The 288358-nt window shown below is 49.2% G+C and overlaps 2 long non-coding RNA genes across 3 annotated transcripts; both read right to left on the bottom strand.

Moving 5' to 3' along the window:
* Nucleotides 1-26233: 26233 nt before the first annotated feature.
* On the bottom strand, nucleotides 26234-200865 carry LOC140408992 (uncharacterized). Of its 2 annotated transcripts, XR_011940255.1 has the most exons (6): nucleotides 200459-200865; nucleotides 167625-167724; nucleotides 142528-142648; nucleotides 92417-92620; nucleotides 29136-29275; nucleotides 26234-26364 (listed from the first exon to the last, which is right to left on the bottom strand). It is a non-coding gene; the product is annotated as an uncharacterized lncRNA (long non-coding RNA). The 2 variants fall into 2 exon arrangements; XR_011940256.1 differs by lacking the exons at nucleotides 26234-26364; nucleotides 29136-29275 and adding an exon at nucleotides 73573-73702.
* Nucleotides 200866-207298: 6433 nt separating this feature from the next.
* LOC140429533 (uncharacterized) lies at nucleotides 207299-247601 on the bottom strand. The gene is made up of 4 exons (XR_011949116.1): nucleotides 247488-247601; nucleotides 247013-247192; nucleotides 225335-225401; nucleotides 207299-208114 (listed from the first exon to the last, which is right to left on the bottom strand). It is a non-coding gene; the product is annotated as an uncharacterized lncRNA (long non-coding RNA).
* Nucleotides 247602-288358: the final 40757 nt, after the last annotated feature.

Raw genomic sequence — 288358 nt, forward strand, 5'->3', positions numbered from 1 at the left:
AAGATTATTATTATTATTACTAAGGGGTAATTTAGCATGGCCAATCCACCTAACCCCCGTCAAACAGATGCCCCCGCCTTCAGAAAAGAGAAACATGTCTGGAAGCTTGAGAGCAGTCCAGGCGGGGGCAGTGAGACGTTTGATTAATTAACCTATGGTGTGGCAAGCTGGTTGATGCACGATCAATGACCACTAAAGCGAGGTTGTAGTCCAACTGAAGGTTTTAATAAGCTAGATGTTTCCCCAGCAGCTCAGGTACAGAATGAGGGCTGCTGGGGCGGCACGGGTTCTTATACCCTGTCTATCAGGGCGGAGCTATTATACACTCCAGCCAATAGAAAGCATACAGTTTCCACCAATGGTGCTTTAGCCTATCAGGTACTGTAATACCTACAATACCACATTCACCCCCTGTTAAAAAAAAGAGTCCGGCGGGGGTCGTGGCCAGAAACTACAAAACATAACAACATTGTGTAATTAGTTATGGAGATACCGTAATACCTCCGTACAGTGTTTAGTAACTATTTACAAGTCTGGTAGCTATGTACATTTGATGGTTTATATTTACAGATTACAGTTAAAATGAAGCAATCAGACGATCGGGGGCCCTGGTCGTCCTCTGTGATCGTCGGAGCTTCGGTGGTGACTGCGAGGCTCGGGCATCTGTGACTCTTGGAGCGTGGCTTTGTTCTCCATGGCAGCTTCGTCACCCCTAGACGGCGCTGGTGGGGAAAACGGCTGACCTGGGAAGGGAGCGCCTGTGGGGGGTGTCGGTGGGTGGGGGGGCCTAGACGGGGGCGGCGGACGGGCCGATCCTCCTGTAAGTTGCTGGTGTGGAGGGGAGGGTGGGACTGGTGGTTGGAATGTGCGTGGAGTTCCGGCGGGTGCCAGGTCCCGTAGGGAGACCGTATCTTGTCGGCCGTCGGGGTACGCCACGTAGGTGTACTGGGGGTTATCACGGAGCAGTTGGACCCTCTCGACCAACGGGTCCGACTTGTGCGCCCGCACGTGTTTTCGGGGCAGGATAGGTCTGGGTGCTGCCAGCCAGGTCGGGAGCGAGGTCCCAGAGGAGGACTTCCTAGGGAAGACAAGGAGACGTTCGTGAGGTGTCTGATTGGTGGTCGTACAGAGTAGTGACTGGATGGAGTGAAGGGCATCCGGGAGGACTGGAGGTTCCTGGACCGTTCCAGACTCCCTCTCTACCTGTCCGTTACCCCGGGGGTTGTAACTGGTCGTCCTGCTCAAGGCGATGCCCTTGCTGAGCAGGAATTGACGCAGTTCGTTGCTCATAAAGGAGGACCCCCTATCACTGTGTATATAAGCGGGGAAACCCGAACAGTGCAAAGATGCTATGGAGGGCCTTGATGACGGCGGTTGCGGTCATGTCGGGGCAGGGGATGGCGAATGGGAACTGGGAGTACTCGTCAATCACGTTCAGGAAGTACGTGTTGCGGTCGGTGGAGGGGAGGGGGCCTTTGAAGTCCATGCTGAGGCGTTCAAAGGGACGGGAAGCCTTTATCAGGTCCGCTCTCTCTGGCCGGTAGAAGTGCGGTTTGCACTCCGCGCAGATTTGGCAGTCCCTGGTGGCAGTCCTGACCTCCTCGATGGAGTAGGGCAGGTTACGGGTCTTGACGAAATGGAAAAAGCGAGTGATCCCCGGGTGGCAGAGGTCCTCGTGGAGGGCTCGGAGGCCGTCCACTTGTGCGGTGGCACATGTGCCGTGGGACAGGGCGTCAGGAGACTCGTTTAGCTTCCCGGGACGATACAAGATCTCGTAGTTGTAGGTGGAGAGTTCGATTCCCCACCGCAAGATCTTGTTGTTTATTATCTTGCCCCGCTGTGCATTATCGAACATGAAAGCAACCGACTGTTGGTCAGCGAGGAGAGTGAATTTCCTGCCGGCAGGAGGTACGGGAGAAGAAGGCCACGGGTCTGCCCGCTTGGTTGAGGGTGGCCGCCAGAGCTACGTCGGACGCATTGCTCTCGACCTGGAAGGGGAGGGACTCGTCGATGGCGTGCATCGTGGCCTTTGCAATGTCTGCTTTGATGCGGCTGAAGGCCTGGCGGGCCTCTATCGACAGGGGAAAAGCTGTGGATTGGATCAGAGACGGGCCTTGTCTGCATAGTTGGGGACCCACTGGGCGTAGTAGCTAAAAAACCCTAGGCAGCGTCTCAGGGCCTTGGAGCAGTGAGGGAGGGGGAACACCATAAGGGGGCGCATGCATTCAGGGTCGGGGCCTATAACTCCATTTCGCACTACGTAGCCGAGAATGGCTAGACGGTCGGTGCTAAACACGCATTTATCCTTGTTGTATGTTAGGTTAAGGATTTTAGCGGTCTAGAGAAATTTACGGAGGTTGGTGTCGTGGTCCTGCTGGTCATGGCCGCAGATGGTGACATTATCGAGATACGGGAATGTTGCCCGTAAACCGTACCGGTCAACCATTCGGTCCATTTCGCGCTGGAAGACTGTTGGTGACACCAAAGGGATCCCATAAGAAGTTGTAGAGCTGCCCGTCTGCCTCGAAGGCAGTGTATTTGCGAATGGGGAGCTGGTGGTAGGTGGACTTGAGATCCACCGTGGAGAAGACCTTATAATGCGCGATACTGTTTACCAGGTCGGATATCCGGGGGAGAGGGTACGCGTCCAGCTGCGTAAACCTGTTGATGGTCTGACTGTAGTCAATGACCATCCTATGCTTCTCCCCGGTCTTTACCACCATGACTTGAGCTCTCCAGGGGCTGTTACTGGTTTCAATGACCCCTTCCCTCAGCAGCCTTTGGACCTCTGATCTGATAAAGATCCGGTCCTGGGCACTGTAGTGTCTGCTCCTGGTGGCGACGGGTTTGCAGTCCGGGGTGAGGTTCGCAAACAGGGAAGGCGGGTCGACCTTAAGGGTCGAGGCGCAGACAGTAAGGAGGGGTATAGGGCAGCCGAATTGGAAGGTCAGACTTTGAAGGTGACACTGGAAGTCTAAACCCAGGAGTGTAGCCGCGCAGAGGTGGGGAAGGACGTAGAGACGGAAATTTTTGAACTCCCTTCCCTGGACTGTGAGGTCTGCTACACAAAACCCCTTTATCTCCACTGAGTGGGAACCGGAGGCCAGTGAGATTTTTTGATTAACAGGGTGGATGAGGAGGGAACAGCGCCTTACCATGTCAGGATGTATGAAGCTCTCCGTGCTCCCAGAGTCGATTAGGCAGGAAGTCTCGTGCCCGTTGATGAAAACGGTCGTCGTAGCGGTTGAGAGTGTTTGAGGTCGAGACTGATCCAGGGTCACTGAGGCCAATCGCAGTAGTTGAGAGTTCTGTTCGGGCAGTGTGTGGTTAGCCGAGCTGGGGTCCTGGGGATTCATCCAAGATGGCACCTCCCATTGGTTGCACATGGCTGGGAGTGCACAAAATGGCGGCGCCCATCCCTCCAACAAGATGGCGGCGCCCGGGGTCCGCACGTGGCCCTGGGATATGGAGGTGGTGGCGACCACTGGCTGCATGGGGCCCATGGAGAAGTTTGTGGTTGCGGTCCGCATTCGCTGCTGGAGACCGTGGCCACCGCTCGGGCTTGACATACCCCCACAAAATGGCCCTTTTTGCTGCATCCCTTGCAGGTGGATGCGCGGGCCGGGCAGCGCTGGCGGGGGTGCTTGGCCTGCACGCAAAAGTAGCAGCGGGGCCCCTAGGGGTTGCCAGGCCGCCTTGCAGCGCAGGTCTATGGGGGAACGGGGGAAGTCTCAGGGTCGGCCGCAGCAGGGCTCCACGCTGCCCAGGGGGCTGCCGCGCGGTCGGGAACGTAGACGCGGGCGTTCCTGGAGGCCACGTCCAGGGGGCCTGCAAGGGCCCGTGCCTCCCTGAGACCCAGGGTGTCCTTCTCTAACAGGCGCTGGCGAATTTGTGACAAAAGCATACCTGCCACGAAAGCGTCCCGGACTAAGAGTTCCGTGTGTTCGCTCGCCGAAACTTGCGGGCAGCCGCAGCTTCTTCCCAGCACCAGGGGTGCGCGGTAGAATTCTTCCAGCGATTCCCCAGGGGTTTGTCGCCTTGTTGCAAGCAGGTGCCGGGCGTAGACCTGGTTTACCGGGTGAATATAGCTGTTCATTTAGCAGCTCAATTGCTGCATCGAAGTTTTCCGCTTCCTCGATGAGGGTGTAAATCTCCGGGCTCACCCTTGAGTGCAGGACTTGCAGTTTCTGCTCTCCCGAGGGTGTGTTTTCGGCCTTCTCGAGATACCCTTTAAAGCACGCCAGCCAGTGCTTAAAGATTGCCGCTGAGTTCGCCGCGTGGGGGCTAAGTTGCAGACACTCCGGCTTGATTCGGAGCTCCATCCTTTCTTCTTAAAGTTCTATCTTATTAAATTGATGCACGATCAATGACCACTAAAGCGTGGTTGTAGTCCAACTGAAGGCTTTAATAAGCTAGATGTTACCCCAGTAGCTCAGGTACAGAATGAGCGCTGCTTGGGCGGCAAGGGTTCTTATACCCCGCCTATCAGGGCGGAGCTATTGTACACTCTAGCCAATAGAAAGCATATAGTTTCCACCAATGGTGCTTTAGCCTATCAGGTACCGTAACACCTATAATACCACACTGGTTATCCTTTGTTTATACTGGGTGAGATTCTCTGGTTGGGACATTAAGTGTTGACGGCGGGTCTGAATTGTGTGCGGTTTGCGTTCCCGTTTGGGGCGCCATTTCCGGAGCAATTCAGGGCATGTTAATGGGCCAGCACTCTGCAATGTGAATCTAGAGCAATTCTCATTGCTGTTGGCATTGGATTTGCGGGGGCTGGAATTGGCAGTGGAGAGCTTGAGAAGCTGGAGCTGCTTATCAGCATCCCACGGACTCTCATTCCAGCCAAGAAGATGGGCCCACGGGAAGCAGCACCAGGCTTTGGAGATGCCGAGTTGGACCGAATGCTGGAGCGTTGGAGGAGAGGTGGGGCACCACCTTCACCAGGATGGGCAGGAGGCTACCGCCCTCAGATGTTAACCAGGTCTGAGCGAGGTGGCAGAGGCAGTCAGTGCAGCGAGCCTCACTAGGTGGAATACCATGCAGTGCTGAAGGAAGATGAACAACCTCCTTAGGTGAGCTCGGGTCATAGATTATCATAGAATTTACAGTGCAGAAGGAGGTCATTCGGCCCATCGAGTCTGCACCGGCTCTTGGAAAGAGCACCCTACCCAAGGTCAACACCTCCACCCCATGCCCACAACCCAGCAACCCCACCCAACACTAAGAGCAATTTTGGACACTAAGGGCAATTTATCATGGCCAATCCACTTAACCTTCACATCTTTGGACTGTCCATCGCTACCTCTGTGCCCCTGGCATCACTTCTATCCCTCATTCTTCACTTCGCCTCCACCCCACTCCCCTAGAGGCCAATTAAATCCCATCTGCCTATATCCCACTTACATCCCACCTTACACCAAACCCCAATACCTGTATGTTCCTCTCTGGCCATGTGCCTTACACAAACATGCCTCCAGCTACAGACCGCCCGTGAAACCCGCCTCCATGCATCGCACCATGTCCTTTATGAGTCCCCTAAAAAAAAGATGGCTCACAACAGAAGGAAGCGGGAGAAGACTGGAGGGGTCATCTAGGAGCAGAGGGTGATGGAGCTAGCCGCGAAGGTACAGGAGAGGACCATCTCTGAAGCGGAGGTCGGTATGGGACAACCAAGGGAGCCCTTAATGCAAAATGATGTCCCCATAGCAAGTGAATTACCCTTCTCCCACAGGCCGCTCCTTATTAATGTGTCTTGTCTTTTGTCTTGCAGGATCACCATCAGACTGCCAGCCTGTCTGGGGTACCTTGCCCTCAGCCACATCCCCAGCACACCCCCAGAGGACCAGTCTGGAGACAGCACCGACTTCTTGGCAATGCATTCAACTGCACCCTCCACCATCGCAGTAGCTATCACCTCATTTTTGTGAAGAGGCTCCTGGGTCACTATCTGAAGCACACATCACACAGCATGTCAGGTGGCAGTAGGGACTCCCGAGAGACCGGACGGCTGGAGGGCTGCCCAATCCCAGCAACCAGACATTGTCCAGACAGGTAACGTACTTCTGGAAAGTATGATCCCGCCACTTGTGGAGATGCAGAAACGGAGCCAGGGTTTACAGAAGGTGGTCTCAGCAACCTTCCAGCCTTCAGGTGCAGGACACGGTGCCGACAATGCGTGGTACCCATACCAAAGGTGGAAGTCTTGGGTCAAAAATGTACAGCCATGGGTCAAGATGTCCAAGGCTTGGGGCATTCTGTGCGGTTGATGGCTGAGGCTCAGGCCAGCGGAGCCCAGTCACAGGCAGTCATGTACTGGTCCCACATGAACATTGCTGCAGGACTACAGAGCTTGGCCCAGTCACAAAGCGTCATGGCTGAGGGAGCCGAGAGCATTGACCGGGCACTGACCTGGGCCCTGGCGCAGAGGGACCGGCGCAGTCCCAGAGGGACATTGCACAGTGCAGGGGGGCTTGGCTCACTCGCTGAGGGACATGTGTTGGTTTCCATGCTCATGGCTGAAGGCATCAGGTCCTTGGTTGAGACAATAACGGGCCTCCAGTACTGGTACTGCTGGGTGAGGGTGGAGCCTCTGGAGCTCACTCTGGCCCCTCCTCCATCCCATGGAGTAGCTCAGGGGCCATTGAGCACCCCATGGGAGGAGGATGTGATGAAGCCCGTGCTGGTGCCCCTCACAGGGGAGGTGCTGGAATACCCCAACGCTTCTGAATCCCCTCCACTTGACACTGGCGCATCTGATGGGCAACGGGCAGAACATTTTGGCACCTTGACACCCGTGACACCCAAATGTTGACTGAGCCCATCCAGGTCCAAGCCCTCCAGAGGACAGCAGCCAATGGCATCGCAGGCCAGAGGGTGAGAGACATAGCAGGCCGCCTCCATGTCTGATGTGCTTTCTGGCGTCACACCTAGAAGGAGCGGTAGGCCATGTAAGATAAGGAAGTTAGACACCAGTTAAGTTTTCAACGCATAGGTTAAAGGTAGGGACCAGGGCACAATAATGTATATAGTCACTATTAAACACCTTTTCACAACATTCCGACCTGCTTCAATCCAGTGTCTGACGGGTATGAGGGATGGGCTGGGTGTGGGGATGGTGTGGAAGGTTGGTAGTGTGGGGTGTGGGTGTTAGAGGATGGCATGGGCAGGGCCCCCAGGACATTTGGATATTCTACCTGGGGTCACCCTCAGAGGTGGCAGGGAATGGGACCAGAAGTGTGATGCTGGCTCGTAGCACAGCTTACCCAGTGAGTGACAATCACTGCTCACAATGTCCACAACCACAAACAACCACCTCCCCTCCCCCTGACCTCCCCAAAGGATATATGGGGTGTGTGAGGTGGAATAGACATCACACATGCAGAGATCGCCCATGCGAACAGTGAGAGGTGACCCTGAAGGCAGGAGTTAGACTTTGTCAAACGATAAGGAGCACCAGAGCTCAACTCACAGCGAGTCATCATCTTCCTCCATCCCTTGGACAAGACCTGCTGATACTGCCACCCAGGGCCAACACCCTGTGGTGATGCTGATGGGACCCTCAGAGGGGGGATGGGGAGCTGGGATGGAGGGGCAGTGAAGGATGCGAGCGGCTATGAGGAAGGGATTACCACTTGGAAGTGGGGGGGAACAGGAGACAGTATGGAGAGGTGGGACAGGGTGGTAGAGCTGCCAGTGGCCAGGCTTCCTTGTTGGAGAATCTGGAGGTGATGAAGTTCTCCCGTATGCGGCGGCCTGGAGCATCTACCCTGCCAAAAAGCCCCCACTCTATCCCCCTAACCCAACCTAACCTTTTGTTCCCGAAAGGGCAATTTATCATGGCCAATCCACCTAACCTGCACATCTTTGGACTCTGGGAGGAAACTGGAGCACTCGGAGGAAACCCACGCAGACACTGGGAGAAGGTGCAAACTCCACACAGTTACCCAAGGCCGGAATTGAACCCGGATCCCTGGAGCTGTGAGGCAGCAGTGCTAACCACTGTTCCACCGTACCGCCCCTAAGGCGCCACACCAGGCCACGTTTATACCATCGACCTGTCCTCAAAGTACATGGGCCGACGGTATAATGTGGCCTGATGTGGCCTCCTCCTTGACCTGTTGGACAGCCGGCTCTCCACCCTCACTGGCTGGCCCTTCCGGGTTCCTCTTGTATAGGGTGCTCCCTGAGCAGGCCCTGTGCCTCTCCAGCCTCCATGTGGCGGTAACGGCAGCTGCAGCCAGATAGATAGTGAGCATTCCAAGCTGTACTCTGAAATTAATTCTCTGCAGGGGGGGAAAGAGAAGACATGTTAGCAAGGTGAGTATTCACTTGTCCATCCAAATCCAATAGGCTACATGGTGACCGTGAGTTGTACTTCATCTCCACCCTCCAAATACCTCCCCAATCCCACCCCCACCACTTGGCTGTTACCACTGCACCCCTGTCCCCATCAGTGAGTGACACCGGGCATGTGATGCGGGGAGCCTCTATCCACACCACCGTCCCTGTCAACAGGGATACTGGTGGCTGCTGCAACCCTTGTCAGTGATACACTCTGCAGCCCCAGTCCTGTCTCCTCAGTTGGATTTACTGTGTATGTCCTCACTGGGTGGGCATGTGTTATCCTGCCAGCAGGGTGGCACCTGGTTGTACAGTGGAGAGGGTCACCATGTGCCACCAATCGCCTCCATGCTGAGAGGCTTGTTTGTGGACAGGTCCGACAGATGGGGGTGAGGCAGGAAAGTGTGCCTGCTGGATGCATAGGTGCAGTGTGATGTGGGTCCTGGGTGTGATACACATGTTGTGACAACCTGACCGGGGGAAGGATGGATGGGAGCAGGGGTGCAGTGGTCAGGCAGGGCTTGGAGACAGCTGGTGGTCCTGTGGAATGGACGAGCTGATAGTGTCACTGGTGAGGCCCCAGTCCTGAGAGAGGCAGTGTGCCAGTGAGGGTGCCAAAGGCCACAGTGCATATGTACTTTGTTTGGGTTGAGCTCTGCTATTCCCCTGCTTCCCCTGCAGAGCGGCTGTGCTTCTGCTGAGCGCACTGAGACGTGGCAGCACCTGGTGTGTCACTGATTGAGCTTGGCCACACCCTTCCCATTGATGGATCAGCTGCGGTCTGAGAATTTCCAGAGGGGCGGCCTGGTTGGGGCTCTCAAATGACCAGAGGCTGTGTGAACATTTACAGGACAGAGTGAGCGGCCAGCAGATTGAGCAACCAGGGGCCTGGAGCTTGCACCAAATGGGTTAATTTTAAACAATACTGCAGCAATGGCGGTCTGAGCTAGGCCACCTCTATCCCGAGGAGGATATTCCAAATGCACGGAGTTGTCACCAAGTTGCTCCCCACTACACCCCTCAGCCCTGGGCAGCCACCGCCCCATGGCCCTCCCCACCTCCTCCCCATGTCCCCTCATGCCCCCCCACCATGCCCCCCCACCACACCCCACCCACCACTCCCCCCCACCATGCACCCCACCCCCCCCCCAGCAAGCACTGCAATTTGTAACATTTTTAAAAACTTTGCTTACCTTCTGTCTCTCCTGCAGCAGCCATGGCGTCAAGTCCCTGTTTATAAATACTTGTAATAAACCGTGTCCACTTGACCTCTGCCTGAGAATGCCCGTTTTGCCAATCCGGCAGGGGGCGTAAACCTCATCACTGTCACCAGCGAGGGACCAGGGCATGGCGTTCAATTTTGGCACCGGGCGCGGACCTAAATTTTAGCTGTTTAAGAATGGAGGGAGGCAGAAGACGGAAAATTATAGGCCGGTTACCCTGACTTTGGTCATTGGTAAGATTTTAGAGTCTGTTATTAAAGATAAGATCACGAAGTACTTGGAAGTGCATGGTAAAATCTCCTCAGCTATCTCTTTTACAACACTGGGGTGTAGTCCATTGGTCCAGGTGACTTATCCACCTTTAGACCTTTTGGTTTCCCCGGAACCTTCTCCTTAGTTATGGCCACTACACTCACCTCTGCCCCCTGGTTCTCCTGGAGCTCTGGTATCCCACTGGTATCTTCCACCGTGAAGACTGATGCAAAGTAACTATTCAGTTTGTCTGCCATTCCTTTGTTTCCGATTATTACTTCTCCAGCCACGTTTTCCAGTGGTCCAATGTCTACTTTTGCCTCTCTCTTACCTTTTATATATTGAAAGAAACTCCTCCTGTCTTCTTTTATATTATTAGCTAACTTGCACTCATATTTCATCTTCTTTCCCCTTATTGCTTTTTTAGTTGTCCTCTGCTCACTTTTAAATGATTCCCAATCATTAGTTTCATTCATTCCATGAGGCGATTATTCCAACAAACAAGTTTGGAAACTGGCAGCTGACATTTAGCATTTAGTTAATTAAGTCGCGTTATACACCATGTATAGTAATACAGCATGACTAAATACATGATGTGAACTGTAATTAAAGCACAATAATTAACATGCAGTCATGCGGAAATGGGTTGTAAACAATTATGCCATCACTTCAGAAATGAAAATTAGGTTACAGTTAATTATATGTTTCTAAAACCTTTTCTTTTAGTGAAGTATTTGTTTCTGTTACCCACGTTAGTATCCTCATGGAAACCCGTAACCATTTAAACACAACTTGGACAAAAATAAGCAATTATTTAATTAAATTCTTTTAATTTGAGAAGTATTTGGAGAAACATGGGTTGCCATTTTGTATATTACCACTGAAATCTCTTCAAAGCGGTATATTTCAGAACAAATTTTGGTGATGGAATGATTGTTGGTATTATTGGAAATGTCTAATTTTCCAATTTATCCTGCTTATTCCAATTTATCCTGACCGGGCCTACTTCAAGACCCAACCCCAGGAGTGCCCAAGGAGGGAACAGACCACGGGATCCAGCCCAACCTGCCTCACTCTTCCTACTTCTTCCATCGGGCAGGAGATACAGAATAATAATAATAATAACCGCTTATTGTCACAAGTAGGCTTCAGAACACGCACGAACAGACTCAAAAACAGCTTCTTCCCCGCTGTTACCAGACTCCTAAATGACCCTCTTATGGACTGACCTCTTTAACACTACACCCCTGTATGCTTCATCCGATGCCGGTGCTTATATAGTTACATTGTATACCTTGTGTTGCCCAATTATGTATTTTCTTTTATTCCCTTTTCTTTCCATATGGGTAAAAGTAAAACTCCTGAAAACATACCAATCATAATGAGCAGATAACCTTTTTTGTGGGGTATTAATTGATGATGGAACGCTGATCAGGACACTCAGAAACTCATTGCTCTTCAGATGGGTGCCATGAGATCTTCAGCACCTAAGATGGTTTCCATCTTTCCTGAATACATTGTATGTTCATGAACTGACTCAGGAGGAAAAGAAAGGATAGTGAGATTAAGAACCAACAAAAAGATTGTGCTAACATTCCAAAAACTAGTAAGAAATGCAGCCCAGAAACTCTGCCCTTACCTCACCACCATAACAGATCTGTGAAAGGTTGTTGCACAGAAAAAAGCACCTTGTCAAAGGCCTTCTGGAAATCAAAATAAATCACGTCCACTGGTTCTCCTTTTACTAACTTCCTTGTTACCTCCTTAATGATCTGTTGAATTGCTCGCAGAAAAATACTTTTCACTGTACCTCGGTACACGTGGCAATAAACAAATCCAACCCAATCCAATCCTTGGCACTGAGCTGGGGAAACAAGTTGGATGCAGTAATTCATATACATCCAGTGCAGTGCTGAAAGATTGCTGCCCTGTTGGAAGTTCTAATGTTGAACTGAAGGCCTGTCTATCCTCTCAGGCTCATGTATAAGATCGCATTAGTTCAAAGATGGACAATGCCATCGCCAGTATTTATCTCCCAACCAATTAACATCACTAAAAAAATAGACGATCTGACCATTATCACTTTGTGGGATGTGGCTGTGGAAATATTTCCTTCATTGCCAAAGCGGTTATACTTGAGAACCACTTCATTTGCTGTATAGTGGTTTCAGATTTCCGAAAGACACACATTAATTGTGACCTGTCTCTCTTGTACATTTAGTTAAAATTAGACTGAATGAAAAATATATCAAAAGTATTTAATCCATTTGAATTACTTTATAATGTTCATTCCTGAAATATTTGTCTTTCCTTGTTCTCTTCCGCGTTTTTCTTATTCTTGATGGTACGGGCTCCAGAGCGGGGCACTGTTCCCTGCAAACCATTGCCACCCACTGGAGGCTGAGTCTTTAAATTTATTCAGCGCAGTGTAAGATAAATTTGTGCTCGAAGGGGGTCGAGGGTTACCGGGGGGGGGGGGGGGGGGGGGGGGGGGGGGGTGGAGACAAGAAAGTGGACTCAGACCATAGCCAGACCTGCCGTGATCTTCTTGAATGGTGAGGGCATGGGCGGCCCGGTGGCACACTGATTAGCACTGCTGTTTTACAGTGCCAGGGACCCAAGTTTGATTCCGTCCTTGATTGACAGGCTGTGTGGAGTTTGCATGTTCCCCTATAACTGCATGGGTTTTCATCGGGTGCTCTGATTTCCTCCCACAATCCAAAAGATGTGCAGATTAGGTGGATTGGCTACCTCCAATTCTGGTCGCCACACTACCATAAGGATGCGGAGGCTCCAGAGAGGGTGCAGAACAGATTAACCAGGATGTTGCCTGGTATGAAGGGCATTAGCATCATAGAATTTACAGTGCAGAAGGAGGCCATTCAGCCCATCGAGTCTGCACCGGCTCTTGGAAAGAGGACCCCACCCAATCCCACACTTCCACCCTATCCGCATAACTCAGCATCCCCACCTAACACTAAGGGCAATTTTTGACTCTAAGGGCAATTTATCATGGCCAATCCACCTAACCTGCACATCTTTTGACTGTGGGAGGAAACCGGAGCACCCGGGGGAAACCCACGCACACACGGGGAGAACGTGTAGAGTCCGCACAGACAGTGACCCAAGCTGGGAATCGAACCTGGGACCCTGGAGCTGTGAAGCAATTGTGCTGACCACTATGCTACCATGCTGCCCCATTAGCTATGAGGAGAGGTTGAATAAACTCGATTTGTTCTCACTGGAACATCGGAGGTTGAGCGGCGACCTGATAGAGGTCTACAAAATGATGAGTGGCATAGACAGAGTGGATAGTCAAAGGCTTTTCCCCAGGGTAGCGGGGTCAATTACTAGGGGCCATAGGTTTAAGGTGCGAGGGGCAAGGTTCAGAGGAGATGTACGAGGCAGGTTTTTTACACAGAGGGTAGTGGGTGCCTGGAACTCGCTGCTGGAGGAGGTGGTGGAAGCAGGGACGATAGTGACGTTTAAGGGGCATCTTGACAAATACATGAATAGGATGTGAATAGAGGGATAAGGACCCCGGAAGTGTTGAAGGTTTTAGTTTAGACGGGCAGCATGGTTGGCGCAGGCTTGGAGGGCCGAAGTGCCTGTTCCTGTGATGTACTTTTCCTGTGTCGTACATTTCCCGAAGCATGGTACGTTGGCAAGACCATGCAGACGCTGCGATAATGGATGAACGGATATCGCGCGACAATCGCCAGGCATGAATGTTCCCTTCCAGTTAGGGAACACTTCAGCAGTCAAGGACATTCAGCCTCTGATCTCCGGGTAAGCGTTCTCCAAGGCGGCCTTCAGGACGCGCGACAACGCAAAATCGCCGAGCAGAAACTTAGAGCCAAGTTCCGCACACATGAGTACGGCCTCAACCGGGACCTTGGATTCATGTCGCATTACATTCACCCCCCAGCATCTGGCCTGGGCTTGTGAAATCCTACCAACTGTCCTGGCTTGAGACAATTCACACCTCTTTAACCTGGGATTACCCCTCTCTCTGGATCTGTAAAGACTTAATTACCTGCAAATGCTCACATTCAAAGCATTGTGTTGCACCTTTGACTTTGTCTGTATATATGTTTCTGGAACCTGCCTCTTCATTCACCTGAGGAAGGAGCAGTGCTCTGAAAGCTAGTGATTTGAAAAAAACCTGTTGGACTTTTACAGTAAGACTTCTTACTGTACTTTTCTTTGTTCTTTGTTAAATTTCCCCTTAGCGTCCAAAGAAGAGTAGGTTAGGTTACATGGATAGGGTGAGGGAGGGGGTATAAACAGAGTGCTTTTTTGGGGTCGTTGCAGACATGATGGACTGAATGGCCTCCTTCTGCACTGTCGGGATTCTATGATTTTATGGAACAGGCGTGAAGGGCCAAATGGTCTACTCCTGCTCCTAAGTCCTTTGTTATCCTGATTAAGATCAACTGATTTGACTGATTGGGACGATGTGATCGGATGTAGGACACTCCTGGTCTATTTGGGACAATGTAAGGTAAGGGGGGATGGAGGCTAGGCCAGTTGCATGCTCCTCCTGTAGGGTGTGGGTGGTGAGGGATACCACTGGTGTCCCCGCTGACTATACCTGCGGGAAGTGCACCCAACTTCAGCTCCTCAAAGACCGTGTTAGGGAACTGGAGCTGAAGCTGGATGAACTTCGGATCATCCGGGAGGCAGAGGGGGTGATTGAGAAGAGTTACAAGGAGGTAACCACACCCAAGGTACAGGACAAGAATAGCTGTGCTACAGTCAGGGGGAAAAAAACAAACAGGCAGACAGTGCAGGGATCCCTCGTGGCCGTTCCCCTTCAAAACAAGTATACCGTTTTGGATGCTGTTGGGGGGGATGACCTACCGGGGGAAGGCCCTAGCGGCCAGGTCTCTGGCACTGAGTCTGGCTCTGGGGCTTAGAAGGGAAGGGGGGAGAATAGAAAAGCAATAGTTGTAGGAGATTCAATGGTTAGGGGAATAGATAGGAGATTCTGTGGTCGCGAGCGAGACTCCCGGAAGGTATGTTGCCTCCCGAGTGCCAGGGCCAGGGATGTCTCGGATCGTGTCTTCAGGATCCTTAAGGGGGAGGGGGAGTAGCCAGAAGCCGTGGTGCACATTGGTACCAACGACGTAGGTAGGAAAAGGGGTGTGGTGGTAATAAACAAGTTTAGGGAGTTAGGCTGGAAGTTAAAAGCCAGGGCAGACAGAGTTGTCATCTCTGGTTTGTTGCCGGTGCCACGTGATAGCGAGGCTAGGAATAGGGAGAGAGTGCAGTTGAACACGTGGCTGCAGGAATGGTGTAGGAGGGAGGGCTTCAGGTATTTGGATAATTGGAGCGCATTCTGGGGAAGGTGGGACCTGTACAAGCAGGACGGGTTGCATCTGAACCAGAGGGGCACCAATATCCTGGGAGGGAGGTTTGCTAGTACTCTTCGGGAGGGTTTAAACTAATTTGGCAGGGGAATGGGAACCGGATTTGTAGTCCAGCAACTAAGGTAGCCGATATTCAGGACGCCAAAGCGTGCAATGAGGCAGTGGGGAAGGGAACACTGACAAAGGAGAGTACTTGCAGGCACGGAGATGGGTTGAAGTGTGTATACTTCAACGCAAGAAGCATCAGGAATAAGGTGGGTGAACTTAAGGCATGGATCGGTACTTGGGACTACGATGTGGTGGCCATCACGGAAACTTGGATAGAAGAGGGGCAGAAATGGTTGTCGGAGGTCCCTGGTTATAGATGTTTCAATAAGATTAGGGAGGGTGGTAAAAGAGGTGGGGGGGTGGCATTATTAATTAGAGATAGTATAACAGCTGCAGAAAGGCAGTTCGAGGAGTATCACCCTATTGAGGTAGTATGGGTTGAAGTCAGAAATAGGAAAGGAGCAGTCACCTTGTTAGGAGTTTTCTATAGGCCCCCCAATAGTAGCAGAGATGTGGAGGAACAGATTGGGAAACAGATTTTGGAAAGGTGCAGAAGTCACAGGGTAGTAGTCATGGGCGACTTTAACTTCCCAAATATTGAGTGGAAACTCTTTAGATCAAATAGTTTGGATGGGGCGGTGTTTGTGCAGTGTGTCCAGGAAGCTTTTCTAACACAGTATGTAGATTGTCCGACCAGAGGAGGGGCAATATTGGATTTAGTACTAGGTAATGAACCAGGGCAAGTGATAGATTTGTTAGTGGGGGAGCATTTTGGAGATAGTGACCACAATTCTGTGACTTTCACTTTAGTAATGGAGAGGGATAGGTACGTGCAACAGGGCAAGGTTTACAATTGGGGGAAGGGCAAATACGATGTTGTCAGACAAGAATTGAAGTGCATAAGTTGGGAACATAGGCTGTCAGGGAAGGACACAAGTGAAATGTGGAACTTGTTCAAGGAACAGGTGCTACGTGTCCTTGATATGTATGTCCCTGTCAGGCAGGGAAGAGATGGTCGAGTGAGGGAACCATGGTTGACAAGAGAGGTTGAATGTCTTGTTAAGAAGAAAAAGGAGACTTATGTAAGGCTGAGGAAACAAGGTTCAGACAGGGCATTGGAGGGATACAAGATAGCCAGGAGGGAACTGAAGAAAGGGATTAGGAGAGCTAAGAGAGGGCATGAACAATCTTTGGCGGGTAGGATCAAGGAAAACCCCAAGGCCTTTTACACATATGTGAGAAATATGAGAATGACTAGAGCGAGGGTAGGTCCGATCAAGGACAGTAGTGGGAGATTGTGTATTGAGTCTGAAGAGATAGGAGAGGTCTTGAACGAGTACTTTTCTTCTATATTTACAAATGAGAGGGGCGATATTGTTGGAGAGGACAGTGTGAAACAGATTGGTAAGCTCGAGGAAATACTTGTTAGGAAGGAAGATGTGTTGGGCATTTTGAAAAACTTGAGGATAGACAAGTCCCCCGGGCCTGACGGGATATATCCAAGGATTCTATGGGAAGCAAGAGATGAAATTGCAGAGCCGTTGGCAATGATCTTTTCGTCCTCACTGTCAATAGGGGTGGTACCAGGGGATTGGAGAGTGGCGAATGTCGTGCCCCTGTTCAAAAAATGGACTAGGAATAACCCTGGGAATCACAGGCCAGTTAGTCTTACTTCGGTGGGAGGCAAAGTAATGGAAAGGGTACTGAAGGATAGGATTTCTGAGCATCTGGAAAGACACTGCTTGATTAGGGATAGTCAGCACGGATTTGTGAGGGGTAGGTCTTGCCTTACAAGTCTTATTGAATTCTTTGAGGAGGTGACCAAGCATGTGGATGAAGGTAAAGCAGTGGATGTAGTGTACATGGATTTTTGTAAGGCATTTGATAAGGTTCCCCATGGTAGGCTTATGCAGAAAGTAAGGAGGCATGGGATAGTGGGAAATTTGGCCAGTTGGATAACGAATTGGCTAACCGATAGAAGTCAAAGAGGGGTGGTGGATGGTAAATATTCAGCCTGGATCCCAGTTACCAGTGGCGTACTGCAGGGATCAGTTCTGGGTCCTCTGCTGTTTGTGAATTTCATTAATGACTTTGATGAGGGAGTTGAAGGGTGGGTCAGTAAATTTGCAGACGATACGAAGATTGGTGGAGTTGTGGATAGTGAGGAGGGCTGTTGTCGGCTGCAAAGAGACATAGATAGGATGCAGAGCTGGGCTGAGAAGTGGCAGATGGAGTTTAACCCTGAAAAGTGTGAGGTTGTCCATTTTGGAAAGACAAATATAAATGCGGAATACAGGGTTAACGGTAGAGTTCTTGGCAATGCGGCGGAGCAGAGAGATCTTGGGGTCTATGTTCATACATCTTTGAAAGTTGCCACTCAAGTGGATAGAGCTGTGAAGAAGGCCTATGGTGTGCTCGCGTTCATTAACAGAGGGATTGAATTTAAGAGCCGTGAGGTGATGATGCAGCTGTACAAAACTTTGGTAAGGCCACATTTGGAGTACTGTGTACAGTTCTGGTCGCCTCATTTTAGGAAGGATGTGGAAGCTTTGGAAAAGGTGCAAAGAAGATTTACCTGGATGTTGCCTGGAATGGAGAGTAGGTCTTACGAGGAAAGGTTGAGGGTGCTAGGCCTTTTCTCATTAGAACGGAGAAGGATGAGGGGCGACTTGATAGAGGTTTATAAGATGATCAGGGGAATAGATAGAGTAGACAGTCAGAGACTTTTTCCCCGGGTGGAACAAACCATTACAAGGGGACATAAATTTAAGGTGAAAGGTGGAAGATATAGGAGGGATATCAGAGGTAGGTTCTTTACCCAGAGAGTAGTGGGGGCATGGAATGCACTGCCTGTGGAAGTAGTTGAGTCGGAAACATTAGGGACCTTCAAGCAGCTATTGGATAGGTACATGGATTACGGTAAAATGATATAGTGTAGATTTATTTGTTCTTAAGGGCAGCACGGTAGCATTGTGGATAGCACAATTGCTTCACAGCTCCAGGGTCCCAGGTTCGATTCCGACTTGGGTCACTGTCTGTGCGGAGTCTGCACGTCCTCCCCGTGTCTGCGTGGGTTTCCTCCGGGTGCTCCGGTTTCCTCCCACAGTCCAAAGATGTGCAGGTTAGGTGAATTGGCCAATGATAAATTGCCCTTAATGTCCAAATTGCCCTTGGTGTTGGGTGGAGGTGTTGAGTTTGGGTAGGGTGCTCTTTCCACGAGCCGGTGCAGCCTCAAAGGGCCGAATGGCCACCTTCTGCACTGTAAATTCAATGATAATCTATGATAAATCTAGGACAAAGGTTCGGCACAACATCGTGGGCCGAAGGGCCTGTTCTGTGCTGTATTTTCTATGTTCTATGTTCTATGTCACACGATACTCTGTATTAGCCCACTGGTCAATCAGAGGGATGTGTATTGTTCTTTGTGTTGCTTATTTCAGGATGGTTAGCGTAGTGTTCCCAAAGACCACAAAACAGCTTTAACTTAAACAAAGCTATAAATTTATTAACACTACTAACTTGGATTTGACACGTACTCCTCAAGAATACACAGTTGATGCGACTTCCGGTGGTGGCTGTGAGGGAGTAAGTCGCGCATTTGGTGGCTCTCGCTCCGGTCAGACTTTTAGACCTTTTCCCCTGACCGATGGTGGTCAGGTTCCATAGGTTTGTGGACAAGGAGCGGGTCCTACAATGGGCCAAGAACACGAAGAGCTGCTTATCGAACAACAGTGTCCTGCGCATCTATCAGGATCTGAGCCAGGAGGTGGCCAGAAGGAGGGCAGCCTACAGACAAATGAAAGAGATCCTTTTTAAAAAGAAGGTCAAGTTCGGGCTACTTTTTCCGGCGCGGCTTTGTGTCACAGACCGGGAACAGCAACATTGTTTTGACGACCCGGAGGAAGCGATGGACTTCGCTAAGGGGCATGGACTGGTGCCGAACTGAGGACTCATGGACTCAAGTTAGAGTGTTTCAAGGGATGTTTGCATTTGTTTGTGGACTGCCCTTCGTTTTAGCGATGTCGTTCGGCATGTTCTTTCACTCAGAATTTGGGGTGTTCTTGTGTTTGTTTTTGCCTGTTTGAAAGTTTTAAAGTTAAAGCCAAAGTCATAGTTAAAGGTTAAGTTATTGGGTGCTGGGGGGCTGTACGGGTGCTGCCAAGAGGTGGACCAGGGGGGGCATGGCACATGGACAGGGGGTGGGCCCAGGAAGGGGGATGGCTGATCGGCACGGGGGGGGGGGTGCAGGGTGCCCTCCAACCAGGCTGATCACCTGGAATGTTTGAGGGTTAAATGGGCCGGTCAAGAGGGCACGTGTGTTCGTGCACTTACGGACTCTGAAGGCGGATGTAATGTGTTGCTGCAGGCGACACATTGAGAGTGGCGGACCAGATTAGATTACGGAAGGGCTGGGTTAGCCAGGTCTTCCATTCGGGGCTTGACGCTAAGACCAGAGGAGTCGCGATCATGATTAACAAACGGGTTCAATTTGAGGCGGACAGCACAGTTGCGGATGGGGGTGGTAGATTTCTCATGGTCCGGGGTAAGCTTGAGGGGGTGAGGGTGGTCCTAGTGAATGTTTACGCTCCAAACTGGGATGATGTAGATTTCATCAAAAGGCTGCTGGGGAAAATCCCCGACTTGGATTCGCACAAGCTGATTATGGGTGGGGACTTTAATACAGTCCTTGATCCCGACCTGGATCGGTCGTGCTCCAGAACGGGCAGGGTCCCGGCAATGGCAGGGGAACTGAGGGGGTTCATGGAACAAATGAGAGGGGGGGGGGTAGACCCCTGGAGAATCAGTCGGCCGACGAGGAAGGAGTTTTCGTTCTATTCACATGTTCACAAGGCTTATTCTCGTATTGACTTCTTTATTATGAGTAGGGACTTTTTGGAGGGGGTGAGGGATACAGAATACTCGGCGATCACTATTTCGGACCATGCTCCACATTGGGTCGATCTGCAGGTCTGCAAAGAACGTTACCAGCGCCCACAATGGAGGAGAGAGGTGGGATTGTTGGCAGATGAGTGTGTGTGTGAGAGAGTGGGGAAATGCATGCAGAACTACCTGCAGGTCAACGATACAGGGGAAGTCTCAGCAGCGGTGCTCTGGGAGGCGCTGAAGGCGGTTGTGAGAGGGGAACTGATCTCAATCCGAGCCCATAGGGACAGAACGGACAGGGCGGAGGTGGACAGACTGGTTCAGGAGATGATACGGACGGACAGGGAATATGTGGAGTCCCCGAGGGCAGAGCTACTTAGGGAACGACGGAGACTGCAGGCGGAGCTGGGGGCGCTATCCACTGGGAAGGCCGTAGAGCAGTTCAGAAAGGCAAGGGGCACGGTGTATGAGTATGGGGAGAAAGCCAGCAGAATGATTGCACAGCAACTTAGGAAGCGGGAGGCGGCCAGGGAAATAGGGACAGTAGTGGGCAGAGCAGGGAATTGGGTTGAAGACCCGGCAGGATTGAACAGGGTATTCAGGGACTTTTACAGCAAGCTGTATACCTCGGAACCCCCCACGGGGCCAGCGGGGATGAGGCGCTTCTTAGATGGGCTGACCTTCCCAAAGGTGGGCAGGGGGGATGGTCGAAGGGCTGGGGTCCCCGATTAGGGCTGAAGAAGTAATGGGGGGCCTGAAGGCCATGCAGTCGGGTAAAGCCGCGGGGCCGGACAGGTATCCAGTGGAGTTCTACAAAAAGTTCTCGGGGATAGTGGGGCTGGTTAGCGTGTTTAACGAAGCGAGGGACAGGGTGTTACTCCCAACGATGTCGCAAGCCACCATCTCGCTGATATTAAAACGGGATAAAGATCCGGAAGCCTGTAGGCCAATCTCATTGATTAATGTTGACGCTAAACTGCTGGCCAAGATCCTGGCGTCCAGAATCGAAGACTGTGTACCGGATGTGATTGTGGAGGACCAAACGGAGTTTGTAAAGGGCAGGCAGCTGGTAGCCAACCTAAGAAGACTACTCAATGTGATTATGATGCCCCCGGAGGGCAGAGAGGTGGAGGTAGTGGTGGCAATGGATACCGATAAGGCTTTTGACCGGGTGGAGTGGGATTATTTATGGGAGGTGCTAGGACGGTTTGGGTTTGGGGAAGGCTTTGTGGACTGGGTTAGACTGCTATATCAGGCCCCGGAGGCTAGTGTAAAGATGGACAGGATGACATCTGAGTATTTTCGACTATACCGTGGGACAAGGCAGGGATGCCCCCTCTCTCCATTGCTGTTTGCATTGGTCATAGAACCGCTGGCAATTGCTCTGAGAGCGGCAAGGGGATGGAAGGGAATGGTCAGGGGGTGGGGGGTTGGAACACAAGGTCTCGCTCTACGCGGATGACCTGCTTTTGTACGTGTCGGATCCAGTGGCAGGGATGGACTGGATTATGGAAAGCCTCGGGGAATTTGGCCGGTTTTCGGGGTACAAGTTGAACATGGCAAAGAGCGAGATGTTTGTGGTGCAGGCGAAGGGTCAGGAGAATAGGCTGAGGGAGCTACCATTTAGGCTGGTTGGGGAAAGTTTTAGGTATTTAGGGATACAAGTGGCGCGGGACTGGGGCAGGATGCATCAGTTGAACTTGTCTAGGCTGGTGGAGAAAATGAGGAGCGAGTTTCGGAGATGGGATGCGCTCCCGCTGTCACTAGCGGGGAGAGTACAGACGGTGAAGATGACGATCCTCCCGAGATTCCTGTTTATTTTTCAATGAATCCCTATTTTCATTCCGCGGTCCTTCTTTAAAAGGATCAATAAAATCATTCTGGGATTTGTTTGGGCGGGGATGTCCCCGCGGGTAAAGAAGGGGATGCTGGAGCGGAACCGTAGCGAGGGGGGACTGGCGATGCCGAACCTCAGCAACTACTACTGGGCGGCTAACATAGCCATAAGGAAATGGATGGTGGGTACGGTGTCGGTTTGGGAGCGGGTGGAGACTGCTTCGTGCATGGGGCACCAGCTTGGCAGCCCTGGTCACGGCTCCTCTGCCGCTCCCGCCAGCCAGTACTCCACCAGCCCTATAGTGGTGGCGGCTCTGCGGATTTGGGGCAAATGGAGGAAGCACGCGGGGGAAGTGGGAGCGTCGGTCTGGTCCCCAATATGCGACAACCACCGATTTATCCCGGGGAAGATGGACGGCGGGATTCGAGCGTGGTGGAGGGCGGGGGTGGGAAGGGTGGGCGACTTGTTCCTGGAAGGGAGCTTCGCGAGCATGAGGGCGCTGGAGGAGAAGTTCGGGCTGGCAAGGGGAAATGACTTTCGGCACTTGCAAGTGCGGGATTTCGTACGTAGACAGGTCCCGTCCTTTCTACGCCTTCCACCAAGGGGGATCCAGGACAGGGTTGTTTCCAGGGGAGAGGTAGGAGAGGGGAGAGTCTCGGATATTTATAAGGAGCTTATGGGAGCGGAGGACACAGGGACCGAGGAACTGAAACTCAAGTGGGAGGAGGAGCTTGGTGGGGAGTTGGAGGGAGGCGTATGGGCAGACGCTCTGAGGAGGGCAAATGCAACCGCAACATGTGCCAGACTCGGCCTGATTCAGTTCAAGGCAGTTCACCGGGCCCACATGACGGTGGCCCGGATGAGTAAATTCTTTGGGCTGGAGGACAAGTGTGCGAAATGTGCGGGAGGACCAGCGAACAATGTCCACATGTTCTGTGCGTGCCCAAAACTCAGGGGGTACTGGCAGGGATTTGCGGACGCCTTGTCCCGGGTCCTGAAAACAAGGGTGGCGATGAATCCAGAGGTGGCGATTTTTGGGGTGTCGGAGGACCCGGGAGTCCAGGAGGGGGTAGAGGCCGACGTTGTGGCCTTTGCTTCCCTGGTAGCCCGGCGACGAATACTGTTGGCCTGGAGGGACTCAAAGCCCCCAAAGACCGAAGTATGGCTGTCGGGCATGGCAAGCTTTCTTGGCTTGGAAAAAAATCAAGTTCGCCTTACGAGGATCACTATCGGGGTTCGCACGGACGTGGCAAGCATTCATCGACTTCTTCGCGGGGAACTGTTCATCAGCCGGGCGGGGGGGGTTGGGGGGGGGGGGGGGGGTGGCGGTGCGTGGGAGGGGGGTAGAATAGTGTAGAATAGGGGGGAAGAATAGGATGGTCTATTTGCGAGAGAGGAACTGTTATTTGCACTGTATTTTTGCAATTGATATTTGCACACTAATGTATATTGGTACTGTTTACAATGCCAAAAATACCTCAATAAAATTGTTTGATAAAAAAAAAGAATACACAGTTGATTAATAACATCTAAGCTACACTCGTCTACAGCTAATCTCACTACTGGTTTAAACAATGATCTGCCCTCACTTACACTATCTGTACTTCTGACTCTTAATAACTAACTCCTGCACACTCTCCCAGGTTCTCCCACAAGACTTAGCTTTACTGCCTTATATAATTGTGATGTGGAGATGCCGGCGTTGGACTGGGGTGAGCACAGTAAGAAGTCTTACAACACCAGGTTAAAGTCCAACGGGTTTGTTTCGATGTCACTAGCTTTCGGAGCGCTGCTCCTTCCTCAGGTGACTGAAGAGGTATGTTCCAGAAACATATATATAGACAGATTCAAAGATGCCAGACAATGCTTTGAATACGAGCATTAGCAGGTGATTAAATCTTTACAGATCCAGAGATGGGGTAACCCCAGGTTAAAGAGGTGTGAATTGTGTCAAGCCAGGACAGTTGGTAGGATGCCGCAGGCCCGATGGTGGGGGATGAATGTAATGCGACATGAATCCCAGGTCCCGGTTGAGGCCGCACTCATGTGTACGGAACTTGGCTATAAGTTTCTGCTCGGCGATTCTGCGTTGTCGCGCGTCCTGAAGGCAGCCTTGGAGAACGCTTACCCGGAGATCAGAGGCTGAATGCCCTTGACTGCTGAAGTGTTCCCCAACTGGAAGGGAACATTCCTGCCTGGTGATTGTCACGCGATGTCCGTTCATTCGTTGTCGCAGCGTCTGCATGATCTTTCCAATGTACCACGCTTCGGGACATCCTTTCCTGCAGCGTATAAGGTAGACAACTTTGGCCGAGTCGCATGAGTATGTACCGCGTACCTGGTGGGTGGTGTTCTCACGTGTAATAGTGGTATCCATGTCGATGATCTGGCACCTCTTGCAGAGATTGCCATGGCAGGGTTGTGTGGTGTCGTGGTCACTGTTCTGAAGGCTGGGTAGTTTGCTGCAAACAATGGTTTGTCTGAGGTTGCGTGTTTGTTTGAAGGCAAGTAGTGGGGGTGTGGGGATGACCTTGGCAAGATGTTCATCTTCATCGATGATGTGTTGAAAGCTGTGAAGAAGATGTCGTAGTCCGGGAAAGTACTGGACGACGAAGGGTATTCTGTCGGTTGTGTCCCATGTTTGTCTTCTGAGGAGGTTGGTGCGTTTTTTTGCTGTGGCGCGTTGGAACTGTCGATCGATGAGTCGAGCACCATATCCCGTTCGGACGAGGGCATCTTTCAACGTCTGTAGATGTCTGTTACGCTCCTCCTCATCTGAGCAGATCCTGTGTATATGGAGAGCTTGTCCATAGGGGATGGCTTCTTTAATGTGTTTGGGTGGAAGCTGGAGAAGTGGAGCATCGTGAGGTTATCCGTGGGTTTGCGGTAAAGTGAAGTGCTTGAGGTGACCGTCCTTGATGGAGACAAGTGTGTCCAAGAATGCAACTGATTTTGGAGAGTAGTCCATGGTGAATCTGATGGTTGGATGGAACCTATTGATGCAATTGTGTAGTCGTTTCAGTGATTCTTCGCCGTGGGTCCAAAGGAAAAAAATGTCATCGATGTATCTGGTGTATAACATCGGTTGAAGGTCCTGTGCGGTGAGTAGGTCTTGTTCAAACTTGTGCATGAAGATGTTGCCGTATTGGGGTGCGAATTTGGTCCCCATGGCTGTGCGCATCGAATGTCTCAGGATCCGTTGAGTGTGCCAGGATGAAGGCGTCATGTACACTGCCTGGATATTAAATGCAGATGTGCATGATGAGCAGCTGGCGGTCACACACCAGCTGCACATTCATTGAGCGGTATGCATTTCGGTTTGTGAAGGCCATCCCCTCAAGCCGTGGTACTTGCAGGGGGACATTTGCCCGTTGATCACCCCCAAGCCTGGGGCATCCCCATGATGGCAGCGATTCACCCTGCCCGGGAAACCTGGTGGGCTCGGTCCATATTCAGCTTGATGTATTGTGCCACCCGAGCATACAGGGCCGTCATCATGGCACAGTGCAGCTGTGCACGGAGGTCTGTGAGATCCCAAACAGGTCCCCACTCAGTGCCTGTAAGGACCCCGTCAGGTAGACGTTCAGAGCGAGTGTCACCTTATTGGCCACTGGGAGAGGGTGTCCTCCTCCATATTTTTAGGTGCACCATGATGTGGCAGAGATGTCACACAATTCCCCTACTCAGGTCCTCGAATGACAGGCACTGCCAGTACACATGAGGCTTGATGCGGCATCACCTTCCCACCTCCTCCTCGGCCTGTTGGATGGCCGGCTGTCTATCCACACCATCTGGCCCCTGCTCCTCTGGGGAAGGCCCCTTTGCTGCAGGGTCCTCCCCAAGCAGCTCCTGCTCGTATTGCCGCAGAACATCCGCCAGGGCTGTGGCAGCTTGGCAGACGGCAACTATTCCTGGTAGGATACCGAAATCTATTCTCTGTCGGGGGATGTTAACATGGCGAGTACTCCCATGCCACCCAGGTCCAACAGGCTACACGGTGGCCCTGCACTCCAGCCTCTGCCCCACATGTCCCCCTAATCCCCTCCCCTCCAATCCCCACCCGCACCCCAGTCAGACCACCGGATACTTCGGCCTCAGCAGGGCCCCCCTGGCCCCGTTGGTGTCTGGCACCGGGAGGGGAGGGGTGTGGCCTCTGACCCTGGCATCCGTCCCTGCTGGCATAGGCACCGGTCGCACGAAAAGTGAGGTTGAAAAAATGGTTCCAGTTTTCCTGAAGACTGATTCATGGCTGCAACACAGAATAAGTTCACTTAAATCACTTTATTTATTTAGTGCGGTGTCATTTAATAGTGTCGGGAATATCACAGCGATCTTTCATATCAGCCTCGCAATTCATGCTTGACAAACCATCAGTCTGTTCCAGGCACAGGTTGCACTACTGGATAAAGAGAACAAAGTTCGGTCAGTCAATATCATTTATTTTGATGTCAAATAGGGTTTCAGTAGGAATTTAGACTTTTCTTCAATAGAAAGTCATATGTTGTGATCCTTATTCAGGGAAACAAGCAGTTGATCAGAAAAATGCAGTTCGAACAATCTGATTGTTTTCAAACAGGGTGGATTTTTTTTAAATAAGTGACAATTTTCTTTTAGTTCTGCTTCCATTTTGACACATTGTTCATTTTCAAGTTGCGGACCAGATGCATATTGCAATGTATTTTCCAGCTTCAGGGACAAATGTGTGGAAAATCCTGTAAGCTCTAGCTTTCGTCAAAAAAAACTGGATAAAAGATTCCTTTTTATCCTCTTGCTTAAGGGCTTTAAGTAAGATGAGCTGGCCAGCTTCTCTATAGACAGTGAGAGCCCAGGATCACAAATGATGCAACAAGCCCTTGCATTTATACAACACAACAGCCAATGGAGTATTTCTGACGGTGGCAGGACAGGGAGTGCAGTTAATAAAGCATATAGTATTCTGGGCTTTATTAATAGGGGCAATAGAATGCCAGAGCAATGAGGTTATGCTGAACTAAGTTGGCTGGATGGCTTGTTTGTGATGTGGAAGCGATGCAAACAGAACAGGTTCAATTCCCGTACCAGCTGGCGTTATTCATGAAGGCCCCACCTTCTCAACCTTGCCCCTCGCCTAAGGGGCGAGATTCTCCACTCCCGCGCCGGTTGGGAGAATCGCCTGGGCCGCCAAAATTTCCCGGGATGCCGGTCCGATGCCCTCCCACGATTCTCCCAAGCGGCGGGAACGGCCCCGTCGAGTTCCGCGGGCCGCAGGCCGGAGAATCGACGGAAATACCCAAAATGGCGATTCTCCGGCACCCCCGCTATTCTCAGGCCCCGATGGGCCGAGCGGCCAGGCCAAAACGGCGGGTTCCCCCCAGCGCCGTCCATACCTGGTCGCTGCCGTCGGAAACAGCGCGGGAATGCTGGGGGGGGGCGGCCTAGGGGGGGGGGGAGGGGGGATCCTGCACCGGGGGGGTACCTCAAATGTGGCATGGCCCTCGATCGGTGCCCACCGATTGTCGGGCCGTCCTCTCTGAAGGAGGACCTCCTTCTTTCCGCGGCCCCGCTAGATCTGTCCGCCATCTTCTTGCGGGGCGGACTCAGAGAGGACGGCAACCACGCATGCGAAGCTGGCGCCGGCCAACCCGCGCTTTACGCGGCGACAAGGCCTGGTGCGTGTAGATGACGCGGCCCCGATCCTAGCCCATTGTCGGGGCCTGAATCGGCCAGGATGGGGGCCGTTTCGCGCCGTCGTGAACCTCGACGGCGTTCACGACGGCGTGGGCACTTCGGCGCGGGAGTGGAGAATCCCGCCCAAGGTGTTGGTGGTCCTCAGGTTAAATCACCACCAGTCAGCTATCTCTCAAAAGGGGAGCATAGCTTCTGGTATTCAGGGACTACGGCGACTTTCATTACCTGGGGGCTGGTTCAGCTCAGTTAGCTGGACAACTGGTTTGTGATGGAGAGCGAGGCTAGCAACGTGGGTGGGTTCAATTCCCGAACCGGCCGAGGTTATTCCTGAAGGCTCCGCCTTCTCAACCTTGCCCCTCACCGTGTTGGTTATCCTCAAGTTAAATCACCACCAGTGAGCTCTCCCCTCAAAGGAAAAGCAGCCTATGGTCATCAGGGATGATGACAACTTTACAAAACATTAGTTAGATCTCAGCTGGAATATTGTGCACAGTTCTGGGCGCCGCACTATAGGATGGATGCGAATGCATTGGAAAGGTATACAAGGATGATTCCAGGGATAGGAGACTTCATTTATGAGGATAGATTGGAGACATTGGGACTGTTCTTGGAGTGAAGAGGGTGAAGAGGAGATGTGGGGTCTGGACAGAGTAGATAAGGAGAAACTGTTGATGCTCGTAAATGGGTCAAGAAAGAGAGTGCACAGATTTAAGATGATTTGCAAAGGAAGCAAATGTAATGCGGGAGAAAACTTCTACACGTCTGGAATGCACTAGCTGGAAATGTGGTGGAGACGGGGTCAATTGAGGTACTGAAGAGGCCATTAGATGATTACTTGAATAGAAACAATGTGCAGGGATGCAGGGAAAAAGCAGCGGAATGGCATTTAGTTGTATTTCTCAGTTGGAGACCAGGTGCAGACAGGTCGGGATTCTCTGATCTGGATTCACCCTACCGCCGATGCCAGCGAGAACGAACAATTTGACGCTCAGCCAAAACTCCATTCATTGCACAGGACTGGAGAATCCGGCTGGCATGACCTATTATGGTCTTCGATGGGAAATGAGGTGCAATTCCCATTGAGTGGATCGGCATGATCCAGATTGCAATTCACTTAGAAATGTTTTTGGAGCCAGCGGTGATTTGCACAGCGGGTCCCGAAGAAGTCAGCACAGTCGGATTCTCAGAGATCAGAGTGCCATTTGTAAAGGGCGCCCCAATCTCAGAATAACATTCCACCTACCCTCTAATTGCTGGCAAGGCCCCATTCAATCTTTGGCAAACCCACTACCCCCGAATCACTAGAAAGCCCCCCCCAATCACTGGCAACCCCCCCCCCCCACAAATTACAGGAAGGTCCCTTTCCAAGTGAGTGTCACCCTGCTATGGGTTCACCAAAGACCCCTCGCCCTTCATGCCTTCCCTTAGTCACTGTACAGGCCCCATCCATTGGCAGTGCCAACCAGGCACTTCCCACTGGCACCTTGGCAGTGGCAACCTCACCAGCATTCCAAGGGCATCACTCAGACAGAGCACGTAGTCTTTCCAGGAAGGGCTTCAGAACAGAGGAAAACCAAGCAGGAAAAAAACATTCAGTCAAAGCACTTGGTCTTCCTCGGAAGGACTTCAGAAGAGAGGAAACCCTAGGAGAGAAAACAATCTGTGGTTAGAAACAACACCTGCACAAAAGAGGAAACATTTCAGAGTTAATGGTCTGTGAAGAGCTATAAAATCAAGCAAAACTTCAATCTCAGCTTTGAAATTGGCTGAACCTGTTGAAGAAGAGGCTTGTAAAAGGTAATGGACTATGAAATGGAATGTAAACAATGCAGTTCAAAGCTTTTAGGCTTCTCAGCAATCCCAGAGGCTTGAAAAAGTTAAATGGGAATGAAATTGAATGTGAAAAAAGAACTTCAAAGGTTTCCAACATATCAAAGGGAAGATTTTTACCTTCATCTGGCAGATCTGCTGCCTCACAGCGCCAGGGACCTGGGTTCAATTCTGGCCTTGGGTGACTGCCTGTATGGAGTTTGCGCATTTTTCCAATGTCTGCATGGGTTTATTCTGGATACTCCGGTTCCTCCTGGATATGGCCATGTTAAATTGCCCCTTAGTGTCCAAGCATTAGGTGGGGTGATGGGGTTGGAGGGGAAGTGGGTCTAGGTAGGGTGCTTTTTCAGAGGGTTGGTGCAAATTTGATGGGTCGAACAGCATCCTTCTGAACTGTAGGGATTCTATGATTCTATTCTATGATCATTGAACTTGACATCCTGGGAGAGAGTTCAAAGGTTTTCCAAGCTACTGAGCTACAAGCTCCAATGCAATCACGTCCTTCCTATAATGTGGTGACCAGAATAGTACAGAGTACTCCAGTTAGGGTGCTCAAGAGTTACAAGTTAGCTAGGAAGGACCTAAAGAGAGAGCTAAGAAGAGCCAGGAGGGGACATAAGAAGTCTTTGGCAGGTAGGATCAAGGATAACCCTAAAGCTTTCTATAGATATGTCAGGAATAAACGAATGACTAGGGTAAGAGTAGGGCCAGTCAAGGACAGTAGTGGGAAGTTGTGCTTGGAGTCCGAAGAGATAGGAGAGGTGCTAAATGAATATTTTTCGTCAGTATTCACATCTGAAAAAGACAATGTTGTCGAGGAGAATACTGAAATTAAGGCTGCTAGACTAGAAGGGCTTGAGGTTCATGAGGAGGAGGTGTTAGCAATCCTGGAAAGTGTGAAAATAGATAAGTCCCCTGGGCCGGATGGGATTTATCCTAGGATTCTCTGGGAAGCTAGGGAGGAGATTGCTGAGCCTTTGGCTTTGATCTTTAAGTCATCTTTGTCTGCAGGAACAGTGCCAGAAGACTGGAGGATAGCAAATGTTGTCCCCTTGTTCAAGAAGGGGAGTAGAGACAACCCAGGTAACTATAGACCAGTGAGCCTTACTTCTGTTGTGGGCAAAATCTTGGCAAGGTTTATAAGAGATAGGATGTATAATCATCTGGAAAGGAATAATTTGATTAGAGATAGTCAACACGGTTTTGTGAAGGGTAGGTCGTGCCTCACAAACCTTATTGAGTTCTTTGAGAAGGTGACCAAACAGGTGGATGAGGGTAAAGCAGTTGATGTGGTGTATATGGATTTCAGTAAAGCGTTTGATAAGGTTCCCCACAGTAGGCTACTACAGAAAATACAGAGGCATGGGATTCAGGGTGATTTAGCTGTTTGGATCAGAAATTGGCTAGCTGGAAGAAGACAAAGGGTGGTGGTTGATGGGAAATGTTCAGACTGGAGTCCAGTTACTAGTGGTGTACCACAAGGACCTGTTTTGGGGCCACTGCTGTTTGTCATTTTTATAAATATCTGGAGGAGGGCGTAGAAGGATGGGTGAGTAAATTTGCAGATGACACTAAAGTCGGTGGAGTTGTGGACAGTGGGGAAGGATGTTACAAGTTACAGAGGGACATAGATAAGCTGCAGCGCTGGGCTGAGAGGTGGCAAATGAAGTTTAATGCAGAAAAGTGTGAGGTGATTCATTTTGGAAGGAATAACAGGAAGACAGAGTACTGGGCTAATGGTAAGATTCTTGGCAGTGTGGATGAGCAGAGAGATCTCGGTGTCCATGTACATAGATCCCAGAAAGTTGCCACCCAGGTTGAGAGGGTTGTTAAGAAGGCGTACGGTGTGTTAGCTTTTATTGGTAGAGGGATTGAGTTTCGGAGCCATGAGGTCATGTTGCAGCTGTACAAAACTCTGGTGCGGCCGCATTTGGAGTATTGCATGGAATTCTGGTCGCCGCATTATAGGAAGGATGTGGAAGCATTGGAAAGGGTGCAGAGGAGATTTACCAGAATGTTGCCTGGTATGGAGGGAAGATCTTATGAAGAAGGGCTGAGGGACTTGAGGCTGTTTTCGTTAGGGAGAAAAAGTTTAAGAGGTGACTTAATTGAGGCATACAAGATGATGAGGATCGGATAGGGAGGACAGTGAGAGCCTTTTCCCTCAGATGGTGATGTCTAGCACATAGCTTTAAATTGAGGGGAGATAGATATAGGACAGATATCAGAGGTAGGTTCTTTGCTCAGAGAGTAGTAAGGGCATGGAATGCCCTGCCTGCAACATAGTGGACTAAGGGCATTCAAATGATCATTGGGTAGACATATGGACGATAAGGGAATAGTGTAGATGGGCTTTAGAGTGGTTTCACAGGTCGGCGCAACATCGAGGGCCGAAGGACCTGTACAGCGCTGTAATGTTCTATGTTCTATGTTCCAGCTCTGGCCTCACCAAAGTTCCATACAATTCCAACATGACCCCCTGCTTTTGTGATCTATGCCTCGATTGATAAACGCAAGTGTCCCATATGCCTTTTTCACCACCCTATTAACCTGCCCTTCTGCCTTAAGAGAACTATGAACAAACACGGCAGCATCCCTTTGTTCCTCGGTACTTCCCAGTGTCAGGCCAATCTATCTAATGAGATTGAAGTGGATGCTAATGAGTTCTGGTCAAAACGGCGAGAACCTGATTTTGCCAGGGGGAGCATGCAGGGGAGACTCACAGTGGATTTGATACCCACCGAGAATCCTGTTTTGAGCCTCCTACCCGACTCAATGGGCCAGTGAGAATCCCGGCTAGGCCTAACTGCCCCAGAGGATCACCTCCCAATGGGTCAAATGGCCTCCGTTTGTGCCATAACAATTCTGTGATTCTGTGAATGTCATTGTAGTAGCAAAGGGGAACACAACAACCACATTTGTGTTGAGAAAGACCCACAAATAGCACTGGGTGACTATGTAATCCCCTTCTTGTGGCTGCTAAAAGAATTCCAACGTGACCCAGGATAAATTCCTCTAATTTTCTTCAAATGGATTTTTAAAATCCACCTGAGAGTGTATGCACGGCCGTGATGTAACATTTCATCAGAGATGCGGCACTTTCAACCCTCAGTACAGCACTGAGGCCTCATCTGCCCTAGGTAATAGCTTCAAATCTTTGGAGTGTATTTATAATCTACAATCTGAGTTAGAGATAAGGGGAGTTTCTAACTGAGCCAAGGCTGACCTTACAGGGCAGGGCCTATGAGGCACCAACTATCAAGCTCAGCAGTCCAATTGGTGGCTGGTAACGGGCAAAGCTATTAGGCAGGACATGTTGTTTTGAGGCAGAGTAATGCATGGATAACCTCTCTCTGCACTGTATCCTTACTGTACTTAACCTTGGCTTGCTTCAGGCAAAACGAAAGGGAGGAAGATTCTGTTTACAAGCACCTTTACTCCTTCATTTGCTGAGGTCAATATGTCCACCCCAGCAAAATATTTAGCAGCTTTTACTCTGTTTCTGAAAAATAGTGACAAACCCCAACACTGGACTTAGCTTGGTTCACATTAAAAAAAATACAGTTTGGTCAAAATTAAGTGTGACTAACCTGAAAAACTAATAGGTTATATTGTCGTGCTTCATACCTCCGCTAAGAAGAATAATTTCCATCGAGTAAAATAACACATTTGTTCATCGAAATCATAGAAATCATAGAATCCCGATAATGCAGAAGGATGCCATTCAGCCCATCGAGTCTACACCACTCCTTTGAAAGAGCACCCTACCTAGGCCCACTCCCCAAACCTATCCCTATAACCCATAATCCCACCTAATCTTTGGACACTAAGGGACAATTCAGATTGGCCAATCCATCTGACATGCATATCTCCAGCCTCGGAACCCGATTCAAATCTCCAGCTGCAGTTTGGCCTCCCACGTGGTTGGTGACATGGAGTGATAATCATCCAAAGAGCCTAAAACTATAAGAGAGAGAGAGTAATAACTTAAATGGTATAAGTCTGCTGATATTTGCAGTTGGTTCTAAAATAAAAATACGTGAGTTAGTCATTTTCTTATTCCAAAAAATCTCCTATTGCTCTTCTCAATGGTCTGTCAGTTACTCAAATCTTACATTTTATTTTAAATTAATTTTTGCTTGGGGGACTCAGGCAAACTTGATGCATGGCTACATGCAGTTGCACCATTATTTCCATCCAGTTATTGTAGAGTTTTGTTCTGGTGGGTAAGAAGCACGTCGATGTCATGCAAATTGTCAGAGTCATATTCTCTTTAATGAATAACTGTATTCAAATGTACCGAATTAAAGGCCAAGGGCCAGGCAGAGGATAACATTGAGGATGACCCATAATGTGTATGAGGGTATTGATCCAGACAGAACCGACATCTTAGCTGTGCAGTCATTGAACTTAATTATTATCAAGGAATTCTGTCGCCCAAAGTGATGGTAATAAACAGGTATCGAGTGTGACAAGGAACATAATGAACATATTTTCTGTCAAACGGGATTGTTCCTGACTTTTCTCTGCAACTCTGACAGCAAGCTGGTGTAGCCATCTAGGATGGCCACCTGCAAAGGACCATGGGAATTATGGCCCACCCAGGACTCAGACAGATACACAGTCTATGTGTATCGAAAACACAAGTAACCAGGCCTGATTGAAACCCCCGCTCGTTTGCATTTTAATGGCACATTTTCCCAGGACAATAGAACTCCAATCAAGCAACCGGTACAGCCACAGACTGATCGGCGCCACTCCCCTAACTCAGAAAGCACAACTGCCAAGGTTAATGACCGCTAAAGACCCGCCCAGGTACCAAGGCACCCGCCCCTTTATTGGCCGAAATCGAAGACAGTGATCAGAGCCCTGTCGAACTATTGGGTCCAAGGTTAAGAACCGCCCCAAAGAGCGCAAAGTCCCAGAGGGATAAAAGAGGACACAGCCATGTGTTCTGTCTCTTTTGGATCCAGCCTGTGCCAACCCAATCGTAGCAGGAACAGACAACCAAGTTCAAGACCAATGATCAATACCTGACGGATGAGCCCAGCAGAGACAGAGCCACTTCCTTCGAACCAGCCAAATGAAATCCAGATAAAGGCCTTATCCATTTGCACAGTGCCTGTTGCCCTGAAGTTAAGTATAGGTCATTATAGCTGATTGGTGTAGTTTAATTTGTAGTAGATATTGTGTTTGCATGTCAAGATAACGCTTGTGTTTGTAAATAAACCATGTTTTGAACTAACTAACTGGTTGTGTGGTCATTTGATCGATATAAGGGAAGGCTTCACCAACATTATTGTAGAGCAACACAGGAGAGTTCTCAGCATGCTGTCCCACTTGGATACTTGCTGGAATTGCTTTTGCATGCCAAAGTTACTGCAAGAACCTTTTAAGAATTCCCTGTCCTCGGTTAGCCATTATTTTTTCGGTTTCTTTCCTGGTTTCTTTGCTCCTTTTGTTTTATATCCCAATAAATTTGTCTTAAAAATATCTCAGATATTTGAAGTAATCACAGGAAAATAGTAACAGGGTTGTTTTCCCCTTGTGGGATAGCCTAGGGCCAGAGAGCATAATCTCAGAGTAAGAGGTCGTCCATTTAAGACGGAGATGAGGAGGAATTTCTTCTCTTCGAGAGCAGTGAATCTGCGGAATTCATTACCGCAGAGGGCTGAAAATGCTGGGTCAAGAATTATGTTCAAGGCTGAGATAGACAGATTTTAAATCAGTAAGGAAATCGAGATTCATGGGGATAAGGTGGGAAAGTGGAGTCAGTCACAATCTCATTGAATGGCGGAGCAGACTCGATGGGCCAAATGGCCTACTTCTGCTCCCACGTCTTCTGGTCCAACAGGCACAAGAAAAAGTACTCTTATAGTGCAAATATTCGCCCCAGCTCAGAGAGTAACATGTCATCTATCCACACATCCCAGTGTATGCTACTCCTTTGATAGGCAATGATTTTCCTTTGAATGGCTGTTAAATTTGACCAGCAGTCATTAAAAAATTTCTGGCCTGCAATTTCCCACCCCAGAGCCAGGCTCAATGGTGACCAGGAGCAAGAATTAATTACAATTGACTCCAGAAAGTCCTGGGGGGTCAGCCACTGGGATGCTGACTGAAGCCAAGTTTGCAAGCTCTGGGTCCTATGCTTTACTAGCAAGGCTACTGAAAAATTAACCACTAGCTTTGCCTATAGCTCAATAGAGTAAGTAAGAGAAAGATTGCTCTGAACTGAGATTAAACCATTAACATCGCTCTTTTTCTGATCTGTAAAAATCTCTGAATGAAATCCAAATATAATGATGTTAGCTTAATAGAAACATGTTCATCGACAAGTGTGACACAGTTCCATGCATTTCCATATGCATTTTAGATTTTGCCCCTTAGTTGCTTAGCTGTGAATATATTTGGTGCGATGCAATCTTGCTAAATGCAGAAGATCAAGCATTCGCAGAAATTAGGTACCTATCTGCATTACAGTCACTGCAAGTTCCCCCTCCCCCACCCACCCCCAACTAAGACAACTACTAGGCAGAGATGCAGAGCATCTGGGACTCAGACAGTGCACTGTGCTGCTTCACCGCCCCCCTTGCGGGCTTGTCTGTTCAGAGGAAGAGATACACTTTTGTGTTGGTGATGGCATGGGACCTTTGCTTAGATATAACTGCTGGGCAAATGAACCTTTTGCTCTCCCTAGTTTCACATAGAAGCACACATGTCGCACGCATCCATGGAGACTCACTGCAGCTGTCACTGCAGAATTTACTAAAGTTGCTAAAAGCTTGACAATATTAACTGAGAATTTTATCAATAAGATCACAAGAATTGAAGACTGCGAGGAAAATTGAGAAAATATTTGTCTCTGGAGGTGCACTTTTTCTTCAAAGGTGTGTGCTTGGAATGTTTTAGAAAATGCTGCCTGCCTGTCTTCTTTCTTCTTCTGATTCTAAAGGCCCACATGTCTCATGGTACTTTTCTACACAGTGAGTTATCTTGGCCTGAAATGTGATGACTGAAAGAGTGGTGGAAGCAAATTCAATAGTAATATTCAAGATGGAATTGGACATATGTTTGAAAAGGATATATTCACAGAGCTATCGGAAGGCACAAAGGAATGGGATGATTTAGATTGATCTTACAAACAGCTGACACCGGGACAATGGGCCGAAAGGCCTCCTTCAGTGCTGTAAGATTCCATGAAGGTGGCCTGTACATTACCATGAGTAGATGGCAATGATTAACATGACAAATAAAGCTGGAGCATCTTCAGCGGATTCTGGGCACAATTTACCGGCCCAGTCCTGCCGGAAGCGGGTTGGGATACGGTCGGTGGATCCCGGGAGAGGCCTCTTCCAGAATTCCCCAGGTTCAGAACAACTCGTGAGATCTAACGAGATCTCGTGAGACGTCGTGATCTGGATCCCACCCGCAATGGGCGGGACCCAGACTTGCAGAGTTAAGTGAGCTTAAAAGCTCACTTAACTCCGTTGATGCCAGATTGAACCGGATCCCTGCGTCTACCAGCCTCGCCGAGGAGATAACAGCCGGGTTCCGTTTAGCACTGGTCCCCACAAACGGCTCATTTAAATATGCTGATCTGGATCATGGCCAGTGAGAGTGAGATCCAGGTTGTGACGTCTCGTGATATTGCGTGGAATCTCGCGAGAAGTTTTGAGCTTAACGAATCTCACAGAATCACCGAATAATACAGAGCAGAAGAGACCCTTCAGCCCATCGAGTCTGCACCGATGCATGAAAGACCCTGAGCTGCCCACCTAACCCCACTTGCCAGCACTTGACCCATAGCCTCATCCAGATACTTTTTAAAGGATGTGAGGCATCCCGCCTCTACCACAATCCCAGGCGTTCTAGACCATCACTGCTCTCTGGGGAAAAAAGGTTTTTCCTCAAATCTCCCCTAAACCTCCCTCCCCTCACTTTGAACTTGTGTCCCCTCATAACTGACCCTTCAACTAAGGGGAACAGCTGCTTCCTTTCCACCCTGTCCATGTCCCTCATAGTCTTTTACACCTCAATCAGGTCACTCCTCAGTCTTCTCTGCTCCAGAGAAAACATCCCAAGCCTATCCAACCTCTCTTTATAACTTTTTAAAAATAAATTTTGTGTACCCAATTATTTTTTTTCCCATTAAGGGGCAATTTAGCATGGCCATTCAAACCTAACATGCACATCTTTTTGGGTTGCAGGGGTGAAACCCACACAGACACGGGGAGAATGTGCAAATTCCACACGGACAGTGGCTCAGGGCCGGGATTCAAACCCAGGTCCTCAGCGCCACAGTCCCAGAGCTAAACACTGCACCACCGTGGGCCCTCCTCCCTTTCCAACTTTCATGGTCCATTCCAGGCAAAATTCTGGTGAATCCTTTCTGCACCACCTCCAGTGCAATTACATCCTTCCTATAATGTGATGACCAGAATTGCACACAGAGGCCTCTCGCGAGATTCAACAGCTTCCTCCGGACACAAAGTCGGCCGCGACTAGGCCATTGAATCGTGCCTTTCAACGTTGATTGTTCCACTTAACGAGGCCTCATGGACTTCTCGCCGCAAATTAAGGCCCGCCAGCTGATTCACCGGGACAGTGTTCCCCAGCCACCTGCTAATAGTGCAGTTAAGCTGCAGTTGCTGAGACAACCCCTGTCAGCTTGCGACAATGGCTCCCAGGAGACCAGACCCAAGATTCTGGGAAGCTGACCTGGGGAGGCTGCTAGATGCAATGGAAGCCAGAAGGAATATCCTGTTCCCCCGAGGGTCCAGGCTCCTCCAGCCTTAGGGCAGCCAGTACTGCCTGGGATGCAGTGGTAGCAGCTATGAGCTAGGGGAGTGTGACCAGGAGGACTTGCCTTCAGTGCAGGAAGAAGGTCAATGACCTACACCAGGCAGCACGAGTGAGTAGAAACCATAGCCCCTCCCCGAGCGCTCTCCCCACCCCGCCACGTAAACATCTACCCCGCCTCCCTCAACCCCACAACCCTTCCTCTGCCCCTCCCCCTTCAACCCCCCCAACTCCTCCTTCACAACACCCCCTCCCACTACTGTGCACCACGCCTGTGGCTAACGATGCCCTCTCTGTGCCTTCTCAGGAAAAGCTCTCCCACAATTGCTGGAAGAGGGCCCAGACTGAGAGAGGTGTGCTGGACATAAGAATCATCACCACCTTCGAGGAGCAGGCCCTGGAAGTGTCCGGTGTAGCCGAAGGGAGAGCAGTCACCAAAGCGAAGGCTGGCCAATGCAGCAGAGGTGAGGAACAACCGAGCTTACCCAGAGGAACTGTTAAACGTGCGTTGTTATTGTCTTACTGACTGACCCCTCCCTTCCACGGACCACATATCCATTCTCCCACCGGTCCTCCAGCCGACGGTGTCGGCCGATCCGGGGCAGCTCCCTCTCCAGCCTCCCAGTAGACCAACTCGGAGGAGAGCCCCAAATATGCCACCTTGGCATAATAGTCATAGTCGCGGCACAGCTGTCATCCCCACCGTCCACCACCGCAGAAACACGCACCTCGGTGGGAAACGTTAGTGGTCAGGCTTCTGGGCACAATCTGGTGCGCACCACATAGCTGATGATGCACATCAGCTGGAGGCAGGAACCCCCAGACGAGAGCAGTCGGAAGTCTGCTGGATCCCAGGACCCAGCTACGTCCCAGCCTGATGCTGAGTCTGTGGAACAGGGTATCCTGGAGCTGATGGAGGCGTTATGGAGCACCTGTGATATTCAGTGGGAGATGTCAGCGACACTCCAGCAGGTCCATACCCGCTTGGAGGAGTCCCAGGGGCTATGGACACAGGAGATGTCGCCAGCAATGTGTGGCACCGAGGCCAACACTGCTGGAGTGGAGAACGCAGTCGAGAGTCTGGTGCATGACTTCGGCACCATTAGTGAAGGTGTCCAAGGCGTCGCACAGTCGGTGACGGCCATGGTTGAGGGTCTCGGCAGAATGTCCGACTCATTGCAGGATGTGACCCAGTACCAGGTTGACCTTGACGAGGTTCTGCGGGACATGTCCTACTCTCAGATGGGCATGGCCAAGGTGCTGCGGAGCTTGTCCCAGTCGCACGTGGGCATGGCTGAGGTGCTGCAGAGTATGTACCTGTCACTGAGGAGTATCGCGAAGGGTGTCGACATGATGGTGCAGACCATGGGGAGCCGCCAGGGCTGGCAGAGCCAGATGATGCAGGAGCAGCCGGAGCTTGTACCAGCTGCCCTCCATTCCAAGGTGAACGCCAGGGCACTATGGGCACCGAGCGAGAGCACAGAGTGCTGAGTGCCAACCCAGGCCAATCCCATGAAGTGGTGATGTTGGCCACCAGCTCCCCTGATGAGGCTGCGTCTCACAACCAGCACATGGGACAGGGTGGCACAGCTGTGCATGAGCCACCGACAAGTGAACCGGGGCCCTACAGTCTCAGAATCCCCAGAGGGCCCCTGCCAGGGGCATTGAAGGCCACGGGATGAGGTAAATAGCTGGCTGCCTCCACCTCTGATGTGCACTCTGGAGACACAGCGAGACGTATCGGCATAGCTAGGAGGGCAAAGCACATTGAGAATCACTGAGGGCACCAGGGCAGTGGGTTTGCGGTGGGGGAGGGGGCAGCACCATTGGGAGGGTGGGGAATTGTCAAACTCAAGAAACACCTATGCGCACAACCAGTATGATGACTGTCCCTTTCTTCCGCAATGTGGGCCGACCTCCAAACCCTTGGCCCGTCTCTCCAGGCATCTCACCCTCTCCTTGGCACCCACCCTCCGGCCATGGGGCATGTGTCCGGAGCTGTGTCCCATCACCTGGGTGTTCGGATGTTGGCTGCTGCATGTGTGGTGCTGCCTCCCGCAGTGTTCAAGTACAGTGTCCAGGCATCAAGGTGTGATTGGGATGTTAGGCAATCACTCCCATGTGCTAAATGGCCCACCCACCCACAGGAATCCACTTGGGTTGTGTGAAGTGCTCACTTTTATTCAGTTTTTGGTATACGAAACAAATATAAATATGAACAAACAGTAGGAGTTAAACAAGGGAATATAAGAAGTAAAATTAAAACTATTTACACATAGATCGGCTTCGACTATTTACATAGATACACCACAGTTTCCCCTTTCTTTCAGTTCCTTCCTTACAGTGTTTGCAGTGGTGATTGTGGACCCCTGCATTTCGCTCCCCACTGGTTTTCCCTTTGTGTTTCTTACCTTTGGTTCAGTTGCAGCAAGAACCGTACTAATCTCTTAAAATTTAATTCTAACACTATCACTAACCTTTCTCTTTTCTGTTCTCTTGCAGGTTTGAAGATCCTCAGAGGCCCGTGGACTAGATCAGATGGCCCGACCCAACCAGGCAGGACTCTGACAATGACCCCATCTGGAAGTTGAAGCAACCCAAACCGGAAGTACCAGACTCCTAAATGACCCTCTTATGGCCTGAACTGATCGCTAAACACATCTTCTCTACTGAGTAGTACTACACTCCTGTATGCTTCACCCGATGCCTGTGTCTGTGTGTTTACATTGTGTATTTTATGTTTGCCCGATGTATTTTCTTTTCATGTACGGAATGATCTGTCTGAGCTGCACTGCAGTATTCATTGTACCTCGGTACATGTGACAATAAACAAATCCAATCCAATCCATAAGACCATAAGACATAGGAGCAGAATTAGGCCACTCGGCCCTTCAAGCCTGCTCTGCCACTCAATTATGACTGATATTTTTCTCATCCCCATTCTCCTGCCTTCTCCCCATAACCCCTGATCCCTTTATTAATCAAGAACCTATCTATCTCTGTGTTAAAGACACTCAGTGATTTGGCCTCCACAGCCTTCTGCGGCAATGAGTTCTACAGATTCACCACCCTCTGGCTGAAGAATTTCCTCCTCATCTCTGTTTTAAATGATTGTCCCTTTAGCCTGAGATGGTGTCCTCTGCTTCTAGTTTTTCCTACAAGTGGAAACATCCTCTCCATGTCCACCTATCCAGGCCTCGCAGTATCCTATAAGTTTCAATAAGATTCCCCCCTCATCCTTCTAAACTTCAAGAGTACAGCCCCAGAGTCCTCAACTGTTCCTCATATGACAAGCCTTTTATAGCTTCAAAGTACACCCATGGGCTTGTACTCTAGCCCTCTCGACATGAATGCTAACATTGCATTTGCCTTTGTAACTGCTGACTGAACCTGTACATTAACCTTAAGAGAATCGTGAACAAGGACTCCCAAGTCCCTTTGTGCTTCTGATTTCCTAAGCATTTACCCATTTAGAAAATAGTCTATGCCTCCATTTCTCCTTCCAAAGTGCATAATCTCTCACTTTTCCACATTGTATTCCATCTGCCACTTCTTTGCCCACTCTCCTAGCCTGTCCAAGTCCTTCTGCAGCCCGCCTGCTTCCTCAATACTAATTGTCCCTCTACAGATCTTTGGATTATCTGCAAACTTAGCAACAGTGCCTTCAGTTCCTTCTTCCAGATCATTAATGTATGTTGTGAAAAGTTCTGGTCCCAGCACAGACCCCTGAGGCACACCACTAGTCACCGGCTGCCATCCTGAAAAAGACCCCTTTATCCCCACTCTCTGCCTTCTGCCAGTCAGCCAATCCTCTATCCTTGCCAGGAACTTACCCTGAATACCATGGGCTTTTAACTTAATTAACAGTCTCCTATGCGGCACCTTGTCAAAGGCCTTCTGGAAATCGAAATAAATCATGTCCACTTGTTCTCCTTTGTCTAACTTCCTTGTTACTTCCTCAAAGAACTCTAACAGATTTGTCAGACATGACCTCCCCTTGACGAAGCCGTACTGACTCAGCACTATTTTATCATGCACTTCCAAGTGCTCCGTGATTTCATCTTTAATAATGGACTCTAAAATCCTACCAATAACCGAAGTCAGGCTAACCGGCCTATAATTTCTCCTCTTCTGCCTCCCTCCCTTCTTAAACAGTGGTGTTGCATTAGCCATTTTCCAGTAGCCTGGGACCCTTCCTGCCTCCAGTGATTCCTGAAAGATCACCACCAATGCCTCCACAATTTCCTCAGCTATCTCTTTTAGAACCATGGGGTGTAGTCCATCCAGTCCAGGTGATTTATCCACCTTCAGACATTTCAGTTTCCCCAGAACCTTCTCCTTAATGATGGTTACTGCACTCACCTCTGCTCCCTGATCCTCCTGGAGTTCTGGCATCCCACTGGTGTCTTCCACCATGAAGACTGATGCAAATTAACTATTCAGTTCATCTGCCATTTCTTTGTTTCCTATTATTACTTCTCCAGCCACATTTCCCAGTGGTCCAAAGTCTATTTTTGCCTCTCTCTTACATTTTATATATCCAATCCAATCCAGGTTGTTGTTGCTCCTCTCCCCCCTCCCCCAACCCCTTGTGTCTCCTGCTTCTCTTGTTGGCCTTTGTTGAGTTACATGGCCCCCTCTCCCCACTTCCTTACTGCATCGTGGCTACCCCCTCCTGATCTTTGGCTTCCTAGTTATTGGCTATAAGCAGGTTGATATACTATCAATTGCGACGAGGCAAGAGTAGAATGTAATCGAGGGTTTATTACACAGAGATGTGTGGCCTCCTACAGCAGCTTACAAAATGGCTGCTGTTCGGAGAACACACACATTTATACTCCGCCTCCTAGGCGGAGCCAGCAGGCAGGGATCTACCCCCGTACCTGTAGTACAGGGGCCTTACCGTAATACCCATATATACAATATAATACAACAGTGGTGACTACCACATTCACCCCCTGTTAAAAATGAGTCCAGCGGGGGGTGGTGAAAAACTATATACATACAGACTGGTTTTAAAATTACAGAGGTTACAAATTTAGACGATCGGGCGCCTTGATCTGTCGTTGAGAGCGGTGCAGTGCTGGTGGTGACTCAGGCGTCGGCTTGGTCTTCGGTGATTCTGGGAGCTTTTCAAAATCCTCTTCATCCCCCGGTGGGAGCAAGGGGAGGACGGATTGTCCTGGAGCGGGGGCTGCAGTGGGGTGCGCCGGGGGACGGGAGGGTGGCGCCGAGGCAGGGGGGTGGGTGTGTGGAGACCCAGCTGGTGCCAGATCCCTGAGGGAGACTGTGATTGGCGGCCATCGGGGTACACTACGTAGGCGTACTGCGGGTTCGCATGGAGTAGCTGTACTCTCTCAACCAACGGGACCACCTTGTGGAGCCCCATGTGCTTGCGGAGGAGAACAGGTCCTGGAGCTGCCAGCCACGTTGGGAGCGAAACCCCGGAGGTGGAAATCCTGGGGAAGGCAAAGAGACTTTAATAGGGGGTTTCGTTGGTCGCGGTGCACAGGAGTGACTGAATGGGATGAAGTGCATCGGGGAGGAACTCCTGCCAGTGGGAGGACAGGAGATTTCTGGACCGTAGGGCCAGCTGGACGGCCCTCCAGACCGTCCCATTCTCCCTCTCCACCTGCCCGTTTCCCCTGGGGTTGTAGCTGGTCGTCCTGCTCGAGGCAATGCCCCTGTTGAGCAGGTACTGGCGCAGCTCATCGCTCATGAATAAGGATCCCTGGTCGCTGTGGACGTAGGCGGGGAAACCGAACAGAGCGAAGATGGTGTTGAGGGCTTTGATGACGGTGGCAGACGTCATATCGGGGCATGGGATGGCGAAGGGGAATCGGGAATGCTCGTTGACCACATTAAGAAAGTACGTGTTGCGGTCGGTGGAGGGGAGGCGCCCTTTGAAGTCCACGCTGAGGCGTTCAAAGGGGCGGGAGACCTTCATCAGGCGCACACGGTCTGGCCGGAAGAAGTGCGGTTTACACTCCGCGCAGACCTGGCAGTCTCTGGTGATAGCCCTGACCTCCTCGACGGAGTAGGGCAGATTGCGGGCCTTAATGAAGTGGTAAAAGCGGGTGACTCCCGGTGACAGAGATCGTCGTGCAGGGTCCGAGTCGGTCCACTTGTGCGCTGGCTCATGTACCTCGGGAATGAGCATCGGGGGGGGGGGGGGGGCTCGTTGAGCTTACCGGGGCGATACAAAATCTCGTAATTGTAGGTGGAGAGCTCGATTCTCCACGTCAAGGATTTATCGTTTTTGATCTTATCCCGCTGTGTGTTAAACATGAAGGCTACTGACCGTTGGTCAGTGAGGAGAGTGAATCTCCTGCCGGCCAGTTAATGCCTCCAATGTCGCACAGCTTCAACGATGACTTGGGCCTCCTTTTTGATGGAGGAGTGCCGAATTTCGGAGGCATGGAGGGTGCGGCAAAAGAATGCCACGGGCTTGCCTGCCTGGTTGAGGGTGGCGGCCAGAGCGACGTCTGATGCATCGCTCTCGACTTGGAAGGGGAGCGTCTCGTCGACCGCGTGCATCGCGGCCTTGGCGATGTCGGCCTTGATATGGTTGAAGGCCTGGTGAGCATCGGCCGTCAGTGGGAAAGCGGTGGATTGAATGAGTGGGTGGGCCTTGTCCGCATAGTTTGGGACCCACTGGGCATAATACGAAAAGAACCCCAGGCATCGTTTGAGGGTCTTGGGGCAGTGGGGGAGGGGGAGTTCCATGAGGGGGCGCATGCGATCGGGGTCGGGCCCTAGAACTCCGTTCTGAACCACATAGCCGAGGATGGCTAATCGGTTCGTGCTGAACACACACTTGTCCTTGTTGTCAGTTAGGTTGAGGAGTGTGGCGGTGTGGAGAAATCTGGAAAGGTTAGTGTCGTGGTCCTGCTGGTCGTGGCCGCAGATGGTGACGTTGTCCAGGTACGGGAAAGTGGCCCGCGGCCCGTACTGGTCAACCATCCGGTCCATCTCCCGTTTGAAGACCGAGACCCCGTTGGTGACGCCGAAGGGAATCCTAAGGAAATGGTAAAGGCAGCCGTCTGCTTCAAAGGCAGTGTATGGGCGGTCCGCCTTACGGATGGGGAGGTGGGGGTAGGCAGATTTCAGGTCCACTGTCGAGAAGACCCGGTACTGTGCAATCTGATTGACCATATCAGATATGCGTGGGAGGGGGTACGCGTCAAGCTGCGTGTACCGATTGACTGTCTGACAGTAGTCAACGATCATCCTGTTTTTCTCCCCAGTTTTCACCACTACCACTTGGGCTCTCCAGGGGCTGTTGCTGGCCCCGATGGTACCTTCCTGCAGCAGCCGCGGGACCTCAGACCTGATGAAGGTCCTGTCCTGGGCGCTGTACCGTCTGCTCCTGGTGGCGACGGGTTTGCAATCCGGGGTGAGGTTTTCAAACAGGGAAGGCGGGTCGACCTTAAGGGTGGTAGGGGCCCGCCAAATTTCAGGGTTAGGCTCTGGAGGTTGCACTGGAAGTCCAGGCTGAGTAGGAAGGCAGCGAAGAGGTTGGGGAGGACGTAGAGCCGGAAGCCGCTGAATTCTACGCCCTGGATGGTGAGGGTGGCGATGCAGTACCCCCGGATCACCACGGAGTGGGATCCGGAGGCCAGGGAGATTCTTTGGTTAGCGGGGTGTACCGCGAGGGAGCAGCGCCTTATGGTAGAGGGGCGGATGAAGCCTTCAGTGCTCCCGGAGTCCAGAAGGCAGGATCTCTGGTGCCCATCGACCTTCACCTTTGTCAAAGCGGTTGCGAAGTTGTGCGGTCGAGACTTATCGATTGTGACCAAGGCGAGACGCGGCTGGTCGGCGGCGGTTGCAGGCGATGAGTGGCCCGATGAGGTGCCCGACGGGCAGGGATCCTGAGGCGGGTAAGATGGCGGCGCCCATGGGCCGCACGTGTCCTGGGGCAGGCAAGATGGCGGCGCCCTCGGGCCGCACGTGTCCTGAGGCAAGCAAGATGGCGGCGCCCATGGGACGCACGCGTTGTGAGTGGAGCAAGATGGCGGAGCCCATGGGCTGCACGTGGTCTGAGGAGGGGAAGATGGCGGCGCCCACTGGCCGCACGTTGGGGGTGCCTGAACAATAGCGGCGATTGAGCGGGCCTGACACACTGCAGCTAAATGTCCCTTCTTGCCACAGGCTTTGCAGAGTGCGCTCCGTGCCGGGCAGCGCTGCTGGGGGTGTTTTGTCTGTCCGCAGAAGTAGCATTTGGGTCCCCCGGGGTTGGTTGGCTGCCGTGCGGCGCAGGCGTGGGGTTGGCTGAGGGCGGTTGCTGATGGGGTCCACGATGGGGTGGCCGCTGGCGGGGTCCACGATGCACGGGAGGGGGTGGGCCGAGCGGTTGGGGGCATAAGCCTGTACGTTGCGTGAGGCGTCCATGAGCGAGAGCGCTAGTTTCTTGGTCGCCGTGAGGTCAAGCGTGGCCCCTTCTAGGAGGCGCCGGCGGATGTAGTCAGACACTATGCCAGTAACGAACACGTCTCTCATTAGCAGGTTCGAATGTTCAGTGGCAGGAAACGGCCTGGCAGTCACAGTCACTCACCAGGGCGAGCAGAGCACGCCAGAAATCTTCCACAGACTCACCGGGAAGTTGGTGCCGCGTGGATAGGAGGTGCCTGGCGTAGATCTTGTTGGTCTGCAGAGCGTAATTTTCCTTCAGTAACTCCATGGCCTCTGCGTAGGTAAGTGCGTCCTGGACGAGGGGAAAAACGTTGGAGCTCAGCCGCGTGTACAAAATCTGGAGCTTCTGTGCTTCTGAGATTGGGTCTGGCGCAGACCTGATGTATGCTTCAAAGCAAGCTAACCAATGTTCAAAGTTCTTTTTGGCGTTGTTTGCTTGAGGATGCAGCTGCAGGCGATCCGGCTTGATGCGGAGGCCCACCTCTGAAAAATCCCTGCGTAATAAATTGATGCACTATCAATTATGACGAGAGTAGAATGTAATCGAGTCTTTATTACACAGAGATGTGTGGCCTCCTACAGCAGCTTACAAAATGGTTGCTGTTCAGAGAGCGCACACATTTATACTCCGCCACCTGGGCGGACTCAGCAGGCAGGGATCTACCCCCGTACCTGTAGTACAGGGGCCTTACCGTAATACCCATATATACAATATAATACAACAGTGGTGACTACCACACAGGTTATGGAACAACCGAGTGAATGGCTCCCATGCTTTGTGGAAGCCCTCGTCCGAACCTCGGATGGCAAATTTAATTTTCTCCATTTGGAGAAATTCTGACAGGTCGGACAGCCAGTCTGCAGCTTTGCGTGGTGACCGCCAGCTGAGCAGGATTCTCCAGCGGGCGATTAGTGAGGCAAAGACAATGGTGTCGGCCATCTTCCCCATGAAGAGATCTGGCTGTTCTGATACCCTGAACACTGCCATTCTCAGGCATGGCTCCACCCTCATTTGCACCACCTTGGACATTGCCTTGAAGAAGGCTGTCCAGAACCCAGCAGTCTGGGGCAATACCAGAACATGTGGGTGTGGTTACCCGTTCGCATTTGTCCTCCACATCCAGGAAGAACCTGCTCATTCGGGTTTTGGTTAAATGAGCTCTGCGAACTAGTTCTAACTGCATTAGGCTTAACCTTGTGCATGTGGAGGTGGATTTGACCCTGTGCAGTGCTTCACTCCAGAGTCCAAACCCTATTTCAAACCCCAAGTCCTTCTCCCAATTCTCCCTTGTCTCTTCCAGTTGGGTGTTGGCCCCCCTTAGCAGTCGCTCATACATGTCACCACAATTCCCCTTCACAAATATGTCCGCGTTAAGCAGGTCCTCTTGCAGTGATTGTCATGGTGGTCGTGGGTACGTCCTTGTTTCCCTTCGGAGGAAGTTTTTGAGTTGCAGGTACCTATGTTCATTTCCCCCCGTCAGCTGGAATCTGATGTGTTGGGTGTTCTGGATCACATACAGGTCACCAACACTTGAAGTAGTGCAAGACTATTTTATTATAAGGTTAACTATTTAAACATACATGAACTGTGGGTAAATACGATACCAGCTTTAACTAAAGACCTTTGCCTTGTCCTAACCAGTTGATGCACTCAGCACATGGTGAATGTCTGTGTTGCAGGCTGTGAGCTATGTGCTCCTAGCTAGCTGCTACTCGAATGAGCAGGAACACTGATATCCCCTGTCTTTATAGTGCGTGTGCTCTCACTGGTGATTGGCTGTGGTGTTGTGTATGTTGATTGGTCCCACTGTGTGTCCATCAGTGTGTGTCTGCACCATGATATACTGGTGTATATTATGACATCCCCCCTTTTATGTAAACAAATGTGCCTGCGTGACAAGAAATAGTGTATGGTGAATGTTCCTGACTGCGTGTATGTGAAATATTTACAGGACTATGTACATAAAACTAAACTATTTACATGGGAAGGTGCGTGGTGCAGAAAAAAACAGTGTTCCACACAAATAACGAGATGAACACTATATACAAACCACTTGAACGATTAAACGGAAGAACAGAACAGACCAGAGAGCCCATTCGTGCAAAGTTCACAAATTAAGTCTCTGAAGTGGGCGACGAATTCTGGTTGACCGCCTCAAGGGTGGGTCAGGAGCCACCAGCTGAGGAGCGGGCTGGACTGCATCAGAGTGAGGAGGATGCAGAGTAACCGGAATCTCTGCTTAGTCCAGGTTAGGGACAACAGGAGGGCATGGCACTGGCGGAGGATCACGTAGCGAGCGCGGAACGAGACGAAGGGCACGTCGATTACGGCGCAGAATGGAACCATCCGGTAGATGAACCAGGAACGAGCGGGGAGCCACCTGCTGAAGAACCACAGCAGTTGCAGACCAGCCACCAACCGGAAGATGGATGCGGACGTTGTCATCTGGAGCCAGAGCAGGGAGATCAGCTGCACGGGCGTCATGAGCCGTCTTGTGCTGTGCACGAGACAGTTGCATTCGTTGAAGGACCGGAATGTGGTCGAGGTCTGGGACGTGACTGGACGGCACCGTCGTCCTCAGGGTGCGACCCATGAGCAGCTGAGCTGGCGACAGGCCAGTGGACAGTGGGGCCGAGCGATAGGCCAGCAGGGCGAGGTAGAAGTCGGATCCCGCATCGGCAGCCTTGCAGAGGAGCCGTTTGACTATGTGGATGCCCTTCTCCGCTTTGCCATTGGATTGGGGGCACAGGGGACTGGATGTCACATGCACAAAGTTGTACCTCCTGGCAAAGTTGGACCATTCCTGTCTTGTGAAGCAGGGGCCATTGTCCGACATCACAGTGAGTGGGATGCCGTGACGAGCGAAGGTGTCCTTACAGGCACGGATGACTGCAGACGATGTGATGTCGTGTAAACGTACCACCTCCGGGTATTTTGAAAAATAGTCTACAATCAGAACATAGTCCCTGCCAGGTCGATGCCGACCTTGGACCAAGGGGACGTGACCAACTCTGGGACCGTAGGGTCTCACGTTGTTGGGCCGCCTGGAACCGCTGACAGGTGGGGCAGTTGAGCACTGTGTTGGCGATGTCATCATTGATGCCGGGCCAGTACACTGCCTCTCGGGCCCGTCGGCGGCACTTCTCCACACCAAGATGGCCCTCGTGTAGCTGTTCCAAGACAAGCTGGCGTATGCTGTGCGGGATAACAATGCGGTCCAGCTTCAGGAGGACACCATCGACTACCGCCAGATCGTCTCTGATGTTGTAGAACTGCGGGCATTGGCCCTTGAGCCACCCTTCTGTTAGGTGGCGCATGACACGCTGTAGCAGGGGGTCAGCCACAGTCTTGCGTCGAATTTGGGCGAGGCGTTCGTCCGTGGCCGGTAATGGGTGTTCTGGATCACATACAGGTCACCAACACTAGAAGTAGTGCAAGACTATTTTATTAGAAGGTTAACTATTTAAACATACTTGAACTGTGGGTAAATACGATACTAGCTTTAACTAAAGACCTTTGCCTTGTCCTAACCAGTTGATGCACTCAGCACATGGTGAATGTCTGTGTTGCAGGCTGTGAGCTATGTGCTCCTAGCTAGCTGCTACTCGAATGAGCGGGAACTCTGATGCCCCCTGTCTTTATAGTGCGTGTGCTCTCACTGGTGATTGGCTGCGTTGTTGTGTATGTTGATTGGTCCCATTGTGTGCCCATCAGTGTGTGTCTGCACCATGATATACTGGTGTATATTATGACAGAATCTTTCTGTCAGCTCTTCGATCATTGTTAAGCTGTTGTTGGTGTAAAAATCCCAAACTGTCAGCGTCTGCCCCGTTCTGTCTCCACCTTTTGTCAGTGGCGTCCACAGTTGCTGGAGCGAACCTATGGTTGTTGCAGATGGAGGTTTCGTTGGACATTTCGGTTAAACTGAAATGCTGTTGCAGTTGGTTCCACGACTGGAGTGTTGCTCCTGCCACTGGGCTGGTTGAATATTTATTAGGTGGGGATGGGAGTGTTGCCATGGCTAGGGCCTGGAGGGAGGTCCCTCTACAGGAGCCCTCCTCCATAAGAACCCACTCAGCTTCTGGCTCCTTTATCCACCGCTTTACTCTCTCTGCGGTCGCTGCCCAGTGGCAGTATTGCTGGTTTGGGAGGGCTATGCCACCCATGGATCTCATCATCCTCTGCAGTACTCTCTTTCGGATCCTTGCATTCGTCCCCCTCCATACAAACGCCATCATCAGTTTGCCCAGTGAGGTGTAAAAGGCCTTGGCGATGTAGATCGGGATGGATCTAAACAACAAGAGGAACCTGGGCGGCACGTTCATTTTGATCGTCTGCACCGTCCCAGCCCGGGAGAGTGGGAGTGTGTTCCATCTCTGCAGGTCCTTTTTAACTTCCTCCGTCAGGCTGGTCAGATTCCACTTGTGGATCCCTGTCCAGTGGTGAGCGATTTGGATCACAGATAGTAGAATTTGTGCCTGGCCCCACCAAACCTTGTGGATTCACCGGGAAGATCTCGCTTTTGCTCAGGTTAAGTTTGTAGCCCAAGAAGGTTTCAAAGTCTTACAAGGGCGCCATGATTCCGTCCATGCTACTTTGCGGGTCCAAGATGTAGAGGACCAGGTCACCTGCACAGAATCATAGAATCATAGAATTTACAGTGCAGAAGGAGGCCATTCAACCCATTGAGTCTGCACCGGCCCTTGGAAAGAGCCCCTTACCCAAGCCCACACCATCATTCTATCCCCATAACCCAGTAACCCCACCCAACCTTTTTGGACACTAAGGGCAATTTAACATGGCCAATCCACCTGACCTGCACATCTTTGGACTGTGGGAGGAAACCGGAGCACCCGGAGGAAACCCACGCAGACATGGGGAGAACGTGCAGACTCCGCACAGACAGAGACCCAAGCTGGGAATCGAAACTGGGCCCCTGGGACTGTGAAGCAACTGTGGTAACCACTATGCTACCGTGCTTCCCTCAGAGCAAGGCTCTGTGCTCTCTGTCCCCTCTCCGGAGCCCTTTGAATACTTTGTCACCCTGAGCGCAATCGCTAATGGTTCGATCGCTCCAGCAAAGAGCAGCAAGGATTGCGGGCATCCCTGCCTTGTGCCCCTGTGCAGCTGGATGCACTTCGAGCTGGTGGTATTTGTCCGTACGCCCGCCATGGGAGCATTGTACAGGAGTTTCACCCAAGCAGCGTCTCTTCAGCGTCCATGGAGATAATCCCCTCAAGTGTTCTCTCCCCGCATGGAGACATGATCACGTTCAGCAGGCGCCTGATGTTCAATGTTTGCCTGAAAATGCCCGTCTGGCCTTCTGCAACCACCTCTGGCACGCAGCCCTCCAGCCTGTTGTCTAGGATCTTGGCCAGTATTTCTGCGTCTACGTTTAGCAGCGAGATGAGTTTGTAGGACCCGCATTCTGTTTGGTCTTTGTCTTTTTTAGGTATCAGCGAGATTGAGGCTTGTACTAGCGTAGGCGGCAGTGTGCCCCTTGCCAGCCAATCTGTGAACATCTCCCACAGGTGCAGGGCCAGTGCTGTTGCAAATCTTTTGTAGAAGTCTCCTGGCGCCTTCCCAGCCGGTATGGAGCTAATACTCTCCATGACCTCTTCCGGTTCTAGCGGTGCTTCCAGACCCCATTTCCTGTCCTCCCCCACGACTGGCATCTCCAGTCCATCAAGGAACTGCTTCATCCACAAGTCCCCTGCTGGGACTCCAAGGTATACAGGCCCTGGTAGAAGGTCTCAAATGCTTTGTTGAACTTGTCCGGTTCCGTAACTAATTTGCCTCTGCTGTCCCTGATCTGTGCTATTTCCCTCATGGCTGGTGAGCCAGAAGGTGACCTTGTCTCTGAACTCGTACAGAGTCCCCCGTGCCTGGTGGAGCTGGTGCACTGCTTTCCTCGTGGATCACAGCCTTCAGCGCCTCCCTGAACATGGAGGGTGAGACCTCCCCGTTCTGGTTATTAGTAATATATTCGTCTGTGGCCTGTGATTTTCCTCTCAAAAAGCCTTGTTGGCTTGGAGGTGTCATAATATCCACGCATGTATATAATGAAGCGCAGGCTGGCATTGATTGACACACAGGATGACCAGTAAGCACACAGCACAGTGCAGCCAATCACCAGACAGGACACTACCACTATAAAGCCAGAGGGCACTAGGTTTCCCGCTCTCTCTGGACCCAGCCACTGAGACAGTCAGAGTCCACGAGCTAGTAAGTGCAAACACCATGTGGTAGCTAGTAAGTCTGGTCAGGCTAGTACAACGTCTCCAGTCAGTTCAGTATAGTGTAGACCCACAGTTAATATGCATGTTAGTTCTATCGTTCAATAAAACCGTGTTGGATCTTCTACAGTGTTCGATGTCTGTTTCTCGCATCGCTGCATCAAGTGCAGTCCACACCGAACCAACCTGCCTAACACATCATGGTACCACGGAGTTATACTGAAAACTGACGGACCTACCTCGAGTGAATAGCATTGACCAGCAAACAGCCATCCGGTGACATGGACAACGTCCAGCCTCCTCCGCAGCTCCGCATCTCTGGCATCCTCGGCGCAAATTGGAAGCTCTTCAAGCAAAAGTTCCTCTGGTACATCGAGGCCTCCGACCTCAAAGCAGCATCGGATGCCAGGAAGATCGCACAATTTCCCTCCAGCGCGGGGGACCACGCCATCCACATCTACAACTTCCTCACGTTCGCTGACGGCGAAGACAAAACAAAATTCAGGGCAGTCCCGCTGAAGTTTGACAGCCACTGCGACATTGAAGTGAATGAGAGCTTTGAACGGTACGTTTTCCAGCAGAGGCTTCAGGGTAAGGATGAACCTTTCAGTCCTTCGTCACCCATCTCCTCATCCTAGCGCAGTCATGTAACTATGACTCAACGGCTGATTCCATGATCCGGGATCAGATCGTTTTCGGGGTCCACTCCGACTCCCTTCGGCAGCAGCTCCTGAAAGTCAACCAGTTGACCCTCTCTGTCGCTATCGAGACGTGCGTTGTCCATGAGCATGCTCAGAATCGTTACTCCCACATCAGGGCGGCAGAAACTGCAAAGCTGGCCTCCCACGAGGTGGAACGGCTGACATCGGCGTCATGACGTGTCCGAATTGTGGCTCCGCCCATTTAAAGTGGCAATGTCCGGCAAAAGGACGCCGGTGTCTACAGTGTGGCAAGCTTAGCCACTGCGCAGCCCTTTGCAGATCTGCTCCACCGCTCAGCAGCCAGCGATCCCAGCTGCGACGCAGGAGTGTCCGCTCAATACAAGGCATGCCAGATTACGATCCCGACAGCCCAACGGACCCTGATGCTGAGTGCCTCAAGTCCCCAGACCGGGTGGGCATCATAACTACACATGCGCTGCGTTCCACCACACCTACACAATGCCTCTCGATCCTCAGTGTGGATCCCGATGACGAGTGGTCTGCTGTCCTCACAGTGAACAAGGCCTGCATCTGATTCAGACTGGACACCGGCGCATCGGCGAACTTCATCTCGATATCTGACCTCGACAACACCCGCGTCAAACCAAGCATTCTTCCACCGGCCTGCCAGCTCCTTGACTACAATGGCAACGCCATAGCTGCCAGTGGCTCGTGTCAACAGAGGGTAACCAATAAGGCGATCAAGGCGACGCTGCGGTTTGAAATCGTCGGGCCTGACAGAGCATCTCTGCCCGGTGCTCGTGCCTGCAAGCTCCTGAACCTTGTTCAACGCGTCCTGTAGTTTTTACCTCACCACTATTCTTAGAATTCCCCCTATACCAAAAAGGGTCGATTTATTCTAAATGGTGAGCAGCGATACTCATTCCCTGACTCCTACGCAGACTTAGGCGAGTGCTATTCGGGTCAAACTAGTATTTCAAGTTATCCCCCGGTATAACACGTATCTTCGTAGAAGAATTTTATCTACTTACCACTTAGTAACTTACACACGGGTCCAGCTTGCTAAGTGAAGTAAAGTAAACTTTTAAAGAAAAGAATAATAACCACTCTTTCAGGTTATCAATTTGAACTTAACTTTATTTTCAAGTTAAAAGAGAATAACTACTTTTACAGAAAGGTAGAAAGATCTTTTCTTGTTCGGACCAGTTGCAGACTTTCAAGTCTCTCTTGACAATCAGTCTTCTTTAACTTTTGGTCTTCTGCTGAGTTCTCTGGGCTGCTCGGTCTTTCGATGTTGCTTGTCCCATTACCGAGGAAGATGCTCTTCTGATTAACTGCTCATTATCCCCAGTTTTTATAGCCATTTGGGGCCCCTTAACCTTTGCACCTGGCACCCTTCAGTCTGTCTGCATGACATTTGGTAGGCTAAATTTTAGCAGTTTAGAAGCGTGGTGCTGCTTCTACAGCGATAGTGCAGTTTCATCCTCCCTAGCTCGCCATCCTTGACTGCATTTTTCTCGCTTTGCTTGACATGTCATAAATTTGTGTGCCTTAGTTCACACTCTTTTGGTTTCATGTCTTTTCTGATGCACTTTTTCTCTGATTCTACTCGGGTCATCTTCAGGTTAAGCTAATGTCATGTTAGTGTTATCCCCCTGACTCTAACTTTATCTACTTTGGCCATCTTCAAAAGGTTTTAACTTCAAATGTGATGTAGTTATAATGTTACCTTGTCACCTTTTAGTTTCCTCAATTTATTAATCAGTTGTTTCATTTTATTACTTTTCACACTTTAACAGTTGTTCCTTATCTTATACTTTAGATTCTGGCTGCTTTTCCTAATTGTTCAATTAAGTAACTCCTTACTAAAGATTTGTGAGATACTGTTCCTTTTCATATAACTTTAAGAGTTTTTAAGTCAATCAAATGTCTTTTCTAACTTGTGAATTAAAATGTAGCTCCTATCTGTTTTTATCCCTGTCTGTGAAGTTATCTGCTCTCTAAACAGGCTGCTGCTGTTAACCCCTTGTGGGACTTCTCCTTTTCATTTATAAGCCTCAGGTATTCTTAGTGTTATTTTCATGTTTCAAATGTCATATTCTTCCAAGTTTTCACAACAGTCCACACCATGTCATCATCACCGGCGACGGCCTCGCCCGATGGAAACTTGCAAGCCGACATAGATGACATCATCACACAGTACCACAGCGTGTTCGACGGAATGGGCACACTCCCATACGAATACAAAATCCTGCTCAAGCCGAACTCCACCCCTGTAATTCATGCACCACGCCGGGTGCCGGCGCCCCTCAAGGATCGTCTGAAGAAGCAATTACAGGACCTCCAAGACCAGGGCATCATACCAAAGGTGACAGAGCCCACAGACTGGGTCAGCTCCATGGTCTGCATCAAGAAGCCGGTAGGGGAGCTTCGCATTTGCATTGACCCTAAGGATCTAAATCGCAATATCATGAGGGAGCATTACCCGATACCAAAATGTGAAGAGTTGACCAGTGAGATGGCTCATGCCAAATTCTTTACTAAGCTCGACGCCTCCAAGGGTTTTTGGCAAATACAACTGGACGTGTCCAGTCGCACGCTGTGCATGTTCAACACCCCGTTCGGTCGTTACTGCTACAAACGGATGCCTTTTGGCATCATATCTGCCTCCGAAATATTTCATCGCATCATGGAACAGATGATGGAGGGCATCAAGGGGATGCGAGTGTTTGTTGTCATTATCTGGTCCACAACGCCCCAGGAACACATCGCTCGTCTCAAAAAGGTATTCCAGAGAATTCATGAACATGGTCTCCAGCTCAACAGGGCCAAGTGCTCATTGGGTCAATCAGAGATCAAATTCCTAGGTGACCACACCTCGCAGCAGGGCGTACGGCCAAACGCCGACAAGGTCTCGGCGATTAACGCCATGAAGTCCCCGGAGGACAAAAAGGCGGTCCTCCACTTCCTCGGGATGGTCAACTTCCTCGGGAAATTCATTCCCAATATGGCATCCCTCACCACGGCCCTCCTCCACCTCGTCAAAAAGTCTACGGAATTCCAGTGGCTGCCCACACATGAAGAGGAATGGCGCGAGCTGAAAGCAAAACTCACGACAGCCCCGATCCTAGCGTTCTTCGACCCAACCAAGGAAACCAAGATATCAACTGATGCAAGCCAGGATGGCATTGGGGCGGTGCTTCTTCAGCGGGTTGACTCCACGTCCTGGGCTCCAGTGGCGTATGCCTCCAGGGCCATGACGCCCACTGAGCAATGGTACGCTCAGATTGAGAAGGAGTGTCTGGGCCTCCTAACAGGGATAGTCAAGTTCCCGACTATGTTTATGGCCTGCCGAAATTCATGGTAGAGACGGACCACAGACCTCTAGTCCACATAATCCAGAAGGATTTAAATGACATGACACCTCGGTTACAGTGTATTCTTCTAAAGCTATGCCGTTACGACTTCGAACTGGTCTACACGCCAGGTAAAGAGCTGATCATTGCAGATGCCCTGTCCAGGTCCATTACCACACCACATGAACAAATGACTTCATCTGCCACATAGAAGCCCAAGTGCAGTTGTGTGACTCGAACCTTCTGGCCTCCAACGAACGGGTGGTCTAAATATGTGAGGAGACAGCCAAGGATCCTCTGCTGTAGCGCGTGATGCAGCACCTCAGCAATGGCTGGCAGAAGGGACAATGTCTATAACGTAAAAGACGACCTGTCGGTGGTGGAGGGAATCCTTCTGAAACTCAACAGAATTGTCATTCCTCAGAGTATGCGTGCTATGGTGCTGGGCCAACTCCATGAGGGTCACCTTGGGGTCGAGAAATGCTGACGCAGAGCAGGGGAGGCAGCCTATTGGCCGGGCATCAGCCTGGACATTGCCGACACAGTCCTTAATTGCCCTACCTGTCAGAAGTTTCAGCCAGCTCAACCCAAAGAAACGTTGCAGCAGCACGAGATTGTGACCTCTCCGTGGTCCAAAGTCGCTGTAGACCTTTTCCACGCCAAGGGGCATAACTACGCACTCCTGGTCGACTACTTCTCCAGTTACCCAAAAGTAGTGAAACTGTCCGACCTCACATCGAAGGCGGTAATCAAAGCCTGCAAAGAAACATTCGCCAGGCATGTGATACCGCTCACGGTAATGAGCGACAACGGTCCTTGCTTTTACAGCCAGGAATGGTCTGACTTTGCACAGTCCTACAACTTCCGTCATGTTACCTCCAGTCCCCACTACCCGCAGTGAAACGGGAAGGCCGAGAAAGGGGTCCATATTGTAAAGCGGTTGCTGTGCAAAGCTGCAGATTCAGGCTCCGATTTTAACCTGGCGATGCTGGCATACAGGGCAACCCCACTGTCCACTGGGTTGTCTCCAGCCCAGATGCTCATGAATCACACTCTGAGGACCACAGTTCCAGCCATCCATGTTCCAGACCTTGACCACCTCACAGTCTTACAGAAAATGCAGCAGTCACGGGCCCAACAAAAAGCCACGTACAATGCTCATGCCACGGGTCTACCCGAGCTGGCCCCAACTGATCATGTTCGTGTACAATTGCCTGAGGGCGACTGGTCAGCCACAGCTGTTGTGCTTAAACAAGTGGCCCCAAGATCGTTCCTTGTCCGCATGGCTGATGGTTCCCTGCTACAGCGAAACAGATAGGCACTGCGAAGAGTTCCATGCCCGCTACCTGACCGGTGTGCCCCGCCGCCGACGATGCCTCCTCCAGACGTACCCTCCGGACGAGGCCACCGATCTACCAGCAATCCTGCCGGTCCACGCGCCCACCGCAATGCCAGAGATCCAGCCTCTCCAAGCGCAGGCGGCTCCTAATCCGCCTCTGCGGCGATCAACAAGAATTTTGTCGCCCACCACAAAGACTAAATCTATAGACTGAGCTTTTGTACATTTTTGTGACTTCACCAATTGGACCTCTGTAAATATCGTTTTGTTTGCCATGTATCTGCACTATCACAACCTTCCTATGTATATACGTATGTTCAGACATCTTTCTGTATATAGTCAGGCACATATATATATATATATATATTTATAAGCATCCACACCTTAGTATTTATTTTACAAAAAAAAAGGGGAAGATGTCATACTATCCACGCATGTACATAATGAGATGCAGACAGGCAGTGATTGGCACACAGGATGACCAGTAAGCACACAGCACAGTGCAGCCAATCATCAGGCAGGACACCACCACTATAAAGGCAGAGGGCAATAGGTTTCCCGTTCTCTCTGGACCCAGCCACTGAGACAGTCAGAGTCCACGAGCTACCACAGTGCAAACACCATGCGGTAGCTAGTAAGTCTGGTCAGGCTAGTACAAGGTCTCCAATCAGTTCCGTATAGTGTCGACCCACATTAAATATGTATGTTAGTTCTATCGTTCAATAAAACCATGTTAGATCTTCTACAGTGTTAGAGGTGTGTTTCTCACATCGCTGCATCAAGTGCAGTCCACACCGAACCGACCTGCCTAACACATCAGGAGGGTCATGTCCAACCTCCATGGGGAGGGTTGGGCACAGCCCGTCTACAAACTCACATCCATATAATGTGAAGCATGGTCGGAGATTACGATCACGGAGCATCCCACCCTTACGAGCCCTGGAAGCACTGATTTCCCGACTACAAAGAAGTCGATCCATGAATAGATGTTATGTACTTGGGAGAAGAAGGAGAATTCCTTCTCCCCTGGGTGGGTGAATCGTCATGGGTCCATCACCCCCATCTTCTCCATGAATAAGCTGCGTTCCTTTGCCATGTTGGAGGTCTTTCCCATTTTGGGGTTCGACCTGTTCGTCCGTGGGTCTGGTACACATTAAATTCAGATAAACGCAAGAATACCAAATTTCAAAACAATCGCAACAGTTGATTCTACAAGAGAAAAGGATGCTGATATGTTATCAAGTCACTTCTAATTGGTGATACATTGCCATGGAGAAAGTAACAGAGAACTATTGTCCAGAAGCCTCAATGTAATTCATAAAAGGTGCAAAGCTTGGGTATATTCCTTTTGTTTGCAGAGAATAGATCCCTGTATGTGCATGTATGTCAATTTTAGGAAGAGTAAATGAGCCACATTATGATCGCGACTGATTATCTTAAATTGGTTGTTAGTGTAGCTATTAGTGCACTCAGGATTGTTCAGAAAGTGCTGATGTGGAATCACGTCACAGCTCAAAGGAACTTGTTTAATGTTAATTTTTGTGGAACCAAGAGGAGCAAGAGTTATTGCCCTTGTCCTTTGACAAGGTCTGATCCCAGCTTGTTCAGTTTTGGGGTTGCCTCTTTCTCCCCCCCAACCACCTGCCACACTGACTGATTGATGCATACCAGACCCACAACCTGCCGAGCAGCAACAGGGCACCTGTGGCACGCAGGTGCCATCTAACCAGAATATTATTTGGGTGTCTTCTGATGTCAACTTCAGGGCATTGGTTTATGGTGATGGAATGGGGGCATTGGAGGTTTGCACTGCAAGTTGATACATATATCAAAAAATCGTGACTGGACTGCTCGTGATTTAACAACCATTAAATCATGGGCTTTCCACTCACCAGCTCCTGAAACACATGGATCATTTTAGCTGCCCGTCAGTAACACAAACTCCAGAAAATGGTCCATATATGTCAAATTCTGTCTTTACGACCTGAAATGATGAGATGTTCCATGATTGTTACTGGTGTTTTGGGCATCCTATTCTCCAATTCTGTCTGTTTTTCTCTGACAGCTGCAAATCAGTAGCCTCAGTTCCGCTTGCAGGCCCAATGTGAAGCAATGCCCAATTGGTTCCATGCAGATTGCGTCATCTTTTCCTTTTGCAGGATGATACAGGACCAATAGGAGTGAAGTCGCTCTGCGTTCCTGTGTAATTTATCACTGGCAGATTTTTAAAAGAAAGTACACACAGTAGAGGTATCTAAATAACTCTGTCGGAAAGGAAAATACCACAGAGAACCATTACTTGCAAATGCTGCAAGAAACCTTGAAACCAATTGATCACGTCTAAATATTTATCGCAGAAAAGCCTTTCATAAATTAACGGAATCATGAACAAACTGCAGCTGTGCCCGTTATAAATCTTAAAGAGAAAATAAATAGATAAACTCCTTTGATCCTGTGGCTGTAAATCAGAACATTATAATGTTATTATGAGCTTGGTTGCTGTGTATACATTTTCAGAATTGTTTCAATTCACTGAGATGTCAATGAAACACACTGAAGTGCTCAGCCCTCACAAGGATCACATTTGAACGCTCCTGGTAACTGCTGCATTAAGGGGGCTATGTACAAAGGACAATCAGATTTAGACAGGAGTTATAGATGAGAATGAAACCCATTGGGTTGGATTCTCCGTTGGGAGACCAGGTCCCCACACCGGCTTGAAAATGGTGGTGTTTTACGCCAGCAAGACTGGTGCAAAATGGCCACCGATTCCCTGTTCCGGAGGGGGGGTGGGGGGGGGGTGGCTAGCAGCTAGGCAGCGTAGAGTTCCCAGCTCTAGCTGCCGGTACGGCCCAGAGCATTGGTGGGTCCGTGGCTGCGCATGCGCATGGCAGCGGCCGTGCCGTGCTTCATGGCGGACGCAGCCCGCGGACCCAGCCCGCAAAAATAGTCCCCCACTTCGGCCGGCTCACGCGCGCCCCAGGCCGCCCCCTCCCCACAGTTCCCCCACCCCGAATAATGCCCCCCCCCACCCGCGGATCGGCCCTCCCCCAACTGTGGCGCCGCTGTACTGAATCTGCAGGCGCCACGCTGAGTTCCCGACGGCTGAGACCATGACAGTCCAACGCCATCGGGAACTGGGGCGGTCGGGAACGGAGCATCGTGGGATGGGCCTCAGGCAATGGCCTGAGGCCGTGGATACGGCATGCGGCGTACTCCTAGAGTATGCCGCTTTTCAGCATCCCCGTCATCGGGGATTCTCTGCCCCATCGCCGAACACGATTTCGCCATCGGGGATCGGAGAATCCAGCCCATTTGCTCTGAAGCGTCTGTGAATCTTGCTGTTTACGACATATTTTTGAGCAGGGGTTTAATCTCTGACCTCCTCTGTGAATGATGATTCATGCTAAGCCACACTCCATCAGCACTGACAATCGTTGGAGGCCTCACAGAAAGTCTTTATTCTTTGCGCACTGTTAAGCCAATTAAGGCAGACTATTTGACCGTGAAGCACAGAAAAAAGTCATTGTGTCCTCTGCGGTTCATCTGGTTTCATGCCTGAGCATCTGCAATGCTCAAAGGCATCATAGAACATAGAACATACAGTGCATAAGGAGGCCATTCGGCCCATGGAGTCTGCACAGACCCACTTAAGCCCTCACTTCCACCTTATCCCCGTAACCCAATAACCCCTCCTAATCTTTTTGATCACTACGGGCAATTTATCATGGCCAATCCACTTAACCTGCACGTCTTTGGACTGTGGGAGGAAACCGGAGCACCCGGCAGACACGGGGAGAACGTGCAGACTCCTCATAGACAGTGACCCAGCGGGGCATCATAGGGTTTGCATTTTTATATTGACGAATTTTTGTTCTCATCAAAGACAAGCGATGTGAGGTGAGGTTCCCTATTGCAGCCATTTCAGCTTCAAGCTCTTCCACATCAGGTGCAAGATGAAGCCAATACACAGTAAAGCTCCCTCTGCTCACTTGAACAATGTACTGCAGGCCCATACTTTGGAGAAGGTCGCCATTAAAATAAGTTTCCATTCTGAGATGCAGGAAATTTTATGGTCGTGTGGCATTCAGGCCTCAGTGATTCCAGAGCATGTATGAAGTGGGTGAAATTCTCCGCCTCGTGATGCCGCGACGTGTACCGTGATTGGGTGGAGAATTGGGCGTCTAGCCAAAATCGAGGTTCATGTCTGCCGTTGAATCGGATGCCATGCTCTGGACCCTAACTGGTGGCGATAATGAGGTTTGCACCCCTTCCGGCAGCAGCATACAAAACCGGCATGTGCATTCATTTAAATGTGATTAGCGGGTTTGGCCCACTATGCTCTGGTCCTCTGCGACGCTCCACCCGCTCAGGCGGAAGTCACATGGGCTCAGTTTACTACAGGTATTTACAAATGGGGACTGGGTGCCATGGCTGCTGAGAAGAAGAAAGAAGGTAAACAAAGATTGAAAAGATGTTAAAAATTGTCCCGCTTGCTGGGGTGGGGGGGGGGGGGGGGGGGGGGGGGGGGGAGGAGGTTACCAAGGCTGGAGGGCGGGGAGGTGGGGGGAAATGTATTAGGGAACACTTGCTGACAACTCTGTGGATTTGGGGTGTCCCCTTCGGGATTGGGGTGGCCTAGCTCAGACCGCCATTGCTGCAGTATTTGTTTTAAACGCACCCATTTGGTACAAGTTACAGGCCCCTGGCTGTCGTGTTATGTACTCTGGGATAACACAGGCTGCAACTGGATGTAGCTTTAACCAAAAGATACTCCAGACCTTAAAGTTAGTTCAATCTGAGTTATTGAACCAGTAGCACAGTTAGCACAGTTCTCTATGAGTTCGACTCTCTGCTAACCTAAGTGTGGTTACTCTGTCCGACTGAACCAGACTAGCTCTTAGCCACGTCCTGGAGGTGTGATACTGTAAATACACCCACTCACTCTGTAGATGTTCACCAGTGGAAAGGGGCGGAGTGTGATTGCCTTGTGCATTTTATAGTGAGATACCACCCCTGCTGCCTGCTCATTGGTCATGACCTGTTCTCTGTGTTCATTAGCTGCCTGTCTGTGCCTGTCTGTATATAATTATCTGCATGTCTGCATATCATGACATCTCCCCTTTTTAAAAATGTTTTGTTGGCATATGGGAACGTACTTACATGTGGTGGCATATATTAGCATATTTACAAGCGGTGGCATATGTGAACATATTTACATGTGAAGACAGCTGTATCATGTGAGAAAACAGAACATAGCAAACAAAACAAATGTTCATAAGTCCAGTCTCCAGGGCTTGCGTCTGATCCTTGTCGACCGCCGGAGACGTGGTGGTGGGGACGACGGTGCCTTGACAGGCAGGATGGAAGCCTGACTGGTGGTCTCGTGGTTCGAGGTATCAGGAGGTGGCAAAACAACGGACGGAAACGGAGAAAAAAGCGGTTGTGGGCAGGCAACTTGGCGCAGTGCCCGTCTGTTTCGTCGCACAACAGCACCATTAGCCATACATACAACATACGAGCGGGGCGCCTGACAGTGTCTGCCGGGGATAACACGGGCAAATCGGTGGCATGAGCACCATAGCCCTGCTTTTGCTGGTTTCGGAGCTGCTGTATCTTCTGCAGCACCGGGAGGTGATCCAGGTTGGGCAAGTGTATAGCTGGAAGTGTCGTCCACAGGTCCCTGATCATCAGGAGTTGAGCCGGCGACATACCAGTGGACAGTGGGGTCGCCCTGTACGCTAGCAGTGCGAGGTAGATGTCAGAAGCAGAATCCGCGGCCTTGCAGATGAGCTGTTTCACAATGTGCACCCCTTTTTCAACCTTCCCATTGGACTGCGGATAGTGTGGGCTGGAAGTGACATGTTTGAAACGGTATGACTTGGCAAACATAGACCACTCGTGGCTGTTGAAGCAGGGGCCATTGTCACTCATGACAGTGAGTGGGTGTGGTAGTCGGTATTAGAGGTATGACGGTACCCTGTAATGCTGTAAGATCATTGGTGTCGGAGGTACTGTTTTCATTGGTTAAGCCTGCCTGCTGGTTCCGCCCAGTAAGGCGGAGTATGCGAGCCCGTGTCTCCCCACCAGCTACCTTCTGTACCTGCGCTGCTGGGGGAAACATCTAGTGTAATAAAGCCTTCAATTGTCTCCAATCTCACTTCTGGAGTTATTGATCGAGCATCAGTGGGATACCATGCCTGGAGAACGTCTCCTTATAGGCCTTGATGACGGTCCAAGATGTGAGGTCTGAGAGCTTCACAACTTCAATAATCAATATGTAGTCATGACCATTCGCACAAAAGAGGTCAATGCGAACCTTGGACCACGGGGAGGTCTCGATTTCATGCCGCTGGAGCGTCTCCTTGCTTGGTGCTGGCTGGAAGCGTTGACAGGTCGCACAGTTGAGGACCATTCGAGATGTCCTGGCTAATACCGGGCCAGTAGACAGCCTGCCTGGCTCTGCGTCGGCACTTCTCAACGCCCAGGTGTCCCTCGTGGATTTGGCGGAGCACCAAGCTCTGGAGACTGAGTGGAATTACAATCTGGTCCAGCTTGAGGAGGATACCATCGATCACCATCAGGTCGTCCTGGGTCGCAAAATGCCAAGACTGGTGCAGTGGTGAGCTTGGCTTTCAGCTCCAACCACTCTGCCTGATGTGCTGCCTTCCACTCAAAGGCAGTGGACTTTTTCACCAGGTTTCGTAGGGCCGTGGTGTGTGAGGCCATGTTTGGGATGAACTTGCCCAGAAAATTGACATGCCCAGGAAGCTCAAAACCGCCTTCTTGTCTTCAGGGATCTTCATGGCTTTGATGGCCTTGACCTTGTCTGTGTCTGGGCGCACGCCCTGCTGAGAGATCTGGTCACCCAGGAACTTGAGTGTCGACATGCCAAAGCAACATTTGGACCTGTTCAGCTTCAGGCCATTGGCATGGACACGGCGGAATACCTGCTGGAGACAGGACACATGCTCTTCAGGGGTCGTGGACCATATGATGATATCGTCCACGTACACACGAACCCCTTCAATGCCTTCCATCATCTGCTCCATGATGCGATGGAAGATCTCCGATGCCGAGACAATGCCAAACGGCATGCGATTATAGCAGTATCTGCCAAACGGTGTGTTGAAGGTGCTGAGCCTTCTGCTGGACTCATCCAGCTGGATTTGCCAAAATCCATGTGATGCATCTAACTTGGTGAAAAAATGTGCGTGTGCCATCTCACTGATGAGTTCCTCCCGCTTCGGGATGGGATAGTGTTCAGGCTTTTCCCCAGGGTAGAGGGGTCAATTACTAGGGGGCATAGGTTTAAGGTGAGAGGGGCATGGTTTAGAGTAGATGTACGAGGCAAGTTTTTTACGCAGAGGGTAGTGGGTGCCTGGAACTCGCTACCGGAGGAGGTAGTGGAAGCAGGGACGATAGGGACATTTAAGGGGCATCTTGACAAATATATGAATAGGATGGGAATAGAAGGATACGGACCCAGGAAGTGTAGAAGATTGTAGTTTAGTCGGGCAGCATGGTCGGCACGGGCTTGGAGGGCCGAAGGGCCTGTTCCTGTGCTGTACATTTCTTTGTTCTTTGTTCTTTGTTATTATATTCTTATTGAGATCCTTGGGATCAATGCAGATGCGCAGGTCTCCCAAAGGCTTTCTAACACATACCATCGAGCTGACGCAGTCAGTCGGTTCGGTTACCTTAAAAATGATGCCCTGTTGCTGAAGATCCTTGAGCTGTGCCTTCAGGCGCTCCCTCAGCGGAGCCGGGACCTGGCGTGGTGTGTGGACCACTGGTTTGGCATCAGGTCGTAGCAGAATCTTGTATCGATATGGCAGCGTGCCCATCCCTTCGAACACATCCGAATACTGAGCGAGAATGTCGTCAATGCCGGCCTGAAGATCCACATTGGAGGATGTAGTTGTGTAAACCCGCTGCACGAGGTTCAGCTGCTTGCAGGCATGCGCGCCAAGTAGGGATGCCCTGTCTGGCTTGACAATTTCAAAACGTGACCATGCATGGGGGCTCCGGTTGGAGACGAGTAGATGGCAGGATCCCAGTGCCGTGATGGCATTTCCGTTGTAGTCCAGGAGCCTGCAGGCTGCTGGAAGGACCTTGGGGGGCTTCTTGATGCGTTTGAAATCTGCCTGTGAGAGGAGGTTGGCAGAAGCACCTGTGTCCAGCTTAAACTGGATGGAGCAGTGGTTGACCTGCATCACCGCACGCCATTCAACTGCAAAATCCACAGTGAGGATGGATTGAATTTGTGATGAGTTGGATGTGGCATATTCACATTTGGTAATGATGCCCACACAGTAGGCGGAGTCCAGGCATTCTCCCTCTGGATCCGTTGTGCTGCCAGGATCAGAATCCTGTAATCATTGTTGCACACTCTGAACGGGCCATCCTCGGAATTGGGAGCGCTGGCCCCTGACTGGTGGTGCAGACCTGCACAAGGCTGCATAGTGTCCAGACTTCCCGCAGTTTAAACATCGCCTGCCTCTTGCAGGGCAGTGTTTCTTTAAGTGGGCGTTGCCACAGTTCAAGCACATCATGACGTCGGCCTCCTGACGCTCCACGTGTCGTCGCACATGCGCAGTGCAGATGTCTGCCGCTTCGTTATCCCGTTCGCATCGCGCATGCGTGGGGCCCCGAGAAAAGCGCGCAAAATGGCCGCTTTCATCAATGCTGAGGCGCTGCATCCGGGAGATGGCCTGCACACTCTCTGCCTCGTGGGAGGCAAGTTTCTCATTTACAGCTGATTTGTACTGAGCATAGCGATTTTTGCCGTGCTCATGCACTGTGCATGTTTCAATAGCGACTGGCAGGGTCATATGCTTGATTTTCAGTAGCTGCTCTCTCAGAGGATCAGAGTGAACTCCAAAAACGATTTGGTCTCTGATCATGGAGTCATCAAAAGCACCAAAGTTGCAGGACAGCGCTACCAGGCGGAGGTTTTTAATGTCATAGAATTTACAGTGCAGAAGGAGGCCATTCAGCCCATCGAGTCTGCACTGGCTCTTGGAAAGAGCACCCTACCCAAGGTCAACACCTCCACCCTATCCCCATAACCCAGTAACCCCACCCAACACTAAGGGCAATTTATCAGGGCCAATCCACCTAACCTGCACATCTTTGGACTGTGGGAGGAAACCGGAGCACCCGGAGGAAACCCACGCACACACGGGAAGAACGTGCAGACTCCACACAGACAGTGACCCAAGCCGGTAATCGAACCTGAGACCCTGGAGCTGTGAAGCAATTGTGCTAATCACCATGCTACCGTGCTGCCCCTTAGTTAGTTAGTTAAGAAGGAGTTGAAAGATTCATATTTACCTTGTAGACGCTGTTTGAATATGTAGCGCTCAAAGATTTCATTGGTGTCCACTTCACAGTGACTGTCAACCTTGTCCAGGATGGTCTGAAACTTTGTCTTGTTCTGGCCTTCGGTGAAGTGAAAACAGTTGAAGAGTTCGATGGCTTGATCACCCGCTGTTGAGAGGAGAAGCGCGATCTTCCTTGCATCAAATGCACTCACGAGGTCTGAAGCTTCGATGTACAGCAGAAACCTTTGCTTGAATGTCCGCCAGTTGGCACTGAGATTGCCAGAGGTCCTGAGCTGGTGAGGAGCCTGAATCTTCGCCATGGTGCCGGGATACATTAACTGGTCGTCACGGAATGGACTGAGCAAAACCACCTAGATTAAGCAGTCTCCTGGTAGCATGTCGTGTTTTGTACTCTGGGTTAACACAGGCTGCAACTGGATGCAGCTTTAACCAAAAGATACTCCAGACCTTGAAGTTAGTTCAATCCGATTTATTGAACCAGTATCACAGTTAGCACAGTTCTCTAGGAGTTCGACTCTCTGCTAACCTAAGTGTGGTTACTCTGTCTGACTGAACCAGACTAGCTCTTAGCCACGTGCTGGAGGTGTGATACTGTAAATATACCCTGACTCACTCTGCAGATGTTCATCAGTGGAAAGAGGTGGAGTGTGACTGTCTCGTGCCTTTTATAGTGAGATACCACCCCTGCTGCCTGCTCATTGGTCATGTCCTGTTCTCTGTGTTCATTAGCTGCCTGTCTGTGCCTGTCTGTATATCATTATCTGCATGTCTGCATATCATGACACTGGCTGCTCACTCTGCTGACTGCTGACTGTGTCCTGTAAATGTTCACACAGCCTCTGTTCATTTGTGAGCCCACCCAGGCCGCCCCTCTGGAAATTCTCAGACCTCAGCTGACCCATCAATGGGAAGGGTGTGGCCAAGCTCAACCAGTGACACACCAGGTGCTGCCACTCCTCAGTGCGCTCAGCAGAAGCACAGCCCCTCTACAGGGGAAGCAGGGGAATAGCAGAGCTCAACCCAAACAATGGATACATGTACCGTGGCCTATGGCACCCTCCCTGGCACACTGTCCCTCTCAGGGCAGAGACCTCAGCAGTGACACTATCAGCTCGCTCACTCCACATGACCACCAGCTGACTCCAAGCCCTGCTTGCCCACCATACCCCTGCTCCCATCCATCCTTCCCCCGGTCAGGTTGTCACAACTTGTGTTTCAAACCCAGGACCCAGATCACACTGCAGCTACACTCCCAGCAGATGCACACTTCACCACACCCCCATCGGCAGGACCTGTCCACGCACAAGCCTCTAAGCATGGAGGTGCTGGAGGAACAAGACACGGCCCACCCAATGAGGTAACCCATAGTAGACCCCACTGGGGAAACAGGACAGGGCCACAGACCCTATCGCTGATACGGGTTGCGGCAGCCATTGGTTGACAGAGATGGATGGTGAGGTTAGAGGCTCCCCACATCACAGATGCCACTCTCTGATGGGTGCAGTGTGGAAGGCCACATATCAGGGGGAACGGCTGAGGGTTGGGGTGAGTTTGGGGGAGACTTGTGGAGGGTGGAGCTGAAGTTCAACTCAAAATCACCATGTAGCCTGTTGGATCTGGGTGGTCAAGGGAATGCTCACCTGACTAACATGTCTTTTCCTTTCCCCCTGCAGAAAATGAATTTCAGAGTACAGCCAGGGATGCCTGCTATCTACTTGGTCATTGCAGCCATTGCAGATGCATGGATTCTGGAGGCAAAGAACCTGCTCAGGGTGGGCCCTGCGCAAGAGGAACCTGCCCCAGAAGAGATGGGGTCAGCGGCTGATGCTGCAGTGCCGGCTGTCCTCCAAGCCGAGGAGGAGGGGTGAAGGAGGCGCCGCATCAGGCCACCTGTATAACCGTCAGCGCCTGTCCTTCAAGGAGATGCCACGCCGCCTGCGCTGCGAAAGACTTTGGCTAACCAGGAAGACCATGCCCCACTGTGCCAGATGATGGCGCAGGACGCATTGTGGTGGTAAGGAGGCGGATACCCGCTCCTGGTGGCAGTCAAGTTGGCAGTCGCCCTGAACTTTTATGCCTCTGGGTCTTTCCAGGCGCTGAATGGGGGCCTGTCTGGCATCTCGCAGACATCCATACACAGGATAATTTGTATTGTGAAGGATGTCCAAGGTGCCCGGGAAACAGATTATATAAACTTCAATCTGGACCAAGCCCAGCAGGATGCCCGGACTACAGCTAAAATGCCTTATCGAGGTGATAGTCACTGTGATGATAGAGGGTGTAAGTGAATGAAATGCTGAGAAGTCGGTGTCATCCCCGAACTGGTCCTCAGGATGTGCTAGGGTTGTGGCTGGGGGCGAGGTACACCGGATGGGCCGGACTAATCTGATGGTGATCCTGCAAGACAAAAAAGACACTAGGTGAGATCTTGGGAAGGAATGGTCTTGGGTAGAGGGATGACTCTCTTGCTATAGGGACATCATTTTGCATTGGGGCTCACTTGGTTGTCACATGCCGACCTCCACCTCGGAGACAGTCCTCTCCTGCACCTCCCCGGAAAAATATCATCACTCTCTGCTCTGCACGGCCCAGTGGTCCGGGACTTCCCCACCAGTCTTCTCCTGCTCCCTTCTCTTATGGGCCGTCCTTTCCTAGGGGTCACATTAAGGTCATGGTGAGACGCATGGAGGGGAGTTGCATGGCGGGGAAGGGGAGGAGGGGGTCTGTAGCTTGTGGCATGTGTGTGCAAGACACCTGACCAAAGCGGACAATACAGGTGTTGGGGTTTGGTGCAAGGTGGGATGTGAGGGAGATGCTGGCAGGTGGGTTTTGATTGGCCTCTATCGGAGTGAGGGTGTGATGTGAGGAGTGAGGGACAGGAGTGATACCAGGGGAACAGAGATGGTGACTCACCTGAGCTGCCTTAAAGAGATCATTCATCTTCTTGCAGCACAGCGTGCCGGTCCGCTTGGTAAGGCTCACCGCACTGAACACCTTGGCCACCTCCACCCTGGCTCGGTTAATGACAACGGGCGCTAGCCTCCTGCCCACCCTGGGGAAGAGGGTGCCCTGCCGTTCCTCCATCACATCCAACATTTTCTCCAGCTCTGTGCCCACGAAGCGTGGTGCTGGTCTTTGTGGAGCCATCTTGGCTGGAATGAAAGTGTGTGGGAAGTGAAGCGCATATAAGCAGCTCCAGCTTGTCAAGCTCACCAACATCAATTGCGGCCCCAACGAATCGGGTGCCAGTGGGAATGAGAATTGCTCTAGATTCACTTGGGCAGAGTGCTGGCCACATTAGCATGTCCTGAATAGCTCTGGAAATAGAACCCCCCAACGGAACGTGAACCGCACACAATTCAGTCCCGGCGTCAACACATCACAAACTGAGAATCCCATCCAGTATTTGTCATACATTTGTCACACATGCAACAATAAATTGCGTTTATATAGCCCCTATAATGCAGTACAACATCCTAAAGCACTTCACAGGACACAATGAGCCACCAGGACATAACAGGACAGAAGACCAAAAGCTTGACCAAAGAGGTAGGTTTTAGGGAGCGTCTAGATAAGGCAGAGAGAAGATGTGAGGCAATTCCAGAGCTAACGGTCTCAGCAGCTGAAAGCACGGACACCAATGGTGTAGCAATCGACCTCGGAAATGTACAGGAAACCTAAAGGAATCAAGAAATCTCAGAGGATTGATAGGGAGGGACAAGATTATAGTGATAGGAAGCTGCAAACAAGGATAAACATTTTAAAATCGAGGCGCTGCTCGATCAGGAGCCCATGACTCACACTGGAGAGATGAAGGATATTTGCAATTGAATTGCTGTTTTCCTGAATTGGTGTGATATAGCTCGAAATAGTCTTGCATTTTTCCCTCAATGACACTTGCACAGTGGAAACACAGCACATCTAGGCCGGAATTCTCCATCCATTAGGATTCTCTTTTCCTACTGGCAGTGCACTCCCACCCATGTGTTTACCGGCGGCTTGGGGTGGCTTCATTGGGAAATCCAATTGACAAGCAGAGGGAAGAAAGACTCTGGCCGTCAGTAAGCGGCACGCCACCGAGAAACAAGTGGCTGGGAGACCAGAGAATGCTGGCCCATTTCGGCACAGAGAATCACCTGCAGAAGTGCTTTTGCTCGCTGCCCCCTAAACCTCTCAATATACCAGTTGAGATCAGCAATGCGCACACTGGTGCCCTGTACAGACCCTCTCCAAGCATGGCCAACCTTAAGAAGCAGCATCATGCTTCGGAACAGCTGTGCAATCAGGTTGAAGAGGGTGATTTCAGAGCACCTCAAACCAACACACAATTGCTGATTTCCTGTGAGAAGCAGCAGTTCTGCATTAAAAAGGATTATACCGAGTTCTGCTGAAGAACAAATCATATGCATTATTAAATTTCCTTAATCAATGTTCATATGTTATGGCTCAATGCTATAGCAGTGATGCTGCTGTACAGAGCGGTGCTCATGGCACTCTGAAACCTCTTAGATCTACTGATTTATTTGTTTTATTTCTTCCTTCCTTCAGTAATAATGTTCTGTCAGCTGCACGGCCCATTGATTTATTGCCCAGATGTGTTTCTGATGTTTATTAAAAAAAGAACTTTTATTTTTACTGTCTGCTGCAGTAGATAATGAAGCAATAGTCTGAGAGGTTCGTCCATGATGAATTTAACTAATCTTAAACCAGCTACAACACTTTGCTCCCTGATCTGATTTGTTCTTTAACTTAGGTGTACTAAGATGAGCTTCAGGAAAAGGTCCAACATATTAATTTTTTGTCTCTGTTAAAAAAAAGAGATAATACACTTTTATCCCACCTTGATTTTTATATAGTGCGTCCATGGCCCAACTGATCTGATTTCATCGAACCTTATCAATGTCATTTTCCAATTTTGTTCAGGCTTTCCTCTTCTATAGTTAATAATGACACAGTTCTTTGGGTGTCATGGGGCCTCATTCATGTGTGGAGCACAGGCAACAGGCTGGATTTTCAACCTGCTACTCTTGTGTAAAACTGGTGTGAAACTGGGCTCTGATTATAGAAACTGCCCAATCTTCACTTACATTGAAATTCAAAATTAGACTGTGTCTATGACCGGTCCAACCCACATTGTCAGTTTTGCACCAGGCAGCAAGTTGAAAATCTAGCAGTGAATGCCAACAATTCAATAGTTCAAGCACTCAATTATTCATCAGTGGGGCTCCTTACTGAGGTCATACTTGAAAAGGGTCTTCTGTGGGTATAATTTTAACATTACTTTTTCCCTATTTGCATTGGCATTTTCCCAAGAAGAATTCCCAACAAGCTTCCATTGCTGTAGAGTTTTCATTTTTTCTTTCACAGGATGTGGGCATCACTGACTGGAGCAGCATTTTTTGATCACTCCTAATTGCCCTTGAACTGAACGGCTTGCTAGGCCTATTCAGACCACAGCCGAAAGTCAACCACATTACTGCAGACCAAGTAGGGACAGCAGATTTTCTTTCCTAAAGGACATTATGAACCAGATTGTGGCATTATGTGAAATGTTCAGAATACAAAGGATTAATGTCATATCATCATTAACCACTAGGTGGAGCTAGATGCAGATCCATATAAAGCACTGACTCACAGGCTTCTGGGGGAAGGCTGGAGAAGGCTGGAGAGAGTGCAGAAGAGAGGTCCAGAGGCTGTAGAGTACAGTTATAGATAGAGTGTAGAGACTAATGTTAGTTGAGTGCATATTGTAGATTATTAGATTATTGTTTAGTATAGGAGTAAGTGGTCGAGCTTTAATAAGTAGTGTAAATAAAAGTTAGCTTTGTTAATGAACTTAACTCCTGTGTGCTTTGTGAAGACGACAACATCCATTCTGATAACAGAATCACAAAGACCACACGCAGATTGTTTTCTACAATTGTTTAATGGTCACCAGCTTTATATTCCAGATTTATTAATTGAATGTAACTTCCATCAGCTGTCGTGTTGGGATTTGACCCCATGTCCCGCAGCATTAGCCTGGGCCTCTGAATTACTCGTCTAATGACAGTGCCACTACCGCACCATCTCCCTCGATTTGCAGCTGGGATTTAAGAACATAAGAACATAAGAACTAGGAACAGGAGTAGGCCATCTGGCCCCTCGAGCCTGCTCCGCCATTTAATGAGATCATGGCTGATCTTTGTGGACTCAGCTCCACTCTCCGGCCTGTACATCTTATCCCCGAATCCCTTTATTCTTTAGAAAGGTATTTATCTTTTTCTTAATAATGTTTAAAGAAGGAGCCTCAACTGCTTTACTGGGCAAGGAATTCCAGAGATTCACAACCCTTTGGGTGAAAAAGTTCCTCCTAAACTCGGTCTTAAATCTACTTCCGCTTATTTTGAGGCTATGCCCCCTAGTTCTGCTTTCACCCGCCAGTGGAAACAACCTGCCCGCATCTATCCTATCTATTCCCTTCATAATCTTATATGTTTCTATAAGATCCCCCCGCATCCTTCTAAACTCCAATGAGTACAGTCCCAGTCTACTCAACCTCTCGTCATAATCTAATCCCCTCAACTCTGGGATCAACCTCGCGAATCTCCTCTGCACTCCCTCCAGTGCCAATATGTCCTTTCTCAGGTAAGGAGACCAAAACTGAACACAATACTCCAGATGTGGCCTCACCAACACCCTATACAATTGCAGCATAACCTCCCTAGTCTTGAACTCCATCCCTCTAGCACTTTTTGCTTTACCACTCATCTTAGTGTCGTCTGCAAACTTTGACACATTGCACTTGGTCCCCAACTCCAAATCATCTATGTAAATTGTGAACAATTGCGGGCCCAACACTGATCCTTGAGGGACCCCACTAGTTACAGGTTGCCAACCAGAGAAACACCTATTTATCCCCACTCTCTGCTTTCTGTTAGTTAACCAATCCTCTACCCATGCTACCACTTTACCCTCAATGCCATGCATCTTTAGTTTATGCAGCAACCTTTTGTGTGGCACCTTGTCAAAAGCTTTCTGGAAATCCAGATATACCACATCCATTGGCTCCCCGTTATCTACTGCACTGGTAACGTCCTCAAAAAATTCTACCAAATTGGTGACTTCCGGGTGCGGCAATGACCAGCTGAGTCGCACGTTTCGGCAGCTCCCGTTGGAACGGACTTTTGGGCTCTTAATAGGAGCCCCAACGGCAATTTAAATGGCAAAAACACTGTGCGGTAAACCAGAAGGGAATCCCCCCCGGACACGCATGGAAAAACGAGAGGATAGCGGCCGGATTGCGGAGGATCCTCTGGAGCAGCGGCAAGGAAGGGAAGCTCAAAGCAAGATGGCGTCGGAAGGTGGCCGTTTGCTATGGGGCCCGGAGCAGCAAGAGTTCCTGCGGCGCTGTGTGGAAGAGCTGGAGAAGGAGTTGAAGAAGGAGCCGTTGGCCCCGATATTGCAGGCGATTGAAGGACTAAAAGAGGAGCAGAGGACCCAAGAGCTGGAGCTTCGGGTCGTGAAGGCAAAGACTGCTGAAAACGAAGATGAAATACAGGGCCTGGTGGTGAAGGCAGAAACGCACGAGGCACAGCATAAAAGGTGTGTGGAGAGGTTGGAAGTGCTGGAGAATAACTCAAGGAGGAAGAATTTAAGAGTCCTGGGTCTTCCCGAAGGCGCAGAAGGGGCGGACGTCGGGACATATGTGAGCACGATGCTTCACTCGCTAATGGGATCGGATGCCCCGACGGGCCCTTTGGAGGTGGAGGGAGCTTATCGAGTTCTGGCGCGAAGACCAAAGGCTGGAGAAATACCTCGAGCTATAGTGGTGAGGTTTCTCCGCTACAATGACAGAGAGACGGTTCTCAGATGGGCGAAGAAAACTCGGAGCTGTAGGTGGGAGAACGAGGTGATCCGCGTATATCAAGATTGGAGTGCGGAGGTGGCGAGATGGAGGGCAAGTTTCAATCGGGCTAAGGCGGTGTTTCACAAAAAGAAGGTCCAGTTTGGAATGTTGCAACCGGTGAGATTGTGGGTCACACACCAAGGGAAGCACCACTACTTTGAGACGGCAGAAGAGGCGTGGACATTCATTGTGGACGAGAAGCTGGAATAGTCTGGCGAGAGAAGGAGCTTTTGGGACAAAGTGGTGGTGTGATTACAGGGGAGGGGGGGGGGGGGGGGGGGGGGGGATGATTTTTCAATTTGTTAATTTTGTGATCCTGTAACTTTTCTCTCTTCCCCATGTTGGGGGGGGGAGCATGAGGAACTGTGGGCGCCGGCCATTAGGGGCGGGGCCGAGTGGGAAACGCGGGCTTTGTTCCCGCGCTATGGTAATTATGGCGGGAACAGGGGCGCAGGAAGGAGGGGACCTCGCACAGTGGGAGCCGAGGATAAGGGGGGAAGCCGAGGTCAGCCAGAGTTTGCTGACTTCTGGGAGCAACATGGGGGTGCAACTACGCTAGAGGGGGATCTAGCGGAGGGGGTGGGTTTAACTGGGTAGCTGCTGCTAAGGATAAGGGGGAGCTGTTCTGGGACGGGGTGGTCGAGACGGGGGGGCACCGTCGGGGGGATATACGGGTACATGAGGAGCTGGGTTAAAAAGGGGGATGGCTAATCGACAAGGGGGGGGAGGTAAAGAGCCCCCCAACCCGGCTGATCACGTGGAACGTGAGAGGGCTGAACGGGCCGATTAAAAGGGCACGGGTACTCGCACACCTAAAGAAATTAAAGGCAGATGTGGTTATGTTGCAGGAGACGCATCTGAAACTGATAGACCAGGTCAGACTACGTAAAGGATGGGTGGGACAGGTGTTTCATTCAGGTTTAGATGCGACGAATAGGGGGGTGGCTATCTTAGTGGGGAAACGGGTACTGTTTGAGGCAAAGACCATAGTGGCAGATAGTGGGGGTAGATGTGTGATGGTGAGTGGCAGATTGCAAGGGGAGGCGGTGGTTCTGGTGAACGTATACGTCCCAAACTGGGATGATGCAAATTTTATGAGGCGTATGTTGGGACGTATCCCGGACCTGGAGGCGGGAAAGTTGGTAATGGGGGGAGACTTCTATACGGTGCTTGATCCAGGGCTGGACCGGTCGAGGTCCAGGACCGGGAGGAGGCCGGCAGCGGCCAGGGTGCTCAAGGACTTCATGGAGCAGATGGGAGGGGTAGACCCCTGGAGATTTAGTAGGCCTAGGAGTAAGGAATTTTCATTTTTCTCCCATGTTCACAAAGTATACTCACGGATAGACTTTTTTGTCTTGGGAAGGACACTGATTCCGAAGGTGACAGGGACGGAGTATACGGCCATAGCCATTTCGGACCACGCTCCACATTGGGTAGACCTGGAGGTAGGAGAGGAAAAAGAACAGCACCCACTCTGGAGAATGGATATGGGCTTATTGGCGGATGAGGGGGTATGTTTAAGGGTGAGGGGGTGTATTGAAAGGTACTTGGAGCTTAATGACAATGGGGAGGTTCAGGCGGGAGTGGTCTGGGAGGCGTTGAAGGCGGTGGTCAGAGGGGAACTGATATCCATAAGGGCACATAAAGGGAAGCAAGAGGGTAAAGAAAGTGAGCGATTGTTGAAAGAACTTTTGAGGGTGGACAGGCAATATGCAGAGGCACCGGAGGAGGGACTGTACAGGGAAAGACAAAGGTTACATGTGGAGTTTGATCTGCTGACCACGGGTAAGGCAGAGGCACAGTGGAGGAGGGCACAGGGTGTACAGTATGAGTATGGAGAGAAGGCGAGTCGGCTACTGGCCGACCAATTGAGGAAGAGGGGAGCAGAGAGGGAGATAGGTGGGGTAAGAGATGAGGAGGGAGAGATGGAACGGGGAGCGGAGAGAGTGAACGGGGTGTTCAAAGCATTCTATGAGAGGTTATATAAGGCTCAGCCCCCGGAAGGGAAGGAGGGGATGAGGTGTTTCCTGGATCAGCTGGAATTCCCGAAGGTGGAGGAGCAGGAGAGGGCGGGACTGGGAGCACAGATTGAGATGGAGGAGGTGGTAAAAGGGATTGGGAGCATGCAAGCGGGGAAGGCCCCGGGACCGGACGGATTCCCGGTGGAATTTTATAGGAAATATATGGACCTACTGGCCCAGCTTTTGACGAGAACCTTTAATGAGGCCAGGGAAAGGGGGCAGTTGCCCCCGACTATGTCGGAGGCGACGATATCGCTCCTTCTGAAGAAGGATAAAGACCCGCTGCAGTGTGGGTCCTACAGGCCCATTTCCCTTTTAAATGTAGATGCTAAGCTCCTGGCCAAGGTGACGGTGACGAGGATAGAGGACTGTGTCCCGGGGGTGGTCCACGAGGATCAAACTGGGTTCGTTAAGGGGAGACAGCTGAACACGAATATACGGAGGCTGCTAGGGGTAATGATGATGCCCCCACCAGAGGGGGAGGCGGAGATAGTGGTGGCGATGGACGCCGAGAAAGCATTCGACAGAGTGGAGTGGGATTATCTGTGGGAGGTGCCGAGGAGATTTGGTTTTGGAGAAGGGTTTATTGGATGGGTACAGCTGCTGTACAGGGCCCCGGTGGCGAGTGTGATCACGAACAGGCAGAGGTCTGACTACTTCCGTCTTCATAGAGGAACGAGGCAGGGGTGTCCCCTGTCTCCGTTACTGTTTGCATTGGCGATTGAGCCTCTGGCCATAGCACTGAGGGGCTCCAGGAAGTGGAGGGGAGTACTCAGGGGAGGAGAAGAACACCGGGTATCTTTGTATGCAGATGATTTATTGCTGTATGTTGCGGACCCAGTGGAGGGGATGCCTGAGATAATGCAGACACTCAGGGAGTTTGGGGAATTTTCGGGGTACAAATTGAATATGGGGAAGAGTGAGTTGTTTGTGGTGCATCCGGGGGAGCAGAGCAGGGGAATAGATGATTTACCGCTGAGGAAGGTAATAAGAGATTTCAGGTACTTAGGGATTCAGATAGCCAGGAGTTGGGGAACCTTACATAGGCTTAATTTAACAAGATTGGTGGAACAGATGGAGGAGGATTTTAAGAGATGGGACATGGTGCCCCTGTCACTGGTGGGTAGGGTGCAGGCGGTCAAAATGGTAGTCCTCCCGAGATTCCTTTTTGTGTTTCAGTGCCTTCCGGTGATGGTCACGAAGGCTTTTTTCAAGAAAATTGAGAAAAGTGTCATGAGTTTTTTGTGGGCCGGGAAGACCCCGAGAGTGAGGAGGGGGTTCTTGCAGCGTAGCAGGGATAGGGGGGGGCTGGCACTACCGAGTCTAAGTGAATACTACTGGGCCGCCAATATCTCAATGGTGTGTAAGTGGATGGGAGAAGGGGAGGGAGCGGCGTGGAAGAGATTGGAGATGGCGTCCTGTAAAGGAACCAGCCTACAAGCACTGGTGACGGCGCCGTTGCCGTTCTCCCCGAAGAAATACACCACAAGTCCAGTGGTGGTGGGAACGCTAAAAATTTGGGGGCAGTGGAGACGACATAGGGGAAGGACGGGAGCCTCGGTGCGGTCCTCGATAAGAAATAATCATAGGTTTGTCCCAGGGAGAATAGATGGGGGATTTGGAGCATGGCAGAGAGCTGGGGTTGTGCAACTGAGAAATCTGTTCGTAGATGGGACGTTTGCGAGTCTGGGATGCACAGGGCGCATATGACCGGAGCAAGGCTCAGTAAATTCTTTGGGGTAGAGGATAGGTGTGGGAGATGCTCGAGAAGCCCAGCAAACCACACCCACATATTTTGGTCATGCCCGGCACTGCAGGGGTTCTGGGTGGGGGTGGCAAAGGTGCTTTCAAAGATGGTGGGGGTCCGGGTCGAGCCAGGTTGGGGGTTGGCTATATTTGGGGTTGCAGAAGAGCCGGGAGTGCAGGAGGCGAAAGAGGCTGATGTCTTGGCCTTTGCGTCCCTAGTAGCCCGGCGAAGGATATTGTTTATGTGGAAGGAAGCCAAACCCCCGGGCGTGGAGACCTGGATAAATGACATGGCAGGGTTTATAAAACTAGAACGGATAAAGTTCGCACTAAGGGGTTCGGCTCAAGGGTTCACCAGGCAGTGGCAACCATTCATCGACTACCTCACAGAACGATAAAGGAAATGGGAAGGAAACAGCAGCAACCCAGGGGGGAGGGGGGGTGGGGGGTGCTCGGGTGGGTCCTCAGGGGTGGTTTTTGTATAGATATTTGTACTTGGTTATGTATCATAGAATTTACAGTGCAGAAGGAGGCCATTCGGCCCATCGTGTCTGCACCGGCTGTTGGAAAGAGCACCCTACCCAAGGTCTACACCTCCACCCTATCCCCATAACCCAGTAACCCCACCCAACACTAAGGGCAATTTATCATGGCCAATCCACCTAACCTGCACATCTTTGGACTGTGGGAGGAAACCGGAGCACCCGGAGGAAACCCACGCACACACGGGGAGGATGTGCAGACTCCGCACAGACAGTGACCCAAGCCGGAATCGAACATGAGACCCTGGAACTGGGAAACATTTGTGTTATCCACAATGCTACCATGCTGCCCGTATATTGGATTGTTTGATTTTATCTCTGGAGAGTTATTATTTTTGTTATGGCAGTTGCCATTTAGTTTATATATTATTTATTTATTTGTTAAAACGGTCACTGTTATATATATTGTTTTATTGTTGTAAAAAGGTAAACCTTTGTATTGTTTTGTTTGACCGAAAAATTTGAATAAAATATATTTTTAAAAAACATTCTACAAATTAGTCAGACACGACCTACCCTTTGTGAACCCATGCTGCGTCTGTCTGCCCAATGGGACAATTTCCCTCCAGGTGCCCCGCTATTTCCTCCTTAAAGATTGATTCCAGCATTTTCCCTACAACCGAAGTTAAGCTTACCGGCCTATAATTACCCGCTTTCTGCCGACCTCCTTTTTTAAACAGTGGTGTCATGTTTGCTACTTTCCAATCCTCTGGGACCACCCCAGAGTCCAGTGAATTTTGATAAATTATCACTAGTGCGTTTACAATTTCCCTAGCCATCTCTTTTAACACTCTGGGATGCGTCCCATCAGGGCCAGGAGACTTGTCTACCTTTAGCCCCATTAGCTTGCCCAATACTGCCTCCTTAGTGATTACAATCATCTCAAGGTCCTCACCTATCATATCTTTATTTCCATCAGTCACGAGCATGTTATTTGTGTCTTCCACTGTGAAGACTGACCCAAAAAACCTGTTCAGCTCCTCAGCCATTTCCCCGTCTCCTATTATTAAATCTCCCTTCTCATCTTCCAAAGGACCAATATTTACCTTAGCCACTCTTTTGTGTCTTATATATTTGTAGAAGCTTTTACTATCTGTTTTTATGTTCTGAGCAAGTTTACTTTCATAGTCTACCTGACTCTTCTTTATAGCTTTTTTAGTAGCTTTCTGTTGTCCCCTAAAGACTTCCCAGTCCTCGAGTCTCCCACTAATTTTTGCCACTTTGTATGTTTTTTCCTTCAATTTGATACTCTCCCTCACCTCCTTAGATATCCACGGTCGATTTTTCCCCTTTCTATCGTCTTTCTTTTTTGTCGGTATGAACCTTTTCTGAACACTGTGAAAGATCGCTCGGAAGGTTCTCCACTGTTCTTCAACTGCTTCACCATGACGTCTTTGCTCCCAGTCTACCTTAGCTAGTTCTTCTCTCATCCCATTATAATCGCCTTTGTTTAAGCACAAAACACTAGTGTTTGATTTTACCTTGTCATCCTCCAACTGTATTTTAAATTCCACCATATTGTGGTCGCTCCTTCCAAGAGGATCCCGAACTATGAGATCATTAATCAATCCTGCCTCATTACACAGGACCAGATCTAGGACCGCTTGTTCCCTTGTAGGTTCCATTACATACTGTTCCAGGAAATTATCCCGGACACATTCTATAACCTCCTCCTCAAGGCTGCCTTTACCAACCTGGTTAAACCAATCGACAGGTAGATTAAAATCCCCCATGATAACCGCTGTACCATTTCTACATGCATCCGTTATTTCTTTGCTTATTGCCTGCCCTACCATCCTGTTACTATTTGGTGGCCTTTCGATTACTCCTATCAGTGACCTTTTCGCCTTACTATTCCTGATTTCCACCCAAATTGATTCAATCTTGTCCTCCACAGCACCAATATCATCCCTTACTATTGACCGGATGCCATCCTGAAACAACAAAGCTACACCACCGCCCTTACCGTCCATTCTATCCTTTCATATAGTTTGATACCCTTGGATATTTAACTCCCAGTCGTGACCATCCTTTAACCATGTTTCAGTAATGGCCACTAAATCATAGTCATTCACGATGATTTGTGCCATCAACTCATTCACCTTATTCCGTATACTACGAGCATTCAGGTAAAGTACACTTATGCTGTTTTTTATGTCTTTGTTATGAATCCTGGATCAGTAACTTTTCGCAAATTATTTTTCCTCTTACCCTTTCTCCTAATTTTCCTTGTCTTTGAACCCATATCTCTACATAATAACCTGTCACGTAACCTGCTGCCTTGCTCTCCATTAACCATTATACTGTCCATAGCTTTACCCTTCCCTTCCCCCCAACTTGCTAGTTTTAAGTCCTTGTGACCAACCTATTTATCCTATTCGCTAGAACACTGGTCCCAGAATTTGGAGCTTATGAGACTTGAAACATATAAGATTAGCACTATCTAGGCACAAGTAACATCTGCAGTGATCTGGACCTTCCCTAAACACATTTCAGCTGCAGCAGTGACTAAGGAGACCTCATTACCAACACCTGCATTATTCTGAACCACAGGGATTCGGGACTGCATTCCTCTAGGGTAGAGAATTCCAAAGATTCACAACCCTTTGAGTGAGGAAAGTCCTCCTCATCTCCTCTTATCCTGAGGCTATTCCTTCATATCCCCAGCAGGTGGAACAACCTCTGTCGAACCCTAGCCAAGCCTTTCAGAATCTTGTATACTTCAGTGAAAACATCTCTCATTCTTCTAAACCCCAGAGAATAGATCCAATTCACTCAGCTTCTTATTATCGGTCAATCATCTTATCCCAGGTACCAGGCTAGTGAAGCTTCACTGCACTGCCTCTCAAAAAGTTAAACTTGACCTGGAAAAGTACATCTGTTATCAGTTTATCAAAGCCCCACGACCCAACCATTTTCTTTTCTTGGAACAACAAAGGAATATGCCAATCACTGATTCCCTTAAATCAAGGAGTATTGCAGAGGAATTGCTACCAGTGGAATCTCTACAATGTTAAATGTTTTCGTAGAAATAGTAGAGGGTATTGATTGGATAGTTACTTGAGCACATATAAGGAGACACTTACTAACACAAGAGCAGATTGCAATCTGGGGAAGTGTAGTTTAAAAAAAAAAATCAGATTATTTTTATTTATCTTAATTCCTAATTATACAATTGTCCGACATAAATTAATTCAATAAATGTTTAGGTTCGAACAGAACATAACCATAAGGCAAAATGGGTTCACGAGTAGTAAATAAAAAATAAACTTTATTTTAAAATGGAAAAACTATACTTAACAACAGAAAATGGACATTGCAGTTCAAACATGTGATCAGATCACTGAAGAATAAATTGTCCTCCAGTTCCTTTATTGACAGCGATTCTTTCCACTTCTGCCTCGGGAACAAACAGTACATGACTAACTAGCAAAGATGTTGTTTAAAGCCTTTATTTTATCCCCTAAATTATCACTACCTTATTTCAGACCATGGGCGTGATTCTCCAAGCCTGCGCTGGGTTTGAGAATTGCTGGGGGCGCGGGAAATTTCCGCCACGCCGCTCTGACGCCCACGCAGCGACTGGCAGAACTCCCACCGAGTTCTGCCAAGTCCCGCCGGCGTGTTTCCAGCCTGGTACTGCCTGGCAGGTGATCGGACCCGCGGCCACGGTGGACGTCCTGGTGGGTGGGCAGGGGGGATCTGACTCCGTGGGGGACCTCCACGGGGTCCAGGCCCGTGATCAGGGGCTTCCAATCGGCGGGCGGCCGTGATCTGGAGGGGGTCTTCCTCCTCCCGCACAGCCTGCTGTTAGGTCCCCGACATGTTGCTCCACACCGGCACGGGGACGGCAACCACGCGCATGCGCTGGCGTGGAGATGGCTGGCGCGCGCATGCGCGGACCCGCGCCGGCCATGCAGGGCCGCCTTTCGGCACTGGAGTGCTGCGCACAGCACTCTAGCGTCGTGCTAGCCCCCTGAACACCGGTGAATTGCTGGGCCAGCAGGCCCGTTGGCCCCCGCGTACACCACTCTGCTGTTTACGCCGGCATCAACACTTGGCCGGGATTCTCCAAAATCCCGGCCCATGGGCGAAATTCTCCCCAAACGTCACGATGTCCGCCGACTGGCGCCCAAAATGGCGCCAATCAGATGGGCATTGCGCCGCCCCAAAGGTGCGGAATGCTCCGCATCTTTGGGGGCCGAGCCCCAACCTTAAGGGGCTAGGCAGGCGCCGGAGGGATTTCCGCCCCGCCAGCTGGCGGAAATGGCGTTTGTTGCCCCGCCAGCTGGCGCGGAAATGACATGTCGGGGCGGTGCATGCGCGGGAGCGTCAGCGGCCGCTGACAGTTTCCCGCGCATGCGCAGTGGGGAGAGCCTCTTCCGCCTCCGCCATGGTGGAGACCGTGGCGGAGGCGGAAGGGAAAGAGTGCCCCCACGGCACAGGCCCGCCCAGCGGATCGGTGGGCCCCGATCGCGGGCCAGGCCACCGTGGGGGCACGCCCGGGGTCAGATCGCCCCGCGCCCCCCCCAGGACCCCGGAGCCCGCCCACGCCGCCTTGTCCCGCCGGTAAATAGGTACTCTAATTTACGCCGGCGGGACAGGCAATTTCTTGGCGGGACTTCGGCCCATTCGGGCCGGAGAATCGAGCGGGGGGGCCCGCCAACCGGCGCGGCCCGATTCCCGCGCCCGCCCAATCTCCGGTACCGGAGACTTCGGCAACAGGCAGGGGCGGGATTCACGGCGGCCAACGGCCATTCTCCGACACGATGGGGGGTCGGAGAATGACGCCCCAGGCCTGTGTAATTTCATAAGAGGTTAATTTGGTTTTTGATTAGTTTTACTTGGAGCTTGACTATCTACACATATGCCTCTTGAAAGAAGGACAATGTTTCTCTTGCAGTGTCTTTTGTGACCTCATTTGGCACAATTGTCTATTGCCCATTTGGTCTTGGTTTATGCTTATCACAAATATCCGATTCAAAGCAGTAACTTGGAACTTTTTAGTTTTTTAGTCGTAAAATAACTATTTGATAAATTACTATTTCTTCAACTGAATTAAGTTGAAATATTCGGCCATCACCTGTTTCTGGCTGGTTCCTCATTATGTAATAACCCTCAAAAGTATTAGAAACCAGAGGACACAAAATGGCTTATTCCACACCTGAAATGTTCAACATCATTGTTGTTTTCAAGTGTATTCAATGCTCTCAATTACAATTTGACATCAAAAGCTCTAATTTGGAATGAATTTGACATCAAATTTGCCCACTGGCTTCTCAATGTCCCAATGACCTCTCATAACGAACCCCCCTGCCGAATTCCCAAGAGCTCCCTGAATGGCTTCAAGTCTGCCCCACCTTGGTTGGAATATGTTACTTTTGTCATGATATTCAAATGAACATCACAGCACATACATAATGAGAGACAGAGCAACGGACCAATTAGCACACATAACATGATAGCCAATCACAGACAAGAGCATACACAGTACAAAACAAGAAACACGACACTTCCTGGGCAGTCCGTCAGGAGACGGCACAGGGCAAGGACCTCAAAGCCAGACACTCACACAGTCACCACGTGCTGAGTACCAGGTTTGTTATATAAATAGTTTAAAGGAATAAAACTGCGTCGTACCAATTGCAACCGTGTTGGTTCGTCTGTATCTCAGAGCACCCAACACTTCATGAATCAAAACCTACCCACAAATCTGCCATCCTGCACCATGGACACCGTCAACACACCGCGGCCGTTGCAAGTTGCTGGGAACCTTGGCATAAATTGGACGCTGTTCAAGCAGCGCTTCAAACTCTTTATGGAAGCCAACGAAAAACAGGGCACCTCGGACAAAAGGAAGATCACCATCCTCCTCACCACCGCAGGTCAGCACGCCATCCATGTATACAACTCCCTGGTGTTCGCGGAAGGTGAGGACAAATCTAAATACGACACGGTCCTCCTCAAGCTCGACCAACACTTCAACGTTGAGGTCAACGAGAGCGTTGAGAGGTATGTCTTCCAGCAGCGCCTGCAATTTAAGGATGAGCTCTTTCAGTCCTTCCTGTCGCATCTCCGCATACTCGCGCAGTCCTGCGGTTACGACACCACCTCAGAGTCCATGATCCGGGACCAGATCGTTTTTGGGGTTGCCTCCGGCAGCCTACACCAGCAGCTTCTAAAGATAAAAGGCCTGACCTTAGTATCTGCAGTTGAAGCCTGTGTCCTGCACGAGAACGCGACTAGCCGCAATGCCCAATTTCAGGCGACCGAATCAGCGCGGAGGGGGTCCTACGCGACCGGATCGGCGAGCCAGGTGCCCCACGAGGCTGAACGGGTCCAGGAGATCGAGTTTCTCCCGGCCCGCAGCCCGGACGAGGGCGGCTGTTTCGCGCGCTTTTCGAGGCCTCCCGCGCTTGTGCGCGCCAAAACCTACGGCAACACTGAGGGACGTGATGCGCAGGCGTGCTCGACGCAAGACCGAACTGCGCATGCGCAGTGGCGTAACGAACGCCATGACGTCACGACATGCGGCAACTGTTTGTCTGCACATTTAAAAGGGCAATGTCCCGCAAAAACCCGACAATGCCTACGCTGTGGCAAGGTGGGCCACTACGCTGCTTACTGTCGAGCGGCTCAACCTGTTGATCTTCCGCATTTCCGACAACCTCGCAGGAATGTGCGGACCATTCAGCCTCCACATTACGACATCCAGACCGATGACACAGATGACCGAGACGCCTTCCGGGTTGCGGTCATTGATGGGAACCGGGTCAACACAATCAATCCGGGTGATGAATGGTGTGCCACCCTGACGGTCAACCGATCGCCGATCACGTTCCGCCTGGACACTGGTGCCTCCACCAACCTCATAGCATGGTCAGCCTTCTACGCCATGAAGGTCAGACCACCAATCCGGCCGTCCCGGTGCAGAATGGTCGACTACAATGGGAACGTTATCCCGGCTATGGGATCCTGCCAGCTCCAGGTGACACACAACACACACACGGCCACACTCTCGTTCGAGATAGTCGGCTCATCGAAGGACTCCCTGCTGGGCGCACAGGCATGCAAGGCTCTCCACCTCGTGCAACGAGTCCACTCTCTCTCTCCAGACGGCACATCTGACTTCCCGGATGCAGAGTTCAACGCACAGCTCCAATCGCTCCTTGCCCACAACCAGGAGGCATTCGAGGGCATGGGAACACTGCCATAGACTTACCGAATTCGCCTCAAACCGGACGCCATCCCGGTCATTCACGCACCTCGCAGGGTTCCTGCGCCACTTAAAGACCGCCTCAAGCAGCAGCTGCAGGATCTCCAGGACCAAGGGGTCCTATCCAGGGTCACGGAGCCGACGCCGTGGGTCAGCTCCATGGTGTGTGTCAAGAAGCCCTCCGGCGAGCTCCGCATATGTATTGACCCCAAAGACCTCAGTAACAATATCATGAGGGAACATTATCCTATACCCAAACGGGAGGAGATCACCAGTGAATTGGCCCAGGTGAAAATATTTACGAAACTGGATGCTTCTAAGGGGTTTTGGCAGATCCAACTCAATCCGTCCAGCCGAAAGCTATGCACCTTCAATACCCCTTTCGGCAGGTTCTGCTACAACCGGATGCCATTTGGCATCATCTCGGCATCCGAGGTCTTTCATAGGATCATGGAGCAGATTATGGAAGGCATCGAAGGGGTGCACGTATATGTGGACGACGTCATCATCTGGTCCACCACACCACAGGAGCACATATATCGTCTCCAACGTGTTTTTGCCCGCATACGGGAAAACGGCCTGCGCCTCAACCGAGCCAAGTGTTCCTTGGGCCATACCGAGTTGAAGTTCCTGGAGGACCATATCTCCCAGTCAGGGGTCCGTCCGGATGCAGATAAGGTGAGCGCCATCACAGCCATGCCGCAGCCGGCCGACAAGAAAGCAGTGTTATGCTTCCTTGGCATGGTCAACTTCCTGGGGAAGTTCATTCCCAACCTTGCCTCCCACACGACGGCTCTGCGCCACCTCGTCAGAAAATCCACAGAGTTCCAGTGGCAACACACACACCAGCTGGAATGGGAGGAGCTCAAACTCAAACTCACCACTGCACCTCTATTGGCGTCCTTTGACACGTCCCGTGCCACCAAGATCTCGACGGATGCCAGCCAATCCGGCATTGGAGCAGTGCTCCTGCAGCGGGATGACACAACATCATGGGCCCCAGTTTCCTATGCACCGCGAGCCATGACCCCCACAGAGCAGCGCTACGTGCAGATCGAAAAGGAGTGCCTGGGCTTGCTAACCGGTTTAGACAAGTTCCATGATTATGTATATGGTCTTCCCTGGTTCACTGTCGAAACTGACCACCGCCCTGGTCAGCATAATAAACAAGAACCTGAACGAGAAGACCCCTCACCTCCAGCACATCCTACTTAAACTCAGGAGGTACGACTTCCAACTGGTCTACACCCCAGGGAAGGAACTCATCGTTGCGGATGCACTATCCAGAGCAGTGAGCATGCCGCCAGATGCGGAGGGGTTCGTATGTCAGGTCGAGGCACAGGTGGCTTTCACATTGGCAAATCTGCCAGCTGACGACTCCAGTCTGGCCCGTATTCGCCAAGAGACTGCGGCTGACCCCCTTCTACAGCGTGTGATGCGCCACATGACGGGAGGGTGGCTCAAAGGGCAGTGCCCGCAGTTCTACAATGGCCGAGACGACCTGGCCGTCATTGATGGTGTCCTTCTGAAGCTGGACCGGATTGTGATTCCGCACAGCATGCGCAAGCTGGTCCTCGACCAACTACACAAAGGCCATCTGGGGGTCGAGAAGTGCAGACGGAGGGCCCAAAAGGCGGTATACTGGCCGGGCATCAGTGACGATATTGCCAACATGGTGCTCAACTGTACAACCTGCCAAAGGTTTCAGACGGCGCTACCTCCTGAAACGCTTCTGCCCCATGAGCTGGTGACGTCCCCCTGGGCAAAGGTGGGTGTGGACCTGTTTCACGTTCTCGGCAGGGACTATGTCATCATAGTTGGCTACTTCTCCAACTACCCAGAAGTCATACGCCTGCACAATTTGACGTCAGCTGCTGTCATCAGGGCCTTCAAGGACACCTTTGCTCGCCACAGCATTCCGATGACTGTCCTGTCGGGCAATGGGCCCTGTTTCGCCAGCCAGGAATGGTCATTGTTTGCTGCCTCGTATGGCTTCACACACGTGACGTCCTGCCCTCTGCACCCCCAGTCAAATGGAAAGGCGGAGAAGGGTGTTCACATTGTCAAGCGGCTCCTCTGCAAGGCTGCTGCTGCCGGGTCGGACTTCTACCTCGCCCTGCTGACCTATCGCTCGGCCCCACTAGCCACTGGCCTCTCACCAGCACAGCTGCTGATGGGTCGCGCCCTCAGGACCACTGTGCCTTCCATCCTGGCACCAACAATAGACCATGCTCCGGTACTGCATAGGATGCAACTGCAGCGCGGTCGCCAGATGAGGTCATATGACACGCGGGCAACTGATCGTCCCGCCCTGGCCCCTGGAGACGACGTCCGCATCCACCTACCAGAAGGTGGCTGGTCAGCACCTGCCGAATTTCTCCGACGCGTGGCTCTCCGCTCGTTCCTGGTACACATGCCTGATGGATCCGTGCGTAGGCGCAATCGCCGGGCTCTTCGCCTACTTCCACGCTCGCAACGAGACCTTACACTGACACCATGTTCTCCTGTGGTTCCTGATAGCGACTTCGTGGAGCTGCCTGCTACCATGCCCCTTCCGTCGCCGCCCGTGGCCAGGCCCGCACCTCAGCCGGTGGTTCCCGACCCACCCTTGAGGCGGTCAACCCGAATTCGTCGCCCACCTACTAGACTGGACTTATGAGACTGTTTACACGTTGAACTCATGCAACCACTGTTTTAACATGTCTATGTTCTTCTCGTTACAGGCATTCGTTTTATTGTTCCACATTTCCACGGTTTTCTTTTGTTATGGTACAACCTCGTTAGTATGTCACACCCGACATCGCCCCTTGTATATAGTTAAGCCCCATGTACATGCTGTAAATATTACACACACACACATTTAGCTGCACTCAGTACACATTTCTATTTATAACCACGTAGGTACATAATCTTGTAAAAAAAGGGGGGATGCCATGATATTCAAGTGAACATCACAGCACATACACACATACATAATGATAGACAGAGCAACGGACCAATTAGCACACATAACACGACAGCCAATCACAGACAAGAGCATACACAGTCCAAAACAAGAAACACAACACTTCCTGGGCAGTCCATCAGGAGACGGCACAGGGCAAGGACCTCAAAGCCAGACACTCACACAGTCACCACGTGCTGAGTACCAAGTTTGTTATATAAATAGTTTAAAGGAATAAAACTGCATTGTACCAATCGCAACCGTGTTAGCTCATTACAATGAATATAATATGAAAGGGCAAAACTCCTGGGGGTGGGTTAGATTGGTTGGCTAGACGGCTGGTTCATGATGTAGAGAGCTACCCAAAGTGTGGATTCCAAACCTGTACTGGCTGAGTTGATTCATGAAAGCTCCGCCTTCCCAATCTTGTCCCTTGCCTAACGTGTGGTGACCCTCTGGTTAAATCACCACGAGTCAGCTCTCAAAGGGGAGAGCAGCCTCTGGGACTGTGGTGACTTTTACATCAGAATATGAAATTAATCTATAAAGAGTATATAGGGTTTTAAGAAACTATTCTGGCTTGAGTGTAGAACTTAAAAAGTTGAAATAATACCTCAACCTTAAAGTGCCAACGTTCCATATCAGCCCTACTGTTTTGGGTTGATTATTCGGCTAGCCACCAAAGCACATTGTTTTCAATCAATATGTTTCTTCTGGCACGCATGCCTTCATCATTATAGCTGGTTTAGCTCAGTTGGCTTGACAGCTGGTTTGTGATACAACACGAGGCCAACAGCGTGGGTTCCATTCCCACACTGGCTGAGGTTATACATGAAGGCCCCACCCTCATCTGAGGTGTGGTGATCCTCAGGTTTAATCACCACCAGTCAGCTCGCCCTCTTAAAGGGGAAAGCAGCCTACAGTCATCTGAGACTATGGTGACTTCACTAGTACTAAATACATAAAATTTTAAGAGTACAGATTGTTTTGCTGACCCACTGAAATACAAAAAATCCATTCTAAGGTGTCTTTTCCTCAGGTGCTGAATTTAGGATGATTGTTTCTAGCTATGTTAACTGAAATAATTAACTGAAAATTCGGTGAATTCGCTAAAACTGGTCAAAAATGATTTCCAGATATAGATACCTGTAATGTTTCACTCTGTGTATAAATCTATTCCAAATCAAGACTGGTCTGGTTTCTTCCTTTACCATCTGGCTATCCGGAGAATAACATCTGCAAATGCATTTCAGATATTTCATAAGCACATAGTCACTTTTCCGTGACCCATTGATGCAGAATCATTCTCTCAGAGCCAGCTGTTTTCCACAGTTTATGAATTTGCTAATACAATGGAAAATAACAGTATCTAAATGAATTTAAAACATTAAAGGCGGAATACATTTTATTAAATTGTTTCGTAATCTTAAATGTGGTATATAAATGTAAGGTAATCTGGAGCAAGAAAAGGCCATTCCACCCATCATACGAGTCCATGTATAATTATTATTATATTCTGGAACTCTCACTTATAGAATCATAGAAGTTTCAGTGCAGAAGGAGGCCATTCGGCCCATCGGGTCTGCACCAGCTTTTGGAAAGAGCACCCTACCGAAGCCCACACCTCCACCCTATCTCCATAACCCAGTAACCCCACCTAACACTAAGGGCAATTTTGGACACTAAGGGCAATTTAACATGGCCAATCCACCTAACCTGCACATCTTTGGACTGTGGGAGGAAACCGGAGCACCCGGAGGAAACCCACGCACACACGAGGAGAACGTGCAGACGCCGCACAGACAGTGACCCAAGCTGGGAATCGAACCTGGGACCCTGGAGCTGTGAAGCAATTGTGCTAACTACTATGCTACCATGCTGCCCCTTTTATCCATTCATCCCCATATATACACATGGATTTAATCTCTCTATTCCTCCTTCCCAAAGAGGATCGAGTCAACTCCTTTTAAGGAAACCATTCGCTCCAGGATCATTGACCTTCTTCCACATATCCAATAATCTGTATGAGAGAAACATTTTTTCTAATTTCTAATGTTTCTCAAAACATTTTGGGACAAATATCTGTTCATCTAGTGCCACTTCAAAACTGCTCTGAAGCAGGTATCACCATCGAACATTAACTCAGTCCCCCCAGATATCTCCATTGATGTCAGGTTGAGGTCCTTTCTACCCCCTGGGCAATCAATGTAGTCTACAGAGCAGCTTTGCATCCATATTTGGATGGAGACTATGATGAGATCTGTAGCCAAGTGGGTTGGAGGTCCTGAACTGGGCACTGGTGCATTAAATTTTGGAGAGCTGATGTCTTGTGATGGCATTATTGCAGAAACTTCCCATCATTTTATTAATAATTTGGAGGAGGCAAATAGAATTTCACTCAGTGGGTTGCATTTGTCCTGTTTTTGCAAGCTCAAGACATACCTGATCAATTTTCCATGTTGCTAGGTGGATCCCAATATTGGAGCAGTCCGGCTGGGTAGACGGGGCCCTGGGTAGGTGGGAGAGGGCTGATATTTCTGATGCAGAGATATTCAACTCTATATTCATGCTGGAGCAAAGTTTCCTTCTGTTACCAAAAGTGGAATTTCACACATCTACTTTAAGGCTGGCCCTGCAGGTTTAAACCTACAATCAGGAGAATAAGAGGCAGGTGAGAGACTGAAAAGTATAAATTCATCCCTCTCTAAGACAGTTCAGATCATGGGAAATTCGACTTGTAAAATTAAATGGAACTCAGCTACAGTAAATGAGAATGATCCTAATCTTGTTCATAGGGTGCGTGTGATAACATTACAATGCTGTACGCCAAAGTAATTTCTTCATTCCCTGTTCCAGAAAAAAAAGCAGCACCTGGGTCAAGGTGAAAGAGAGACAAAAGACACCAGCAGTTGTAGTGGGAGAAATAAATGAAACCAGAGATATGTGATATGCCATGGGACTGCATAGAAGCTGCTGCAACACTCTTGTTCACGAGGGCACAGAAGGACAAACCAGATTGACCAGATTTTGTGTTGCCATTCGTAAATAAATTCTTACTCTCTATAATTGGAGGTGAAATTAGGAAGCATGTAGAGATGAATAGGTTAGTCAAGGACAGCCAACGTGGATTTGTTCAGGATACGTACGTTGGATAAATTCAGCAACAATATTTGAAGAAGTGACAGGATTGCGAAAGGATAAAGGTGGCGGGTCAGAAAGCATTCAATAAAGAGTAACACAGAGAGCTTTTAGAAACATGTACCTTCATGGATTAAGAGGGATTGAAGTGATAGGGATTGTTATGATTGTTATACACTTAGTCAATTCCAGCCCCTCTTGACTTGGAGTCGCAAAACAATTGAATTAACAAATTATTCTTAGAGAAATACCCAAAGGGGATGACTCCGTTGGTTGACGCCAAAATCAGGTAACGCAATTGGACGGAGAATAGGTTCCGACGGCAAAATTGTGGCGGACATCTATTTGACGCCAAATCACAATACTCAGTCACCTTGACAGCGGCGTCAATGCGTACAGCAGACTTTATTTGCATATCATTCGCAGAACTGACCTGGTTTTCGCTAGTGGCTCCGCGATTCTCTGTCTCCAATGGGCCGAGTTCCCGACGGCACAGTTCACTTGTGCTTTTAAAAATCGTGAAACCGGCTTCATGGCTGATGAGGGAGAGAGAGGTGATAGGACACAGAGAGGAGCCACTGTGGGTTGCCATGCCGGACACTGGCCGGGCGAGCTGGGGTGGCCCTGCCAGGGCCGGGGATTGCGGGGGGGGGGGGTAATGGGGGCACGGGCCGAGTGGCTGGGATGGCCCCCACCCCCCATGGCACTGGGGCAATGCCCTGGCATGGACAGCCATTACTGCGGCCTGCAAGGCAGCCATCTCGCAGCACACCCACTGATCACCCACCCTGGCCCCTGGTTCTCCATAGTGACACCAGCTGAATGGGTGGCCCCAACCCCTTGCCCCTTCACCCCACCTCCCGCCACACCACCCCCCCAACCTGGCCACCACACGCCGGAAGCCGAACTAGGGCAATGCCCACAGTAGCCCCTACGGGGCTGTGGTGCATACTCCAAGCGAGGGCAGTGTCAACCGATGGTACCCCTGTCATCAGGGACTGGTGCCAGGGCAAATGCCCCCACGGTTCCGGCCACCGACAGCACCAGGGGAGTGGGGATGGAGGGAAGGGGTCATGCGGGGGCTGCTCCCGAAGTGCCAACCAGAGCCACCATGCAATCCGGTGGACCTGGCAAAGGGGTACACACCATGCTAACATGTTGGCCATTCACCTCCTGCAGACAATGGATATTGGAATTCAACCAGCAATGGTGGCCCTACTAGTCGCCGCAGCCCTGGGGGATGCATTGCAGCTCTACGAGCTGGCACTGTTTGAGGAGGAGTAGGCTGCAGCAATGGACCATGCGGCAGCAGAACGTGCAGTAGTGGAGCGTGTCGCAGATGGACAGGAGGCAGGCTCCCAGGATGGATTGTGAGCCACCCAACACGCCGAGGAGGAGGAGGTGCCAAGCAGGCGCCGCATGAGGCCTCGTGTGTACTGGCACCGCCTGTCCTTCAAGGACCTGCTGGGCCGGGCATGCGTTCAAAGACTCCGGCTGTGCAGAGAGACAATGAGACACATCTGCCAGATGATGCAACACGAGGGAATAGGGGAGGAAACCCACTCCTGGTGACCGTCAAGGTGACGGTCGACCTGAACGTTTACACGATGGGGCCCTTCCAGGGGCCTAGTTGGGATCTGACAGAGCTCAGTGCACAGGTGCATCTGGCCATCACGGAGGTCCTATATGCCCAGGCGGCTCAATACATCCACCTCAATGTGGACCAAGCCCAACAGGCTGCCCGAGTGGGGGGTTCACCATCATCGACGGTACGCCCCAGGTCCAGGAGGTGATCCACAGAATGCTTGTCCCCCTACGAGCACCTGCAAATGACAGGCTGCTCTATACCAACTGGAAAGGGTACCACTCGATGAGCATGCAGCTTATAGAATTTTCATAGAATCTTTCATAGAATTTACAGTGCAGAAGGAGGCCATTCGGCCCATCGAGTCTGCACCGGCTCTTGGAAAGAGCACCCTACCCAAGCCCACACCCTCACCCTATCCTCATATCCCCACCCAACACTAAGGGCGATTTTGGACACTAAGGGCAATTTATCCTGGCCAATCCACCTAACCTGCACATCTTTGGACTGTAGGAGGAAACCGGAGCACCCGGAGGAAACCCACGCACACACGGGGAGAACGTGCAGACTCCGCACAGATAGTGACCCAAGCCAGGAATCGAACCTGGGACCCTGGAGCTGTGAAGCAATTGTGCTAACCACTATGCTACCGTGCTGCCCAAATATGATATGTAACCATCAGCTGCGCATCATTCACCTCTGCGGCCGATACCCGGGCAGTGTGAACGACGCCTTCATCCTGGCACACCTGGCAGTTCCGGACATGTTCGAGACACCCTCCCCCACTGCGGTCATGGCTGATGACACCTATCCGGAGGCCACTGGGATTTTCCCCTTTATTTTCACCTGATGCATATTCCTTCATAATCTTTTTTGGGGTATATGTTTTGCACTATGTCCCTGGATTATCCAGGTCAGAGTTTGTTGGTGGAAGAGACGCAGGCTTGGAGGGCCAAAGGTCCTGTTCCTGTGCTGTACTTTTCTTTGTTTTTTGTTCTTTGAGACGAGTTAAATCAGAGAGAGCCCTCATCTGACTGGGCAATGGATGATGGGTGGGGCGGGGTCCAACTTGCACTGGTGGTTTTGCTGGTGAGTGGGCCTACGCCTTGGCGGCACTGTGTGCGACGGGATAATCAAAAATATGTTGTGGCGCAGGGTTTTGGTGCTCACTTTGATGAATTGCAAAGTATTCTTGTGAGAAGGTTAGACGGAGCACATTGTACCCCGTCTTCAACTCTTGGGGTTGGATGGAGGCCTTGACCCTTGGTCTTGCTGTCCTGTCCGCGATGCTTGTCATGAGAGTTTGGAGGTGGCTGGCCATGTCGAGTCATCCCCCTTGGTGGGGGCCTGGGTTTCTGGCCACCTGGGCGACGAGGGTTGGTGCAGACTTGATGGGATGAATGGCCTCCTTCTGCACTGTCGGGATTGTATGATTCTAAGTGAACAAAGATGCGGGGTTGAGCCAGTTCCTGTACTGTGGTTGATATCCGGTTGCCCCTATAAAGGTGAGGACATTTCTTTTTATGAACAAGCTGCTTTTTCTCTTCTTCATCCTTGGGGGTGAGTGTGTGCTGGAAGAATGCAGACTTATGGTCCCTTTTTATCCTGAGAACGCTTGCTCCTTGTAGTTCTCCCTTTTTTGTCCTGACTTGTCTGGACCGCTCTGTATAAATCTGTGGAGTGATGATTGTTCTGCACTGTGCATGGGGTTGGGATTATGTGGTGTTGTGTGGTATGTGTAAAACATGATTCCAGAACTGTGATTCTTGTGTATTTTCTTTGTGTTTTTCTATTTTTGTTATGGTGGAGTTTAAGCATTCATGATTGGCTCCTGCAGGGGTACAGATGAGTCAGCCTTCCAGTTAGTACCAATCTGGCAGTTCTGAACTGCGCCAGGGGGGCAGTACCAGAGACGGGGCTTAGTCAGAGCCAATGTGGGGTGGGGGAGACATTGATGTCTGGTGCGGTGGGGGAGAGCCGGCTATACTTCCACGGCGTTTGTGAGGAGGGGTGTGTTTCAATGAGGGAAATGGATGTGGAGGGGGAGGGAGCGGAACCACCTTAGAAGATTGTTGGGGGAGGAGGCAGAAATCTCTGTGATGGGGGCTGGGGCTATTATGCTGCAGCGCTGATCAAGGCGCCCTTTAAGAATGGCATCCCAATCACTTTGGAGTCGGTTCCTGACTCTATGAGGCCCCGCCCTGCCAGAGTTCCATCTCCGCTCATTTTCTTTTGTCGATGAGGCTCAAGATTCTGGAAGAAACTGGTCTGTGCAACTGGAGATACACTCCAGATTTCTGTCTGACACTCTGCCAAATTCTGGTAAGGTTCCGTCGTCTGTCTCTCTAAATTAATGTACATTGTGGATGAAACCAAACAGTTCACCTACACCTGATTAAGCAAGTTCCCAAATAACAAGTGGGGAGGTGCAGGTGGGGACGGTGGAATGGAGGGTGGGGGTGGGACACCGGAGCAGCAAGTGCTGGCTGAACTGCGTCACTGAGCCAAGCCCACCCCCAAAGTCTGCCATTACCCACCCCCCCCCCCCCCCCCCCCCCTCCCCCGCTTCCCCTCTCTGGCCAGTCCAGACCAGCCCAGCCCTCACACCCATGTGACAGAGCACCGAGTCAGGATGTAACAGTGTGAACAGGATTTAACGAGACAGCATAAATGAAGATTTGTGATTTAGCACTAATCGTTAAACTGTGCCCTGCACCGGTGCCAGCGTAATTGGTGTCTAACTTTCTGGCCTTACAGACCCTAATTGTTAACAGTGTTGCTACACAGAGCAAGGGACCCGGGTTCGATTCCCGGCTTGGGTCGTGTCTGTGCGGAGTCTGCACGTTCGCCCCATCTCTGCGTGGGTTTCCTCCGGTTTCCTCCCTCCAGTCCTGAAAGATGTTCTTGTTAGATAATTTGGACATTCTGAATTCTCCCTCAGTGTACCCGAACAGGTGCGGTAGTGTGGCGATTGGGAGATTTTCACAGTAACTTCATTGCAGTGTTAATATAAGCCTACTTGTGACAATAAAAGATTATCATGGGTGGCAGGGTAGCACAGTGGTTCGCACTGTTGCTTCACAGCGCCAGGGTCCCAGGTTCGATTCCCGGCTTAGGTCACTGTCTGTGCGGAGTCTGCACGTTCTCCCCTGTCTGTGTGGGTTTCCTCCGGGCGCTCCGGTTTCCTCCCACAAGTCCCGAAAGACGTGCTGTTAGGTAATTTGGACATTCTGAATGCTCCCTCAGTGTACCTGAACAGGTGCCGTAGTGTGGCGACTGAGGGATTTTCACAGTAACTTCATTGCAGTGTTAATGTAAGCCTACTTGTGACAATAAAGATTATTATGGGTGGCAGGGTAGCACAGTGGCTAGGGCTAGGGTTATTGTTATAATGCTATGTCTAGGTAGATCCCCAGATGGTACACCAGAAGTAGAGATGGCCTGCTGTGATTCCTGCCCTGTGACCTGGGTCCCCGTTGACGACCGCCTTCTGGGGCGACCCAGCCTGGATGGACCTGGCTGCTGCTCGGGTGTCCCAAGTGGCGTGATGCCACCCCATTCTGCCTGCTGCCCATCAGATGAATCAAGGACAGGAGGGGGGACTCCGTGATGCTGTGATGTTCTGGCACCTCCCCTATGGGCCCCCATGGGCCCCATCACCTCCTCCTCCCTCGAGGTGCCCAATGACCCCCGGGCTACTCATTGGGATGGGGGTGTGAGCGGAGCTATTCCCTCAGACTCCCCCGCTACCTGGAGGCCCGCTCTGGTCTCAGCCAGGGACTGCACGCTCGCAGCCATAGAGCGCAGGGAGTGGACCATCTCTGTCTGCGACTGCGCCACATCATCCATTGACTGTGCAACCAGCTTTTGGATCAGTGCCTTTCCAGCCAGTGACTGCGCCATCTCCCTCTGGGACTGGGCCACCTCCCTCTGCGCCTGTGCCACAGCAGTCAGCACCTGGGCAATGCTGCCGATGCCCTCAGCCATAGACTGCTGTGACTGGGCCACACTCAGGAGCGCCACTGCAATGTCCAGATGGCTCTGGCACATGGCTGCCTGTGAGAGGATGTCCTGTCTTCGGCCTCGATCACTGCCTGCACAGAATGTCCCAGGCCTTGGACATGCTGATCCATAGCCACAACCCTCACCCCCAAGGCCTCTACAGTGGATGCCACCCGTGCGGTATTGGCCTGGGTGGCACATATGTCCAGCACCACCTCCTGCTCCTGCACGTAGTTGGACTCCTCCACCTGCACCTGTAGGTGCTGGATGCTCGCCGACAACTCCTCATGTAGTCCCTGGCTCTGTGACTGCATCTCAAATGATCCATGGGACTGTCCGTTCCAGACGCCTGAAACACGTCAGGACGGCAGGTAGTCTCTGGGGTCGGACACCCTCCGACCGTCCACCACTTCAAGAGTTCCTACCTCCACCTGATGTACTGTAGCATCTAAGTGCGGAGCACCAGAGAGTGTCCCAGGAGGTTCTTCAGTAAAGTGCCTGATCAAGGTGAGTATCTCTGGGATGGTGTAGGGTGTTGAAGACAGCTGTGACGGGAAATCAGTGTTAACGTCGGACTAGAGCTCTCGGGTGTCCTGGGTTTCAGGCATAGGTGTCACCTCCATGTCGGTGTCGTCGTCACTGCTTTGCTCCCGGGATTCTGGCTGTGGCTGTGGCTGGGGGCGGGTAGACACCAGAAGAGCCCACCCCGTCACCAGCAGCTCCGGCAAGACACAAGACAAGATGCATAATTAGTCCGTAGGCCGGAGGCAAGTTAGGGTGGTGGGGGTGTTTTGGGGAGGGGGCTGTGTTTGGGAAGGGGGAGTAGGGGTGGTGATGGAGGTGGAGCGAGGGTGCGGGGATGGTGTGGGGGTGGTGTAGGGTTGATGGTGGGTGCGAGGGTGGTGTGGGGATGGTGTGGGGAGGTGACACATGTGTCAAGGCGAACCGCAATTCAGCGGGGTCTCACTTCCTAGCACGATGCTGACCTCCACCTGGTGACTGTCCTTTCCTCAGGCCCGCTGACCACGTCCTGGGCCCACTTCTCTGCCGCGGTGAGGGGCCGCAGATCTGGTGGCCCCCCTCCAGTCTTCTCCCGTTTCCGGAATTTATGGACAGCCATCTCCTGGGGGGTGCGGGGGGGGAGTAGGAAATGCACAGTGTTAGAAAGTCTGATGCATGCAGCCCAGGAGTGGGTAGCTGGTGGCTTCAGTTGCCAGGGCACCCGGCCATAGTGGCTGGTATGGGTGCCGGCATGTGGAGCAGGGTGGGGGTTCGGCAGCCCTCTGGGTGGCGGATTACGGGTGTGTGGGAAGGGGTTTGGTGCCAAGGGCACAGTGCTGCCTACTCGCCCTGGCTGCCCTGAGGATGTCGTGCAGTTTCCTCCTCCAGTTTCCATCGGTCCAGATGGTGTTGCTCATGGCACTGGTGGCCTCTGCCACCTGCACCCAGGCACGGCGAACAACTGCGGCTGGCAGCGTCTTTCCCGGGCCGGGGTACAGGGCTGCCCACTTCTCCTCCATGGCGCCTAGCAGGGTCTCGCGCTCGGGGTCCATAAAATGAGATGCCGCTCTCCTCACTGCCATCTTGTTGGCTGGGATGGTGTGTGTGGGGAGTGAAGTGTGTATTTGCGGCTGTCTGTGTGGAGTTTCTCCTTTCTCCCCAAGTCGGCGTGGGTTTCCTCCGGGTGCTCTGGTTTTTCTCCCACTGTCCAAAGATTTGCAGGTTAGGTGGGGTTATGGGATAACGAGAATAGGGTGGAGGAATGAGCCTTCACTGAGGGGTGAGGTAGGGTTGCCTTTTAGAGGGTCAGTGCAGACTTGATGGGCCGAATAGCCTCTTTCTGCACTGTACGGATTCTATGGTTCTATGGCTAAGGTTGACTAAATCAACCTCGGATTGAACCTATGGTATTCTTTTCGATACTAAATTTTGCAGTGTTTTCAATCTCTCTAATCTTCGATCGATTATTGAATCTGCAGTGGTGTTTTCATAAAATCAGAGAATTTTACAACATTTGCCTCATTGTACCTTTACTAGCTCTTTCAAAGATCTGTCCAAATAGTATTCTCCCCATAGCCTTGCAAATGTTGCCCCTTCCAGCTACTTATCTAATTCTCTTTTGAGACTTACACTTCCATCTGCTCTTCCACTACCATTTGAGAGAGTGCATTGGGGCGAGATTCTCTGACCCCCCGCCGGGTCGGAGAATCTCCGGGGGCTGGCGTGAATCCCGCCCCCGGCGGTTGCAGAATTCTCCACCACCGGATATTCGGCGGGGGTGGAAATCGCGGCGCGCCGGTTGGCGGGCCCCCCCCCCTGCAATTCCCCGGCCGGGATGGGCCAAAGTCCCGCCGCTAAAATGCCTGTCCCGCCAACGTAGATTAAACTACCTACCTTACCGGCGGGACAAGGCGGCGCAGGCGGGCTTCGGGGTCCTGGGGGGTCACGGGGCGATCTGGCCCCGGGGGGTGCCCCCTCGGTGGCCTGGCCCATCGATCCGCGGGCAGGCCTGTGCCGTGGGGGCACTCTTTCCCTTCCGCCTTCGCCACGGTCTCCACCATGGCGGAGGCGGAAGAGACTCCCTCCACTGCGCATGCGCGGGAATGCCGTCAGTGGCCGCTGACGCTCCCGCGCATGCGCCGCCCGGAGATGTAATTTCCGTGCCAGCTGGCGGGGCACCAAAGGCCTTTTCCGCCAGCCGGCGGGGCGGAAATTCGTCCGGCGCCGGCCTAGCCCCTTAAGGTTGGGGCTCGGCCCCCAAAGATGCGGAGCATTCCGCACCTTTGGGGCGGCGCGATGCCCGACTGATTTGCGCCGTTTTGGGCGCCAGTCGGCGGACATCGCGCCGATACCGGAGAATTTCGCCCCAGATCTTAGCAACTTGATGCATGAAAAAAAGATTTCCCTCACTTCCCCATTGGCATATTTAAGAAATGCACTCAAAATTCAGTTTTGCATTGCATGAATCATTAGCAGAAAACTCGTCCTCATGAGAAAACATTGCAGGTAAATGCATCTCTTAATGATCTTCTCATCAAACCAACATTTTCAGCGATTGATTCAGAAAGATTGACAATGGTAAAAGATTAAAATGAGTCCCATGGAATGCCTTGGTTGAGTTGATGCTGTACATTAGTATCTTGATCTTATTTCGATCATTATGCATCTGCCTTTTGCTGTTTCCATGCAGATTCCTGTAAATTTCCAATCCATTATTGTTAAGACAAAAAGGGATAAAGCTGTAGATCTGTTCAAAATTTAACATTGCTCCCTGAATTATTGCATGGAGACTATTTCGAAAACTTAAAAATAGAATTGGTTCTCGGGCGGCACGGTGGCGCAGTGGTTAGCACTGCTGCCTCACGGCGCTGAGGACCTGCGTTCGGTCCTGGCCCTGGGTCACTGTCCGTGTGGAGTTGACACATTCTCCCCATGTTTGTGTGGGTCTCACCCCCACAACCCAAAGATGTACAGGTTAGGTGGATTGGCCACACTAAATTGCCCCTTAATTGGGAAATAAAAGAATTGGGTCCTTTAATTTTTTTTTTAAATTAAAAATAGAATTGATTCTAAAATACAAATGCCCTCTAAATCATTTGCTAGATGTGATATGAACGATATAGAAGAAAATGTGGGGAGGATGATATGTACATTTGCAGCTGACACAAAGATTGGCCGGGTGCTTTACAGTGAAGAAAAGGTCTGAGGTTACAGGAGGATATAAATGGATTGGTCAGATGGGCAGGTCAATGGCAGATGGAATTTAACCCTGAAAAGTGCGAAGTGATGCACTTTGGAAGGAGTAACAAGATTGTCATAATATACACCAGTATATCATGGTGCAGCCACACACACACACACACTGATGGACATGCAGTGGGACCAATCAGCATACACAACACCGCAGCCAATCACCAGTGAGAGCACAAGCACTATAAAGACAGGGGACAGGAGAGTCCCCGCTCATTCTAGTAGCAGCCAGTTCGGAGCACAGAGCTCACAGCCTGCAACACAGACATTCACCATGTGCTGAGTGCATCACCTGGTTAGGACTAGGCAAGGGTCAACAGTTAAAACTGGTATTGCATTTACCCACAGTTCAAGTATGTTAATATATTTAACTTTGTAATAAAATAGAGTTGCACCACTTCCAGTGTTGGTGACCTGTTTGTGATCCAGAACACCCAACACATCATGGTACAAGGAGTGGTTGCATACTAGCACTTCTGAGGCCCACCTGCAACTAATCACATTCCGGCATCCTGAAGTATGGAGAACATCAACCCGCCGCCGCCACTCCGCATCGCCGGCAATCTCGGGGTCAATTGGAAGATTTTTAAACAGCGCTTCCAGCTCTTCCTCGAAGCCACGGACAGGGAGAACGCCTCGGATACCAGGAAGATTGCTCTGCTCCTCTCCACGGCCGGGCAACACGCCATCCACATCTTCAACTCCCATTCGCAGATGACGAGGACAAGACAAAGTACACGACGGTTCTCCTCAAATTCGATACCCACTTCAGCATAGAGGTCAATGAAAGCTTTGAAAGATACCTGTTCCAGCAGTGCTTGCAGGGTAAGGATGAGCCTTTCCAATCCTTTTTAACACACCTCCGCATCCTTGCGCAGTCCTGCAGCTACGGGCCCACCTCCGAATCCATGATACGAGACCAGATCGTATTTGGTGTTCTGTCGGACCCCCTGCGTCAGCAGCTCCTCAAAATTAAGCAACTCACCCTAGCGGCTGCCATTGAGACCTGTGTCCTGCATGAAAATGCCACCAGCGATACTCCCACATACAGGTGACTGAAACGGCGTGGCAAGGTCCCCACGAGGTGGAACGGGTCCAAACAATTGAACACCTCCAAGGCTGCAGCCTGGATGAGGGCGGCCATTTCGCACGCTTTTCGCGGCCCCCCGCGCTTGTACGTGCCAAACGAGGGGACGGTGACGTGGAGGAATGTGATGCGCAGACGCGCACCATGCAGAACCGCACCGCGCATGCGCGGTGGTGCAATGAGTACATCAAAGATAAGGGAGTACCCATTGAATCGCCGGATATTCGGAAGCTCAGAGGAACAGAGGGATCTTGGGATGCTTGTCCACGGATCCCTGAAAGTTGCAGGACAGATTAATAGGGTAGTTAAGAAGACACACGGGAAACTTGCCTTTATCAGTGTGGCATAGGTTGTAGGAGCAGGGAGGTTATGTTGGAGCTGTACAAAACTTTGGTTAGGCCACAGTTGTGTGCACTTCTGGTCACTGCACTAAAGGAGGATGTGATTGCACTAGAGAGAGTGCAGAGAAGATTCACCAGTATGTCACCTGGGAGAGAGCATTTTCGCTATGAAGAGAGGCTGGATAAGCTTGTGTTGTTTTCTTTGGGGCAAAGAAGGCTGGGAGGAGACCTGTTTGAGGTGTATAAAAATTATGAGGGGCATGGACAGGGTGGATAGAAAGCAGCTATTCCCATTAATTGAAGTGCCACTAACAAGGCCGCATAATTTTAAGGTGAAAGGCAGGAGGTTCAGAGGGGATTTGAGGAAATCTTTTTTCACCCAGAGGGTGCTGGGAATCTGGAATGCACTGCCAGGGAGGGTAGTTGAGGCAGGAAACCTCAGTTTTTAACAAGTATTTGGATGAGCACATGAAATATGCACATTCAAGGCTAAAGGCCAAGGGTTGGGAAGTGGGATCAGTGTAGATTACAGTAGCTTCTTTTTGTCAGTGCAGGTTTGATGGGCCGAAGGGCCTCTTCTGTAATGTATGATTCTATGAAGCACATTTAGCTGATGATTTCTGCCTGTTACTCAACTGATAACCTTCCAATTTTCATGCGCTTCAAAAATAGTGATATTCATTATAAGGTTTATTTTAGAATGTTCCTTGCAGTTTGTGCAAGTACAGATTGTGAAGAGGAGACTTAGACTTTCAGGCATCTTGGGTCGCCATGTCTCAATCAATCCTTGCGTCATGGATTTTTAGACAGCTGTACTGTTCGCTCAACAGCAGCTTCACACATTCTATGCGAGTGTCTTGTTAAGGAAATTGAATTAATTAAAACACTTCATTTCTTCAGTTAAATGAACTCACAGCTTGCCTTCTAAGCCTAATTCGAATGTCCTTGAGGAAAGTAATATATAATTAGAATTCTGTTGAAGATGGGCATTGTCTGGCATTTGTGTGGTGTGAATGTTACTTACCACTTGTCAAGCTAAGCCTGCAATATCGTCTACCTCCTGCTGCTTACAGACACGGACAACTTCAGTGTTTGATGAATTCCCAATGGAACTGTATACACGGCAATTATCCATGAAAAAACCCATTTGTGGCCTTTTGCAGAGGGAAGGTGAAGCAATATCAGCAACAAAACTTTTATTTATATAGCGCCTTTAACACAATAAGATGACCCAAGAAACTTTAGAGAGGTGTATTTTTGTTTTATGCTTGTTCATGAGATGTAGGCGTTACTGGATGTTAGGACCCGCATGGGTCTTATGGAGTAGGAATTAATTACCCTGTGGATGTTGCAGAGTATATGCTCCCCCATGAGGGGATGGGGGACCTTTAACAATACTTGGCTTTGTGCATATAGAGTCGGCCAATAAGGCACCGACCAAAGCAGACCTAGCAGGAAACTACTGGAGCGGTATATAATAGTAGTTGTAATTAAAATAAGTTTTCATTTCACCAAACTCTGTGTGGGTTCTCCGTGACCTTTACAAAAACTGGCGACATCGCTGAGCCACCTCCCAGTTTCTATCGGATAGAGGCTGGAAATTTTCTTTCATCCCGGTTCCTTTTGGATGTTTGGACGTGTTTGATGCAGGGAAATTGGAATCATTGCGCAAAGGGGATACGTTACTTTTTTCGGGCCAACCATATCACAGAGAAAAACCAACATATAATCATCTTGCTAACTGCCTGTAGCATGCATACATTTGGAGTGACACGGAGTGTTACATACCCAGTGACCCCAGACACTAAAAGCTTTCATGGGGTAAGACTTTAACCCAACCCCGTCCATTATAGTACAACTGTACTGGTTTAATACCACTGAGCGGACCCCTGGTGAGTCCATCACCTAGTTTTTGTTGAGATTATGTAACTTGTGGAATTCTGTGAATATGGCGCCACCCTGTCTGAAATGCTGCATTGTTTCGTACTACTTGGTGTGGACTCTTCTTTGCCCATTACAAAACTGGCTGATTGTTCTTGATAAGGTAGTGGTGAGCTGCGGCTTTGAACTGCTTCAATCCCTGTGTTGTAGGAACACCCACAGTGCTGCCAAGGGGGAGAGCCAGGAGTTTGACGGTGGAGGAGGATGGTGAAGAGAACAAATTATGACATTCAGCCACATAAAGTCAGGTGACCAAATAATGGTGAAAGGTGAGTCATAGGAAGTGTCTTAAAAAAGAAAGAGAGGTGGATAGGTGTAATGAAGGAGAGCTTGGGGCCTTGGCTAATGAAGGCTTGACCAGCAATGGTGGAGTGATTAATATTGGGAGCACTCAAGAGGCTGGAATTGGAGAAACGCAGACAACGTAGAAGGTGACACAATGGTTAGCACCGCCACCTCACAGTGCCGGGCACCTGGGTTCAATTTCAGCCTTGGATGACTGTCCACGTGGAGTTTGCATGTTCTCCAGTTCCTGTAGTTTTCTCAGAGTGTTCAGGTTTCCTCCCACAGTCCAAAGATGGGCAAGTTAGGTGGATTGGCCATACTAAATTTCCCTTTAGTGCTCAGGGATGTGTAGGTTAGATTACAGAGATAGGCTGGGGTGGGTGGGGAAGTGGGCCTAGGTGGGGTGCACTTTGGGAGGGTCCGTGCAGACTCGATGGGCCGAATGGCCTCCTTCTGCACTGTAGGGATTCTATGATTCTACGAGTCTACCTAGCTGGAGGAGGTTACAAAGAAAGAGAGAGACAAGGCCATGGAGCAATTTGAAAATATGAATGGGAGTTTTAAAATTGAGGCCTTGCTTAATTGGGAGTCAGCGCGCACAGAGGTGATAGGTGAACAGGATTTGGTGTGGCTTAAAACTCAGGAGTTTGGAGTTGTTCCCAGTTTGTTTAAGGTTGCATGTGGGAGACTAACCAGAAGTGCATTAGAATAGTTGATCTTGGAGTTAACAAGGGGAGGGATGAGTGTCTCAGTGGAAGGTGAGTTCAGGCAGGGGCAGAGTTGGTATCGTTGCAGAGGTGGAACCAGGCAGTCTCAGGGACTGCCCTGAAGAAATCCTGCAGCGATGTCTTGGGGTTGAAATGATTGGCCTCCAATAATCACAACATTTGGGCTTGGTTTGACTCCAGCCAGTAGAGAGCTGAACTCCTGTCATGGTTGTCTTCAGTATGGAGGCCCTGATGATAGTGTCTGGAATTTTCCAGCCCTGCATGTGGCGGGTTCTCCCACGGCGGGGCCGGTGAGCCATTGAAATCTCCGTTCACCTCGGCGAGCCCAGAAGATCCTGCCGAATGGGTGGGACTGGAAGATTCCGACCAGAGAGTCAGAAATCATCATTGATTACAAGCCTAGGGAGTTAGCATACAGCAAACAGTAGAAAAGCTTTTACTTTAAACAGAAATGAACTGACACTTAAAAACAATGTACCTTCTTGATACTGATATGAATTTAAGAAATATATTCATGCATAAATATTAGTGTTCTTTATTCCTGTTTTAAACTCAACAGTCAGAAAATGAATGCTACCTGCATGAGTATTTAAGTTCCATTTCACTATGCGAAAGGTTAGAATAAAATTCCTAAATACAATGATATGCAGCAATCATTGATAAGAAGTTATTCGCTAATTTGAAGCAATGAATGATCGTGTTGCAACACAGACCTGAACTGCGGCCTCCTTTGACTTGGCCAAGACTGCGATGCATCAATCACTCACTTTCAGCAAAAAGTACCCTGATATACTCACACACCTACACAACCATTTTCAAAGTGGGCTTTAATATTCAATTAAGGTATTAGTTTCCAAGGTCAAGTGATTTATTATTACATTTGAAGACAACCCAGAGGCTTAGCTGTGTTAATTGATATTTAATAAGGCATGGATTCCATTTAGCTGTAAAATTCACCCTGTCCATTCAACGTTAATAGTCTGCACACTCAGCTGTCAAATATTTTGATTGAAATTTATGAGCAAGATCTGGATCAGTAAATATGAAGACCAGTTTTCATTTTCATTCGGTGTCTGACTACCATTGGAGTCATTTATTCACTTCAGGGAGCTGGACTTGAGCTGGGAATTTAGGAATGACTTTGGCCTGCACCTCCAGGTTAGCCAATGTGGAACCAGTTGAACTGGATTTGTTTCCATGATGTCCATCTGACAGTTGGCAAACAGCCCTCTAACAATGTATTCGGTTTTACAAATGCAGTGCTTACATGTCATTCCTGAAGATGCTCCCAAAAGAAATGAGAATATGCAAATGTCAGACTGGTGATTCTAGTAATTCCTCTGAAGGTTTTTAATACCAGTTGAAAGGAAACTAAAAAGAATGCCGGGGATCTCTGGATTGTTCAAAGTGAAGAATTTGGTTTAAATTATTGCCTCAAAATTTGGGTGTGTAGTGTTTGCAATTTTGTCACGGTTCATCTGAGCAGCTCCGTGACGCTGGACTCTGTGCTCTACGGGCTGTTTCCAGGGGTGCACACCGAGACAAACATTAACTGTTGCTGGAGGATCATCAACTCAGCAAAAGACACTCTTTGGTCTGCTGAAACTTGTTGGTCTTCCAGCGCACAGAGTTGTCCCCGATCGAGTGTTGCAGATTGATACAGTCTACCTGGGCTACCTGCCGAGGGACGCACTAAAGCTTGGGAAACCGCAACCGAGGAGGAATGGGCGAAGGTCGCTGTCTAAGATCTTTCAGCCATAGTGAACCGAGGGGAGGATAATTGTATAGAACCCCTTTGAGATGTATAACACACATTGAACGCATACAGTGTGTATTACATGAATCACAATTGTATGGAAGCACCTCAGAGTGCAACATGATCTGTCCATAGAATCCCTGCAGTGCAGAAAGAGGCCATTCCGCCATCAAGTCTGCACCGACCCTACGAAAGAGCACTCTACCTGTGCCTACTCCCCCGCCCTATCCCCATAACTCTGCACATTGATCATGACCAATCAACCTAATCTGTACATCTTTGGACTGTGGGAGGAAACAGGAGCAGCCGGAGGAAACCCATGCAGACTTGGAGAGAACATACAAACTCCACACAGACAATCACCCGGAGACAGAATCAAACCCAGTCCCAGGCGCTGTGAGGCAGCAATGCTAAGCTCAACAACTTAAATATCTTTGCACCATTTTGAAATGTCTGTGGTGTTTCTTTGACTTTATTGAAGCACCTCAGAGTACAACATGATGATATATGTCGAGATCCTGAATATTATTGCACTTTGAGCAATGGCCACTTTGAAATGTTTATTTGCAAATAAAAGGCATTAGTTGGGGGCACTTTGAGTTCCAAATGCCACGGCACTGGCTATACACACATCTGTTGCGGGCCACTCCAGGTGTTAATTTAGTGAGTTCATTAGTGTGGGTGTCGGATTTGTGCATCAGGGATTTTGTGGGCTCGACAAGGTTGTGATATCAGTAAATTGATTTGACTGTTGTGGTGCCATATTGGCCTCAACACCCTCCCTCAACCTTACACAGTAAGAAGTCTTACAACACCAGGTTAAAGTCCAACAGGTTCCGGCTTGGGTCACTGTCTGTGCGGAGTTTGCACTTTCTCCCCGTGTGTGCGTGGGTTTCCTCCGGGTGCTCCGGTTTCCTCCCACAGTCCAAAGATGTGCAGGTTAGGTGGATTGGCCATGATAAATTGCCCTTAGTGTCCAAAATTGCCCCTAGTGTTGGGTGGGGTTACTGGGCTATGGGGATAGGGTGGAGGTGTTCACCTTGGGTAGGGTGCTCTTTCCAAGAGCCGGTGAAGACTCGATGGGCCGAATGGCCTCCTTCTGCACTGTAAATTCTATGAACACAGGTTTGTTTCAATGTCACTAGCTTTTGGAGTGCTGCTCCTTCCTCAGGTGAATCAAGGTGTTGGAAGACTTCTTACTGTGCTCACCCCAGTCCAACGCCGGCATCTCCACATCATGGCAACCTTACACAGCAGAGCATGCATTCAACAGCAAGAAAGAATATTTAAAGAGAACATCAGCCACTCTCAGCTTAGTTGCTGACTGACTTTGACCGGCTGTTGATAGGTTAGTGGAAATGTTTGGTGCTTCGCCCTGTTTTTTTTCATAGAATTTACAGTGCAGAAGGAGGCCATTCGGCCCATCGAGTCTGCACCGGCTCTTGGAAAGAGCACCCTACCCAAGATCAACACCTCCACCCTATCCCCATAATCCAGTAACCCCACCCAACACTAAGGGCAATTTTGGACACTAAGGGCAATTTATCATGGCCAATCCACCTAACCTGCACATCTTTGGGCTGTGGGAGGAAACCGGAGCACCCGGAGGAAACCCACGCACACACAGGAAGGATGTGCAGACTCCACACAGACAGTGACCCAAGCCGGAATTGAACCTGGGACCCTGGAGCTGTGAAGCAATTGTGCTAACCACCATGCTACCGTGCTGCCCGTGCTGTTACTTGAAGTTTTTGATTTTTGCAGGAGTGGCTTGGCACAAGGTGCTGATCTTGGTTCCCACATCAGGGTTCTGCTCAGTCCACTTTGCCTCCCAGTCATCGATACTGTTGTTTCCACCCCCTTCCTGTGCAGATTCTGTGGAGCTGTTCCTCATCAGAGCTACAGGTCAACATGAGAACAGACTGCTGAACAGCAGTGAGATTGCAAAAGCCCAACATGATAGCTATCTCAATCTGAATCCCCAGTATGGTGAATCCAAACAAGGCAGGCTATTAGAGACCAATGCTTAAATTGTTCCAGACATAGCGTTCAACTGATCCTATGCATATGAGATCAGCCAAGCAATTTCAACAGACAGAAAATCACAGGAATACAGCTGTGCATTTCTAATGAGCCATCTACTGAATGTAGGCTATTACACACAAAGTCATGGAAATTGTTGTGCTTCTTTATTGGGGTCGGCTACCCCTTCTATCTGTGCTCTGAAAGAAACAGGAGTAGAGTATTCAGCTTCCGGGCCTGTTCCATCACTCATTTAAATCGTATCCAATCAACAACTTAATTCCATTTACCTGCATGTATTTCACACGCTTTAACACACTTCTCTCATCAAAAAACTATCAATCTCAGTTTTGCCATTTTTTATTGACCTAGTTGCAATAGATTTTTGGGGAAAAAAGCTTCTGATTTCCTCCACCTTTGAGTGAAGAAATGCTTCCTGACAACTCTACTGAATTTTAAGGCTTTTCTCCCTTGCCCTGGACTGTCTGACCAAAGTTCCTCTTCTGCTATGCTATCAAAATCTTCAATCATATTAAAGAACAAAGAACAAAGAAAATTACAGCACAGGAACAGGCTCTTCGTCCCTCCCAGCCTGCGCCAATCCAGATCCTTTATCTAAACCTGTCTTCTATTTTCCAAGGAACTACTTCCCTCTGTTCCCCGCCCGTTCATATATCTGTCTAGTTGCATCTTAAATGATGCTATCGTGCCCGCCTCTACCACCTCCGCTGACAAAGTGTTCCAGGCACCCACCACCGTCTGCCTAAAAAACTTTCCACGCACATCTCCATTAAACTTTCCCCCTCTCACCTTGAAATCGGGAACCCTTGTAATTGACACTCCCACTCTTGGAAAAAGCTTGTTGCTATCCACCCTATCCAGACCGCTCATAATTTTGTAGACCTCAATCAGGTCCTCCCTCAACCTCTGTCTTTCCAACGAAAACAATCCTAATCTACCCAGCCTTTCTTCATAGCTACCACCCTCCATACCAGGCAACATCCTGGAGAACCTCCTCTGCACCCTCTCTAAAGTATCCACGTCCTTCTGGTAATGTGGCGACCAGAACTGCACGCAGTATTCCAAATGTGGCCTAACCAAAGTCCTGTACAACTGTAACACGATCTGCCGACTCTTGTACTCAATACCCTGTCTGATGAAGGCAAGCATGCTGTATGCCTTCTTGACCACTCTATCGACCTGCGTTGCCACCTTCAGGGTACAATGGACCTGAACTCCCAGATCTCTCTATACATCACTTTTCCCCAGGACTCTTCAGTTGACCGTATAGTCCGCTCTTGAATTAGATCTTCCAAAATGCATCACCTCACATTTGCCTGGATTGAACTCCATCTGCCATTTCTCTGCCCAACTCTCCAATCTATCTATATTTTGCTGTATTCTCTGACAGTCCTCCTCGCTATCTGCAACGCCACCAATCTTAGTATTATCTGCAAACTTACTAATCAGATCACCTATACCTTCGTCCAGATCATTTATGTATATCACAAACAACAGTGGTCCGAGCACAGATCCCTGTGGAACACCACTAGTCACTTTTCTCAATTTTGAGACTTTCCCTTCCACCACTACTCTCTGTCTCCTGCTGTCCAGCTAGTTCTTTATCCATCTAGCTAGTACACCCTGAATCCCATAAGACTTCACTTTTTCCATCAACCTGCCATGGGAAACTTTATCAAACGCCTTACTGAAGTCCATGTATATGACATCTACAGCCCTTCCCTCATCAATTAACTTTGTCGCTTCCTGAAAGAATTCTATTAGGTTTGTAAGACATGACCTTCCCTGCACAAAACCATGCTGCCTATCACTAATAAGTCTATTTTCTTCCAAGTGTAAATAGATCCTATCCCTCAGTATCTTCTCCAACAGTTTGCCTACCACTGACGTCAAGCTCACAGGTCTATAATTCCCTGGATTATCCCTGCTACCCTTCTTAAACAAAGGGACAACATTAGCAATTCTCCAGTCCTCCGGGACCTCACCCGTGCTCAAGGATGCTGCAAAGATATCTGTTAAGGCCCCAGCTATTTCGTCCCTCGCTTCCCTCAGTAACCTGGGATAGTTCCCATCCGGACCTGGGAACTTGTCCACCCGAATGCCTTTAGAATACCCAAAGCTTCCCCTTTCTTTATGCCAACTTGACCTAGAGTATTTAAACATCCATCCCTAGCCTCAACATCCGTCATGTCCCTCTCCTTGGTGAATACCGATGCAAAGTACTCATTAAGAATCTCATCTATTTCCCCTGACTCCACGCATAAATTCCCTCTTTTGTTTTTGAGTGGGCCAATCCTTTCTCTAGTTACCCTCTTGCTCCTTATATACGAATAAAAGGCTTTGGGATTTTCCTTAACCCTGTTAGCCAAAAATATTTCATGACCCCTTTTAGCCCTCTTTATTGCGCGTTTGAGATTTGTCCTACTTTCCCGATATTCCTTCAAAGCTTCATCAGTTTTAAGTCGCTAGATCTCATCTATGCTTCTTTTTTCATCGTAGCTAGACTCACAATTCCACCCGTCATCCATGGTTCCCTAATCTTGCCATTTCTATCACTCATTTTCATAGGGACATGTCTGTCCTGCACTCTAATCAACCTTTCCTTAAAAGGCTCCCACATTTCAAATGTGGATTTACCCTTAAACAGCTGCTCCCAATCCACATTCCCTCGCTCCTGCCGAATTTTGTTATACTTGGCCTTTCCCCAATTTAGCACTCTTCCTTTAGGACCACTCTCATCTTTGTCCATGAGTATTCTAAAACTTACGGAATTGTGATCGCTATTCCCAAAGTAATCGCCGACTGAAACTTCAACCACCTGGCCGGGATCAATCCCCAATACCAGGTCCAGTATGGCCCCTTCCCGAGTTGGACTATTTACATACTGCTCTAAAAAACTCTCCTGGATGCTCCTTACAAATTCTGCTCCATCTACGCCTCCAACACTACATGAGTCCCATTCAATGTTGGGGAAGTTAAAATCTCCCATCACGACCATCCTATTTCTCCTACATTTTTCTATAGTCTGTCTACATATTTGTACCTCTACTTCACGCTCGCTTTTGGGAGGCCTGTAGTAAAGTCCCAACAATGTTACTGCGCCCTTCCTATTTCTTAGCTCTACCCATATTGCCTCAGTGCTCGAATCCTCCATCGTGCCCTCCTTAATCATAGCTGTGATATCATCTCTGACCAGTAATGCAACTCATCCACCCCTTTTACCTCCCTCTCTATCCCTCCTGAAGCATCTATACCCTGGGATATTTAGTTACCAGTCTTGCCCTTCCCTCAACCAAGTTTCAGTAATACCAAAAACATCATATTCCCAGGTACTAATCTAAGCCCTAACTTCATCTGCCTTACCTGCTACACTTCTCGCATTAAAACAAATGCACCTCAGACCACCTGTCCCTTTGCGTTCATCATCGCTTCCCTGTCCACTCTTCCCATTAGTCACATTGAGTTTATTATCTAGTACCTTACTGGCTTTAGTTGCTTCTTCTATACTGATCTCTAACTTCCTAATCTGGTTCCCATCCCCCTGCCACATTAGTTTAAAACCTCCCCAACAGTGTTAGCAAAAGCACCCCCTAGGTCATTGGTTCCAGTCCTGCCCAGGTGTAGACCATCTGATTTGTAATGGTCCCACCACCCCCATAACCGGTTCCAATGTCCCAAAAATCTGAACCCCTCCCTGCTGCACCATCTCTCAAGCCACGTATTCATTCTGACTATTCTAGAACTTTTACTCTGACTGTCTCGTGGCACTGGTAGCAATCCTGAGATTACTACCTTTGAGGTCCTACTTTTTAACTTATCTCCTAATTCCCTAAATTCTGATTGTAGGACCTCATCCTGTTTTTTACCTATGTCGTTGGTGCTTATATGCACCACGACAACTGGCTGTTCACCCTCCCCCTTCAGTACGTCCTGCAGCCGATCTGAGACATCCCTGACCCGTGCACCCGGGAGGCAACATACCATTCGGGAGTCTCGTTTTCGACCACAGAAACGGCTGTCTACTCCACTTACGATTGAATCCCCTATGACTATAGCTCTGCCAGTCTTTTTCCCGCCCTACTGTGCAGCAGAGCCAGCCACGGTGCCATGAGCCTGGCTACTACTGCCTTCCCCTGGTGAGTCATCTCCCCCAACAGTATCCAAAATGGTATACCTGTTTTGGAGGGAGATGACCGCACGGGACACCTGCACTGCCTTCCTGCTCTTTCTCTGCCTTTTAGTCACCCATTCCCTGTCTCCCTCTCCAATCCTAATCTGCGGTGTGACCAACTCACTGAACGTGCTATCCACAACCTGATCAGCATCGCGGATGCTCCAAAGTGAGTCCATCCGCAGCTCCAGAGCCGTCATGCGGTCTAACAGGAGCTGCAGCTGGACACACTCCCACACATGAAGGAGTCAGGGGCATCGGCCGTGTCCCTGAACTCCCACATTGAGCACGAGGAGCATAACACGGGTCTGGGATCTCCTGCCATTTTTACACTTTACCTTAACTGATTACAAATATAATATCAAATAATGAATAAGTGAAAGGAATCAAGATTTTACTTACCAATCACAATACTTACCAACACACGAAGAGTTAAATTTCTCCCAGCTACTGCTAATTGGAGCACTTGCCTTACCAGCCAATCAGGTCATTGCTTTGCTGTGATGTCACTCTTCAAGGTAAGTTTTTAAAGTTTTTAAAGAGGTAAACTTACCTTCCCAACAGACCCCTGGCCACTGCCCCCGCCGAAAATCTGAAGGCCGCTTCTCCGGTAGCTGTGCACCCGCCCCTCTCCTCGCGCTCTTTTATCCTGTGTCCCCACCGCTCTCCTCGTGCTCTTTCACTTTTGTCCCCGCCGCTCTCCTCGCGCTCTTTTATCCTGTGTCCCCGCTGCTCTCCTCGCGCTCTTTCACTGAGCCCACGCCACTCTCCTCGCGCTCTTTTATCCTATGTCCCCGCTGCTCTCCTCGCGCTCTTTCACTGTGTCCCCGGCGCTCTCCTCACGCTCTTTTATCCTATGTCCCCGCTGTTCTCCTCGCGCTCTTTCACTGTGTCCCCGGCGCTCTCCTCACGCTCTTTTATCCTGTGTCCCCGCTGCTCTCCTCGCACTCTTACACTGTGTCCCCGCCGCTCTCCTCGCACTCTTTTACCCTGTGTCCCCTCCGCTCTCCTCACGCTCTTTCACTATGTCCCCGCCGTTCTCCTCGCGCTCTTTCAGGGTGTCCCCGCCACACTCCTCGTGCTCTTTCACTGTGTCCCCGCCACTCTCCTCGCGCTCTTTCACTGTGTCCCCACTGCTCTCCTCGTGCTCTTTCACTGTGTCCCCGCTGCTCTCCTCGCGCTCTTTCACTGTGTCCCTGCCGCTCTCCTCACGCTCTTTCACTGTGTCCCTGCCGCTCTCCTCACGCTCTTTCACTGTTTTAATTAGGTCACCCATTAATTTCCTATACTCATAGGAAAACATACCCTAGTCTTTGCAGCTTTTACTGATGATTTAACATTATAGCCCCCGTATAATTCTGCTGAATCTCTGCTGCATCTCGTCCAAAGCCCCCCTTATTGGGTGCAGTGCCCAAAACTAAATGCAGTGTTCCAGATGTTGTCTGACCAAAGCTCTGTACAACTGGAGCATAACTTTCGCCCCTTTACTCTGGAATTCCTTCCTTTATGTCTCCACCTTTCTATCTCATTCAACGGGTGGGATTTTGCGGTCCCATTGATGGTGACCCCCACCCTCCCCCCACTGCGGGTTCGCTGACGGTGAAACTGAACTGGACTAGCCATATTGATACTGTGGTACCAAGAGCAGGTCAGAGTCTAGGAATCCTGCAGTGAGTAACTCACATCCTGACTCCCCAAGTCCGGAATGTGATGGAATACTCTCGGCTTGCCTGGATGAGTGCAGCTCCAACAACGCTCAAGAAGTTCAACACCATCCAGGACAAAGCAGCCCACTTGATTAGCATCCCATCCATAAACATTGAATCCCTCCACCACCGATGAAGACTGGCAGCAGTGTGTACCATCTACAAGATGCACTGCAGGAACTCACCAAGCCTCCTTAGACAGCATATTTGCACCATCTAGAAGGACAAGAGCAGCAGATATTTGGGAACACCACCACCAAGAGATACCCCCCCGAGTCACCCACCATCCTGACTTGGAAATATATCGCCATTCCTTCACTGTTGTTGGGTCAAAATCCGCAAACTCTCTCTCAAACAGCACTGTGGGTGTAGCTACACTACATGGACTGAAGCAGTTCACTCCACCCAATACCAATAACCCCCTAACCTAACCTGCACATCCCTGGACACTTAACGGGCAATTTAGCATGGCCAATCCACCTAATCTGCACAGCTTTAGATGGTGGGAGGAAACTGGAGCACCCGGAGGAAACCCACGCAGACTGGGGGAGAACGTACAAACACCACACGGACAGTGACCCAAGGCCGGAATTGAACCTGGGTTCCTGGGGCTGTGAGGCAGCAGCGCTAACCACTGTGCCAACGTGCCACCCAAAATTCTGTTTTATTCTGTTAACGGTGCCATATAAATCAAATTGTTGTGGTGGAGAATCCACACTGAAATTTGCTGGTGAATCAACTGGGTCATGCCTCAGAAAGCACAGTGAAGAATCTGACGTGATAAGGCCTTTGGAAAGCTCCAGTATTTGAATGGTGGAAGTAGGTTGAATGATGATATTATTTTATGACTTGGATTTAAATATGAAAGTGACCTCAGTTTTTCAGCAAAGAAACATCTAGAAGCAAAGTGCTTGCAAAATCATTGCAGTCGCCTTGTCAATTATAATTTCCCCCGCCTCTACAGGTCTATATGAATTACTTTGTGTGACAAAGCTCTAAAAACTACCAACTAATCGATCAATCTACCCTTCCCATCCATTCGAGTTAAGATTTCACTTTGCCTGCTGATTTCTGTGGAGATTTCAAGAAATTATTTTTCTCTCACATTAATACCTGACATAAAATTGCTGAAAGATGTAAACAGGAATAAAGATTGAATTTTCAAGCTGATAAAACTATACCAACAAAATATGGAGATGTTTCTGCCTTTATAATGAAGATGTAGGGCAAAATATACTTTGCCTTTGCTTTCAGACATGTACTCAGCAACTGCCGAAACGTTTGAAGCTTAGGCCAACAGAATTCTTCTTTTCTTTTCTTCTCATTTCTTCTACCTGTCAATTTTGTGCGTGCGCTAAAGTCAAGCTGCAGCCTCCAGACGTGTCCCTTAGCTATGCAGTGCAGTATCTAAGGAGCTGTGCACCCTCTCGGTTCCTGAGCCATCCTGAGGCTTATCGCTCTGTGTCAACCAGCTCATTCCACACCTTCAGTGAAGTGGGTACTTGAAGCCTACACGTCCGGCTTGGCAAAATAATCTTCTCATCAGCGCTTGAGACTTAAATCTACAGGTGCCTGGCAAGTTCAAATAGCAGTAATGATCAATTAGTCCCAAAGATTGTGGGCTATAAAAAGACTTTGAAGGAGCTGTATCTTATTAGCACAGACACCACTTTACCCCTGTTGTTACCCTTTTTGCCAAAAAAGCCCGCTGAATATATTTCATCCTTCATTGTGGTGCCAGATTCACACACCTCTTCTACCCTCTGTGCGATGATGTGGTTGCGCACACATCACCCTTTCGGGGTAAGCTCCCTTTTGCTGGACTCTGCCACCAGAAGAAATAGTTTCTCTACCTTATCGGCTTCTTGCTTCTGTAGACTATTTAAAGGTTGAAAAATATTCGTAACCACTCAAATTCCTCAAAATAAACTTGACCAGTAAAGTGTGCAACCATGTTCTCAGTCCTTAATTTCTCCAATGAAAAGTAAAAAAGGAACTCCATCCCAGTTTGTCCCCAGTTGTGCACTGCACTGAGAAGATGCTTACACACGCTCATCTGCCAGCAGCCATTGTTGAACAAACTTTATTTACATATGCCCAACAGAAACAGAGTGGTAGCTGTCATATGCTGTCTCTCTTCGGGTACCATGGGTCAGTGTATGGTAAGGTCTTGCAGTGACTTGCCGTTGCCATCTGCAGATTCTGACTGACCAGCAGGCTCTCTAGATCTTATTGCCGTAGACGTATTGGAAGGATTTGCAGCTTTATTATCAACCTGTTTGGCTGTGTTATGAATTAGCTTTCCATGGCCATTATGTCCCACAGTGGGACCCAAACTTGAGCTGCAGGCTCAGAGTTAAGAACGCTACACACTACGGTGCAAGAAGTTTTTTAATATACTGTATACTGTAATACATTTATCTAATTCCCTTTTAAATTTCTCAATTGAATCTGCCTTACAGTGTATTCTCAGCCAGTGCGTTGCAGATCCTAACCACTCCAAAAAAGATTTTACCCATGCCGCCATTAGTCCTTTTCCCATTTACCCTAATAGGTATCCTTTAGTTCTTGAACACTCTGAACAGAGTTACTTGAGCTTAAATATAGTCTGCATGATTTCCCCTCTCACTGTGTAGGATCTACTGTTTCCCATTCATGATTCACTGCAGCAAGTCACCAAAGAATCATAAACACCACCTTCCAATCCCATAGCATGTACCACCTAGAGCAAGGGCTGCAGGGCCATGGGAGTAATATCATCCCCAACGTCGCCATCAAGTCATTGACCATCTTGATCTTGGATATAGATCACCATTTCTTCATCATCACTGGGTCTAAATACACAAATTCCTTGGCTGGATTTTCCACTCCCGTTTTCGGGGGCGGGATCAGCAACATGAGTAGGAGTTCCAAAACGCGATTTATGCCAGTGGCAATCTCGCCCTCTTCACCAATGATGTAATGGGAATACCCCATTTTAATACATTTAAATGTCATTATCAGGCCCATATGCTTGATAATCCCCCCCCCACCCCCACCCCACCCTCACCTCCATTAGATTGCTCATTCACATTGGCATGAGGACATGCTCATGTGAATCACAACAAATCTCCCAGGGAATGCACCTGGAGAGAAGAACCTGCCAGAGGAAGTCAGCCAAGTGTATCACTCAGGGAAGAGAAGGGTCATGCTCTAGCACCAAACCCTGGTACTGTTCGGGCAATGGTGGGGACGTTCCTTTGCAATGTTGCAATTTAAGTGCTGCAGAGCGATAGGCTTACCACAATGCAGAATGGTGGGGGTGGGTGCAGAAACGTTCAGTGTGCTGCTCTCCAAGGAACTGGAAATGTTAAAAGGTTTGGTTATGTCTACCCGCATTGGCTGTAGTTATGCCTGTGTTTTTGTAGACTATGTGGAGCATTCCTTGTTCAGTCCTACCCAGACCCCCTCCCACAACTTTTTCCAGGACATCACTGACTGTATCGGTGCTACTTCCAGTTCTTCTCATCTGGACCTGTAAAATTCATCAATTTTGTTTCCAATTTCCACTCTGCTCTCACCTTCACGTGCTCCATCCTTTGGCCTTTCCCTTCTCTTCCTTGACTTCTCTGTCTCCATTTCCGGCGATTTCCAAAATTCAATACTAGTTCACCAATTTTCACAGCTACCTTGATTACACGTCCTCGCATCCTGTATCCTGTGAGCTCTGTAAGCATCTTTCTCACAGTTTTGCTGTCTCTTTCACACCTGTTCCGATGATGCTACCTTCCACAATCACGCGCAATGTGCCTTCCTTCTTCCTCAGCTGAGGATTCAGAACATCTTCGCTCAGTCCTTAAGCAGGACCCCATTCTTTCTGTCGTTTGTCATTTCAATTGACCATTTTGCTCTGATGCCTATATTTGTGTCCTCGATCTACTATTATGGTCCAGTGAAGCCCAACATAAGCTGGAGGAACAGCACCTCACCTTCGAATTTGGTACTTTACAGCCTTGTGGACTTTACCTTGAGGTCAAGAACGTCAGACCATGAACTTTATCCTCCATTTTGAATTTCTACCACCATCCCCCCTCCCCGATCTGCTCGTCTGTATCTTGTTCTTATGCTTTAGCTTTCAGACAGCACTGAGCCTTTTTCTACTATTAACTCATTCTGCTACCTTTTTTTCATACAACACTGATCTCTATTCTGCTATTAACGGCCCACCTTTGGCTAATATATTCATCTTTAATATCATTACCACTGTCTTTGTCTTGTGTTTCACGATAACTTTGTCATTTTGTCTCTCCTGCTCTCCAACCTACCCCTGACGTTCTCGTAGCAGTAGTTAGCACTGTTGCTTCACAGCGCCAGAGACCCGGTTCGATTCGCAGCTTGGATCACTGACTGTGCGGAGTCTGCACGTTCTCCCCGTGTGTGCGTGGGTTTTTTCCAGGTGCTCCCATTTCCTCCCACAAGTACCGAACGACCTACTTGTTAGGTGATCCCGTACCGGCCTCCCCGAACAGGCGTGGAATGTGGCGACGAGGGGCTTTTCACAGTAACATCATTGAAGCCTACTTGTGATAATAAGCGATTATTAATTGGAGATCCTAGATTCTCTCTCTGTGTACCCGAACAGGCGCCGGAGTGCGGCGACTAAGGGATTTTCACAGTAACTTCAGTGCAGTGTTAATTTAAGCCTACTTGTGATACTAATAAAGATTATCATTATTTTGTTCCTCCCCCTATTTTAACAGCATAAAACCCATCACATTTTTACCTGTCTTCAGTCCCAAAGAAGGGTCATAAGGACTCGAAACGTTAACTCTGGGTGGCACAGTGGCTAGCACTGCTTCATCATGTGCTGAGGATCCAGGCTTGATCCCGGCCTCAGGTCACTGTCTGAGTGGACTTTGCACATCCTCCCCGTGTCTGCATGGGTCTCACTTCCACAACCCAAAGATGTGCCGGGTAGGTGGATTGGCCATGGTAAATTGTCCCTTAATTGGGCATTTTTCTTTCAAAAAAACTCTGTTTCTCTCTCCACAGATGCTACCGGGACTTGCTGAGTTTTTCCAGCATTTTCTGTTTTGATTTCAGATTCCCAGCATCTGCAGTATTTTCCTTTCATATTACAAAAAACACTTCCATATTTTCATTTGTTTTCTAATATATTAAGTCTGAGAACTGAGCTTCCCACTTTCTCAATGCGAGGGACTGTAATGACCTCCAATTGGCATTATTGGTTGGCCAATTGGAGTATGAGCTCCCTCAATGATAGCTCATTGAGGGGGCCCTTATAAGCACCTGTGTAGGCTTAGTGAGGCAGTCTTAAGTTGACTGGAATGCTAGCAGCACTGTTTGGAGCTGCACTTGTATATAAGTTATTGCAAATAAATACCGGTGTAGTGACGGAACCCCTGCCTCCTGTGGATTATTACAGTGGCGACGAGGTAAACAAAGAACCTTGCGGAGACCCGCTGCCGCACTCGGAGAGTAAGCCTTGCTCTTTCAAAAATGCCTCTTTTTGGGAAGTTGGATGCATTCGACCCGACTATTGAGGACTGGTCCCAGTATGTGGAGAGAATGTGTTACTTTTTCCAGGCCAATGAGATAATGAAGGACGAAAGGAAATGGGTTATCCTGCTGTTGGCGTGCGGACCCTCCGCCTTCGCCATTATACGTAGTCTAACTTATCCCGATACGCCGGACACGATACCTTTCCAAGAATTAACAAAATTGGTGGAAGAGCACTATGACCCAAAACCACCCTTCATTTTGCATAGGTACAGATTCTACACAACGAAGCGGGAAGACCGAGAGTCAGTCACAAATTTCTTGACCCACCTGAGAAGGCTGGCGGAAAAATGTGAGTTTGGCCCGACGCTAAATGAAATGCTTCGGGACCGGTTAGTGTGTGGCATAAATGACCTCCAAATACAGAAGCGCCTGTTGGCAAAAACGCAGCTAGACTGCAGGCGGGCGTTACAGCTCGCACTGTCCCTAGAAAAGGCAGCAAGTGGGGCTCAGGAACTACAGGGCACGCCAATGGAGGTAGATACCTGGGAGAGGGACTACCACAATGGGTCCAGCTACCAGATAGCCGCCCTCAGGAAAAGCCTGAGGAACAGAGGGCCAAAGGAAAACCCCAGAACTGCCCCCAAGTCTGCTAGGACTAACTGGAGACAGAGGGAACTATCGGCTGAGGCTCCCCCAACAGAGAAGGACCGTTTCTGGCACCAGACAGAGTGGGGTAACAGCGACAGAAACCCTAGAAGGAGGTGGCAAAAGAGGAATAGCAGGTGGGGACGCAGGAAAGTACACAACCTAGATGCCCCATCCTCCTCCGAAGGGGAACAGTTATATAATATTGCGACGAAGAAAGCAGAACCTATTAAGATTACCCCACGGGTGAACGGTTGGCCGACAATAATGGAAATAGACACAGGTGCGGCCGTATCAGTAATGGGAGTGGTAGCATTAAAAAAAATCAAAGATGGACTCCAGCCACTAACCCTAACAAAAACATCGACGAAACTTAAAACCTACACGGGAGAACCCCTGGAAGTTCTAGGCACGACTCATGTACCCGTGGAATATGACAAACAATTGCTCAGATTACCATTGATGATAGTCGAGGGCTCCGGATCGAACTTAATAGGATGGAACTGGTTGAAAGACCTAAACTTAGATTGGATGAAAATTGTCCAGAGTGGAAGCGGGCAGTTGAGTGGAGTACTCCAAAAATACCCGGAGGTCTTCCAAGAAGGTCTGGGGGAAATTATAGGCACCAAAGCAACTTTGCACGTGGACCCAGAAGCCCTTCCGAAATGTTGTAAGGCCAGGCCGGTACCTTTTGCATGAAGGAAGAAAGTAGATGTCGGAATAGAAAGGTTACGGCGCGACGGCATTATCAGACCAGTACAGTTCTCGGAATGGGCAGCGCCGGTGGTACCAATTTTGAAGCCAGACGGCTCGATACGTCTCTGTGGAGATTTCAAACAGACGGTAAACAAATACGCACTGCTGGACAAATACCCGATCCCGAAAATAGACGACCTATATGCAAAATTGGCAGGTGGGCTTTTGTTCACGAAACTGGACATGAGCCACGCCTACCTGCAGTTAAAACTGGACAAGGACTCCCAGAAGTTCGCTACGATCAACACCCTGAAGGGACTTTTTCATTATACTAGGCTACCTTTCGGAGTGCCATCAGCCTGCGCTATATTCCAGCGTACGATGGAAAATATTCTGCAGGGACCACCGCAGGTGGCGATTTATTTGGACGATGTCTTAATCACGGGTAGGACAAACAGGGAACACTTAAGGAACCTGGAGGAAGTGCTCAGGCATTTCGCAAAGGCAGGCTTACGGCTGAAAAGAGAAAAATGTGTTTTTCTGGCCCCACAAGTGACGTACCTGGGATATAAAGTAGACGAGTTGGGCTTACACCCATTGGAAGACCGAGTAAGGGCAATAAATGAAGCCCCAGCTCCCAGCACGGTCCAGGAGCTACGATCATTTCTAGGATTGGTAAGATATTATGGCAAATTTATTGAAAATAGGGCGTCCATCCTAGAACCCCTCCACCAGCTACTAAAAAAGGGACAAGAATGGAAATGGTCCGCCTGCCAAAACCGAGCATTTAGGGACATTAAGGAACAGCTGTCATCCAAAAATGTCCTAGAGCATTATGACCCAAGGAAGGAGTTGGTGGTCACGTGTGACGCATCACCTTACGGGGTAGGAGCCGTCTTAGCCCATAGAGGAAGGAATGGGGAAGAACGGCCAATAGCCTATGCTTCGAGGACCTTGGCGATGGCTGAGAGAAAGTACGCCCAAATCGAGAAGGAAGGACTGGCGGTGATATTTGCAGTAAAAGAATTTCACCAGTATCTGTACGGGCGGAAATTCACCATAGTGACGGACCATAAGCCGTTATTAGGGTTATTAAAAGAAGACCAGTCAATACCCCCGATTGCATCAGCTAGAATCCAACGCTGGGCGTTGCTACTGGTGGCATCTCGATACATTCTGGAGCACAGACCGGGAACGCGAGTAGCAAATGCAGATGCTTTGAGCAGACTTCCCCTCACAGACACCCCGCCGCGAATACCGGAAGTAGAGGAGACAGTAATTACTCTAAATTTTTTGGACACCCTACCAGTGGACGCACAACATATTTGGTTGTGGACGCAAAAAGACCCAGTTTTAGCCAAGATGAAGCATTTACTGCTAACAGGGGAACTGGAGGGACCAGTGGAGCCCCAGATGCACCCATACTGGAGCAGAAGGGACCAAATAACCGTAGAAGACGGTATCTTATTATGGGGAGCTCGGGTAATAGTCCCAGCTCAGGGCCATCGGGCAATCTTAACCGAGTTACATCATGGACACCCAGGGATGTTTAAAATGAAGATGCTCGCTCGAAGCTACGTTTGGTGGCCAGGATTGGACACAGACATAGCAGCCTTGGTACATCGGTGCCAGGAGTGCCAACAGGGGCAAAGAGTGCCACCAGCTGCGCCATTGCACCCGTGGGAATGGCCAGGCAGACCGTGGACCCGCCTGCATATTGACCACGCCGGCCCTTTCATGGGCTCAATGTTTTTGGTGATAGTGGACGCCCACTCCAAATGGTTGGGCGTCCACCGGGTAAACGCGGCAAGCGCAGCATCGACAATTGAAAAGCTCAGGGCCTTGTTTGCAACACATGGACTTCCGGAGGTATTGGTGTCGGACAACGGAACGGCATTCACAAGTGGGGAATTTGGAAAATTCCTAAAGGGAAATGGAGTCCGCCACATCAAAACAGCCCCTTACCATCCAGCGTCCAACGGCCTGGCAGAGAGAGCGGTCCAGACACTAAAAGCGGGACTCAAGAAGCAGCCGGCAGCGTCAATGGACATACAGCTCTCCCGCTGGCTGTTTGATCACAGGACCACACCGCATTCCACAACGGGCATACCGCCAGCTGAACTCTTAATGGGAAGGCGGCTGCGAACGAGGCTGAGTCTCCTTTTCCCAAATTTAACGGGGAAAGTGGAGAAACAACAGGAGGTCCAACGCAGGGGGCATGATAATAGTCGGCAGCAGAGACATTTCCAGGTGGGGGCACCGGTTTGGGTTAAGAATTATGGGAATGGACCAACGTGGGTCAAAGGCACGGTAGAGTCCCAAACAGGGCCCATATCATATTAAGTTTCGATAGGAGGTAAGGTGCTGAAGAAACGTCTAGATCAAATAAGGGCAGCGGAACCACACCTGGAGGCAGTCGAAGCAGGACCTCCTCCAGCTGCGATAGCTCAGACAGGAAAGATACCCACACCCCAGCCCCGAGCAATTTCTCCGGACCCCGTCATCCAGTCGTCAGAGTCGGAGATGGACACGTTCGACGAGGCCGTGGCGACACCTCTCCCCGAGGAGGAGGCAGTACAACTTCCAAGGAGGTTGTCAAGGAAAAGACGGGCACCTATAAGGTACACCCCACCCACGTCGGAGAACGACCCGGTGGACGACACAGAGGTGACAGACCCGGACAGGAGGAGCAGGAAGAAGCTCAGAGGAATGCCAGCTGGCAGGAATTCCTCGGACCTTGGGGGGGGGGGGGGGGGTGTAGTGACCTCCAATTGGCATTATTGGTTGGCCAATTGGAGTATGAGCTCCCTCAATGATAGCTCATTGAGGGGGCCCATATAAGCACCTGTGTAGGCTTGGTGAGGCAATCTTAAGTTGACTGGAATGCTAGCAGCACTGTTTGTAGCTGTTTTTGTATATAAGTTATTGCAAATAAATACTGATGTGGTGACGGAACCCCTGCCTCCTGAGGATTATTACAGGGACCTTACAGCAACTCCCCTTGGATGCCACGCTGAGAAGCAACGACATATCCCATCAAATGATGTGGAGGATGTGGAAAATGAGCTAAATTAAATTTAAATAATATGTATTGTCACAAGTAGGCTTATATTAACACTGCAATGAAGTTATTGTGAAAAACCCCTAGTCGTCACATTCCGACGCCTGTTCAGGTACACAGAGGGAGTATTCAGAATGTCCAAATTACCTAACAGCTAGCCTTTCGGGACATGTGGGAGGAAACCGGTGCACCTGGAGGAAACCCACGCAGACATGGGGAGAATGTGCAGACTCCGCACATACAGTGACCCAAGCCAGGAATCGAACCTGGGACCTTGGATCTGTGAAGCAACAGTGCTAACCACTGTGCCCCCATGCTGCCCAATAATACGGGCAAGGAGATCCCAGGAAATCATAATATAATTTTCTTTCCCCTGAATTTCCCAAAGTCAAATATTGGTGAAAAGAGGATAATATTTAACAGGATCCAGAATTTAAATTTAATTCAGAAACAAAACATTTTGATACAGTAATGCATGGGCATCACTTTGTATGGCCGTGTAAGCAATTTTCATTTTCACCTCGCTAAATTAAGTCAAAAATGTTTGCACTGAATCACATAAAAAGTCGAGAATGGTTCTGCTATTACCTCCACCTCATATCATTCAAACCTGCTGAAATGGCTAGAATTAGATTTTCAGTGTGCCTATACGTAAATCGTATGCAGGTTCGCACTTGACTGCATAATATAGGACTGTTTGATTTTAGATAACACTCTCAACAATTAAATGGTTAATTGAGTGACAAAACATTACCAACCAACAGGTTTCCTGTTTATTAATAATAAGCATGAAAATAATTATGCTGTTACAATTCATTTGTTCAGGGTCGAAGTGAGCTGCTCTATTCTGGAGATATGGAGGAATGGTGCCAACACAATCAGATGCAATTGAGAAGAGCAGAAGGATATTGCAAAGTCGCTTTTCACTCTTGTGTTGAAAATTGTTAACCTACAGATTGCTGCTGGTGATTTTAAGCAGACAAACATATTCCTTTGACATTTCTTTATTATAATCGCAGCTATTGTGTGTCACACTGTGTGATAGCTTTAACGCTGGAGTCAGCTATCACAACATCACCTACAAGAACACCAAATGCTTAAATTGACTAGTCAACAAAAATCACATCCTATGTACCAAATTTAATAGATGTTTGTACTGGTTCATGCAATGTGAGCACCATTATCAAGGCTTATTGGGAGAAGGGGATGGTGCTTATTGGGAGGGAGTTCCAGGATTTTGACACAATAATAGATGAAGGAACGGCGATATCCTTCCAAGTCAGGGGGAAGTTGCAGGCCATGGTGTTTCCTTGTGTCTGCTGCCGATGTACGGTAGCACAGTGGTTAGCACAGTTGCTTCACAGCTCCAGGCTCACAGGTTCGATTCCCAGCTTGGGTCACTGTCTGTGCGGAGTCTGCATGTTCTCCCGATGTCTGCGTGGGTTTCCTCCAGGTGCTCCGGTTTCCTCCCATAGTCTAAAGATGTGCGGATTAGGTGAATTGGCCACGCTAAATTGCCCTTAGTGTCCAAAAAGGTTAAGTGGGGTCACTGGGTTACGGAGTTAGGGTGGAGGCATGGGCTTGAGTGGGGTTCTCTTTCCAGGGAACGATGCAGACTCGATGGGCCGAATGGCCTCCTTCTGCACTGTAAATTCTATGATTCTATGATTCCAGGTGATAGAGGTTGTTGATTTGAAGTTGCTATTGAAGGAGGCGTAGAGAGTTACTGCAGCCTATCTTGCAGATGGTACACACTGCTGCCAATGTGTACTGGTGGTGGAAAGAGTGAATGCTTAAGGTACTGGATGGAGCATTGACAAACGGTCTGCATTGCTCCTGGATGGTGTCGAGTTTCACAAGTGTTACTGGAGCTGCACTCATCCAGGCAAGTGGAGAGTTTTTCATCACACTCCTGGAACAGTTTCAGCGAGCTCCATGCCACAGATTATTGAGCCTCCGACCTGTTCTTGTAGCTGCATTATTTATATGGCTGGTCCCATTTCTAGTCAAGGATAACATCCAGGATGTTAATGTTAAGAAATTCAGCAATGGTAATGCTATTGAACTTCAAGGTTTGATTGTCAGATTCTCTCCTGTTGGCCCAGCAATTGTATGGTGTGAATGTTACTTGCGAATTTGTTAACTCCAGCGTAAATGTTGTACAGGTTTTACTGTAGTCGGGCAAGGACTGCTTCAATATCTGAAGAGTTGTGAATGTTTCTGAACTGTACAATCATCAGCAGCATCCCCACTTCTGACCTTCTGTGCGGAGTCTGCACGTCCTCCCCGTGTCTGCGTGGGTTTCCTCCGGGTGCTCCGGTTTCCTCCCACGGTCCAGGGATGTGCAGGTTGGGTGGATTGGCCATGATAAATTGCCCTTAGTGTCCAAAATTGCCCTTAGTGTTGGGTGGAGGTGTTGACTTTGGGTAGGGTGCTCTTTCCAAGAGCCGGTGCAGACTCAATGGGCCGAATGGCCTCCTTCTGCACTGTAAATTCAATGATAATCTATGATTAATCTAGGACAAAGGTTCGGCACAAGATCGTGGGCCGAAGGGCCTGTTCTGTGCTGTATTTTTCTATGTTCTATGTTCTACAATGGAGGGAAGGTCATTGAAGAAACAGCTGAACATATTTAAGTTAAGGCCAGAGCCCTGAGGAAGTCCTGTAGTGATGTCTTGAAGATAAGATGATTGGCCTCCAACAACCACAACCATCTTTTTTGTCTGCATGCGACTGCAGCCAAAGGAGAAATTTCCCTATAATTCCCATTGATCTCAGTTTTGCTCGGACTCTTTGATGAAACACTAGGTCGAATGCTGCGCTGGTGCCAAAGGAAATCACTTTCAACTTACCCCTGGAATTCAGCTCCATTTCCTCTGTTTGCACCAAGGCAGTAATGAGGTGTGGAGGCCAGTGGCCCTGGCAGAATACAAACTGAGCATTGGTGATCAGGTTATTACCCAATTAGTTCAACTTGTGTTAGTACTGCCATTGAGAGCTTCCACCACTTTGCTGATGGCTGAGAGTAGACCGGTACGGTGGTAATTGGCTGGATTGGATTTGCCTTGCTTTTTGTGGTCAGGATGTAACTGGGCAATTACCACACTGTTGGGTAGATGCAAGTATAGTAGCTGTACTGGAATAATTTGACCTGGGATACAGTTTGTTCTGGAGCACAAGCCTTCAGCATTCGAGCTGGAATGTTGTCAGAGACACTTTGCTGCATCCATTGCCTACACTTATTTCTTGATATCACACAGATTGAAGTGCATTGGCTGAAGACTGACATCTGTGATGCTGGAGTGCTCGGCGGGAGGCTGAAATGGACCATCCACTTGACACAACTTGTTGAAGGTGGTTTCACATGACTCAGCCTCGTCTTTTCACTGAATTGCTGGCCTTCCACATCATCGAGGATGGAGATGTCAATGGAATCTCTGCCGAGAACTAGTTCTTGAATTGTCCACCACCATCCTGGCTGAGTGTGGCAGGATTGCAGAACTTTGATTTGATCCATTGGTTCTTGGATTGCTTTGTGTTGCCTACAGCACACTGCTTCCATTATATAGCATGCATGCAGACCTGTGTTGTAGCTTCATCCAGATTGCCATCTCTTTTTCAGGTATGGCTGGTGCTGCTCCGAGCTCCTCATTGGTGGTCTGGGTTAATGGCGATGGGAAATGGCGAACAAGGGAAATGCTGGGTGCTAAGGTTACAGATTGTGGGGGAGCATAATTCTGTTATGGATGGCACACAGTGCCCCCTGGATGCCCATTTCTGAGCTGCTGGAACTGTTTGAATCTATCCTAGTACACTCGGTTATAGTGCCACAAAACACAATGGAGGGTGCCTTCTGTGTGAAGATAGGGCTTTGGCCCCACAAGGACTGAATGCTGGACACTGCTACCAATGTTGCAATGGGTGAATTCATCTGTTACAGGTAGATTAGATACAAACATACTAAATAGGAGCAGAAGTAGGCCATTTGGCCCCTCCAGCCTCTTCTGCCATTCAAGTCAGGCCGCGCTCTTTTGAATCGAAACAAGATCAACAAGTCCAACCTTTCCTCATAAGACAACCCGCTCATTCTAGGTATCAATCTAGTAAACCTTTGAACCAATGCCCAATGTAAGCTGTGATGACCTTTGACCTGGAAGCAGTAACAGCAAGGAAAATTTGAAATTACTCAAAAATGTTTGGGGATCTTGTAATTGTTTTTAAAAATGTTTGATTGGGACTTTCAAGATTTTCCTTTCTTGTTCAGGGATCAATTGTAGTTTTCTTGAATAATAAGAAATGCTGGCTCTTATAACCTGGTGTCCCTTCACCTAGACCTACTAACAGGAAGAAAGTTAAGACACCAAAGCTATGTGGATAGCCAAGATCGAAGGAGAGCTGCAAGACATGCTTCACCTGATGCCTGTGCCTATGTATTTACATTGTGTATTTATGTATGTCCTATGTTTTTTCCTGTATAGAACGATCTGTATGGACAGTACGCAGAACAATTCTTTCCACTGTACCCCACGGTACACGTGACAATAAATTAAATCAAATCAAACAAGAGAGCTGAAGGAAGAAGGTAATCAGCACGCAGATGCAGTCACAAAGCAAACAGACAGAGACTGAAAAAGGAGCACAGAATGTGAAGGGAATCCAGCAAAGCTCACCACAAAAAGGTTAGCTTACTGTTTGAAAGTAAGAAGAAAGATAGAATTCCACCAGCTCTTGGGAAAGTAATGTACACGTGAGCCAAAGAGGACTAACCCTAATAATGGTGCAAATAGCTCAGGCATTCAAAAGAGCTGAGTGTTTGTATAAAAGGACCAGATTGTGAACTGGGTATTATTGATTGCTTAGTAGAAGGGGAACTCTGGAAAGGTATGAAAAATGAAAAAAAAAAACGAAAATCGCTTATTGTCACAAGTAGACTTCAAATGAAGTTACTGTGAAAAGCCCCTAGTCGCCACATTCCGGCGCCTGTTCGGGTATGCCATCAGGACTGACGTGACTCAAATGAGAGAAGGTTTGTAGATGGGCCTCTTGTCAAGTGTTAAACGTATCCAAGGACCGTAAATGGGATATGGCTACTCGTGAATGTGAGTTGAGGGTTAAATTGTTGAGTGGAAAGTGACAGATATTAGGTTGGATTCTCTGGCCTCCTATGCACTTGTTTCCCAGTTGCGGGAGGTGGAACATCTTTCGCTGGTGGCAGGATTCTCTGTTCCCACCGCGGTCAATGGGAATTCGCATTGAAGCAACCCCAAGGGCAGGATTGTGCTGCCGATGGGACCAGAGAATCCCACCACTAGTGAACGGTTAGAGAATTCCGGCCAGTATTTAACAGAGGTCGGGTTATAGAATTTTGAAATTGCATTTAGTGCCACATGTTTGCAGGGAGCGATGTGAATGCTTGTGGTTATGTAATATGTATAATTATTGTAGGACCACTTAAAGTGAAATTTACCTTGTTATTTGAAGTATCCATTGTCTGTTAATTTGTCTGTAATTTACATTGGTTCTGATTTGTGTTCAAGAGAAAGTTATATTGAAAATAGTTATGGGCTGGATTCTCCGCACCCTGATGCCAAAATCGCGGTCGGCGCCGTGGCGGAGAATCCAGTTCGATGCGGAAATCGGGACCAGTGCCGGTTCGCCGATTCTCTGGGCACTGAAAGGTGGCATCACCGGGGAGTACGCTGCGCCGCCGGGAGCCGTTGCCAGAGGCCTGCTCCAACATTCTTCCCCCCCCCCCAACCGGCCAAAGTCTCTGGTCCAGCCGGTCGGGATGATCGCGTGGCGGCTGCGGACTCAGTCCGCGGCCGCCCTGGTCAGGGGCGGGCCCTTATAGGCGGCAGGGGAATGATTGTTTGGGGTTTGAGGGTGGGCGCTCGGCCAATTGAGGGGTCTCCTTTGTGGGTCTACCTCTGTGGTCCAAGGCTGCCATGGAGCACGCCGTGCGCATGCGCGGCCTCTGACCCAGAAGTGCAGAGGCCCGTATCTGCAGCAAAAGCTGCGAGATTCACTCTGGGTCCCTGTTAGCCCCCACGGGGTTGTGAATTCCTGTCCCTTTACTCCAGGATTTTCAGGAGTAAAACTCCACTGTTTTGACGCCGGCGTGGGGACATAGTCCCAAAACCGTAGAATTCCGCCCTATATATTTTAAAATACCCAGAGACAATGCAGTGGATAAATGCAAACATGTTATTGTAAAATGTGTTTTGGGAATTTAAATAGTGTGCAAACGCTTTCTTCTCGACGGAAAACTTTCAAATTACATAAAATAAAAATGTGAGCGAAATGTTTCTGGAAAATATTTGAGATAATAACACAGCACATCAAGTAGTGTGACAGTCAATTGTTACATATTAACATTATCCTTTAAAAATTCCCAATAAAGCTTCACTCAATGGAATGCCTGATAATAGTTACTAATTCACACGAACAAATTAGCACAGTGTTGCCCTTGCTTAATTGATGAATATTTGTTTACCTTTTTATATATGTGGTGGTGACAATGTTGTGATACATCAAAAGTGGATCTCATGGGGTTACCTAGTGGTCAAACCTTGTCCTTATATCAAGATAGTTGATGTAGCAAGAGTGAATGGAAGAGTTGACTCAGCGATTTGCAACAGTAAATACTGACAGAGGGATATCTTATGACACGCTACTGTCCCCGTGTCTGGGCCAGAAACTCTGGATTCAAGTAATGTGGCCAAACAGATTGGAAAGATTTACAGGCTGATAATCAATGTGCTTAATGACAGTTGGTAGAAGCAGGAGAGTTTTCTGGTCAGCCACACTGCAGCTCTTCACCAAACTTAATCATGGACCAATCCATTGGAGATCAATGGTCACTAGGGCGAGGTACCTGAAAGGAGAAGAAGGAAATATTGGCAGGAAAGCCATGACCAAAAATCATGGCAATGGTAAGCAAGGCTTGTGACATAGAACTGTGCATTCTATTCAAAACACTGAACAATAAAAAGATATTCAATAAATTAATACGAAGTATAGTGGTTATGACATTGCTCATTTGGAAAGTTGCAGTATTTCGAACACTCACTTCTTACACTTATCCTTTCCTGGCCCCATCTTAGCTGGTGTTGTTAATAGTTTCAGCTCCTCAGCTATGGTCCCCCATACTTCAAATCTGCCATTCTCAATCCTCTCTTTATAAACCATGCTTTGATCCTTTCAAACAAATGTCACAACTCTAACCTCCTTTTCTCTCCAAAGCCTTAAAAATGTTGGGCGGAATTCTCTGAAAATGGGACTATGATCCCACGCCCATAAAAAAACGGTCGCAAATCATTCTGGACTTTCCTGGAGAAAGTCCAGAGTGATTCTTCGTTTTGAAGAGAGCTAGCAGGGCCCTGGAGTAGACCGCGCAGCTCTGGCTGCCGATCCGGTCCCTGCCCTTCCGGCTGGGGGTCCGCGCATGCGCGCGGCGGCTGCCTGTGGCAGCGGGCCAGCGCAACATGGCGGGCCGGCCCTAACAATATAGGCCCCCGCCAAGATCACGGGCGCCCTCTTTCAATGGCCCCGAACCAGTGCCGCATCGACCTTGCCTGCGTGATGGGCATCGATTCTCCGGTCCACGGAGAATCGCGGGAAGGCGTCGGACACGATCGCGGGTCTGATGCCCCATTCTCCGCCGCCGCACCAAGCGCGATTGCGGCTCGGAGAATCCGGGCCGTTGTTTCCTCCCAATTCCACACCCATCTGTGTCACAACTCCTTATGTGAACCTCTCTCATCAGTTTTCCATCCTTCTCACATGATAAAAAGTAAAGTGATGTCACCATCGTGCCAGGTGACCATAGGCTGCTTTTTCCCTTTGTGGGGGAGAGCTGATTAGTGATTCAACCTGAGGATCCCGAACACCTCGGGTGAGGGACAATGTAGAGAAGGCAAGGCCTTCATGAATAACCTCAAGCAGTATGGAATTTGAACCCGCACTGTTGGCCTCGCTCTGCATCATGAACCAGCTGTCTAGCCAACTGAGCTAAACCAGCCTTTTTCAAAGTCACAAAGAACGTCCCATCTGGCTGTGATCATGGTGAACTATCCTTATTCATTCTTCTTGACCTGTCTTCAGCCTTTTAGATGATTGGCCACAGTATCTACTTCCAATGCTTCTCCTGTATTGTCCCTCTGTGTGGAACTTCCTTCACCTGCGTCCATTTTTACTTATCCAGTCATAGTCAAAGAATCACCTGCATATGCTTCTCTTCCCACTCCAGCACTGTTACTTCCAGAGGCACCCAAAGATCTATCCCTGCTCCCGCACCCCCTCCTTTTTCTAATCTATAAGCTTTCCGTTGCCGATATCATCCAAAAACACTAGCTGAATTCCTCCGGCAGTTCCTGTCGATGGGATCTACTAGTTCTGCCAATGACGACCCCTTCGCCGTGGGTTCCCCAGCTGTGGAGGGTGCAAACAATTGAAAACTCTGTTTACGGTGGCTGCACAAGAAGAATCCGCTGCCGGAGGGCGGGCCCTCTCCACCGCTACAAAACAGGCCGCAGGAGAGCAGAAAATCTCACCCACAATGTTAGCTTCCACATGTACACAGATGATACCCACCTGTCTCAAGCCCGTAACTCCCTCTGTTTTGCCATGCTAGTCTGCCATCCAGTCCTGAATGAGCAGAAATGCCCCCCAATATATATTGGGACGATGAAGGCCATTGGCCTAAATTTTCCGACAATTCCACCGCTGCGATCTTCTGTTCCCGCCAATAGTGACCCCTCCCCTCCATGGGTTCCCCGGCGGCAGAGAGTGCAAATAATGGGAAAACCCGTTGACAGCGGCAGGACCAGATCCCGATGCCAGCCAATGGTGGTCCGCCTCATCCACCGGAAAAAAACACCGTGAGTGTGTGGGGAGGGAATCCCGGGATGGAATCCCGCCCCGCCCAATGTCTTCAGTCCTCGCGACAAACTCCATTCCCTAACTATTGACTTTATCCTTCTTCTTGGCCACTGTTTGAGGCTGACTCAAACCATTAACAATCCTGCTGCTATTTGAATGAGCAAAATACTCCTGATGCTGAAATCTGAAACGGGAACAGAGGATGCAGGATAAACTCAGCAGGTTTGACAGCATCCATCAGGAGAGAAACAGAGTTAACGTTTTGAGTCAAATACTCTGGGCTGGATTCTCCGGTCGGTGACTCCAAAATCGCGTTCGGCGACGGGGCGGGGAATCCAAATTCCCGACAGAATCGGGGGCGGCACCGCTTCTGCAGTGCTCCGCCCCCTCCAAAGGGGTGTACACTGTGAGTATGCCGTGCCACGTATCCACAGCCTCAGGCCATTGCCGTTGCTTAGCCCCCGACCAGCCGAGTTCCCGACATCGTGGATCTCACCTGTCGGGAACTCAGCGTGGCGGCTGTGGACTCAGTCCAATACCGCCACAGTCGGGGGGGGGGGGTGGTTTGGGGGGTGATCCGCAGGCAGGGGGAGACATATTCGGTGCTGGGTGCACTGTGGTGGGGCAGTCCGGGATGTGTGAGCTGGCCGAAGGAGGGTCTATTTCGCGGGCCGGGTCCGCGAGCGGCGTTCGCCATGAAGCACGGCGCGGCCGCTGCAGGCCGCCACCATGCGCGGCAACGGATCCGCGAATTCTCCAGGCCGTATCGGCAGCTAGAGCCGGGTGCACTACGCTACCTTCTTGCGAGTACCCAGCAAAACGGGGAATCAGTGGCCGTTTTGTGCCGGTTTTCCCACTGTTCCCACGCCGGCGTGGGGACATAGTCTCCAAATCTGAAAATCCTGCCCCTTTTGTTGGAACTGAAAGGAGGGAGAATGTTAAAGCAAAAGAAACTGCAACAAAACTTATCAACTTTAAGAACAAAAGACAGATGGCCTGGTGTGAGAGGAGGAGAGGGTGTTTTGCACTGAGGCAATGCATATACGCAAACATGGATGAAAAAGGTCAAAATGCTCCAGTGAAGCCCAGTGCTGGCTGGAGGAACAGCATCTCATCTTCCGGTTGGGCACGTTACAGCCCTCGTGACTCAACGATGGAGTTCGGCAACTTCAGATTTCAACTTTCCTCTCCATCTTAAACCCACTTTCTTCTCCTTTTTAAAAATATTCCAACACTTATTGCATCACCCTTCCCTACTTCTATAATCTCCACCTACCTATGACCTTCTGAGATCTCAGGGCTCCTTCAATCTGCTCCACCATTGATAATCATGCCTTCAACTGCCTAGGTTTTTCCCTCTCTAAATGTCTCCATTTCTTTACCACACTGTACCCTTTTGGGTGAATAGCTGGTGTGCAACTTATTCACGCAGGCACTTGCCATAGAGTTGGGATGGGGAGACAGGGGGCGGGATTCTCCATCCTTCTGCACTCTTTTTCCGGTGCGCCGTGTCCCCGCTGGCAGCAGGATCCTCTGTCCCGCCAGCCAGCCAATGGGATTTCCCATTGTGGGCCACCCCACGTCATCAGGAAATCCGCGGGCGTGAGTGCGCTGCTGGCGAAATGGAGGATCATGCCGACGGAGAATCCAGCCCATGGTCCCTTCTGAATCTGAAATTAAGGCCACACCAAAGAGAACATTGTTCCTCATCTGCTGTGCTATACCTGGCCCAGGAGTGCTTAGCACCAAGACTGGGTACACAAAAGAGGTTAGGTAGTTGTTATCATGGCTCATGCTCCCTTTGATAAACACAAGAAGTAAGAAAGGCCACAAACCTCTTAGATTTGAATTTTTTCTTTTTTTCTTTCTTTCTTTGGACATGGGTATTGCTGGCTAGGCCAACAGTTTTATTGTTCATCCCTAATTAGCATCTAGCAACTTGTGGCTCAGTGGTTAGCACTGCTGTCTCACAGCACAAGAGACCAGGGTTCAATTCCAGCCTTGTATCATGGTTCTCCCAGTGTCTGTGTGGGTTTCTTCCGGGTGCTCCAGTTTCCTCCCACAGTCCAAACATGTGCAGGTTAGGTGGATTGGCCATGTTAAATTGCCCCTTCGTGTCCAGGGATGTGCAGGTTGCATTACAGGGTTACAGGGATAGGGCGGGGTGGAAGGGGGAGTGTAAATGAGCAGCTCCTTTGAAGGATCGGTGCAAACTCGATGAACCGAATGGCCTCCTTCTGCACTGTAGGGATTCTATGAACAGTGAAGGAATGGTGTTAAATTTCCAAGTCAGAATGACGCGTTTCTTGGAGGAGAACTCACCAGGTGGTGGTGTTCCCATGCATCTGCTGCCCTTGTCTTTCTAGGTGGCAGAGGTTGCGGGTTTGGAAGGTGCTGTTGAGTTGCTGAGTCGCTGCAGCGAATGACGCCACGTCACTTATAGAATAAGGCTTAAGAAATGGGATGCGGCGCTTAAGACAGGACTCGAGGAAACTCTCAATGTAAACACATTTGCGATATATAATAGTTTTTCCTGTTTCTATTGGAATAATTATATTTTTACCTTGTTTCCTTCTCCATATTCATCATCATACACCAGGAAATGTTTTTTTTTCTTTAAATTGCCAACCATTCATACAAAATGACTAATGAGCTAAGTATACAGGATATTCTTTGGCCATCTTTCTCCTTGTGCAGCTTATCGCCACATGTCTTTTCCTTCAACTGGGAGCAGGTGAATTAATCCAGACAGTGAAATGGATGAAGACTGATGCCAATTCTCCTGCCAATAGTAAGTATGCTTGTAATAGGATTTAAACATATTGGAGGAACAGGTTGCCTTAATGGGCTGCATAAGTTTCAGCAAGTGATAATCAGGCCCATTCAATATTATTAATTATGATGGTCATAAATCATGGCATTGCAGATTGAAAACCCTTTTCAATGTCATCCTGCCACTGTTCTCTATGGAGTGCTGAGCAACATCAGTTATTTTGCTTTGTTGTGAAAATGAGAGCACAGTACAAAGTTCAATTCACCCGGAGGTTACGCTGAAAGCAATTTGATGTCGCATTGAAGAAGAAAACCTTTTTATGTAAGTTCAATGAAACTGAAATAAATGGGATTTGTGAGAAAAATGAAGCAGAATTGAAGGGTACAGATGAAGTGAAAGCTTGTAAAATCGATGTTAACGGATGCCTGTTCCAACACATGATGCGCTGAACATGAAGAATAAAAATGCTGAAAACTGTCCAAGGAATACAAACTGACTGCGTGTCAAAAGGTAAAATACAGCAACATTATAAAATTTGCAAGAAATAGCATGTTTTGGAATTTGCAAATACCATTGAGCTTTTTGTTCATTAAACATGCACACAATACCCAGAAATAAGAACTAATACTTGGATATAAATGCAGCAAATGCATTTCTCCGCTTCTTCCCCACTGTTACCAGACTCCTAAACGACCCTCTTATGGACTGACCTCATTAACACTACACACCTGTCTGCTTCACCCGATGCTGGTGCTTATGTAGTTACATTGTTTACCTTGTGTTGCCCTATTATGTATTTTCTTTTATTTCCTTTTCTTTTCATGTACTGTTCATGATCTGTTGAGCTGCTCGCAGAAAAATACTTTTCACTGTACCTTGGTACGTGACAATAAACAAATCCAATCCAAAGTATCATTGGAAGCTTTGAATAAATAGCAGCGGTGGGATTTTCCATTTCAGAAACGAAGGGCCTCCTTCCCGGGCCGGGGTGCAGGGTCATCCGCCGCTCCTCCACCGCATCCAACAGGGTCTCCAGCTCGGCGTCTGTGAACCTCGTTGCTGTTCTCCTCACTGCCATCTTGTTGTCTGGGATGGTGTGTGTGTGGGGAGAATTGTTTATATGTGGCAGCACCTTGTCAGCCTTTGGGTGTCCATCCGGCACCCATTCCCATTAGAATCAATTGTGTTCCATGTGGCGCCGCTGCTAGCCCCTTAACAGCAGCAGAATCGGTCCAGGTGCGGCGCTGGTTTTTCAGTCGTAAAAGTCCGTGGATTCTGCGTAAGCGTCAATTTTTGGGCGGGAATCTCCGATGCCCGACGCCGATATCTGAACCTGCAATCCGGCGGAGAATCCCTTCCGACGCCCAAATTGGGTGCAATGCCGGTTTGACGCCGGGTTTTGAGTCTCCGCACCCTCCAAAATGGCGTCACGCGTCGCACGCCGTTGAAACAGCGTTGGTGTGTCATCGGAAGGCCCTTCCCCCGATGCTCCACCCCTGATGGGCCGAGTTCCGACCGCGAGATTGATGTGTGGTCTGAGCGCTTGGGAACCTGGCATGGTGGCCGCGCACTGTGTCCAGCTTCGCCACAATTGGTCGGGAGCCGTGCCGCTGGCCGGGAGAGCTTCTGCGATGGCTGGGAGGACTGGTGGGTGGTAGTCAGGGGGCGGCCTGTGGGGCCGTATTTGGCGGGTCGGGTCCACGCATGGCCGACGCCATAGTTGTATGATGCGACCGCTGCATGCCGTCACTGTGTGCATACGCAGCCATGGACCCGGCCATCTCTGGTCATTTTTGACATGGGAGCCGGGAGTTTTACCCGGCGCCGCTGCTAGCCCCTCACTGGTCCTGGAATCGGTGAGGGTTCGGTGCTGATTTTGGCACTTCGCCGTTGAAACGGAGAATCCCGTCCTATGTGTTGACACCAGGGGCGGGATTCTCCGCAAACGGCGCAATGTCCGCTACCCGGCGCCACAAACGGCGCGGATCAGTCCGCCGTCGGGCCGCCCCCAGGGGGCGGAATTCTCCGCACATTTAGGGGCCAAGCCCTCACCTTGAGGGGCTAGGGAAACCGCTCCGCCGGCTGGCGGGAAAGGCCTTTGGCACCACGCCAGCCAGTGCCGAAAGGACTTCACCAGGCAACGCATGCGCGGGAGCGTCAGCGGACGCTCACGCATCGCCGCGCATGCGCAGCGGAGGGGATCTCTTCCGTCTCCGCCATAGTGAAGACCATGGCGAAGGCGGAAGAAAAAGAGTGTCCCCACGGCACAGGCCCGCCCGCGGAGCGGTGGGCCCCGATCGCGGGCCACGCCACCGTGGGGGGCACCCCCCGGGGCCAGATCGCCCCGCGCCCCCCCAAGGACCCTGGAGCCTGCCGGCGCCGCCTTGTCCCGCCGTTGAAAAGGAGGTCTAATCCACGTCGGCTGGCGAGGGTTGACAGATGTGGGACTTCGGCCCATCGCGGGCCGGAGAATCGCCAGGGGTGGGCCCGCCGACCGGCACTTTTTGCGCCGGTCCCACCTCTGCCAAATCTCTGGTGGCGGAGAATGCAGGACACGGCGGGGGCGGGATTCACGCCAGCCCCCAGCGATTCTCCGACCCCCCCCCCCCCAGGGCTGAATCGATGGACTGCTATGACAACTTGTCATGGAAATCATAATAAAGACAAATCCCTCGAGGTTCGATTTAAGGAAATTTAGTTGCACAAATATATTTGCGGAGAGAGAGTGTTCTAGCTGCAAAGCCATTGCACTGCACTCTGAGATTCGATTAAAGACAGCATGTTTTATAATCTGAAATAACAGCTTGAAGTAAACAGGCATGTTTATATTAAATAGACCTTGGAAAGTGCGTAAGCTGAAATACGTAGGACGTATGTTCTTGCCCTTGGCTAAAAACAACTCGAGTACACATTTTGTTATCTTTCGGAGGACAATGTGTTTTCATAATAAGGCCGAAACCAGAATATTTCAGCAGTATTTCATTTATGTTACTTGACCTACTTATTTTAGTCCAAAAGCAGTGTTGAACTATAGTCAAGCATTTCCCAGCATGCTTCGAAGTTGGTTTATGTTAATTTCCCCTCCACAATTCCCTCCTTGTTAATCTTTTGATCAACACCTTTTAGTAAATTATCGTGCCCTCCGTAGAGAAGGGTGGTTTATAATTTAAGGAGAACGGACATATGACAGTTCTCTGCGTGTTATGAGCCTGGTAGCAAGGAGGCAAGGCGGCTAGGGCTGTTCTCCCGTGTTCGTACAATTAAAAATATCTTGCGCAACATTAAAACAGTAACCATACGACAATCAAGATTACAATGGCGATTATAATCCAGAACACAATCCTCTGTCCTAACGATCCTAATCACCCAAAACCAAAGTCCCATCCCTCATTTTCATGTAATCTTGTCACCTCTCTATGAATGTGATCCGCCAGATTATCAATTTTTCTGAGTTATCAGGGATGTATGTGCAGCAGTCACTTCCAATCAGGGCACAAGTACCCCCCTTTTCAGCTAACAAGAAATCAAGAGCCATTCTATTCTGCAGGGCAACTGCTCTTCTAGCGACCATCTCAGTTTCTACCTGGTTAACAGCTTCTGCAGTGTCATTAGCTACCTGCTCAAGGAAGTCTCGTAGTTTGCGTAGTTTGTATGCATTAGTGGCTATTCCTAATGGTGGTATCATTATTCCCAGCATTTGTACCCATGTCATAATACTTTGTGTCGTCCTGTGATGGGGATGGTCCTGCAATTGCTGAATGTGATGCACAGAAGGGACTACATATCCCAAATCGCAGGAGCCTTCCCAATTTTCTGGTATGGCCACAGATAAAATACGTTATATGCGGTCAGGTTTCCTTTACTATCAGTCATCATTAGTCTAATTGATCCCCTTCCCAGGAGCTTCCACTAGTTTGATTTTCAACTCCTGACCAATCAAAGATGAATAGTCCTTTAGCTGTAAGGTGGAATATAGGGGGTTGCCAATTCAAGGTCTGATCACACTGACTCGTGCCTACTGAGTGGGTCCCATATGTTTTATGATTCTTAAAGCATATACTTCCTTTTGGGACTCCAGTATAATTGGGAACGATCAACCAGGGCGGTTGACGTGTTACATTAAACCTAAGCCCCCACCATTCCTCAAACCTATTCATATCGTATCCAGCTAATCTCCAATCTAACATATTTTGTGTATCTTCACCACGTCCTGTACTATTTTGTCTTAGAGCCCATTCTGCTATCTCTTTACTGGTGAATGGGATAGATCGCACAGGGAAGCCCTCCCCCAAGCATCTGGGAATTTGTGTCCAAACTCAACAACTGGATTTATTGACCCTCTCTGCGCATGAGTGAGACATGTATATCAAGGTGTTAGTGTTCAGTTTACCCTCTACATGATGTTGGATTAATATGATAATATAAAAACATCAACGCCGTCATTCTCTTCAGGTCAGCGTTACCTAGTACTCTCAAAGTTCTGTATGATGTAGTTTACACCGAGTTGCGCGGATCCCATCTGCCTTTTCTTTTACTTTAACGGCTGTTCGAGTTGTTAGCAGCACTTGGTAGGGTCCATTCCACCTAGGAGAAAAAGAATCTTTGTTTAGTGCTTTCACATATACTTGATCTCCAGGTTTAAAGGGTGTGTATTTCCCTCTTTTGGATGCATCTGAGCCTGTCGCACGTTTCATGGTTTTTTTTCAGCGGTTTCACAAATGGCCTGGGCATATTTTAGTAATGCCTCATCTGCTCATATTAAGGCTACTGCCGCTGGAGTCATTGGGGGTTTAGTTCCAGTTGTCATGGGGTGTCCCATTAATATCTCATACGGGGTTTAACGCGTATTACGATTTCTCTGATTTTGCAGTGCATACATTACTATGGGTATGGCATCTGGCCATAGCAGCCCATTTTGTTGACACACTTTTGTAACTGCAGTTTTAATTATTCCATCCGCCATTTCCACCATTCCTGAGGATTGTTGCTGATATGGTATATGCAATTTCCAATCAAATCCCATGGTTTTTGTTAGGGTTTTGGTCAATTTGCTAGTGAAATGAGTTCCCCTGTCACTGTTAATACCCATTGGGATCCCAAACCTTGGTATTATTTCAATTTGTCGTGGAAATCATAATAAAGACAAATTCCTCGAGGTTCGATTTAAGGAAATTTAGTTACACAAATATATTTGCGGAAACAGAGTGTTCCAGCTGCAAAGCCATTGCACTGCACTCTGAGATTCGATTGAAGACAGCATGTTTTATAATCTGAAATAACAGCTTGAAGTAAACAGGCATGTTTATATTAAATAGACCTTGGAAAGTACGTAAGCTGAAATACGTAGGACGTATGTTCTTGCCCTTGGCTAAAAGCAACTCGAGTACACATTTTGTTATCTTTCGGAGGACAATGTGTTTTCATAATAAGGCCGAAACCAGAATATTTCAGCAGTATTTCATTTATGTTACCTGATCTATTTATTTTAGTCCCAAAGCAGTGTTGAACTATAGTCAAGCATTTCCCAGCATGCTTTGAAGTTGGTTTATGTTAATTTCCCTTCCACACAACTAAATTGGCACCAGTCCTGTAGCAATTCAGGATTCGTTAATGGGCTAGCACCAGCGCCACATGTAACACGATTGATTCCAATGAAAAATGGTGTTTGATTCATCGGGGTCCGGAATGCCACTTCAGAGGCTGACAAGCTGCAGCCACATATAAGCACTCCATTCCCCACACACACTCATCCCAGCAACAAAGTGGCAGCATGGAGAGCGGCACCCTGGTTTGCAAATGCTGAGCTGGAGACCCTGCTGGATGCTGCGGTGGAGAGGTGAGCCACCCTGTTCACCAGGGTGGGAAGGAGGCTTCCACCCTCCACAGAGACTGAATTGATGAATTGCTACGACAACGGGCCTGGGTACAGATGGCAGAGACCATGAGTGCAGTGGGCCCCACCGCAAGTATCGGTCAGCAGTGCAGGAAGAATGTGCATGACCTCCTCAGTGTGGCCAGGGTGAGTAGGAAGCGCCATGTCCCTGGGGCCAACCCCCATCCCACATACCCGCAACACCACTCTCATCCCACGCTGAGGGAAACCAAACCCTACCCGCCAGCAGTGTGCTCGCACCCCACCCTGCACTACATGCCAGCACCAATACTGACCATCATGGCCGGGTGCCCTGGTCACGATGGCCACCAGCTTCCCACCTACTGTACTGCCCACGTCTGAGAGTTTCACACTGTGCATTGTTTGCCTCCCCTCCCCCCACCGGACAAAGCGGCCCACAACCGCCGTAAGAGAGTGAAGACCTGAGGGTGTTTGCTGGACATGCGGCCCCTCACCGCAGCGGAACATCAGGCACTGAACCTGCTCTGTGGTCCCAGAGAGAGGACAGTCGCCAAGCCGGCAGCCGGCATCAGGTGACCAAGTGAGACCAAGCTGTGTTTCCGTTTCCCATGGCATGGTGGCATAGCCCCCACCCCAGCCCCCACCCCACTCCTACATTACCCCCTTACTACTCTCTCACCTCCCCAATTCCCCCCCCCCCCACACCACCCCTTCTCAACTCCTCACCACCCTCTCACTGCCCCATCACTACCACGCACCACTCCAAATCACAATCCAATCTTGCATCATGTCTTGTGTCTTGCAGGATCACCTGGCGACGAAGTGGGCCCTTCTGGTGTCCCCCACCCTCGACCTCGATCCCAAGCAGATTCCAGCGATGTGGAGGTGATGGATAGTGAAGAGAGCCCCCAAATGCCAGTCTGAGACACACCGGAGCACCAGTCCGGGAACGACACTGACTTCCCATCACAGCTGTCTCCAAAATCCTCCACCATCCCAGAGACACTCACCTCAGTTGGGCACTTTAGCAATGGGCACTATCTGGTGCGCACCACACACGTGCTGTGGTGGCCGTGGCACAAGACAGGGCGGCCCTGTCATAGGCAGCCACGTACCAGGGTGACCTGGACATTGCATCAGGTCACTGTCCAGAACTTGGCTCAGTTACAATGGGTTATGGCTGAAGGCGTCGTCGACATTGCCCGGATGCTGGCTGACTTAAACCAGTCCTGGAGGGAGGTGGCACAGTCACTGAGTGATGTGGCATAGTCCCAGAGGGAGGTGGCCATGAGCATCAAGACCCATGTCGAGACAAGTGTGAGCCTCCAGGACTGATGGCGCCATATGTCAGGAGAATCCTAGGAGTTCATTCCAGTCACACCCCTGTCTCACAAATTAGCCAGGTGCCATCAGGCGCCCCGAGGGAAGAGGAGGTGAACGGGCCCATGCCAGTGACTCTCGCATGGGAGGTACTGGAACACTGCAGTGCCTCGGACTCCCCCCACCTCCCTCCTGTCCCTGGCGCATCCGATGGGCAGCAGGCAGAACAGGGTAGTGCTACACCACTTGGGACACCTGAGCGACAGCCGTGCGCATCCTGGCCGGATCGCTCCAGAGGACAGCCGCCAAAGGGAACCCATGTCACAGGGTTGGAATCACAGCAGGCCACCTCCACTTCTGATGTACCATCTGGGGATCCACCTAGATATAGCATTAAGGGCCATAAGGCCAGGAAGGTAGACATCAGTTAAGTTGGCATAGGTGCAGCACATAGGATAGCATTAGAGGCTAGGACACAAACCATTATGGAGATGTTCACATATTCTTTGTCACCCCGACCCCACGGCCCATCCCCTGGTCACCAACCGTCACCCCCCACTACTTCCCCCGGCCTTGGCAGATGCCCCCCAGCCAGCCATGGCATCGGCTGCACAGACTGCCCACAGTCACGCCTCTGGGAAAATGTCCTACCTTCTCTTTCACCCGCAGTAGCCTGTTTCCCGATTTTTTAAACCACAAGTGAAACTCGCCATTGGTAATTCATACTGGCAGAGGCGGAGCATCAAGGGAGCCCTGGAGAATACCAGGTCAAACCCTTTAATGATATGCCAACGCCGTTTATTGTACAGGTGGAGTAGAATGCATTGACGCCGCTGTTGAGGCATGGCATTCTGTTGGGCGCCTGGCGCAGGCCACCATGATTCCCATGTCGCTGGATGGAGAATCCTGCCCCAGGAAATGTGAGCAAAATTGCGCGACAATAAACTTAATTTCAGAAAACTACCTGAATAGGCGCAGGTCATGGGTTCACTTTTTTTAAATACACTTAGAGTCCCCAATTTGTTTTTTTTCTAAAGGTGCAATTTAGCGTGGCCAACCCACCTAGCTTGCACATCTTTGGGTTGTGCTGATATACATCACTGTAAGTACACAAAGGGTTAATGTACATACACTACACCTAGCTAGACACTAGAGGGAGCACCAGAGACATGACACACAGCCAGTCAACCAATAGGTCAGTAAGATAGGACATGACCAATGGGCATTCAAGATACACACAGAGGTGACACTACCACAGGAGGGCATTACACCAACCCATATAAAAGGACACATCACACATGCTCAGTCTCTTTCCAGTGGATACACTCAGTGAGTACAGACACAGGGTTGATTGAACATCATACCCACCACGTGGATTGTAGCAGACTGGTTCGTCAGTCTGAGTAGCTATAGCAGGATTAACAGTAGAGTCGAATCCAAGTAGGAGAATCGTTGACAGTAATAAATGTGTTAAAGCTATCTCCAAGTCTGAACCTTCCTTTGTCAGAGTGCACATCAAGGAAGCAGCTTACGCTACGTCAAGAGCATAACAAAACAGGGGTGAAACCCACGCAGACATGGGGAGAATGTGAAAACTCCACACAGACAGTGACCCATGGCCAGGATTGAACCCGGGTCCTCGGCGCCATCAGGCAGCAGTGCTAACTACTGTGAGGTCATAGGTTCACTGATGCATTCATTTCATATTGGTAGCTTAGCCCTCTGGGCAAAATCTTCTGACGAAACATCAAATGAGGCCTAATACTATTTGGAGTCATGTTTTAATGGTCTTTAAGTTCAACCTCCTCCAACTCAGTCTTCCCCATTTTCCCCATCTCAGGTGGAAGGAAAAGAAGAGCTTTTGCAATTTGAAAGTAGAGTAGGGAGGAGCTCCCTGATGTTTAAATCAGAATTTATTCTTCAATCAACACCTCAGGAAGATAATCTGGTTCTTACCACGTCACGTATTTCCCATGTGCAGATTGGCTTCCATATCACCTTCATGACAATTAAGGCTACACTTCAAGTAAGTGCACTAATTGGCTACAAAAATCTATAAGTCAACCTGAGGTTATGAAAAGCACCATATAAATGCAAATCACATGTCTTTCTAAGGTCTGTCAAAACATGCACTGTTTAGTGGCTATTTTAGGAGAGTCTTCTTTCATTTCTGATCTTGCAAAAAGTGACCTTCTGGGGTAATTTCATTGTGCTCTGGGTCATTGAGTCAGACTTTGTGGCAGAAATAACTGTAAGGTTAACAGTGCTCAACAATATTATTATTGTCTAAATCAGCTGGAAACTTCAAGTGACCGCACATGTGGAATTTAATGCAGAAATAAGGAAGCAGCTGTCCACCATGCCTTGTTTATCCAAGCGCTGTACAAGAGTGCTTCCTCTTTGAAAGATTCACCATTGAAATGTATTGAAAGCTGTGAAGTTGCCTTGTGTACCTGATTATTTCTGCACTAAACTTGAGAGAAAATGTTTGGCCTTGTCCATTTCAGTGTAAAGTAATTTTTAACAGCATGATAAGTTTTATTTACAATCAAGCAAATTCTCTGGAACTCAGCATTAATTTTACCAAGTGTAGACTCTCATTCCTTCATTTTTAATTTAATGTTGGAGATTTCAAAAACATTAAGAAACATTTGCTTTACTTTTGGTTCTGTCTCTTTTGTATCTCTTTGTTATTCCCATTATTCTTTCCCTCTCATTATTTCACTTTCTTTACTTGACTTAAATTTTATTAAACATTGTTAATGACTCTGTACTGCATGTTAACACTTTTTCAGTCTGTTCACATAGGTTCCACATATTCTACAGAGGGCACAGAGCTTTTTGAATGGTTGACTGACAGGATTCTCTTTTCCCGCCGTTTCTCAATGGGATTTCCAATCTAAGCCACCCCACGCCGCCGGAAAACTCACGTACGAGAGTCCGCTGTCTTCAGGAAAAGAGAATCCCAACGGCCGGAGAATTCCAGCCAATGGTCAACAAAATGACACAGACCAAAATTAAGTCAACTAATTCAACTTGTTCAAATAAATACGAAAGACATTCTGCTCCATTTCCTCTGACCCATTACGTTTTATTTAAATTTTGAAAACCTGCTCCAAATATTTGAAAGAAGGTTCAACCACATCACCGTAATACTTGACCATCTTCAAGCCTCAGTAAGCATAGGTCTGGCTGAGAGATCAAGCTGACCATCAACTTTTTAAAGGATGGGAACATTCCTGGCACCATGAATAAATTGACAATCCTATTAAATCAAGGTTATGGCCCTGCATTATTGGAAATTAGCTTTCTGCCCATTTTAATGGCAGGATTATCTGCACCCTACAATGGAATGTTAATCGAGCCTTTCAACTTCTTCTTATGGATTTATGACCGTTTGCTGGGGAGTTATGTCTATACCTAATCTACAGAGGAGCCCTGATTTTCAGAGGATTTTAACATCCATTGGATCTGACAGCAGGGGCGAGATTCTCCGACCCCCCCGCCGGGTCAGAGAATTGTCGGGTGCTGGCGTGAATCCCGCCCCGCCGGTTGCCGTAGTCTCCGGCACCAGAGATTCGGCGGGGCGGGAATCGCGCCGCGCCGGTTGGCGGGCCCCCCCGCGCGATTCTCCGGCCCGGATGGGCCGAAGTCCCGCCGCTAAAATGCCTGTCCTGCCGGCGTAGATTAAACCACCTACCTTACCGGTGGGACAAGGCGGCGCGGGTGGGCTCCGGGGTCCTGGGGGTGGCGCGGGGCGATCTGGCCCCGGGGGGTGCCCCCACGGTGGCCTGGCCCGTGATCGGGGCCCACCGATCCGCGGGCGGGCTTGTGCCGTGGGGGCACTCTTTCCCTTCCGCCTCCGCCACGGTCTCCACCATGGCGGAGGCAGAAGAGACTCCCTCCACTGCGCATGCACGGGAATGCCGTCAGCGGCCGCTAACGCTCCCGCGCATGCGCCGCCCGTCAATGTCATTTCCGCGCCAGCTGGCAGGGCACCAAAGGCCTTTTCTGCCAGTTGGCGGGGCGGAAATTCGTCCGGCGCCGACCTAGCCCCTTCAGGTTGGGGCTCGGCCCCCAAAGATGCGGAGCATTCCGCACCTTTGGGGCGGCGCGATGCCCGTCTGATTTGCGCCGTTTTGGGCGCCAGTCGGCGGACATCGTGCCGTTTCCGGAGAATTTCGCCCAAGATTTTGATTAAATACAGCCCTCTCCATCTTTGCATAAATAGCCTGCTGCTCCACACACTCCAATCACCCAGTAATCTGTCTCAACTGAGAGAAACAAGATCATTCACGAAGGTAATTGACAGACAACTACCTCACAGTTTTTGACTAATTTTGATATATTCTGCAGCTCCGTCCCACGTGGTTGAATCACAGACAGGTTCAAAGCTGAGAGTCTCCCCTTTAAAATGAACAGAGCTGTTCTCCGAGTGCTGACTGCCGTGGGGTTTGGCAATGCATTACTTCTGGCACCAGACGAGCAACCAAAAATGTTCCGTTCCACTAAGGCAAGTTTGTGATACAAATTTCAAAGATCTTGTAATCTGTGGCTGAATGCCAGGGGGAAAGAAAACACGATGAAAGCTGACTTGTCAAAAGAAAGAAGGTTTTCCATTTATATAACACAACCTCAGGAGGTTCTGAACATCTCTGTAATCAGTGAAATACTTTCAAAGTGAAGAGTGCGATCTTGAGCCTGCACCCACCGTCTGAGGGATCGGCGGCTAAGGCGGGATATCCAGGGAGAATTGGGAATCGGGATTCTCACTAGTAATGTTGCCCAGGTTTACAGCAGGTAATAATAATCATTTTTTTTTTAATAATCATTTTTTGCTGTCACAAGTAGGCTTACATTAACACTGCAATGAAGTTACTGTGAAAAGCCCCCAGTCGCCACATTCCGTTGCCAGTTCGGGTACACAGAGGGAGAATTCAGAATGTCCAAATTACCTAACAGCAGGTCTTTCAGGACTTGTGCGAGGAAACTGGAGCACCCGGAGGAAACCCACGAAAACACGGGGAGAATGTGCAGACTCCACACAGACAGTGACCCAAGCCGGGAATCGAACCTGGGACCCTGGCGCAGTGAAGCATCAGTGCGGATAGATGAGAGGCAGTAGAGGGTATCCCTCCAGGGGTGCAGAGGTAAGTATAGCTTTCAGGGGGAGGGAGAGGGATATGCATGGCATAGGTAGGCATAGCCAGGTTGGAACTGTGCCCTAATGGGAGCCCAATTGGGGGCGGGGGGAAGGTGCATTGATGTACGGTGTGCGGGAAGTGCAGGCTATATTTCCACAGTGTTGATGGGGACGGGTGGGGGCGGGGTTCAATGCTGGCGGTGGATGTTGGAGGCGGTGCAGTGGGGGACGGGGAGGGGGAGAGTGAAATGCAATGAGCATTGCCGGGATGTGGAGGAGTCGCTGATATGTCTGCGATGGGTGCTGGGGGCATTAAGCCTTAAGGATGGCACCTAATCTCTTTGAAGCCAGTTGCCGGCTCTGAGGATTCGTCCCCATCAGAGTGAACCATGCCCACTCATTTTTTTGTTCACTTAGAGGCTCAAGATTTCTCAAGGAAACTGGGGCAGGATTCTCCCTTACCCGGCGGGGCAGGGGGTCCCGCGGGATGGGGTGGCGTGAACCACTCCGGCGTCGGGCCACCCCAAAGGTGTGGATTTCTCCGCACCTTTAGGGGCCAAGCCACCAGTCCTGCCAGACCCGCCAGTAAGGTAGGTGGTTTGATTCACGCTAGCGGGACTGGCATTCCAGCAGCGGGACTTCGGCCCATCGCGGTCCGGAGATCGCCGGGGGGGGGGGGCGACAGGCACGGCGCGAATCCCGCCCCCGCGTTGAATAAGCTAAAATTGTATCCACAAATCATTCCATAACATATTGAATTGCGTTTCCTCCAGTACATTTTTTTTTTAATGCTCATGGTTTCCGAGTACAATTTACAACAGTGTATTGCAGGTCAGAGGGTTTGAAGACTCAAAATTACTATTGGTAATTTTAGCAAATGAGCATTTGTAAGACTCCATCTGTTATTTTAACACCCACTCTACAACAGCAAAGAAATGTTCTACAAAATTGTTAGCTTTCACCTGTTAATATCACAACACTATTTTTAGTCTGATATAATTAGTGATTATTATATTACTTTAGTATGTTTTCAAATGATCAACAATAGCTTGAACTGAGCCAACTAAGGCTGTCTTTTACTTCAGATTGTCCCACACATAGTTGTCACCCTTGGCTCAATGGTTTCACTCTCTCTGAATCAGAGCTTTGCGGGTTTAACTCCCACTCCACAGATTCGAGTGCATAATCCTGGCTGACACCTTAGTGCTGAGAGAGACTTGCCCTGGATGGCGGTGCTCTGGATAAAAGGTTCAACCAAATCTTCCCTCCCAGGTAGATGTTTGTGATCCCGAGGCATGACTGAAGAAGAGATGGGTGGGCGGGCCTCCGATGGCCAATATTAATGCCTCAACCAGCATCATTAAAGCAAATTTTCTGGTCAGTCTCCCACCGTTGTTCTTGGAACATTGTTGTGTGTGGTAAGCCACTGTTGCACCTCTTTTAGGTGATGTAAGGTAGGACCTGTACTACAGGTTCATCGGTAGTCCCTGCCTGCTGGCCCCACCCAGTAGGCGGAGTATAAATATGCGTGTCCTCCATTCAGCAGCCATTTCGCCAGCTGCTGTGGAGGCCACACATCTTAGAGCAATAAAGCCTCAGTTGTATCCAACTCTAGTCTTTGTTCAATTGATCATGCATCAATTTATTGCCCTAAGATTTTCTAAAAGGTGGATCTTCATATCAAGCCAGATCGCCTGCAGCTGGATCCGCAATCAAGTGACGCCAAAAAGGACTTCAATCACTGGCTAGCTTGCTTCAAGGCGTACATTAGCTCAGTGACCACCCCTGTTCCAGAGGCACAGAAGATACAGATCCTGTACTCAAGGTTGAGCTCCAACGTGTTTCCGCTGATCCAGGACGCCCCGAACTACGCCGAAGCCATGGCGCTTCTCAAAGAAAACTACGCACAGAAGACGAACGCGCTCTTCGCCAGGCACGTACTCGCCACTCGCTCTCAACTCCCTGGTGAGTCCATAGAAGACTTCTGGCGGGCCCTGATCCCATTCGTCTGGGACTGTGACTGTCAGGCCGTTACGGCCACTGAACATTCAAACCTCCTTATGCGGGAGGCGTTCGTTACGGGGATTGGGTCGGACCTCATATGCCAAAGACTGTTAGAAGGGGCCACACTCGATCTAGCTGAGACAAAGAAGCTAACGCTCTCTATGACAGTCGCCTGACGCAACAGTCAGGCCTACCCCAGTCAGCTGCGTGGCCCACCCCTCCTACGCATCGTGGACCCCATAGACGGCCGCCCAAGCGGGGGCCTTAGCCAGCCAGTACGCCTGCGCCACACGCCAGCCCGCGCACCCCAGAGTTCCCCGATGTTACTTCTGCGGCCAGCAGAAACACCCTCGCCAACGCTGGCCGGCCCGCGCGGCCCTTTGCAAGGCTTACAGCAAAAAGGTGCACTTTGCCGCGGTGTGCCAGACCCACGCAGTCGCCGCTATCGCCCCCACCCCCCTAGTCTACACACGATGGGCGCCGCCATCTTCATCTCCCCGGACCACGCGCGGCCAGTGGGCGCCGCCATTTTCACCTCCCGGGGCCGCACGTGGCCAGTGGGCGCCGCCATCTCCCCCCCTCAGTCCACGTGCGGCCCATGGGCGCCGCCATGTTGTCCAACCACCGCAACGTGCGGCCCATGGGCCATGTTGTCCCCCGCAGGATCTTCAGGCGCCGCCATCTTGTCTCCACCACGGGGCATGGATACCGACAGCATTCCAGGACCTGGGCTGCCCAGGCTCCCATCACCCGACAGCAGCAACGACCGACCATGACTCGCCTCAGTGCCGATCGACCAGTCTCGTCCGCACAACCTGGCCACCGCATTGACCAGCGTGAAAATCAGCGGGCATGTGACCTCTTGCCTGCTGGACTCCGGGAGCACCGAAAGCTTCATACACCCGAATACGGTAAGGCGCTGCTCCCTCGGGACACACCCCGCCAACCAAAGAATCTCCCTGGCCTCCGGATCCCATTCCGTCGTGATCCAGGGGTACTGTACGGTCACACTCATGGTCCGGGGCGTAGAATTCAGCGGCTTCCGCCTCTACGTCCTCCCTAACCTCTGCGCTGCTCTACTACTGGGCCTGGACTTCCTGTGCAATCTCCAGAGCCTAACCCTCAAATTCGGCGGGCCCCTACCACCCCTCACTGTGTGCGGCCTCGTGACCCTAAAGGTCGATCCGCCTTCTCTCTTTGCAAATCTAACCCCAGATTGCAAACCCGTCGCCACCAGGAGCAGATGGTACAGCACCCAGGGCAGGACCTTCATCAGGTCCAAGGTCCAGCGGCTGCTTCGGGAAGGCATCATCGAGGCCAGCAACAGCCCCTGGAGAGCCCAAGTGGTAGTCGTTAAAACTGGGGAGAAACACAGAATGGTCGTGGACTACAGCCAGACCATCAATCGGTACACGCAGCTCGACGCGTACCCCCCTCCCACGCATATCTGATATGGTCAATCAGATTGCACAGTACCGGGTCTTCTCAACGGTAGACCTCAAATCCGCCTACCACCAGCTCCCCATTCGTAAATCGGACTGTCCATACACTGCTTTCGTGGCGGACGGTCGCCTCCATCACTTCCTCAGGGTTCCCTTTGGCGTCACTAACGGGATCTCGGTCTTCCAAAGGGAAATGGACCGAATGGTCGACCGGTACGGGTTGCGGGCCACCTTCCTGTACCTAGATAACGTCACCATCTGCGGCCAAGACCAGCAGGATCACGGTGCCAACCTTGCCAAATTTCTCCACATCGCCACTCTCCTGAACCTCCCCTACAACAAGGAGAAGTGCGTGTTCAGCACGACCCGCTTAGCCATACTTGGCTATGTGGTCCAGAACGGAGTTCTGGTGCCCGACCCCGACCGCATGCGGCCCCTCATGGAGCTCCCCCTTCCCCACTGCTCCAAGGCCCTCAAACTCTGCCTGGGGTTCTTCTCATACTACGCCCAGTGGGTCCCAAACTATGCGGACAAGGCCCGCCCACTCATACAGTCCACACACTTTCCCCTGGCGGCTGAGGCACAACAGGTCTTTGCCCGTATCAGAGCCGATATCGCCAAGGCCGGGATGCACGCAGTAGACAAGACACTGCCGTTTCAAGTAGAGAGCGACGCATCGGGCGTCGCCCTAGCGGCCACCCTCAATCAGGCAGGCAGACCCGTGGCATTCTTCTCCCGCACACTTCATGCCTCAGAAATTTGGCAATCATCCATCGAAAAAGAGGCCCAAGCTATTGTTGAGGCTGTGCGGCATTGGAGGCATTACCTGGCCGGCAGGAGATTCACTCTCTTCACTGACCAACGGTCGGTAGCCTTCATGTTCAATAACACACAGCGGGGCAAGATAAAAAACGATAAAATCTTGAGGTATAGGATCGAGCTCTCCATCTATAATTACGAGATTTTGTATCGTCCCGGCAAACTCAACGAGCCCCCAGACACCCTATCCCGAGGTACATGTGCCAGTGCACAAGTAGACTGACTCCGGGCCCTGCACGACAGCCTTTGTCACCCAGGGGTCACACGGTTGTATCATTTTGTCAAGGCTCGCAATCAGCCCTACTCCGTCGGGGAAGTACGGACAATCACCAGGGACTGCCAGGTCTGTGCAGAGTGCAAGCCACCCTTCTACCGGCCGGACCGTGCGCGCCTGGTGAAGGCCTCCCGCCCCTTTGAATGCCTCAGTGTGGATTTCAAAGGGCCCCTCCCGTCCACCGACCGAAACACGTATATCCTCAGTGTGGTCGATGAGTACTCCAGATTCCCCTTCGCCATCCCATGCCCCAATATGACATCTGCCACTGTCATCAAAGCCCTAAACACTATCTTCGCTCTGTTCGGTTTCCCTGCCTACATCCACAGTGACAGGTGATCCTCATTCATGACCGATGAGCTGCGTCAGTTCTTGCTCAGTAGGGGTATCGCCTCCAGCAGGACGACCAGCTATACCCCCGGGAAAACGGGCAGGTAGAGAGGAAGAACGGGATGGTGTTGAGGGCCATCCAACTGGCCCTACGGTCCAGGAGCCTCCCAGCCTCTCGCTTGCAGGAGGTCCTCCCTGATGTACTCCACTCCATTCGGTCACTGCTGTGCACCGCCACTAACAACACACCCCATGAACGTCTTTTTGCCTTCCCCAGGAAGTCCACATCCGGGGTGTCGCCCCCGACTTGGCTCGCGGCTCGAGGACCAGTCCTGCACCGTAGGCACGTCCGACTCCACAAGGCGGACCCGTTGGTGGAGAGGGTGCAATTGCTCCATGCAAACCCCCAGTATGCCGCCAGGATACTGTCTCACTCAGGGACCTGGCACCAGCAGGTTCCCCACACACACACCTCTCCGGCCCGGCGCTACCCTCCCCTCCCCCGGTGCTCCCAGCATTAACCCCACCAGGACCATCCGTTCTTTCCCTGCCCACGCCCGAGAATGAAGAGGATTTCGGCACGCTCCCGGTGTCACCGAACATCGGGTCAGCATTGACATTGCCGCCACCACTACGTCGCTCCCAGCGGAACATCAAGGCACCGGACCGGTTAAACCTCCAACTGGTCCGCCGGACTTCAAAAGACATTTTTTTTCTGCTCAAATACTGAAAATATGGATTCATTGCTGTATATAGTTCTCCACCACCCCTGCCGGACTACAGGGGGTGAATGTGCTAAACCACTGTTGCACCTATATTAGGTGATGTAAGGTAGGACCTGTACTACAGGTTCGCCGGTAGTCCCTGCCTGCTGGCTCCACCCAGTAGGCGGACTATAAATATGCTTGTCCTCCATTCAGCAGCCATTTCACCAGCTGCTGTGGGAGGCCACACACCTCAGAGCAATAAAGCCTCAGTTGTATCCAACTCTAGTCTTTGTTCAATTGATCGTGCATCACTGTGCACAATTGGTTGCTGCGTTTTCTACATTGCAACAGTGAGTACACTCCAAGGATACTTAATCTGCTGAACAGTTTTTTGGACTTAAAGTTGTAAAAGGCATCAGATAAATGGAAGTTTTTTCATCCTCTCTAGTCAGATGGCAGGTGGTCGGTCTCATATTGTTGGTGATACAGGAACATCCATAGAAATGTTACAGTACAGAAGGAGGCCATTTCGTCCATTGCATCTGAAACAGCTCTCCAAATGGACCATTCTCCTGCCTTCTCCCATAACCCTGCACATTCTTCCTTTTTAGATAATTGCCCAATTCCCATTTGAAGGCTGCAATTGAACTAGCTCCAGGCGGTACCATCCAGACTTTAACCACTTGCTGTGTGAAACTCTTTTTTGCTGATGTTGTTTGTGCTTCTTATACCAAGTGCTTTAAATCATGTCTCCTCTCATTCTCTGTGCGTCCTCGAGGGGGAACAGTTTTTCTCTATCTACGCTGTCCAGGCATCTCATGATTTTGAACACCTTTATCAAATCTCCTCTCAGCCTTCTTTCCTCCAAGGAAGACAGTCGAAAATTCTCCAATCTATCTTCATAAATGAAGTCCCTGCCTCGCTCCAAATGTTTGAATACATTTCAATGCCAGTGTATGAGTAATATGAGCTATTAATAGGAACCAGGAATACCATATTTTCTATGGACTGAAATATGAGCAAACCCTTATTGTTTTACATTTGAGTTTGAAATTGTCTCTGATATTGACATCGAACGTTCCATGCAGTTATTCTTGGTTCACCTCAATACAACACTAAGAACAAGAGCTGTGGGGCTGTGATGTCAAATAGCTCTCCAGCCACTCATTTGGGCAATTGACAGCACTTTTGACTTGCATGAGTAAAGGTTATCATATCAGGTCATCATTTTAATACCGGTGAGCTCTTTTGGCAGAAAATTAGGATTTATTATCTCCAGCACTCTCAGTAAAAGAATTATGAACTGACTTGTTTATTGCTCTGTCACCAAGCCGGAGCAAAGAAGCCGTATTTGTCATCAGTACTTTTAACACCGAGTATATTTTCTTTCATTGCTTGGCTGTACAGTGAATGTTGAAAACTAATAGACTGAGTATAAAAAAGTGTTATTTGCATGCAAATGCCTTCTTGATGATCGTGTCCTGCTCTCGAGTGATACTGTAAACCATTTTGATGTATTCCCATTGCTCAGTGTTGAAAGAAATAGGAGAGAAAGAGAACTGAAATGAAATGAAATGAAAATCGCTTATTGTCACGAGTAGGCTTCAAATGAAGTTACTGTGAAAAGCCCCTAGTCGCCACATTCCGGCGCCTGTTCGGGGAGGCTGGTACGGGAATTAAGGAATGGTTATCAGCGCACTCTTGGGTTCTTAAAGATTGTCATTTGGATCCACAAGATATTACTGAGGGACTTCACCCAAACTCAGGGCACACCCAGAGCAGCACGGTAGCATAGTTCTCACTGGAACGAAGGAGGTTGAGGGGCGACCTGATAGAGGTATACAAAATTATGAGGGGCATTGACAGAGTGGATAGTCAGAGGCTTTTCCCCAGGGTAGAGGGGTCAATTACTAGGGGGCATAGGTTTAAGGTGAGAGGGGCAAAGTTTAGAGTAGATGTACGAGGCAAGTTTTTTACGCAGAGGGTAGTGGGTGCCTGGAACTCACTACCGGAGGAGGTAGTGGAGGCAGGGACGATAGGGACATTTAAGGGGCATCTTGACAAATATATGAATAGGATGGGAATAGAAGGATACGGACCCAGGAAGTGTAGAAGATTGTAGTTTAGTCGGGCAGTATGGTCGGCACGGGCTTGGAGGGCCGAAGGGCCTGTTCCTGTGCTGTACATTTCTTTGTTCTTTGTTCTTTGTTCATAGTGGTTAGCACAATTGCTTCACAGCTCCAGGGTCCCAGGTTCGATTCCCGACTTGGGTCACTGTCTGTACGGAGTCCGCATGTTCTCCCTGTGTCTGCGTGGGTTTCCTCCGGGTGCTCAGGTTTTCTCCCACAGTCCAAAGATGTGCGGGTTAGGTGGATTGGCCATGCTAAATTGCCCTTAGTGTCCTAAAAGATTCAGTGGGGGTTGCTGGGTTATGGGGATAGGGTAGATACCTTGAGTAGGGTGATCTTTGTAAGGGCCGGTGCAGACTCGATGCAGTCCAAATGGCCTCCTTCTGCACTGTAAATTCTATGATTCTCCATGAACTCAGTTGAGGTTCTCAGAACTGTTTCATGTTGGGGCTGGGGTCTTTTGGGGGTTTCTTCAAGGTTTACCTGTTACCCGAAGAATGCTACCATAGATTGTTATTCGTGAAAACCAGTTTTGCTTATTTACAGATCTGTACACATCTCAATACTCTACATGTGTCTCTACTGCTGCATCCCTCCAGTTCTCAGTCTCTGAGTCATGCAGCATTGCATCATGGTTACATCATGAGTGTCAGGGGCTCCTGACGTTGACCCTTTATTCTACAGCTCCACCCAAGTCTTTATCCCAATATGTAAATCCTCTTACATCTCCTCTGAATATCTGAGACTCCTCTTTAGAACTTGCACCATTGAGCAGAATTTTCCCACAATTTGTCGGAGTGTCGGGCTCTGACGTTTATCTCTTCAAATGCACAGTCGTGCTTTCAGACCAGAATTTCTGAGGGTATGGTGTACGCCGGCATGGGGCGGGGCCTGATAGAGCTGGCAAGGCTTGGCTCCACAGAGATCGTGGCGCCATCTTTAAATGATGGTGGATGTCATACTAATCAATTTGGCTGCTTTCTCCTGTGCAACATGTGTCAGAACTGAAGCAGTTGGATGTTTTTATTTTTACTAAGGAGGTATGATTTTGGTTAATTGAGATTAGGCAGACTGAAATGATTTATCAAAAGGACATCATGGTCGCACAGTGATTAGCACTGCTGCCTCACGGCACTGAAGACCCGGGTTCAATTGTGGCCCCAGGTCACAGTCCATGTGGAGTTTGCACATTCTCCCCGTGTCTGGGTGTGCCTCACCCCCACAAGCCAAAACGATGTGCAGGGCAGGTGAATTAGCCACACTAAATTGCCCCTTAATTGGAAACAAAAGAATTGGATCCCTAAATTTAAAAAAAAATCAATTAATGTGTCATTGCGAATCACAATTCTCTTTTCTTTGACACCACTGCCTAGCACAGAGACCAATGATTACAGATTGAAATGGATTTTCACATTATATATTAGATTTTTATTCTGTTTAATGTCCGATATTTCATTTGTGGACTAATGAAAAGATAACTTTGTATTCTGGGGTGACACGGTGGTACAGTGGTTAGTACTGCTGCCTCACAGCACCAGGGACCCGGGTTCAATTCCATACTTGGGTGACTGTGTGGAGTTTGCGCTTTCTCCCCATGTCTGCATGGGTTTCCTCGGGTGCTCCGGTTTCCTCCCACGGTCCAAAGATGTGCAGGTTAGGTGGAATGCAGGGATAGAGTGGAGGAGTGGGCCTAGGTCGGGTACTCTTTCTGACAGTCGGTGCAGATTCGAATGGGCCGAATGGCTCCCTTCTGCATTATAGGAATCCTATGGTTGGTTCTGCACATAGCCCGAACATTCCATTTACACTATAGGCAGATATTGGTATTTTTAATGATCAAGGAAGCCAACTGCAAGAAACAAATGATTTATTTTACTTCCAACAATAATCTTTAACTAATGTTATGGGCGAGGCGTTTCAGAACCCCAAAATGTATCATGGAGTTCAACCGACCTCTCCCTTTAATGGATCTGTTGCTTTTCCTAGCACACGGCTTTTCCCTAGGTGTGGGATTACAATTATGGACATGTGGGTTTTTAAACACAAAACACTGTTTATTCCATGAGCTCAACTTAACATCTTAAATAAACATTGGGTCTCTTCACACCCCTTACTTCAAAGATAACTCAGAAAATATTGCAACAGTAAATAATTCCTTAAAATGTTCCTTCAAACTTCCAACAGACTTAACACCTTTAAACAAAATCACATCCGGTTCAAGGCTTCACTATTATATGTTTAAATCACCCAAATGATCCAGAGATCATCTTTCATGGCAGATATCCAGTTCACTGCAAAACACAGACACCCACTCAGCTCTTTTCAAAACTTGTAGCTCTCTGGAAACACACATACACACTGTTTTTTAAACTGAAACTAAAAACCTGCAAAATTAAACTGCAAAATGGCTGACCTGACCTCAGCCCCACCCACTCTCTGACATCACTGTTTTCTTAAAGGTACATTGCTTAAACATCCATGTCTTAAAAGTACTCTCACATGACACCTCCCCCCAAGAAAAAAAAAGAAACCATCAACTTCAAGATGGTTTCATTTTTCACTTTTGCACTATCCACTAAGAAATGTACACAGTAAATATACCATTTTGTTTTTTAAAAAAAAACAACACATGCAAACAGTATAATAATATAGTCCATTTTTCTTTGTTCTTCTTCCTCCAACCGAAATCCTTCTTGATTGACAGTCTCTTTGAACAAAGTCTCTGCACGATCCATCCATTCCTCTACTCCTTGGCAATTCTCTTCAGAATCAGATAATTTAGTTCAATCTGACCACAGAGCCCCTTGCAATTCGCCAATACAGGAACATTGGTGATCACAGCTTTCAGGCAGTCAAATGCCTGTTGAAAGTCAGCTGTCCATTGAAATTTTTTAGGTTTCTTTATCAAGTCCATCAGTGGAGTAATCATGCCACAAAACCTTTGCACAAAAGTTCGATCAAATTCATTCATGTTAAGGAATCGCATTATTTCCCTTCGTCTTGAGGGTATCGGAAACTCCTCAAGGAAAGTAATTTGGGCTTCTCCAAATTCACTTTCGGCGAGGTTCATCACCAAACCCGCCACCTGAAGTCGATCAAAGAACTCCATACGCTGGTTTAAATGTTCTTTCCATGTCTGGAAGTTGGAAATAAAAGCAGATTGTCCCACTTTCTCAATGCAATCCTCCAAACGTGGGATAGGATAAGAGTCCGTTCTTGTAACTGCATTCAACTTTCCATAGTCCACACACAACCGTTGGGTGCCGTCTGGTTTAGGTACCATCACTGTGGGTGAGCTCCATTGGCTGCAACCCACTTCAATTACGCCATTCTTCAGCATACTCTCAATCTCTCTGTTAACCTGTGCCAATTTTGAAGGATTAAGTCGATATGGATGTTGTTCGATAGGAACAGCATTTCCCACATCTACATCATGTATAGCCATTTTAGTACTTCCCAATTTATCTCTACAAACTTGCCCATGTGATATCAATAACTCTTTCAGGTCAGTTTGTTTTTCCTCTGGAAGGTAACTTAACAATTCATCCCAATTTTTAAGAACATCCCCATTTTCCAATTTAATTTGAGGTATGTCAAATTCAGAGTCATCTGGATTTGGTTTGTCACTTTGACTTAGAATCATTAAAACCTCCTTTTTCTCTACTTCCCTTTCTAAGTGCCTTTCAAGCATATTCACATGACACACTCGGTGAGTCTTCCTTCTATCTGGTGTTTTTACCACATAATTCATCTCACTTAATTTCTTTTCAATCTGATACGGTCCACAAAACCTAGCTTTTAAAGGCTCCCCTACCACTGGTAACAACACTAAAACTTTATCCCCACTGGGAAAACTTCGAACTTTGGATTTCTTGTCCACTACCCGTTTCATCACATTTTGTGCAACTTTCAAATGTTGTCTCGCCAATTCACCGGCTCTATTTAATCGTTCCCTAAAATTTGACACGTAATCCAAAGTGTAATTTCCGATTTCTCACCCACCAATTTTTCCTTAATCAATTTAAGTGGTCCTCTTACCTCTTGACCAAACATTAGTTCAAAAGGACGAAATTTGGTAGACTCATTAGGTGCATCCCTAATTGCAAACAATACGAATGGAATTCCTTTATCCCAATCCTCTGGATAATCTTGACAATACGCCCTCAACATTGTCTTTAATGTCTGATGCCACCTTTCTAACGCTCCCTGTGTTTCTGGATGGTACGCAGTTGAATTAAATTGTTTTGTCCTAAGCTATCCATACCTTTTTTGAATAACTTTGAAGTAAAATTCGATCCTTGATCCGATTGAATTTCTGTGGGTAGTCCATATCGAGTGAAGAATTTAAGTAACTCCTCCACAATCCTTTTGGCTGTAATATTACGTACTGGAATGGCCTCTGGAAACCTAGTAGACACATCCATTACAGTCAAAAGATACTGATTCCCACTTTTTGCTTTAGGAAGCGGTCCATACAATCGATTAGGACCCTTGTAAAAGGTACCTCAAATGCTGGAATGGATATTAAGGGCGCTGGTTTTATCACTGCTTGAGGTTTCCCTATCACTTGACATGTGTGACATGATTGACAAAATTTAACTACATCTTTATGTAGTCCAGGCCAATAAAAATGTTTCTGGATTTTAGCTTGAGTTTTCCTTATTCCCAAATGACCTCCCACTGGTACCTCATGTGCAACTCGCAACACCTCCTTTCTATACCCTACTGGCAATACTACTTGATGAACTTCTGCCCACTTTTCATCCGTCTGCATATGTACAGGTCTCCATTTTCTCATCAAGACATCATTTTTACGGTAATAACACTCCGGTATACTCTCAGATTCCTCTTCCGTATATGCTTTCTGATATATCCGTTTTATTTCTACATCTTTCTGTTGTAACTCCGCCAATTTTCCTGAACTAAAAATATCCGCCTCATCCTCCATCTGTTCTTGTTCTTTTTCAACCATCTAATGAAAAATCGTTTCTGATAATTGCACTTCAACAACTTCATCTTCACTCTTTGATTTCTCCTCTTGTCTTAACCTGTAACTTTGCGACCTTGTTACTACACAATCCAGAAAAATCCCAGGATAATCGTCCTTCAACACTTCAGTTGACTGATTTTCCACTGGCTTATCAACCACAGTAGGCATCACTCCCACCTGCGATCCTGCTATATCATTACCCAAGACAAACTGTATTCCTGGACAAGATAGATTATCTCTTCCTCCTACTACCACATCACCACTCTTCACTGGACTTTCCAACCTTACCTTATATAATGGAACGCTACTCCTCTCACCCTGAATTCCACATAGCACCACCTTTTCTGGCAACATTCTTCCCAAACTACATAATTCCTCATCTCTTACCATTAAAGATTGACTAGCCCCTGTATCTCTTAAAATTGTGACTTCTTTACCTGCTCCTCCTGATACACATGAGTAAACTTTACCCACACAAGGAAATTCATTGAAAGACATCTGGCACCTTCTTAACGATTACTTCTTGACCAGGCTGTACAATCGTTTGCACCTCCTTCGCTTCCCTTGGGCTTTCCTTTCCCACTCTAACAAACCCCACTGTCTTATCCTGTTTTACCTCATCAGCCTTCCCAGTGCTTTTCTTCAACCACCGACACTGTAACTTTACATGGCCTAGTTGATTACAGTGAAAACATTTGAAACTTTTCATTTCTTTTCCACCCTCCTGGATTTCTTTTTTAAGCTGAGGTACTCTCTCTTTATTGTCTCCCATCAGATCACCTTTACCTTTAACACTTGAGTATTTCTCATGTCCCCAGTTTCTAGCCCTCACCTGCTGAAACTGATGTCGGAAACCAATCTTTCATTCATGAACTAATTCATAATCATCTGCCATTTCCGCTGTTAATCATGCAGTTTTAACCCTCTGTTCTTCCACATGAGTTCTCACTAAATCAGGAATTGAATTTTTAAACTCCTCTAAAAGTATAATTTCTCTGAGAGCTTCATACGTTTGGCCTATTTTCAAAGCCCTTATCCACCTATCAAAATTACTTTGTTTGAGCCTTTCAAACTCCATGTATGTTTGACCAAATTCTTTCCTTAAATTTCTAAACCTTTGTCTGTAAGCTTCAGGCACTAGCTCATATGCATTTAAGATGGATTTCTTCACCTCCTCATACGTTCCAGATACCTCCTCCGGTAGTGATTCAAACACTTCACTAGCTCTACCTACCAGCTTTATTTGAATCAGTAACACCCACAGGTCCTGTGGCCATTTCATTTGTTTAGCTACCTTCTCAAATGAAATGAAAAAGGCTCCCACTTCCTTCTCGTCAAACCTTGGCAATGCTTGGACATATTTAAATAGATTCCCACCAAGCCTTCGACTATGACGCTCTTTCTCACTATCCTCATTACTATCATCCAACTGTACGTTTCCCTTTACGTCTGCCAATTTTAACTGATTGTCATGTTTCATGGCCATTTTCTGAAGTTCAAACTCCCTCTCTTTATCTTTTCCCCTGATCTGTATTTCTCTTTCTTTTTCTTTTTGTTCTGCTAGGGCGATTCTTTCTTTTCTCCTTTCTTCTCTCTCCTTTTCTTTTTTCTCTCTCTCTCTTTCTTTTTCCTCTCTCTCTCTTTCTCTTTCTTTTTCCTCTCTCTCACTCTCGTATTCCAGCCGCTTTAATTATTTTTCATGTTCCATTTGTTTAATTTGCAACTGAATTTTTGCCATTTCCAATGTGTCAAACTCTATCTCAGGCAACTTTAAATGCTTAACCACTTCCATAATTACCTCATCTTATCGCATTTTGTCAGTTAATGTTAACTGCAATGTTCTTGCCAAATCTAACAGTCTGCTTTTCGTTTCTGTCTGTAAAGTACTACGTGTGACATTCTCTACCCAAAAAAACTTCTGAGCCTCTGAAAGAGCCATTGTTCACAACACTCTCCCCACTTAAACTAAAATACCACACTGGAAAAGCAACAATCCTTCACTGTCTTTAAGTTCACAAAAGCCAATCCAATAGATAGACTTTTATCCCTGATGAGCCCCCAATTGATATGGGCGAGGCGTTTTCAGAACCCCAAAATGTATCATGGAGTTCAACCAACCTCTCTCTTTAATGGATTTGTTGCTTTTCCTAGCACACGGCTTTTCCCTAGGTGTGGGATTACAATTATGGACACGTGGGTTTTTAAACACAAAACATTGTTTATTCCATGAGCTCAACTTAACATCTTAAATAAACATTGGATCTCTTCACACCCCTTACTTCAAAGATAACTCAGAAAATATTGCAACAGTAAATAATTCCTTAAAATGTTCCTTCAAACTTCCAAGAGACTTAACACCTTTAAACAAAATCACATCCGGTTCAAGGCTTCACTATTATATGTTTAAATCACCCAAATGATCCAGAGATAGTCTTTCATGGCAGATATCCAGTTCACTGCAAAACACAGACACCCACTCAGCTCTTTTCAAAACTTGCAGCTCTTTGGAAACACACATACACACACACTGTTTTTTAAACTGAAACTAAAAACCTGCAAAATTAAACTGCAAAATGGCTGACCTGACCTCAGCCCCACCCACTCTCTGACATCACTGTTTTCTTAAAGGTACATTGCTTAAACATCCATGTCTTAAAAGTACTCTCACATGACACTAATTACAATCACAGTCCCCGACGGGGCAACCAACATGCTGGTGCCTGCTCGGGCCGGCTTTTATGGTTAATTTAATGAGCCCCTGCTGGATGGGCCTCCACCCTCTAATTGGGAAGTTCATAACCCACGAGCCCCATGGGGAGATCAATACTAGTTTTCCCATTGGACCTCGTTGGGGGTTACGACAGTATTACGATCGCTTCTCCTGAAAACAGCATTTCTTACATCAATAGTACAAAACCCTTGAAAAAAAATGTTGAAATCTGTTGGGAATCCAACAATCTATATTATTTCTCTCAAAAGCACAGCAGAAGGCATTATAATTTGTAAATGAATTAAATTGGAGTCGAGGTGAAAAGGAACTGAAGTCTCTTGTTTCAAACTTGATTTAACTTTATGTCATAGATGTGTCCCACAATTCTAAACTCTCCTTGTATTGTCTTGATATTACTGGACCACAATATTTGGGAACTCTCGGCAAGGTGACATTTCCATTTACCCATGGAGCAAGATAGAGAAAAATTAATATTTCAAACTGATTGAGGAAATTATGTTCGGGCTCTCCATTCTGGAATCAGACTGCGAGGAAAGGTTTACCCCTTAGCCTCAAACTATGACCCCTAGTTCTGGACTCCCCCACCAAACAGAACGTCCTTTCTGAATCTACCCTGTCTAATCCTGTTAGAATTTTGTAAATTTCTGAACTCCAATGAATATAATCCTAACTGATTAACCTCTCTTCATATGACAGTCCCGCCATCCCTGGAATCAGCCTGGAAAACCTTTGCTGCACTCCCTCCATAGCAAGAACATCCTTCCACAGATCAGGACACCAAAACTGCACATAATACTCCAGGTGTGGCCTCACCGATGCCCTATGGAATTGCAATAAACCACGCCCACTCATTTTCTTTCACAGTGGTGATGATCTGCTCTAAAAACTCCAGTGTGCAACTGGAGAGCTACACTCCAGTTTTCAGTCAGAGCCTGACGCTCTGGAAAAAATATGTGAAAATTCTGCCCACAGAGTGTATGTCAGAGGAGTAATGTCAGGATGGGAATAAACACTGAGCAGGGTTTCCCAGGGCCTGGTGTCGGGAAATGCCACTGTTTCTATTTTCCTTAAACAATCAGCATTTTTTTGCAGCATTTGAGCTGTTTTTTTACAGTTTGGTTCAATGGAATGGAAGCAACGTTTCAATTTACTTACAGCTGAAGTGCATGTACAAGTTTCCGGTTGAATTATATAAAAGGAATTTACAATCTCAAGCCCACAGCCATCTTATTTTTATATTTTTTAAAACTGGTCAAAGCGTGACAGACCTAATGTACTTCGGAACAAATCTGATAGCTTTAATCAAGTACAAGGGAGCAATGTTAGGAAAAACAGCAAAGCATAGCTATTTAGTCACTGCTATAAAGCAAGTTCTATTGAGCAAACTGCTCATGTGTCTACTGACTGATAATGTTCTCTACAAAGGAAAACACTGGAACTTTTGTCTAACCAATGAAAAATTAATTCTTAAAGCCAATAAGAAACAACAGCTTTAACTCCTCACTATTAATAAAGAGGGAAAAAAATTGAAGGGAGCTGCTGGAATATTAATAGGTGTGGGATAATAAGATGCTTCTGAGTTACAGTGCTGCAACATGATAGAAGAGTTTTCTAAGCGGAATTAGTAACGTATTTAACTTTGTTACTAAATATCTGGCATTTTAGATACGTATTTGAAGATCATCCGTCGTGCTGAGCTGTTTTGAAAGAATTTCAGAGCACATTTCAGACAATATACCCAACTCAATCAGAAGCCTCCATTCAAAGTAAGAACTCCTATTTCCAACCCGCGACACAGGAAGAAAATGCACACTTACCTTCCTCCGACATTTCAGGGCAGTTCTGCAGATGGAGGATCTAGATGCCATATTCGGGTAAGCAAAGAGTTTAAATGCTCCAAAGCTTCCTTGAAGAGCTCTGGAAAGAAGTAAGAGAGTAGGGTGGGTAAGAGAGTGGTGTGGGTGAATAGTTATGGTTGGTAAGGGAGTGGGGTGGGTGAAGGGTTATGGTGGGTAAAGCAATAGGGGGGGCTTGAGGGGTTAGGGTGAGTAAGGGAATGGGTTAGGTGGTGGGTTAGGGTTGGTAAGGGAGTGAGGTGAGTGAAAGGTCAGAGTGGGTAAGGGAGTAGGAGGGATGAGGGGGTGGGTTGAGTTATGTAAGGGAGTAGGGTGGATGAGAGAGTTAGGGTGAGGGAATGGTGTAGGTGGGTTAGGGTGTGTGTTGGGTAACATAAGTGGATAGGGTGGGTAAGGTAAGGGTCAGGTTGAGTCAGGGGGGGTTCAGTTTCATTAGTCAGGTGGTGGAGTGCGTAGACAGAGGATCAGGGAGGAGTCATCAGGTCAGGAGGAATCAGGTGTCGGGGATAATGAGGGTTAGTCAGGTCATGTTGGGGGGGATTCCAGTGCAGTCAGATGGTGGTGGGGATTGATCAGTTTGGGTCGGAAGGAAGCGAGGAATAGTCGGGTGATGGGGTTTATTCAGGTCGGGTCAGGAGGAATCGAGGTGCTGGGGGTGGTGGGGGATAGTCAGCTCAAGTTGGGAAGAATGTGGGGGGATTAGATGGTGGTGGGGGGTTAGTGAGATCAGGTCAAAATAAATTGGAGTGTCACGGATAGTGGGGGTTAGCAAGGGCAGGACAGGGGGTAGTTGAGTATTGGGGATTAGTCAGGTCAGGTTTGGGGGTAGTTGGGTAGTGGGGGTTAGTCAGGTCAGGTTTGGGGGTAGTTAGATAGTTGGGGTTAGTCAGGTCAGGTCTGGGGTAGTTGGGTTGTGGGGGTTAGTCAGGTCAGGTTTTGGGGTAGTTAGATAGTGGGGGTTAGACAGGCGAGGTCAGGGTAGTTGGGTAGTGGGGGTTACTCAGGTCAGGTTTGGGGGTAATTGGGTAGTGAGGGTTAGTCAGGTCAGTTTGGGGGGTAGTTGGGTAGTGGGGCATAGTCAGGCCAGGTGGGGGGGTAGTTGGGTAGTGGGGTTTAGTCAGGTCAGGTCGAGGGTAGTTGGGTAGTGGGGGTTAGTCAGGCGAGGTCAGGGTAGTTGGGTAGTGGGGGTTAGTCAGGTCAGGTCGAGGGCAGTTGGCAGTGGGGGTTAGTCAGGTCAGGTCGAGGGTAGTGGGGGTTAGTCAGGCGAGTTCAGGGTAGTTGGATAGTTGGGGTTACTCAGGTCAGTTCAGGAGGTAGTTGAATACTGGGGGTTAGTCAGATCAGGTTTGGGTGTAGTTGGGTAGTGGGGGTTAGTCAGGTCAGGTCGAGGGTAGTTGGGTGGTGGGGGTTAGTCAGGTGAGGTCGGGGGGTAGTTGGGTAGTCGGGATTAGTCAGATCGGGTCAGGGGAGTTGGAGGAAAAGGGGGCGGTAGTTGTGTAGTGGAGGTAGTCAGGTCAGGTCAGGGTACTCCTGGCACGTCACTGCTGACATCTGCAACCTCCTGGAACGAGCCCCTCCCCAGTGGAGCAGGTGGGCACACATTGCCAACAATCGATAAGGTGACAATCACTAGAGGGCCACTCTACATCCCCACCACCAGCCAGGTCTTTGCCTCCTGCCCGTTTATTCTTCCATACTGAGGAGGGAAAGCAGAGATGTGTGAGCATTTATAATGATTTGTGTACAGAGGGGGTAAGGACACTATTTGTAGAGGGTGGCTGTGAGGCATGGGTGCAAGAGGGCAATAGGGTGGTGACGGGTGAGTGTTGACTGTTCAGATGGGATATGAAGTTTTTTTATTCATTCAAGGTATCGGGGCTTCACTGGCTAGACCAGTATTCATTGCCCATCCCTAATTGCCCCTGAGAAGGTGGTGGTGATCTGCCTTCTTGAACCACTGCAGTCCTAGTTATGTTGGCACAGCACAGTGCTGTTAGGGAGGGTGTTCCAGGATTTTGACAGTGAAGAAACAGCGAAATACTAAGTCAGGATGGTGAGTGGCTTGGATGGTAACTTCTAGGTGTTTCCTGTCTTTCTAGATGTCAGTGCGCATGTATTTGGAAGGTGCCTGTAGAGAGGGGAGTGAGTGGAGCTGCGAAGTGTATTGGCTGCGAAGGAGAATGCTGGGGAAGTCAGAGTGTGGGGGTTGGCACCTGACAGTGTAATGTTACTTAGCTTCCCCACCCTTATGGCGCTATCTCCAGATTGGAGGAAGCACAATCCTGCTGCTGCAGACTTCCATCCACACCTACTTGGTTGGAGAGGATGTCCCCCTCCTTCTGTCCATGGGACCGATCACCTTGTATCTAGTCTTTCGAGGGTCTCTACAAATGTCAAGCCAAAGATGAGGATATCATCCAGTTACACAAAGAGGGTCCAGAAATGAAGGGTGACAAAGCTTTATCCATCACACACAGGGAGGTGGGTGGGGCATTACAAAGACGCTCTCAGAAGAATTGCCAACCGTTGGTTGAAACCTCCACTCCGGTGTCAATTAGGCGCATCACTTCCAATGTACCAAACTTACACCCACTGTAGGAAAAGTCCTTAATGCTCTGCATAAGACTGAGCCTCTTCCCTAAATAACTTTGCCCTCACCCCCTGCCTGTCTCTTGCTGAGAGGCACAATGGGTTTAACACCTGCTGGGGAGGGGAGATCCAGAGCGGTCTCCGTGCCTGACCTCCATGGTGGTTGTGGTTGTTGAGCATCGTCTCGTTTGAAGTGTCCAGCTCCATTATACTTCTAGCTCCTCTTTAGATTGTCCCTTGGGTGTGATTGGCCTGAAGGATTGCTGTGGAAATTGAATGGCAAAGGCTGGATTTACGTTTGCTGTGCAGCAATCTGTTCCATTTATCTCCTCAGCCTAATTTCTACACCCCTGTTCACACTGATGGTCGTGGCCTTGATGCCAACCTCCAGGTCTTAGGCTACCTGGCTTTCGCTTTGATCCGGATGATGTTGTCCTGTGCGTCAAAGAAGGACTTTTAGAATTTGTTACCATTAAGCCTCCTCAACTCCATTTGGATAGTTCCACCCATCAAGGCTTCAGTGAGGTGGTCCTCCTGCTGTGCGACCCTGGCCAATTTGAAGAATAGATCAAGTGGATGATCGAATCGAACAACTTCACCAGCTCCAAGGATATGGGGCTGGATTCTCCGCACCCCGACGCCGAAATCGTCTTCGGTGCCGGGGTGGAGATCCATTTCCGCGCATGGAATCGGTTCCCAGATTCTCCGACCACCAAAACGCGCGCCGCGTATCTCCTACCTGCAGCCATTGCTGGAGGCCCGCCCCACTATTCTCCATCCCCGACCGGCCGAAATTCCGACAGCGTGGAACTAATGTGGTCCTGCCGCTCAGGATAGTCGAGTGGCGGCTACGGACTGAGTCCACGGCCGGTATGGTCAGGGGCGGGCCGATCGGAGGGCGGGGGGGACCTCATATGGGTCCGGGCTAATTTTGGCCGGGCGGTCCAGGTCGGGCACGCGGCCGATCGTGGCACTAGTTGGGAGATCCAGCTCCGCGATCTGAGTCCGCCATGGAGCACGGCTCCGGCGCCATGCTATTTGTGGCCGGTGACTCGGAAGTGTGGGGGCCCGTACCTGCAGCTAAAGCTGCGAGCTTCCCGACGGGTCCCTGCTAGCCCCCTGCAGGGCTATGAATATGTGGCCTCTTCACGCCAGTTTTTCTGCCGTGAAAGGCCACACTTTTTTCGACGGTGAGGTGACATAGTCCCTGAAAGGGAGAATCCAGCCCATGGAGACCAGGTCCTCTCCTTTGACTTGCTTATACTCGTAAAACCGCCGTAGTAATTGCGGATGCACACTACTGTCCCCAAAAAACTGCCTCTAATTGAATTAAGGGTGCTAAATATCAACATATCAACCGAACAGACAAAGAACAAAGAACAAAGAAATGTACAGCACAGGAACAGGCCCTTCGGCCCTCCAAGCCCGTGCCGACCATACTGCCCGACTAAACTACAATCTTCTACACTTCCTGGGTCCGTATCCTTCTATTCCCATCCTATTCATATATTTGTCAAGATGCCCCTTAAATGTCCCTATCGTCCCTGCCTCCACTACCTCCTCCGGTAGTGAGTTCCAGGCACCCACTACCCTCTGCGTAAAAAACTTGCCTCGTACATCTACTCTAAACTTTGCCCCTCTCACCTTAAACCTATGCCCCCTAGTAATTGACCCCTCTACCCTGGGGAAAAGCCTCTGACTATCCACTCTGTCTATGCCCCTCATAATTTTGTATACCTCTATCAGGTCGCCCCTCAACCTCCTTCGTTCCAGTGAGAACAAACCGAGTTTATTCAATCGCTCCTCATAGCTTATGCCCTCCATACCAGGCAACATTCTGGTAAATCTCTTCTGCACCCTCTCTAAAGCCTCCACATCCTTCTGGTAGTGTGGCGACCAGAATTGAACACTATACTCCAAGTGTGGCCTAACTAAGGTTCTAAGACATAACACAATCTTCTACTTCTGGAATATTTACTTTTACTATACTCTGTCAGTGCATAACATATTTGGGATAGCCGTGTTTGTGTTTCCTAGCACGTAAAGATAATGTTCTTGGTCTCTGGAGACTGGATGATCCAGGGTGTTCTATGTCGAGTGCACAAGTGTTTCAAATTCAAATTCAAATTCATATTTGCATAGACTTGAACCAGAGATACTTCATGCTGACACTAGATGGAAAGGATAACAATGGGTGAAATTTAATGGAGCCCACCAGAGCGGTGAAGCCAGGGACATCAGTTGTCAGTACTGAACAAAATTTAGTGGGAGGGTTGGGAAGCGACCGATGCAGGAATCCCGCAATGTCAATTATGCTCATTAATGAGTCACTTAAACTGAGTTCTCTCTTAGCCCAAAGGAATTTAATGGTGGGATCCAAAGGGAATCTCCAGTGCCTTGAAAAATCATACAAACATACGAATCACGAGCATGAGTAGGCCACACGACCCGTAGAGCCTGCTCCACTGTTCAAGAAGATCACTTGGAGGGCCGAAGGGCTGTTCCTGTGCTATACTTTTCTCTGTTTTCTTTGTTTTGTCTGATTACAACCTCAACCCCACACTTCTACCTACCCCTGATAACCTTTCACCCCCTTGTTGATCAAGAATCTCTCCAGCTCTGCCTTAAAAATATTCAAAGGCTCTGCTTTCACCGTCTTTTGAGAAGGAGTTCCAGAGACTCACAACCCTTTGAGAGAAAAGATTTCTCCTCATCTCTGTCTTAAATAAGCGACCCCTTATTTTTAAACAGTGACCCACTAGTTCTTGATTCTCCCACAAGAGGAAACATCCTCTCCACGTCCAGCCTGTCAATGCCTCTCAGGATCGTAAAGGTTTCGATCAAGTCGCCTCTTATTCTTCGAAATTCTAACCTCTTCAATACATTCCTTTACCAAGATGGCGCCGGAGCGAGGCAACTCTCTGCGAGCTCTCACAAACAGATCTACTTTTTACTTAACTTATACTCGTTCTAATCTTTTAAAATTTAATTCTAAACCTAACATTATTACTAACCTCTCTCTTTTATCCTCTCTTGCAGGCTTGCATCCGATGCCAGTGCTTTTGTAGTTACATTGTATATGTTGTGTTGCCCTATTATGTATTTTCTTTTATTCCCTTTTCTTCTCATGTACTTAATGATCTGTTGAGCTGCTCGCAGAAAAATACTTTTCACTGTACCTCGGTACATGTGAGAATAAACAAATCCAATCCAATCCAATCCAATCTCCAACCTTTCCTCATAAAACAACCTTCCCATTCCTGGTATTAGTCTAGTACACCTTCTCTGAACTGCTTTTAATGCACTTACATCTTTCCTTAAATAAGGACACTAATACGGTACACAATACTCCAGATGTAACCTCCCTACTTTTGTAATCAATTCCTCTCACAATAAATGTTAATGTTCTATTCGCTTTCCTAATTACTTGTTGCACCTGTTACTAGCCTTTTGTGATTCATGCACTAGGACACCCAGATCATTCTACACCTCAGAGCCTGGCAATCTTTCACCCTTTAGATAATAAGCTTCTATTTTATTCTACCTGCCAAAAGGTATAATTTCACATTTTCCCACATTATAATCCATTTGCCAGGTGTTTACCCACTGACTTAACCTATGTAATCATGTTGGGTTTGTAAACAGCCTACCTGGGATTCCGTTACTGACAGGCATTTCAATCAAGGGATTTACTGTCAGGAACGTGAGTGTGTGCTAAAAGCCACACCATGCCCTGGCTTCTGACCACCTTACCCCCTACCCTCACCAGCAGCCCTTTCCCTCCCTATGAACCCCCCCCCCCCCCCCAACCTGTTCCACTTGCCTGTCTCCGGGGATCGAGAGATGATTCGTGGTTGAAAGGCCTCAGTACATTACCACCAGCAGCCACTGCTCTTAGCACCACTGTTTGGCTGGCAGCTCGGAGGGGAAGGATTTCTGCCCAATTGGGTCCTTTATCATGTGGGAGGCTCAAAGCTGGCCAGGTAACTGCCTGATTTCATTTGAATAGCATCGGATCCCTTAAGAGAGAAGTGAGGCGGGACTTCCACTGGTTCTCTAACCAATGGGGAGACCCCTATCGCTCAGACTAAATTCTGCCCATTAGTTTCCTTTGCAGCAGTGTCAATCTTCACAAAACTCTCAAAATCTTTCAAGGTAAAAGGCTATAATTGTCACACAATTAAATTTAGACGTGCAAGCTCAGATATTTACCTACTGAGCGATTGCAATGGTATCGTAACACAGACCCTGCACTAAAACTGACACTGACACTACACAGGAGAGAGGTAAAATGCTGGACAGGAAGATTACCACACATAATTGAGGAGGAAGATTAAATCAAGCTTTTAAATCAAATCATCATCAAACGAACCCCACATGAGTTATGCTAATAGTAATGAAGCAGAAATCATCACGTCCTAGTCGTCCTGGAATTACGGTGGGTAATTTTAAACAGTGACTGCGTGGGTGGTTGATCGAGCAGGTCAACCCTCTCCAATTTTCACTTCCATTGGCGGGGGGGGGGGTTTCTATGCCCCCTGCGAAGTAGCGAGAGGCTGCCTGCCATTGGCCAGAAGCGGGATCTTCTGGTCTTGCCGCTGCCAATGTGATTTCCCATTGAGTCCAGTCCACAGCCCTTGATAGGCACTTTGGTGACCAGTATGAACAGGAGGTTACGGAATCATCCCAGAGACCCGCGGCGGGAGTTCACCTGTAGCTATCAGGGATGGCCACTTGGAGAAGCAGCTCCCAGACAAGACTGAAACTGTAGGCCCATTAGCATATGGATGGCCCATCTCCGGGAACAAAGGAAGATACTTAAGTGACTGATCTGGCCCCAGACCTCGCGGCGCCAGTTCCCCAAACCGAAAGCAGAAAACAAAGCAGGCCTACGGCCACCTAGGACACCCATCAGGGCACCCACCCCTTTATTGGTCAAGATCAATACGACTGATCAAGATATGGCCCAATTGATTGGGGCCAAGTTCAAGGCCCGCCCAAAAGTGCACGAAGCTCCTTCGGGTATAAGAAGAAGGCCCCAAGAGACAATCGCTCTCTTGGACTTGGCTCTCACAGCAAAGAGACCCGTCCACCAGCTGCACCAGAAGCAAGTAAGTCCAAGGTCAACGCTCGCTACCAGACGGACGACCTTAGCTGTTCCCCTCTATTACTTCGACCCCCGCAGCCTCAGATCCAAACAACGGTCATTGTTCCTCTGACTGAGTGGGCGCCCGAAGCTAAGTATAGGCTTTAGCAGTAGCGATAGTTTAGTCTGTAGTATTTTGTGCATGAGTAGATATTAGTATATATGAATAGATAGGTGGAGGGACAGGTAGTATTGAGGAGGTGGGGAGGCTGCAGAAAGATTTAGACAGTTTAGGAGAGTGGTCTGATGAATGGCTGATGAAATTCAATGTGGGCAAGTGCGAGGTCTTGCACTTTGGAAAAAAGAATAGAGGCATGGACTATTTTCTAAACGGTGACAAAATTCATAATGCTGAAGTGCAAAGGGACTTGGGAGTCCTAGTCCAGGATTCTCTAAAGGTAAACTTGCAGGTTGAGTCCGTAATTAAGAAAGCAAATGCAATGTTGTCATTCATCTCAAGAGGCTTGGAATATAAAAGCAGGGATGTACTTCTGAAGCTTTATAAAGCATTAGTTAGGCTCCATTTAGAATACTGTGAGCAATTTTGGGCCCAACACCTCAGGAAGGACATATTGGCACTGGAGCGGGTCCAGCGGAGATTCACACGGATGATCCCAGGAATGGTAGGCCTAACATACGATGAATGTCTGAGGATCCTGGGATTATATTCATTGGAGTTTAGGAGGTTGAGGAGAGATCTAATAGAAACTTACAAGATAATGAATGGCTTAGATAGGGTGGACGTAGGGAAGTTGTTTCCATTAGCAGGGGAGACTAGGACCCGGGGCCACAGCCTTAGAATAAAAGGGAGTCACTTTAGAACAGAGATGAGGAGACATTTCTTCAGCCAGAGAGTGGTGGGTCTGTGGAATTCATTGCCACAGTGGATGCCGGGACGTTGAATGTCTTTAAGACAGAAGTTGATAAATTCTTGATTTCTCGAGGAATTAAGGGCTATGGAGAGAGAGCGGGTAAATGGAGTTGAAATCAGCCATGATTGAATGGTGGAGTGGACTCGATGGGCCGAATGGCCTTACTTCCGCTCCTATGTCTTATGATCTTATGGTCTACTGTGTGTGCAAATAAATAGTATTGACTTTGAACTAACTAACTGGTGTATTGGCTCTTTGATCAGTATTTGGGTTTGAACCTTGTGGCGCTATCGAAATATACCTGGCGACTCTAGAGCAAACATAATTAGGATTAAGGAAGGCAAAAATATTGACCACCATATTCAGAGCCAACCAAAGAGAGCAACACACCGTTGGCAGGACCAGATGTTCCCGCTGGTGAAAATGACTGGAAAATCCCCTCCCAATGATTTCCAGGGTGGCCAAGCAGGGAAAGCAGTTTACCGCCCAAGTGGTGATTGTTGTTTGTTTAATATTTTGGAATATTTCATTTTCTATGCACTGCTCACTTGTTCATTACACAAACTCATAAACATCCCTGAAATAGTAAAACAGCTGAATAGCAAACTAAGGTTTATCGTCATAACTTCAACCACTGATGAAGTCCACTAAAGCCTAACATGGTCATAAATTTAAACTCTAAATCTTAAAAAATGTGCGCGCTTGAGAAATATTCTTATATTTAATATTCTTATATTAGCACTGCTACCTCACAGCGCCAGGGTCCCAGGTTCAATTCCGGCCTTGAGGACTGTGTAGAATTTGCATGTACTCCCCGTGTCTGCGTGGGTTTCCTCCAGGTGCTCTGGTTTCCTCCCACAGTTCAAAGATGTGCAGGTTAGATGTATTGGCCATGCTAAAGGTGCCCCTTAGTGTCGAAAGATGTGCAGATTAGTTGGGGTTACAGGGTAATGGGGATAGGGTGGGAGAGTGGGTGCAGACCCAATGGGCTGAATGGCCTCCTTCTGCACTGACGGGATTCTATGATTCTAAGATTCCAAAGGACCTTCTCTGTCTGGCTTTGTTATCCACTGCCATGGACAGCTCTTCACCTACTCAGGTTAAATTTACTGTCAGGTCAGGAGCCCACAAACAAAGAATTAATTTGGTTAACCAATGTGAAGGGATATCCTGCTTAGACCCACCAGAATAACTCCCACTTGGAGACTGCTTCAAGTTGGAGAACAAAATTCATCCTTTTTCCACTTCAATCCATGGAGACAAACCAGCAAACAGCAATAAAGGGTATGATTTGTCAAACTGCTCAGAAAATTGATCAATGTCCCCGAAAAGTAGCATGAAGGAAATATCATCCTATCTGGGAATTGATGAAACCACATGGAAGTAAATGAATGGGAATGAGCATCAGCCCCAAATTTATGTTATGTCATTTGCCAATGAAAAACCTGGAAGAGTAATGCATATAGGGAAACGTAGGTTAAGGGACAACCTTTTGCATAACAAATATGCTGACAGAAATCAAATTTAGCTGGTACGTGGATTCCATATTATGGTACACTTGGAATTTGGGGTTGTATACTTTTTAAAAATGAGAACCATTGAATTGGTGAAGAAAGACAAACCATTAATGACCTATTGGGGTGAATTCTCCGCCTCCCCAGCCATGTGTCCCTTGATGGCGCACCCTCGCTGACAGCGGGATTCTCTGTTCCCGCCACCAGGCGGGGGTGCGCTATTAGCAGAACGGAGAATTCCACCGGTGGAGAATTCCCCCCATCACCGTTCATGACCTTAGGACACCCCTAAAACATCTTTGCAGTCTATGATTTTTTTTGAAGTGTAGTCAAAATGTGGTAGCCGATTTGAGCCAGCAGGGTTCCACAAACAGGAATCGTTTCACTAAAATTAAAGTAAAATACTGTCGTTGCTGCAAACCTGACAGAAAAGTTCTGGGAAAACTCAGCAGGTCTGACAGCATCTGTGGGGATAGAAACAGAAGGTGGGAAACTCCCATCCTGGGATTAAATCTTGTGGTGGGGCAGGAATGTGGAGTGTTTTTCCCCCTTTGGAGGACAGTGGGAAAAGACGTCAAATCACCTGGCCCGAACTCATCAATTATGCAACCAGGTGTTTGCACCACATTCCACGACAGGGCAGGCCTGATGGTGCGTAGTTCCCCCGTCTTTTTCTGGGCGCCATTCTGAAAAGGTGATCAACATCACTGATCCACTATTGATGAAGAAAGGTTGACCTCCTGAAAATAAAGATGTATGTCTTGGAGCACTCTGAGACCTTCTTATGGGCCTTCTGAGAGCGAAGATAGATCTCCAGGAACATTTTGGGACGAGAGGATGTACCCCTCTAGGGCATTGAATCTGGTAGGTCGTCCATCTGCAACTACTCCCCCCCGCACCCCCCCCCCCCCCCCCCCCCCACACCCACTGATGTAGTGTTCTGGGGTTGGTGGTAGCCTCCATCCTGAACTCCGGAGGCAGCCCCAAACATAATTCAGTTGAGTCCCGACATTTCCATGCCATGTTATTCCAGACGTGTTTCCCACCAGTTGGTTTACGCGTTGGTTTCGCAAAGAATCAGGCGTGGGTGGTTTGGCCTTCATCTGCATTGTATTAGCAGGGTGTAAATGAGTTTCACACTAGCCTCCAGCTGCTTTCCCGATCCACCATGACGGACTTCAGCGGAAGATACCATGGGAAATTTATGCCGGTTAAAGCTGAATTTAGGGCCTCCCGCTGAATTCTGTCCAACATTGGATCCGCCCGCATGGGCAGGAAGGATTCAGCCCAGAGTTAGCATTTCAAGTCTGTCAGGCTCTTCTTTATGAGTCCGTACAACTCTTCTACTTGAAGAGTTGGATATTGGGCGGGATTTTCCCACCCATGACGGCGGAGGCGACAGCGGTGGCCCACTATTGGTCGACAGCGGAATCTTCTGGTACATCCATTGTCAATGTGTTTTCTTGTTGCATGGACCCCCTCACTTCTGGGAAAGCCCCGATGGGGGATTGCCGTCGGCAGAACTAGAAGATCCTGTCGACGGGAATGGCCAGAAAATTCCAGCCATTGACTCTCTTTCTCTACAGATGCTGCCAGACCTGCTGCATTTTCCAGCATTTTCCATTTATATTATGCTTCACTGATGTTGTTTGAGGGATAAATATTCACCAGGAGAATAGGAGGACACCTATATAAAGATGTCACTTTATTGTGTGGCACTTCTTCAGTACTGTACTAAAATACTAATGACAAATACCAGTAAGTAGCCAGTATTATGTGCTCATGTCTGTGAAAGGAGATATGGATCCACAACCTTCAGGCTTATAAATTAGATTGCTGCCTCTGAGCCAAGGCTGAAATATCTCGTTGAATGTGAGAGACTCTGCTTTTGAAATATTTTCCTTTGGCTTCCCAAGAATGAGTGAATGCTCAAATCCTGTGGGATTATCTGACTTCTCATAAATGTTAACTGCAACTGACAGATCTCCATTGAGATAGCATGAGGTGAACGAAAGATAATATTGTTGCATGAGGTGCGTTGGATGTAAAGTGCCGGTGGGTGGGATCCGTATCATGCAGAAATCATTTGGAAAGCAGGTTCAAACCTTTCCTCAGTGTCATGAGAGGAATTCTTAATGAATTCTTGTGAATTCTAATGGTCTTTCATGACAAATTGGTACCTAAAAACCCCTTCAAATACCCTGGTTAAAGAATTAAATAAAATCACTACGGCGGAGATTTTCTACCCCTCCCCCACCACGGTGTATTTTTCCGCGGCAGAGATGACTCGCCATTGGCCGCCGGTGGCACCTTCCGGTTCCTCCGAAGTCTGCAGTCTTTTGTATGGCCCGGGGGGGGGGGTAAGTGGGGGTGGTTGCCCGGCGGGGGGGGGGGGGGGGGGGGGGGGGGGAGGAGGAGAGGTTGCCTTTGGAGGGTCCAGAAGAATCCGGCAGCAGGAAGGACTGGAAAATCCCTCCTGTGCATTTCTTGCAGGCCGTGGCAAGGGGGAACACCTTGGGCTGAATTCTCCGGTCGCCGACGCCAAACTCGCATTCGGCGATCGGCTGGAGAATCCCCATTTCCGGCGAAATCGGAAAAAGGCGCCTCTTTTGCGAAGCCCCGCCCCTCCAAAGCAGCCTACTCTAGAAGTAGGCTGCACACCATATCGATGGCCTCAGGACGTCACCTGAGTCCCCCCCCCCCCCCCCCCCCGATGCTCCACCCCCGACCCCGTTTGTCTCTCATGGTATTACCTCTCGGGAACTCGGCGTGGCGGATGCGGACTCAGTCCACAGTCGGGGGAGAGCCGATCCATGGGCAGTGGGGACATTGGCAGGGGCTGGAGGCACTGTTGGGGTGTGGTCCGGTGCTCATGAGCCGGCCAAAGGGGGCGCACTATTTTGCAGGCCAGGTCCGCGTGCGGCCGGCGCCATGTTGCATGGTGCAGCCGCTGCAGGCCACCGAAGTGCGCATGCATGGCCACCGACCCGGCAATTCACCGGGCTGTATCGGCAGCTAGAACCGGATGCTCTGTGCTGCCTCCCTGCTAGCCCCCAGCCAAACGGAGGATCGGTGGCCATTTTGCGCCGAACTAATGGTCGTAAAATGCCACCGTTCCACGCCTGCGTCAGGACATAACCTGAAAATCGGAGAATCCAGCCTCTTGTTTCAGATACAAAATAGGCCTTCTCTTCCCTACATCAAATACCGTGTGCTAAAATGTTCTGCTCAAATAAACTCCCTGCAAGATTGAATAATGGCATTTTCAGAACTTGACACCTGTATTAATAATATTTTTATTGTTTTCTGTTATCTCCCTTTCACACATAAATACATGAAATGGAACTGCAATAACCATTTAGAATATATTAGAAAATGGCAAACTTCAAAACGTGACGTTTTACTTATCACACGTATGCTGTCGTTGCTTAAGAAGATTTCTGATGCAGTAACTTATCTTTTCAGCAGCTCATCAAAAGATGACTCATAAACTTTACCATGTTTTGACGTTTACTCAAACAAAAATCAACCCTGGTTTCTCGTCTCAAAAGATTATGGGCCGGATTCTCCAGTCCGGCAACTGCGTTTTCCGCCGCGCCCCCACACCCGGTAGCTGAATTCTTCATTCCGCAGCCGGCCAATGGCGTTTCCCATTGTGGCCAGCCCATGCCATTGGGAAACCTGCGGGTTTCGGTGCACTGCCGGCGAACCGGAGGAACCCGCCGACGGAGAATTCCGCTGCATTTCTCTGAACCTCCCTTCCTTACCCATATCAGTGAAAGAGATGGCAGACTTTACAAGCAGCAAACTCTGCCATTCTCTGTGACTGGTACAGTATATTGGTAGATTGAGCCCAACACTTTGTAGAGTCTCTTCAAATTTTGCTTGTGGGAGCTTGCTGTGCTCAAATTGGCTGTAGTCTTCCTTACATTAAAATAGCGACTATAATTCAGATGTACTTCATTAGTTGTAAAGTGCTTTGGATATTTCAATGCTGTGACAGATGTTATGCAACTTCAAGTCTCTTGCTTTCTTTTGATGGTTTACTGCATAAAGAAGCTGCTCTTTTTTTTTTCTGAGACCTTGACCGTTCCTCGTGATCCAAATTCATCACCCATCTCGATGCCCGTCTACCTCAGCTTATTTGGTGCTCCAAAGTTCACCGCTGTGCCTGGGTTCTGAATGAGTAGGAGCGGTCTGACCTCCTGCTGAAGAGAGGAGAGTACCGCGCCACCTCCAAGCGCTTGCAAGAGATTGCAAACGAGAGAGTTTTCCCATTGCAAGTAAGCTAGAAAATCATGAAGACCAGAGATTCAGCCTGACTAAGCCTCTGCCATGTTCTGGCATGTCCTGCTGGACGTCTGTCGAAGGCAAGGTGAGAGTTCAGTGGAAATCCTAGGGATTTTCATCTTATGGTGTCTATTATAATCCCCCTCAACTAACTTGGTAGAATCAAATACATTTCCCTTTCCCTTCCACAATTCAAGAATTAGACAAATATATCCTTTCAGGTCCATGAGTTAACATGCACAATGTAAATTTAAAAACATCAAGAAAGCTGTCCACAAAGTAATGATATTGTTTCGATACTGGACCATACTCCAATATTTGATAGGATACCAGACAAGAACCCCAAACAATTTTTTGTTAATTTGTAAAACTGTGAGGAAAGGATACATCATCCCAGGAGCGATGTTAAAACATACTTTAATTTGAACACAGAATTATTCACATAGCTTTACAATTATCAGTTCAACAGTTCTTAAACAAAAAGAAAAACTTGAACTTGCTATCTCCAACTCCAATTCAGCAACCTAGCTCAGTGGGCTAGTCAGGGAATCTCCACCAGGAATCTTCAGCAATCATAACAATATCCCATTAGGCCTTCATCTGCAACCAAGTAAGTGGTTGGAACCAATCATGTCCTCACCTTTTATGACTCTCTTATTACAGCTTTAGCAGACACAGGGAGCGATTTAACATGCAAAAAACAGAGTCCCGCTTTGGGCACGTATAGCGAGGTGGCTCTCAGCACCTGCAGTGCTGAGAATTACCCTGTTATCTAACAGGACTCTGACATTTGTTTTAGCCTTGGTAAGCTCAACATTGCAGGTAGTTGACTCATGGATTGCGGCAACATTTTTAAATGCCTCCCCTATCCTTCAACCCCTCCACCCCGCTTCTCAACCGCAGCCTCCAGCACCCCCTGTACTGCTCCAACTAACCTTTTAGGGGCTCCTCAAGCACCCCCTCACCTCACCTCTTACGGGTAGGGCAATCGCAATCCTTGGCACGGGCACCCTGGCACCTGGGCACATTGGTACTGCCAGCCTGGCACCCTGGAAGCGCCTCTTCCAGCCTCACATTGCCACCTAGGCAGGCTGGCAATACCATGCTGGCAATGCCAGGGTGTACAGGTGGTAGTGCCAGGGTGCAAGGCTAGCAGTGTCAAGGTGCCTGGGTGCCAGCGGGAGTGCCAGGATACCACTCTACCCAGATTCCGACCACCTGGGAGCCTCCAATGGCCTGGGAGATCCCTCCAAGTGGCATTACGCCTGCTCCACGTTTGCGTGGACCAGTGCAAAACATTGCCATGGCGAGGTCTCCCAGGCAAGGCCATTAGTTCCTGGGCCTCGGGAGAATCCGGATAGATATATTTCAATGAGCCTAATGGCCCATGAGATCTCGTGATGTGTTCCAAGTGGCGAGGCCATTAGATCGCTCCCACATTGGTTGGATACCTTAAACTAGGTTCTTTAATAGGCAGCACGGTAGCATAGTGGTTAGCACAATTGCTTCACAGCTCCAGTGTCCCAGGTTCAATTCCCGGCTTGGGTCACTGTCTGTGTGGAGTTTGCACGTTCTCCCCGTGACTGCGTGGGTTTCCTCCGGGTGCTCCGGTTTCCTCCCACAGTCCAAAGATGTGCAGGTTAGGTGGATTGGCCAGGATAAATTGCCCTTAGTGTCCAAAATTGCCCTTAGTGTGGGGTGGGGTTCCTGGGTTATGGGGATAGGGTGGAGGTGTGGGCTTGGGTGGGGTGCTCTTTCCTAAGAGCCGGTGCAGACTCGATGGGCCGAATGGCCTCCTTCTGGCACTGTAAATTCTATGAATCTATGAATGAATGAATAATGGTATTATCGCAACAAATATGTGCCTTAACCCAGGCTTTTAAAAACATTACTGCAACATATGTAAAATATAATATGTAACAATTTCTATATTCATCACAGTATCAAAAAAAAGTCAAGTCCCATATGTTTAAGCAACATGCCCAGGATACACAGTGGACGCATAGACATCCTGGAAAGTATGGAATGAGAAATTGTTTATTATTTGGGGCTTCTTTCTTACAGCCACATGCCGAAGACTGGGGTTCCAGCACATTTGCCTCCATTCTGCTCAGATATCACCAAGCCAGGGGACCACCCCTGATTCAATGGAGAGTGCAGGGAGGCATGCCAGGAGCAACAGCAGGCACACCAAAAAAATTAGGTGCCCACGGCTCCCGACAGTGAGGGTGCACCTGGTAGAAGGGGTTACCAACAGGTAACCTCTTTGATGTGGGAAATTTTTAACATTGGAGTTCTACCACTTAGGCCACTGAAGCGTGAAGGGATGTGAATGGGTCAAAGCTGCAGATGGTTTTTTACGAGCTGTCAATCACAAACCACTGCTTGAGAGCTATGGATGGATTGCAGATAATGGGCGGGATTCTCCAATAATGGGACTATGACCCCACGCCCGCGGGAAAAGGGATGCGAACCACTCTGGCGTCAACGGTCCCCAATAATGAGGAATGCTCCTCTTCCTAGGGGGCTAGGTCGGTGCCAGAGTGGTCCCCGCAGCTTCAGCCGGTGCGGAACGGCCGGCATGGGTTTGTGCATGCGTGGAACGGCCGGCATGATTCCGCGCATGCGCGGGGCCTCCCTTCTCCGCACTGGCCGCTGGGCAATATGGCGGAACCCTACAGGGGCCTGGTGCGGAGGAACATAGGCCCTCACGAAACCAGCCCGCCCGCCGATCGGTAGGCCCTGATCGCAGGCCAGGCCACTGTGGGGGCCACCCCGGGGGGCGGATCGCTGCACCCCCCCTCCAGGACGGCCCCCGCAGACACAGCTTCCAGGTCCCGCCATGTGGGACCTGAGTAACCCACACGGCGGGACTCGGCCGAACTCGGCGGTCACTTGACCCGTCGTGGCCCGGAGAATCGCCGGGGGGGGCGCTTTCAACAGCCTCCGAACGGCACGGCGGGAATCCCGCGGGCGCCCGAGAATCGTCGGGGGAGAATCGGTAAGCCGGCGTCGGGGCGGCAGGGCATGATTCTCGCGACCCCCCGGGGATTCTCCGACCCGGCGCAGGGTCGGAGAATCCCGGCCAATGGATCTGTGGGAACCAGATGCAGGCACAGCTGCTCTTGTTCGAGGAATGGACATGTGGAGCTGCAAGGTAAATATTACACCGATAATGCGTCCCACTAACCCTATCGGGACTGCTCTCCAGCTTCGAGGCAGGGATCTCTTTCCTGGGGGGTGGGGGGCTTTGTGGTGGTGGGTGGGGTCTGTGTGTGGGTGGGAATCTGTGGAGGAGGTTCCTTTGGGTAGGGGGGGCCCTAATACAGCGGTCCCTGTGGGGGGTCCCCCTATTACAGGGGTCCCTGAGGAGGGGGGCGCATTGGTAACCTTGGGGGTAGGAGGGGCCACTCAGGCAACCCGAGGGTGGAGGCTGCCATGCAGTGGGGGGTCGTGGCCGACTTGCGTGGACGGAGGGGCCTGCCGGCCGCAGGAATTGGTCCGCTCACTCAAGATGACAGCCTGATATCAGGATTCCCCCAGGAATCCCCTCTTATTCCATACCATGCATAAATTTGCATGGCGTGGAACACTGAACTGCACCCTGCTTTACAACGAATCAGAAAACTTATGCAATTCAGCTCCGGTGAGAAAACTGTCTCCTAAACGAAGAATCCTGGCCCAGATATAATAATAATAATCTTTATTGTCACAAGTAGGCTTGCATTAACACGGCAATGAAGTTACTGTGAAAAGCCCCTGGTTACCACCTTCCGGCTCCTGTTCGGGTACACTGAGGGAGAATTCAGAATGTCCAAATCACCTAACAGCACGTCTTTTGGGACTTGTGGGAGGAAACCGGAGCACCCGGAGGAAGCCCACGCGGACACAGGGAGAATGTGCAGACTCCGCACAGACAATGACCCATCCGGGAATCGAATCTGGGACCCTGGAACTGTGAAGCAACAGTGCTGACCATTGTGCTACATTGCTGATGACAAATGTTCAGCACTATTCACGACTCCTCAGATACGGAAGAAGTCTGTGCCCATATACAGCAAGACCTGGACAAAATTCAGGTTGGGCTGATAAGTGGCAAGTAGCATTTTTGCCATAAGAGTGTGAGGCAATGACCACCTTCAACAAAATGTCTTCAACAAACATATGGGGCAGGATTCACCGTTCCCCGACGCCGATATCGTAATCGGTGATCGGGAGGAAAATTCACTCCTGTTGCCTGAACTGGGGGCGGTGCCGGTTTGATGCCGATTTCGTATCCTCTGCCCGCTGCGAAACGGCGTCATCGGCAACGGCATGCGGTGCATCACCTGAAACCACTCCCCCCCCGATGTTCCACCCCCAATGGGCTGAGCTGCCGACCGCGCGGGGGACATGTGATATCAGCGGTCGGGAACCCGGCATGGCGGCTGCGGACTATGTCCAGCGCCACCACAGTTGGCCGGGAGCCGTGTTGCTGGCTGGGATGGTTTCCACGAGGGCTGGGGGGACTGGTGCGGGCTGACCAGGGGGTGGCCAAAGGTGCACTATTTGGCAGGTCGGGTCCGCGCACGGCCGGCGCCATGTTTCATGGCGTGACCGCTGCAGGTCATCGCCGTGTGCATTGTTGCTCTTTTTTAGCCTTAGTTTATTAGCTCTGATTACGTCACCTTTGCTCACGAGTCGCCAGGTATCTTTCTGATACCGCCACGTGGTTCAAGCTCGAGTTATGATTAATAAGTCAGCACACCGCTTAGTAAGATTGAAATCAACGGTCATTTATTATATACAACAATTAATGCTTACACAATAATCCTACTATCTATATAATAAACCTATCACTACTGGCCAATACTTAGCTTTAGGAAGAGCCCACCAGGTCAGGGAAACGAATGGCTTATCGAATCGGATCTGGCCCGTGGGATTCAAAAGGCTGCTACAGGTCGATGGCTAGGAGTCTTTATCAGATAGCGATCGCTGGACTCAAACTTACGGTTGCCGGTTGCTGTTCTTGCGGAGGTCTCGAGCAGGCGAAGAAGGGAGAGAGAGAGAGATCTGAACTTGGCCCCTCACTTTATAGGGCCCAGGGGCTTCCCGCCTCCCGGGGCGGCCCTTGACCCTGAGTCCCAAGTGATTGGACCTGTTCCCAATCACTGGGGTCGACACGTCCAATTGCGAGGCGATTCCCCGATCGGGGGGGGGGTGGTCGTTCACCTGCCTTTGTTTCGGCCACTGCTGGCGCCGACAGGTCTGGCCCGGTATTCAATTGCTAATATGTTGCAATTGTTCCCGGGGATAGCTGATTACACTGCAGATGTCTGGGTGGATGGGCTGTTAATAGCCCTGAGTATCGATCTGGGCCAACTTCCCCAGAGCCGAATATGCTATTCTGTCTGCAGCTGTCCGTTTCTGTCTTGTTACCTGCTTTTCCCAGCAGCCTTTCCGGTTATCCATTTTAAATCGGGTTTTGGCCAATTTAATCAGGAAGCAGCCATTTTACGTGGCTACAGCATGCACGTCCACGGACCCAGCCATTCTCCAGCCGTTTATATCGTGGGAGCCAGGAGTTTTACTCTGCGCGGCTGCTGGCCCCTCACCGGTCGCAGGATCAAAGAACAAAGAAACAAGAACAAAGAAATGTACAGCACAGGAACAGGCCCTTCGGCCCTCCAAGCCCGTGCCGACCATGCTGCCCGACTAAACTACAATCTTCTACACTTCCTGGGTCCGTATCCTTCTATTCCCATCCTATTCATATATTTGTCAAGATGCCCTTAAATGTCCCTATCATCCCTGCTTCCACTACCTCCTCCGGTAGCGAGTTCCAGGCCCCCACTACCCTCTGCGTAAAAAACTTGCCTCGTACATCTACTCTAAACCTTGCCCCTCTCAACTTAAACCTATGCCCCCTAGTAATTGACCCCTCTGCCCTGGGGAAAAGCCTCTGACTATCCACTCTGTCTATGCCCCTCATAATTTTATATACCTCTATCAGGTCTCCCCTCAACCTCCTTCGTTCCAGTGAGAACAAACCGAGTTTATTCAATCGCTCCTCATAGCTAATGCCCTCCATACCAGGCAACATTCTGGTAAATCTCTTCTGCACCCTCTCTAAAGCCTCCACATCCTTCTGGTAGTGTGACGACCAGAATTGAACACTATACTCCAAGTGTGGCCTAACTAAGGTTCTATACAGCTGCAACATGACTTGCCAATTCTTATACTCAATGCCCCGGCCAATGAAGGCAAGCATGCCGTATGCCTTCTTGACTACCTTCTCCACCTGTGTTGCCCCTTTCAATGACCTGTGGACCTGTACTCCTAGATCTCTTTGACTTTCAATACTCTTGAGGGTTCTACCATTCACTGTATATCCCCTACCTGCATTAGACCTTCCAAAATGCATTACCTCACATTTGTCCGGATTAAACTCCATCTGCCATCTCTCCGCCCAAGCCTCCAGACAATCTAAATCCTGCTGTATCCTCCGACAGTCCTCATCGCTATCCGCAATTCCACCAACCTTTGTGTCGTCTGCAAACTTACTAATCAGACCAGTTACATTTTCCTCCAAATCATTTATATATACTACAAAGAGCAAAGGTCCCAGCACTGATCCCTGTGGAACACCACTGGTCACAGCCCTCCAATTAGAAAAGCATCCCTCCATTGCTACTCTCTGCCTTCTATGGCCTAGCCAGTTCTGTATCCACCTTGCCAGCTCACCCCTGATCCCGTGTGACTTCACCTTTTGTACTAGTCTACCATGAGGGACCTTGTCAAAGGCCTTACTGAAGTCCATATAGACAACATCTACTGCCCTACCTGCATCAATCATCTTAGTTACCTCCTCGAAAAACTCTATCAAGTTAGTGAGACACGACCTCCCCTTCACAAAACCGTGCTGCCTCTCACCAGTATGTCCATTTGCTTCCAAATGGGAGTAGATCCTGTCTCGAAGAATTCTCTCCAGTAATTTCCCTACCACTGAAGTAAGGCTCACCGGCCTGTAGTTCCCGGGATTATCCTTGCTACCCTTCTTAAACAGAGGAACAACATTGGCTATTCTCCAGTCCTCCGGGACATCCCCTGAAGACAGCGAGGATCCAAAGATTTCTGTCAAGGCCTCAGCAATTTCCTCTCCAGCCTCCTTCAGTATTCTGGGGTAGATCCCATCAGGCCCTGGGGACTTATCTACCTTAATATTTTTTAAGACACCCAACACCTCGTCTTTTTGGATCACAATGTGACCCAGGCTATCTACACCCCCTTCTCCAGACTCAACATCTACCAATTCCTTCTCTTTGGTGAATACTGATGCAAAGTATTCATTTAGTACCTCGCCCATTTCCTCTGGCTCCACACATAGATTCCCTTGCCTATCCTTCAGTGGGCCAACCCTTTCCCTGGCTACCCTCTTGCTTTTTATCTACGTGTAAAAAGCCTTGGGATTTTCCTTAGCCCTATTTGCCAATGACTTTTCGTGACCCCTTCTAGCCCTCCTGACTCCGTGCTTAAGTTCCTTCCTACTTTCCTTATATTCCACACAGGCTTCGTCTGTTCCCAGCCTTTTAGCCCTGACAAATGCCTCCTTTTTCTTTTTGACGAGGCCTACAATATCTGTCGTTATCCAAGGTTCCCGAAAATTGCCGTATTTATCTTTCTCCCTCACAGGAACATGCCGGTCCTGTATTCCTTTCAACTGCCACTTGAAAGCCTCACACATGTCAGATGTTGATTTGCCCTCAAACATCCGCCCCCAATCTATGTTCTTCAGTTCCCGCCTAATATTGTTATAATTAGCCTTCCCCCAATTTAGCACATTCATCCTCGGACCACTCTTATCCTTGTCCACCAGTACTTTAAAACTTACTGAATTGTGGTCACTGTTACCGAAATGCTCCCCTACTGAAACATCCACCACCTGGCCGGGCTCATTCCCCAATACCAGTTCCAGTACAGCCCCTTCCCTAGTTGGACTGTCTACATATTGTTTTAAGAAGCCCTCCTGGATGCTCCTTACAAACTCCGCCCCGTCTAAGCCCCTGGCACTAAGTGAGTCCCAGTCAATATTGGGGAAGTTGAAGTCTCCCATCACCACAACCCTGTTGTTTTTACTCTTTTCCAAAATCTCTCTATGTTTTTACTCTTTTCCAAAATCTGATCAATGAGAGTTCGGCACCGATTTTGGCATCGTAAAACGCCACAGTTCCCACACTGGCATCGGCACTTAGCCTGAAAAACGGTGAATCCAGCCCTTGGTATCATGCCCGGTACAGGCTTGGAGGGCTGTATTGTTCTTTGTTCTTTAAAAGAGAATCCAACCATCTTCCTTTGACATTCAATGGAATTATCATTGCTGAATCCCCTACTGGACGAGCCATACAAATACTGTGACTGAAAGAACAAGTCAGAGCTTGGGAACCCTGTTGTGAGTAATTTCTCTCCTGACTCCACAAAGCCTGCCCACCACCTGTGAAAGTCACAATAGTCCCAGAGGACCATTGGCTGCTCTCCACTTTGAGAGAGAGCTGAAGGTTGGTGATGTATCCCGAGGGTCACCACACCTCAGACGAGGGACAAGGTAGTGAATGTAACCTCAGCCGGTACAGGAATTAGACCTGCCCTATTGGCTTCACTCTGCATCACAAACCAGCCGTGCAGCCAATTGAGCTAACCAATCTCCCTTGTTCACCATCTATAATGCAAAAGTTAGGAATGTGATGAAACTCTCTCCACTTGCCAGCTCCATAAACACTCAAGAAGCTCAATGCCATCTAGGATAAAGCAGCCCACTTGATTTTTTTCACCCCACCACCTTCAACATCCATTCAGTCCACCACCGACGGACATTGGCAGCAGTGTGCACAATCTCCAAGTTGTACTACAACAACTCACCAAGGCTCCTTCAACAGCACCTCCCAAACCCAGACCCTTTACGAACTAGAAGGACAAATGCAGCAGATTGATAGAAATACCATCACTTGTAAGTTCCTGATTTGGAACCATATCGCTGTTCCTTCACTGTTGTTGAGTCAAAATACTGGAACTCCCTCCCTAACAGCATTGTGGGTGGACCTGCACCACATGGACTGGAGCTGTTTGAGGAGGCGGCTCACCACCACCTTCTGAACGGCAATTAGGGATGACCAATGGGCAGCATGGTGGTGCAGTGGTTACATTGCTGCCTCACGGTGCCAAGGTCCCAGGTTCGATCCCGGCTCTGGATCACTGCCCCTGTGGAGTTTGAACATTCTCCCCGTGCTTGCGTGGGTTTCTCCCCCACAACCCAAAGATGTGCAGGGTAGGTGGATTGGCCACGCTAAAATTGCACCTCAATTGGAAAAAAATTGGGTGCTCTAAATTTATAAGAAAAAAAGAAAAAGAAAAGGCATGAACAATAAGAATATTTGCTTAACAATGTCCAGGTCCCGTGAAATAATTTTTTTAAATTTCAGATTCTGGGTCAAGTATCGCAAACAAGGGCCATGAGGTTGATCTTATATCAGTGAAATAATAAAGGTTAATTTGGTACGTAAATCAAGTTAAAACATGATCATAAAATATGGGATTGAACACAAACTGTTAAAGGGAAAGTTCAGGACAAATATCAGGCTGTAGGATACAGTGACATAGTAATATTGTCACTGGTCCAAGTTGCACTAATGATCAGTGACGTCAGTTCAAATTCCACAACAGCATCTGGCAACAATTAGATTAAATTAATCAATAAATTTGGAGTTAAAAACTGTGTCCTAAACAATAGCAATCATTAAATTACTGGATTGTTATAAAAATGCATCTGGTGCATAATAAGACCATAGGAAATAGGAGCAGAATTAGGCCACTCGGCCCATCGAGTCTGCTCCACCATTCAATCATGGCTGTTATCTCCTTCAGAGAAGGAAATCAGTTGACCGACATGTGACTCTGAAATTATCTACCCTCTGAAATGGTGCAACAAGCCACTCAGTTGTATCAAACTGCTGTGGTAGTATGTATTGCCTACAAGATCCTGGAAGACAAAGGCAAAAGCTTTGGGCCATTTTGCAAGACATTTTTAAGGTGCTGTGATGGATGAAATGTCATTTTCTATAGAAAGGTGGACTAGATTGGCTGAGTGGCCAGCACCCAGGTTTCATGTTCTAGGTTGAAGCTCACACCCAGGGCAGGATTTTCCGGTTGTCCCTCCCCATCTCCCCCAAACTCGCCCGAGACCGGAAATTCCCACTCGAGGTCAGCAGACCTTTGAATGGGCCGTCAAGTTTTCTGTCCCGCCTGCAAAGATTCCGATGGTGGGGGTGGGGAGGGGTCTGTGGGGAGGGGGGGGGGGAGTGGGGGAGTATGGGGCAGTGGGAGGGGGGGGGAGGCTGGGGGAACTGAAAAATCTACCCCAAGTTTGTATAGTCAGAAAAGGGTCAATTACTTAACAAGTATACAAATGCACCAATATCGTTGTCGACTGTGTTCTTTTCAAGGATTATGCACACTCAAATTGTTTGATAAGCAGCCCTCACTTCCTGCCCCAACACCCCATGAGATATCTTGTGATCAAAATCTTCTCTTGCAAATGGAAAACAAATCATTTGAAAAGTCTGCCACAGAGCTCATGTGAACTGCTGTTTGGCCTTTCACATCTTTTGTCCTCTCTGGGGACTGCCATTAGCACTCTTTCCCCTTGGTTTCTGTGGCCATTAGCACCCGGTTTCCCTGGGTTTCTGTGGCTATGACTCATCTTTCATTCTCACTCCACAGTATAAATATTTCCCACTTTCTCTGTCTGTTAGCTTTGACAGAGTCATCGAACTCGAAACGTTAGCTCTTTTCTCTCCCTACAGATGCTGCCAGACCTGCTGAGATTTTCCAGCATTTTCTCTTTCGTTTCAGATTCCAACATCTGCAGAAATTTGCTTTTATTTTTTGATTATGTTGCATTGTTTGTTAAAATGTAAAATCTTATTAAATATACTTAAAAAGAGATATCTGAGGGAGGAGGTTGAAGCGAAAAGCAGAAATCTTCATATTAGGCTATTTCTTCAATTTTTGCTCAATGAGAAAAAAGGATCTTCCTCCTCTAATTTTCCTCCCCACCACCAAGTGCTGACTTTGACCAGGCTATAAACATTCAAGAAATAAACCCTCCAGCAGACTGTGAGAATATTCTTTTTTGATGAATTATTCCAAACAGAGAAGGTCATTCAGCTATTTGACAGAAGACAGCAGCACAACTGTTCCTGTCCTTATTTAACATCCATTATCTTTTTAACCAGGAATGACAATCGTGAACTCAAATTTAAAGAGTCTTCAATTGACATCTTATGGTCGATAATCTGGCAGACAAGAACTCATCTTTTTCTTCCCGAGAGAAGGAAGTCAACAAGGGGCATAATGCAAGTCTACTACATAATACAACTGCCGCATTGACGCTCAATGCTAAAATAAGTTCACTGACCTCTTGAGGACAGTCAAGATTACATGACGCAGTTGTTCCTGCGCAAAGTCACAATAATTACAGAGGAGAAAGCCATTTGGCCGAACCTGTTTCATTCATCGAACCAGACCCTAATGTCAACCCATTACCGAAGAGGCGGTGGCATAGTGGTATTGTCACTAGGCTAGTAATACAGAGACCCAAGAACATGCTCTGGGGTCGCGGGTTCGAATCCCATCATGGCAGATGGTGAAATTTGAATTCAATAAAAATCTGGAATTAAAAGGATAAGAAATGTAGACCATAAAACCAATGACAATTTTGTGAAAACCCATCTGGGGTTCACTAATGTCCTTCAGGGAAGGAAATCTGTCGTCCTTACCCGGTCTGGCCTACATGTGACTCCAGGTCCACGCTGCGATGCGGTTGACTCTTAACTGCCCCCTTCTGATATGACCAAGCAAGCCACTCAGTTCAAGGGCCATTAGGAATGAGCAACAAATGCTGGCTCAGCCAGTGACACCCACATCCCAAGAACGAATTTTAACAAATTGTCTCTTCAAAGTTTCCAATGCCTTATCTGGAAATTTATTCTACATCTTTCTCACTCTAGTGTGAAGAAACATTGAATGATATCTGCCCAATGAAGTATTATTTTCTACTGGGAACATGTATCCTCTAAATCTAATCCTGCGGCCTAATTAAAAGTAGTTATCTGGCCTAGCTTTTACTCACAAGCCTTTAACAACCGCAAGTACTTCTGTGAGATCATCACTCAGGCACCTCTTTTCCAGGCTGAAAAACATTAATTTCTGAAGCCTTCTTCTTTTTCAGATCTTTGACACTGGGGATTTTCTCTGAGCTGTCTCTCGTGATTCTCATGAAGGATTGTAAGATTGAAACATCAATTTTTGTCCTTTCTCCACAGCTGTTGCCTGACCACCTGCTGTTTTTTTTTCCCAGCGTTACAGTATTCGATTTTATTCCTGCACTTGAATATCTATATTTTTCCTTGAAACAGCAACGAGCACACTATTCAAGATGCAGTCTGACTGGAGCTCTATGAAGCCTGATCATTACTCCCGGCTAGGGGCCACCTAGTGATATAACTCAGCCTCCTATTACTTTTGCTACTTGCTGCTTTCCCATTGTTGCATGAGTTTAGCTTCAAGTCTACAAAGTCTCCCTTTTCACCTCACTCCTAACTATTTAACACCATTCACAGAGCATGTGCATTATTATCTATTTGTCTTCCTAAACGGAGCTCTTAATACTTTTTTTCTGCATTACATTTCATCTGTCCTACGTTTAGCTGGAGATCAGGTATAAGAATTGTAATTTTTGAATGCTATGTGAATTATATCCACCAAGGCCTGAATCACCCTCTGTGAGTGCAATAGAAATGTTTAAAGGTTACTAAAACCCAACTACCATTCAAGTGCTGCACCAAATTTTCCACTCTTTAATTTCTTGATTTCCTGTCAGCTAGCTGCGTGTTAACCCATCTAATTGGGCATAAGGATGTAATCATGCAAATGAATCAGCTTAATAGGAAATGAACCTTTTGACCTTTAAAGAGCCTGATTTTAAGTACACTACATTACATACTTAAGTCAATGTAACTGCTTTGTTAGGCTCCTCTGTGAGTGAAACACATTGATAATGAATTCCAATAGTTCTATAAATCACATCCTGCCAATGTGTGGCAGAAATGATATTGATTTGTGACTAAGCATTGCGATCACTGTGGAAAGGTATTAATCCTGAATTCAAATGGGCCCAGTAGTACAGTATTTCCTAATGTAGATTAAGATGTAACTTCAATGCAACATTTTCAAGGTGTTAATCTAGAACATACTGGGCTTTCACTTACAGATGTACTGTGAGTGTTTTAAACATCTTTTCATTACATTACTTAAAGTCTTTACAGCAGAGAAACAGGCCAATCTGTTCAACAGATCAATGCCAGTGTTTAAGCTCCACCTGAATCTTAGATCATAAGACCAGAAGACATAGGAGCAGAATTAGGCCATTCAGCCCATCGAGTCTGCTCTGCCATTCAATCATGGCTGATATGTTTCTTATCACCGTTCCCCTGCCTTCTCCCCATGACCCCTGGTCCCCTTATTAATCAAGAATCTGTCTATCACTGTCTTAAAGACACACAATGATTTGGCCTCCACAGCCTTCTGCGGCAAAGAGTTCCACAGATCTTTTCCCAGTCTACCTCAACTAAGCCTATCCTTCAGACCCTTTCTCCTCCATCTGCTGGCTAGCATCTCCTTAAATACATCCACCCTAGTCACCTTCACTATACTTGGTAGCAGTGAGTTCCACTTCTAACTACTCTCCTGAACAAAATAAGTTTCTCCTGAATTTATTTACAGACTGTCTTATATTTATGCCTCCTAGTTTTGGACCCTCTGGAAATGGAAACTTTGATTAGGTAGAGGGAAATGTGCCATGATTCCCACTGTTGGTTGTTATCCAGCGACATTGCTGAAAGTGAGCATCTGGACAGTTGACAGGATTTAGCTCCCCTGGACTGTCACCCGCGATGGGTAAACTGACAAACAATCAGAGTCAAGATTCGCGTATGAGTGGTAAACTCTCAAAAAGTACTGGAGTATGAATGGAATCGTACATCAGCAAGGAGTCAGAGAGGAGGGGCAAAGATGAAAAATTGGCAACAAAAAGCATCAGTGAAGATATCCTACTATGCTCTTCAAATGGGTAACTACTTTAGCATGTCTGCCACTTACACACACCACATAAACAAGTCAAGGGAAACATTTATGCTCCCGTTGCTTCTAGACATAGAGACAAAATCTGCTTCTAAGCTGCTAAAAATGATTGCAACCTTCCTAACGTTCTGTTTCTTGGTTGTTCTTTGTGATTCAGTTGACAAATCCACTAATTTATTGGCTCCCAAATTTTTATTGTGAATTATAATTACTTCCACCCTGCTTGCAGAATAATCCCCGAATGTTACTGTGAGCATGATTTAATGACATGCAATATGCTTAGTGACCTTAATTAAAAATTCCTGAGGCCTTGTGGCTATGCTTCTGAAAGAGAAGCCAGAGTGCCTTATGCAACATCATTATTTTATTACAACAAAATAGAAACTTCTGGAAACGCATGGCAGGCCGGTCAGCGTCTTGGAAAAGAGTGGAGAAATTGATGTTTCGGAAAGGCCTGTACCCAATAAGTCACCTTATCTGTTCTCTCCACAGATGCTGACTGACCAGCTGTGTGTTTTGAGCATTTCATGTTTTTCAGCATTTGGAGCATTCTGCTTTTTATTTGCCTTCCTCACTCTTGGTGGTGGGAATTATACCTCGACTTTGCAGAATTGTGTCAACTGGTAACAGTGAATTTTCTATCTGATCTGATTTTTTAAAAGTTAGAATGCTTCATGGTCCCACCTGATTTATGTAGGCACTGGTCTCCCCACCTACTAGCCCCTCCAGTTAAAGTCTGCAAGGTCAGGAAAACCCAGAGTTCTGATTGGATAAATAAACCCACACCACCCTCCCCACCACTTTGCTTTTCAAATGCCCACCCATCCAAGCCACCATTCGACAAGGAGGGTTCAAATCAACCCCACTATCTCTGAGGCACTTTCGCCATTGCGCCACATTGACACCGGAGAAGTAAAACTATTAATATTAAAAAGACTCAAAAAAAACCAAAGACTGCTCCAAAGACTGGTTCCATTCAACTTGGGTATGAAAAAGTCAACAGGGAAATAAAAATCAATGCACGCCTTGAAGAAAAAATGCGATGTTCAGCGGATTCTCGCACAATGGTTAATCGCTGAGCTTGTCCGACATAAAATTTTTCCTCTGTGCTACAATTGATCTCTAAATATTGAAGCAGGATTCTAATTCTTGAAAGCATACATCTTCTCTTTTTTTATACTGCTTATCAAATTGACCTGGAGCTGCTTGATTTTGGACCAACTTATCCAATCAGAGGGACATAGGAAATAGCAGGAGAAGAGAATTATGACCTCTCGAGCCTCTTCCACCATTCAACTCGGTCATTAGATCAACACCATTTCTCTGCACTATGCTTATCGCCCCTGATATCTTTAACATCCAGAATATCAGCACAACCCATAGCTCCTGAAGCAAAACCACTTATTATCGTCAATATAACACAGGGTATGTTTCTTGGGACCCTATTGCTTCGGCAAGCCTATTCACACAGCCCACACAGATGAGGAAAATTATTCCGAAACCTATCTTGGTGTATGAAATATTCATCTTCAATGGGCGACATCTTTTTACAGATCTACACATTTCAGCTAAGGAATGATCAATAGTCACACGGAAATGCTCAATGTGTGGCATAAAAGAATGACTTTGTCTAACTGTATCAACCTATTTAAAATAGGGAAAGAAATAAACTTAAATTCAATCCAGTATCTGTTTGAAAGTTAATGTTTTGGACGATTCTAAACTTCTCAATTTTTGGTTTGAAAATAAGAACTCGTCTCCAATCGAAAAAATGTAACCAAGAAGAAAAATATATTTATAGAGCTCAGTGTTCACAGGTTAAATGATCCCCAAACCTGAATCATATTCAGAATAGAACAGTTCAATGACAAGAACATAGAACATAGAAAATACAGCACAGAACAGGCCCTTCGGCCCACAATGTTGTGCCGAACCTTTGTCCTAGATTAATCATAGATTATCATTGAATTTACAGTGCAGAAGGAGGCCATTCGGCCCTTTGAGTCTGCACCGGCTCTTGGAAAGAGCACCCTACCCAAACTCATAATCTGTGCCACAATCAATATTTTAAATGGAAGATATTAGCAGGGTTGTTTTATACTTCTTGACTGTACAAATGGAGGAAGAAATGCTTAAAATAAATACTATGTGTAATTATACATTTATTTTAATTATGTTGACAGACACCTTGACAGTTGACTGCTTTGATTACTGAAGGTTACCGATGTCAGTAGAATAAATACCTGCATTTTTACGTGGAGGGAGTACAGAGTCTGAAAAGCAGCTTGTCAACTTTGTGAAAAATGCTCATTGAAAAAATAATTTTCCTTGGTTACAAACACACCAAATGGTGATGTACGTCCTCATAGTGCTTTATAATTACTGGAACAGAATGATAAACAGTCTGGTTCCTCCCCTAAGGGAGAAAATTAATGGTTGAAGGGAAACATCAACTGGGCACCAAAAGATTTTTTATGTAATTACATTTTCAACAGTTCACATATATTCTGAAGACAATGGGACAATTTTCAATTTACCACGATTTTCCTTTTCATTGAAGTCAATGAGCCAAATTGCTCAAAATAGTGCTTTACTTTAATTTGTTCGACGGGTCTGGGCATCACTGGTGAGATCAGTATTTATTGCCCACCACTAATTGCCCTTGAGAAGGTGGCGGTCTACTGCTTTCTTGAACAGCTGCAGCCCATGTGGTGTAGGTCCACCCACAGTGCTGTAAGGGAAAGTGATCCAGGATTTTGACCCCAGAAAACAAACCGTGTTATAACTCCAAATCAGGAGGGTGACTTGGAGGGTATGGTAGAGCCCCTTCAAGGAGCAAATCGCAAATGGTCACGTGACCTGTTTGACCAATCATGGCGCGAATCCTGGGACTAAGTGTGGGCTTTCCCTGGCAGTTTGCAGTCTGGCATGGTGGAATATGGTCACTTTTATCTCACTCTCTGGGCGCGATCTAACCAAATTGTGACAAAGTCCCGAGATGAGCGCGTTTAGCCAGGGGTTTCCCGGCAGTCGCAGCACCGAGAAACACCACAATATCTTTGAGCACTTTATTGCAATCGGGGCCTCAGCGGCGAACTCCCTGCCGAGACCGCACTTAGTCCTGTTTCCTACACTGAGGAGCTCCACGTGCTGGAACTCCTCACTGCAGGAAGAGATCGGGATGACATTTTTAAATGGTGTTCCGATCTTTTGACTCCCCTCCGACACGACCCCCAAATTTCCCCAAAGCCCCAACCCACCTATAAGGGGATCCTCGGGCCCCCCTGCACCCCACCTTACATGAGCATGTCACCCCAGTGCCTGATTCCCAATACAAGCAAAATGCCAGCCTGGCACCTTGGCACTGCCTTCCTGACATCATGGAAGTGCCTCTGCCAGCTGGCAGTGCTATCTGGGCACCTTGGCAGTGCCAGGCTGGCACCTAGTTGGCAAAGATGGGACCAGTACCACCCTGCCCAGAAGGCAACAACCTGGGGGCCTCCAATCCCCTGGGAGACCCCAAAAGTGCCATTCCATCTGGTACCCAGTACTGAACGGCGCTCGCCTGACCTCTTAGAGCTGAAGAGCTTAGATCCTAAGGCTTTCGTCGATCAGGTGAGCTTATATTAGTGTGAGACTAACTGTCTCGCTCTAATATGCAGATTTGCCAGATAGTGATCCCGCCCACAATGAGCAGGGTTCAGATTACAATGTCTCGCGATATCAAGTTAGATTTTGCGAGGCGTGGCGAGCCAGCTAGATCCAGGAAGAGAGAACTCCCGGCATCTAAAGGCCGTGCCACACGCCGTTCGGGCACAATGTAATCGGTAGATTGCGCCCTCTGTAAATAACTATTTATCTTTGTTATGACAGTCTGGGCTAGCACGCAGTCAATAACAGCCCCAACTGACCCAGAGTCACAATACAGGTGAAATTGGATTTTATATTAATACCCGTGGCTTGCTTTGGTTGAGTTAAATTGACTACAGTCACCAGGTTTGTAAAATTTAAACACAAATAACCTTTTATTATTAACATTAATTATAATTAAATAGGTATAAAATACAACTTGCTATCCACTATCTGATTCACAATGCCTCTCCACTTTCTAACTTGCCCCACCCTCTACACACACACAGACAAGCAAGGCAGAGTGGTGGAAAGGATGGTGGAAAGGGAAGAGAAATAATAATAAAATAAAAGGATAAAGACCTTGGATTCAGAAGGATGTCTCCAGTCAGTTTCTTTCTCAAGGTTGAGCCTTCAGTTGGGTACTTTCTTTTTCTTCAGATTGTAGATTTTGATTTAGATTTATCATCACATGTACTGAGGTACAGAGAAAAGTATTGTTCTGCGTACAGTCCAGACAGATTGTTTCATACATGAAAAACATAGGACATACGATAAATACACAATGTAAATACATGGACATAGACATCGGGCGAAGCATACGGAGTGCAGTGCTACACAGTAGAGAAGATGCGTGGAGAGAAAAGAGCGTGGTTAGAGATAATGCTAATGATAGAATTAAGTTTTAAAAGGTTAGTACAGTTAGAATAGTTGTCGCAAGAGGATCTGTGGGGGAGAGCTCCCAGAGAGTCACCACTCTCCAGCACCATGTAATGATCTTCACTGTAGACTCAGAGAGACAGCAGGCAACAAAGAGAGGGAGAAACGCAGTTCCTCTTCCTTCGAGGGTCTGGAGGCCTCAAGCGTGTTTTCTCCGAAAACACCAACTGGTAGGAACCAATCTCTGACTGTTGTCAGGCAGAACACTGTCCCTGGCCAACCCACCGGTTGCCAGTTAACCAATCGTGCTGTGTCCCTCCAAAGCTGGTTCCTAAGCTCCATCCAATATCGAAGAGTCTGGCCTCTCCCTTCCAAAATATCAAGCCTGGGAACACAATGTCCGAGCAAACAGGCTGTCTCAAGCTGGAGTCTTCTGCTTATAGGCACACCCAGATTATGGGTACATGGACCAAAAGTAGTAAATTAAATGTGAACAAAGGAAATAAACAGCACGGCTTCTTACACCTCAATAAACCATATATTTGTTAATCTACTTGGTGGTCATCAGTGTTTCAAGATATTACCTTTGGCGACGAGGATCAATCGGAGTGCATTTCCTACTGCTACAGAAACCGGGAGAGCAGATCTCATCTGGAAAACATTTTTCCTTGAAAAAAACTCATTCATAAGTCTATGAGTGTCAAAATACCGCTTCTTGGAAAAATTGAGCCATTTGATCCTAATACAGACCAGTGAATTCTATATATCAAATGCCTGTGCTATTTTTTAAGGCCAATGAAATTGGGAGGAAAAGAAGCAGAGGGTAATCCTATTAACAGCCTGCGGGTTTCAGATCTATAAACTGATAAATCTGACTTCTCCAGAAGCCCCAGCTCCAAAACTTTTGAGGAGCTTGTGGAATTAGTCCAGAGACATTATCACCCAAAGTCCTTGGTGAGAATGCAGTTATACAAATTTAATTTGATGACAATAGTCCCAGGGGAGATGATAGCAGTGCTCATGCTGTGCCTAAGACAAATAGCTGAACAATGCAAGTTCAGATCTGCACTCAATGACATGTTGAGAGACAGGATAGACTGTGGTGTTAACGACACGGTTATACAAAATAAATTTCTAGCAGAGGCAGAGATTACCTTCAAGACAGCATTCGAGGATGCAATGCTTCGGATAGTGCCAAAAGGGGCGTAATGGAACTACGAAGTATGAAAACAGGCGAGGTCCACCAAGTCTGGAGGGAAGCCACTGTAGTCATGGTGGCAGGGATGAAGGTGCAGAAAGTAATCAGCAAAAAGGCTTGGAGCAAAAGAGAGTGCAGAGTTATAGGGAATTTGGTCCACAGATCAGGATTAACAAAGAATGCTACTGGTGTGGGGGAGATTACCCCAGGAGAGGTGTAAATTCAGGGAATAACCCTGAAAACAGATCTGAAGTATATAGTTTAAACAACATTAAAGTGGGCAAGGTGACCCCATTACGATTGTGTTGATGGTAAACGGCCAGCCACTCAGAATGGAGGTGCACACGGGTGACTCTGCTACAGTTGTTGGTGAACATGCGTATCATTATTTACAAGATGGGGGTACAGCTCCTGAAATGAAAAATCACGACGGCCAAGTTAATCACGTATACTGGGGAAGCTTTTCGGATCATGGGAACAACCACAATGCCCATTAGCAACTAGCACCAATCAACTCATCTGCCTCTAATAGTAGTGGAGGGGAGGGGGCCAAGGGCCAAGTTAGATTAAATTGGCTAGAAATCTTCAAAATTAACGAAGGAGATTTTCGGGATGTCTTAAAAAAATACCAGGAGGTTTTCCAAGACAAGTTAGGCAAGGTACAGAGCCTAAAAGCAAAGGTATATGTGGATCCTGAGGCCATGCCCACGTTTTACAGAGCCCAACCCATTCCCTATGCCTTACATGAGGAGGTTGTGTCTGAGCTCAAGTGGCTACAAGAATTAGACATTATCAACCCTGTACAGTTTTCAGAGTGGGTGACTTCGATTGTGCCAATGGTTAAACCAGATGGAACAATTGAGATGTGTGGGGACTACAAAGTAACTACGAACCAGGTGGCAAAATTGAACAGATACCCAATACCAAAAATTGAAGGTTCATGCTAAATCAGCAGGAGGTTTAAATTCCGCTAAACTTGATATGAGCCATATGTATCAACAATTAGAGTTAGACAAGGCATCTGGAGAATTTGTTACTATAAATACCAACAAAGGGCTGTACCAGTATACCCGGCTGCCCTTCAGAATGTCATCGGCATGTGCAATTTTCCAGCACATAATGAAAAGCTTATTACAGGACCTATCCAAGGTGGTTGTCCATTTAGATGATGTACTGATAACAGCAGCGTCCGAACAGATTTGATAAGGCCAGAATAAGGCTGAAAATGGGAAAATTTACATTCCAAGTTCAGGAAGTAGCATAACTAAGGCTTCGAGTCAACACCCAAAGGCTGCACCCTATGAAGGAGAAGATGAAAGCAATTACCTTTCAGTATAGGCTGGGCACACACATATCAGAGCTTTAAGCCACCTTCCCCTACCCAGGTGTATAGTGGCTCCACCAGTACCATAGGAAATTGTTCTGGCTCGAAGCTTTCTTGAGACATTGCCCGAATTGGCACAAGAAGTCAAGATTTGGACTCGGAAGAACTCCATATTGTCTCGAGACAAACAGTCCTCCACAGTAGGAATCATGATAACAGGTCTGAGAAAATACCATCCTTTCAGATAAGAAAAGTGAGGTTTTGCTGTGAAGATGGTGTATTACTAATGGGAGCAAGGGTGGTCATTCCCATTCCCGCTGGGAAGTTATTATTATAAGAGTTACACTGTGCCCATCCTGGGGTGATAAAATGCTCGCACACAGTTATGTGTGCACACACCGGCATGGATACCGACACGGAGGATCTGGTCAAACAGCGCGATCAATGTGGAATGCAGCAAAACTTATCATTTGCAGCCCTAATGCACCTTTGGGAGTGGTTCGGCTGACCATGGGTGCGGCTCCACGTCGATTTTGCGGGTCCATTCATGGGCTCCATGTTCTTGTTCCAAGTATATACTCACTCCAAGTGGTTGGACATGCATGAAATGACGTCCACGACCTCATCACCAACAGTAGTGAAATTGTGACAGACATTCGTAACCCGCACTTTGCCCAAGGTGCTGGTCTCAGACAATCGAACCGCGTTTACTAGTGAAGAGTTCTAACATTTCATGAGATCCAACGGCTTTCAACATATTAGAATGGCTCCCTACCACCTTACTTCAAATGGACTGGCTAAGAGAGCCACCCAAACAGTCAAAACCGCCATGAAGAAACTGTCATCAGCTTCTCTACAAACCAAACTGGCCTGTTTCCTGATCGTCTATAGAACAACATCTCATGTCACCACTGGTGTCACACCAGCTGCATTGCAGCTCCTTCATCAGGTAAGTCCAGGACTCACCTAATGAAGGAGCTATGTTCCAAAAGCTTGTGATTCCAAACAAACCTGTTGGACTTTAACCTGATGTTGTAAGAATTCTTACTGTGCCCACACCAACACTAGCATCTCCACATCATCATCTCATACAAAAGAGGATCTAACCACTGCCCTTGACATTCAATGGTATTACCATCACTAATCCCCCACAATCAGTATCCTGGGGGTTACCATTGATCAGAAATTGAACTGGACTAGCCACATTAATACTGTGGCTACCAGGGCATGTCAAAGGCTTGGAATCCTAAGGCGAGTAACTCACCTCCTGACCCCCAAAGCCTGTCCACCATCTAGAAGGCACAAGTCAGGAGTGTAATGGAATACTCTCCACTTGTCTGGATTAGTGCAGCTCCAACAACAGTCAAAAATCTTGACACCATTGAGGACAAAGCAGCCCGCTTGATTGCTCCTCCTTCCAGAAACATTCAAACCCTACAGCACCGACGAACAACGGCAGCCATGTGTACCATCTACAAGATGCACTGCAGTAACTCACCAAGGTTACTTAGACAATACCTTCCAAACTCACGACCGCTACCATCTAGAAGGACAAGAACAGCAGATACCTGGCAACCCCACCACCCTTACTTGGATATATATCGCTGTTCCTTCACTGTCGCTGGGGCAACATCCTGGAACTCCTTCCCTAACAGCACAGTGAGTGGACCTACACTTCAAGGACTAAAGTGGTTCAGAAAGGCAACTCACCACCACCTTTTGAAGGGCAAATAGGGATGAGCAATAAATGCTGGCCTAACCAGCGACGCCCACATCCTTTAACTGAAAATAAAAGGGGAAGTGTGTCATGCAATCGAGACATAAGCCAAAAGTTTCCAGCCCTTCCCACCAGCAAGATGTTCCAGTCCCACCCATGGCAACTCCCCCCGTGGCACATTTCCCAGCAGAGGAGGGTGTGTAGACATTGGCAGGGCTGGCAGATCCCACCTATAGCTAATGGTGGCCCATCTCTGCCGTCGGAATATATGCTGTGGGCCATCCCTCTGGGCAGAACCCACAAAAACTCTGCTGTTGTTTTCTTCAAGCTTGCTACCTCTGTGCAAATGTTTCCATGTGAAAAAATTCAAATAAATGAATCCTCGACGTGTTTAAACAATCCCTTATCTGCAATTGGTGTTTCTATCATTATAACTACATGACACGGTGCTCACCAGGGGTCAAGCAACATGTCAGTAAAATTAAATACCAGTACAACATGGTGAACTGTCTTAGATCGTCCTACATGTCAAGAGGCGACTCTTAATGTTTGGCAAGCCTGCAACCAAGTTGCAGCTGGTAAGCAGATGGATCCCTTCTGGTGAGATTGCAGAACACAGCCTGTCACATCCATAAATGGAACGTGCATTGAGAGAACCAGCACCTGGTTGGTTCAACCTGGAAAGACAAATGACCAGAGTGTGGGCTGGATTGTTAGCAAGCGAAGGAGAGTCAAACAAACAACAAAGATCCAACCAGAGAATGTTGCACTGAGGATTAGCTCCCAAATGCAGCCAGAAACAACATCCAAGGCGGACAATCGCACAGATCAATGTGAGCAATTAAAGAAACCTCCAAACAAGGTTACCATTACAAGATCTGGGCTAAACCATCATATTACCCTTACACTTTTGAGACTCCTAGATTCATCAGTCCTTGTAATGGACATTAAATATGAACATGCTAGGCGCTGGTGACGGCGCCGCTGCCGCTCTCCCCGAAAAGGTATACCACGAACCCAGTGGTGGTGGCAACCTCAAGTATCTGGGGGCAATGGAGGCGACACAGGGGGGTGACAGGGGCCTCGGTGTGGTCCCCGATCAGGAACAACCATAGGTTTGTCCCAGGAAAGATGGACAGAGGGTTCCAGAGCTGGCAACGGGCAGGAATTAGAAGACTGAGAGATTTGTTTATAGACAGGACGTTTGCGAGCCTGGGAGCGCTGGAGGAAAAATATGAGTTGCCCCCCGGGGAACAATTTTAGATACATGCAAGTGAGGGCGTTTACGAGGCAACAGTTGAGGGAATTTCCGCTGCTCCCGACACAGGGGATCCAAGATAGAGTGATTTCCGGGGTATGGGTCGGGGAGGGCAAAGTGTCAGAAATATATCAGGAGATGTGAGACGAGCGGGAGGCGCTGGTAGAGGAGCTGAAGGGAAAATGGGAAGAAGAGCTGGGAGAGGAGATTGAGGAGGGTCTGTGGGCTGATGCCCTAAGTAGGGTAAATTCCTCGTCTTCGTGTGCCAGGCTTAGCCTGATACAATTTAAGGTTCTACACAGAGCACATATGATGGGAGCAAGACTGAGCAGGTTATTCGGAGTGGAGGACAGGTGCGGGAGGTGCTTGGGAAGCCCGGCGAAGCACACACACATGTTCTGGTCGTGTCCAGCATTGGATGATACTGGAGGGGAGTGGCAAAGGTGATCTCAAAGGTGGTGAAGGTCCGGGGCAAGCCAGGCTGGGGGTTAGCTATATTTGGGGTAGCGGAAGAGCCGGGAGTGCAGGAGGCGAAAGAGGCCGATATTCTGGCCTTTGCGTCCCTGATAGCCCGGCGAAGGATCTTACTCATGTGGAAGGAAGCGAAACCCCCCCGGCGTGGAGGCCTGGATAAACGATATGGCAGGGTTCATAAAACTAGAACGAATGAAATTTGCGCTGAGAGGATCGGCTCAGGGGTTCTCCAGGTGGTGGCAACCATTCCTTGACTATCTCGCGGAACATTAAGGGAAAATAGAGCGTCAGCAGCAGCAGCCCGGGGGGGGAGGGAAGGCGGGGGGGGGGGGGGGGGGGGGCACTATTTTTTGTTACTTTGTTAGTTCACTATTTTATTTAAATAATGTTATTTATCAGTTATTGTACTATTTTTATGTTGATTTGTAAAGTGGAAAAATTCTGTTTGAAAACTTTAATAAAATATATTTAAAAAAAAAAAATATGAACATGCATTGTAAATAGTTATGCTTCTTTGGAAGGGGAAGGAAGTATCTTTGAAACGAAAGAGGGATGTTGTAATATGTTTTTAATGGATAGCAACATGACATCACTAGAAAGGAAATGTGTAATGCGATGCAAAATTTCCTTCTAAAAATATGTGTAAGCTTATCAGTTTGAATGAGACTTTGTGAAGAAAACACACTATATGACCTGCTTGTCACAATGTAATGCTAGAGAATAGTTGCATAAAATTAATACTGTTACTGGCGAATGTGTATAAAACTTGTTTATCAAAGCTGTTCAACTTTGAATTAGTGAAGATTACTGTTGCTTAACTAAAAATCCAATAATGCGACCATAACTACTGAAAATCCGCTATTGCCTTCTGAAGCCTGGCCCACTGAAGTCCCCATCTGGATCCTTTGCTTCAGCACTAGTTTACAACCTGGTCCTCGGGTGAGCTGGCACCAACACTATTGTGATGAACGGTTACTGTAACACTGTACCCTTGTCATCATGTAAGGTGATGTCCCCTTTAAGACCGAGCTTGGAACCCTGGGCAACTCTGCCTCCGGCTCCGCCCATCTGGGAGCCGTATATAAGGGGCCGCCTTGTGGGCGGCGTAGCTGTTAGCACACGTCTCGGCACCAGTCTAGTTCTTCGTTTATTAAAGCCTTCTTTACAGTTACACTCTAAGCGTCGTTATTGAGGGTACCACAACTATCCTTTCAGCCCTGATGTCTCACTGCATGCTGATCCCTCCTCCCTATCCTAGCTTTAAAATATGATGAACTCTCAGTCCCTGATCTAGTGACTGCAGCGATAACGTTGAGTGATGCTATCTCTTCATCTTCATCATCTTTTTCCTCTCTTTTTCCTCTGGGAAGCTTCCAGTTCTTGGTTCTCTGAAATGAAAAAAGGACAACTGTTAGGCTGTGTTGAGGGACGAGGAGATGGTCGGAAATGTGGGCTTGGTCCATATGTAACGTGTTAAGCAGAAGAGATTGTGGAATTAGCGTGAAGTGGGATGAGAGATGGAGGGTTAGCTGTGCAGATATCCTCGTCATCAATCCTCCAGGCTGCTAGTGGCTAATGTCTTAAAAATGCTCCTTTCCACAATAACCAGCAATATATTTATGATTATTTAGAGAAACATAGTTTGATTGAAGATAGTCAGCATGGCTTTGTGAGGGGCGGGTCATGCCTCACAAGGTTCGTTGAATTCTTTGAGGGTGTGACGAGACACATTGATGAAGGTCGGGCAGTGGATGTGGTGTATATGGATTTTGGTAAGAAGTTTTACAACACCAGGTTAAAGTCCAACAGGTTTGTTTCAAACACTAGCTTTCGGAGCACTGCTCCTTCCTAAGGTGAATGAAGAGGTATGTTCCAGAAACATATATATAGACAAAGTCAAAGATGCCAGACAATGCTTTGAATGTGAGCGTTTGCAGGTAATTAAGTCTTTACAGATCCACATATATGGATATTTCAGTAAGGCCTTTGATAAGGTTCCCCAAGGTCGGCTCATTCAGAAAGTCAGGGGGCATGGGATTCAGGGCAATTTGGCTGTCTGGATACAGAATTGGCTGGTTGAAAGAAGACAATGAGTGGTAGTGGATGGAAAGTATTCCGCCTGGAGGTCGGTGACCAGTGGTGTCCAGCAGGGATCTGTTCTGCTCTTCGAGGTTTTTATAAATGACTTGGATGAGGAAGTGGAAGAGTGGATAGTAAGTTTTCCAATGACACGAAGGTTGGTGGCGTTGTAGATAGTGTTGAGGGTTGTTGCAGGTTACAACAGGACATTGACAGGATGCAGAGCTGGGCTGAGAAGTGGCAGATGGAGTTCAAGTTAGATAAATGTGGAAGTGATTCATTTTGGAAGGTCGAATTTCAATGCTGAATACAGGGTTAAAGGCAGGATTCTTGGAAGTCTGGAGGAACAGAGGGATCTTGGGGTCCACGTACATAGATCCCTCAAAGTTGCCACCCAGGTTGATAGGGTTGTTAAGAAGGCGTATGGTGTGTTGGCTTTCATTAACAGGGGGATTGAGTTTAAGAGCCGCGAGGTTTTGCTGCAGCTTTATAAAACCCTGGTTAGACCACACTTGGAATATTGTGTCCAGTTCAAGTCGCCTCATTATAGGAAGGATGTGGATCCTTTGGAGGGGGTGCAGAGGAGATTTACCAGGATGCTGCCTGGACTGGAGGGCATGTCTTATGAAGAAAGATTGAGGGAGCTAGGGCTTTTCTCACTGGAGAGAAGGAAGAGAGGTGACTTGATAGAGGTGTACAAGGTGATGAGAGGCATGGATAGAGTGGATAGCCAGAGACTTTTCCTCAGGGCGGAAATGGCTGCACGAGGAGACATAATTTTAAGGTGATTGGAGGAAGGTATGGGGGAGATGTCAGAGGTCAGTTCTTTACACAGAGAGTGGTGGGTGCGGGGAATGCACAGGAAGCGGAGGTGGTGGAGTCAGAGTTATTAGGGACACTTAAGCGACTCTTGGACAGGCACATGGACAGCAGTAAATTGAAGGGGTGTAGGTTAGGTTAGGTTGACCTTAGATTAGGATAAGTGGTCGGCACAGCATCATGGGCCGAAGTGCCTGTACTGCGTACTGTTCTATGTTCTATATCCTTCATAGGGGTTAAAATGTATGGACAAGCTTGTCCATAGAACCCATAGAATCCCTACATAAGACCATGAGACCATAAGATAAGGAGCAGAATAGGCCACTCGGCCCATCGAGTCTGCTCCGCCATTCAATCGTGGCTGATATTTTTCAAATACCCATTCTCCTGCCTTCTCCCCATAACCCTTGATCCCCTTATTGATCAAGAACCTGTCTATCTCTGCCTTCAAGGTGTAGCGCACAATGACTTACGAGAGAGACGAATAGAGATGAAGTCGATGAGGCTTTATTAAGCGTGACTTGTTCCCCGCAGTTCAGCAACAGACTGGAGCTGCGGGGAGAAGCCCAGGTTCTTATACTCCGCCTTCAGGGCTGAGCTAGGGATCAACAGCCAACCAGGACCCGGGATCTGTCAGCCAATAGCATCACGGCTTCACAGTCCCACATGACCCCTAATGCATACTACCACACAAGGCACTCAGTGATTTGGCCTCCACAACGTTCTGCGGCAAAGAGTTCCACAGATTCACCACCATCTGGCTGAAGAAGGGTGCAAAAGGAGGCCATTCAACTCTATACCAACCTTCTGAAAGAGCACCCTACCTCGGTCCACTCCCCCACCCTATCCCAATAATCCCACCTAACCTGCACATCTTTGGACTGTGGAAGGAAACAAGAGCACCTGGAGAAAACCCCACACAAACATGGGAGGAAGGTACAAACTTCACTTCCTTCCTGTTGCTTCCTCTTGTGCACTACCTTCTCCTGCAAGAACGAGGCAAGTGCGTCATTGAGTGTGGTGCTTTATGTTTGCATGATGTGGTTGTCACAGTTGAATAGCTGCCAGTGTGTGCATGCTGTGAATTGCAGGTGTGAGGTATGTGTGTGTGAGGGTGAGGTAGAGTGTATGAATTGAAGCTGGAGTAGCATTTGATGGAGATTGTTGGTAGGTGGGCAATAGGAGTGTATTAAATTTAGCAGTGAATGAGGCTAATAATACGACTGGTAGGATATACCATGTGAAGATGAGCTCACTCAGTTTGCCAATTCATGTCAGACCATTAAACCTCCTCCTGCAGTTCTCCTGGAGCAATACTCCTGGCATTGACCTCTGCCACTGCTGCTTTCCAATGCATTTTGAGGATATGATTGGAGGGTTTCCTGACCCTCACACAGTAGATGTGGAATATCTTTCCTTCCCTGCACCTCTCACACAAAGACTTCCAGGCATGGTCAGAAAACTGTGATGCTCTCTCGTTCTTCAAATTATCAAAACACTTCTCAAAATGTCCAAAATTTCCTGCAGCCACAAGCATTGCCCCTTTAAGAAGTGCCTTGAAGTGCAGTTAACCAATCAGGGCCACTGACTGCACACAGCCAATGCCGAGCACAGCTAGTGTTGACTGCGGCAGAAATCATTTAAAACACAAATTGACCAGGCCTGGGTTCGTCATGCACTGTGACTCACATGCCCATTTTGAAAGCTCCAGTTTAATCCTTAATATGTTGGGGATGGGACAAATACAGTCCAAGCACCCTCTAAACATCATACCAAAGTGTTATCCAAATTAAGAGCATGATTTTTCGAGATATTTCTAAGTGTCATTTTGGGCACGATTGGCCGTGTGTCTCTTGACGGCCGTGTTGGCGAGATCGGGACCCAGATTTAACGGAACTTAGTGCCGGGAAAGTGGCTGTCTTGCCGTCCGATTGGCCAGACTCCCGCTTCAGCGTCTCGCCACTAACAAGGAGGAGCTGCTTTTAAACACTTTCTCACCACTGACTCCAGTCAGCACACAAGCATGACAGCGCACAGATAAGCATGGCAACGCGCATATCTGCTTCTTGCTTTGGGGATGCCGACAGTCTTCTCGACGCTGTGAATGTGAGATGGGGCATTGTGTTCCCCCAAGGGGGTCGGAGGGCCAGCAGTGGGGTCAACAATACTGCCTGGGCGGCAGTGGCAGTGGCTGTCAGATCGGACAGCATGACCAGGAGGATCAGTCTCCAATGTTGGAAGAAGACCAACGACTTCCACCCAGCTACAAAGGTAGGTTACCACCTCTCTCTTGGCATCAGTTCCGTCTGCCACCCCTCAAAATCCCAAACCAATCCCCCCACCCAAATCACTGACTGACACCTCGCGCCGTCCCCACATCCGATCTTCGTGCTTGTTCCCCAGCACCCCTGGCACCCACCAGCACAATCCCTTTGTCCAGGTGCCCACACATGTCACCTGCTAAAGACCCCCCGATCCATCAAGCGCCCAGCTCACAAAGCCCTCTCTTTGTCCCCGCAGGAGAAGATGGCTCATAATGAGTGGGAAAGGACCAGATGCGGGGCAGAATACCAGAGATCTGAGTCCTCATCCCCTGGAGATGTCCGAGGAGAGCAGTCACCAACAGCGAAGTTGGCATGTACCACAGAGGTGAGGATCCACTGCCCCTTCACCCAGATGACCTGTCTCAAGTGAATTGTTTATGTCAGACAAAATGATCCTTCCCTCTCATTGACCACTTGTCCACTGCCTCGCAGGGTCTTCATCTAATGAAGCTGGGCCACCCGGAGTCATTCCCCCCCACCGCCAGCCAAGAGAACACCTCGGAGGAGAGCTCCAAGGAGACCACCATTGAGGCGTCAACGTTATCACCACCACTCCCCACCAACACAGAGAGACATATCTCTTTGGGCGACATTAGTGGACAGGCTTCTGAGGCACAGTCTGTTGAGCACCACACAGTTCCTGATGCACATCAGGTGGAGGTAGGAGCATCCAAGGAGGTTGACAGTCGGAGGTCTGCTGGATCCCAGGACCCAGCTAGCTCCCAGTCAGATGCTGAGCCTCTGGACAAGGTTATCCCAGAGCTTGTGCAAATGCCAAAATTGGCCATGAGATTCAGGAGGGGATGCAAGTGATATTCCAGCAAGTGCATAACCGATTGGAGGAGTCCCAAAGGCTACCAGCGCATGAGATGACTCCGACAATGCGTGGCACTGAGGCCGACACTGCTGGGATGACGACCGCAGCGGAAAGGTTGCAGCAGGAGGTCAGCGTCTTGAGTGGTGGTGCCCAAGGCATGGCTCAGTCGGAGTGACTATGGCTGAGGGCCTCGCCATCATGTCCCAGTCCCTGAGGGACTTGTCCCAGACGCAGGTGGACATTGACAATGCACTGCAGAGTATGGCCCAGTCACTGAGGACCATCACTGATGGCATTGACATGATGGCACAGACAACGGGGAGGAACCAGGACTGGCAGAGCCAGATGATACAGAGGACTCTGAGGCTCACACCAGCTGTCCCTCTATCCCATGGAGACCCCAGAGCCCTATGGGCACCGTCAGGGAGGGAGAGGAGCTGGAGGCCAAATCTGGGCCTGCCACCATGCTTTCCAGTTCTTCCGGATCCACCCTCCTGACACCGGCGCCTCTCAAGTGCAGCGGGCAGACGTGTGGCACGGTGAAGCCAGTAACACCAGTAACAATAGCCTTCACCTGTGAAGCTAGAGGGCTGCTCATATCAAAAGCAGTTAAAGTGACCTTCAGCGTACAACCAAGAGCAGGGCCCTGTCCTGGAGGTTTTTGGTAGGACAGACAGGCTGCAGTTGTAGTTGCTCCTATTATCAGTATCCACAATATTTAAAGATGACTTGAATGCCTGATGGGTGAAAAGCCCCTCACGGCACCACCCTCCTCCCCTCCCCATCCGAAGCCCAGGGTGTCGTGTTGGGTGTTCCGATATACAAACAAACCAACACGGTTGTAGATGGTACAACTCTGTTTTATTGTTCTGTACAATAACAACTGTTAACTTCTGGCTGTGGTTCGTACTTCATCAGCTAACCTGTGGACGCAGCCCTATCACTATTTTAGTGAGGCACTCAGCACATGGTCTATGTCTGAGTGGCACGCTGTGAGCTCTGTGTTCTGAGCTATCTCCTGGTGGAATGAGAGGGAACTGTGGTGTTCCCTGTTTTATAGTGCATGTGCTCTCACTGGTGATTGGCTGTGATGTTGCCTGTGCGTTGATTGGTCCGTCGACCTGTCCATCAGTGTGTGTGTGTGATTGCACCATGATATGTTAATATGGATATCATGACATCCCCCCTTTTCACAAGAATATGTGCCTACATGGTAATAAATATTGGTGTGTACTGAGTGCATCTGAGTATGTGTGTGCAATATTTACAACATGTACATGAGGCTAACCTATATACATAGGAAGGTGTCAGGTGCAACATCGCAACGAGGTTGTACCACAAACAAAACAAGTGCAATCATCAAATATCGAAAGAGAACTCCTGGAACCACGAAAAGAGAAACTCGTTAACATTGTTGCACAACAATTTGGTGAGTCCAATGTGCAAACAGGCTCACAAGTCCAGTCTAGTAGGTGGGCGACGAATTTGGGTTGACCGCCTCAAGGGTGGGTCAGGATCCACCGGCTGAGGAATGGGCCTGGCCACGGGCGAGAGAGGAGTAGGCAGAGTGGCAGGAAGCTCCACAAAGTCGACATCAGGGACAACAGGAGGGCGTGGCACCGGTGCATGATCACGTAGCGAGCGTGGAAGCCCGCCGATTACGCCGGCGAATGGAGCCATCAGGCATGCGAACCAGGAACGAGCGGGGAGCCACGCGGCGGAGAACCTCGGCAGTTGCCGACCAGCCACCCTCTGGTAGGTATATGCGGACGTTGTCTCCAGGCACCAGGACAGGAAGATTATGTGCCACCTTCTGCTAAGCACACTGCTGTCATATCCTTTGCAGTACTGGAGCATGGTCGGGTTTAGGAACATGAATGGACGGCACAGTGGTCCTGAGTTCGCGACCCATCAACAGCTGGGCTGGTGAGAGGCCTGTGGACAGTGGGACCAAGCGATAGGCCAGCAGGGCTAAACAGAAGTCAGATCCGGCATCAGCAGCCTTGCAGAGGAGCCGCTTCACGATATGGACGCCCTTTTCCGCCTTGCCATTTGACTGGGGATGCAGAGGGCTGGACGTCATGTGTGTGAAGCCATATGAAGCAGCAAAAGAAGACCATTCTTGGCTTGCAAAACAGGGCCCATTGTCCGACATGACGGTAAGCGGAATGCCATGGCGAGCGAAGGTTTCTTTACATGCTCTGATTACAGCTGATGATGTCAAGTCGTGCAGGCGCATGACCTCCGGATAATTTGAAAAATAGTCAATTATAATGACGTAATCCCTGCCGAGCGCATGAAAAAGGTCCACACCCACCTTTGCCCAGGGGGACGTGACCAACTCATGGGGCTGAAGGGTCTCAGGGGGTTGTGCCGGCTGAAACCTTTGGCAGGTGGGGCAGTTGAGCACCATGTTGGCAATGTCGTCGCTGATGCCCGGCCAGTACACAGCTTCACGGGCCCTCCGCCTGCACTTTTCAACCCACGAGATGGCCTTCGTGCAATTGTTCAAGGACAAGCCGGTGCATGCTGTGTGGGATCACAATCCGGTCCAACTTCAGGAGGACACCATCAATGACGGCCAATGTCCCGGACATTGTAGAATTGTGGGCACTGCCCCTTGAGCCACCCTTCCGTCGTGTGGAGCATGACACGTTGTAGAAGGGGGTCAGCCGCAGCCTCACGGCGAATATGGGCCAGACTTGCATCAGTAGCTGGCAGATTGGTCGATGTGAAGGCTACATGTACGTCAACCTGACAGACGAGCCCCCCCCGATTCAGGCGGTGTGCTCACTGCTCTGGACAGGGCATCCGCGATGATGAGGTCCTTTCCTGGCGTGCAGACCAGTTGGAGGTCGTACCTCCGGAGCTTGAGCAGAATGCGCTGGAGGCGAGGGGTCATCTCATTTAGGTCCTTTTGTATGATGCCGACCAGGGGGCGAAGGTCGGTTTCTACGGTGAACTGAGGAAGACCATACACATAGTCATGGAATTTATCTATGCCGGTTAACAAACCCAGGCACTCCTTCTCAATCTGCGCATAATGCTGTTCTGTGGGGGTCATGGCCCGCGAGGCATAGGCGACCGGGGCCCATGATGCAGTGTCGTCCCGTTGCAGGACTCCCGCCCCAATGCCGGACTGGCTGGCATCAGTCGAGATCTTTGTATTTCGAGTAGTGTCGAAGGACGCCAATACCGGGGCGGTGGTGAGCTTGATCTTGAGCTCCTCCCATTGCTTTGTGCGAGCAGCCACTTGAACTCCATAGTCTTCTTCACCAGGTGGCGAAGAGCCGTTGTGTGGGAGGCAAGGTTGGGAATAAACTTCCCCAGGAAGTTGACCATGCCGAGAAAGCGTAGCACTGCCTTCTTGTCTGCCGGCTGCGGCATGGCTGCAATACCTGCCACTTTGTCGGCATCCGGACGCACCCCTGACCGGGATATGTGGTCCCCCAGAAACTTTAGCTCAGTTTGGCCAAAAGAACACTTGGCTCGGTTGAGGCGCAGGCCGTGTTCTCGTATCCGAGAAAGACGCGCTGGAGACGACTGATGTGCTCCTGTGGTGTGGTGGACCAGATGATGACATCGTCAACATAGACGCGCACCCCTTCGATGCCCTCCATCACCTGTTCCATGATTCGATGAAACACCTCGGATGCCGAGATGATGCCAAACGGCATCCTATTGTAGCAGTATCTGCCAAAGGGAGTGTTGAAAGTACACAGCTTCCTGCTGGACTGATCCAGTTGAATCTGCCAAAAACCCTTTGAGGCATCAAGCTTGGTAAAAATTTTAGCCCGAGCCATTTCGCTCGTGATCTCTTCCCGTTTGGGTATGGGGTAGTGTTCCCTCATGATGTTATTGTTCAGGTCTTTCGGGTCGATGCAGATCCGGAGTTCGCCAGAGGGCTGTTTTATGCACACCATGGAGCTGACCCATGGAGTAGGCTCCGTGACCCGGGAAAGCACTCCTTGGTCTTGGAGATCCTGCAGCTGCTGCTTGAGGCGGTCCTTGAGTGGTGCTGGGACTCTACGAGGTGCGTGAATGACCAGGGTGGCGTCCGGTTTGAGCCGTATTCTGTAAGTGTAGGGCAGTGTGCCCATGCCCTTGAAAACCTCCTGGTTGTGGGCGAGGAGCGAGTGGAGCTGTGCCCTAAAGTCTGCATCCGGGAAATCGGACGTGCCTTCTGGAGACAGAGTGTGTACCCGCTTCCCGGTCATCGGTATCACCGGTCTGTACGTCGTCAGGGTATGACTTGGTGTATGGAGGCTGAATGGCCCGCACGTCCCTGCGAGGCTGGCGGAATTGCGGAGCGTTGGCAGGTTGAACTGCTCGACAGCAAGCAGCGTAGTGGCCCATCTTGCCACAGCGGAGGCATTGTCGAGTTTTGGCTGGACATTGCCGCTTTAAGTGTGCGGATCCACAGCTGCCGCACGTTGTGACATCATGGCGTTCATTGCGCCACCGTGCATGCCCAGTTCGGTCCTGCGTAGAGCACACCTGCGCGTCACATCCCTCTGCGTCGACGTCTCTTTTGGCGCGTACAAGCGCGGGAGGCCTCGGAAAGCACGCAAAATGGCTGCCATCGTCCGGGCCGCGGGCCGGGAGGAACTCGATCGACTGGACCCGCTCGGCCTCGTAGGATCCCTGCCGTGCCGATTCGGCCGCCTGGAATTGGGAGTACCGGCTGGTCGCGTTTTCGTGGAGGATGCAGGTTTCGATGGCGGTGGCTAGGATGCGGCTCTTTATTTTGAGGAGCTGCTGACGTAGGGTGCCTGAGGTGACCCCAAAAACTATCTGGCCCCGAATCATGGAATCGGAGGTGGCCTCATAGCCGCAGGACTGCGGGAGGATACGGAGGTGTGTTAAAAAAGATTGAAAAGGCTTATCCTTACCCTGCAGGCGCTGCTGGAAGAGGTACCTCTCGAAGCTCTCATTCACTTTGACGCTGAAGTGTTGCTCGAGTTTTAGAAGGACCGTCTTGTACTTCGTCTTGTCCTCGCCTTACGCGAATGCCATGAAGTTGTAGATGTGGATGGCGTGTTGCCCAGCCATGGAGAGGAGGAGGGCGATCTTCCTGGTGTCCGATGCATTCTCCCTGTCTGTGGCTTCTAGGAACAGCTGGAAGCGCTGTTTAAACAGCTTCCAGTTGACGGCGACATTTCCAGCGATTTGGAGCGGCTGCGGCAGGCTGATGGTGTCCATGGTGCAGGATCGCGGATCTCTGAAGATGTGCAGGTAGGTCTCACAGTTGCTGGGGAGTTTCCAATCCTGGTATCATGTCGTGTTGTGTGTTCCGATATACAAACAAACCAACACGGTTGTAGATGGTACAACTCTGTTTTATTATTCTGTATAATAACAACTGTTAACTTCTGGCTGTGGTTCGTACTTCACCAGTTATGCTGTGGACTCAGCCCTAGCACTATCTTAGAGAGGCACTCAGCACATGGTGTATGTCTGAGTGGCACGCTGTGAGCTCTGTGCTCTGAGCTATCTCTTGGTGGAATGAACGGGAACTGTGGTGTTCCCTGTTTTATAGTGCGTGTGCTCTCACTGGTGATTGGCTGTGATGTTGTGTGTGTGTTGATTGGTCCGTCGACCTGTCCATCAGTGTGTGTGATTGCACCATGATATGTTAATATGGATATCATGACACAGGGGTGACCCCCAACCTGAAATGCTTCAACTCCCTGACAAGGCCCAACCCCCCCTAAGAGGTCCCCCCCCCGCCCCCCCCCCCCCCCCCCCCACCCCACCCCCCTCCCGAGCACTGGGGTAGCAGCTCCAGTGCCCTTGAGCTGCCTGCCGGAAAATGGAAATGGCTACTCAGTTGCCGTTGCACCAGCTTCATGATTTTTAAAAGGGGTACTGAATGACACCCACGTGATTTCTCGCTGGGGAGTCCATTAATTCCTGGGAGGTTGTTGCATTCGACTTTAATCTTGCTATTGAGATGGAAATTAAAAGTTAGGGTTAATGATATGTTCGCCATATTTGGGCGCGATCCGGAACTCATCATCAAGTTCGGGCCGGTTAGATAGCAAGCTGATTCGCGCCCGACGCAAATCTCGATTTTGGCTTTTCCCGCTATTTAACCAGCGCGCCCAGATCCACACCTGCCACAACGCGGTGGTTAGATTGCACCCTACATCGTCAACAGTAGATTTCCAACTTGCTGTCCATGTAGAACTGCTGTTGTGCACCAGTCGGCTGTGACAAAAACCAGTCCGATTTTCATTTACATATATTCAATGGAATGTGTTCGACACCAGATCAACAAGCTGGAAAAGCGAGTCAAATCCTGACCTGCTCGTTCTGAGCCACACAACCTTCAAACTCCGAGGAGAGTCTGCAACTAGCTGAGCCAAACTGACAATTTAAAACATCAGAGATTGCTGCACGGGATGTTATCTAAGCAACATTGGCCGAAGGCTTTCCTCTCTCCTGTCTAAAAAGAGGAATGCTCGCCTGCTCAATTTAAAAGGATAAACTCCCATTAAGATAGTGGAGAGAGCAACTTAATACAAGGTTGTTAATTATTCATGTGATGGCATCACTGACAGGCAGGGATCTACTGCCGATTACTGAAATCTAATCCCAACTAAAACGCAGGAAAAAAATAATTTGTCTATTTTGCTTTCAGATTTCTCCAATTTGTAAACGGGAGGTGAACAAGATTGATCAGCTCCCCAGAACAGTCGGTAGGAATGCTAATAGTACCAATAGTGGAATTGGGATTGTTGCTTTTCCGGTGGAAGAGAATAGTAGAGGGAGAAGAATTGTGTTTGTAGCAAAGGAGGAATTAATGTATAATAGCAGGTGGGTGAATGACAGTATAATCATGGTTATTTGTAATAATATGTAGATAGAAGAAATGTGCCTGCTAGTGGGAGGACTGACAGTGTACAATAACTGAGAAACTGCAGTAGTGGGTAGGGAATGGTTGTGTGTAATTGGTGACTGGTTGTCAAGACTAGCCGGAATGGGGAATGGTGTAAGTGATAGTTGTATCTGAACCTTTTATGTGCAATGTCGTTCTCGAAGTCCTTTGGATGGACGATTTTTCCTGGCAGGTCATTATCAAATGGAGGGGACCAGCATATCTCTGTGTTTGCAGACTATCCAGTTCATTGCACATCAGTTAGCCATGACACAATGGGAGGTTATTGTCGAGGTGAATATTTTTCACATTCAGTGTCAAAGTGCCAGCACTACTGTGGAATTCTGATTAATGGGCTTTAAAGACAGCTGAGCTCCATCCCGAAGACCTGGGGTTATATTAAATACATTTGAGTCCCATTGATCCACAAGAATCTATTCAGTGCTTGTTGTAGTCAGCCGCAGTCTCCAATCACAGTTAAGTTGATCGATGTCTCAACTGAGCACCATTTCTACATTGACTATTAACCCTTGGAGCAGGTGTTATAACGGTTTCTAATCCTCAATGCTTCCTCATCCTCCTCTGGCATGCGAGCTCAATCCTGAGTGTGAAACCCCTGAGTTTGAGTCAAAATATCTTCAGCAAACTCACATGAGTGAGGGAGATTAGAAGGCTTGCTGATAATGTTTCATTTTTCAGCAATGTTATAGGAACATTTAGTACCAGCAAAGACAATTAAGCTATAGTCCAACCCTATCTCTTGCAGCCAACATGGTTAAAGCTTCCACTTCTGACCACTGCAGCGCATATTGACCAGCATCCCTTGAGGCGGGACTTCCTACTGAGTGAAGAGTGGAAGTCCTGCTTGCAGCCACCTCATGCTCATTTGAATGTTAAATGGCTGCATGGTACTCAAAGTTGTTGCGGATGTGTTCCCTGGTAACTGTTTGGATGGTGGAAAGGGAACCTCCACCGTCAAAAAAATTCAGGAAAGAGAATAGAAAAGAGCAGGGTTCGCCCCGTCCTGAGTGCTTGCAGGCACCCCTTATGGGAATGTGTGCGAGTGGACAGATAGGTTTTGAGGGGGAAACCCAATTGCAGCATGATTATGTTGAACCATGATGCCTATTAATTAACAGCCCACTCCTGTTCATCACCTAGATCACTTGAAGACTAGCCATTGAGTGAAGTACCAGAGGGCACGTGTACGGAGAACAACAGCTCAGCATTTGTTAGTATCTTAGAGGAGGGGAGAATATTTGAGGGGGAGAAATGAACATTTAGCTGTGGATCTCACTTCCTGTTTGCAATTCATTGTATGGTCCTGACCTTCCCTTTTGTTCCACCTTATCCACATCTCTTTATCAACAGCATGAAATCCATCACGTTCAATTCTGAAGAAGAGTCATTTTGGACTTGAAACATTAACTCTGTTTCTCTCTCCACAGATGCTGCCAGACCTGTTGAGATTTTCCAGCACCTTCTGGGCACGATCGACCGACCTCATCGTGCTTGACCCGGTGACACGGCGAGGCCATTAAAGCCTCTCGTGAGATTTGCAACGCTCAGAACGTCTTGCAAGATCTAATGAGATGTCGCAATCTGGATCCCACCCTCAACGAGTGGGGTCCAGATTTACATATTTAAATGAGCAGTTGGCTCACTTACATATGTATGCGCCGTATTCTCCCAAGGCCTGCGAACTAACACCCACGCCTGGGAGATCTCGTTATGGCGCCATTCAAGCACTGGTCCATACAAACATGGACCAGGTGTAATGCATCTAAGGAGGGCTTCCAGGTCATCAGAGGCCCCCAGGTGGTAGAGCTCTTGGCAGGGACCTACCCTGGCACTTTCGCTGGTACCCTAATATGCCTGTTGCCCCCTGGGCACCTTGGCAGTGCCCAGTTTCCCATGCCAGGGATCAGCCTTGGGGAGCCTTACCCTTATGAGGAGAGGGGGCTCGAGGATCCCCAAACAAGTAATTTGGAGCATTGGGGAATCCGGAACCGCGATGGGGGGGGGGGGGGGGGGGGGGGGGGTCAAAAGATTAGGGTGGCATTTAAAAAGCTTGTCAGTGTAGGAAACAAAGGTAAATGGGGCCACAGTGGGGTGTTCCTCGCCGATGCCCAAAAAAATACAGAGACCCATTTGGTAGTGGGGTCATTCTTAGTGCAGCAGATGCTGTGAAACACCCCGCTATTCATTCCCAAAACGGGACACATTTTTTCCCATTAAATCGTGCCGTCTGTTTCATTTCAGCAACTGCAGTATTTTACTTTTATATTAATATTTTTAAAAATCAGTGTGGATGAAAGTTATATTTCTGCACAATACAACAATGACTAAAGTGACGACACAAGCTTGGATTTTGTCTGACAAGACATTATTTGCTAATAAAGGTAAGGAAAAGTCGCCATAGTCCCAGATGACTAATGGCTGCTTCCCATTTTGAGGGGGGAGAGCTGACTGATGGTGGTTTGATCTGAGGATCACCACATCTCAGGTGAGGGGCAAGGTTGAGAAGGTTGGGAAGGCAGGCCTTCATGAATTACCTTGCTAATGACAGTCAAGTGATATAACTATCCATCCACAATAGTGACTTGTAAATACTTCAATACATGGCAATGAGTTATTTAGCCCTTCAGCTTTTGAACGTGATGTCTGGAAGTTTCGAGCAAGAAAAGAAAACATCAGGAAGGAAGCGGGTTGGGGGATGTTGGGGGACGAAGGAGAGATTTGGGAACTCCAAATCTCGAGAAATGCCTTACCTGATGTACCAGGTTCCCATTGGTGGTGTGGCTGATTCTATATTCAGAACTGCTGGATGGTCTCATTCTTTAAGTAATGCTTTTTAATATGGAAAGCGAGATCCTACAATGTACACACGACTCTGGCTTTTGATTTAAAACAGCACTGCGTAGACCCTGCTCTGTGAATGTACTTCAAAATTTAATTTATTTATTATCCTTTCATGGGGTGTGGATGTTGGCTGGATGGGCCAGTATAGTCTGCCCATCCCCAACTACCCTTGGAACTGAGTGCATTTCAGAAGGCAGATTTTGTTTTCCCAGTCAACCACATTGCTGTTTATTCTGGAATCACATGTAGACCAGACCAGATAAGGATGGCAGATTTGCTTCCCTAAAGGACATCGGCGAACCAGATGGGTCTTTCCAACAATTGGATTTTAATAATAATAAACTTTTATTGTCACAAGTATGAAGTTACTGTGAAAATCCCCTCATCGCCACATTCCGGCACCTGTTCGGGTAAGCTTGTATGTTTGTTCATTGTCACGTGTACCAAGGTACAGTGAAAAGTATTTTTCTGCGAGCAGCTCAACAGATCATGAAGTACCCGAAAGGAAAAGGAAATAAAAGAAAATTCATAATAGGGCAACACAAGGTGCAAATGTAACTACATAACACTGGCATCGGGTGACGCAGACAGGTGTGTAGTGTTAATGAGGTATGTCCATAAGAGGGTCGTTTAGGAGTCTGGTAACAGCGAGGATGAAGCTGTTTTTGAGTCTGTTCGTGCGTGTTCTGAGAATTTTGTATCTCCTGCCCGATGGAAGAAGTTGGAAGAGTGAGTAAGCTGGCTGGGAGGGGTCTTTGATTATGCTGCCCGCTTTCCCCAGGCAGCGGGAGGTGTAGATGGAGCCAATGGATGGGAGGCAGGTTCGTGTGATGGACTGGGCGGTGTTCACGACTCTACTTTGCATTCCACATTTTTATTGAATTCAAATTTCAATAGCTGCCATGGTGGGGGTTGAACCCAGGTCCCCAGAGCATTACCCTGGGTCTCAGAATTACTAATCCAGTGACAATAGACCTATGCCACCACTTACAGCCCAGTTAAAGTGGGTCATTTATAATTCATTTCCTTGGGCCCAAGGGACTGTTGCTCTTGGCCTCACAAAAGTTCAAAGTGACCGGATTCTCACCCCTCCCAAGGACAAACTCCTCCATTCCCAGCCCCCACCTGCAGGCCAATTGGAAAACCTGATAATATAAGAAGATAAGAACCAGGAGTAGGCCATCTGGTCCTTCGAGCCTGCTCCGCCATTCAATGAGATCATGGCTGATCTATGGGTGCCCAAAGCTACCTCGGGTGTCTTATTTCCTGTATCAGTCCTCCTCCCACTGACATACGTTAATGAGGCCTGACGTCAAAATGGAACACACCTCTTGTTGGCCCTATTAAGAAAACCATATTCTGGGGGAATCAACCTCCATAAATCTGATTTTTCTTGTGTGTAACTGCCTGTCTGCCACGTGTACTGAGGTACAGAGAAAAGCATTGTTCTGAAGGAGCTGGTCTAGCACAGGGCTAAATCGCTGGCTTTTAAAGCAGACCAAGGCAGGCCAGCAGCACGGTTCAATTCTCGTACCAGCCTCCCTGAACAGGCACCGGAATGTGGCGACTAGGGGCTTTTCACAGTAACTTCATTTGAAGCCTACTTATGACAATAAGCGATTTTCATTTCATTTTCAGTCCAGACAGATCATTCCATACATGAAAAGCATAGGAAATATGATAAATACATAGACATAGACATCGGGTGAATCATACTGAATGTAGTACTACTCAGTAGAGAAGATGCGTGGAGAGATCAGTTCAGTCCATAAGAGGGTCATTCAGCAGTCTGGTAACAGTGGGGAAGAAGCGGTTTTTGAATCTGTTAGTGCGTGTTCCCAGACTTTTGTATCTCCTGCCCGATGGAAGAAGTTGGAAGAGAGAATAACCCGGGTGGGAGGTGTCTTTGATTATGCTGCCCGCTTTCCCAAGGTAGCGGAAAGTGTAGATGGAGTCAATGGATGGGAGGGTTTGTGTGATGGACTGACCGGTCTCTGTAGCTTCTTATGGTTTTGTTCTGAGCATTTGACATACAAGTTGTGATGCAGCCAGATAGGATGTTTTCTATGGTGCATCTGTAAAAAGTGGTAAGAGTCAATTTGGACAAGCCAAATTTCCTTAGTTTCCTGAGGAAATATAGGCGCTGTTGTGCTTTCTTGATTGTAGCATTGACGTAGGTGGACCAGGACAGATTGTTGATGATGGGCACAGCTAGGAATTTGAAGCTGTCAAGCATCTCCACCTCGGCACCATTGATGAAGCCAGGGATGAGTACGGTACTTCACTTCCTGAAGTTAATGGTCAGTTCTTTAATTTTGCTAACGTTGAGGGAGAGATTGTTGTTGTTACACCATGCCACTAGGTGCTCTATCTGCTTCCTGTACTCTGACTCATCGTTGTTTGAGATCCGACCCACTACGGTCATGTCATCAGCAAACTTGTAGGTGGAGTTGGAGCCAAATTGTGCCACACAGTCGTGTGTGCATAGGGAGTATAGTAGAGGGCTAAGTACGCAGCCTTGCGTGGCACCGGTATTGAGGACTATCGTTGAGGAGGTGTTGTTGTTTAACCTTACTGATTGTAGTCTAAGGGTCAGGAAGGCGAGGGTCCAGTTGCAGAGAGAGGAGCTATGTCCTGTTTTGGAGTTTTGATATGAGCTTGGCTGGGACTATGGCGTTTTTGCTCGGGACACATTTTTACCAACCGATCATCCTTCAGGACCCATGCTCACCGATATTCACGGCCCATGCCCATCAACCTTTGCGACCTACCATTTTTGCTTACCTTTAATGTGACACATGAGCCTGCTTGGCCCTCATGATCTCACCTGCTTTGTCATTCACTGTTGCATTTCTGCTAAGGACTTCTGCTGATGATTTCAGTTCTCACTGCATCTGTTGAAAAAAATCAAGAGGTTTGTCCTCGAACCCGCCTGCTTTGTCTTCAGGTGCCTTTGAAGTTTTGAGGGTTTTAATCTTTAATTTGCCAGTACCTCCCTGCATAAAACACACATGAGCTTTGCATCCTGATTTGCATTGGCACAATTAATAAACCCATACCTCAAGAAATCATCTTTATACTATTTTGTTCCTGATTTCAGCCTCTTTTCAATGGATTGTTCACCAGAGGCCTTTGTGCCTACACCAGCACTGCTGGGCAGCTACAGAATGGTGCAATCACTCTCCTGCCCAAAGCATGTGACGTCAGTGAACGGGGCGTGTAACAGCCCCCTACCACCACTTCTGGAGAGAAGACTCCATTGATTTTTTAAAAGAATCTGCTCCTGGGTCTGCGCACTGCTGAGGGGGCACGCATGGTGGGACAGCCGGCATTCTGAAAACCAGTCATGCCGTCATTTTTAAAAGCCAGTCGCAGCTGTTGGGCAATTCTTCTCGTGACTGATGACCCCAGTGACCCACTCACGGGTCGCGACCCTGGGTTTGCAAATTAATGGTCTAGTCATTATCTTGTGGGCCTTGTTAGGCACAAAATAACTGCTGCAACCTATGCAAATTCATCCTGAAGCCAGCTGGTGAAGTAATAAACCAGAGGCCAATCTTTTACCCAGTACTGGATCTGGATTTATTATATAGAGTACAATGTTATAAATGCCTGCCTCCTCCTCAACCAATACTCAGGGCGCAATTCTCCCATCGGGAGACTAAGTCCCGACGCCGGAGTGAAAACCGGAGTGTTTCACTCCGGCGTCGGAGGCCATTCCCAGCCCCCTATTCTCCTGCCCCCGGGGGGCTAGGAGCGGAGCCGCGTCATTTATGCGCGCCGGGCCTTGGCACCGCGTAAAAGCGGCGCCGCGTAAATGACGTCACCCGCGCATGAGCAGGTTGGCCGGTGCCAACCCGCGCATGCGCGGTTGCCGTCCTCCCTGCGGCCACCCCGCAAGAAGATGTCGGATGGATCTTGCGGGGCAGCGGAGGAAAGGAGGTCCTCCTTCAGAGGACCGATCGTGGGCCATACCCCTTTTGAGCCCCCCCCCCCCAGTGCAGGAACCCCCCTTGCCCCCCCCACAGGCCGCCCACTCAGCGTTCCCACGCTGTTTCCGCTGGCAGCGACCAGGTGTGGATGGCGCCGGCGGGAACCTGTCGTGTTGGGCAGGCCGCTCAGCCCATCCGGGCTGGAGAATCGCCGCTCGCCCATTACCAACGGCAAGCGGCGATTCTCCCAGCGGCCAGCCGTGATTCGTGCCGCGCCGGTTTGGGGGGGTGGGAGAATCGCGTGTGGGCATCGGGGCGTCGTGGCGGGACTCGCGCGGCGCCCGGGCGATTCTTCCACCCGGCGTGGGGGGGAGAATTCTGCCCCCTGTGTTCCAGAAGTCTGTCCTTAGACCTCTTTTTGAACTTGTGCTTAACGTACTTAATCAATGTCCTTCAGTTATATCTCCTTAACCTTAACAATACAATTAACAGTCTCTACTTTACAACAGTGACAATACTTCCAAGGTATCTAATTATCTGTGAAGCTTTTTGAGACATCTTAACGTTCTGAAAGCTACAGTATTAATGCAAGTCTTTCTTTCCCCCCCCCCAGAACATTGGTTTGCAGACACTTGTAAATGTGCCAGATAATGGCTGATCAATACTGTGACCCTAATAGAGACCAATTAGCTGTGTGACATCAAAGGCAATAGTAATTTAGTTTATTACTTTATGACATCACTCCCTGGTTAATGCCTCAGCCAGTTCCTGTCCAGCCACACTCTTACGATATCCAGCAAATATATGAAGATTGCTGAACCTAAATTAATTTGAGCTTCATACTTCTTTCTCTCGAGCAATTTTCATGTTTACTATGGGCTATACTGTTTATTTATTCAAGCTTTATCAATTTATTGCACACATAAAAACTTAATTTATCATCAAAAAGAAAACTCTGAAAGGGAAATGGTAAAAGCAAAGCCTCCAACACATGTGTCTGAGAATTGTCATGGCAACCGGTCAAACCTCAGCAAGCTCTGAAAAGGTTAAGTTGAGAACTCAGCTCACTTCAGTGGCAGTGCCATTGTTCACAATAAATCACATCTCTGCTCAGTTATTTGATTACATTTGGTTAGTGGGCGGAGTGTTAAAACTGGCCTTGGTGTTCCTCAAATGGAAGTAAAAAGCAATTAGGCCAAGTTCTTGCACCTATTGAGCGAGAAAAATAAAGTTATGCATGTGAATGAGTGAGAGTAATGACATGATCAGTTCTCACATGTAGCATGTAAATGGCACCGCAGTCACAGAGGACCACAGACTGCCCTCCCCTTTGAGTAAGAGAATCAATGTTACGCTCTTATTTAAAAAGGAAGGGAGGCAGAATGTGGGAAATTACAGACCAGTTAGTTTAACATCTGTTGTTGGGAAATTGTTAGAATTAATTATTAAGGAAGTAACAACAGGCCATTTGGAAACGCAATCCATCAGAGTTATCATGGCTTTATGAAGGACAAATCATGTTTGACTAATTTGCTAGAGTTTTTTGAAGATGTAACAAGCAAAGAAGATAATGGGGATCCTGTAGATGTAGTATATCTGGACTTCCGGAAGGCATTTGATAAGGTGCCGCACAGAAGGTTAATACGCAGGGTTAGATCACATGATGTTAGGAGTAATTTATTAGCTTGGATAGAAGACTGGCTGGCAGAAGGGTAACTCGTGGGGTGCCACAGGTTTAGTCCTTGGGCCCCAACGATTTACAATCTATATTAATGACTTGGATACAGGGATAGAAGGTTCTATAGCCAAATTTGCAGATGACACAAAAATAGCTGAGACAGTAAGTTGCAATGAGGAAATAAGAAACTTAAAAATGGATATAGATAGGTTAGAAGAGTTGCAGATGGAGTTTAACATGGATAAGTGTGAGGTCATGCATTTTGGTCGGAAAAATGGGAAGGCAACTTATTATCTTAATGGGGAGGGACTTCTGGGTGCTCCAGTGCAGAGGAAGCTGGGTGTCCTTGTGCATGAGTCGCAGAAAACTAGCATGCAGGTGCAGCAGGTAATAAAGAAAGCGAATGAAATGTTGCATTTGTAGCTAAAGGAATACCGTATAAAGGTAAGGCAGTGTTGTTGCAACTGTACAAGGTACTAGTGAGACTGCAGCTGGAGTATTGTGCACAACTTTGGTAGTAGTGACATTGGAAGCAGTTCAGAGGAGTTCACTAGATTAATTCCAGAGATCAGGGCTGGGATTCTCCAAAATCCCGGCAAAGTGTTGGTGCCGGCGTAAACACCGGACTGTTTCACACCGGCGTCAATGGGCCTCTTGGCCCAGTGATCCAGTGGCCCACAGGGGGCCAGCACAGCGCCAGAGTGCTCCACGCAGCTCCGGTGCTGATACGCAACCCTGCACTGCCGGCGCGGGTCCACGCATTTATCCGTTTCCGTGCCGGTGCATGCACGTGATGGTCAATTCCGCACCGGCGCATGGGCGTGGTGGCTGTTTCCATGCCGCCGCCGCCGCGCAACATGGCGTAGCGACACAGCGGGCCAGCGCGGAAGAAGGTAGACTTCCCTCCCAGATCGCGCGTGCCTGCCGATCAGTAGCCCCCGATCGCGGGCTTGGCTGTCTTGGAGGCCCCCCCCCGGAGTCTGATCCCCCCACACCCCCACCAAGACAGCCACTGCGCCCGCGGGTCTGAGCTCCCGCCGAGTTGTACCATATGTGAACCACGCTGGCGGAACTCGGCGGGAACTTGACCGGCCAACTGCGGAGAATCACTGTGGGTGCCTCTTTCAATAGCCCCCGACCTGCGGCGTTTCTACTGTTGCTGGAGAATCGCGGCCCAGTGTCGGAGTGGCGTAGCGGGAATTTCCGGCAGCATTGGCGATTCTCCGACCCGGTGCGGGCTCGGAGAATCTCAGCCCAGGGGTTTGTCGTATGAAGAGAGATTGAGGAGGTTTGGCCTCCAGGGCGGTGGAGTTGAGGCCATGGTGAGATCAGCCATGATCGTGTTGAAAGGTGGAGCAGGCTCGACAGGCTGAATTGCCTCCTCCTGCTCCAAGTTCTGGGGCAAAATTCTCCATTATCGGTAGAAAGTCCGCCGATTGGCGCAAAAAAACGGCGCAAATCCGACTTGCGTCACGTCGGAAAAATGGGTCGATAGTCTCCGGCCTGAAATGGGCTAGCAGCGACGTAACGGGATCCGCGCTTGCGCAGTGGTTCACGCCGTGCAGCGTCATACGCGCTGCACGGCGTGACGGCTCATAAGGCCGCGCTGCTCCCCCCCACCCGACCGGAACACCCGACCGCAACACCCGACTGGATGGCTGGCCGTCGCTCAGCCCCGAGGTTCGAGTCACGCGATGTGGAGGCGCTCCTGGACGCGGTGGAGCAGAGGAGGGACGCCCTGTATCCCGGGCACGGCCGCAGAGTTGCCCCACGCCACAGCCGGCGTCTGTGGAGGGAAGTGGCAGAGGTCGTCACCGCTGTGGCCCTTACACCACGGACAGGCACCCAGTGCCACAAGAAGGTGAACGACCTCGTCAGAGCAGGCAGGGTGAGCCTCCCCATATCCCCCCTCCCCATATCCACCCCTCCCCCATATCCCCCTCACCCATATTCCCCCTCCCCCATATCCCCCCTCCCCCATATTCCCCCCTCCCCCATATCCCCCCTCCCCCATATCCCCATATCCCCCCTCCCCCATATCCCCCATATCCCCCCCTCCCCCATATCCCCCATATCCCCCCTCCCCCATATCCCCCCTCCCCCCTCTCCCATATCCCCCCTCCCCATATCCCCCCTCCCCCATATCCCCCCCTCCCCCATATCCCCCCTCCCCCATATCCCCCATATTCCCCATATCCCCCCTCCCCCATATCCCCCTCCCCATATCCCCACTCCCCCATATCCCCCCTCCCCCATATCCCCCCTCCCCCATATCCCCCATCCCCCATATCCCCCCTCCCCCATATCCACCCCTCCCCCATATCCCCCTCACCCATATTCCCCCCCCCCATATCCCCCCTCCCCCATATTCCCCCCTCCCCCATATCCCCCCTCCCCCATATCCCCCCTCCCCATAACCCCCCCTCCCCATATCCCTCCTCCCCCATATCCCCCATATCCCCCCTCCCCCATATCCCCCATATACCCCCTCCCCCAGATCCCCCTCCCCCATATCCCCCCTCCCCCATATCCCCCCTCCCCCATATCCCCCATATCCCCCCTCCCCCATATCCCCCATATCCCCCCTCCCCCATATCCCCCCTCCCCATATCCCCCCCTCCCCCATATCCCCCCTCCCCCATATCCCCCCTCCTCCATATCCCCCATATCCCCCCCACCCCCATATACCCCATATCCCCAAGTCAATCCAGCCCTAACCTTAACCTCTGCAATGCACGCGCAACCGATGGCGTGCATTCATATAGCTGCCTAACACTGTTGCCTTTTACCCCTGCCCCCCCCCCCCCACAGGAGAAGCGCGCACACAACAATAGGGAGCATGTGAGGACTGGAGGAGGGCCCGCTGATGAGAGGCCACTGACCGTACACGAGGAAAGGGCCCTGGAACTGGCTGGCGGACCCGAGGACCGGGAGGTTGCTGATGCAGAGGTCGGGGGCGTACTAGCGAGTGAGCCACCGACAGCCAGTCACCATATCTCCCCTCCCCTATATCCCCCTCCCCCGTATCATCTGATCACTGCTTGATGTCTAACCATGCATGCTTCATTGTGTATCGCAGGACCAAACGTCCAGGCACCCATCCCCGCAGATGCAGACCGCCCGCAGAAGCCCCTCGGAGACCACAGGAGACGGAGAGACCCGCACCCTCCAGCATGCGACGCCCGCAGGATGCCCCTCGGAGACCACGGGAGACGGAGAGACCCGGACCCTCCAGCATGCGACGCCCGCAGGATGCCCCTCGGAGACCACGGGAGACGGAGAGACCCGGACCTTCCAGCATGCGACGCCCGCAGGATGCCCCTCGGAGACCACGGGAGACGGAGAGACCCGGACCCTCCAGCATGCGACGCCCGCAGGATGCCCCTCGCACACCACGGGAGACGGAGAGACCTGGAGCAACAGGGAGACGACACCCCCGTCACGTGCGGGAGCGACCACCCAGCGACGAGGGGGGCAGCCACAGGCCCCCGTCACATCCGAGCCAGGACACCACTACCCAGGACACCACTACCCAGGACACCCCTACCCGGGACAGCACTACCCAGGACACCCCTACCCGGGACAGCACTACCCAGGAAGACGAAATACCGGACAGTGACTCAGAGTGGATGGGTGGAGACGAACCCCCACCCCAAAGTGCAATGGACTCAGAGTGGGACGAAGAGCATGACACAATGCCACTGCTGTCACCAACACCCTCCACCATCGCAGAAACACTCACCACGGTTGGGAACTTTAGTGATGAGGCGTCTGGTACACTCACTGGTGCGCACAACACAGCCGTCCCGGTACAGCAGGTGGAGGTAGGAGCAGCAGAGGGACCGGGCGGTCGGAGGGCAGCCCAGCCCAAGCGAACATCTGCCGCCCAGATGGATCCCGGGTTCCTGCAGTTACCACACCCACACATAGATCCGATGCAACCACCGACCCGGAGACGAGCGAAGAGGGTGACGGGCAGCTTGCGGCGGCTGCGGTCGCTGGTGGAGGAGTCCACCCGCGTCCAGGAGCCGGGAGTGGTGCCAGTCATGCGTGCCACCCAGGCTGACACCGCACGGGTGGCGTCCGCGGTGAAGGCAATGGGTGCGACGGTGTCAGACATGGGGAACGGTTTGCGAGGCCTGGGGCCTTCCGTGCAGGCGGCGTCTGTGGCCCAGGACATGGCTGCCCTCTCACAGGAGGCCATGAGCCAGTGCCAGCGCCAGATGGCAGAGGCGCTCAACGCCATAGCCCAGTCTCTGCAGGCCATGGCCCAGTCTCAGCAGGCCATGGCCCAGTTTCTGCAGGCCATCGCTGAGGGCATCGGCGCCAGTGGCCATGTGCGAGCCGGCGTCGCACTGTCACAGACAGGGTTTGCCAACCCCCTGGGCTCCATGGCTGCAAACCTGCAGACCCCTGTCGATACCAGCACGGGACTCCAGGACTGGCAGCGGTAGATGTCGGGGGGGCATCGGCTGGCCAGTCCGTTCGCATCCCCCACCCATGTAGAGACCTGGGGGCCATCGGGCACCCCGAGGGAGGAGGAGGTGGTGTGGTCCATCCCGGCTCCCTCTGTAGGGGAGGTCCCGGTACACCGCGACACCTCGGACTCCCCCCCTTCCGTCCCAGGTGCATCGGGTGGGCAACGGGCAGGACAGGCTGGCAGCTCGCCATCCCAGTCGCCCGGGCCGCAGCCTGGCCCATCTAGGCCAGGACGCCCCAGGAAACGGCCGCCAAAGGGATCCAGTGTCAGAGGGCAGGAATCACAGGAGTCCACCTCCAGTTCTGCTGTACCGTCTGGGGAACCACGTAGACGTAGTCAAAGGGCCCGTAAGGCCAAACAATTAGACACTGAGTAAGTTGGCACGGGTGCAGGGCACAGATGAGTTTTAGGGGCGAGGGCACGTGCATGAACTCCTTTGGTTATTAAAGTCAATGTTACACCTGCCTTTGTGCTCTGTCCAAAGTGTGCGGGGGTGTCATGTACGTTGAGCGCAAGTGTGTGTGTGAGGGGTGGTCTTACCTCAGCCCCAGGTGAGTCTGCCCCCTTCCCCCTGGGCCGCCATCAACATCCCCCGGGCAGAGGACGGGACCGTGCGCTGCAGTGTCACAGCCGCATGCAGGGATGGTCCGGGTGGATGGTGGTACTGTGGCCATGGGTCAGACATAGTCCAATGATGTAGAGCCAGGAGCTCACCGCAGGGCGGGTTGTCATCATCCTCCATGGCCTGCGATAGACACGCGTCCACCCGCAACTGGGTGAGCCCGGCCCGTTGTGCCGCAGGTGGATCGGCAATGGGGGGGGGGAGTGGTGTGCATGCGGGTGGGGAGGGTGGGGTTGGGGAGGGGGGTGAGGGTGCTGGGTGGGTGTATGGGTGGGGGGTGTGGGTGGTCGGCTGTTGCCATAGTGTGCGGTCTGTGGCCATACTACCCGATTCCCACGCCCATCTAGTCAGTGAAGCGGGCGTCTATCAGTCTGTCCCGTGCCCGCTGGGCCAGCCGGTAACGGTGGACAGCCACCCGTCTGTGTCTACCCCGTCTGCCCTGACCATTGCCCCCATCCCCCTCATCTGGGGAGGACTGGGCCTCTTCCTGCTGCTCCTCCACTCCGCCCTCCTCTGCCTGCGGCACATCGCCCCTCTGCTGGGCTATGTTGTGCAGGACGCAGCACACCACAATGATGCGGCCGACCCTATCTGACCGATACTGGAGGGCGCCCCCAGAGAGGTCCAGGCACCTGAAACGCATCTTCAGCACGCCAAAGCACCTCTCGATCACTCCCCTTGTCGCTACATGGGCATCATTGTAGCGGTTCTCCGCCTCATTGCGTGGCCTCCGTATAGGCGTCATCAGCCACGATCGCAATGGGTAGACCCTGTCGCCCAGCAACCAGCCCCTCAGCCGGGGATGGCGTCCCTCGTACATGCCGGGGATGGATGACCGCGACAACACGAATGAGTCGTGTACACTGCCTGGGTGACGGGCGCAGACGTGCAGGATCATCATGCGGTGGTCGCAGACCACTGTACGTTCATCGAATAGGTCCCCTTCCTATTAGTGAACACGGCCCTGTTATCTGCAGGTGGCCGCACGGCGACGTGCATCCCATCGATCGCGCCCTGGACCATGGGGAACCCGGCCACGGCAGATAAGCCCACGGTCCGGGCATCTTGGCTGGCCCGGTCCACGGGGAAGCGGATGTAGCGGCGCGCCATGGCATATAGGGCATCTGTCACTGCCCGGATGCACCGGTGCACCGATGTCTGCGATATGCCGGACAGGTCCCCACTCGGTGCCTGGAATGACCCCGTTGCATAAAAGTTCAGGGCCACCGTAACCTTGACGGACACGGGGAGAGGGTGTCCCCCGCCAGTGCCACGCGGTGACAGGTGTGCCAGCAGGTGGCAGATGTGTCCCACGGTTTCCCGGCTCATCCGGAGTCTCCTCCTGCATTCCCGGTCCGTGAGGTCCTGGTATGACTGCCGGGGCCGGTACACACGGGGCGCCCTCGGGTGCCTCCGTTGCCGTGGGGCCGCGACGTCCTCCACCCCCTCCTCGTCCTGTCGGTCAGGTGTCCCTCCAGCCTGGGCGGCTGCCGCCTGCCCCTCTGCGGAAGCCTGCGCCGCCTCTCTGGCACGCTCCTCCTCCTCCTCCTCCTCATCCAGGGCAACATAGACATGAGCGGCTGCCACCACGGCGGCCAACATCGCTGGATGGTCTGAAAACATGATGGCCTGGTGGGGGGGGAGGGGAACGACGACATGTCATCATTGCCAATATCCCCTCCACCCCACAGCCAGGTGGCATGGACCGCATGGGTCCAACTGTTGGAGGCTGGCACCTGGCCAGGTGGACCAACTCACTTGCCCTCCCATCCCCCTCCTCGGCACGGACCCCCCCCCCAACCTCCACCCCGGCACGGCACGGACCCCCCCCCCCAACCTCCACCCCGGCACGGCACGGACCACCCCCCCCCAACCTCCACCCCAGCACGGACCCCCCCCCCCAACCTCCACCCCAGCACGGACACCCCCCAACCCCCAACCTCCACCCCGGCACGGCACGGACCCCCCCAAACCTCCACCCCAGCACGGACCCCCCCCCAACCTCCACCCCAGCATGGACCCCCCCCCAACCTCCACCCCAGCATGGACCCCCCCCAACCCCCAACCTCCACCCCGGCACGGCACGGACCCCCCCCAACCTCCACCCCAGCACGGTCCCCCCCCAACCCCCAACCTCCACCCCGGCACGGCACGGACCCCCCCCAACCTCCAACCCAGCACGGACCCCCCCCCAACCTCCACCCCGGCACGCCACGGACCCCCCCTCCAACCTCCACCCCAGCACGGACCCGCCCCAACCTCCACCCTGGCACGGACCCCCCCCCCAACCTCCACCCCGGCACGGACCCCCCCCAACCTCCACCCCAGCACGGACCCCCCCCCAACCTCCACCCCGGCACGGCACGGACCCCCCCCCCAACCTCCACCCCAGCACGGACCCCCCCCAACCTCCACCCTGGCACGGACCCCCCCCCCCAACCTCCACCCCAGCACGGACCCCCCCCCCAACCTCCACCCCAGAAAGGCACGGACCCCCCCCCAACCTCCACCCCAGCACGGACCCCCCCCCAACCTCCACCCCAGCACGGACTCCCCCCAACCCCCAACCTCCAGCCCGGCACGGACCCCCCCCGCCAACCTCCACCCCGGCATGGACCCCCTCCCGGCACTCCCCCGGAGCCCAGCCTACTCTAACCACCCCCACCCACCGCACACACACACACACAACCCGAGACACACCTCTCCTCACGCAATCAGACTGCGGCCACGCCATTGCCTGCCCAGAGCCAACCCCCCAGGCCGTCATTCACCTCCACGCTGGTCGGCGTGAGCCTGGAGCACCGGGTCACGCCGATGAAAAGGAGGTTTGATTCACGTCGACGTGAATGGTCATCACGTCGACGGGACTTCGGCCCATCCGGAAGGGAGAATATCGGCAGGCCGAAAATCGGCTGCCTTGCGCAGACCCGTGACATTCTCCGCGGCAGCGGCGCCATTAACGCCCCGCCGACTTTTCTCCCTTCGGAGACTTCGTCAACCGGCGGGGGTGGGATTCACGGCGGCGAACGGCCATTCTCCGACCCTCTGGGGGGTCGGAGAATGACGCCCCTGATGTTTTAAGGAAGAATTATTCTGTTTGATTTCATCATCCAGCTCTTGGTCTATACCCTTTAGGTAACAGCTCCTCAAGCACAAATCTGGTGTTCTTGATTTATAAGTGGATTTCTTGATTAATATGGAGATCAGGGGTTATGGGGTAAAGGCTGGAGAATGTGGATTAGGAACATTTCAGCCAAGATAAAATGGTAGAGCAGACTCAATGGGCCAAATGGCCTAATTCTGCTCCCATATCTTTCTCCTTGACTGGTGGTGATTTAACCTGAGGGTCACCACACCTCAAGCAAGGAGCAAGGTTGAGAATAACCTCAGCTGGTACGGGAATTGAACCCATGCTGTTCTGCATCATGAACTAGCTGTCTGTCCAACTGAGTTAATCTCCACATCTGGAGCAACTTATTCTGGCTCCTTGTTCAGGATTACATCTGAAAAATTGTCAGTCAGGATGCTGACACTTTGGAAATTTAGGGTTGCCAATTCTCTTAGATTGTCTCCTGTCCATTAACTCTGAAGTACTTCCTCTTTTGAGCAGGTATTCTCTCTTTTTTTTGAATTTAAAGTACCCAATTCTTTTTTTACAATTAAGGGGCAATTTAGCGTCACCAATCCACCTACCCTGCACATCTTGGGGTTGAGGAGTGAGACCCACGCAGCAACGGGGAGAATGTGTAAACTCCAGGTCTTCTTTCGAACTGCAGTTTTTTTGAAGAGGCTGTCTATTTGTTCTGGGAACTTCCTAGAAAGACAAGGGTGGGATTCTCCGTTTCTGAGACGAAGTGTTGACGCTGATGCAGAATTCATGGACTTTCACGACAACAAAACTGGCAGCGCACCTCGACCGTTTCCACTACCCTTGAGGGGCTCGCACCGGCGACACATGGAACACAATCGATTCCAATGAAAAACGGTGTGGGATTCACCGGGTCCGTGATTGCCACTCTAGAAGTTGACACGCTGCAGCTGCTGAGACACATTGCAATCCCCACACACACTCATTCCAGCAAACAAGACGGCACTGGTTGTGCCGTGGCACGCCCATATGGCTGATTGGTCAGCTGGGGCCAGAGGGCACCGAGGGGGTTGGCCTGGGGACACCTAGGTGACCCATGGCCCTAAGTTCACAGTGGGCTGTTAGCGACGTGTGCAGCTGCATGGCTGCCTTGCCGGCTGCGGCAATGGTGTTTCATGCCCGTCCACCTGACCCCACAACGCACCTCCTGGCCACCCCCATTTGCATCTATTTATCAGGACCGGTGTGCCACGCTCCATCCTCCTGTGATTTTCCTTCTCTGCAGCTGGGAATCACATGGATGCAGTTCAGTTGTGCTCTCTACAATCAAGGCCCTGGTGTGGTGAGCCTCGTGGTGGACGAAGTTTCCTCCTTGGCCCAACGCTGGTTCCACCATGCCAGGGCCACAATTGTAGAGCACATCCAAGGCACAAACCCCCCCTCCCACCCCCGCACTGCACATCAATCAACCCCCCTGCATTGGACATCAGCCTCGACGCCACCCTCCGGCAATGCTCAGTAGACCCCCGTAACCCCCGGATTGTCCGGGTGCATCCCCACCCCCAAGTACCATCCCGGGACTGGGACTCCTGTAATAGGGAGACCCCCCCCAGGGACCCTGTGATAGAGCGACCCCCCCACAGGGACCCCTGTGATAAAGAGACCTGCACAGTGGCCGCTGTGAAAGGGAGATCCCCACAGGGACCCCTGTAATGGGGAGACCCTCACAGGGACCCCTGTGATAGGGAGACCCCCATAGTGACCACCCACAGGAATCCTATGCCTAAAGGAAGCTCCTCCACAGACCCCACACACACAGACCCCGCCCCCCCCCCCCCCCAGAAAAGGGACCCATGTCTGGAAGCTAGAGATCAGTCCAGACAGGGGCAGTGGGCAGCATTGTCGCTGTAATACTTACCTTGCAGCACCACATGTCCATTCTTCAAAGGAGGGCAGCTGTGTTTGCATATGGTTCCCACATTTCCACTATCTGCAAGCCAGTCATAGATTTCCAGCAGTGTTTCATAAAAACATCTGCAGTTTTGATGCATTCATATCCCTCATGTTTCAGTGGCCTAAGTGGTGAAACCCTAATGTTTGTAAACATTAACCACATCAAAGAGATGTAAGTGTACTCAGTACAGTCCAATCACTCAAGCGTGTTATTTCACTGCACTTATCGGGATGGCAGTCTGATAGTGGGATTCATAGGAGTCCCTTGTATTCCACACCAATCATAAATTTGGTGAGCATAATCAAAGACCCCTCCCACCCGGCTTACTCACTCTTCCAACTTCCTCCATTGGGCACAAACAGACTTCTTCCCCACTATTACCAGACTCCAAAATGACCCTCTTATGGACTGACCTGATTAACACTACACCCCTGTATGCTTCACCTGATGCCGGTGTTTATGTAGTTACATTGTGCACCTTGTGTTGCCCTATTATGTATTTTCTTTCATTTCCTTTTCTTTTCATGTACTTAATGATCTGTTGAGCTGCTCGTAGAAAAATACTTTTCACTGTACCTTGGTACACGTGACAATAAACAAATCCATCCATCCATCCAATTTGCATGCCGTCCTAACATTGAATTGCATCCCGCTTTACGACACAACTGGATCATAAAACTGGTGCTATTCAGCTCCGGCGGGAGAACATACTTTCCCAAATGGAGAATCCAGCCCTTCATTAGAGAACAAAAATGGATGGATTTATATAAATGCTCAGATGGCCCAAGAAGGTAAATCTAAAACAGGTTTAATTCAATATCAAAAGTAAACGTCACAACGTGGCTTACAGTTGCAACGTCCCAAATGGGACTACCATTTTTTAGCTGGTCCCAGTACAAGTTTTTATAGAATGGTTTCCACAAGGCCGAGCTGATGGCATCTGCCAGTAACGCGGGGAACACGTATTCCATACTATCCACAGGGAGATCAATTGGGGTGTCCCAGTGGATCCCATGAGGGTTATTACAATTTAGTGATCTTCAGCAACAGCATGTTTGCAGCTGGCTATAAAATACCTGTCTCGGAGAACTTCTCCCCCTGGGATGAGTCCCCACGCTGGGTCCCAATTGGTCACCCAGGCCAGAGTACCAGAACTCTGCTGTGTTGCCCTTAAAGGGACAATGACCACATTAATGCAATCATGCTTTCAGATGAACTAACTTGAATACCTCCGAAGAGGTTTAGTTTTCCCCAAGTGGAACTGTAACCTTGCATAACGCAATAATACACGGCCAACATCACCTGGGACAAGAGCAACAATGCCATGGGAATACTGTCACCTCCAATAAATCACAATGCCATGCCGAGATGGATAGTGTTCTTTTACTGTCACTGAATCCCCTTATGTATGCGAGCCCACAGAAAACTGCAGCAGTGCAGGAAATGAAGCCATCACCCCTGTTTGTGAGAGACTTGGGAAACAGACATCCCGAAAGGAAAAGGATGAGAAGAAAGAGAGATTGCTGGTTTCAGAAAGTCTTTGAGGTGTTATATTTTTAAGCTCTTTGTTTTTCTCTTTCCTGTTATTGTTGTTCTTTCCATGGGCTGCTCTCCAGTCCTGGTGAGATTAGAATGGTCTATGTGCTAAAGCCTGAACCCAGCACTATGACAACCCGTCAGCAGTTCTGCAAAAACAGCCTTGGGTGACTTGTCCTCCAAATTGCCCGCCTTGCCCTCTGATAACAACTCATTTGTCCACAGGACTTTGGGTACTTGCTTTAAAGACAAAAACACCTCGCTTTCTCAGTAAAAAATAGAGCTGTCAGTCTGACTGAAGTCAGGATATATAGAACATAGAACATAGAAAATACAGCACAGAACAGGCCCTTCGGCCCACGATGTTGTGCCGAACCTTTGTCCTAGATTAATCATAGATTATCATTGAATTTACAGTGCAGAAGGAGGCCATTCGGCCCTTTGAGTCTGCACCGGCTCTTGGAAAGAGCACCCTACCCAAACTCAACACCTCCACCCAACACCAAGGGCAATTTGGACATTAAGGGCAATTTATCATTGGCCAATTCACCTAACCCGCACATCTTTGGACTGTGGGAGGAAACCGGAGCACCCGGAGGAAACCCACGCAGACACGGGGAGGACGTGTAGACTCCGCACAGCCAATGACCCAAGCCGGAATCGAACCTGGGACCATGGAGCTGTGAAGCAATTGTGCTATCCACAATGCTACCGTGCTGCCCTTAAGAACAAATAAATCTACACTATATCATTTTACCGTAATCCGTGTACCTATCCAATAGCTGCTTGAAGGTCCCTAATGTTTCCGACTCAACTACTTCCACAGGCAGTGCATTCCATGCCCCCACTACTCTCTGGGTAAAGAACCTACCTCTGATATCCCTCCTATATCTTCCGCCTTTCACCTTAAATTTATGTCCCCTTGTAATGGTGTGTTCCACCCGGGGAAAAAGTCTCTGACTGTCTACTCTATCTATTCCCCTGATCATCTTATAAACCTCTATCAAGTCGCCCCTCATCCTTCTCCGTTCTAATGAGAAAAGGCCTAGCACCCTCAACCTTTCCTCGTAAGACCTACTCTCCATTCCAGGCAACATCCTGGTAAATCTTCTTTGCACCTTTTCCAGAGCTTCCACATCCTTCCTAAAATGAAGCGACCAGAACTGTACACAGTACTCCAAATGTGGCCTTACCAAAGTTTTGTACAGCTGCATCATCACCTCACGGCTCTTAAATTCAATCCCTCTGTTAATGAACGCGAGCACACCATAGGCCTTCTTCACAGCTCTATCCACTTGAGTGGCAACTTTCAAAGATGTATGAACATAGACCCCAAGATCTCTCTGCTCCTCCACATTGCCAAGAACTCTACCGTTAACCCTGTATTCCGCATTCATATTTGTCCTTCCAAAATGGACAACCTCACACTTTTCAGGGTTAAACTCCATCTGCCACTTCTCAGCCCAGCTCTGCATCCTATCTATGTCTCTTTGCAGCCGACAACAGCCCTCCTTACCATCCACAACTCCACCAATCTTTGTATCGTCTGCAAATTTACTGACCCACCCTTCAACTCCCTCATCCAAGTCATTAATGAAAATCACAAACAGCAGAGGACCCAGAACTGATCCCTGCGGTACCCCACTGGTAACTGGGATCCAGGCTGAATATTTGCCATCCACCACCACTCTCTGACTTCTATCGGTTAGCCAGTTTGTTATCCAACTGGCCAAATTTCCCACTATCCCATGCCTCCTTACTTTCTGCATAAGCCTACCATGGGGAACTTTATCAAATGCCTTACTAAAATCCATGTACACTACATCCACTGCTTTACCTTCATCCACATGCTTGGTCACCTCCTCAAAGAATTCAATAAGATTTGTAAGGCATGACCTACCCCTCACAAATCCGTGCTGACTATCCCTAATCAAGCAGTGTCTTTCCAGATGCTCAGAAATCCTATCCTTCAGTACCCTTTCCATTACTTTGCCTACCACCGAAGTAAGACTAACTGGCCTGTAATTCCCAGGGTTATCCCTAGTTCCTTTTTTGAACAGGGGCACGACATTCGCCACTCTCCAATCCCCTGGTACCACCCCTGTTGACAGTGAGGATGAAAAGATAATTGCCAACGGCTCTGCAATTTCATCTCTTGCTTCCCATAGAATCCTTGGATATATCCCGTCAGGCCCGGGGGACTTGTCTATCCTCAAGTTTTTCAAAATGCCCAACACATCTTCCTTCCTAACAAGTATTTCCTCGAGCTTACCAATCTGTTTCACACTGTCCTCTCCAACAATATCGCCCCTCTCATTTGTAAATACAGAAGAAAAGTACTCATTCAAGACCTCTCCTACCTCTTCAGACTCAATACACAATCTCCCGCTACTGTCCTTGATTGGACCTACCCTCGCTCTAGTCATTCTCATATTTCTCACATATGTGTAAAAGGCCTTGGGGTTTTCCTTGATCCTACCCGCCAAAGATTGTTCATGCCCTCTCTTAGCTCTCCTAATCCCTTTCTTCAGTTCCCTCCTGGCTATCTTGTATCCCTCCAATGCCCTGTCTGAACCTTGTTTCCTCAGCCTTACATAAGTCACCTTTTTCCTCTTAACAAGACATTCAACCTCTCTTGTCAACCATGGTTCCCTCACTCGACCATCTCGTCCCTGCCTGACAGGGACATACATATCAAGGACACGTAGCACCTGTTCCTTGAACAAGTTCCACATTTCACTTGTGTCCTTCCCTGCCAGCCTATGTTCCCAACTTATGCACTTCAATTCTTGTCTGACAACATCGTATTTACCCTTCCCCCAATTGTAAACCTTGCCCTGTTGCACGTACCTATCCCTCTCCATTACTAAAGTGAAAGTCAGAGAATTGTGGTCACTATCTCCAAAATGCTCCCCCACTAACAAATCTATCACTTGCCCTGGTTCATTACCCAGTACTAAATCCAATATTGCCCCTCCTCTGGTCGGACAATCTACATACTGTGTTAGAAAAGCTTCCTGGACACACTGCACAAACACCACCCCATCCAAACTATTTGATCTAAAGAGTTTCCACTCAATATTTGGGAAGTTAAAGTCGCCCATGACTACTACCCTATGACTTCTGCACCTTTCCAAAATCTGTTTCCCAATCTGTTCCTCCACATCTCTGTTACTATTGGGGGGCCTATAGAAAACTCCTAACATATATTGTGCAAGATGCTGACAGAAATTCTTTAAAGTTAAAAAATAACCACTGCGTCTTGCTTGCTAAGAGGGAAAAGTAATCTACAGCACCGATCCACGAGTGCTACAATCAAGATCAGACACCATGTAGAGAACGGTGGACTTGCCAATCAATGACACTGTGTGTTGGCTGCGTTGCTATGCCACCCTCAAACAGGAGATAGGGTGGCATGGTGGCACAGTGGTTAGCATTCATGCTTCACAGCGACACAGCCTCGGGTAACTGTGGAGTTTGCACGTTCTATTTGCGTCTGTGTGGGTTTCCTCCGGGAGCTCTGGTTTCCCACCTACTGCCAAAGATGTGCAGATTAGGTGGATTGACCATGCTAAATTGCCCCTTAATGTCCAAAGATGTGCAGGTTAGGTGGGGTTATGGGGATAGGGCAGGGGAGTGGACCTAGGTAGGGCGCTCTTTCAGAGGGTCGGTACAGACTCAATGGTCCGAATGGCTTTGTTCTGTAGGAATTCTATTCTATGATTCTGTGGACATCTAATGAAAACCACAAAACACAAACAAAATGATTCTCAGATGGTGATGAGCAATCAATATGTCCAAGGTAGGAGTTGAGGAAAAAAAATTGTTTACGCTACAGTTAGATCGGGGATAGGCAGCTTATAGACTTCCCCGTGAGGGGGGTGGGGTGGGTGATCTTTCTCATCTTTAGTTGCTGGTCACATGGTAAATTAGCCCCCTCCCTGATTAAAATATCACAAAAAAGCCTTCAATATTACAAATGCTTCAGTAATGAATGCTCAGTGGACCTACCTGCTCCCACCTGACTGGTAGCAAGTAGTCATATTTTCAACAAGGCTTTTCTAGATGCAAAATCATTTCCAAACGCTGTAGGCATTTTGCATTGACAAACTTTGCCTTATTTATCATGCAGAGAGCAGACTGCTTCGAGCAGATGGAGTAGGGCTGCTTAAAAAAACATTTCAATCAGCAGACAGAAACCCTTCTACCGAATTGAGTGTAGCAATCTTGCCACTTAAATGTATTGAAAACAATCTGTGTTAAAGAATTTAGGAATGTGGTTATATTCCTTCACTTCTCTAGCAGCTTTCCTTTTAAAATGAATCAGTGGCTCTCCGATGTGAACTGCAGTCAGAGTGTCCGATTCAGTTGTGCACACTCTGAAGTTTCCCCATGCATTCAGCATCATCTGATCTTATCACACAGTTGTGTTATCTTGACTCAGTTGATACTCTCCCCTGTGTCAGGAGACTGTGGAGTTAAGATCCCATTCCAGAACTTGAACAACCTAATGCAGTTTAACAATGCACGTGCGTTGTTGAACAGATGGCATAGTCGTTAGCACTGCTGCCTCACAGCACCAGGGACCCAGGTTCAACTCCTGGCCTTTGGTGATTGACTGTTTGGAGTTTACAATATTCTCCCCATGTTTGCATGGGTTTCCTCCGGGTGCTCTGGTTTCCTTTCACAGTCCAAAGATATGTAGGTTAGGTGGGGTTATGGGGACAGGGCGGCGGGGTGGGCGTAGGTAGGGTGCTCTTTCGAAGGATTGGCGCAGACCTGATGGGCCGAAGGCCGTCTTCTGCACTGTAGAGATTCTGTGATTCTCAATATCCTAGGCCATTAGAGTGGTTGCACTTTGAAGAAGATTTTAAAGCGAGGTACCATCTGACTAGTCACGTGGCTCAAGTGGATATTAAAGACTGTGCAGTACAATCTGAAGAAGATTAAACAGTTCTCTTAGTTCCCTGGCTAACAATATTCAAAACAATCATTTAGAAACAGATGATAGACCATTCATTTCATCATTAATTGTCAGATCCTGCACCAAGTGGGGTTTACCTACAAAACAAGTCGCGACACTTCAAAGTATGTCTTTGTTGAAATACATTTGAAAGGAATCCAAGCAATGTGATAAGATGTTCAATAAGTGTGAATCTTCCTTTTCAATCGCAAGCAGGAATGTAATTCTTAGCTAATTTCCACCTACAATTTCACCATTGCTAATGCTTCTACCCCATCCTCCACATCCCACAGCTTAACCTTGTTCCCCACATCCAGCTGGACTCAGCTCATTTCGTGCAGCTCAGGTGGTGAGCATTGAGACCTTCTGATTTGGTAATGATGATAACCTGATGTACCTGAGAGAAAATATTCAGGTCATAGAACAAATAGTTTGTGACCGAATTTAAAATGATCAATCTGCCATCGATGACCTTTCTTTTAGGAGCCATCTAGTGGCTGGTTCAGTCTCCGCTAATTATGTATCCTTTGTCATGATATGCAAACATGCAGCTAATGAACACAGAGAATAGGACACAACCAATGAGCAGTCAGGATACTCAGGGGTGGTATCTCACTATAAAAGGGATGAGGCACTCACACCCCCGCCTCTTTCCACAGACCAACATCTACAGAGCGAGACAGGATGTATCCTCAGCATCACACCCCAGCACGTGGCTCAGAGCAAGGCTGGTTCAGTTAGACTGAGTTACTCCATTTAGATTAGCAGAGAGTCGAACTCATTGAGAACTGTGCTAATAGTTCAATAAAACACATTGAACTCACTTCAAAGTCTGGAGCATCTTTTACTCAAAACTGCATCAAGTGGCAGCTTGTGTTATTCCAAATTACATAACACAACATCCTTCTCTGTATGTGGTGTTGGCCAAAGATGAATACTAACCGGGCTACAACATAGCACTGTGATCAGAAGCCATGGGCGGGATTCTCCGTGGCCCAACACCAAAATTGGGAAAGGCGATTGTGTGCAGAATCGGGCGTGAAGCCAAAGTTGTAGTGGGCACCAGACACATGCCAGATTGCCATGCTCCCGCACTCGACAGCGGCGTCAATACGTCTACTCCGCACGTACAGTAAACACCGTTTACATGTAATTAGCCCGACCCAGCATTCTCTGGGGCATCCGGACAATTACTGACCGCATGTTTCTCTTGTGGTTTTAAAAATCTGGAAACAGGAGGTGCTGTGGCTGATGAGGGAGAGAGAAGACGTAGGACACGCAGAGGTTGGCGGGGACAGCCCGGGGTGGACAGTGGGAGATGATGGGGGTGACCAGGGGAAGGGCCTTGGTGTCAGGGTGACCCCCCCCCCCCCACAGAACTAGAGTGTCCAGGCACAGACCGCAATTGCTGCAAGGCAGCCATCTTGCTGCGCACCCTATTGACTTCCCATCGTGACCCCTGGTCATGCAGAGTGGCACCAGCTGTATAGGTGCTCCACCCCACCACACCCTGCACCCAGCTCCCCCCCGCCACCCCGCCATCCCAACCAACCCCCTTGCTCCCAATCGGCCACCACCCACCGACGGGGCAGCACGTGGCCCACCCAAGGGCAATGCCCACAGTAGTCCCAGCTGGAGGGTGCCGGACAGAGGCCGTGGAGTCTGCCGCTCGCATGGGTAGCGCTAGCCACCCTGACAGCAGGGACGGGCACCAGGACCAGAGGCCCCCACTGAGCCAGGCACCATTGGGGCCAGGGATGCATTGGGAAGAGTGCCAGGATCACAACTGGGGTGGGGGTGGGAATGGGGGAGAGGAGGTAGGGGGACATGCGGGGGGCAGTTACTGCAGTGCAGATCAGGGCCACCATGTAGCCTGGTGGGGCAGGGGGGTATGCATCATTCGAACATGTCTGACTTTCACTTCCTGTATACAATAGACTTCGGAATTCAACCAGGAATGCTGGTCTTGATCCTAGTCGCCAGAGCCTTGGGGATGTACTGAGGCTGTACGAGCAGAAGCTTCTCAAGGAGCATTGTGCAGTGGCACATTCTACTGCAGAGGAACAGGAGCCAGCCGGTGAGGATGGAGATTCGGCCAGCCAACAGGCTGAGGAGGACGAGGTGCAAGGGAGATGCATTAGGCCTCACTTATACCGGCAGTGCCTGTCATTCGAGGACCTGCTGGACCGGGGAATGCTGATCTGCTGCTGTGCAAGGGGACAGTGCAACATATCTGCCAGATCATGGTGTACCTGGTACCGCAGGGGACATCCGCTCCCAATGTCGGCTGGTGCTCCAGAATGTCTTGAGTTGTGGGTCGAAGGCCCCCGTCCAAGTTCGTGCCCTCCTCCTCTTCGCTGCTCACTTCCTGGAGTTGGGGTTTGGTCGTTGGCAGAAGGCACCAGAAGTCCCCACCTCATTGCCAGGTGAGCCTGCAACACACAAGACAATACGCATGATTGGACCGTGGGTTGGGGTGGCGGGTCATGGTGTAGGGGGCAGTGCGACCGGTGCGTGTATGGGTGTGGTGGTGGTGGTGGAGGGGGCACATGTGAGGGGTGGGGGGGGGGGGAGATGTGGGGAGTGGTGGTAGTGTAGGAGGCCCTGGAGGCCGGGGGGAGGAGTGTGAGGGTGGGGTGGGGTGGGGGTGTAGGGGTGGGGGTGGTGACACACATGCCATGGGGAACTTCAACTCTGTGGGGTCTCATTTGCTCGCCCAATGCCAACCTCCGCCTCGGTGACAGCCCTCTCCTTGGGCCCTCTGATCAGGTCCAGTGCCCGCTGCTCTGCTGCAGTGAGGGGTCGCAGGTCTGGTGATCTGCCTCTCTCGGTGGTTGTGTGCCGCTTTCTCCTGGGGAAGGAGGGGGGGGTGAGACAGAAAATGCACAGTGTTAGACAGTTGGACGCAGGCAGCACAGGGGGTGGATGACTGCTGGCCTTCATGGCCAGGGCACCAGGCCATGGCGGCCGGTATAGGTGCAGGCAGGTGGTGCAGTGTAGAGGTCGCCACCCAGGTGATGGTGGTGGTGGTGGGGGGGAGGGGGGGGGGGGTTAGTTTACAGGTGTCTGGGTCAGGCGTCAGTGCCAGCGGCATTGTCCTGAGGTGATGCGTTTTTTGTCCGGTCCGGGTAGTGTTGCCCACTGCCCTCAAAACCTGTCCCACATGCGCCCAGGCCCAGTGCACGGTGGCGGGTGGCAACCAGTCCCCACCCCTGGCTACAGGGTGGCCCGCCTCTCCTCCACTGTGTCGAGTAGGGTCTCCAGCTTGACGTCCATGAATCGGGGTGCCGCTCTCCTTGCTGTCATTTGTTGGCTGGGATGAGTGTGTGTGGGGAGTGGAGTGTTTATCTGCAGTGTCAATCCCGAATCCGGCGAATCAGACACCGTTTTTCATTGGAATCAGTCATGTTCCAAGTGGCGTCAATGCTAGCCCTTTAACGGTCAGGGGATTGATCTGGGAACAGCACAAACTTTGCTGTCCTAGAAATCCACAGATTCAGTCCCGGCATCAGCACTTAGGACGTGATCCTACAGCTGCATTGCGCCAGAATAGCAAATCACTGTGGCACACAACGATTGTTAAAAGCTGGGAGACTCCGCTCCCGGGATGTACCAGGCTTGCAACGCCTCGCAAGATTCAACGCGATCTCGCCAGACTTTGTGAGAGTTTCCCACAACGGGCGGGATCACTTTGTGGCAAATCTGCATAGTAGAGCGAGGCAGTAAGCCTTTAATGTGCACATTCCCGAGGTACCTGAGGCTTTGGGATTCAACCCCTTCACCTCAGGCGAGCGCCGTTTGGTATTGGTCCCCACAAACTGGGACCAGACGGAACGGCACTCGTAGGGGTCTCCAAGGGGATCAGAACCCCCCAGCTGCATGTAATTTGGGCAGGGTGGTGCCTTGGCATCGCTGGTGCCACTTGAGCACCCTGACAGTGCCAGCCTGGCACCTTGACAGTGCCACTTGGGTGGAAGCCTGGCACTCCCAAGGTGCCCGAGTGACACTGCCATCCGGCATGGGAATTGTCAGGTTGGCATTGCCAAGCAGACATTTTCTCCATGTGCGATCAGGCTGGGCTTGCCCGGTTTGGGTGTTGCCTGGGAGGGGAGGGGTGACAGGGACTCTCCCATATTGTTTTCGGGCTGGGATGATGTCGGGGATTGTTTTGGGGGCATCATTAAAAATGGCATCCCGATCTCTCACTACAATGGTGAATTCTGGCGAGCAGATCTCCCCATTGTAAAAAACGAGGCCGCCCCTTATTCAAAGCAAGTTGCATTGAATATTCGGGTGTTTCTCGGCACTGTGAGTGCTAGGAAACACGCGGCTAAACGCGCTCGCTCAGGGACTTTGTTGGGAAGTTGTGTGCTCGCCCTTAGTTTCTGTCACGGAGAAATTTGCCGCTTGTGTTAGACTGTCTCTGTACCCCTGAAACTGTTCGGAGTGAGTGCTTGTGACCAATGTCTTGTCCATAGACATTCCCTGTCGCACCAAGACACAAGGAGGAAGATTTTCATTTCATTCCAAACAGAAAATGCTCGAGTTACACAACAGGCTTGTCAACACTTTTGAAAAAGAAAAACAAACTTAATTTTTTGCACAGAAATTCTGCAGCAGAATTTGAAGTGTTTTTTTACCCAAATCATTAAGCAGTCATTTCTCCTCATCGATGTTGGTGAACTTGCTGTGTCTTTCTCTGATTTTCTGTTTTTATTACAGATTTGCAGTCATTTGCATTTCTTTTTCTTTTCATCAACCACCAATCTCCTGTGATCATTTGATTTTGTTATTTGAGGCCTCAATAATTGACTGACTAATTGGCACTTTGCTCTGTGATGAATTTCACATGACGATGCCTGACTTACCGAAACATTCCTTAATTATCTGATAAAGTTTGTGATGAAAAAGGAATCAAAGAACGATAACACACAAGTGAAATTAATGAATGATTCAAGTTATTCTGTCAGGCCCAGTGTATTCCACAGTTTAAGTAACACCCGTATTTCTATACAACTCAAACAAGAGAGAATCTAACCATTGCTCCATGGCATTCAATGTCATTACCATGGTTGAATTCTCCAGCTATTGATCAGCAACTGAATTGGACTAGCCATATAAATGCTATGGCTATAAGCGCAGGTTAGAGGCTAGGAATCCTGCGACGAGTGACTCCCCAGAACCTGTCCACTATCTACAAGGCACAAGTGAGGAGTGCAATGGAATGCTCTCACATTCCTGGATGCCTGCAGCTCCAACACTCAAGAAGCTCAAAACCATCCAAGACAAGGGAGCCCACTTGATTGGCACCCCTTCCATAAACATTTATTCCCTCCACTGCTGAACACAATGGCAGCAGTGCATACCATCTATAAGATGCACTGCAGGAACTCACCAAGGTTCTTTAGGCTGCACCTTCCAAACTCACGACTGCTACCATCTGGAAGGACAAGGGCAACAGACACATAAGACACCACCACTTGAAAGGTCCCCTCCAAGTCACTCACTATCTTGACTTGGAAATATATCGCCGTTCCTTCACTGACGTTCGGTCAAAATCCTGGAACTTCCTCCCTAACAGCACAGTGGGTGCACCTACACCTCAGGAAACACAACGGATTAAGAAGGCGGCTCACCACCACCTTCACAAGAGCAATTAGAGATGGGCAACAAATGCTGGCCTAGCCAGCAATGCCCACATCCCATAAATTAATGTTAAAAATAACCAAGTGTATTTAAATATAGAGGACGGGAATTTCTGTCTGTTCACAATGACGGAAACCTACGGTGCTGCTGATGGTGCACGGGCCTTGCTGGTTTTGCCGTTGCGAGGGGTACGTTCAATGGGAAACACTGTTGACAATGCCGGGGCCAGAAGATCCTGCTGCCGGCCACTGGCGAGCTGTCCTCCGCTGCTACAGATCACGCCGCAGAGGGGAAGGAAAATTCCACCCAGATTCTTCCATGTAATAAAATGTCCCAAGGTTCTTTACAGGAACAATATTTCAAAATTGACACTGAGCCCCAGAAGGACTTATTCAGTTGGATGACCAAACGCTTGGTAGCAGAGATTTATTTTAAGGAGCGCCTCAACCTCCCTCTTCACTTCCGTTCACATCCCAATCTAAAACCAACACTGCTTTCCTGAAAAATGCTTGGTACTCTAGCTGCTTCCATTAGTTATATCATCTTTCCCAGCTGAAACACAGCGGGCTAGATTCTCCGTCCCATGACCCCCAAACTTTCCAAATGGGACAGAGAATCGGGGGTCGTGGAAAATCGGGATCAGCACCCAAACGTAATGGGGGCCAGGATTGAGGTTCACGACGATGCGCCAGCGGAAGGATGTTAATAAATGTAAATGTGTCTTAATAACCCATATGCGTTCAGAGCTAGCCCAGCATCCTGTTATGCAGCCCTCCATGATTCTCCATTCCCTAGGCCAGGAAGAACATGGGAACGGATCACTTCTGGTATTTACCAGTGTGGCCATGATGTGATGGACCTTGCGGTGGGCCAAGTGGCTAACTCCTGAAGGGAGTTGCCTCCAAAGTCCATCTGAGTGCCACCCTTTCCTCCACCCCTAAAAATGCACTGCAGGCCTATCTCTCCTCTACCAGATTTCCACCCCCCCTTCCCCCAGGGATCCCTTTAATATGGAGACCCACACAGGGATCCCATGAATAGAGAGACCCCATCTCCCCCAGTACCCCCAACTGAAAGAACCATGCACAGAGACCCCCCAATGGAAGGAACCCCCTACATAGACCCCCTAGCTAAAGGGACACCCCCACAGACATCACCTAACTGAAGGGCCTTTCCACAGGCATCACCTAACTAAAGGGACACCCCCACAGGATCACTCTAACTGAAGAATCTCCCCACAGGGACCCCCTATTTAGAGGGACCCCCAACCAAAGGGACCCCTCACAGACCCCCCTATCTCCCACAGAAAAGAGACCCCTGCTGGAAGCTAGAAAGCAGTCCAGACAGTGGCAGTGAAAAAGATTACAGCTGTAACAATTGCCTGGAGGCTTCATGTGTCCATCGCTGGAAGGAGAACAGCTGTGACCTGTGTTACAATTCTTCAGATCCATTAGCTGCAAGCCGTTCATTTCTTTCTAGTAGTGGGCTGTGATTGACAGCTTCCACAAACCAGCTTCAGCCTGGATTCATTTATCTCCCTTCATGAATGAGTGACTCTAAGTGATGAAACCCCAATGTTTACAACCAGTAACCAAATCAAAGAGAGGAAAGTGTATTCTAATCATTGAAGCATGTGATTGCAATGCATACACCTCAGTGGGGGGGGGGGGGGGTCTCCCTATCCATGGGGTCCCTCGGTGTGTCTCCCTATTCATTTGGTCTCCCTATTCATGAGGTCCCTGGGGGCGTCTCACTATTCATGGGGTCCCGGGGGGGAGGGGCGGTCTCCTTAGTTAGGGTTGCCCTGGGGGGGGGCGTCGGTCAGGTCACCCCCAGACTTGGGAAGGTGAGGGAGGCATACAGGAAATCCGGGGATGGAGGACTGCTTTGTGCTGCGGGGTTGGGGGGAGGGGCCGTGGTGCCTGGCTACGGGGCTTCGCTATTGGGCTGCCCATTTGAAATGGCGGCCTGATAGCGGGATTCCCTCGGGATTCCCTTGTATTCCTCGCCAGGCATAAATTTGCTTGGCAAGGGATACCAAATTGTTTCTCGATTTGCGCTCCCCGGAGGAACATAAATTAGTTGCAATTCTCCTCCGGCGGGGAAGTCTCCTGAATGGAAAATTCACCCCAATGTCTCTGATGAACTATTCCATAGAGAACCCTTTAGGGTAGCATGGTAGCATAGTGGTTAGCACAATTGCTTTACAGCTCCAGAGTCCCAGGTTCGATTCCCGGCTGGGTCACTGTCTGTGTGGAGTCTGCACGTTCTCCCCGTGTCTGCGTGGGTTTCCTCCGGGTGCTCCGGTTTCCTCCCACAGTCTAAAGATGTGCAGGTTAGGTGGATTGGCCATGCTAAATTGCCCTTAGTGTCCAACATTGCCCTTAATGTTGGTTGAATGGGGTTACTGGGGATAGGGTGGTGTGGGCCTGGGTAGGGTGCTCTTTCCAAGAGCCGGTGCAGACTCGATGGGCCGAATGGCCTCCTTCTGCAATGTAGATTCTATGATTCTATGATTCTCTTAATCCAAAGAAAAACCCATTAGCCCAAGCTTTTATGAAGTTTTCATTGTATCTCTGGCTCCTAAAAGCATAGTTGCCTTTTAAACTAGGATTCTTTTTAAAACACCTGACTTCAGCAGTCCCACACACACTAACCCAGGGTTTTAATTCTTGCTGCACCAATAGATATAATATAGCATCTCTGAAATTCCTCCATTCACCGCAGGTTTAACATCTCATCGCCTCTGATGGTGGGACGTTCCCCCAAAACTACACTGAAGTAAGTAGCATCAATTTTGTGTTTATAACTGAGGATTTGAGCTAATAACTGTTTAATTCAGAGGCAAGAATGTTCCCACCGAGCCACCATTGACTGCTGAGATCAACCATTTGAATGCTTATTTGCAAGTCAGTAGATTATTGTGTTTCTTCCTTCAGGAACAAATTTGAAATCTGTAATTTGCAGGGTTATGTGATTTAAAAAGGATGGAGTCTCTTATGCCCAAACTTCAGTTCCCCAATTTTGACTGCAAATTGGATGGGAACTATTTATCACCCATATCCAACGAAGTTCAGCAGCAACTAAGTTTAGGAGAAGATAGTGAACTTCTAAAAATAAACCGGATAAAAGTAAATATAAATTGAAACAGATTAAATAAATGAAAGATTGAAAAAGATACAAAGGTACACGAACACTAAGTGCCATGTAGATGGAATATTAATGTAACAGGACTGTAACAAGCTTTGAAAGGGATTTCTGTTGTACAATATTTTATTTAACACTAAATGCAGTAATAAAACATAATTATTACTGTATGCTATGGAAGGTACTTTTGCATAATATTAAAAAGTAATAGACGGGGATTCCGGTTGCGGCGATGCTCAGCTAAGCCGCACGTTCGGCAGCTCCAGCTCCGACGGACTTTCGGGCTCTTTTTGAGAGCCCCAACAGGATTTTTTTTTGACAAAACCCGGTGTGGGGTAAAGAAATAAGGAGTCCCCCCCCCCAGTGTGCAGGAAGATAGAGCTCCGTGTGGTGAAGGAGAAGGTAACTGAAAACGAGGATGAGATCCTGGGCCTAGCGGTCAAAATGGAGACGCACGAGGCGCTACATAAGAACTGCATCGAAAGAATTGAAGTCCTGGAAAATAGATCAAGTAGAAAGAACCTTCGGATCCTGGGTCTCCACAGAACTGAGGGACTGATGTTGCGGGGAAACGACAATGTTGATGTATAGAAATGTAAATTGGGGAAAGGGAGGTTCACTGTATCGGGACGGTCTTTGACGGGGGGGACACTGAGAAATGTGGGTGTGGGCGCCAGTGGGGGGGAAAAAGAGACATAGGCGGGGGATGGGGAATGGGAACGGGGCTGTAGGGGGAGCTGCGCCATAGGGGGCGGGACGGTTCTAGGAAAGCGCGGGTCTTTTCCCGCGCTAGACAGGTGATGGCGGGAAGACAGGCGCAAGGAGGATGGGAGTTCCACACACGGGGGGGGTCAAGGAGAGAGCGGGAGAAGCCGGGGTCAGTTGAAGTCAGCTGACTTTCGGAAGCAATATGGGGGGAGTAACCATGCTAGATGGGGATCTAGCGGGGGGGGGGGGGATAACTGGGTTGCCGCTGCTGGGATCGAGAGGGAGCTGGTAAGAGAAGAGGTGGTCGGGGTGGGAATGCGCCGCCTGGGGGACTGGTGGGTGTGCGGAACCTGGACGTGGGATTGGCCCAGAGTGGGTGATGGCTAGTCGGCGGCGGGGGGCAGCCCCCCAATCCGGCTGATCACGTGGAACATGAGAGGCCTAAATGGGCCGATTAAGAGGGCCCGAGTGTTCGCGCACTTAAAAGGACTGAGGGCAGACGTGGCCATGCTTCAGGAGACGCATCTGAAGGTGGCGGATCAGGTTAGGTTAAGGAAAGGATGGGTGGGACAGGTGTTCCACTCAGGGCTGGATGCAAAGAATAGAGGGGTGGCTATATTGGTGGGCACAGTACGAAGTCTTACAACACCAGGTTAAAGTCCAACAGGTTTGTTTCGATGTCACTAGCTTTCGGAGCGCTGCTCCTTCCTCAGGTGAATGAAGAGGTCTGTTCCAGAAACACATATATAGACAAATTCAAAGATGCCAAACAATGCTTGGAATGCGAGCATTAGCAGGTGATTAAATCTTAACAGATCCAGAGATGGGGTAACCCCAGGTTAAAGAGGTGTGAATTGTACCAAGCCAGGACAGTTGGTAGGATTTCGCAGGCCAGATGGTGGGGGATGAATGTAATGCGACATGAATCCCAGGTCTCGGTTGAGGCCGCACTCATGTGTGCGGAACTTGGCTATAAGTTTCTTCTTTTTTTTAATAAATATTTTATTGAAAATTTTTGGTCAACCAACACAGTACATTGTGCATCCTTTACACAATATTATAACAACACAAATAACAATGACCTATTTTATAAACAAAAAAAAAAATGAATAAATAATAAATAACAAAAATGAAAACTAGCCCTAATTGGCAACTGCCTTGTCACAAGTAACACTCTCCAAAAATATAATTGAACAGTCCAATATATAATTATCTGTAGCAACGACCTGTACATATTATACAGTATATATTAACAACCCTGAGAGTCCTTCTGGTTCCAATCCCCCCCCCCCCCCCCCCCCCCCCCGCCCCCCCCCGATCCTGGGCTGCTGCTGCTGCCTTCTTTTTTCCATTCCGTCTATCTTTCTGCGAGGTATTCGACGAACGGTTGCCACCACCTGGTGAACCCTTGAGCCGACCCCCTTAGGACAAACTTAATCCGCTCTAGCTTTATAAACCCCGCCATGTCATTTATCCAGGTCTCCACCCCCGGGGGCTTGGCTTCTTTCCGCATTAGCAATATCCTGCGCCGGGCTACTAGGGACGCAAAGGTCAAAACATCGGCCTCTCTCGCCTCCTGCACTCCCGGCTCTTGTGCAACCCCAAATATAGCCAACCCCCAGCTTGGTTCGACCCGGACCCCTACTACTTTTGAAAGCACCTTTGTCACCCCCATCCAAAACCCCTGTAGTGCCGGGCATGACCAAAACATATGGGTATGATTCGCTGGGCTTCTCGAGCACCTCGCACACCTATCCTCCACCCCAACAAATTTACTGAGCCGTGCTCCAGTCATATGCGCCCTGTGTAATACCTTAAACTGAATCAGGCTTAGCCTGGCACACGAGGACGACAAGTTTACCCTGCTTAGGGCATCTGCCCACAGCCCCTCCTCGATCTCCTCCCCCAGCTCTTCTTCCCATTTCCCTTTTAGTTCATCTACCATAGTCTCCCCTTCATCCCTCATTTCCCTATATATATCTGACACCTTACCATCCCCCACCCATGTCTTTGAGATCACTCTGTCCTGCACCTCTTGTGTCGGGAGCTGCGGGAATTCCCTCACCTGTTGCCTCGCAAAAGCCCTCAGTTGCATATACCTGAATGCATTCCCTTGGGGCAACCCATATTTCTTGGTCAGCGCTCCCAGACTCGCGAACTTCCCATCCACAAACAGATCTTTCAGTTGCGTTATTCCTGCTCTTTGCCACATTCCATATCCCCCATCCATTCCCCCCGGGGCAAACCTATGGTTGTTTCTTATCGGGGACCCCCCCAAGGCTCCAGTCTTTCCCCTATGCCGTCTCCACTGTCCCCAAATCTTCAGTGTAGCCACCACCACCGGGCTTGTGATGTAGTTCCTCGGTGAGAACGGCAATGGGGCTGTCACCATAGCCTGTAGGCTAGTCCCCCTACAGGACGCCCTCTCTAATCTCTTCCACGCCGCTCCCTCCTCCTCTCCCATCCACTTACTCACCATTGAAATATTAGCGGCCCAATAATACTCACTTAGGCTCGGTAGTGCCAGCACCCCCCTATCCCTGCTACGCTGTAAGAATCCCTTCCTCACTCTCGGGGTCTTCCCGGCCCACACAAAACCCATGATGCTTTTTTCAATCCTTTTAAAAAAAACCTTCGTGATCACCACCGGGAGGCACTGAAACACAAAGAGGAATCTCGGGAGGACCACCATCTTAACCGCCTGCACCCTCCCTGCCAGTGACAGGGATACCATATCCCATCTCTTGAAATCCTCCTCCATTTGTTCCACCAACCGCATTAAATTTAACCTATGCAATGTGCCCCAATTCTTGGCTATCTGGATCCCCAGGTAACGAAAGTCCCTTGTTACCTTCCTCAACGGTAGGTCCTCTATTTCTCTACTCTGCTCCCCTGGATGCACCACAAACAACTCACTTTTCCCCATGTTCAATTTATACCCTGAAAAATCCCCAAACTCCCCAAGTATCCGCATTATTTCTGGCATCCCCTCCGCCGGGTCTGCCACGTATAGTAGCAAATCGTCCGCATACAAAGATACCCGGTGTTCTTCTCCTCCTCTAAGTACTCCCCTCCACTTCTTAGAACCCCTCAACGCTATCGCCAGGGGCTCAATCGCCAGTGCAAACAATAATGGGGACAGAGGGCATCCCTGCCTTGTCCCTCTATGGAGCCGAAAATATGCAGATCCCCGTCCATTCATGACCACGCTCGCCACTGGGGCCCTATACAACAGCTGCACCCATCTAACATACCCCTCTCCAAAACCAAATCTCCTCAACACCTCCCACAAATAATCCCACTCCACTCTATCAAATGCTTTCTCGGCATCCATCGCCACTACTATCTCCGTTTCCCCCTCTCGTGGGGCCATCATCATTACCCCTAACAACCTCCGTATATTCGTGTTCAGCTGTCTCCCCTTCACAAACCCAGTTTGGTCCTCGTGGACCACCCCCGGGACACATTCCTCTATTCTCATTGCCATTACCTTGGCCAGGATCTTGGCATCTACATTTAGGAGGGAAATAGGTCTATAGGACCCGCATTGTAGCGGGTCCTTTTCCTTCTTTAAGAGAAGCGATATCGTTGCTTCAGACATAGTCGGGGGCAGTTGTCCCCTTTCCTTTGCCTCATTAAAGGTCCTCGTCAGTACCGGGGCGAGCAAGTCCACATATTTTCTATAGAATTCGACTGGGAATCCATCCGGTCCCGGGGCCTTTCCCGCCTGCATGCTCCTAATTCCTTTCACCACTTCTTCTACCTCGATCTGTGCTCCCAGTCCCACCCTTTCCTGCTCTTCCACCTTGGGAAATTCCAGCCGATCCAAGAAGCCCATCATTCTCTCCCTCCCATCCGGGGGTTGAGCTTCATATAATTTTTTATAAAATGTCTTGAACACTCCATTCACTCTCTCCGCTCCCCGCTCCATCTCTCCTTCCTCATCCCTCACTCCCCCTATTTCCCTCGCTGCTCCCCTTTTCCTCAATTGGTGTGCCAGCAACCTGCTCGCCTTCTCCCCATATTCGTACTATACACCCTGTGCCTTCCTCCATTGTGCCTCTGCAGTGCCCGTAGTCAGCAAGTCAAATTCTACATGTAGCCTTTGCCTTTCCCTGTACAGTCCCTCCTCCGGTGCTTCCGCATATTGTCTGTCCACCCTCAAAAGTTCTTGCAGCAACCGCTCCCGTTCCTTACTCTCCTGCTTCCCTTTATGTGCCCTTATTGATATCAGCTCCCCTCTAACCACCGCCTTCAACGCCTCCCAGACCACTCCCACCTGGACCTCCCCATTATCATTGAGTTCCAAGTACTTTTCAATGCACCCCCTCACCCTTAGACACACCCCCTCATCTGCCATTAGTCCCATGTCCATTCTCCAGGGTGGGCGCCCTCCTGTTTCCTCCCCTATCTCCAAGTCCACCCAGTGTGGAGCGTGATCCGAAATGGCTATAGCCGTATACTCCGTTCCCCTCACCTTCGGGATCAATGCCCTACCCAGCACAAAAAAGTCTATTCGCGAGTAGACTTTATGGACATAGGAGAAAAACGAGAACTCCTTACTCCTAGGTCTGCTAAATCTCCACGGGTCTACACCTCCCATCTGCTCCATAAAATCTTTAAGTACCTTGGCTGCTGCCGGCCTCCTTCCAGTCCTGGACTTCGACATACCCAGCCCTGGTTCCAACACCGTATTAAAATCTCCCCCCATTATCAGCTTTCCCATCTCTAGGTCCGGAATGCGTCCTAGCATCCGCCTCATAAAATTGGCATCATCCCAGTTCGGGGCATATACGTTTACCAAAACCACCGTCTCCCCCTGTAGTTTGCCACTCACCATCACGTATCTGCCCCCGTTATCCGCCACTATAGTCTTTGCCTCGAACATTACCCGCTTCCCCACTAATATAGCCACCCCCCTGTTTTTCGCATCTAGCCCCGAATGGAACACCTGCCCCACCCATCCTTTGCGTAGCCTAACCTGGTCTATCAGTTTCAGGTGCGTTTCCTGTAACATAACCACATCTGCCTTAAGTTTCTTAAGGTGTGCGAGTACCCGTGCCCTCTTTATCGGCCCGTTCAGCCCTCTCACGTTCCACGTGATCAGCCGGGTTGGGGGGCTTCCTACCCCCCCCCCCCCCTTGTCGATTAGCCATCACCTTTTTCCAGTTCCTCACCCGGTTCCCACGCAGCTGTATCTCCCCCAGGCGGTGCCCCCCCCGCCCATCCTCTCCCATACCAGCTCTCCCCTCTCCCCAGCAGCAGCAACCCAGTAATTCCCCCCTCCCACCCACCCCGCTAGATCCCCCGCTAGCGTAATTACTCCCCCCATGTTGCTCCCAGAAGTCAGCAAACTCTGGCCGACCTCGGCTTCCCCCTGTGACCTCGGCTCGCACCGTGCGACGCCCCCTCCTTCCTGCTTCTCTATTCCCGCCATGATTATCATAGCGCGGGAACCAAGCCCGCGCTTCTCCCTTGGCCCCGCCCCCAATGGCCAACGCCCCATCTCCTCCACCTCCCCTCCTCCCCCCATCACCACCTGTGGGAGAGAGAAAAGTTACCACATCGCAGGATTAGTACATAAAACTCCTCTTTCCCCCCTTTTTAACCCCCCTCTTTGCCCCCCACATTCGCCCCACCACTTTGTTCAAACGTTCTTTTTAATAACCCGCTCATTCCAGTTTTTCTTCCACAATAAAAGTCCACGCTTCATCCGCCGTCTCAAAGTAGTGGTGCCTCCCTCGATATGTGACCCACAGTCTTGCCGGTTGCAGCATTCCAAATTTTATCTTCTTTTTATGAAGCACCGCCTTGGCCCGATTAAAGCTCGCCCTCCTTCTCGCCACCTCCGCACTCCAGTCTTGATAAACGCGGATCACCGCGTTCTCCCATTTACTGCTCCGAGTTTTCTTTGCCCATCTAAGGACCATTTCTCTATCCTTAATACGGAGGAATCTCACCACTATGGCTCTGGGAATTTCTCCTGCTCTCGGTCCTCGCGCCATCACTCGGTATGCTCCCTCCACCTCCAACGGACCCGCCGGGGCCTCCGCTCCCATTAACGAGTGCAGCATCGTGCTCACATATGCCCCGACGTCCGCTCCCTCCACACCTTCAGGAAGACCAAGAATCCTCAGGTTGTTCCTCCTTGCGTTGTTCTCCAGTGCCTCCAACCTTTCCACACATCGTTTCTGATGTGCCTCATGCGTCTCCGTCTTCACCACCAGGCCCTGTATGTCGTCCTCGTTCTCGGCTGCCTTTGCCTTCACGACCCGAAGCTCCCGCTCCTGGGTCTTTTGTTCCTCCTTTAGCCCTTCGATCGCCTGTAGTATCGGGGCCAACAGCTCTTTCTTCATTTCCTTTTTGAGCTCTTCCACACAGCATTTCAAGAACTCTTGTTGTTCAGGGCCCCATGTTAAACTGCCACCTTCCGACGCCATCTTGGTTTTTGCTTGCCTTCCTTGCCGCTGTTCTAAAGGATCCACTGCAATCCGGCCACTTTGTCCTCCTTTTTTCATCTGTATCCAGGGGGGATTCCCTTCTGGTTTACCGCACAGTGTTTTTAGCCGTCAAAATTGCCGTTGGGGCTCCTATCAAGAGCCCAAAAGTCCGTTTCACCGGGAGTTGCCGAAACGTGCGACTCAGCTGGTCATCGCCGCACCCGGAACTCCGGCTATAAGTTTCTGCTCGGCGATTCTGCGTTGTCGCGGGTCCTGAAGGCCGCCTTGGAGAACGCTTACCCGGAGATCAGAGGCTGAATGCCCTTGACTGCTGAAGTGTTCCCCGACTGGAAGGGAACATTCCTGCCTGGTGATTGTTGCGCGATGTCCGTTCATTCGTTGTCGCAGCATCTGCATGGTCTCGCCAATGTACCACGCTTCGGGACATCCTTTCCTGCAGCGTATGAGGTAGACAACGTTGGCCGAGTCGCACGAGTATGTACCGCGTACCTGGTGGGTGGTGTTCTCACGTGTAATAGTGGTATCCATGTCGATGATCTGGCACGTCTTGCAGAGATTGCCATGACAGGGTTGTGTGGTGTCGTGGTCACTGTTCTGAAGACTGGGTAGTTTGCTGCAAACAATGGTTCGTTTGAGGTTGCGCGGTTGTTTGAAGGCAAGTAGTGGGGGTGTGGGGATGACCTTGGCAAGGTCAAATATTTTTTTCAATAAAATATTTTTAAAAAAAAGAAGAAACTTATAGCCAAGTTCCGCACACATGAGTGCGGCCTCAACCGGGACCTGGGATTCATGTTGCATTACATTCATCCCCCACCATCTGGCCTGCGAAATCCTACCAACTGTCCTGGCTTGGTACAATTCACACCTCTTTAACCTGGGGTTACCCCATCTCTGGATCTGTAAAGATTTAATCACCTGCTAATGCTCGCATTCCAAGCATTGTTTGGCATCTTTGAATTTGTCTATATATGTGTTTCTGGAACAGACCTCTTCATTCACCTGAGGAAGGAGCAGCGCTCCGAAAGCTAGTGACATCGAAACAAACCTGTTGGACTTTAACCTGGTGTTGTAAGACTTCGTACTGTGCTCACCACAGTCCAACGCCAGCATCTCCACATCATATATTGGTGGGGAAACGGGTGTCGTTCGAGGCTAGGAATATAGTAGTGGACAACGGTGGCAGATATCAGGAAAAAGATAATGTTGTGGAGGAGAATGCTGAGCCGCAGGCTAATAGAATAGATGGCATTGATGTACGTAGGGAAGAGGTGTTGGCAATTCTGGACAGGCTGAAAATAGATAAGTCCCCGGGACCTGATGGGATTTATCCTAGGATTCTCTGGGAGGCCAGGGAAGAGATTGCTGGACCTTTGGCTTTGATTTTTATGTCATCATTGGCTACAGGAATAGTGCCAGAGGACTGGAGGACAGCAAATGTGGTCCCTTTGTTCAAAAAGGGGAGCAGAGACAACCCCGGCAACTATAGACCGGTGAGCCTCACGTCTGTAGTGGGTAAAGTCTTGGAGGGGATTATAAGAGACAAGATTTATAATCATCTAGATAGGAGTAATATGATCAGGGATAGTCAGCATGGCTTTGTGAAGGGTAGGTCATGCCTCACAAACCTTATTGAGTTCTTTGAGAAGGTGACTGAACAGGTAGATGAGGGTAGAGCAGTTGATGTGGTGTATATGGATTTCAGCAAAGCGTTTGATAAGGTTCCCCACGGTAGGCTATTGCAGAAAATACGGAGGCTGGGGATTGAGGGTGATTTAGAGATGTGGATCAGAAATTGGCTAGCTGAAAGAAGACAGAGGGTGGTGGTTGATGGGAAATGTTCAGAATGGAGTACAGTCACAAGTGGAGTACCACAAGGATCTGTTCTGGGGCCGTTGCCGTTTGTCATTTTTATCAATGACCTAGAGGAAGGCGCAGAAGGGTGGGTGAGTAAATTTGCAGATGATACTAAAGTCGGTGGTGTTGTCGATAGTGTGGAAGGATGTAGCAGGTTACAGAGGGATATAGATAAGCTGCAGAGCTGGGCTGAGAGGTGGCAAATGGAGTTTAATGTAGAGAAGTGTGAGGTGATTCACTTTGGAAGGAATAACAGGAATGCGGAATATTTGGCTAATGGTAAAGTTCTTGAAAGTGTGGATGAGTAGAGGGATCTAGGTGTCCATGTACATAGATCCCTGAAAGTTGCCACCCAGGTTGATAGGGTTGTGAAGAAGGCCTATGGAGTGTTGGCCTTTATTGGTAGAGGGATTGAGTTCCGGAGTCAGGAGGTCATGTTGCAGCTGTACAGAACTCTGGTTCGGCCGCATTTGGAGTATTGCGTACAGTTCTGGTCACCGCATTATAGGAAGGACATGGAGGCTTTGGAGCGGGTGCAGAGGAGATTTACCAGGATGTTGCCTGGTATGGAGGGAAAATCTTATGAGGAAAGGCTGATGGACTTGAGGTTGTTTTCGTTGGAGAGAAGGTTAAGAGGAGACTTAATAGAGGCATACAAAATGATCAGGGGGTTGGATAGGGTGGACAGTGAGAGCCTTCTCCCGCGGATGGAAATGGCTGGCACGAGGGGACATAACTTTAAACTGAGGGGTAATAGATATAGGACAGAGGTCAGAGGTAGGTTCTTTATGCAAAGAGTAGTGAGGCCGTGGAATGCCCTACCTGCTACAGTAGTGAACTCGCCAACATTGAGGGCATTTAAAAGGTTATTGGATAAACATATGAATAATAATGGCATAGTGTAGGTTAGATGACTTTTGTTTCGGTGCAACATCGTGGGCCGAAGGGCCTGTACTGCGCTGTATTGTTCTATGTTCTATGTTCTATGTGATGGTGAGTGGCAGACTGCAGGGAATGGAGGTCGTGCTGGTAAATGTATATGCCCCGAACTGGGATGATGCAGGATTTATGAAGCAGATGCTGGGACGTATCCCGGACCTGGAGGTAGGAAACTTGGTAATGGGGGGGGATTTCAATACCGTGCTGGACCCAGGATTAGATAGATCTAGATCCAGGACCGGAAAAAGGCCGGCAGCGGCCAAGGTGCTTCGGGGGTTTATGGACCAAATGGGGGGAGTAGATCCGTGGAGATTTGCTAGGCCGTTGGCCGAAGAGTTCTCCTTTTTCTCCCATGTCCATAAGGTATGCTCCCGGATAGATTTCTTTGTTTTGGGTAGGTCACTGATTTCGAGGGTGGAAGGAATGGAGTACTCGGCCATAGCTGTTTCAGACCATGCCCCGCACTGGGTGGATTTGGAACTCGGAGAGGAGAGGGAACAGCGCCCACTCTGGCGACTGGATGTGGGATTATTGGCAGATGGGGGAGTCTACGGAAGGGTGTGGGGATGTATCGAAAGGTACCAGGAGGCCAATGATGATGGGGAGGTCCAAGTGGGGGTAGTATGGGAAGCGCTGAAGGCAGTGGTCAGGGGAGAGTTGATCTCCATCAGGGCTTACAAGGGGAAAACAGAGGCCAAAGAGAGGGAGAGATTACTGGGGGAGATTTCGAGTGTGGATAAAAGATATGCGGAGGCCCCGGACGAAGGACTATATAGGGAGAGGCGAAGACTTCAGACGGAGTTTGACCTGCTGACCAGAGGGAAGGCAGAGGCACAGTGGAGGAAGGCACAGGGGATGAGATACGAGTATGGGGAAAAGGCGAGTCGGCTGCTGGCCCACCAGCTTCGTAAGAGGACAGCGGCGAGGGAAATAGGGGGAGTTAGGGATGAAACGGGAACTACAGTGCGGAGTGTAGGGAAGGTAAATGAGGTGTTTAAGACCTTTTATGAGAGGCTATATAGGTCCCAACCCCCGGAGGGAAAAGAGGGGATGCAGCAGTTTCTGGACCAACTAAGGTTCCCGAAGGTGGAGGAGCAGGAGGTGGCAAGCCTGGGGGCGCCAATTGGGGTGGACAAGGTGACCAAAGGGCTGGGGAACATGCAGGCAGGGAAGGCCCCGGGACCTGACGGGTTCCCGGTGGAGTTTTATAGGAAATATGTGGACTTGCTGGCCCCGCTGCTGGCAAGAACCTTTAACGAGGCCAGAGAAGGGGGGACTCTACCCCCGACAATGTCGGAGGCGACGATATCACTAATCCTGAAGCGAGATAAAGATCCACTGCAATGCGGGTCTTATAGGCCTATCTCGCTCCTGAATGTGGGCGCCAAGTTGCTGGCAAAAGTGCTGACAATGAGGATAGAGGATTGTGTCCCGGGGGTGGTGCACGAAGACCAGACAGGGTTTGTAAAGGGGAGACAATTGAATGTCAACGTGCGACGGCTATTGGGGGTGATAATGATGCCCCAGCAGAGGGGGAGGCAGAGATAGTGGCAGCAATGGATGCAGAGAAGGCATTTGATAGGGTAGAGTGGGAGTACTTATGGGAGGTGCTGAGGAGGTTTGGGTTCGGGGAGGGGTTTGTCAGCTGGGTTAAACTCTTCTATGGGGCCCCAATGGTAAGTGTAGTCACAAATCGGCAAAGATCGGAGTATTTTCGGTTACATAGGGGAACAAGGCAGGGGTGCCCTCTGTCCCCATTACTGTTCGCGTTGGCAATTGAACCACTGGCCATAGCGCTGAGAGACTCGAGGAAATGGAGGGGGGTGGTTAGAGGGGAGAGGAACACCGAGTGTCACTCTACGAAGATGAACTACTGCTGTATGTGGCGGATCCAGTGGGGGGGATGACAGAGGTTATGCAGATATTGAGGGAGTTTGGAGACTTTTCGGGATATAGGCTTAACATAGGAAAGAGTGAGCTTTTTGTAATACACCCTGGGGACCAGAGTAAAGGGATAGATGGCCTGCCGCTAAGGAGAGTGGAAAGAAACTTCCGATACCTGGGGATTCAGATAGCCAGGAGCTGGGGAACCTTACACAAACTCAATCTGACTCGGCTGGTGGAGCAGATGGAAGAGGATTTCAAAAGGTGGGATATGCTGCCGCTGTCACTGGCGGGCGGAGTGCAGGCGATTATGATGATGGTCCTCCCGAGGTTTCTATTTGTGTTTCAATGTCTCCCCGTCTTGATCACTAAGGCCTTTTTCAAAAAAATAGATAGGAGCATCATGAGCTTCGTGTGGGCAGGGAAGGCCCCGAGGGTAAAGAGGGGGTTCCTACAACGTAGCAGGGACAGAGGGGGCCTGGCGTTGCCGAATCTATGCGACTATTACTGGGCTGCCAATGTGGCGATGATCCGCAAGTGGATGATAGAGGGAGAGGAGGAGGCGTGGAAGAAGCTGGAGATGGCGTCCTGTAAAGGAACAAGCTTAAAAGCGCTGGTGATGGCGCCGCTACCGCTCTCCCCGAAATGGTTTATCACAAACGCAGTGGTGGCGGCAACATTAAGTATCTGGGGGCAATGGAGGCGACACAGGGGTGTGTTGGGAGCCTCGGTGAGTCCCGGATCAGGAACAACCATAGGTTTGCCCTAGGAAGATTGGACGGAGGGTCCCAGAGCTGGCACCGGGCAGGAATTAGGAGAGTGGGAGACTTATTTATAGATGGGACGTTTGCGAGCTTGGGAACGCCAGAGGAAAAGTATGAGCTGCCTCCGGGGAATATCTTTCGGTATATGCAGGTGAGGACGTTCACGAGACAACAGGTGAGGGAATATCCGCTGCTCCCGACACAGGGGATCCAGCATAGAGTGCTTTCGGGGTGTGGGTCGGGGAGGGCAAAGTGTCCAAAATATACCGGGAGATGAGAGAAGAGGGGGAGGAGCTGGTAGAAGAGCTGAAAGGAAAATGGGAAGAAGAGCTCGGAGAGGAGATTGAGGAGGGCTTGTGGGCTGATGCCCTAAATAGGGTAAATTCCTCTTCCTCGTGTGCCAGGCTTAGCCTGATCCAATACACACATAACGGGAGCGAGGTTGAGCAGGTTCTTCGGAATGGAGGACAGGTGCGGGAGGTGCGGGGGAAGCCCGGCGACCACACATATGTTTTGGTCGTGTCCAGCACTGGAGGAGTATTGGAGGGGAGTGGCAAGAGTGATCTCGAAGGTGGTGAAGGTCCGGGTCAAGCCAGGCTGGGGGTTAGCTATATTTGGGGTAGCGGATGAGCCGGGAGTGCAGGAGGCGAAAGAGGCCGATATTGTGGCTTTTGCATCCCTGGTAGCCCGGCGAAGAATTTTACTCATGTGGAAGGAAGCGAAACCCCCCCGGCATGGAGGCCTGGATAAACGATATGGCAGGGTTCATAAAACTGGAACGGATGAAGTTTGCGCTGAGAGGATCGGCTCAGGGGTTCTCCAAGCGGTGGCAACCGTTCCTTGACTATCTAGCGGAACGTTATGGGAAAATAGATAGCCAGCAGCAGCAGCCCAGAAAGGGGGGGGGGGGGGGGGGGGGGGAGGCGGGGGGGGGGGGGGGGGGCAACTTGTTTTTGTTCTAGTTGGGGTGGAGGGGGGGGAGCACCATTTCTTGTTACTTTGTTCGTTCACTACTTTATTTAACCAATGTTATCTATTAGTTATTGTGTTACCGTTTCTGTTGATTTGTAAGGGGGAAACATTGTGTTTGAAAGCTTTAATAAAAATATATATTTTTTAAAAAAGTAATAGACACATAAAAACTCGGCTAATAACAGATTCCTATTACTGTTAGGTTATTAAGATAAGGCCACAGTTTCCTTCATGAAATATGATAAAATAATTGATCCTGTTCAGTAGAATAAAATCACTTCATCTGACTGGCGAAAATGAATCTTCAGATTCTCAGCAAAATATGTAAAGTTGTGGAGAGAAGCATTATCAACCCAAATTAGATTATTATAATTTTCATTTACGTGGGCGGCACGGTAGCACAGTGGTTAGCACTATTGCTACACAGCACCAGGGTCACAGGTTCGATTTCCGGCTTGGATCACTGTCTGTGTGGAGTCTGCACGTTCTCCCTGTGTCTGCGTGGGTTTCCTCCGGGTGCTCCGGTTTCCTCCCACAAGTCCCGAAAGATGTGTTATTAGGTAATTTGGACATTCTGAATTCTCCCTCTGTGTACCTAAACAGGCGCCGGAATGTGGCGACTAGGGTCTTTTCACAGTAACTTCATTGCAGTGTTAATGTAAGCCTACATGTGACAATAAAGATTATTATAATAAGTTCTTGTGCAAAAAAAATCCTTCATGGAAGCATCGTCAAACAAATGATCAGCATGTCAAAGAGTGAGATATTAGGTTTGCTCAAGGAGATGGATTTTAAGGAGAGCCAGGTAGAAAGATGTATCAGGGAATCACAGGTCACAAAATCTTTACAGTGCAGAAGGAGGCCATTCAGCCCATCAAGTCAGCACTGGCCACTGAACGAGCATTCTACCTAGTTCCACGCCCCTGCCTTTATCCCTGTAACCCAGTACATTATTTCTTTTCAGATACAAGTTCAACGTGACCTCCTTACTCTTGCACTCAATGCCACTATTAATAAAGCCGAGGAAAACATATGGTTTATTAACTGCTCTCTCAACATGCCCTGCCACCATGAAAGACCCACACTTGAAAGCTGCCAGCCAACCAGAGTGTCCAGCAGCAGCTTTAGCAGTCCCAGCACTGAACAGAAGAATCCTTAGAATCCGTACAATGCAGAAGTAGACCATTCATGCCACCATGCCACCAGCAGTGCCAGATCTCAATAGTGGGCGCTGCTGGGATTACAAGCATCTCCCCGAAGAGGAGAACAATTGACCCCAGTTAACCTGTGCTGAGGTAAGCAGAGACTTTTACATGGAAGAGATCAGGCACCCAAGGGACGAGGTGAATCGGGGGTGACAGGGTTCGGTGGGGTGGTGGTGGCAGAGTGGGCTTTGGAGACCAAGAGGAAGGGTACAAAGGTGGGAGGGTGGGGGATGTGGGACGGCGGGGGTGGGTGGGGAGAACAGCTTGGAGTGAGGTGCTCCCAATGCGCACAGGGCACCACCAAAAATATGTACCCGCCCTTCCTGCTTTTTTGCCCCAGATGGGGAAAATGTAGACTCCTTAGAACATAGAACATCCAGTGTAGAAGGAGGCCATTCGGCCCATCGAGTCTGCACCGATCCACTTGAGCCTTCACTTCCACCCTATCCCCAAAACCCAATAACCCCTCCTAACCTTTTTTGGACACTAAGGGCAATTTAGCATGGCCAATCCACCTAACCTGCACGTCTTTGGACTGTGGGAGGAAACTGGAGCACCCGGAGGAAACCCAGAGCAGACACGGGGAGAAACTGCAGACTCCGCACAGACTGTGACATAGCGGGGAATTGAACCTGCGACCCTGGCGCTGTGAAGCCACAGTGCTAGCCACTTGTGCTACCGTGCTCCCAACTTACTTTCGTCCGCTTGCCCATGTCAACTGCATTATGGTGGAGCTATATTACAACTTCAATTGGCCATGAAGGATTTTTAAAAAATGGCAGCAAGTTATGATTTTGGCACCCAGCCGCTTACCAGATTAGGGAAAATGGGCGTGTTGGCGTTGGGTTCACTGCCCAACATCGTCACACTGGATTTTGCATGTGAACAGTCCCAATTTGCAATCATAAAATCCCGGCCAATGTTTTTTATTGTAGGTTTTTGATCATCATAACTAACTGGAAAGCACAGTTTCTGGTGCCAAAACATTGATTCCATTTAGTGTTGCAAATAAATGTTATGGTGCCCCAGTGGAGGAATATGAGGAGCCAAGTACCTGCTTGTTAACTTAGCCCACCAGACAGAATGGGGTGGGTTCAGCCAGAAGCTCAATTCACACCTCAAACTGTTTGTTATTCATAATTGTTGTGGATATTCTTTATTTTATTTAGAGTAAAATGATGATGCCATTTTATAATAGATGCAAAAACCCTAAATGAGAAATGCTGCACCTTTCCTGCAATCTGGGGCTGGATTCTCCGTTTTTGGGACTATGGCCCCACGCCGTCGTGAAAACTGTGGTCTTTTACGCCAGGAAAACTAGCATCAAATGGCTACAGATTCATAGCCTTGCAGGGGGCTAGCAGGCAGCTGTCGAGGAGCTCGCAGCTCCAGCTGCCAATACGGCCCCCTGCACTTCCCGGTCAGAGGCCTCCAGCGGTCACACCGTGCTCCATGGCCGACACAGACTGCGGACTTGGACCACGGAAATAGTGCCCCCATTCGGCCGCTCACCCGACCCAGACCGCACACACAAAAAAAACCCAGTCCTGAATGAGGCTCCCCCCCACGCACTCTGATCGACCCTCCCCTGACTGTGACAGCCCCGGACTGAGGCCGCAGCCGCCACGCGGGTATCACGGACAGTGAGACCATGAGTGGTCCACGCTGTCGGGAATTCGGCTGGTCGGGGACGGAGAATACTGGGGTGGGCCTTAGGCAATGGCCTGAGGCGGTGGATAATCGGCACGGTGTACTCCCTGAATACAGCGCTTTTCAGGGGTCGGAGAATCGCGAAACCGTTGCCGGTCCTGATTTCGTGCGGGAAACTGGATTCTCTGCCCCGTCGCCGAACGAGATTTCAGCGTTGGGGTGCAGAGAATCCAGCCCCGGTTTTTACTGCTCCAGGATCTGTGTCAAGCTCCATCAAGCTCCGTGTCCTGCTTGATGGACCTGTGTGCACAGGTGAAAAGTGCAGATGGTGCAGTCTTTTGTCCTGATGCCCGAGAAGTTATTCTTCCAGGTGTGGCTGCGTGGTGTCTTCCAAAGGTTCAGAAAACCCATACACGACTGAGATAAAGGGAAACATATTCATACAAAGGGTTGGGAACCTTCAAGGTTCTCAACCCCAGAGATCCAGGATACTCAGTTATTAAGTATTTTCAAGTCGGTGATTGACAGTCGTTGGATGAGAAGGGAATTCTAATAATCTTTATCATTGTCACAAGTAGGCTTACATTAACACTGCAATGAAGTTACTGTGAAAAATCCCTAGTCACCACATTCCAGAACCATACACAGAGGGAGAATTCAGAATGTCCAATTCACCTAAGAAGCACGTCTTTCGGGACTTGTGGGAGAAAACCAGAGCACCTGGACGAAACCCACGCAGATCATAAGACCATAAAACATAGGAGCAGAATTAGGCCACTCGGCCCATCGATCATGGATGATATTTTTCTCATCCACATTCTCCTGACCTTTCCCCATAACCACTGATCCCCTGATTAATCAAGAACCCATCAGACAAGGGGAGAACGTGCAGACTCCGCACAGGCAGTGACCCAAGCGGGAATCGAACCTGGGACCCTGGTGATGTGAAGCAACCGTGGTAACCACTGTGCTACCGTGCCATCTATTAAGGGATATGAGGATAATGCAGGAAGATGTAGCTAATGTAAAACTTCAGCCCATGATCTTATTGAATAGCAGAGCTGGCTAAAAATACCAAATGACCTACTCCTGCTTCTCTTTCTTATATTCTTATGGTCAGGTTGCAGTTTCAACTACCTCTGGCTTCAAAGTTTCGTCAACAAACCTTTTAAAAGTGAAGGGTCATCCATGTAGCAAAACAGTAGAAAAATGCGATTGTTTGAAGCACAGGAGATGTTTACAGGCTGGTAAACATTACAACAAAGGTGCATATTGATTGAATAGACATTAATGTAAAATGCTAACTTGAAGTCAAATCTGAATTCAATAAAAGCTAGAAGGCTATGTAGTAAATATTGACAGCACATTTCAGTGGGTTAATATCCCACGTTTTTCACAGCTCTGTAACAAAACCTTTCAAATGATTGTCAACAAAGACAATAAATAAACATAAGCTTTCAAACCATAAAAATAAACATAGGATCCCTTTAGTTAGATTACGTAAAGTGCATTTTAAAAGGCAGGAAGCATTAAAACACAACAGTGGTCCCCAAACCAAGAATTAAACAGAGTGTAATGGATTCTTGGGAGTGATTACAGAACAATAATCTATTAAAAGGCTTTAAACTGATGTCATAAACTGCAGTGGAAAATGGAAAATAGTTTATCGTTGTCTTCTGAACTTCAGGATTAAAACAGAGCGTTGAAATTGGTCATTCTGGCAATTGCTACTCCTTACACAACAGCCTCTACATGAGAACATCATTATTCTTTGGTCCAGCTTCAATCTCAGTCTTAGAAGTCTTAGTGTGGTCTATTACATTGACATCTTCGATACTTACATGAGAAGATTTCATTTTCTTCCCTTCTCCTTTTCTATTCTTCTGTCCTGCCTTTGTTGACTGAATCTGGCTACAGTTTCACAGGTGGTTGCTCCAATTTTCTTCTTCAGGTATGTGCCTAACAATAAGAAACGCCTTTACTCTTCCAAACAGAGAAGGGCTTGCATTTACACAGAGCCTCCCGGATGCCCCACAGTGCTCTAATGAATAATTTTCCAATTTTTATCACTATTGAATAGGGATAACTTGGAAGATAATTTATCCAAACCAAAGTTTTACCAACATCAGCACGATAAGCTACAGGTAATTTGATTTTGGTAAAGTAGGTTGGCAGTAAATATTGACCAGGACATGAAGAAATGCCTCTTCTATTCTTCAAATGAAGGCCTGCGATCTTTTACATTCTCTTAAACAGACAAATGTGGCCTTGGTTTAATGGCTGTTCTGAAAGACAGTCTTTGACAACCTGGTCAATCCGGCAGTGAGAGATAAAATGTTATCGGTTGTGTGGAGTTGGAAATGGAGGTTGGAGGGGGCCAGTAAAACGGTGCAGGCCCGAGAAGGGCTGGCTCCTTGATGTAGTCCTGCTGCTGACTAATTTTATGAGATGCAGGCAGTGGGATGGATCAGTGCTGCCACATCGGTGGTGGGGAGCAAATTAAGGTCACCGAACAGCCAATTGTCAGGTATTTTCCAATTTTACCAATGGGATGCATGGATGCTCTGCACTCGCCAACTGAAAGAAGGTAAGATCTGAACAGCTGTGAGATCTGATTCCCGAAGGGAACTGGTAGCTCTCTGTAGGCTGTATGTGGAAGAAGTGACATCATCAAATTTGGCCAGGACCAAAGTGAAATGGTGCTGAATAAAAGGTGTCTTCAACAACAGGTCCCTAACAGCCACTGCAGCAGACAGGAGGAGGTTCTTCAGAGTCTGCGCGTTCTCCCCGTGTCTGCGTGGGTTTCCTCCGGGTGCTCCGGTTTCCTCCCACAGTCCAAAGACGTGCAGGTTAGGTGGACTGGCCATGATAAATTGCCCTAGTGTTCAAAAAGGTGAGGAGCGATTATTGGGTTACGGGGATAGGGTGGAAGTGAGGGCTTAAGTGGGTCGGTGCAGACTCGGTGGGCCGAATGGCGTCCTTCTGCAATGTATGTTCCATGTTCTATGTTCCATGTATATCACGTGGAAGCTTCATCTGGCTATAGGGTGTTGGGGAGGTGCAGGAAGGTGGGGTGACCATCCAGCAGCCTGAAGGTGCCACTGCAATTTGTTGAGGAAGGTGCAAGAGGTCAAGAGGACAGCCTTATGTTCACAGGTGATGCGGGTTGGGCGGGAGATGGTGGCTGCTGAACGGTGCTGCATTCTAGAGAAGCAGCTGATGCCAATGGGAAGTGATCAACAACAATGCCTTAAAGGTGACATTCGCACTCAACTTTATCATCTGTGGTTCATTCCAGGGATTGACTGGAGTTCTATGTGCCATCTGTCAGTCAGCAAACCATCTCCCTGCTTGCATCTCCCAAAGGAGCTCACAGATGCCATGTACCATCCAGTTGGACAATATGTCAATTCCACGACTGATCGGGCCAGTCAGACCAAGAGCACAGTTGGCTTTGGGCTGTGTCCCCAAGAGCAGGAGACTGTATCTATGTAGTTATCAAGACTCACTCAGCCCAACCAGGCCTCTTTGTCTCCAGGAAACGGTTTAGCTCCCTGAATGTTCAAGTTGTCTGTGAACAATGTAAGTGGACCTTGCATGTGTGTGTGGGCCTGGGAAGCTGTCACGATTTCTAGATCTTTAAACAGTCCCAATTGGTTAGCACCACAAGCTACTGCGAACACCTTTGTGGCTGGATCCTGGAAAACAAGGGTTATCCACTGAAGACATTGAGCTGGATTCTCCGTTCTTGCGGCTAAGTGCCGGCTCGAACGGAGAATCCACGGGAGGTTCCCGTCGTAAAAATTGCCCGAACTCCTCACTGGTTCTGGTATCGGTGAGGGGCTAGCACCGGTGCCGACTGAAACTCCTACCTCCTGCGCCGAAAACAACCGGAGAATGGCCGGATTCCTGGCCGCGCATGCGCACGGCTGCCGACCTGCAGCAGTTGTCCGTTCAACATGGCGCCGGCCGTGCGTGGACCCAACCCGCCATCCGCGACCCCACAGCCCACCCCCTGGCCACCGTCAACCCCCCCCCCCCCCCCCCCCCCCCCCCACCCCCCACCGGTCCTCTGAGCCCATGTAGAAGACCCCTCGGCCAGTGGCACGGATCCTTTCCGAATGTGGTGGCGCTGGACACAGCGATGCCGGGTTCAGAATTTGTGTGACCACACATGTCCCGCACCGCCAGGAACTTGGCCCATTAGGGGGGAGCATTATGGGTGGGCCGACCAATGAGGCGCCAACGGCATTGCGTCTGTGCACGGCATGTGTCGCGATGACACCACTTCGGAGTGGGTGGAGCATGGCTGACCGGCGTCAAATGGGCGCCGGCCCCGATTTCGATGTCGGAGCCCAATCTCCGCCTGATCGCTGAACACGATTTTGGCGTCGGGCAGTGGAGAATCCCGCCCATGGCTTCTGAACCCTATTCACAACCCAACACATGGTCTGAGGATAAATAAGTAATAAACTACAAGCCGATAGACATTGCAGAGACACGGCTGCAGGATGATATATATCGGGACCTGAATATTGAAGGGTACATGACATCTAGAGGGAAAAGAAAGCTAGGAAAAGGTGGCAGTATTAATTAATGATGGCATTAACACAATAGAGAGGGATGACCCAAGTTCAGAACACCAGTATGTAGAAAAGGTTTAGTAATGATGAAAAATTATAAACACAAGGAGGTTGGCAAGCCATCGCTGGCAGTGGGATTTTCCATCCCACTGCTGGCCAGTGGGATCTCCCACCCCATGCCGCCGGGAGGCCCGCGGACGGAGGTGTTCTGCTGGCGGAACGAAGAATCCTGCTGGAGGAGCATTCACCACAAGAAGTCAATTGTGGGAATGGACCATTAATAATATTCACATGGCAGGTTGGAGTATAAAGGAGGAAATAATGGGAACTTGTCAGTTTGAGGGAGAGAGGAGTGAGTCTAAGACGAGTGGACTGGAGAATCGCGGGAGCGGCTTCTGACCGGATTTCGGTGTCAACTCCCATTCCCCGCCCCTGCTTCGATCCCGATTTCGGCGCCGAGGCTCGGAGAATACGGCCCATTGTATTTGGCTTGTGATATCTTATCAATCCAAAGAAGAAAATCCTAAAAGCAATCAACACTAAAACAGAAGGTAATGTTATTGAGTGACTGCATCAACTAATGAATACGTTAGGGAGAATGGCAAAGGAGCCCCTTAAAACCAAATAGCATCCTCCAAAAATCATCCTCCGAAAATCAAAAAGTAAAAGGAAATCTCAAAAATGCTAAATGCTAAGCTAGTCCCTGCGTATTCATTCGATACGTATTGTTATGACACCCTGGGCAAGTGTGCGGTCAATTCGAGCCCCCACGTGCCCCGACGTCACAATACAAGTGAATTAAGAAATAATTGGGATGAACATTCCTGAAGCCTTTGGCCCTTGGCTGCCTAATAATTACAGTCACCAGATTTGTACATAAAACACAATTCCTGTTTATTTATAACACAAATAATAAGGATGAAATATGCAGTAAATGCAATGGAATAATACCAATCTACTACCCCCTTTTACTCTATTCACCCTCTATCCACATGCACATGACAGACAAACACAGAGGGGGAAAGGGATCAATATAATAAGGTTGAAGGTCAAAAGATAAAAGATTTTGCTTCAAATGGTGGTCACTTAGCAGGCTTTCCTCACAGTGCCATTGCTGATTAAAGTCTTTGGTTTGCACCTGGTAATGGTCTTCACTCAGTACAGAACTTAAAGGCAACATGCCTTCTGGAGAGTCACTTTAGTTCTTATCAAACTGGGCCTTCAGCTCAAGGTTCACACTCAGACCTATTTTATTACTTGAGGCGCTTTATCTCATATCAAACCCTGCTTCCAGCTTGTGGTTTGACTTCAGGCCTCTGCGCCCTCCAAAGAACAGTGCCCCACCTTGCTGGAGAGATGGTCATCCCTCACAGTGGCCTTCTGAAGAGAGTTTAGCTGGACATTTTAGGAGAGAATTAATTATGACCCTCTATCCAATCTTCAGAATAAATAGTGAAACCAAACTGGAACCTCATGACTTTGAGATCAGGTCCAATCACCACCTGTTACCAGGCAGAGGACAGCCTTTTGGACCCAGTCATTGGCCACCAGCCAAATCAATCAAACTGAGCCTTCTCGATCATGTTATTTGAATTAAAGGCACAGGCTGCTCAGCCTTAAAATCACAGGTCCATTAAACATCCATGGATCAAAAATGTAATGGCAAAAACAAAAGAAAGGGTAAATAAGGGAATAAACAGGAACACACGGGAAGGACCTGCACAGTATGGACTTTCCAATAGCTATTCCTGAATGCTGAAGAGAAGTTGGAATTCTACGGGCGACTTACTTTCCTTGGCAAAGCTGTGAGATAACTTAGCGAATTTACAGACTGAACATGCACCTCCCTGGTTTGAATGACTCCGCACCACATCAGGATGAACTGTCAAGTTTGAATACGCTTGGGTGGTAGAGGATAATAACAGATGGCAGAATTACTGTACTTCAGGGTTACATTTTAGAATAATTAGGAGCATTCTGAGATTTAAAAAATATTATTTTGATGGACTCACTGTTGATACTACACTGCCCTGAAGAACAATCATTTCTTGTGTTAGTATTTAGTGGGCTTGTCACATATAACAATAACAACTTTAAATAGCAGCTTTGACAAAAACGTCCCAAGGCACTTCACAGGGGCATATTGAAAATGAAAGCAAGAATCCTTTTAAAGCCTGCTGTTTCTGCAGACTGATGATTATTGATGATGTCTTACAACGCGATAATTTTTGGCATGTGTTGAATATTGTAAGTGACAGCACATCTGTCAGACATGGGCACACGGCTGCTTCAAAGGCAAATTAAACATAGCAGCACTTAGATCATCTTGGGCCTCAGTCACAAAGAGAGTTTCACTGAGAATGAAGAATGACCTGAGGCACTCTCCGAGGAAAGCTGGCATGTGAAATGAGACAATGGAATGGGCGTGTGTGTGTGGCAGGAGCTATTTGTAAGCACTGAAAGAAATAGGAGCAGTAATAGGTCATGGCTCCTTGAGCCTGCTCTGCTATTCAATAACGCCATGGCTGCTCTTGGCTTCAACTCCACCTTCCAGCCAATTCATCATAACCTTTTGATGGAACAAAAATCTATCTATCTCAGCCGTGAATATGTTAAACGAATCAGCCTCCACCCTCTGTGGGAGAGAATTCCAAAGATCCATGTCTCCCTGAGAAAAAAAATTCCTCCTAATCTCTGTCTTAAATAGAGCTAAGCCCCCTTAGTTCTAGGTTTCCCAGCAAAAGGAAATGTAGGATCGGAATCTCCTCCAACCGGACTTTTATTAAATATAAAACCCCCAAAAGTTTCACGGACTCAAGTAACGCAAAAGGCCAAACCTCAACTATTCTGTAAGGGGTGAATCGTCAAAACATATCAATACCGAAACCAATCCACTGGGACATTACCATCTCAAAGTCAAAACTGCAGCCATCAGACAATACAATTAAAGAAACTGGGAGGCGATCCGAGCTGATGGCCGCAGATAACAGCTACCATATAAACAAAACATTGACAACAGCAAAGGAGAAATTGACTTTATCACATGCATATCAACTTGGGAGTCAGGACATCATACCTGAATGGGGTCCATTGCTTTGGTTGTGGAGACAACATTATGATGAATAGTTTGTCTTGACTAAGGTAGGAACCAGAGTAAAAAAGTTTAAACGGTGCTTGGCACTGAAATGTAGAAACATAGGAAATAGGTGCAAGAGTAGACCATTCAGCCCTTCGAACCTGCACCACCATTCAATATGATCATGGCTGATCATGCAAATTCAGGATCCCACTCCCCCTTTCTCTCCATTACCCTTGATCCCTTTAGCTGTAAGGGTCACATCCAGTTCCCTCTTGAATATATTCAACAAATTGGCCCCAACAGCTCTCTTGTAGAGAATTCCACAAGCTCACAACTCTCTGAGAGAAGTTCTTCCTCATCTCAGTCCTGAATGGCTTACCCCTTACTCTTAAGCTGTGACCCCTAGTTCTGCACATCCCCAACATTGGGAACATTCTTCCTGCATCTAGCCTGTCCAGTCCCAACAGGTTTTTATAGGTTTCTATGAGGTTCCCTCTCATTCTTGTAAACTTTAGCCCAGTCAATCCAGTCTTTCTTTATCATTTCAGTCCTGCCATCCCAGGAACTAGCCTGGTGAACGTTTGCTGGACACCCTCAATAGCAAGAATGTCCTTCCTCAAACTAAGAGACCAAAACTGCACACAATACTCAAGGTGTGGCCTCATCAAGGCCCTGTATAACTGAAGCAAGCCATCCCTATTCCTATACACAAATCCTATCGCTATGAAAGCCAGCATGCCATTAGCTTCCCTCACCGCCTGCTGTACCTGTATGCCAACCTTCAGCGCCTGGTCCACCATGACGCCTAGGTCTCATTGCGCTTCCCCTTTTCTTAAACTGGCAACATTCAGATAATAATCTGCCTTCCTGTTTTTACCACCTAAGTGGATAACCTCACATTTACACACAGCATATTGCTTTTGCCAAGTATTTGTCCACTCAGCCAGGCTGTCCAAGTCACCCTGCAACCTTGAGTTGAGGTTTCCTCAGAACTTGGGGTTTTTCATGGCGGCTTTCCATTAATAAGTCGTTGTTTCGAGTGTTGAGCGATATCATTAATGAAATGAAATTCAATTAAAATCACTTATTGTCACATGTAGGCTTCAAATGAAGTTACTGTGAAAAGCCCCTCGTCGCCACATTCCGGCGCCTGTTCGGGGAGGCTGGTACGGGAATTAGACCATAAGACCATAAGACATAGGAGCGGAAGTAAGGCCATTCGGCCCATCGAGTCCACTCCGCCATTCAATCATGGCTGATTTCAACTCCATTTACCCGCTCTCTCTCCATAGCCCTTAATTCCTCGAGAAATCAAGAATTTATCAACTTCTGTCTTAAAGACACTCAACGTCCCGGCCTCCACCGCCCTCTGTGGCAATGAATTCCACAGACCCACCACTCTCTGGCTGAAGAAATTTCTCCTCATCTCTGTTCTAAAGCGACTCCCTTTTATTCTAAGGCTGTGCCCCCGGGTCCTAGTCTCCCCTGCTAATGGAAACAACTTCCCTACATCCACCCTATCTAAGCCATTCATTATCTTGTAAGTTTCTATTAGATCTCCCCTCAACCTCCTAAACTCCAAATGAATTGAACCGAGCTGCTGGCCTGCCTTGGTCTGCTTTAAAAGCCAGCTCTTTAGCCCTGTGCTAAACCAGCCCCTATACCATTATACTAGTTTAACAATGAGCTGAGCTCGTCAGTGATGTAACTATGGCCTCGTCAGCACGTTCCTTGCTGAGGCTCGAAAAAAAAGAGTCCCGTTTAATAACGGGGTCATTCTCGAAGTTGCAGCAATAAGTTGTCTTTTTACTCCTCTGGCCACAATGGATACCTTCACACTTAGCCATGTTAATCTCCATGTGCCAGATTTTGGTCCACTCACCTAACCCATCTATATTCATTTGTACATTTCTTATTTCCTCATTGGAACTTGCTTTGCCACCTACTTTAGTGTCATTTGAAAATTTGGCTGTAGTACATACTATCCCTGCATCAAAGTCATTTATATAGATTGTAAATAGTTGGAGTCCGAGGGCCGAACCAAGTGGTACACCACTAGTTACAGCTTGTTAACCAGAAAAAGACCCATATATCCCTACTCTGCTCTCTGTTGGTCAGCCAATCCCCTATCCAAGCTTATTGCCCCCAACCCCGTGGGATCTTATCTTGTGCATTAACTTTTTTCGGCACCGTATCAAATGCCTTCTGGAAGTTCTGACATACTCCAACTGCAAGACCTCCATTATCCACTTTGCTTTTTATATCTTCAAAGAATTCTCACAAATTAGGGACATGATTTACCCTATATAGAACACTAGCAAATGAGGCAAATATGATTTACCATTCTGAAAACCATGCTGACTCTGATGGACTGTATTTTGACTTTCAAGATGTCCCATTACTACTTCCTTCATAATCGATTCCAATAGTTTCCTAATGATAGACATTAAACTAATTGGTGTATAGTTTCCTACTTTCTGCCTTTCTCCCTTTTTGAACAAATGTCTTTTTCCAATCCACTGAAAATTTTCCAAAATCCAGGAAATTTTGGAATATTATAACCAATGCTTCCACTATCTCTGCTGCCACATCATTTAAGACCCGAGGGTGTAGGCCATCAGGCCCTGGTGACTTGTCTGCCTTTTATTCCAATAGATTGCTCAGTACTTTTTCCCTAATGATGATTGTTTTAAGTTCCCCCTTTTCAACAACCTCTGCATTACCTGTTACTATTGGGATGGTCCTTGGGTCCCCACCATGAAAACCAAGGCAAAATATTGATTCAGTGTCTCTGCCATTTCTGTGTTCCCCATTACTAAATCGCCATCTCATTCTCTTAGGGACGGACATTGCCTTTAGCTACTCTCTTTCTTTTTAGATACTTATAGAATCTTTTGCTATCCATTTTACTATTTTGTGCTAGATTTTATTCATAATTAACCTTTGTGTTTTTTCTTACTTTTTTATGAACCCTTTGTTTGGTTTTATGTTTTCCAGTCCTCCAGCCTACCACTAACCTCTGCAATATGGTATGCCTTCGGTTTTGCCTTTATGTTATCTTTAACTTCCTTGCTTAGCCACGGTTGCATTTTCTGCCTTTTACGATCTTTCATCCTTCCTCTCTGGAACATATTTTAGTTGGGAGGAATCGATTATTTCCTTAAATGGCTGCCACTGTTCATCAACTGACCTACCTCCTAGTCATTCTGCCCAGTCCAGTCGTGCCAAATCTGCCCTCATGCTTATGTAATTACCTTGGTTTAACACCAGAACGCTAGTGTGGGTCACATGTTTATTGCCCTCAAACTGAATTTGAAATTCAAGTATGCAATGATCACTCTTCCCGAGAGGATTCTTTACTACACGATCACCTCTCGTTCTTCTAAACTCCACTGAGTATGGATCCAACTTGCTCAACCTTTCCTTATAAGACTAACCCTATACTTCCTGAACATTTTTTCCCCAAAATATACTTAATTCATAGAATTTATTAACGTGCATTACGTGGCTGCTCAAAGTTGACATCACATAAGGTGCAAGCCAAATCTAGTACTGTATGTTGCTTACCACATTTATTAATATTTAGTATTTTCAACATTTTCTACATATCAAACTTAGCCCAAGAGTTCTTATCCAGTTCCATCTGCCAAGAGGATCATGGCTGTAAGGACTCAGACTATGATCTTCCCCAATTGTGCCTCTGTGACTGCTAACCCAAGTGACAAGGCATCGCTCAGCATTTAGTCCTGGAACTTGGAATGTGCCAGTCTGCAACATTCAAAAGCCAGCAATTTCTAGACAGAGCAAAGAGCATCCATTACCAAATTGATGGTCCTCCAGTGGCAGTTGATGTGTATCCTGGTGTACGTACCTGGGAAAAGCCCATAGACTGCAGACTCTTGCGTCACAGAGCTGCTCAATCACTTTCCATACCTTCTTTGCAAAGGTATATTTCAGGAAGCGGGCAATGGTCTTTTCCTCACCACAGTCCCCTTCAGGGCAGCGTGTGGAGGGGGTAAGACTCAAAATATGCAGGAATAGAGGTTTACAGCTGACAATCAATCAGTTTTGCAGTTTTATTTCTGCTTCATTTTTGATTTTTAAGTGAAATTTTCTTGAACCTTACTTTATAAACCTTGATTTATATTTAGGTGTGATTGTGGTTTGGTTATTGATCAAGTACATAACCAGTAAAAATAAATTACTGGACTTTTTCCCAAGTATTTTTCTTATGCGCCATATTCACAGCTGCTGTTCTGACTGAACATTGATATTTTGTCTGGATGCGCCACTGCAAAATAAAGATGTTTTTCCGTTGTTCAAAAAGAGGAACTCTTCTTATTGTGTTGACCCCAAATTGGGGTGGAGTAGACTAATTTGGGGTTATTAATTGTGTCTTTAAAAAAATATATTTCTTCTTTTCATCTAATGTATACATATATATATATATTTACATCAGAAGAAAGTCCGAAAGACAATTTATAAATAATGGACGGAATTTTCCCAAAATTGAAGTGTCATTTCTGGTGCAAAAATGCCGTGCCTGTGGCATGAAGTCTTTGATTTTCCCGCCCTGGGTTCTCTGAGCACTTTAATGAAAGGGGTGCTGCATTTAAACAGCTCCACAGAACTTGCTCTCATTCATTCATTTCAGGAGGACGGCAGTGAGGAGCTAGCTCCAGGCTTTACGAAGGGGGCCCTAACCAGAATGTTGGATTTTGTGGAAAATAGAAGGGCAACAATCTACCTTTGGGCTGGGAGGAGACCCTCCAGCAAGGTCACGAACCACACCTAGGTGATGATAGCCGCACTGGTGTGCGCCAGCACCCTCCGCAAGAGGACGTGGGTGCAATACTGCAAGAAGATAAACAATGTATTTCATTCTGCCATGGTAAGTGCACCTTATATCCTTTCTGTGCTCCACCTTGCCATCACCCTTTGGGATACCACCTCGACCCCACATGCTACCACCTAGAAGGCCCCAGCACCAGATCACCCACAAACGTCCTCACACCCCCTGGGACACATCTCCTCCCAGCTCCTCCCTGCTCATGCGCAGTGCCACTCATGTCAGGTTTCATCAACGTCTGACCCACCAGGCGGCCACCATTTGTGTTACTGTAGGATAAGCTTTCTCACAACCACTGCAAGTGAGAGAAGACATTGAGGGTGGGCGGTGGGATGCCAGAGCTGAAGCTCCTGATTCCATTTGAGGAGAGAGTCATGGAGCTCACAGTGAAGGAGCAGGAGTGGGCTTGTACTGAGGGCGAGGTGGGCCTGCGAGAGAAAAGTGAGGAGCCACGGACCTTCATACAGATGACTAAACTCAAGTGAGTTCTGTGTATCCCAGACCATTTTCCTGGCCATGTACTTATACCATGTCCCTTTCGTTGCAGGAACATCACCCGACCAGCTTGCCACCAGCTGTGCTCCACCACCCACACTGGACACAACGGAGAAGGTTATGGAGGACAGAGAAGATGCGTCATGGCTATCAACCGCACCATCTACCAGAACAGAGACACACACCTCGGTGGGAAGTGTAGTATAGGCATACTCTTGGGTCACTATCTGGGTCACACTGCTTCTGATACACATCGAGGGAGGCAATAACGTCCCAGGGACCAGACAGTTGGAGGTCCCAGGGCCTGCGGGATCCCAGGGCTCAGCTGTGCCCCACCTGGGTGCCATGCCTCTGGAAACGTTTGCCCCTCAGCCGCTTGAGATGCAAAGGCAGAGCTAGGAATACCAGGTGGGGGCATCAGCAACACTCCTGCAATTGCAAAGGTGAATGGAGGAGTTGCAAAGCCTTCTGTCGCAGGAGACGGTACCTGCAATGCGTGGCACCCAAGCCAACACTACAAGGGTGTTGAAGAACTCCGAAGTATGGCTCAGTCCCTAAAGAACATGTTTGAGGGCTTCAACTGCATGGTGCTGAGACAGCTGGGCATCAATGAGTGCTTGCACCAGAGGATGCTGGGCTTCTGGATTGCATTCTAACTTCCTGTCAATCCCATGAGTGACCCAGGGGTCCACGAGCATCTGGAGGGAGGAGTCTCTGCTTGAGCACAGCCCGGGGTCTTCCGCCACGGAGACCCTGGGAGTGCCCAGCCAATCTGAATCCCCTCTTCCAGAAACCTGCACAACGCAGGCACCATGGACCAACCAGGATGGCAAAAAAACACCAGTGCCACTCAAAGGTAAGCCGGAGCCCTCTTGGTCTCAGATGTCCAGTGCATGCCCACTCAGGGCATTTCAGGCAACAGGGCATGGAACACAGGAGGCTGCCTCCACTTCTGATGTGCATTCTGGGGATTCATGCAGACATGATAGGGGGGTATGGAATGCTGAGGAATTGCAGGGACACAGCGTGGGCAGAGATGAAGTTAGGCACTCGTGGTCGGGGGAGATTGTCAGATCAAATTTGACATGTCACTAAATTAAATGTCATTGTTTCTCACCACTTAAACATTTCTGGTCCTTAACCTGTCTCCCAGTGGCATGGCATTTCTCCCCATCAGGACACAATTGTTCTCACTGAGCCTCCATGTCTGCCAAATGGTTAGGCCCTCTCAGAGTGAATGTTTCATTCAGGCATGATTCAGTGAACCCTAAACCTTACCCCAAACCCCTTCTAGAGCTAAGGAATAAAGGAATGCAATGCAGAAACTCATTCAGACATGAGCCAAAGAGTCAGTGTGCTGGCAGCAGACAGACAGGAGTCAGACATAGCAATATCTGAGGAGAATCACAGACCATTGTACAATTGTCTATTCCTGATTTCCCATTATTAATCCCTCTAGTCTCAACCCCAGAATGTAGCATAAGGTGTTCATTCTAATGGTATGATCTGCTAATGAGACAGTATTGTTAGGATACTGTTATAAAACCTGTGTCTGCTCTGCATTTTCCTTTTAATTCCTGTCCTGGCTGCCTTTAATCTACAATCTTCTTGCCAAATGCTTCAAACCAAAAACACTCCTGGTCCAATGGACTATCTTGGACTTCCCCTTTGGTTCTGTGGCAGAGTCCATGATGTCAGTTTGAGAGACTTGGCAAGCTGCCAATCAATGAGACTGGAACTCTAAGTCACCTCCTGTTTTTGCTTGCAATTGGTGGAGCCGTTCAGAATCTTCCGGAAGAAAAGCAAGTCATGTGAACAGCTCCATTTTGTCCCGAATTCTGTGAAGAGATTTAGCCTGGAAGCTACTCTCTCTCTGCTAAGGGAATTAAAAGGCTGCTAGTCAGACCTGTGAAGACACTGCTGTTTAAAAGACAGACAGCAGTCAGAACTGTGAAGAAATCTTCTGGAGTAAAAGATTGCATGCAGTTTTTCATCTCTGTCTGAATGGCTGAAAAGAACCCAAATTGTGAATCCTCTTTATAATGCAGCTGGAGTCTCTGTACAGAGATCAGGTGAACGGGAAAGATTGCAAAATTCTCAGCTTTAAAGTTCCAGTAATATTTGAGGGAGACAGAGGCTCCATCTGATGGTTGGAGGTTAGAATTGCACTGACCTGAATCTTGTATAAATCCATTCCCCAGAGGGTCACATTCAGAGAAGACCGGTGTCTACAGAGGCCACAAATGCAGCAGTGAAGATTAATCTCAAACATTTTCCTTAAATTCCCTTTGTTTTAATTCTTCCCCTCTCCTTACCATGTGTCTGCCTTGTGTGTGTCTGGGTGGAGGGAGGGATGAGGTTTGGGGAATAGGTAGACTAGTAGACCATAGTGCCAATTATTTCCTTTACATGTTCATCTTTTACTTTTTGTTACAAATAAACAGCGTGTTAATGTTTTATTTAGAAATTTGGGTTCTGTAACTCATTGGAACAGTCAGGGGTTAAAGATCTCAGGAAAACACAAATTATTGATTAATTCACTTATATTTGGACTCTGGGGTCTGTGGGGCTGGAACTCGCTCAGGTTCTCTTAACAGTTTACATCATCACAGGAAATGATGCACTGCCTCATGAGCTTGCTCTCTCTTGCAGACCTCATAGCAAGGAAGCCACAGTAAGAGATGTTCCAATAAAGTTAACCTTTTTCTTGTGTCCGCTGGCTCTAGATATCCTGTGTTGGCACCATAAGAATGCAAATATTATTCAACAGCATTGTACTCGTCAGATGGGAAACTTGTGGGGCCTGGTTAAAACAGCCTCATTCGCCTTTCCTCTCCATTGATGCAGAGTTACATCCAATCCCTCAGTTTCCCCACAAAAGGGCTTGGTTAAAACAGGCATTTTCAAAGTGAGGGTTGCAACCCGTGGGTGGGTTGCGGGCGGGTCACGGAGCCATCCACCGCAGTGTTACCGATCGCGGGAATTCAGGCGCAATGGTTGCAGCAGCTGGCTTTTAAAAATGCCGGCTACGAGTGGCTTTAAAAATGACGGTTGCGACGGGCTTTAAAAATGCGGGCGCGCTGCGCATGCGTGCCCTCTCATCAGTGCGCATGCCCGGAGCCCAAAGAGAAACACTGCCTCCTCCTGACATCAGCGGGCTGACCCAGGAGAAGATTTTTTTTTAAATTCAATTCAGTCTTCCTGCATCTGTCTTGAATGTGTTCAATGCTGAGCCTGCAGAATTCTCTTTGATAGTGAATTTTAGAGATTAGAAAGAGTCACAATTGTTTGAGTTAAGTAATTCCTCCTCATCTATGTCTAAAATCGTCGCATTATAATTTGCAGCTATATCCCCAGGCTGTAAACCATCCATCTGAGGAAAACTTACATCCTGCATCTGCTGTAGAGTCCCGAGAGAATAACGCCTGTTTCAATGAGGTCATTTCTCATTCTTCGCTACTCCAGACTATAGAATATAAGCCCAGGCTCACCTCTCGCATTAAAGGCAAGAGAAAAACGTGGGTTGCGAATGTCGACCGGCGTGGGTCACGAAGGTCGGCTGGCATGGGTCGCAAAGGTCGGCTGGCGTGGGTTGCAAAGGTCGGCTGGCATGGGTCCTGAAGGATGGCCAGTTGGTAAAAATGGGCAAAAAAGTTTGAAAAGTACTCTTAATTTCTCATTATGTTGATCATTACTACATACCGAGTTCATGTTAGGCTGAAGGCTCACTTATGTTGAAGAGGTTGAAATGCCTTCAATGCTTGGGTAAAACCCTGGTATTTGTGGAGTTTCTGAGAAGCCAGAGAGTATGTGGGGGTGCAAGGTGGGGGCGAGGTTAATGCAGGATCAATCAGGAAAGGTAATTTCCAATGCATAGTATTGTTGTCTCCATATTACACAACAAAAGTTTAGTTAAAACATTTCAAGAAAGCTATGTGCATGACTGAAATACCAATGAGCTTAGTATCAACAATATTTCTGTTCAATTCCCTTTGCCCTTAGAAAAACACTAAAGCAATAGATTGTGAGAACATTAGAGTAAGGTCACATGTCTGCTAGCCTTGTACTTATTAAATGGTTTTGAAAATGATCTCTTTGCCAATGTTTTCAATGTACCAAAAGAGGGGGAATCATGCAGCAAATTGCTCAATTTTACCGATTCAATAATGTACCTATTGCACATCCAGGTACTACCCTCAAATGCAGTATCAAATTAGGACAAACAAACCAAACTTGTTTTTGCTTATATCAATGTCATTGAAGAAGTTTGATGTTTTCTGAATAAGTACTTTTGACTGTCTGATGGTAGGATCAAACCTCAGCCGGAATACAGAAGAAAGAAATCTGGAGTTAAAGAGTTTCCCCATAAAAGTTGTGGCGGGAATCCTACGTCTTCCTGGTGCTGAGTATTTGGTGAGTCAGATGTAACAGTGAATTACCTGTGGACGAATATCTCAAGGCAATTTGGCATGAGTGAAAACCTAATCCAACTTCTTGAATGGATGCCAAGATTTTCAGGATTCTGCTCCCAGGTCATGTATGAAAGCAATGGTAATCAGTGAGCATTAACATAATAATAAAGTCATAAATCATTGCTTCAAAACTCTACATAAGGAAATGATCGACTCCCCCATCAATATATATTAGTGAACATGGAAAGATGATCCGACAAAGAGTCAAATAAAAATATAAATTGCCTGCTAAGCCTAATGAAGGAACATAAAGACTTATAACCAAACTCTGCAGTCTTGGACTTAACCAATCCCTGTGCAGCTGGATCCTTGACTTCCTCACCAATGGACCACAATCTGCCAGGATAGGCAACAGCACCTCCTCCACAATAGCCCTCAACATCGGGGCCCCACAAGAATGTGTGCTCAGTCCTCTACTGTACTCCCTATACACACATGACTGTGTGGCACGATTTAACACCAACTCAATCTATACGTTTGCAGATGATACGACTGTGGTAGGTCATATCTCAAACAACAACGAATCAGACTATAGAAGGGAAATAAATCACTTGTTTGCACGCTGTACCAAAAACGATCTCTCTCTAAATGTTGGAAAGACCACCGACTTCAGGAAGTGTAGCACGACACCCCCATCCCATCTGCATCAATGGCTCTGAAGTGGAGATGGTCGATAACTTTAAGTTCCTGGGGTCACCATCAGCAATAGTCTGTCCTGGTCCACTCACGTTGATGCAACAGTCAAGAAAGCCCAACAACGTCTCTACTTCCTACGGAAACTAAAGACATTTGGCATGTCTGCATCGACTCTCACAAACATCTCCAGATGTGCCATAGAGAGTATCCTATCTGGCTACATCACAGCTCGGTATAGCAACTGCTCAGCCCGA

This window comes from Scyliorhinus torazame, chromosome 1 (genome assembly GCF_047496885.1).
Source record: "Scyliorhinus torazame isolate Kashiwa2021f chromosome 1, sScyTor2.1, whole genome shotgun sequence".
Taxonomy (NCBI): Eukaryota; Metazoa; Chordata; class Chondrichthyes; order Carcharhiniformes; family Scyliorhinidae; genus Scyliorhinus; species Scyliorhinus torazame.